This window comes from Cyprinodon tularosa, unplaced genomic scaffold (assembly GCF_016077235.1).
Source record: "Cyprinodon tularosa strain WSP-4 unplaced genomic scaffold, ASM1607723v1 ctg482, whole genome shotgun sequence".
NCBI lineage: Eukaryota > Metazoa > Chordata > Actinopteri > Cyprinodontiformes > Cyprinodontidae > Cyprinodon > Cyprinodon tularosa.
The window spans coordinates 778554-1066911 of record NW_024039210.1 but is presented as its reverse complement, the minus strand read 5'-3'; the positions used below and the strand labels follow the sequence as shown (position 1 = coordinate 1066911).

Genomic DNA, 288358 nt, shown 5'->3' with positions numbered 1-288358 from the left:
AGTTTGTACCATGTACCTGAAAAATGCTAACATCTACTTCCGGCCGTGATGAAGGGGAAACCCCCCAGCTACTGCTAGGGATTCCCAGTGAACGCGCCGATATGTTAGGATCTGTGCGGCTCCAACAGCTAAATTGTATTTTAAGGCAGGTTCGTAATCTTGCTGAACTGACTGCATGGACGATGTTTAGAGGTTGACTTAAAAATATTTTAAAACTACTTTTTACCAGCTTATCACAGCAAATATAGCAAAGCTGCTCTCTGTCGTTGAACACAGGAGCAGCAGAAGCATCAGACACATCTTGCTTTACTGGATCCGCTTCAAGCATCAAGGATACTCTTGATGCGCGTCTGACCTTCATGTGTACAAGCTTCAAAAATGAAGCAGCAGGAGCTTTTTTGCTGCCCAAATCTCATCTGCTGTGAACGTAGCATAAGGTTTTACACTAACGAGTAAAATATGCTGTTCAGCAATCCACACTTGATGTGTGTGTTATGACTTCTTATATGAAATTTACCCAATATCTGGTTCACTTTGACTGACTTCCTTTTTCGTCTCCTCTGCTTTTTTAGACCTTTACTCATTTAGTTCCCATACCATTCCAAAATGGACTGGGTGTGGTGTGGGTTGGGGGCTATCCATTTTGCCTTGCGGCCACAGAGCAGGTGGGAATAACTGCCTGATTAGAATGGCTTCTATTAGTGACAGAACGAAAAACGCACAGATTCTGTAGTCTTTGTGAATGAGTGGTTAGAACAGGCATGCTTAAAGTCGATCCTCGAGGGCTGTTCTCCTGCAGGGTTTTAGAGATTTTTCAAGCTCTTGCACAGCAGATTTCCATTGATTGCTAATTAGCAGGCTTTTGCTGAACTAAAATTGTCAGAATCAGCTGTGCTAAAGCAGGGAAACCTATAAAACCTGCAGAGACCCTCGAGGACCAACGTTGGTCATGCATGGGTTTGAGAGTAGCAGTGGTGATTATCCAGGTCCAGAAAGTAAAAAGCCAGTTCAGGGATCACTTCCAGACATTTGCATTTCCAGCTCCACACCACGGACTAAGGGCGCATTAAGAAGGTGTGGCTTATTGTGGATTATTCCTAACCACCGGGGGGCAGAAGTCAAAGTAGGAAAACAAAGAATGGGCTGATTTTCATTTGGCACAAGAACTTTCTATCAGCAGATATGATTGAGAACAAACTTCCTGAATTCACACTTTCACATTTCTTCTTTATCCCTACTACAGAGACTATATGTAGAGCTCCCCCTATAGGTTTGATGTAAGACAGTTCAGTAGATATCAAGCTCATATATGTACATTTACATTTTGTTTTTTGTTTTTCACTTTATGGGTGTGGCTTTTAGTAAGGAGTGCTCTATAGTCTTATATATGGTAAAAGTAAAACTGCAGTAGCAGCTATTCAAAATGGCCCTTCCCAGCTGAATGGCAGCCCCACTTCCCTGCAACTGCAGCAATATCCCCTCCAACTTCCAGCCACTGGAGTGACCCCCTCTTGCATATCTCTTCACCCAAACTCCCCCCTTTCCCTGAAATACAGGGTCTGACCAGGAGATTACGTTTCTCTTTAGACATTAATTAATGTCCACAAATCATGACAGAAAGAATATATTAGCACAAAGATTGATAATTAAAAAGGAATTGTAGGGAACCAGCCAAGGACCCATCAAAGAAAGCGGGGAAATTTTGAATGCCTACTACTGTAGTTTAGCATATTTTTACTCAATTGAGGGTGGAATACTAATTTGGTAAACAACAGAATTTATATATTTATTTTTTTTTTGTTATAAAACTTATAAAATCAATAGATGCATTCTGTTAGAATAGGTATACTGTTTAGTATAATTTCACTCAAACCCAAAATGAGATGGCTGACTCAGCACATGAAAAAATCTTTATTAAACTAGCCTTGAGAAGAAAAAATAATAAAGTGTGTCCTTCAGTTTTATTTTAAACAAGCTTGCTTTCATTAAGTTAAGTTACTCACAATGGATGGAGTAGCCAGAAATGTTATTCAAGTAAGAGTAGTGATCATTTATCATAATTCTACTCAACTAACAGTAAAAAGTACAAAGCTGTTAAACTCCTAATAGTATTTTTTTTTTTTTTAGTTACTGAAGTTAATGTATCTGAGTAAATGTAACAAGTTATACCTACCTCTGCAAGTAACACACACACAGGGATAAAGTTGTGGAGAAGTTAAAAACAAAATTTTGATTATAGATAGCATTGTATAGGGGGAGCATACTGTAGTATAACTGCAACATTACTTAGAGATGATGTCCCATTGACCTTGTGGGAGAACTAGTCAATGGGAAAATTCTTAGTATAGTACTTCACAAATTCGATCTTTAAGAAATAGTGGAAGGAAGACAGACATCATTGAAAAAAGCCCAGTAGAAAATCCAGTTTGCCACAAGCCATATTTGGAACATATTTGTATAGTAGAATAACGTAGCATAACCCTAGAATACAAATCTAATTAAAACTACATGTCAAGACTTAAATAAGATATTTTAACAGAACCTCATCATTCAGCTGTACTTTCAGCCAAACATGGTTTTAAAAAGTATCACATCCCAAATAAAACACCATGCTACACCATGCTGCACCTTCTGATGTATTTTTTGTCACTAACTTTGCAGAGGATACATCATTTTCTGTCCACCTTATACACTGCATCAATATAGCAATACTTTTTCATGACATTTTGCCTATATTATCTGATTTAGATGATCTCAAAGAATGAATGTGGCCTCAAAAAGACAGATGAAAAGAGCTTCTGTATCGTTTGCGTCTGTAAGAAGCAGATTAGCTCAACTCATTAATGGCCTTGTTTTTTTCTTTTTCTTTAATGAGATTCTACAGCTGTTATATTCTGGATACTCTGTCAAGCTGCAGGCCAAAACTAACCAGAGGTTGAACACTGAAAACCTGTGAATTAAAACAGGAACACTGATACGTTTGCATATTTATCAGCTTTGGTCGGAAATGAATAATTTAGGAAGACATAATGAGATGATCAAAGTGCTACGATTTTTAATGCTCTCTCTGATGATGACGGTGATTTAAAATGAAATAGCCTGGCAGGATTGCAGTTTGGACAGGCATTCTGACAATCAAACCCACTAATTCAGAAGGTCTGGTCTGACTTTGAGCAGAAAGAGCAAATATGTGTTAAATTCCAACAACAAGGGGAGACAGAAGTTAACATGCTTTGATCAATTCCTAACCCTGCAGCTTGCATAATTATAAGTCCTGTCAATCAGAACCAATTCCTAAAAGCACTACCACATAATTCACTTTACAACATCTCCCAGACATACTAACTTTATTGCCTTGGAAGTTATGTTTCAAACTTTTACATTTCTAAATTTCTTTTAGCTGAAGTGGCAGACTAAAGAAAGCAATTAAAGCTATAGATCAATAAGTTAGAGAGCATTCATTTATGTATTTATATATTTATACATACTTTTAAGAACAAGAGTGTTAGCTGAGTCAGAATTATTTTATTTCTTTATTGGTTCAGAATTATGTTACTAATGAAAAAATGAGCTGAATTTCAGGCATTGTAGTAATGCAATTTATAGAAAACCAGAGCATTAAATGAATTATGACTGTGGTCTGCATAAACTTTATTTGGGAATGAACTTCAGAAGTTTATAAAATAATGTAGGACCTAAACAATTAATCGGATTAATCAATTATTGAAATAATCGTCAACTAATTTAATTCAATTCAATTCAGTTTATTTATATAGCGCCAAATTCACAACACATGTCATCTCAAGGCACTTTACAGTTCAACCAGAACTGTAATCGGTTAATTGATAACTGGAGTTTAGAGACTCTAAAACATGCCTTTAGCTGACAAAGCAACCCACTTAGAGCTATAACTATAACAAGATTGTCAAAAACCATAAACATTTTAAATTTAAGTAAAAAAAAAACAGAAAATAAATTAGTCTGTCCATACCCTCTATCCAGAACTCAAGTGGAAAAGTTTAAGTTTGACCTAGTTTAATTTCACTAATTCTTCTTTAAAGAACCTTTGGCTATCCGATTATTAACCGATTAATTGAAGAAATAATCAACAGATTAATTGATTAGTAAAATAATCGTTAGTTTCAGCCCTAAAATAATCATTTTTATTGATATATTTGGTATTTGCTTATTAAAACCAGGCTGAATTATGTCCATGGGTTCTACATCTCTACTAATCTCTACTTTATTGCAACTTCTCAAATGTTCTGGCATAGTTGGTCTGTTTAAAGTGGTTGGGGTCTTAAGGGCTGGTTATCCTCCCACAGCAGTGTGTCGCAGTGAGCTTGTCACAGATATTTTTAAATCATGCTCAATATTGAAGTGTGGTCTGCGCTTTGTTATTCTACGCAACAACGCAAGAGGGACAGTCATGAACTAGCTGGGGTTCTAGATACGGCCGAGGTGGAGAGGAAGTGGGGGCAAGTTTGTCCGACAATGGAAGGACATGAGGGCCAAAGACAGCGGAATCCCGGTAAAGACAAAGGGTCCCAGCGTTCTCGCACACCTCGCTCTTCTAGCTGGTCCATCTTCACGAGTCGTCATACAAACCAAACAAGGTAAGGTACCAAACAGGACACATAATGTAGAGCGGATGTAGATTTGACCAATCAGAAGCCTCCTGTCTTCGGTCACCTACAATTTTGGAGAGGAGCAGCAGTGTATCTGCATTATGGACGGAGGCACATGGGACACACATGCAGACGACTTGGTTTCTAAGTATAAATCAGCCTTTAGAGTAGAACCAGATGCAGTCAGAGATGGAAAGACTGGGATATTATAAACTAAAGGATTATCAATCTTAAAAGAGCTAATCTACAGTGCTCATTATTTCCAAACACTAAGATCATCTATAGTTTTTTGTTGTTAGCACATGGTCAGCAAATGGTGGGTGGTCATAGCCTGAGCTCAGAAGGGTTGAGGATTTTCCTTCATTGGGAACTTAAGATCAGAGGCTTTTTTAATATGTCACAATGTTTCATTCCCCGTCTGTTGGTAACGGAATAAAAAAATGTTTGCAGGAAGAATCCAAGTTTCCTCCAAGTGTGTGATCGACAGAAACTAAGACATTCAGGTAAACTCCAGCATATTTATTCCTCTACCAGGGTTGAGATGGAAGGCATGACACCATAATTCACAACTTTTTGGTCTTTACCAAAACCTCTTTTTACCTTTATTGGGATTATTTATCTATTGAGCACATTACCGAGGGAAAAACTGAAGACCTAAATGGTTGTCCTTCATTATATTGTCCAAGTTGTGAAACCCTCCACTACCATTGGCAGAATAAAAGCCCGGCGTCATGCTTTCACTATGCTGATTGACAAGCAGAACAAAGCTTTGGGTCAGAAAGCATAGTCTCATAATTGAGGAGAGTAAGCTCCATGTTTTTCTTACAGATATAAAAGTCACAGCAGATTTTTACCATTGGTATTGCTGTAGGTGACTAATCTGTAGGTGACTAAATTCCAGAGTGGAAACATAAAAAAAACTACAGTTGTTTAAAAGCTTGATTTTAATCTTTAAAGGCTCAAATTAATATGACATCCATGCTGTTGATCAGCAAATGTCAGAATTCCTATATGTTGATCTGAACAAAATTGAATGCCACTTTTTCATATAGAGACTTTTTTTAATTTGAGTATTGTCTCAATTAGCAATAATGTAAAGTAATGTCTTCTTGCAGTGATAAGATCTTAAAAAATACTCTTGGGATTACTTGGAACATAAATTACAACTAGGTACAGACTCATTATACATTTAGAGTAATCTTCAGCAGGGTCTGATGGGGTAAAATGTCCTGTTTGAGAATGCTTGCCCTTTATAAAGAAAATCAACAGTTTAACATCATGCAAAGCAGGATATGAAAAGGCAGGATGGCCTCTGCTACAGATGCTTAGATTCATCTGAACAGATGAGCACAGAAGGCTCTACAACCTATAAAATTAGCTTAAAGTTCTACTTACACTTACCCAGTATATTTTGCTCCTTTAAAGACCTTTGAGGACTCACAGTAAATAAAACCAGCAGTAACATGAAACCTAATATATTATAATGATATATCCTGTTAAGATTATCGGAGTCTGACCCAGTAATCCATAGGCTTCTTCAAGCCTATACAATATTAACAACTTAGCCTACTCTAAAAATGTATTTGTTGTTATTTTTTAACTCATGACTTTAATCATATGGAAGTTATTGCCAGTAAGTTAAAACTCCAAACAGCCAATAAAGTGATCTAAGAAAGGGAGTGCAGTAATTGTCCAGATCATTGGACATTTAGGATGCAAAACACAGGGGGGAAATCCTGTCAAAACTATGACCTTTTTAATCAATATTGCTAAGGATTTAAACAGCCTTCCTTTCCATCCATAAGTAGAGTTTCTAATCTGCTAATGCTTGCACAAAGTGCTGTGGAATAAGAACTTCCTTCTTCACAGATTTCGTCTTTCTTTGCTTTTCTGTCACACTTGAATGCTTGAGATCATCAAACCAATATTTTATTAGACCTGGATAATCTGAGATAAGAAAATGTGGTTTTCAAATGCAAAATTCTTTCATGAAGAGGGTAAAAGTTATCGAAAGCAGCCTATGCTTAGAACAGGTTACCTTAACCTGGGTGGCAACGACTGTCACCATGTGTTATTGATAACAGACTGGGAGATTTTTTTGATTCACTGAGGAGGAACTGTGACCCTCTTTTCTTTTTCTGGTGCATTTCATTTAGCTGCTTTGGAGGATTTTAACCTCTTTAAACTTTTCTTTTTTTAAGGTTACAGTCACAGGATGCAATAACATTAGAATTCAGGTCCAGTCATTTCTAGGAAAAGAAAATTACAGCTCATTCAGACTCTGCTTTTTTATCCTTGCAAGGGTAAGCATGAGTATTTGACTTCCATGTTCCTGTTAATGTAGCATTAGCAGCACCGTCACCATTGTTTCCACAGTTTGTTACACAATTGGTAAAACTCTACACAAACAGCAACACTTACCGAAAGCTGACAGGTGAGTCCTAGATTGTTGGCATTGCCTCTTATGGAGGATGACACAGTATTGACAGCAGAGAAGCCTAATGTTACCATCCTCCCAGGAATGAATTTGAGGTCAAGGACCAGAAGCAGGTGTTGGATTTTTTTGGTTTGAACAAAAAGCCTGAATAAAAAAAACTAACAAAAATAAAAACATCTTTTTCACACTCCAGGATTGCCCTGCAGGTTCAAACTGAGACCGAACACCAACACAAATGTTTTGAATTGAAAAGGTTAATTTCTTAAGGGATGACAGCTTTAAGTGGAGCTGCCATAGATTATTTTACTACAATCTCTATGATTGACTGTCAGTTTTCTCTTTAGTTTTCCAAAAGGCTATTTTTTAAAGATATATCAGGACACAGTATTTTTCCTCAATTCACTTTAAGATCAAATTATTTTCTCCTAATGTGAGATGGGCCTCTGTGTTGTTTTCAGTCAGTGGTGATCTTCCCATAGAGCAAACCTATGGATGTCATTTCTACTAAATATTTTTATTTTATTTTTAACCTTTTCTGACCTTAATTGAGGCATAAAAGCATCAATGTCCTTTAAACATTTTTTCTGGGAGATTTGTATTGAATATTAGTATTGGTTAGCCTGGCTTTGAAAACTTATTTTTTAAATCTGCATTATAAACTTCCTTTTTATATCTAATCAATGTCTTTTTGTCTGATAACACACTTTGCGTGATGATCTACAACATGTAAATAAGAGAAAAAGGAGAATTCACAAAGAAGTCGAGTAGTTTTTCTCAGCACTGTATGTTTGAAGTGTTGCTTTAAAGCTTTCTAGCCCTCAAAATAAATGAGCATGCAAAAGTATCAGTCACCAAAAGAATCCTGCATACATTTCCTGCAGCTGCTGTTTTTTATTCCAACATTAAACATCATGATAAGAGTTTGAAGAGGAGGAGAAAACGGTTGGGAGAGAGTGTGGCGTATGCTGCAATTTAATAACTATGTGTCCGCTGTACCTGTGTGACTCAAGCTGCTATCTGAGATTGATTTTCTGCTTTTTATTGATTGTGTCCAGCGCTGCAAATTAAATCAAGGCCAGATAAAGGAAAGCAATCACTGTGAAGAAACATGAGGAAAGATATAAAGTAATATTTTGATCTGGGTCTGGTGTGTACAGAGCTAGCTTCAGTTATTTGTCGAGCTTTAGTCATTATTACTTAGCCATTATTTTCTCTGCATTCATTAAAATTTATATTTTAAATTTATTTAAGAAAGCTGATTTAAAAATAAGTGTTTTAACAAGAAATAAAAAATCTGCTCTTGTTTCTGTTTTTTTTAGTTGTTACCCATAAGCATCGATTATTATTTAAGGACCGTAGTAAATCAGCACTCTTTACCAGAAGCTACTTTGCTGGTTTAGGAAGAGACAGTAACAACAGGTGACTTGGATTTATTCAGAGTAGGGAAACGTATTTCTTGCAAAACTTTTCAGTAAAACATTTTACACAAATCTCTTTACACCCTCAAAATGTCAACACATGTTTAGGCAGTCATCCAGCAAAATTAAATGTGTTAACTGAATCTGAGAGGTGGTGTTAATCAGTTATATTTAAGAAAATCTGTGAAGTCTGGATTTCAAAATCAACATTTAACAGAGTTTCAATCGATCTATTAACTCTTATTTGGACAAATAGATGCAACTGGGCTGCTGTGGTTAGAATATAGCTCACCATCATGAATAATTAACTATAATGTTAACTTATGACACAATAATCTACTTTTAGATTTAGTTAACCTGTTGAATTACAACTGTGAAAAGTGTTGTAATCGACTAATCGTCAACTGGAGTCAAGAGACATGCCTCTCTGGAGTCAAGAAACATGCCTTTAGCTGACAGAGCAACCTACCTAGAGAAGTAATTATAGCCAAATTTTAAATAGATATTTAAATATTTTGTATTCAAGATTTTAAAAAACACTTTTTTTCTGTCAATATACTCTATCCAGAATGCTTGAAGTGGAAAAGCTTTAGTCTCACCTGGTTAAATGTCGTAAAAAAATCTTTTTTAAGGAACTTTGACTATCCGATTGTTAATAGATTTATCGAATAATTGATCGATAGATTAATCGGTTTGCAAAATAATCATTAGTTGCAGCCCTAAAACAGCCAATTTAAAAGTGTTCGCTTTAACTTTTTAGTAGGTAACTTGGCACTTTTAAGTTTACTGTAATATTAAAGTTTATTAAAATGATTAGAAAGTATCCACTCCCAATAACCTTCTGGACATCCTACCCAACCCCAGCTGGGGTGCCGACCCCAACACCCTCAAACAGTCTTCACTGGCACTGTGCTACTCAACAGCTGAGTACTGCGCTGCAGTGTGGAAGAGGTCAGCTCATGCTCCCAAGATTGATGTAGAGCTCAACAGAGCCTGTCATACCATCACACGCACCCTGAAAGCTACTGTATATGGTGTATATCAGGTATTTGCCCACCTGGTATACGCCAAGACACCCAAGAAAGAAGAGAACATGACAAGCAACTGAATGACCCCAGACACCCACTACACGGACATCAGGAGGTTCCTCAACGGCTGAGATTACATCACAGCTTTATGACAGTTCAAGGTCTCCGAACAGTTTAATCAGAGACCTTTAGGGTAAAGAGGTGGAAAGACAAGGATTCAAACAACAGTCAGGCATTGCCACCCCCTAGCGAGACAGTTCCCCTGGAGAAGACCTACCAAGGGAGGAATGGGTTTTTCTCAAAAGAGCCAGAGCCAAGGTAGCTAGGCCAGGTGACAACATGGTGAGATCAGGTAAATCTGTGTGTTCGGGCCTGCCTATAACTTTCACTCCATTACATCTCAAAGTCAAATATCGTACTTTCTACTCCACTACATTTCAAGGAAGCTGTTAGTTAGTTGTTACTTTCTGCTCAGCTTAGCTTTGTAATCCGCTGTTGCTGTTTCTCTTTCTGAAATGCAGTTTCAACATGCAAGATAGCAGCCCTTAGGACTGAATTTGGACTCCACTCTTTTAGAGATTGGCATGACATTCTAAAAAAAATGTGAGAAACTCAGGGCTCCCGAGTGGGAACACCTATTAAACATGTGCGAGAGCATCACAAGCCCATTTCTCCTCGCGCATGCTCTGTTTAGAAGTTGCTGTTTGCATCGCTCATGCAAGCTGACTTTGCAAAAGAAGATTTGCAATTTTTTTCTATGTAAGACTCAACACTGGTAAGTGAAAATTGGGATGACCATGTAGGAGGGCCTTAGGTAACATATCACCAGAATCATTGATATTTAGTAGGACCACTTAGTGCAAAAGTGAGTACCTCAATGCTAAATTTTACTTGTAGTTGATATTTGACAATGAGTGTCAATACTTTTACCCAAGTACTACTGTTGAGTACTTCATCCACCACTGTGTTTGAGCCAGTAACAATTTTTCAATATGTTCAGAGCACAGAAGAGACATGCCTGGAGTGCTCTAACTTTTCCTGATCTGATCTGCCTTGCTTAACTAACTTTGAAAGCAGCTCAGGATCCTTAGAAACTTAAAAAAAAACTGACACCATCCTTATGAGAGTTGATGCAAAAAGCTGCCACCCAAAGTGAATGCATAGCTGTCTCTGAATCCATGAAAAACTGTTCCAGCAATCACTCCTGTATTACGTCACTCCTATTTTCTCCCTCAGTTACTGAGCGGCTTTAGACTCCTCTGAATGGTGGAGGTTTTTAGATAAACTATTTTCTGTGAGTGCCCTCAAAATTATTACATTGATCTCGTTATTAACATTTTAGTCTACAAAGATTAATGGAAAATATCAATATTGTGTCATCAACACTTTAAACATAAACCCGCTTTTGTACATTTTGATTGGTAGCTTCATTTTATCAGCTTCTAACTTACAACAATGCTGTTGTGCTGTGCTAATGCTAGCTGGTAAATGTATCAACTGATCAGTTCTCTTAAGTTCTTTCAGAAAGTTTACCTAATCTTTAAGCAAGGTTTGGATATAAAACACAAACACAATGTTCCACAAATGAATAGATTGACAAAAAAAACAATAACATAGGTTTTTAAACTGAAATTCTTGAAATAAGTTTAAAACACACATTTTGAACCCTAAAAATTGAGATTATCTATTTTGAAGCCCTTTAAGTTGTCGGCCCTTCTTGTAATTTAGTCTCCAAGCATCTCTAACATGATCCCTGGCAACCGGTTGTTCAATATGAACCCAGATTTTAAAAGAAATTAAAAAGGAAAAAAAAGGCCTGCAACTTTTTTGAATATACAACCTGTTCAATTCAATAAAACAGTTTTTGTTTTAGTCCTGCTTTATGCTATCTGAAAGATACATTTTGTGAATGTTTTTTATGTATTGAAAATGTTCATGCTATGATACTGCTTTATTAAAGTAAGATGTATCACCAAAGTGTGTAGATTAACCATAACATATCACATCTATTGACTGAGAAGGTAAATTCAAGAAATCACTGCTCTTACACAATGTCAGTGGGAATCTCCAGTTTCTAAAAGTCTGTGGTAAAATGTGCTGGTGTCCAAACACTGCTAAATTAAAGCTTTAATTATATTTTAAGCTTTCATCAAGATCTACAAGAACCCTGAAATAAAATATCCACGTGCTAAACCAGAGGAACATCTTAAAAAACAGAAGAATAGCTCCGGAGTACAGGAGTTTCCCAGCCATCCTCGGATGTATTATATCTATGTTACCTTTAATAGGATTTTTTTTTTTTTTTTTTTATCACCAGAGTAGCTTGTTTTGGTACATCTACAATGAAATCAACGTGCTAGAAGACAAAATCTAATCAAGTTACTTTAGAATTAAGAGTGACACTTGGCACAGTTTGGCTTAAGAAGCTTTTTACATGATTGCAAGAAAAAAAGGAGTAGGGAGGATTGTCAGGATGATAAATGAAAAGAAACACTGTGGTTTCCTGAAAAACACACTTCATTCAATTTTAAAGGGGCCTCAGGCGATAACGGATGAATGGAGGTGCTTGCAGGTGAGACTGCAAGACTAACTGAATATTTCTGTAAAAGAAGCGACTGAAACTGCTTAAAACATTGTTGTATTTTTTTTTCAATGCAGAATTGTCCTGGGTCTGGTGGTTTTGTTGCAAAAATGTTCTAAACAAAAGATTGCTTTAGGCATAGCTAACACTTTAAAGGCAGGCAATTGCTGCAATTAGCCACAAGGTGGGGAAGATGTGCACATTTCAAAGAGGATATAAAAAACTAAAAATAATACAAAAACAATTAAATATATGATGTGGACGGTGATAATATCACTACTAGTCCATCATGCAACTCAATATCATGCAAATAACAGTTCTCTATTAATATGTTAAAAATATTAACTTAATGTACTATATAAAACAACTGAGGTTGATTTGAAGTTATTCTTTTTCCTTTAATTACCTATTGAGGTTTTATATTTAGCAGTGACCAGAATATTAACTCATGTGTGGGGTTCTGTGGACATAGTGATGACTTTAGAATGAATCCCTGGTGGGTTCTGTCCCATTACCTCACGGTTGGCCTGATTCTCAGTATGGCTTCATTAGCAATGTCGTTGTACTTATCACTGCATCCTCTAAAAAAAAAAAATCTGAAATACCAACAAAAATGATTATAATTACCATCTTGATTCATTATGAAAAATTTAGCCAGGACATAGGTTATCGTTCGCGTTGTCCCTTTTGAAGTCGCAACTAGGGTTCCCTTGGATAATTGCCCTACAGGGAAACAGATGGGACCGTCACAGCTCCAGCAGTGCAGCTGTAAATAAAGAGAGACTTTTTCTGAATGCTGAAATGGGAATTAACTGAGCCTGCAGGAAGCTGGAGTGACCATGATTGATCACTTTACTGTAGCTTCTATAGAACCTGTTATTTAATTCATGTTGGCTTCTCATGGTAAATAACAATGAGGTTTTTGAAATATACACTTTTAGCTGGTAACAAAATGTGCAGTGGTGAAGGGCTCATTCATTTATCATATATAGCCAATGGGAAGGTCCTACTATGCTGTTTTAGAGGTGATCTGGAATCAGCACCATGGCTAGTTACACCTAAGGTAGCCCTCGTAGATCAGCACCATGGCCAGCGACAATTCTCAGTTTTAAACATGATGCAACAGCACCGCCCAGTGCTACAGTTTGGGAATAGCATCTGAGTTTCATGATCGTGTATAATATACTTTATGTTTGATTAAAAAGCGAGAAGCGAATCCTTTCTCTCATTATTAGTTCAAAAATGTATCATATCAGTAAAATTTTAAAATGACTGACAGCAAAATTCTTTGCTTTAACAAATTCCAACATATATATTATATATATATATATATATATATATATATATATATATATATATATATATATATATATATATATATATATATATATATATATATATATATATATATATATATATATATATATGCAATGTATTGTGCACATTTGTCCAGGTTGAAAAAATATCCTTTGCTTAAATTCAGATTTATCCGTTTATACTGTTCACGTTTTGTTTCTCAGCAGGAACATTTAAAACTTCCGTCTTTAAAGTGTTTTAAAAGAGTTTATTCTTTTTTGGTTGAAACTGAAGGTGGTGTGTTTCGACCTTCCTAAGAAAGGCTTTTCGATTTTTCCTTGGTCCGAGCTGTAATTGGATTTCAATTAGGATTAACATGCTTAGCCAACAAACAGCATGCAACAAGTACAGCCCTTTTTCAGATTGCAAGGAATCCTTATAGGAATGGAAAATATAAAATCAGTTTATATGGTTTATTGCTTGGAAAAGGGCGCAGAGCGATAGTAAACGTCGTCTTTCGGCCCCGTAGCGGCTCTATTTATCCTCTCCGCGTCGTAGCAGAGAGACAGAGCTGACAATCAGCGGCTTCCTACTGGCTCTGCTGCGCATGCGCGCTTCTGCCGGTTTGCTGCGGCTCTTTGCTTGATGCCTAAAAGCTGCGTTAAGCTGAAAAAAGCAGCAGCCTCTCCTTTCCAGGAATGTCCAAATTAAAACAAATAGCTACAACTGTACTTTCTTCGATTACCAGCTTCCTGCAGGCGATTTAAATATGTTTTGTAACATATTTTACTTACTAAATTCATAAAGTTAAGTATTATGCTATTAATACATTTATATAAAACATCCATTTTAATCTGAGAAATAAAAAACTGATATCAGCAAAATGGACTGAATGGATTACCTTTTAAAATGATACTAACGTTAGAATAAAATCATATTGCCTGTTAACTAGCTTAGAATTTAATTTATTTTTTTGTATTTATCCATGGACGAAAGAAGCTTTAATATAGAGATTTTTTGAGTGGTTTCTGTCAAGGTTAGGTTGAGGTTGTGAGGACCCAAATGCAGGAGCAGGGAGGCAGAGGTGATTTTGTTGAAGATTTAATTGAATGATCACAAACATCTGAGGCAGGAATCCAAAAATCCAACATAAAAATGTAAAACAAACCAGAACCATGGAGACATCAGGGAAAACAAGCATGAGGAACTACGGAATGAGCAGGAACCAGCACTGAGGAACTGCACAGGGAGAGTATTTATGGCTGACTGAACAAAGACAGGTCTAACAAGCTGATTGGTAGAAATAAACTACAAAGACACAGAACACAAATAAACTTAAAAATAAACCCAAGCAGAGGGCAGAACCCTGACAGTGTCATTTAAAAATGATCAAATAAGACATTAAATTAGGTGATGAAAATACAGATATACCAGATGTTTTGGAAATACAAGAAATAAATAAAAGCTTGTTTTATATTCTTTATATTAGATGTATGTTGTCCTCCTTTAGATGTTGTCAGACCCAATTTATTGTGATACCAGTAAATAAAACTCTTGTTCACAGACTCAATCCATTGTTACATATCCTGAGCAAAAATGTCTAGCCGTACAAATCAGGTCAAGATATACTTCAACTTTTACCTGCAGTTGAAATGACTAAAAATAGGATTCAAAACAGAGTCATGTTCTATTTATGAGTAAATAACAAGGAAGAGAGATGTCCATTGATTTAGAAAATTATAGTTCTAAATTGTAGTAACTGTTTCACAAACAGTACATGTTACTCAAACTAACATGGTAATTTTTTATTCCAAATTATACAAATACAAAAAAAAAAAGGTTAAAAAGTCTTGAATAATCGTTGAACTGCCCATCCATATAAAATTGTCTATGCAAAGTCACTTGGGGGCTGGTGCCCATCTCCAGTTGGCACTGGGTAAAAGACATTGTATAACCCTATAGGTCAGCTGTTCCACATGGAGACAAACAAATTACCAAGAGGGAACTCATACATGCATGAAAACAGGCAGGGATTCAAACTTAGGATCTTCTGTTACAATGCAACAAGCTAACAGTAGCTTTTTTTATAAAACTACCTTTCGGCCTCTTTAAAATGTAATAACTTCCATCCAAGTCACATCATTTAATAAAATAAATGTATGTTTTTTGGTCCTAGAGATAAAAAAAAAAGAGGGGGAAATTCAGCACGGATTATTTTTGAAAAACTATTTATATTTAGAGCAATTTGATTCTAAAACGAAAAGACAAAGTTACCCTTACAGTGAAAAAAATAATGCAACTGCTTTTGGCATTTACTTAATCATATTTACTTATTTTAACACCATTGTTTTATGTCCTACCCTGCTAACATGAAACAATTTTGTCAAAGTAACTATATGGTTGAGTAAATGCCAAAAATGGTTGCGTTATTTTTTCCAGTGAATCATGTTAAGCAAAATTAGTTTTATCCAAAAAAAATTATTATATAGCTCTCAATAAGGAGAAAAAAAACAGTATTGCATACCCTACTTTATTGTGGTAAATAATGTTGTTTCCTCACTATTTGCTTTTGCAAAGAGGGTGTAGGTTCTTTTATTCCAAACTCTGTGAAAGAAATATTAATTAAAGGTATAAAACGAGAAAGATCAAAGAAACTATAAAATGTTTCTTTGAAGGGCTTTTATTTTGAAGTTTTCACGGGATCTTCATCTCTGTTAATCAGTCTGGCTTGATCTTCTTTAGGTCGACAGACGCTGCCTTGGAAACGACATAAATCCAGTGCACGCAGCTGGCTCTTTAGCAGGGACCTACATCCCCCCCACACTTCAAAGGCTTCCGCCCCTCTGGTACCCTCCTCTTCCTCCTCCACCTCTTCTCCATCCATTCCTCCGTTCATCTCCAGATCTCTGCGAGCATGGATGATCCGAAATGAAGGCGAGGAGGCGCAGCAAGGGAGCATCGAAATAACCGAGACAGGAGGAGACGGGAGGTGCCGCAGCCAGGTACATGTGAGCAGATTTCCAATCAGCTTTGGAAGCCACGGCCGTGGGGAAGGAGCCGTGTCCATGCGGGGGCACGTCGCCACGGAGGAGGAGAGGGAGGGAGGGAGGATGCATTTGTTTTTGTTATTGTTGCAAGAAGAGGAAACAATGCGTGCGCCCCTTATTACTCAGCCTCAGAGGTGATAGGTTTATATGCACGCGGATTGATCTTAATATTTAAAATTGTGTTAAAGGGGTTTTATCAAAGCACGCGCTCCTTTCACACCATTTTATTCCGCCCTGCGTGGCGGAGGCGCGCTGGTCAGGTGCTTTTCTAACAAAATGTCACCAGTTGGAGGAAAATGTGCTTGCAGAATTTAACAGAAAATAATAAGAAAGAGCTGGAATAAAAATAAAAAAAATTAGAGTTTATAGAAGAGGAGGTGTGTGGACAGGATCCTCTGGAATAGCAGTGGATTTTGGTATCTTCTGTATGGAAGACAGTGTTTGGTCATAAGGTGCTTTTAAATGGACGGTATAATCTTTTATAGAATATTTTGTGGTATTATAGATTTAAAACATGTCCCAAGTTTTATAGAAAAAAAATATTATTGATGTTGCAGCTGCTTCTGCTGCTTGCCAGATGTCTTCATGCCTTAAAGCCTCCTGGGTCTAAGCAACTTCACGTGTTTTTGTGTAATATCAAAGATATATATTGAGAATAACACAAATTTTTTTGCAGTTCACATTGATAAAAGCCATCCAGATGATATTTTGCTGCTATTTACTACAAGAGAAACTGCATAGAATATGTGCACCATTAATGTCTGACAAACTAACTGATTTTTTAAATGGAGATCATATTCAATTAGATAATACTTTATTAATCTTAAAGGGAAATTAAATGTCGCAGTAACTCATAGTTTTTTTGTTTGTTTTTTTTTTGGTGTTGTAGATGTTGATAGCTGTAGGCAGGAAGGATTTAGCTTTGGATCAATTCGGACACTTTCTAGAGCTGTCAATTAGCCTCTGGTATAATGTTGTGTGGATATTTGGCTCTAAAGGTTATTTAAATTATTTGATTTGTGTGTACGGATTCAGCTTTTGAGGATGGCTCAGTTCTATGGTGTTTAAGTTGTTTTAAAAAAACAAACATGTGTCCTAATAATAGTTCATAACCAGTTATTGTGTGTGTTTGGGAGGATTGTCCTGTTTTGAAAGCCAGGGGTGTCCCGATACAACTTCTTCATTTCCAATACAATACCAATGTTACAGCTTAAGATGATGACCAATAATTAGGGATGCACGATATAATCGGCCCCCTATCAGTATCGGCCTTAAAACTGAATATTGGACATCGGCCACCCCACCGATATTTAACCCGATATTTAATCAGCTTTTGAGTTTAAAAGTCTAAAAAAAAACTATAAAAAATACTACTTCTTCTTCTTCCTCAAAAACTTCTTTTTTACAGACTTAAAAACTTCTAAAGACGAGGGAAAAAATATTGATACATTAAAATATCACAATATCTTCATATACTGATATATTGCCATTTAAAAACACCATATCAATCTCTTTTACTAATGAAATATTGCTATACGTCATCGTTATGCTACGAAATCCCCCGAAAATTCATGAAATGTTGCCATATTTTTATATGTTGATATATTGATGTGATATCGATCTATTTTACTAAGAAAATCTCACAAGAATTTGCAAAATATCACGAGAGGTTGTAACAGAACGATGAAATTTCACGAGATTTTGAAAGTAAAATAGATCGATACCGCGTTTTTAAAAATCAATTTGAAATCAGCATATCAAAATATATTTGAGTATATTATTTTTCAAAGTGTCAGAAATGGATAATAAAACTGCTATTTTCAATGACTACTTATTTTTGTCCAGCTTTAACATCGGTATCGATATCGGTTATCGGCTACATGAGTTTTAAAATATCGGCATATCAGATATCGGCCAAAATCCCAACATCGTGCATCCCTACCAATAATCATTATTTATACATACTGTTATTACTAATTTATATTGTGGAATGATAGATAATGTTTTATCCAGGGATAGTTCTCAATCAGAGAACAATAGAGCATCAGGTATGAGTACAACTGACTCATTTCTTATTCACCAAAGAACAGCAGATAGAAGCAAAGTGTTTATGAGTTTTCTGATTTTGAAGGTTTTAGAAGCAGGCCGATATTCTGAAATTTCGTTTTTTTTTTTGTCACCTAAAAAAACGATTTCCAATTGATTGATTGATTGGTTGATTGACTTTATTGATCTCATAGTGGAGAAATGTACTCACTACATCAGCTCAAATAGTAATAGAAGAAGGTGCCAAAGGAGGAAAAAGGAGCATGGGATATATACAGTATATACAGTGCGTCCACAGCTTTTTTTTAATATAGTAGGATCATTATACTGGGTTGTTGCACAGGGTGTTTACATGGGTATTTATGTAGATGGATATTGATATTTATATGAATAGTTATTACACTGGGTGTCAAATATAGAGAAACAGTTATTGCACAGGGCATCAAATAGTAATTGCACATTATACATTGCACAAGTTAGTGCCATTGTAGTGTCGCATTGTAGAGTCTGGTTGCAGCAGGTATGAATATCTGCGGTAGCGCTCCTTTTTATAAACAGGGTGTAAAAGTCTTTCACTAAAGGAGCTGCTCAGCTCCTCTACAGTCTGGTGCAGAGGGTGGAAGGTGTTGTCCATGATGGATGTAAGCCTGGACATCCTCCTCTCAGCCACTACCTCAACTGAGTCCAGAGTACAGCCTTGGACATAAGCGGCCTTTCTTACTAGTTTGTTCAGCCTCTTTCTGTCCCGCCCTGCGCTGCCAGGGGCCCAGCAGTCAACAGCCTAGAGGAGGGCTGATGCCACCTCAGAGTAATTTCATATATTAATATTGGATTTGGACAGCTCTATTACCAGCTATAGGGGTTGAAGGTGAAGTTTGGACACAGTTTTCATTATTCCACTCACTTTTTGGAAAGAGCTTAAGGGTTGCTTTAAAAAACACCCCCTCAGAGCATGATGCAGGTACCACCATGCTTGAACATGCATCCTGTCATTTTAATAAAACGGCTCCACAATTGATCTGTCAGAAAATTTACTACAAAGCATTCGGCTCGTTCATATAAAGAGATGGAAATCAATTCTATAAGTAGAGGCATCTTAAAGAGTTTATAACCGAGTTTAAGTACTGTGGTTCACGGGTTGCTCTTTATCATTTGTAGGTGGGTGAATGGATCTGTCAGTACTGATAATCCTGGGAAATGGAATCATTTCAACCAGGCAGATGAACCTTTTGATTAAAATCAGTAAAAGCCAAACAACCTAAGCGACGTTGCCTAAAATATGTCTCAATGCAAATGTACGACCCAACCTGATAAATATAAAAACATTAACAGATATTTGTATTTGGAAATTGTACGATTTTAATAGAGGTTAAGTTGTATCCTAGAGAGCATACTAGCATACTTCATTACTGCTGTCTCATTAACCAACAAACTGAGTTTAACTCACTGGGTTCTTTCATGTCGGACCACAGCCTGGCTGAACGCAGATTAGATAATCGGGTTCTTTAATGCATGTGAAGCTGCCGTACAAGACAGAGTCGTATTCATGAGAGGCTGTGTTCACAGAAGCTTGCGCTGATTCATTACATAAGCCAATCTTAGAGAAAGAAGGGCCAAGAAACCGCAACTGTGAGCACATACATACATTCACACACAAACACGCACAGAGTCACTTAACCTCAGTGCGTGAAGCTGAGGTGGATAAATCTTTCTTTTTTTGCTCAGGCACAAAGGGGGGTAATCTGGATTCTAAGATATTTTTTAGATACACATGTGTACGTTTTAGGAAAACAAATGTGTGCTTACAGCATTTGGAGATCCACTGATCACATTTTTGGATCGGATATCGACTCTGATATCAACTAATTAAGTGGATCAGATATCAGCTCTAATATTGCTTTATTAGCTGGATCAGATATCAGCTCTGATATTACCTAATTAGCTTGATCTGATATCAGTTCTGATATTGACTAATTACCTGTCAGATTTCGTATTGTATATCTAAAATCCAATTCAGTGCACTTCACATTGAACTGTTGTTTCTTTCTCTTTGCTGCTGATGTGTTAATAAATAACAAAGTACGTTTAGATCTGTGCTAATTTGTTACCTACCTAACAATGTTTATATCAAGGCTAAAGCCCTGACTCACATTGCAAGATATATGGTTCATTCAATCAACATTAAATCATATCGGTATCGGATAACTGCAGGTATGTTCAGCCCAGGTCAGATCAGCAAAAAACGGATCAGTGCATCTCTAACTGCATTTAAAGTAATTATTTGTAACAATGATGTTCTGATGGATGAATTCATCAAACACGCTGAGCCTGTGGATGGATTGAACTTTCCTACATCACCTTAAATAAGATCTGTCTTCACTGGAACCCATAACACTTTTTTTCTGAGATATCCTTTACTGGCATGAAAAACTTTTTTGGGACTGACTAAAATATGGTTTTGTGAGAAATTTCCAACTGTTTTGAAAAAGAAAAATTTTGCCATTTTAGAAAAATGAAATCCATGTGCCATCAGTGCAGAGCTTGTGTAACATCAGGAATAGATTGTCTTTAGCCTCAAAGACCAGAAAGACTAGGCTTTAGCCCTTGAGTCCTTAACAGAGCCAACAGTTAGGGGTCCTGAACTAATTTATGGGGTTGACTCACAATTTAGAACAAACCCTTAATATCCAACAGAGGAAGTCCTTTAAAAAACAGAACAGTAACCTTTTTTTAAAGCCTGTGGTCGGACCTCATAAAGCAGGCCAATAAACAAATTAACAAACTATGATCAACTATCAGTTAGGATTTGAACCAGAAGTTAATTTTAAATGTTAGATGTTATAAAGAAAATCGTAAGAGGCACTGAGTCAGTTCACCTCTATACGAAGATATAAACCTATTCATACCTTAGCGCCACTATTTTTCCTTTTCTATTTTTATCTATTCAGCTATCAATAAGCAGCTTAAACCACTACATACTTGTTTTTGTTCAAAAATAATTAGGATAAATAGTGATAAAAAAGATCCCATTTATCTTGTGTTTTTTTTTTTTTTTTTCAGAAAACTTTGTTAAATAACGTCAGGTAAAGGTAGATAATAAACATTTATTATTACAGTTTGTAAAATTCTAATTTATTAAAACCATATGTTACCCAATAGCAAATTTACTGCTAAAAAACTGCTATACTCGTTTTGTATTTTCAGATTCAGTCAAACTGTAACCCAGGTAATAAAATTAAACTTTAGCTAAAAATATAAAACTAAACAAAACTACAAATGCAATAAAAAAATCCTCAGATGATTCGAATCTGATTACTTTGAGTTGTATACGCTCTGACTGCGGCCTGGCCTATTTTAAATTCAGAAATCAGATTTTGTTTGTTTGTTGTTTTTTTTTAAATTAACAATTCACCCACATGCAGCTGTTAAAAGTCCCCAGCATGTATTGGTATTGGTAACCACTCCAATATCAGCCAAAAAAACTAATCAGATAATATCAGATAATATCAGCCCGTATCTACACTGCAAAAATTAAAATTTAAGTAATTTTCTCTTGATGTGAGCCAATATGTAAAACAATTTGGCAATAAAATAATATTATATACATATAAAATAAGAAAATAAAAAACAGCATTAACTCATTTTCAGTTTATAATACATAATTATCTTATTTTAAGGGTGCAAATACTCCATATTCCAAATATTCCATGGGCAGATAATCTTATTTACCTGCTCAAGGTCAAATACACTTATTCGTAGAAAATTTTCCTCATTTTTAGATTGGTTTTTGTAGAGTGAAATATAGGCAAGCTGATAAAAACCCTAGGTGTTAAAGTTTATGTAACCTTTTGGTTGATAATAAAAGGATTAGTTGGTCTCATAACTATTGTTGTTGACTTGTTCTGTTTAAGTAAAATCACCTACTGTAACAAAGCATTTTTTTAATAGTCAGCACTAGAACCGGATTAATACAAATCTGAATGATCCATGTTGATATTCAAGTTTTTGGATGCCTTGAAGTGTTTTATAATGTAGTCAACAGAAACATGGAAGCTTTTAGAAGCTATTTTACAGGATATTGTGTTATTAAAGGACACATTTCAGCTGACCACTTACAAAAACCATATCATGATAATAGGTTGAATTATCGTGATAACAATAAAAGTGACGATAAAAAAAAAAAATTCTCCATAGTGTTTCTTAGTTAACTCTGGCTGCCACTGCTCACCACATCCATCAGAGCCCCACAATCACAAATAATCCTCTTGAAGAATAAACACATTTAAATTCTTTAGGGACACCAGTTGCTTGAAGAAGTTGGGTTCATGTCACTAAACATCTTGTACTAACTGTAATTAATCATATTCTTTAATTTTGTCAATGCCCCAACGGGAAAAAAAACATTAAAGAAAAAGAACAAAATAGTATTAAAAAAAATTCTGACACTGAACCCAATTTCAGGAGTTGTTAATCATCATTGATTCTAATTTATCATGTAAATGATAAATAATCTTTATTAGAGACTTATCACAATGACGATAAACGATGCAATAAATGCCCAACCCTATGTTAGTAGATAGGTAGTAGTTAATCAAAATTTCCCCACTTTCCTTGATGGGCCCTTAGCTGGTACTTGGCTAATCCCCTACAATTCCTTTTTAAACATCAATATTTGTACTAGAATATTCTGTCCTGATTTGTTGACATTAAAATCTAAAGAAAAGTGTCATCTCCTGGTCAGACCCTGTGATTTAGTGAAAGGGTGGAGTCAGAGTAAAAAAATATTCGAGAGGAGATCACTCCAGTGGCTGGAGGTTTGAGGGGATTTCGCTGGGAGTTGGAAGGAAGTGGGCTGCCATTCCGCTGCCGTTTTGGGAAGGGCCATTTTGAATGGCTGCTACTGTGTATCCTTAATAGCAGTATATACCTTTGATATAATTGATCACAACTTTTTATCCTTAGTCTATGCTCCAGTTTTCCTGTCAGTTTGTTGTTGATACAAATGATTTTTACTCTTAAGGTACAAATCAAATATAATGTTTTTACCAAGAATACATTGTGTTATAAATGAAACATTAATCTGACAGATAGAAGAATCATAATTCTCACCAAGAAATTATAGGAATTAACACAACAGATTATGGAGCTGCCAAATTGGTCAGTTTGGTCCGTTTCAACTTCTGTCGTTTAAGAATGCTGGATAAGATATAAGCAAAATGCTCTAGTCAACAGACCAAGAGATGATGTTCAACATTATCAATGCTAATCAGGCTAATATTAAAACCTCTTTAGGCATTATAACTGTCAATTACTAAAAATCCAGTTTACATTGATCACTGTCTCAAACACTCATTGACATCAAGTTTGCCTCTAATATGAAAAACTAATGCCACTAATGCTATAAAGCTAGAGTAAATGATTCAGATTAATTTTAATTCATAAGGACAAAGTGAAATCTGTCGACATCATTACCGTAGGTTGAAACTTTACATAAGGCGTTGATTGTAAATCCTCTGCAAAGCGTCTGCATCAGGTATTCAGTCAGGAATTGAAGAATAATAAACTTCTATTTCCACAATTTGAAGCATTTAAAAAAATTTAAAGTTGATTTTACATTTTTGTTTTCATTCAGTTGAAATTAAGGAAAGGGATTTTTTCTGGGGCCCCGATATTATTACATCAATACAAAGACAAGAAGGGAAATGTCTGAAAAATAGAAGAGCCAAATGATGTTAGACAAAATAAAAACATGTTATCATGTCATCAGAATTGTTTTCTGCCATGCATAAAAAAAAAAAAAAAAATAGATAATTGAAAACATGATCTACTTCTTCTCTCTGGTGTCTTAGAGTTTTTCAGGAAATTAGGGAATTTTTTTTTTTTAGGACACCAGGTTGTCTGAAAACCATTTCCTAAATGTAGTTGTCCATCACCTGTCCTCCTGGCATAACTCCCACTGGGATGATGCAAAGTGCAAGAATCACTGATGACATGCGTACATTTGAACGATCCTCACCATGTCATGAAATATTTGTAGTTTTCCTTCTCTCCCCATTTTTCTGCCGCATCCGAGTCGATCTGCTTTACTCAGCGGTTTCCAAGCTGGTTTCTTTTCTGCACATAGATCGATAAGCCAGCGCGTCAGTGGTGGCGGTTGCTTGGGGGCAAAGTTTGGATGTTGATGCTCGGGTGTTGCTGGTGGTTTTATTAGCAAAGCTAATGATCCAGCTTTCATCCTAAGCAGTATTCTTTCTCCCTGCCTGCCTCCCGATTTGCTGTGATAATCTATCAAGGAAAATTCAATTATGGCTGATCAGAGCACATCTAATAGCAGATATTTTCATTGATCCATTGGTTGAGTCTGTAATATATCTTTCCAACAAAGGTCAGAGTTCTGGGTTTTCTTTTATATTTGAAGGGAGCCTTGAGCTCAATCTGAAAAAGTGTAAAATGGTAATTGGGCTGGCAGTTAGGAGGGAGGTAGCAAGAGGAATCAATAGTTCATTTAGCAAAGCGACCTCCCAACATTCCTATGTGGCATTTAGGAGCTATAGGGATTTCCACAATCAATTTAGAAGATGCACAGGCACAGCCCACCTCACAGAGTTTAACAAAAGTGCAGATGTACACACTTTCATTGATTTTAATTCCCTGAACAAACCACTGAAAGCCAGTTCAGACGTTGAGAAGGAAAGATGACTTTCCAGACTTGTGGTTCTGTCACGGCTCAAATTTGACCAAGTTGGGGCAAGTACAAGAAACTTAAAAAACAAATTTAGGTTATGGTTTACTCCAACCAATGCAATACAAATGATAAGATATGAAAATAGTCAGTTGAAGAAGACATGCTGGAACTAGCGTACAAATTCCCGCAAGGTGAGAAAAAACAAAGCAAGCATAAGATACAGGAAATAAAAAGCACCAAATACACAAGTAACATAACGCATAAAAGCATTATAAAATGGATTAAAAGCAAGCTGTGATATACAATCACTCATGAGGAAAGAATCTTAAAGGTGAGAATTATAAGCAAATAAAAAGCCAAAACTTTCCAGAAAAATGTGGCCTTTTTGGCTTAACTAAACTCTTAATATCATTTCTTAGTTGAAAGAGAAACAGTTTTTCGGAAACACTTCTGGCCTATTATGGCACAGATCTTTACATATTTAAGACATTAGGATCCTTAAGTTGATTTATTTGAATTGCTGAGTTCGTTCGACTCTGTATTTGGCATTAAACGCTCGATTAAGAGTTAAACAAAGCACCTCCTTACCACTGTGAAGTCTATGGTGAGTCTGTAATGTAATGGTTACTCTTTTCCCCATTTGGGGTCTTGCTAATGGGAAATTTTTGTTATTTATATAAAAATTTTTGGACAAGGACTAAAGACGGATAAAACAGGTCATCAATTAGTCTTAAGCAGGATAATTATTAAACACATATGGTTGAATCAATGCAGAAATGGTTCCCAACATACAAAACCAGTGTTCATCCATATTAGTCTTAAATGTTATAGAAAACATGAAGGCCTTAGTTCAGGGGTCTGCAACCTGCGAGTCTTTCTGCCTCTTTGGACCCTCTAAAATAGCTTTTGATAGTGGCTAAAAATAAAATAAAGGTCTAACTAATGTAATATAACAAATAACAGTCTTAGAAGGTTTAGTGGTTTTTATACTGAATATTTGAGTTTAAGTTTCACAACTGAATGCTTGGCTTGGAAATTATTTTATCTTTATTTGTGCATCAAATCCTGTAGAAGAAAATCCATTCATCTTTATGAATTGTTTTTCCGTATTTTAAAATCCAAAAAATACAAATAAACTGTTGTATATTTGAGATGACAACAGATTCCTTATAGCAAGTATAATTATCATAAATATTAGGTTATGCTTTATAAAATAAGTCATGTAATATTTTTCGCCTCTAAACAACTTTAGCTTAGCAGGACACGGGACAGAATTTTTGGTTATAAAAGGTTGCAGACCCCTGGCTTAGCCAGAGAGAGGTTGTAGGAGAAGATTAAGTTCAATCTTGGATAAATAGAGTACTTATTGATTCTATAAAAACATTTCAAGGAGTTTCCACAAAAAATAAATGTACTCATATTAAAGGTTTCATTTTTTTTACTTTTCTGTCTATTGTCATCAAATATAACATTAAATTAATCATATTCTGCCCCAGGGTCTCAGGACTAACACGTTGGGTTAAATATCCTTATCCGTTTCATAATATTCCCAAACATCGTACAACTATACACAGAAGGAGTCAGTTTGCTGGAACTCTGTCTGCCTTCATCCTGAGGCTTGTTAATTTTGCTTTACGAGATCCCATAGATTCATTGTAAAGAGGTAGATCCAGGAAACATTCATCTTTAACAGCTACAAAGGAACCTCCCAGTCAATCCTGTAGCAGAGAAACTGGGACACATCAGCAAACAGGTTAATGTGACCCATCTTTCCCTGGATTTATCTCAGCGTTGGACCTTTTTCTTCCCACTGACTCCACTTCAGTAGAGCCAGTTTGTTCCACGCTCAGTGTGTGACACTCTCAGGTCACGTGGTTTTGCCGGATGACTTGCTGCGATCGCGCTGAGGCCTGCACATTTAATTGTGGGAGACTGGGTCGTGGAGGGGCAGGGGCGGAATTTCTCCCAACACAAACCAGGCGGAGAGTGAATGCTCCCCTGTAACACAACACTCACTGCATTCAGCCCAGAGCTGACGTGTTTACCAACCCCATTAGCAGGCACTAAATAGAGAGAGGGCACTAGGCAAGAGAGAGAGGCTGGTACTGAGGTAAAGTCTCTTTAGCTCTGTGTAAAACTAGTTTTGAATCTTTTAATCAATATACTGATGGACTGTATTTTACACTGTAAAAAGAAACTGCCAAAATTATGGTAAAATACCAGCAGCTGTGGTTGCCAGGAAATGACCGTAAATTAAAAAAAAGCAGTTTTGTCCAGTGGAAAAAATACCCTTTCCATTGATTTTTTTTTACATTTATCTGCTATAAAACAGATACATTACTGTTATTTTTTACAGTAGTTTCTTGTTTATGTTACAATGTTGAATAAACATTACACTTAAAGAAAAACATTTAACGCAACTGAAATGTGGTAAAACTTTTTAAAGGCCATGTTAATAAAAAACACAGTAAAATTTTAAAACATTTTATTTCGACCAGTTAAATTTCCCAGTAAATTGCTGGCAAACACAGCTGCCGGTATTTTACAGTTAAAAATACAGTGCAACACATGGGCAAGATCAGTTTTTTGTTGTAAACATGTTGTACATTGGCAACTTGGAGGTGTTCAAATTTAATCAAGGTATCAATTATCATTGAAAATCAAGAAAACAATTGTAAATAACCAATTTTTTACTTTTAGTTTACTTCTTTCAATGATACTCTATTTTTTCATTTGTCTTTTAAAAAACAGAAAATTAAGAAGCATTAAAAGAATGGGTGCATTTGTTCATTTAAAATCTTGTCAGTGGCTGAAATTAAAGGTTTTCTATAATAAAAGTTAATTTTTTTTATTTTTTTTTTGGCATTTTTAGGGTGGACTATATTTTTTTTAAACATTTTGCTTCTGTAAAACATTAAGGTTCATGCTCACTTCACAAACAACAAGTATTTCCTGTAAATTTTAATTTGCAGAACTCGGTAACCTGCAGTTTTATTTAAATAATGCCATAAAAATTGAGGTGTTAGGATACTTTTATCTGTGCAGCAATTTCTTTTAATCAGCCACAAGCTTTGTACAGTTTTCAAGCTATCGTCAGCATTTCTAGGGCTAAAACAATCGGATTGATTATTAAAATAATCCTTAACTAATTTACTAATCAATTAATCATTAACTGGACTATGGAGACTCTTTTGCTATCTGATTAACAATGTTGCGATGACTGTTAAATAACTATATTCATGTAGCATGTAGGTGTTTCACCTCAGGTTTTAATTTTTTTTTTCCTGACCTTGCAAGCTTGCTGGTCCATTGTTGAATTGTTGCAGGACTTTATTGTAATCTTATTGTAAAAATGTCTTTACTTCTACTATCATAGATCAGCTGCTACATGTAACTCCCTCTTCCCATCTGTGTGGCAGTAAACACACATTAGGTGTATTACACCACCTAAAGGGCTGGAGGCAGAAGTTTAGTGTCTTAATCTTGTATATAAATTGAATAAAAATTGAGTGCCACTTTCATTGGAAAATTGTGCTTTGCTAAATTGCAATTAATTGCCCAGCCCCACTAAGCACACTGCAGGAAACAAAAAAATACATATTTTGCCAAAATACAATAGACTAGCATAGACTTGGAGAATAACCCTAAAAAAAAATGTATCAAAAAATGGTGTTTATATAAGAAATATTTGGCCTAGTTAAAGTCTCAACCTAAATCAAATTTTGAATCTGTTTGCAAATAGTTTCAATGCAGATTAAAGTGTCAGTCTCTTGATTAGTGCTGCAACTAACGTTTATTTTGTAAGCCGATTAATCTGTTGATAATTTTTTTGATTAATTGATTAATAATCAGACATCGTTAAAGAAGGGTTTATTTTTACGAAATTAAACCAGGTGAAACTAAAACGTTTCCACTTGGGGAGTTCTGGATAGAGCGCATTTAAGAAGAAAAGTTTTTTTTTCATCCAAATGCTAAAATTACATGTATTTTTTACAATTGATATAATATAATAACTGCTCTATTTGGGTTGCTCTGTAAGATAAAGGTGTGGCTTAGAGTCTCTGTGCTCCAGCTAACAATTAATCGATCATTAAATTAGTTGATGATTATTTTAATAATCGATTAATCACAATTAAACCGAATAATAGTTTCAGCCTTAATCTTGATGTGAAGAAATATCCTAAAAAATTGCAATTGCATAGAAAATATAACTTTTAAAGTGTTTTTGGTTTTACAAAGCCCTTTTTAAAACCAGAAGTCCTAATTCATCCCTTTTCTATTTATGCCCATATTTTCTATTGATTGATCACACAAAATCCATGAAGCATTTCTTTTGTTTTCAGCATTAGAAATTTTAACATGTGTAAGTCACTGTACACTCTGCTCATTATGTGCACCAGATATTGTTTCGGTCTGGTACATGATGTCTTTCAGGAAACCATGACAACTCCACAGTCAGAGGCTGCATCTCAGAAACGGAGATCAAAACGGATAGAATGAGGGAAAAAATAGATTCCTTACCTCCTTTCCTAATTATGTTTTGCATATTTAGTTTTTAGTGAGAAATTAGTGGCCTCACAACCAAAGGCATCAGCAAATTTCAGACATCAAAGAGTTAAGCCAGGAAAAGCCAGGATGGCTTGCATGTTTAAAATTTAAAGAGTCTCCCACAGTTTGCTCCACGCAACATCAAAAACACTCAATTATGTCCTGGTTTTTGTCGCGTCAAACAAATCAAAGCCTCTCTAAAAATGCTTTCCCTACAACTGACATCTTGCCCAGCTAATTTTTTTTTTTCTGCTGTGCTTTGTTCAGCTGAGCTTACTGATGCCTCTTTGTTAAATGACATTTGGCGTACCACCAAGCAAAGAGCTTCCGCCGTCCGCAGTGCAACACCCGGGTTAACTTCACTGAGAATAAAACATAAGCTCAGTTTCTCTGTGTTGGCTCACTTTGTTGTTTGCATGTCTGGTGGAGGGGTTTTTTTGTTTTGTTTTTTCCCAAACCAGTTGTTGGGAAGGTAAGGAAAGGATACAAAAACACAAATCTATTTTAAAAGAAGAATTGTTGTTTTTATTGTGTCTCTTTTTTATTATTTCATTTAAAAGCAGCCTAGAAGGCTTGAAATATTTCAGACGTCTGCACTATAATACATGAACCAGTTAAACCAAGATGGGAATATTAATAACTGGTTACAAATTCAGAAAGAGAGTTTTGTATCCTTCATTATACAAGTTTTTAACTTGGCTTCTGTTGATTTTTGCCTCGTGATTCTTGTTTGGTGGTCGCCTTGGTGTTATCCTTTGTCTATTAGCTGTCTTAAAGCTTATGTAGGTTGGGCAACATGTTATGATGCATAACAACAATAAATCAAACCAAAATATAGTTTACTTTTTTCATGAAAATTGGGAAGGCATCAAAAGGCTTTATGATGGACACTTGATTTTGATTTTGTGATTGAACGATTCTGCCAAAATATTAAAATTGTGTTTATTTTCTACCAATATTGCGATGCTGATTTTATTGCGATATTATATTCCTTCAAACTGAGGGTTTAATTTCGTCATGACCTTGAAAATGTCAGTTGTTGCAGAACTTTACTTTAACATTTGCTATCACTTCTATAATAAAGCTTGGAACTGGGTTTTAGCTATGGCTATTTCTTCCCTTCTCTGTAGTGGCAGAGACACTTTAAGTGCATTAACACAACCGAAACGGATGAAGTTAGAGATTTAATTCCTTACTCTTGTACTGTGACTAAAACTGAGTGTTTCTGGGGAAAACTGAGTTCTTCTTTGACTTGAAAAAAACAACAAAACAAATGTATAGATCTGTATATATATATATATATATATATATATATATATATATATATATATATATATATATATATATATATATATATATATATATATATATATATATATATATATATATATATATTACTTAAATACTATATTTTTTAAGATGGTATGTGTAATGGAGGAGACAATAGCTGATTGGCCTATTAGACCAATTTAGTGTTTAACTTTTTTTAGTCTACTTTAGCAAAAATGTAGAAGTTAAGGTGTTTCCCTTTAAGGTTTAGTCGTATTAATTTAAGATCACAGTTTTCATCTGTCACATCAGGGGCTGTAGTCTTTGTCCTGTTTGTTTTGTGTGTGTGTTTTTTTTGTTATGTGCTGAGATACAAGCGGTAGTTATTTTGGGGGAAAGGACCAAAGAGAGAGATAGTCTAATAATGTATACCATAAAACAACAAAGTGAATAAAATCTAACAAAGTCTTTTCCCCCTTGGGTTCTAGTGATGGAAAGTTTGGCTCTTTTGGCATCTAAAGGCTCTTAACTTGATATTATCTGTTACCTTTATTTAGGTTAAGTTAGTAGATATGGATATTTTGTATGTTAATGAATAATTTTGCATTTAGTGTTTTTATTAGAGGCCTCATACTTGCCTAATTGTTCTATATTTATTCTGTTATTTAACAGGCATTTTTACTTTTTTTTAAGTGTTTTATTCAAACTTTTACTTCAATTTAACTCAAAAGCGAATCACAGTAACCTAATGCACTGAACAGAACCATAACAGAAGCATATTTGACCTGGCTATCCCCACATGTGATTGGCCACACTGCCGTCGCGTTGTCAGCCACAAAACAAAGTTCTGCTGTGAGCAAGGCGGAGCCGGCGCTTTGATTCACTAAAAAGCATTGGTTCCCATACCTGCTGGTCCTGATCAACTGGAACCCAGACTTCTGTTTTACATTAGAATTATTATAAAGCCTCGGAACATCAACAGGGTCAGTGATGTATCGGTAACATCATGGATGCTATAAATCACTTGGATAGAACAAAGTGAAGGCCCATATGACCAACTTTGATAGCGTAAGTAAATGTAACTGCAAATGCCTGAGTTCTTTTTTTTTTTTTTTTTTACTTGGCATAATCATGCCAAGTAAAAAAAAAAAAGTCTGCACAGCATTGAATTAGCTTCTAAAATATAAGGCTGATTGACAATGTGATTTTTTTTTCCCACAGGTAAAAAACAAATTAAAATCCTTGATAGTAATCCAAATAAAAATGTATTCTTTCCTTTTTTTCCCATGTGATTGGGGCACTTGTAACTCTACAGGAATATCAACAATAAAGTTAATATTCATTTCATTTCTACTTTGTATCCAGACTGTTGCTGGACAAAAAACTCATAAGTGGTGGGAGCTCCTTTAATGCTCCTTATAGTTCTCTCCCTTGAAGATTTAATACTTTTCAGATATAATATAGCACTCATTGAATTACAATTAACGTTATTATTGATGCATATACTTTATGTATGCATGATATAACGCTATTATTTAGCACTTCACCTTTCATTTTAAATAGTCCTTTAAATTGATGACTCCTGGAGTGTATCATTCAATTAGCCCAGTATACTGTAGTGAGGCAGAGCTACTTATTTCCAGTAGTTAGAGCTCAAAGCTTATTAGCTGTGGTTATGTAGGTTAGTCCTGCAGAGCTGAGGGTTGGTGTGACAGGTTGAGGCCGAAACTGGTTTGGATCAGAGAAGATGTGTGTGTGTGTGTGTGTGTGTGTGTGTGTGTGTGTGTGTGTGTGTGTGTGTGTGTTTGTGTGTGTGTGTGTGTGTGTGTGTGTGTGTGTGTGTGTGTGTGTGTGTGTGTGTGTGTGTGTGTGTGTGTGTGTGTGTGTGTGTGTGTGTGTGTGTGGTCTTGTTTAACCTACAATGTGAGGGAAGTATTTTGTAAAATATCCTACATGCGAGGACTTACAGGTACATATTGGGACATTCAACTGGTCCCTATATGGTAAAGTTCTGTTCTTTGAGGTCGGGTTAGGTTTAGGACTAAGGTGTGAATTCAGTTTAGGTTAGGATTAGGTACATCTTGGTAATAGTTAGGTGTAGGGTAAGGGTAAGGGTCCGGGTTAGGCCATATAAAATGAATGCAAGTCAATGAAATGTCCCCATATGTCATGAAAACAAAGCTGCTTGTGTGTGTTGTGAATAACTTGTACTAAATGTAACATGGCTGAGCAGAAACAGAAGTAGCAAAGGTCAGTAATATGTATTCATTTTTTTCTGTCTGTCCCTGGGTACACTTGTAAATTTAAAATAAAACCTAAATTTGTTTTCATACCAAAGGTTCAAAACATAATCTTCAGCTTCTGTGGAGAGCGTCAGCAGAGTCTGCTAATTTACCCCCTGCTGAGATGTCTGGATGTGTTAACCAGACTAGAGGGGGTTAAAGGGTGGAAGCTTGGGGTCTTTTATAGCTTCTCAACAGGCCTTTACAAACAGGATCTGATCAGCTTTGGATCAGACGGATAAAGTCTTCACTGTAATTACAACTTCAGGCAATGAATGCTGGGAGGAGGTGGAACAGGTGCTAAAAGTCTAATAGTACTTTGAACTAGGGCTGCAACAACGAATCGATAAAATAGAAAAAAATCGACTTTTAAAAGCGTTGGCAACGAATTTCATCATCGATTAGTTGTGTCGCGTGATTAATGCGTCATCCGCCGCCGCCGTCATCACATCCACTTGACTGAAACGGGGGAAGAAGAAAAAATACGGCAGAGCGAGCCAGCGCCGCAGGTGCAGTGTTGCCAACTCAGCGACTTTTCAGACCCAAAAAAGTGGCGACTTTTTACGGTGTCACTGGCGGCTTTTGGAGACTCTTACGTGAAAGCATGTATCGTTCCTCCAGCGGCAGCTGCTGCCGTGGGGCGCCTCCCCCATCCCAACCCCGTTCTCCCTCTCCCGCAGGAGTCCCTCTCAGCGCTGCAGTCAGAGCCGCAGGATGTTACCCTCAGCGTCCAGACTGCAAATGAAGCGTGCATGCACCGGGATTGACGGCGCAAATTGATCACAATAATTAAAATAGCCTGCACTTTGTAAAGTGAAAAAAGTCGTAACATGCAACTTTTGTAAAAACAAATTAACATGGCACGGAACCACCATGTTTGTTTGGTTTTAAAGTGGGGAAACGTAACGTTAGTTTCTCAGGTAGCTCATCTGATGCTTTCCTTACCTTGTTAGTAGGTTACAGACAGTGATAAGGTTGGCTACTTATTTTACTTTTAATTTCATTTGAATTAGCTTAAGCAGCGTTTATATTTACTTTATAAATAAATTAATTTGCAAATTATGAGAGCAAGGCTTTTAAAGTTTAAATCTTCTGGCAAAGATAAAGTAAAGAAGATCCTGCAATTTATGGAAGTAAAGCAGAATAAAATCCAGCAAGATCAGTAATATGTCAATTAATTATATGCCACATTCCCATGTAAATATCTGTCTTTGGAGGATGTGTTTTTTTAGCACCCCTAGTTCTCTCATTTTTATTCCAAATACAATTTATAATTTGAATCACAGGGCTATTTTTATCTCTATGGTTCAGTATTTTCTCAAGTAGCAACTTTAACTGCTATACTTTCCTGTCTTAAAAGGCAGAACTCTTCTAGTCTAAAAAAACTCTTTTGTTGAAATGGGGGGACCTATTGTTTGAACCCCTTAGAGGCTTTTAAAAACAAAAATGTCTTTTTTTGCACTTTATGAAACAAAGTACCCTATATTTTGTGGATGTACAGCTACATTTCTCATGTAAGTTTGTGTAGTTTTAACACAAACATTTATTTTTCATATTGCACCAGTACAGTTAATGAGCAACCTGTACTTGTCTGCTTGTTTGTTCTGTCTAAACTGTTTATTTTGGAATAAAGAGGTTTATATAAAAAATATTTTTTGTCCGATTCATCGATTAATCGAAAAAATAATCGGCCGATTCATCGATTTTTAAAATAATCGTTAGTTGCAGCCCTACTTTGAACTTCACCTTAAACTGTTTCTTAGATATATTTTTGGTTTCTAGGTTTTCTATTAATGAGGTTATAGATACGAATTATGTTGAATTTTGGGTCGACACAAATTGTATCAAACTTAAATGAAAAATAAAATATAAAAAAAAAAATCATGAATACTTCATGCTACCACTCTGACGGAACCTTTATGTGAATTTGAAGATAAATAAATCTATATATTTTTTATTTAGATTTTTTTCCAACTTTATAATAACTATCTTACTTATATATTTGTTAATATTTTTATATATTTTTAGGTTTATTATTTACTACTTTTATTTTATATTTGTCAACTTTATAATATACTACTTTTAAATTTATAGATTTCTGTTTTCATATTTTTCTCTTTTATTTAGGGCCTAACCTAAAGAATGAAGATTATAACTGCATATCTTGACGGAGGAACAGTCCTAATTAGGGATGCACTGATCCAATATTTTTATCGGTATCGGTCTAGATATAAGGAAAAAAAAATGGATCAGTATTGGTGACAATTGACTCAATATAGGGGCTGATCTATTCATTTTAACTCTATGCTATGCTCTGCCGTCATGCGGCAGCGCAACAACACAACACGGCCATATATTTTATGATGGAGCGAGTGAAAGGATCTGCGGTGTGGAGGTTTTTCAAGCTCTCTCAGCCTACTAGCCCAATGGCTACGTGCAATATTTGCAGGAGAAATGTTCCGAGGGGCGTTGTTAAATCTTCAAACTATAACCACCAACTTAATGAAACAGGAACATGCTGAGATTATCAGACTCGGCAAACAAAAAGGAAGCAGCGGGAAGCAGCTAACTTGTTTGGAAGCAAAGGAAGAAGTGACATTTTTCCATGTAACAGTATACAGGCCAAAAAAATCACAGAGATGATACTTGATAATGATACTTTTTTTTTTACATGTTGACCAAGTCAGAGAACTTTTGGTTTAAGATTTTCTGCACAGTTGTTAAATAAATGAGTCATAACATTTATATTTGGGGTGTTTCCTATTTTCTTTTTTTAGAAAGGGGAAGTCAAATCATATGTATTTTTATATTTCATATATATATATATATATATATATATTTTTTTTTTTTTTTCACACAATAAAACTATTTTTTAGGTAATTATTCAGTGCTGTTTTTGGTATCGGTATCGGCCGACAGTAAACTTCAAATATCAGTAGCGTATCGGAGGTGAAGGTCCTTATTAGATAAACGATCTGGGAAAGCATCAGTTCTGTCATGCAACAGGCAGCTAATATTAAGGTGTAATAAACTCCCACATCATCAATGATAATTATCCTAACATTTTGTAATTATGTCAAAAGTTTTCTATCCATAGAAGATTCTTCCTCAGGCTATTTATAGCAACTCTATAACCATGCTGAAGCCCTGCATGAGGCAGCTAGATATGATTAAATATTAATTATAATTGCCTTTGACAAATATTATTTATTGGAGTGTTTTTTTTATGAGCTTGCAGAGATTATAAAAAATCCAAACTAAAACTTCAAATAATAAAATAGAAAAGACTTGACTATGTCCTTTTAACCATGTATGTTGGCACGTTGAAAAGCTTACTGTCATGGTCTTGGTGCTGATGGTTAGCAGTTTCATTTACTCCTGTTCACCTGTATAATTGGCCCAGCGGCTCATTAACGTTTATCATTTCCACCTGGTTCCTGCAAATATTTATGCTGTTTGCCTGCCTACCGTCGATAACAAATTATTCGAGCTGTTTGGTAAGAGTAACTCTAGCGATCAAATATTAGTTCAGTGATTCTGATTCTGACCTGTTTTCTGCCTTTGGATTTGGAGTATTTGCCCTGCCATCGTCTACGCTGTCAGTTTTTATTTTGGACTCATTTCCTGGATTCTGCTGGTTTGCCCAACTTGGACTGTGTTACTGACCTCGGCTTGGATTGTCCTCCAGTACCTCTTCAGCTCTCTGATCTTCTGGTATGTCATCGTGGATCTGCTTTGACTTCGGCTCTGGCAATCCCCTCATGGACACTGTTGCCTCCTCTGTGTCAGCTAGCACCAGCTCATCATCACCCTGAGCTCTGGAAATGGCTACGACCGCAAGCATTGAACAATCTCCCTCCCAGATTCCTCTCCTTCCTCTGGGATCTGACTGAACTCTAAACCAGATCAGTGATTTTTTGCTCCTAGTCATGATCAGCCCGACATTCTTAGTCACTGACCTGTGTTTTCTATCTCTGCAGAGAACCCGGTTATCCTCCCCGCTGACGACCAGCCGCTCGCTGTATTATTTTAATAAAACCTCTTCGAAAATCGTCCTGATCTGTCTGCCTGAATATTTGGTCCAAGGTTCTGAGGTCCTGACAGTTACAGATTTAGATTTAAAAGTGAAAGGTTAGGTCACAGTTTTGTAGACAGTGTCCGATTTGACACAATCCTGGAGTTAATAGTGTGTTTATCTGGATCAACGGTGATAAATTCACAGTGTTCAGATGCATCAGAATGCTTTGCTTCTTTAGCCATAACATCACTGTCATGCTGTCATTTTTTCCATAATCAAGGCTCCACTTACCATTGGAGGAAATAACTTCAACACTTCATGTATTCCCTTAGATTGCTACATAATTTTGGGTGCTAATCTTCATAAAGTAGATCAGATATGTTCAGTTCCAAGCATTCAGCATGCTGAGAGCAGTCATTTTTCATTTCCAAAGAAAAAATATTTTTTATACTTTTCAGTGGGAACCCAGGGATGTTATTACTGAATAATTTCTACAATATCTGAGTAGCAGTTATGTATATTGTGTATATTCTGTTTCCGTGGTTAATAACTTAGGTATATATGACACATGGAACCTGCTACTCTCCTTGCACTGAAATGTTTTCTATCGTTCACAAAGGCTTTCTCGTCTTGGGTTGTGTGGTGGTTGAATAATTGATGGACATTGTATAGGAAGGTGATGCCAAAGGTAAAAATCTGTGCTACTGAAATAAGGGCAGATATCACAGCAGTGTGTGGAGCTAGAAGCTTTTCTAAGCTAACGTTGTCAATACATATTTAGCACTGAATATCTTCTCATATGATGATACTGTAATTTCCGAGATTGTTCATTTAGTACGTTCAGATTTGCTTTAGTTCATGGATACGGAAAGTGGACTGAATGTTAAGAGTTTGATTTCCCCGGCTTCTAATGGGGAAATCAACTCTGCTGCCAAATTTCACTGGTAGATCTTTAAAGACTTTTATCTTGTCACGGCATTTTGATCCTCAGGGGAATCTCTCTCCGTGCTGCTCTCCGGTAATGTTTTACGCAATAGTTTCACAGTGTTATAAATCATGTAAAGAGCTACATACAGAAGTTTCTACACGTAGTTTTCCTGTCTCTCTCTTTCTTAGTTCTGTTTTGCCCCTCTGGTTCTCTCTGTGTCCTCCTCCTGTCATCTTTCTTTCATACTATTTACAGAGGCGCACAGCCAGTTCCACTTTTGAGCTGAAGAGCAGATTCCTCGGTGTGTTGGCATGACAACACTCCCATGGCTCAACAGCGAACACACACTGCTCTTTTTATTCTACAGTTAGTTTCTTTTGCTTTCATAAGATTTGTGATGTTTAAAACTAAACATTTTAATTTTTAGGATTCTATTGTCCAATATAATACACTTCCAAAACATGTTTCTGTCATTGATTTCATTTAGTTGTTCTAAGAGTCAGCTGGACAAGATTTGGAACCCTGCAATTGCTTATTTCAGTCGGCCTACTTGTTCATATTCGAATTTACACTTCACATGGGTTTAAAAATGCTCAGTTTTACTGAAAATGTCTGTTTTAAACAATAAGAACTTATATTTATTTGTATTTAAAACATTTAAGTTACTCAAATGACAGACTTGAAGATTTCGATTTAAAAAGTTTCTGGTAGTGTGCAAATATGAAAAAAAAACTATGTTTTTGGAAAAGATTCCTGGATTTTGGATTTATGGTCAGGGGGATATTAAATAGTTTAGGGCCCTTCTCTTCTTTTGTTTTAAATCTGAAACCATACTGGACATGAGAAAGGTTTTAAAGCAAGCTAAGTTTATGTAAAGCTCATCATTTAAAGAGGCATTATGGAGTTTTCGCATTATACTGCCACCTGTGGCCAAAACATAGAACTGCAGCTTTTTACTTTCCCCTTTCAAGGAGTTGCATTGGTGTCTGAATTTGAGCTTGATTCTGAGTATCCCAAAAATCTATCTTGAATAACGCTTTGCTTGTTTGCTCGTTTGGTTCCATAACATGGACTGCTTGATGTCCCCTCAGCCAAACAACAGTTTAAGGCCCTTCTCTTGTTTATCTGCTATTTTATAACAGATGATGCACAAAATTGTATAAAATTACATAAGTTATTTTAGAAAAACTATACATTTGACTCTGTAGCCTTCACAGTTTGATTATTTTTTCTTGGAAATTATACTTTTTTTTCTCTTGGATGACTGGAGGGGCTGAGTAGTGAAAAACGTCTTTGCAAAAGCATTTAAAAAGATGTGATCTGTTTGTGACAGATTGAAAAAAAAGATGTAGTTAATGTTCCAGACTATTTACACTTTAGAATGTTTTTCTCAATATTTTTTTTTGTTTGTTTTAAATCTGAAACCATACTGGACATGAGAAAAGTTTTAAAGCAAGCTAAGTTTATATAAAGCTAATCATTTAAAGAGGCATTACGGAGTTTTCGCATTATACTGCCACCGCTGGCCAAAACATAGAACTGCAGATTTCTTCTGCTCATTTTCATAGCTCGCACTCGCACTTGTCGCTACCCGATCCGTACCGGTAGCACGATCCGTACCATCAGCTCATTTGCGCCTGCGCGAACAGAATAACTTCCGGGTCGCCAAAAAATAATGTAATTACGGTACTGAAAAAACTTTATTTATATCCTTAAATAATTAAAGAATACTAAACTACATCGTAAAGACAATATTGAAGACTTTTCTGGAAGAAATGGATGCTTTTTAAATTCAATCCATTGTATTGCTTGACGTCATCATCAGACATGCTAAGAGCAGTCTGGGAATATATTATGAAAAACTGCAGGTCACGAAAGGTAGCAAATGAATCAATTGTGGGATCAGTACTGCTGGAGTGCATAGTTAAGTACAGAGTAAATCAAATATTTGAACAAATTTAAATATATACGCTGTGTGACGTATATTTGCGCATGCTCAGAGCAGTCAAAGTAACTATCACAAGGCGATTGAACTTTTTTATGTATTTCTGTTTTTTTATTTTTAGAAAATGCAATATTGACGAAAATACAAAGATATACAAAAAGAAACCCATGCCTCTAAAAAATACAAAAGAATAAAAAAGTAAGAAAAAGGAAATATTGCCACCTGAAGTTATTCTGTTAGTGCAAAGGAGCTGATGGTATGGATCGTGCTTCCCGTACGGATCGGGTAATGAAAGCACCCAACAATTTTAGTTTTTGTTTTTTTTTCCTTTCATGGAGTTGCCATTGGTGTCTGAGTTGAGCTTGATTCTGAGTATCCCCAAAATCCATCGAGTAACATTTGCTTGTTTGCTCGTTTGGTCCCATTTAACATGGATGGCTTGTCGTCCCCTCCGCCAAACAGCATGGGAGCTTCAAGCTGAAGTAAATTCAGGAAAAAAGGGTAGAGGCTCATAGACGCATCAACACATAACTACTGAGATATCAGTCTGCTCATAAACTTAAATCTTTTAGTCCTGAAGGGTCAAATAAAAAAGCCATTCTAATAATATTCTTCAGTAAAACTTTACAAAATGTTTCCTTAGCATTGACATTAGCCTTAACAACCCACAGAGACTGGGATGTTGTGATACCGCGAGTCTTTTGTAATTATGGTTTTAATTTAAATACAGACGGAATATATATTTGTATTGCATTAAACTATATATTAAGATAATTTTTTCTGGTATGAAATAATACTTCAAGTTTTTAATAACAGATCATAACCAAAACTATTGCATTTTCGCAAATATCTGACCTGTCGACTGCTTTTAAACATATTGTTATCATTGGAAAAAATTAAAATTAAGGATTTAGTTTTGAATGACAGAAATGTGAAAAAGATGTTCAGCCTTATACTTATATTCATTTACAAAAAGTCTGTGAAGAACAGAGTACTCTAAGCTTTTGGTCAGAATGCAGCCACCAAGTTTCGGTTGTTCTTTAAGTTTCTTTTTTAGCATTGCTATAAAAAAAAAACGTATTTCAAAAAGGTATCCTCAAATGCCGAGCCTGTTATGGGACTTGTTTTGTGTTCACCCTGTAATTCTTCCTCTTGCTGAAGCATAGCCAGCCAGGCTTGTGTCTGTTTGCCTTGAAGCTGACCTTAAAGTGTTCATGCAAGCCAACTAAGTGCCCGAGGGTGAAAATACAGTCGTCCCCTGTGCCAGGAGCTTGCATTGAGCCACGCTCATAGGCTTCAAAGAGACCACAGATTCTCAGACTGACACGAAAATAGGGAAAACCCTGTTCTACTTTTGACACTGGAGAGTTGAGTACAAGGTATTCACCCCTCCTGATTTATTGATGCAACCAGGCCAGGATGCAGAGAATATTTGGAGCGAAAACAAGTGCAGTCTACAAAGGGAGTGACCGAGGATACATCCAGCAGGCGAGACAAATAAAAGTTAAAGAGGTGGGGAAGGAGGATGATGAGAGTGTTTATGTATTATTAACCAGCAAGGTTCTTAGATTATTTACAACAGCTGGAGGAGGGGGATCCGTATTGGCTGCTGCACAGACTCTCAGGCTCAGAGGGAAGCTCAACCACATTCTTAAGAAATGGCAGCATCATCTGTGGTGGTTAATATAATGAAATGTCAGAAACCATTAGAGCAAGGAAGAGTGGGAGAGTGGGTTTGGAACAAAGGTCAGATTACTGTACAACTGTAACACAACGCTTTAACTTTACTGTCTGTGTTCTTTGCCAAACTTTGACATTTTACTATTTAAAAAGTTCCCCTTAAAATAGAAATCTAATCTATTAACATTATCACCCTGAATACCTCTTTGTCAAAAAAAATAAAAATCACATTGACTGATGATACACAACCATCCTTTACTGGATAAGTGTCTAAATCGGTTCTTCTGTTTCCAGTACCCTGAGAAGACTATTCCAGAAATGTTTTTCCTCTAGAGCATTTTCCTATAGATTTAGTAAATATGTCTCTCCCTGGACTGTGTTACTTTTTCTGGTTGTAGTAAAATATAAAACTGTAAAACAAAAATATCCCTTTTGTTTTCAGATTTTGAAACACCTAAAGAGAAAAACCCAACTACCTATAAATTGATACAATCTAGTCCAGACAGTATTGAGCAGGGATCACCAAGGTAGTGCCCACGGGCATCTAGGGACCCTCAAGGATCACATGGTGTGCCCTCAGAGTTTTCTGAAAATAGTACAACTCACCAGTCGCCCGACTTTGAAATTTTATTTTATTCTGTTTCACTTCTTTTTTTAACTATAGAGCATTTTATTATATTAGTCATGTACAGAATTTATTCCTTTATGGATATTTGAAAATTACATGAAAAAGTGTCTAAAAGAAATAATAATAATAATAATAATAATAATAATAATAATAATAATGGTGAAAAAAAGAAAAAAGGCATTAGTTTGAAACAGTCAATGCTGGCAGTGCACAATAATGATGTTGTAAAATGCAGTAAATGTGTGTACCTTTAAATTAGAATTGGCAGTGCAAAACAATCATACAAAATGGCCATGCAGTTCAAATCTGTGAATAAGTGATGCAGAGTCCAGTTTAGAGTTAAACAGTTCTAACAATCTGATGGAAATTAGGAAAAATCTGCTGCAGAATCTGCTGGACCTGCAGCAGATCCAGCGAAGCCTCTTCCCAGAGGGGAGCAGGGAGAACAGTCCATGGTGGGGGTATGAGGGGTCACTGATGATATTACGGGCTGGGGACACACAGCGCTGGGATGAAATGTCTTTAATGGAGGGAAGAGGAGCCCCAATGATCCTCTCTGCTGTCCTCACGACTCTCCTCATGGTGTTCATAGTCCAGGAGATATTTTCTGTGATGTGCATCCCCAGGAATTTGGGGCTACTGACCACCTCTACAGCTTAGCTGTTGATGGGCAGTGGAGCGTGGCTGGGCCGGTAAGTTTAAAGAAAGGTTATTAACCAATCAAAATATCAGGTTAACAGGATAGAATTGATCCTCTACCGAGTAAGGCCAGTGCTGATTAACAAATTCACCCATTCATTTACATTTACATCCCCGTAGTAAAGTGCGTGTGAATCGGTGAATAATGAGAACTCTTCGAGTCCTCGGACTGTAGCTGAAGGGCAACAACACGTTGACCATTTTTATCTCAATAATAGTAACCAAATGCAGTCATGGCTGGATTTTAATGGTGAAACATTAAGGAAAGAGTTAGATAAAGTATATGGCTCTTGTAGCTTTCTACTTAAAACTAAATTTGGACTGTTTAAACTAAGCGTCTTTGAAGGGCTCTCTGTCAATGCATCTATGGAAATTTTCATGTTATATAGTATATATTAGGCATATGCACAGGCTGAGAAAAAGGTGGTGCTACCTCCTGTGTGAACAAAACTGTGTAGTCACTATTTGTTATTAGAAAAACAAAAAAGCAAAAGGTTTTTGTCAACCTAGTGGCATCCTAGAATACCATCTCCCACTCTAAAAGAAGGAAACTAAACAACCCTGTTTAAACTATTGGAAAACCAATACTACAGCAAGCACTCTACACTCTTAAACAGGCTTTTCTTATCAATCCTGTAAACTCTGTGGTCATTTATTTTGCTTCTGCATCCTTTTCTCTCACATGTTTTCCTTTCACTTAACTTTCCACTAAATATATAGATCCATAATTTGGTTACATTTTACAAAAACGATCAAAACCATAATTTATAAATGGTAAAGAGACCATTTGTGCATGATTAACAGACAGTTTATTAATGTTTGACAATCATTTATAAACTTCATCTTTACCATTTATAAACAGTTTATAGATCATTTATTAAGGTCTTAAGTCCATTGATGTTAGGATAGGGCTAAACTAACATGGCAGGGCAATATGACCTATTTATGCTTAATGAATGGCTTAAATGTAGTTTATAAATGATTATTACTATATTATTACTATATTAAAAAAGTATCTGTTTAGGATTAGTAAATGGTCATTTATATATGATGGTTATTTTAAGGTGTTACCCATCATTTTTCCAACAACCAGCTTCTTTATCAATGACTTTTTGTAGTTTGACCCTCCTCACTATAACAGTCACTAATTTTTGTCTAAACTGACCCATGATTATTAAGACTACAGCATTAGATACGGGATTTATGTAATATTACTCAGATTTTCTGATAATGAATTTCAGTTTCCATCAGCTGTAAGCCACATTCACCTAAATAAACAACATATGACTTTAAATAAATGGAATATTTATATGTTCCTCTATTTGAACTGATTTAGTCAAATAAAATGTTAGGAATGAATTTCTTTCAGATGAAGCTGTAGATTCTACAGAAAGGAAGTTCATACATGTACCGGGCTTTTTAGGGCTTATAGACGCTTGTATGTCCTGGAAGTGGGATGGCTTTGTTATAGCGGCACCTCTTGTCTACACACACTCTGTCTATTCTCTCTTTTTTTATTGTCAGATCCTTCCGGTCTCTGTGCCCAGTTTCAAGCTCATTAGCACCATTTAGAATATTCTTTACGGCTCATTTAGTTTCTGGCTCTCACTCTGGCATCAAACAGCATGATGAGTGACTGCGCCCCACGGTGGACATGACACCTCCGTTTCCACCAAATAAACCCAGAGTCATTTCCCCTCATTCGTCATGTTTGCTGAAAATGCTGTTGGTACATTGGCATCTTTTAACACTAATAACTGGATAAGATTCAAGGAGGTATATTCAGAAACAGTTCATTTGAAGGTCTTAATGCTGAAAGTTATAAAAAAAAGAACATTAAACAGTGAAGAAAGTGCAGATTTTGCAGACAACAAAGCCTCATTTCTTGATGCCTTCTTTTTTTGTTTGTATCTACAGGCGTAGAGCAGAATGCCGCTGGTGAAGAGGAACATCGAACCTCGGCACTTGTGCCGTGGGGCCCTGCCAGATGGGGTGACCAGTGAACTGGAGTGCGTCACCAACAGCACACTGGCGGCCATCATCAAACAGCTGGGCAGCCTGAGTGAGTATAAAGAACTCACCTAAATACTTACACTTTATAGAGAGCAATTCTTTCACATTTTGTTCTCGTTAATCTTTCCAAACATGTCTTTTGCAAGCCCGCTTTGCATGGAATCAGATTGATAATACTTTTTTTTTTTTTTATCTATACTCTTTACTTGTCAAACAAATAAAAGGAAAAGCTTTCAAACTATTTTCCCAGAAGTTCTAATCCTGGATTTTTTGGAAAGAGTCACTGGTGTAATGCAAGTCAGTAGGTTTTAAATGTGGAGTTAAATCAGTTTAATTACATGCAGGATACAATATTAGAAAGTATAAGAAATGAGATCAGCTCAGTTCTACTATGGAGAATAATCATTTCCTGGTCTCCAGTCTGCACTTCATAACTTCATTGTAATCTAATATTAAAGTCTCTGTATCAAATGTTACTGATCCACTTATATACTTGGTGCAGTTCACATCCATCATCTGCTGCAATTGAAAAACCTTTCATTTGGCTCAGTTACGCAACACTGTGTGACGGTATTGAGATTTGCTGGTCTTCTCTCAAAAACATCATTTAGAAATGTACATTAGAAATGTAAAAACTTCAAGGCAAGAACAAAACTTAATGCTGAGTTGATATGAGCATTTTATCATAGCTTTCTAAATCTGTTTAACGGTTATAGGATTTAATGTTTGCCGGCTCAGTCTGGATGAGTAAAGGCTTTACTCTGTCTGTCTTACTGGAAGCTGAGCAGTTGAGATGCAGAAAAAAGGGAGTAATAGAAGACTGCAGTCTGGTAAAGCTTCCAAAAAAAGGAAATTAAAAACAATCCACTGGACTTTGTTTCCAAGTTTGAAGACGTTTTGTTTCCCATCCAGGAAGCTTTTTCAATTCAAAATGTCAGCAATAGTGTTAAGTTCAAGGTTTTATACAGTAGTCCATCAAAACCTTGATGTTTTTCTGAAAACATGCAAATTAAACGGACGAACGGGTCCACCCCTTTGGAATCAGGGTCGTTTGGCTTCTTTTGTTAGCCTGCAATGCCCCACACCCATCTAAGTCTCTATAAGGGGTGTTGTTAAAGGGAATTGTTGGCCTGGCTGAATAGGTAAGGTCCTCCACTCTCCTGTACAGGGGCTGGGGCTGTGATGATAGTGGGAAGGGATTAACTCAATTGCTGCATTGTAGGTTTTTGGAATCAAAGTCTAGTTGATTGTTTTTAATTTATTTTTTCTTTTGGAATGATTATGACCTGGATGACTGAGAATCTTTACCAGCACCTTGTAAAGCTTGCATTTGTATCCCAAGCTCCCTGTTATGGTTTTACAAACAAGGAGCGTGTCTGTCTTGAAGAGACAGACGACAGATGGGGAGGAGGAAAATGTGCATCTAACAACCCTGTTTTTTTTCTTGGTTGCTTTAAATAATCTGGTACATCAGGATTAAGCATTTTTAGGTACGATCATGCATTTTCTGGTAGTTCAACAACCAATAATTGCGTTTTTTTCCTAGCCCAGTCAATGTGCTAAACAGGAGTCGTAATACATGAATAAGTTAAGTGCTGAATAGGTTTTGACGTAGCAAACATTGACCTTATAAATTTGATCAGGTGTTTCTATTGTCAGTATTTTCCTGTCTTGTTTTTTTATGGTGGTTTTTGCATCAAAAGAATTGCATTACTTTCTCTAGTTAGCATGTAACATCACAAATTCTAGTTGACATGACAGCCTACAGTTACAACTTGGTCTACAAGAGAACACTCCTGAAAAAAATCCCTCCGTCTATCTGAGATGTGTTGATCCTGCTGGTTTGAAGGCTCTGCTTATTACAGCCATGTGTAACTTCAACTCCAAAAGAAATTACACTTAGCATAGCATTGTTAATTTACTATAAACCAGCATATAGAGACACTCCTAAATAATATTTTATTCTTTTTTTTTCACATTTCGAAACACTTTAAAGTTCGCTGAAGATGTTCAGAGCATATGAGTGGAAGCCTAACATGTGCATCAGTTTCCAAATTTCAGCAAAGAACGATAACACATGGTTTTCCCCAAGGCTCTGTAATTGGGCCACTTTTGTTTAATAACTATATTCTGCCATAATCTTGGATTAAAAAGTGGAATAACAGCTATCACCCAATATGATGATGAAACAAAACTTGATCATATTTTTCTCTCCATTGCCCATGCAGTGTGTCGATAATGCTAACTAGCCGAGCAAAAAAGGCAATGAAAAGACATCATGTATGCGTCCAAACAACCTCTACATTTGGGTGAAATCAGACCACACAGCTCAATTTTAAACAACTATATCTGGACTAAATGAAGACTACGGTGGACCGACCAGGTTTAGCCCAAAAAATATCTAAGCCTGGTGTTTTGGATGAATGAGTGCATGGCTCAGCATTACCTCAGGTTGATCCTGAAAAGACAACAAGTCCTTGTCTTCTTGTTCCTACTCTGAAGGGGTAGTGAAGCTTAGGATCACAAATCTTGTGACGAGCTCAGAACAATAGAATCCAGTGTTCGAGGCAGACAAACAGATTTCTCAAAATGTTTATTAGAAACAGAACCGCAGTGTGCAGCGTTGGCGTCTAAGGCAGGAACCTCTGTGGGTAGAAACAGCAGGTTAGTGACCACATCTATCTTGAGGTGGATGATAACGAGCGTATGAGTCTGTAACCTGGTCTTATAACTAAGTCCGAGCCCAGAGGGTGAGGTTGGTTCCAGACGGTTGTTTGCTTGCCAGCAGTACGCAGCCATTGCAGCACAGAGAGTCCCAGATGCTGATGTATTGGTGGTCGGAGGACAGGCAGGATATTAGAACTGAGCAGACGAAGGTAGGCAGGATAATACAAGGGCGGAACCAAAGCCGATGTCGAAGACGTGCTCGGTAGCTCAGAGCCAGGAGGTCAGAGATCCAGTGAGGTGCAGAGGGAGAATCCAGAACAGATTCGGGAAACAGTTCCAGGTTTGGTTCACAGACAGGAAGAAATCCGACAGGAGTCTGAAAACAGGTCAGGCAGGCTCAGCGGTCCAGAGGCAGAATGAGTCAGGACCAGGCAATCACAACTGAAGGAATGCTAGAGAACTCTCTCCAAAGACTCGAAATAATCCAGCACTGATAACTGGTCTGAAAGCTGGTTAAATAGAGACTGAAGCAGGTTGATCAGATTAGCGGTAATGAGAACTGCGCAGAGATAAGCATGTGAATGCAATGAGTAATCAACCAGACATCAGCGCCAAGATCATGACATCTTGCTTCAGATGTAGGTGTAGCTTTGACCAGGGGCATAAATTGCAATGACCAAATGAAGTCTCTGACTATAACACTTTTTTAATCAATTTTAAACCTACGCACAATGAAAAACTTCAAAACCTGGACATTGCTTTAAGAATAGATCACTGTGAAGATGTATATTTCTCTTTGTCATAAAATCAAACCACAGCAACTTATAAAGCTGCTGTCCAAAATCTTAAACCAGTACTGGGACAATTGGTCAATTCACTGTCCTTTAGGTGAAATGTGGTTAAAATCTTGCTAGTCTTTAAGGTTCTGCTTGGTGTAGGGTCTGAGTACATTTCATGTGCTGGTCAGGTGTGACAGACAGATGCCTCTTGTCAGCTGAGACCTCTTTATGATCCCTTTGAAAATCCAGAACTAAGCAAAGTAAGCCATCTCTAAGCTTTTACGAAGATCATATTGTCCATCCTAGAATGCTTTTAAACAAAGTCCACATGCCGGTTATAAAAAGGGCATCATTGATGTGTAAATATTTCATTAGAGTGAGATTTGTCCATCACGGACTCTATGAATAAAACAGTAAATAGACCACCGTTAGGAAGAGCTGTCAATGTTACTAGATCTACAGTTCTAGTGAGTTGGTCAATGTTTGAAGTAAATGCTAAATGCTAGTTTAAAGCACATGTTAATATGTTGAGGATGTGAAGGACAGAATGTCAGAATCAGATGAAAGTCTAACATGTCGGTTTTACTTCTGTACAGGTCGCCATGCTGAAGACATTTTTGGAGAACTGTTCAATGAAGCCAACAGCTTCTACCTGCGGATGAGCAGCCTGCAGGAGAGAGTGGACCTGCTGGCCGTGAAAGTCACTCAGCTCGACTCCACTGTGGAGGAAGGTATGCGTGTCTGTGACTCTGTAAAGGTCATGCTTCCAGGGCATTGCAACGGTTGGTTTCCAAACAGCCCCCGATGTGCGATTGTGATTCATTGTCGAGCAGTCGAGGACAGGCATTGCTTCTGTGTCGGTGTTAATCAGAGTGTTGGTGTATAGTAATTTGCATTTTAGCTTTAGTGTTTTTTGTTTGTAGGTCTATGTGTGCTTGTGCTTTCCCCAATAGCAAACCCCTTTGTGTGGGTTACAGTTATGTAGATTTTACCCCACTGAAAACATTCAAGTATTTGTTGTAAGTCCCTTTTATTCTGATATACCTGAATAAAGTTAAATGTTGCAACTTTCCTTTAGAAGTCACCTTACTGATTAAATCAGGCATGTCCTAAGTCAGTCCTTGAGGGCCGCTGTCCTACAGGTTTTGGATGTTACTGGGCCTCAGCACAGCTGATTCTGATGAGTGCAGTTCAACCTGTTAATCAGAGCTGTGCTGAAAGCAGGGACACCTCTAAAACCAGCGGTCATCGAGAACCAACTTTGGACATGCCTGGATTAAATGCAACAATCCTTTTCCAGTTTAATCTCAGTCTAAATCCAGCTGCATTTGGAAGGTTTCAGAGGACGGAAGATGGTGACACGATCAAAGCGGTTTAAGAAAATAAAAATCCGTAGTGTTGAATATCACACAGTGCACTGATTAAATATAGAGTGCGTCCTAACAGAAAAAAACTTCCAAGACATGGATGCCAAACTAATCTGACAGCCTGGGTAAAGTAGCTATTAAAAGGCTGGAGAATCTTTCAACAAGACAATGACTAGAGGTGTACTTTACAAATTTCCTCTGAAGAGTAGCAAGAATGAAGCAGTCATTAAAAAAAACCCACAGTCCTGTTGAGCCTCTTTCCCACTGATAATACCTTGTTAAACCAGGTTTTCCAAACAATCGGCATTTGGCTCCCTGGTACTGGTACAACTAAAAACTCAAATGTATAGCCATAAACTTTTAACACATCCTCTCTCATAGGCAAGTCTCTCAAGTGCTGCTCCCTGCTGGGAAATAGAATGACAGTCTAGCTGTGCTCACGTAAAAATGTAGACAGTTTGTGGATTGATGGAAGGAGAGCACTTGTTTGTTGAAATCCTACAGGGGATGCAGTTTGTCATTCAGATTTTTCACAAGCTAAGTTTTACAAAACTACATGTTTGCTGAGTGCATGTTAGCAAACTGTCCTGCCTTTTACGATGTTTGTATTCAATGTGTCCTTCCTCATTTGGAGCCTGCTTGTTTGCGTATCCCAAGAGTGCTTGAGTGTGTACGATGTAACTGTCGTTTTTCATCCGTCTTTAAAAAGCCCATACCTTTTTTACTGTTGTGTCTTTAAGAAGACGTGTATTGCCCGAGGTTGGTTATAGGTAAGTCAGACTGTAAATCATTAGGCCCTGCTGAAAGCTGGTTATATTAGCGCAGTTATACATGAAGATTTATCGTTGCACTTATTTGATTAAGTATATTGCTAGAGACAGTTCATTAAATGGCGATTTATGAGCCTTTTGTCGAGCATCAAATACTTGAATCCAAATCAGTTGGCTATTACAGTGAGCTATTTCTGCTTAGCTACAGCTGTTATTTGTTAAATAAACTTTTGAATCAATCTTACTGCATGATCTGGTGAATTGTAAAGGGACTTGAGATGACATGTGAATTGTCGCTATTAGGTAAATTGAATTGAATTATTTGGCACATAACGGGCAGGGGCAGAGCTAAACAGGTGGTAGTGGGTGCACTACATCTCAAATCATCTGGTCAGTCCTGTAGAGTAAAATGTACCATGCAGAGTTGTGAAGACACTACAGAAAGTTAAAGTTAAAATACAGTTAGATAGAAACAGGAATCTAATACATCTTAAGTTACCAGTACAATGTTTCACTGAAATAAAAGAAAGAGGGATAAAGGTAACAGAAATTTACTTTAAGTAAAAGTTAATTTTTTTGTAAGCTGGGGAAAAAAATTACTTCTTTTCCATTTCATGAAGTAAAAGAGAGAGGATCTTATTTATTAATTTGAATTAGGACAATGCACTTTCACAGAGAGCAGAGTGGACACAAACAGATAAATGTAAATGTGTGTAATGTGGAAATCCCTTTATTGTCCCACAATGGGGAAATTCACTCTCATTTGACTCTTGCATTTGACCCATCCCCCTGGGGGGGCAGTGTGGGGTTAAGGGTTTTGCTCAGGAACCCAGGGTGAAGGCTGTGGGGATTGAACCGGGTACATGCAACCTTCTAAGAGCACAAGCGCACTGCTCTAAGCACTAGGACAACACTCCCAAATAAAATGGCAAATAAAATGCCAATAACATAAAATCACAATAAAATCAGGTTAAAAGGCCCAGGGAAACATACTAATTCACCTGTGAACACATGTATGGTTAGTTTTCAACAAAGATTTAAAAACATGAGCTGGCAGTTTGTTCCATGACTGTGCTCTTCTGATGGATGCAACCATTTGGCCAAATTTGATCCTGAGCCGCTGAACATTGCAGTCTCCTTTGGTTATAGCCCTGGTGTTTACTCTTTGTCTTAAACTGTTGATAATTTAATAAAACATTAGTTGCAATAAAAAAGAGGAGAGATTACAATCTTAAAAAACAGCATTTCATTGATTTTGCACCAACAATATGGATAATGTGAAACGGCCTGTGCTTGTGTAGCATTTTAGTTTGTGTGTTTTCATGATGTCATTATTATCACATCTGATATAAACTTCAATAAAAGGCAAATTCTTGTGTTTTATTTTCTAATTTTTTCCCTTTTATGATCCTATTTTCTCTCTGCATCTCTCTCCTGTCTTTTAGCTCTAATTTATTTTCTTCTTTGCTGGTTCTGCCGAGTCATTCTGCAGCACAGCAGCCTCAGACATTCAGTGTCACAGCCCCACAGATGGAGACGAAAAAATAAATCCTCAGCAGTCTTTCCGTCTTATTATTTCATCCCCTCCCATTCCTCATCACCTGTTTAGTCTTTCATCTCTTGCTTCCTGCGTACAATCCATTCCTAAGTCCTCTTGATTGTCATGTTTTAGTCCTGCCAGCATCTCCATGATAAAAGTGACTTATCACATGCATTTCACTTTTACTGTGTTCTGGTGTCCTTTTTCCATTTTTCTTTTTAATATTTTCCACCTCATTTGGGAAATGGCAACACTGATAACTTCTCTTTTCTCAATGAGGAAATGGGGTAATGTGGTAAAAATAGAACTATTAAAGTGAATACAACGACTGAGTATGGCATAAGAAGAGACAATACAAATACAATGGAAAGATGTTTAAGGAAGAACGGCAAATACAGTTAGACGTGTTGCTGTTATGTAACAAGTAAAACTCTTATGTCACATTCACTTCAAGTGTGTTATATTAAACTAAGTCAGGTTAAAAACCCTAGCTGTAAAAAGTCTTAAAATACGTGCTCTCTTATTGCGGCAGCATAATCTCACACTGAAAAACATGCTGCTGTTCTGTACAGTAGTGGTGACCTTAAAGTTTATCAACCCAGGTTCAAATCAAGTCTGAAAATGATGTTTGAGTGCCTTTTTCCAACACTGTGCCTAAATTATTCATTTGGATGTGGAGTGTTAGCCTAGTGGGTTAGAGAAGTGCTCCTGTACTCTGAGAAGGTTGCAAGTACCCGGTTTGAATCCCACTGCCTCCATTCTGGGTTCCTGAGCAAGACCCTTAACCCCTGACTGCTCCCTGGGCGCCGCACAATGGCAGCCCACTTCTCCCCAAGGCGATGGTTAAATGCAGAGATACATTTTTCCAATGTGAGATCAATAAAGTTCAATTATTATTATTATTAAAAGTCTGTGACTGATGAAGTTCGACATTAAAGATCACATTCAAATATGAATTAAATATCTGTGTGTGAACAGTAAGATCACTATTGTGGGAAGGAAAGAAACTCAGAACTGTGGTTGAATCCGGTTAGCTGCAGCCGTATAGATGTAATTGCATGAAAGAAAGGCACAAGGGTGTTGTGTGGCTACTAGGGACTACAACCTTCTCAAAAAGAACTACAAAAATACAAAAGTTGCTCAAATGTAATGAATAGCTGAAGCTCACCATCATAAAACTCACAACATATGAAGATTTGCATTCATGGCAGAGTAAAGGATTGTGGGAAACTGTATACCTCCAAAGTGTTGGATAAGAACGTAGGGTGGTAACTATGCTGAATAAACCATTGATAAGAAGCAAACTGCTTTCTCTTTCTATCATTGCAATCACTGAGACACATTTTTGCTTTTGGTCTAAGTGTGATTATTGACTTGGCAGATTAAGATTGAGCCTAGAATCCAAACCCTTCTTGCTATAGTGTATCAATTATTTCACTTGTTTAAAAAATATACAGTATATAGTAAAAGCATTTTTTTAGAAGCCAAAGACTGATCTATCTTCGGAGGAGCAGATCTCAAATTATTTTTTTCATTGGCTTGTGAAAATATGAATAATAGTAAAAAAAAAAAAAAACAGCAATCCATTCTCTGATTACCACTCTTGAAAAACTTTTGTCAAACACCAGGGTTCCCGCGGGTCCTTAAAAAGTCTTAAAAGGCATTGAATTCTTCAAAATAAAACTAAGGCCTTAATTGGTATTGAAATGTCTTAAATCAGTCTTTCGTAGGTCTTAATTTAAAAAAAATCATAAATAGGATTATATTTATTACGATTTATTTTTGTAATCTAAATAAAATATTAAAATTGACAATTTTTTTTCTTCTTTTAAATAAAAAAAAAATAACGGCTCACCATTATTGGTTCCGTCCCGATAGCGGAACCAATTAAAGCGTTGTTGCGGCCGGGACATTTGGGAGATGCACCATCAACTTTTTGCCTGGAAAATATGAGCAAGTGTAAATGTAATGAAAATTGGCTCCAGCCAAGAGTTTTCTCCATGGCTAAAACCAGGGAACATACATGACGCACAGTGTATTTTGTGCAAGAACTCATTCAAGCTCGGAACGATGGGAATTAAGGCAGTGGAGTCGCAAATGCGAAGCACGAAACACTAAGCGTCAAAATCGAGTTACAGAGAAACAGCCGGTATTTCTCAGTTTTGTTCCACCCTTGTCTCTGCAAGGCTTCCACTTATCACCAAATCAAACATACTAAGAAAACGATACAAAGAAAAATAGCTGCAAAAAAGACTTAGCACTGGTTATGTTGTGGCTTTACAACTGATTTGTTTTGTTCCCTGCTAAAGCAAAGTTTGTGAATTCAGTTAAATAATTGCTAAAATATATCTGTCATTTGTGTGTTTTTAGCTTTCTTCCTGTATTGGAAGCTTTTCAAAATTTGAAACAGTGCAGTGGTTTATGTTAAAATAGACCTTTGGGTTAAGTTGTCGCAAGCGAGTTTTTCTTGTGTTTCTTGTGAATTTGGTCTTAATTTTTTATTTCAAGTGGCATTAAAAAGTCTTAAAAAGTCTTGAATTTAACTTGCCTTATGCTGTAGGAACCCTGAACACTCCTCCAACGACTCTATTTAGGATATTTGTAAGGACTGCAAAAGAGTGTTTAATAAGGATGCAGTACTTCAAGTGATACAGAACAAGAGCATGCATAACCACAGAAAAAAATAAGAAAAGAAAGAAGAGAGAGAATAAGACTTCTCTTTGAAGAGGTGTTTAAATCAAAGTTGCACTGGCTTCTGCTGCAGTGGATTATTCATTTGGCCGCTGGGACAGAGGCTTAGGAGGCATTGATCAAACTCTGGTCTGACTGTAAAATGCCTTCAGTGCAAAATTACACACTCACACACAGTTAGATCAAGCCATATTTGCTTTTAAGAAGCACGTCTGCATTTAGAGTTTAAACCTTTCTGTTCACCCCTGCACACATAGAAGCTTTTCACTTATTAAATCACTGATTGGAACATTAATTATGCTCTTTGTGATTTAACCTGATTACACTCTGGCCTTGTGGGGACTGACCCCACCCATCTGCCATATGGCACATCATGTATAGTTCTGCGTTGAGGTTAACATATATTGGGCATGCAGGCCCAATAACAGCACTGCCAGGTCTGCCTCAGTTTTGCATCATTGTTTTTCTTTGAGGTCCACAGCTTGTCCACTCTTGTGCGAGCCCTGTCCTTATCCAATTCATGCTTTCTCTTCCTTTCATATTCTGATAAAGGTTTTCTTTGCCCTTTTATTTCTTGCTTTACAATGTCGGAAACATCAAAGATCCCAAACTAGTCTATGTTGAAACATGAGTGGGGCATTGAGGGATGTGTGGAGAGGGACGCCAGTCGCCTTACTTTGGGCTTTGGTAAAGCTGTTGGTCCTGCCATAAGATCGAGAATAGAGAAACAGTCACCAATTAGGTGGCATAAAAGTTGTAAATGTGGTTTTTCGGCGAGAGAGTTTAGGAATATAACAGACCTCTGAATTGTCTCATAAACAGGTTAACATCACAGGGGCTTTAGCAAGGTTCTTCCTTGGCATGTCTACAAGCTCTGCATGGCAAAATAATGTCATTTGGAGCTTCCACGCCCCCCCATATAGACTTATTTTCACATCATACATTTAGGAAAATTTGTGACCTCACGGAAAGCTCTGTGCCTAAAAACACGGAAAGCGAACAACAACTCCTACTGGCGATTGTTCGCAAATGTAACAACAAACATCGAAATCTAGATAAGTAATTTTTTTCTTCAAATAAGTGCATTTGTTCTTGATTTAGGAGATAAAAGAGACATTTTGCCAATGAAACAAGACAATTAACATTTGAAATAAGAAAACACAATTGCATTGTCTTATTTCAAGTGCTTTTTATCTGATATTATTTTAAGAGTAAAAATACTCATTCCATTGGCAAACTATCCCATTTTCTTTTTTGTTTCTGCATTTTTTCTTTTATTTTTGTTTCTTTCCTACTTGCTTTGATTCTGTTTTATTTTCCTATATTTTAATCATGTAAAGCTGTGCTATACAAATACATTTGCCTTGCCCTTGCCTTGCCTTGCCTACTCAAATTAAGGGTGAATAAACTTAATTTAAGAAATTTTTTATTATTTCTAGATTGTTTTTCGAGTGCACCACTATCAAGAAAAAAAAACTCTGGGTGAGAAATGACTGTTGCTCTTGGATGGCATGAAAGGGCTTTGAAAAACTCGTAAACAGCTGTGTTTTCTAGTGTCGTGTTGACAGCTTAGAGAAAAAAAAGTATGATGCGACAAATGTCAACAATAGAAAAAAACATCAACAGATATGACTGAAGAGCCGAAGAAAACAGAAATTTGTGGGACAGGCACAAAGAGTAGCTAAAGTTGAGGATGAATGGACAATTATGGGTTTGTTTACAAAACAGGCAATTTCTTTTTCTACTACTAAAGTGTTTGTAGAAAACTAAAAATGTGATAAATCTGATCGAACGCTTGGTACATGTAACCACACATCATGATCGGATCATTTTATTTAGTGTCCCTGTGAACAGAGATTTAGAATTTCCGTCCAACTGAGATTTAGATTGTATTGGGGAATTTGCGGAGGTAAACGTAGGTATAGTTAACCCAATCCTCATTCATATTGTATCCTTTGTTCTTTCAGTCTCCCTGCAGGACATCAATATGAGAAAAGCTTTTAAGAGCAGTACCATTCAAGACCAGCAGGTGGTTTCCAGGACTTCTGTTCCCAACCCTGTGGTGGAGATGTATCACCGCTGTGACAAGCCTCCACCGCTCAACATCCTCAGCCCTTATAGGTGACTCATATTTGGACATGGTTTAATATCAGCGGTTGACTTAAACATGTCTTTCTTTTGTGGTACTTACTTTTTCCTTCTTCCACGCCTGCTCCGCTTTCCTCTAAGGGATGACAAGAAGGATGCGCTGAAGTTCTACACCGATCCGTCCTACTTCTTCAACCTGTGGAAGGAGAAAATGCTGCAGGCCACTGAAGACAAACGCAAAGAGAAGAGGAGACAGAAGGTAGGCATTTGTTTCCATGTGTGTTCCAGTACAGTCCTTTTGCATGTACAGCTGTACTCTAGTTATGAATGTACAGTTGGTGTGGCAGTGTGGAGCTGGAGGAGAATGTGTTATAGAAAAGGGAAAAGAAACAAATCCATCCTCTGCTTTAATTTGCCTATTTGTTATATTTTGCCTACTTGTGTCATTTTCTGCTGTTATTTGAGTTCATGCTTTCTTATCTTAATGTTCTACCCATCCAGCTTTGCTCTGTTGAATACAGCAGCAGCTAAGGGATACTGTTTGTTAGGAAATATTCAGAGTTTATAGGAACAGATTATACTGCTTATACTTATTGAGATAAGACAATAGTAAATATGTCACTATTTGTTGATGGATAATTTATATTCTTTCTTGGGTTGAAACCCCTTCAATAAGCTTTTTTAAATGAGTTGAATGCCAAGGTACAGAAACATATTGGATTCACCTGAAAAAGCAATGTTTTTCTTAATTTACAAGATAAGTTGTATTAAAAAATATATAAAATTTCAGTTATTTTGAATTAACAAGTAGGTGTTACAAAAACAAATTAAAATGTTCTGTTTTGCTAAACTAACAAGATAAAGTTTTATAAAAATATATATATATATATATCTTTTTCTGAATTATCACGATTGCACTTTAGAAAAAAAATAATAAAAGCATTCTGTTTTTCTGAATTAACAAGATAAGTTTTGCTAAATTTTATTAAAATGTACAGTTTGGATTAACTAACAAGATATTTTTATAAAATAAATATATATATATAAACATTATGTTTATTCTGAATTAGCAGGATAACATATAACATAACAGATATTTTTTACAAAAATAAATCAAAACATTGTTTTTCTAAACTAACGAGATAAAGCTTTATTAAAAAAAAATCTGCAGAAAGGCATCTCTTGCTTAAAATCTAAAATGCCTACAGCATCAGAAAATCCAATTTAAAATCACAGCCACATTATCACATCAGAAAAACAGACTTTTTTTTTAAATTAATGCATTACGCTTCTGTACTGAGGTTTACATTTTCTAACAAATAGAGAAAATTTTTATGTAGAGGCTTAAATCTATCTATAAAATATGGATGATATACCGAGTCACACCTTGACCAGGTTATTTCTCTAGCAATAATCCATAGCAATCCAAGATTACCATGATGGTTAACTGCTCTTCCTGTCAGAATTGGTGGAGTTGATCTTAAGTAGTTGTTTATTAAGTTCAGATCCCAGCCTTAAGCCTCCTTGACAAAAATTATATTTTAATTGTTCTGAGGATTATTTTCCTGTTGCAATGCCCAGTTGAATTCTAATTTTTAACAATTTAGCTGCTGATGGGTTAAACTACATTTACTGAGTTAGGTTGGTAAGCATTTCACATTTTGTACAGGAAGGGCCCCTTAAGTGGCAGCTGTGATGTATGGAGGACCAAAATGGACAAAATTAAATTAAATAAATGTATAAATATTGTAATGAAATACATAAATGTAGATGTCCTATAAGAAATATAATAAATGTACTATTAAATTCATGAATATGCAATTCACTAACTGAATGTTCCATATCTCTGTTTAATATAACTGAATATGCCATAAAATGCAAATTAATATGACTAAGACTAAATTTAACATTTTTAGATAAGTTCCTCTGTCTTTATTTAGTAGATGCATAAACATATAGTGTTTTTAGGGGATTCCAATAGGGGGATCTTTGGTCTCTGGCTCTGCTATTTTAGACCAACTGGTAAAACATTTGGAAACATCTGCAGTATATTGAAGGGGGAAAAAAAACATGGAGAAAAATATATTTTTGTGGTTTTAATAAATGTTACATATTAATTATTTAAATTGAAGCATAGTTACTGTATGATAGGGGTGTAAATCACATCCATCATGGCGATTCGATTCAGTATCGATTTCCTGACCCAACAATTCGATTGTTTTCGATACTCAAGAATACACCATGATGCGATTCGATTAATTAGTTCTTTTTTTGTTTTTTTGTTTTTTACACCTTACAGGATAAACAATGTTTCAAATTTGAAATAAATCAATCAAAGCTGTAATATTGTTACGCATTTTTTTGAGAAACAACAGCAAATAACAAAAGTAGAAAAGTTGCATCAAAAAATACTGCACAAAATCAGTGCAATGAGTGCAATGCAATACATCGGCTCCAGACGTCCCCCCCCCCTCCGCAGACACTCCGCTGCTCCTCTCCCAAATTGTAGCTGACCGCAGACAGTGCCACAAACAGGAGGCCGGCTTTTTTTGTTTTTATGACCGGAATTGCGGAAAACAACTTGTAAAGTTTGACCCGCTACTGTGCGCGAGAACGCTGGGATCCTTTTTCCACCTGGATCTCCGCTCTTTTTGGTCCTCATGTCCCTACGTCGTCGGACTAAACTCGCCCCACTTCCTCTCCGCCTCAGCCGTATCTAGACCCACAGTGTGTAGCACAGACCGCACTTCAATATTTAGCATAAATAAAAAATGTCTGTGTCAAGCTTACTGCAACACACTGCTGTAAGAGTATAACCAGGAAGCGAGGTAGGAGGGTAAAATAGGTTTAGCGCCACCGCAGCACGGGAGGGAGAATTGAGTCCAGGAGCAAATGGATAAAAATAGATCGGAGGAAAAAAAAAAACATGAATCTAATATCTTACGGACGTATCAATGCATCGGATCGTCGGCTCTTGGATCGATGCATCGATATAAAACGATTAATATTTACACCCTTACTGTATGACCACATGGATATTGAATGAGATCCATAGAAATTCTTCATCCCTTAGTCTAATCCCTGCTGAGTTGAACCCCTCTGTCCCTGATGGTATTTTCCTCAGATTTCAGGCTGAATGAAATTGTTTTATGTCAGAACAGCTGCTGCTGTATGTGTTTGCTGCTTTATGTCAATGTTTTTGTTGAACTTTAATTCTTATTTCATCTTTTTATGTTCCTTCCTTGTGTGATGTACTCATTGCAATGTAACATTTTTGAACCTCACATGAAGCTTTTACTTTATTAAAAAAACAGCAACAAAAAAAGCAGGTTTAAATGAAGAAACTGCCAAAGACCTTGGTCTCCTTTACTCCCTCAGTGCCTCCTTCCTTTCTCGTAGTCATCTGTAGCTGGCTGGCCTTGGAAGATGCTTTTCCTCTTTCCTCTTCCTCTGCTCAGTCTAATGCACCAGCTTGTCTTTCTCCCATCTTTCCATAGGGCTGTCCGGCCCACCCTGACAGGCCCCACTCCCGACAGGCCCCACCCAGGAGCCCCCTGTCCATCTCTGTAAGGCGACCCAGACCCCTAATCCCCCCACCCCACCCCTCCTGCCCTTCACTTCCTGCCCTCACACTCCATTAAAACACATTATGCAATCACCTCTAATGAAGTAGGCCTACACACAGGTACAGAGCACTCACATATTAACTCAAAAGGAACAGGACTATTTAAAAACAAAGTCATGTTTCATGTATGAAGAAAAAAAACCAACACACACACACATGCCCGTTCCCTTCTGGGTGTGCGCGTGTGCATACTATCACGTTATCTCACCACCCCGCCCTCTCTCTAACCTCCTGTGTTTGGCTTTGGTTTGATTTGTTGTGTTACCACCCATTTTTGGCTCCGTCGTCCGCCGTGTGTTAGTCGTGTCGCACAGTAGTGTTCTGGGTAGTGAGTAGTCCAGTCTGTGTATGTGTGTGTTTGGCTAAGTGTGATGAAATAGATGGTTAAAGGGGTCCAGATCACTTTCCGTCTATGTGATAAAAGCAAACAATCCTTGACTGAGTTTCTCTCTGCTGCTGTTTGTCTGGTTATTTTGTCCTCCACAGGAGCAGCAGAGGCAGGTGGAAGACCAAAGCAGAGAGGTCAAGAAGGTCAGTAACAACGTTCCTTTTAGAACAATGAAATCATCTCACTCAACAGAATTTACCCGGTCATTATCTATTAAGATGGGCAACACTGTACAAATTTTTACCCTTTTCGGACCAATTCTCCAGTCGTGGAAGGATTTTTTTCCATCAGGCCGAGTTTCAGCCTCATTGTGCAGCTTGTAGTATACAGGAGGTAACAAGGGGTGATTATTGTCTCATGACCACCTCCAGATAAGGAATTGTAAGGTCGGGAGAAAATGTTCAAGGACAATTCTGTTAAAGCAGCGCTACGAGCTGATTTACCAGAACCTCTGGCACTGCACATGTGCAGACAAGGGAATTCTTCTTTTTCTTCTTCCTTCTTCCAGACTCAGCGCCATCTCTAGGCGCTGAGTCCGATGTGTGGCCTTTGCACGTCCAGTGTGAGCAGGTAGATCGCATCAGAGCGTTGGGCCATATAGTGTAAAAACATGCATGGTAAGCAGTGAACTTTCAAACCCTTTGATTTCTTCGTACAGTTTGAGCTGTAACTGAGTAGAGCAATTGAAAGTCTTACGCTTTATTTCCGGATTTAGACAGACTAAACAGAAAGGCTGGACAAAAATTGAAGTACTGTAAACCCATGCTCAATTCCAACTGGTAACATACAGCTGTTGAAGCAATACCAGGAAGGAAACACAATAGTACTGTAAAGATGCTTGACCAGAAGCCATTTTCCCTCAATCTGGGAAGCGGTTTTGGGGTTATTTCCAAAGATTTTCAGGTACCTTATTCTACAAAGAAAAAGATGAGTCATAAATGATATCTGATGCATAGAAGCAAGCTAAAAATGGACCGTACAATGCTCATAGAAACTGTAAGAACTTCATACTGATAGAGTGTGCATGCCTCCGTTAGGAACTTTTATAAAAGACTAAACAGGTTGGTGGATACACATAGATATCAGCACAAAGCAAAAGTTTTTTTCTAAATATAGGACAGCACCAACATTTTATGGCATTATCTGAAAAACAAACACAATAAATAAGAACAAAAAACATTATAAACTTTGAAGCATGTTGGTGCAGGCAAGAGGACTTTCCTTATTTTGCGTCCACAGGACCTGCGTCTTTAGCCCCTTTTTCAGGGTTTTTTGGGATTTTAAGCCATTACCCAGGATTGTTAACACAAGTCATTTAAGTTTCATTGTCCACACTATCCAGGATGAAAGGTTTTGGTTTTGGAGTAAGACAAATAGATTACCATGGTAGGGTTAAGAGGTGATGTCATGTGCTTAGCAGCTATAAGTAGTGGACCATCTCTTGTATGGCTCACCCATAATATTTAGGACCTATATGTTATTGGTTTTTACTTGAAAAAAGTTAAATATTTAATACTTTTTGTCATTAAGAGGGGATCAAAGGAAGAAGACATTCCAGATCTGTCCTCCCCTACGTGTTTTATTACTTTCACAGGTGGGGAGATAAGGGCTTCTCTGTCAGGTTTTGCTTGATTGACCTTTGGTTTTTCATTACTGCCACCCTCTGGACTCACTGTTCGGTGCAGTTTTCCTCAAAACTTCTCCTTTTGTCAATAAGCTGATACCAATACATTTTCCACAGCCTTTCAAAACAGTAGAAACAAGCAGCACACGAATTACCCAGGGTCCCTTTTACCCTGTGAACAGCATGTACGATGTATGTCGTGTCGTAGTGTTGAATGAATAATTCACAAACGACAGACTGGTGACTACCAGTTTGTGAGACCTACTACGGAAGCTGAGGAGGGACATTCTCCTGCTTCTGACCTTGCTTCCAACACATCAACCTCCATCAGCCTTGTCAAATCAGCTGAATAAACAATGAAACACAGAATATTACTTTGAAAAAAGCCCACGGTTATAAGCTGGTTTGACTTCTGTGAAAACTAACAGCTGATAATTGTGTCATCGCAGTTCATCCATTGTGGGATAAATAAACTAGCTGTCTCTACCAGGGGCACAGACTAGTTGCTGGTTTCAAATATAATACCTAATTAAACTTCACTGTTATATTGAATAACCTTACCTGTCCAGCCTAAAGCCTGAAACTGTCAAGACTCTGAACAAAAGGACTCAGAATTCAGGCAAGACAGACAGAGGAATAACTTAAAGGCGTTTATTTAAAGATGGGCTGTGAATCTGCGGTATGGGCGTCTATAACAGGAAAGTCTATAGAAGAGAAACACAGGTTAGTGACCATGATAGTCTAACGGAGGATGATTATGAATGCATGAGTCTCTAACCTGGTTTGAAAGCTCAGTCAGTACCCAGAGAACAAGGATGAGTCCAGGCGGTCAGCTGAAAAGACACAGCGGAAGCTGTCAGAGAGTCCCAGACGTGAAAGCATTGAAGGCCGTAGAACTGTCAGGAGATCAGGCCCAAACAGAAGAAGGAGGGCAGGATAATCCACAGGGCGAAGTCAAGAGGAAGATCCAGGTTCAGTCAACAGAAGAATCCAACAGAAGTCCGAAGACAGAACAGGCAAACAGATCAGAAAGGGGCAGGCAGGCTCAAAAGTCAGTATACAAAAAAAGGTCAGGATCAGGCAGTCAAAACACATAAAAAACTATAAAACTCTCACACTCTATTCGAGAATAATATAGCACTGATGGTTGGAAACAGGCAGCCTAAATAGGAGCTGGAACAGGTGGTTCAGATGAGCAGTGCTGAGACACAGGGCAGAGTTAGACAGGTGAATGAACTGAGCAATCAAACCAGCCATCACCCCCAAAATATAACAGAATCATCCGTTTCCCTTTTTAATCCCTGCTCAATCATAAAGTGTCTCCACCTGGTAAACACTGCACAGATGTAGACTTTCTTTTTGTCCTAATTATTACTTCTTTATTTTTATTTTTTTGTTTCTTTTCTCTTGCCTTTTACTGGACAAAGAGTGCGGATGATTGACATTGCAATAGAAGGCTGAAATATAAAGTGCTGATTTTGCTCATTTTTTTGCCCTCCCACCGACAAGAGGTTTTCAGTTACAGGTAAGATATGTAAGGCTGACAAGTTGGTCCCCTTTTGGCTACTCTGATCAAAAATGGCACCCCAATATGGCGCCTCCTATTGTGTGCATCACACTCTATGTATTTATAAACTACTCAATTTAAAATATGAGAACGATATCACTCATGATGTGATGTTATAAGACTTTCACAAAATATGTATATTGTATATGTGTTATTGAAGCAATACTAGATTTTTGTTAATAAAAAGCCAAATTTGTGACACAAATGGCATTTAAGGCATCCCTGAATGCTTTACTGTAACAGGCAACTCTGACAAACATACAGTATTTGACTCAAGAAAATATACAGTAAAACAACGCCCAAACTCAGAATGCAAAAAATATAAAATGTTATTAAAATGATTAAAAGTGTCTGTATGAACTGCTGAATTCTTTGGAGTGGCTAATTTCATAAACTTTTTAGCTTGAATTTTCTCTACTTATAATTGACCTTATTGAATTTATGTAGCTCAATTTGGGCTCGATATTAGTGTATTTAGAACCAGCAGGTAAAGACTACTTCCTGATATTAAAACCTTAAATCTGAAACAAGATGCCTTTAACAAGACTACTGTGGTTGATATAATATCAAAATAAAATATTAACCTTATCATTTCTTGAACCTGACAAACTTCTGAAGAGAGAAGTTGGAAGAACATTTATTAAACAGTAATAGATGTATGTCCGTCTCCAACCATAAGAATTAAAACTCACCATTCATTTAAAATAAAACCATAAGGTTATAACTATACAGATTATCCATATTCTTCCCCTCTTGTTTCACCCTTGCAGGTGCGTAAGGCTCGTAACAGGCGTCAGGAATGGAACGTCCTCGCCTACGACAAAGAGTTCAGACCTGATGCCAGGCTCACCCCCTCCCCTTACCACGGCATGTCCTCTGAAGGATCCCTGTCCCCAGACAGCAGGTACATACACACCAGTGTGAGCTCACTCCAAACCAAGTCAGCAGGTCTTTGTTTCTTTGCTGTGTCCAGAAGCAACCACATGTTTAATTGTTCATTTAAATTTAGTTTTTAGGAGATTTTTAGAGAATTAAACCAGGTGAAACTAGGAGTTTTCCACTTGAGGAGCTCTGGTAGAACATATTGACAGAAGAATTATATTAAATGCAACATTTTTCTTTGCTTTTTTTTTTTTTTTTTTTTTTACATGGCATGTAATCTGATTAATCTATTACTAAATTAGTTGAAGATTATTTCATTAATCAAATAATCCGAATAATTAATTTAATTATTTCCGCCCTAGTTACAGCCACACATTTTAATTTATTTTAGTGGGATTTTATGTAATAGACCAACAAAAGTATTGGTCCAAAAGAATTGGTCTATAAAGTGGAATAGAGTGTAATAATAATAATATTAAAGTTACATCCTTTCTATTTTTCATAAAGTCCTAGAAAGGAATATATATTCTGCGCTGTTGTCCAGTAAGTAAAATCCATTGTAACCAACTGCCTTCAGAAGTTAGCTAAAGAAAATGTGGAGGAGATTAATAGATATTATTATTACATTTGTGAGGCATCAAATACTTCCTGCTTCTTCTGTTTGAAGCTCTGTAGTGCCCTCTTCTGGAGACTGTAGGTAAAGATCAAATGTTCAGGGGTTTTTTTTCCTTCAGAATTAAGCACTCTTATAATTCTGTAAGACATGTTGGAGGAAAAACAGATAGCTGTATGAATTTTTTACATAAACAAATATATCAAGTGTATTAAAACCAACTATTATGGAATCCAGGCAGCAGGTTTCCCTCTCATTGATGTCAAATGTTATCTTTCTGTTGATCTCAATATTGTAAGCTTTTAATGTCACTTTTAGAAACATGGGAATCAACCTTGCTTGTTTCCCAAACTTTTATCCAATAGATCAATGGCGTCCGATTCCTACCCAGCAAGTCCTAACCACCCGGTTAGCCAGGCCCCGAGCGCCCCCCATCCCACTGACCACCATGCCAGGGATCACCTAGCCACCCCCCAGACACAGTCGCTTGACCGTGTCCTGAGGCCTGCCAACCAGCCCCCCGGAGCTGCGGGAGCCGGACCTCCAGGTCGACATGTCGCCTCACTAGGCAGGACCCCATCAGCACATGGCGTCCAGGCTGGAGGAGATCCAACAGTCAATGGCCCGAGGCAGCAGTCGATCAAGGACTACCGAGCTGGGCACGGGTAGGCCTGCTTATGTAATAGAGCCACTCACATTGTGAACAAGATGTCATAATATCTTTGATTTAATTTCAATATCTGTCCCTACACTGAGGAAATAAAGCTTTTCATTCTCTCAATATTTGGTTGGTTTCCCTTTCAGTCCATGTAGAGCAAGGAAACAGACAGAGGTGTTTTCCCTGTCGTGTTTGGGTCTGAACACTAACATTCCCCTTAGTTCAGGTATCACCAATGTCGTTCCTTGATGGCCATTTTCCTAAAGGTTTTAGAGGTTTCTCTGCTAGCACAGCTGATTCTGATGAATGGAGCTCAGCAAAAGCCTGTTAATGAACTATCAATGTAAATCAGCTGTGCTTGAGCAGGGAAACCTCTAAACCTCTAAAACCTGCAGGACAGCGCCCCTCGAGGACCGACTTTGGGGATGTCTATCCTAGTTGATTAAATTCCCATTGGAAAACATTAACTATCATTCATATCTGACATTAGAACCTGTCCTGACTAATTACATCTCATTTATTTACTCTAAATACAGGGAAACACAATCATGTCTTATGATGTTTCTGTAAATGACCCAGAAATGAAATCAATAATTCAGATCTGATTCATTATTTCTGAAATTGATCAGTACTAAGCCAGATGTCTCTCTCTCTCATATTAGTGGGCAGCCTTCCACCATCCCAGAGTACTACATTCCCCCGGCCCCTCCCCCACCCCCACCCACCATCCCTTCCGCCCAGACCGCCTTCGACTCCGCCACCGCTCCGACGTCCGCTGGCACCACCACCGTCCCCCCCACCTCTTCTGCCCTCTCCTGCCACTACTCCCCCTCTCCTCCTCCTCCCCCGGCCAACTACGTTCCCTCACCCGCCCACCCACCTTCAGGCGCACCCCCAGCCGCCCCTCCACCCCCACCCCCCGGAGTCCCAGCGGGACACCAGGCTCACCCTTCCCCTGCGCACACTGCCGTTGGCCAAGCAGCCGTGGATTCGGCACCGACCAGGAAGTCCACCATGCTGGGGATGATCCCAATGAGCGACGCCCGCTCCGACCTGCTGGCCGCCATACGTAGAGGTAAGAGCGTCAAGAATCTTCAGATATTTTTACATAGTTATCGTTAGAGGCGAGCAGCCAATAATTTTACTCAAATGATTTGCACTATTTCAACATACTTTTACCCAATTAGAAGTAAGAAGTAGGTTTTAAAGAAGTTACTCAACTTAGAATAATAAATTAATTAGGAAAAACGCTACTCAATTACTGAGTCACTGACATCTGAAATAATGTAAGTTTACAAAACATATACTTATCTGCAAATTTTTAAAAATGAGATAAAAATAAAAAAAAAACATACATTTCAGTAATTAAACAATAATTTCAGGTGGAACAAACTCAAGATATTCTTTTACCTAAATCGCTGACGTCATTATTGGCAATATTTTATGTATTTTGGGTAGAATATGGTAATTACTTCCTGTATCATTAAACATGAAACCATCTGCTTTCTTTTCACTCGACCTCCAAAATAACATTAAAACAAAGTAGCTGCAGTAAAAACAGAAATCTCACTTTGACCTTAATTGTACAGTAGGCGTTTAAGTGATTGTTTGTCAGGGAACAGAAGTACATTTTAATACAGCATGGATATCCTGTGGTATAATAAGATTCGCCCTCATAACAGCATTATGGTTTCCTATAATGGGTTAGCTAACCACACAGAAGCCACACAAAAGAAGTGAAAATCAATATACCAAAGTCAAAATGTATGTTTTTTTTCTGGATTGAAACCATTAATTTCACTATAGCTTAAAAATCTCTCACCATGGAAAAAAATCTACCGAAACAAACGTTTTCCATGTAAATATCTACTTCAGCTCAAAGGTGATAGTGTCACATCCCTACACTTTGTCTTTCACAATGACGTTACCTCATTAGCTGTTTATTTTTAAAGTTGTGGCCAGTGTTGTAACACGATAAGCAAAGTTAACCCTTTATAGGGCACTCAGTGAAATACTTTGAAAAATCAACATTTTAAGCCATAGTGTTATTATTGCCTTTGTAACATTAAAAAAATATGGATATTTTGATGGCAAATATTGATGTCAATGTAATAAGAAACGCCAACTTGCCCGAATATATTAAGAAAAATAACAAAAGTATAAGAAATTTATTTGAAAAACATTTTTTTGGTCCAACATAACCTTAGAGGCATTAATGCTGATACTGGCACTTACATTTTTTTAGTTTATAAACCTCAATATAATTATTACTAGGCTTATTAAATGTTTAACATTACTTTTTAGCTTTTCAATTAGCTTTTTACCTTTTTTCTTGACTTAACTTTTTTTTTCAACGTCATTTATAGAAGGTAATATATCATTCAGGGGTTCATATAATTGGTCAAATGCCAAAATAAGATGTACAGCCATGGATCTTTGCTGAATGGCTGGATGTAGATCTTGTGTTTCTAGACCTCACTGAGGGGCAGGGGGGACTCCATTTTTAAGGGGTATGCAAGTTATCAAAAATGGTAATTTGCCCTATAAAGGGTTAAAGAATATAAATGTCTGCAGTCTGTAGGCAACTTGGTATACTTGTAGTGAAATGTCTATAATATCAAATGGAAACAATTATAAAAACTTTGAGACCTTTCAGGTTATTAAGCTAGTAAAAAGAACTATACATCAAGTTTGACCAAAATGAAATATTGGATCAGACAAAAGTCTTTCCCTTATTAATTAGGACATTAGTCCTATTTGATTGGATTACCAGTGGAAAATGTGGAATAAAAACAAATTTAAATTTAGCTTTTCTGCATCCATGGTTCAAAATATAATTTTTTTACTTTATTTGAGTGAAAAAACATCAGTTGAAATCATATAAAAATTGGAGCTTGAATAAAACTGATCAAATTTGCCTGTAACAAGTAAAGTGAGTATTGGTAAGGCGTGCAATACGATACGCATCAAGATAATCTGGTCAGGATAACATACAAGACGCATTGAATAAGTAATGCCCCTGACCCACTTCCACATGTTTGATCGACCTTAAATTTTGCATGTGAAATTATTTAAATCTCTATAGATGAAATAATAAATTACAGCTCTGAACTAATTGTGGTTTCTGATTTACAGCTGTTCAAACTGAGTCAAGTCTGTGTTTTTGCATTTGAAAGGACGCACACAATGGGAGACTTTTGATCAAATGAAAGTAACTTATAGTGATAATGTTCCATAATATAACCTTATAAAATGTTTTGCAAGGTCATATAACGGGCATCATCACCATAAGTTACTTTACTTTCATCAAAAGTCTCCCGTGGTGCGAGTCCTTTCCAATAGAAAAACCGGATCGCTGCTCGACACTCAACAGGCTCCATTTCAGACTTTACTCAGTTCAAACACATGTAAGTCAGCAACCACAAATAGTTCATAGCTGTAATTTGCTAATTAATCTATAGAGATTTAAATAACCTCACTTGCAAAATTTCAGCTGGGTCAAACATCTGGAAATGTGTCAGGGGCATGACTTATTGAACGCCCCTCGTATTGTCATGATATTGCAATATCGCAATATATTGTAATAATCTATCCAACAAATATCAAAACTAATGTTAAGATTAAAAAAGGAAGCGCTTTATATGTTCATCAGAAGATATCAATGATCTAGTTATCTTGGTAGCCATATTGTTTGGGGTTTGATTCAGTTAATTGTGATTAATCAGTGTGCGGGACCAAACTGAAATAAGGACACAAGGTGTTCAAAAATTGAAAATAAAACTTTTATTTAATAATTTCAAAAATAATTAGCAAAGGTTCAAAGGCCATACAAAATAGCTTAAATAATAAATAACATGGTTTTGGGCCCAACTCAACTGAGGTCAACTGAACAGTAACTCAAACCAAAAACTGACCTACTATAAAAAACAGAGGCTGCTTTAAATAAGGGTAGAATAACCTAAACTTGCAACATGAGGGGGGGCAGAATATAATAGAAGAGCAATAAATCAAAAATATCCATACAAAACTAAAACATATTAAATAAATAAAACAACTCTTTAACGTGGCACAAATAAGTGAATATTAAGGTGACAAAATAATTATGGTCAAAAAATCAAAATATCCCCCTCAGTTCTTTGGGAAAGTGGTTTGTCCCTGGCTTCCACCTCCAGTTGATCTGTACTTGTAGAACCTCAAAAAATAAGAAGTGTGAGTTAAACCATTCAGAAATATTAACACTATTAACACACAATCAGATAGTTTGATTTAATTTATTCATGCATGTTTATATTTACAAAAATAAACGCTCACATAGCGGCTGAGCTACATTGGAGTTAAATCAGGTCTCCTTAAGAAGCTATCCAGTTTATGGACAGGAGCCTGTGTACATAATAAGAGTCATAGAGAGGAAGTTTAGAGGAGGAAAAGAAATCAAGATTAATCAGCAGAAACACTACAGGTAGACTGATTTCACCAGGCCTCATTGCTCCTCCCATCCCTGTCTCCTTACAGGCATCCAGCTGAGGAAGGTGCAGGAGCAGAGGGAGCAAGAGGCCAAGCGGGAGCCTGTTGGCAACGACGTGGCCACCATCCTGTCGCGTCGCATCGCGGTGGAGTACAGCGAATCCGACGACGACTCAGAGTTGGATGAGAACGAGTGGTCTGACTAAAAAATGAAAGAAGAAAAAAATTAGATGGGAGGCTGGACTGGTAGTGCTTACAGAGACCATTAAGGGAGACAAATGTTCCATCGAGTTTGTAATGAAGGGACCAGATTTGAAGGTTTGCATCGTAACTAAGAGGTTAAATAGATGAACCATTTGTTTACACAAATTGCTGGGTGCGGCTTGCGGAAGGCCGAGCAACGGGTTGATATTTTCAGCATGCATGGTTGCCCCTCACAACGCCTCTTCTTGAACTTTAGAGGCTTTTGTGTCAGACCACCTGTGGTGTGAGGCACAACAAACACACCTTCCATCTCTGCAGCCTACCGCTCATTTTTAACCACAAACACGGAGCTGTGAAAAAAAAACAAACCCATAAACATTTCCCCACCCACACATTCAAAGTGGTAATTATCAGCAATATGTAGGCAGTGCCCCTTGTTAGTAAGGGCTTTTGTGTTTACAGAACACATGGTATAGCACAAGAAAGATTAATGATAGTGCAATTTTTACTTATCTGCCAAATGTTCCAGGAGAATTTGTGAAAACAATTCAGGAGAATCAGGGAAAATGATAGTTTATTAGAAAATGACTGTGCCTGTTTAGGAAACATGCACATTATTGTTATAAATGCAAACTTTTGGGAGTTTGGTCCTACTGACCAACGTCCAACTGAAGGATCCGCACCAACGCTCTCTAGGGGAAGTTGTGCACATGTTCCTGTTGGATGTTTAACATAAGAAATAACATCAGCTGCACTGTTGATTTACATTCCATAAAAATGTTTATTTAAAACCACACCTGAATAAGCAATTCGTAGGTAGGTCAAATTTTAAATTTTTTTTTTCCTCAGTGCTTTTTCTAAATGTTTCCTCAAAATTACACTTTCTTTTCTCCCAACTTCCCGTAACATGGCACAGATCTTTATGAACTGCCTTTTAGGGGCTAAACATTGTTGTCCAGTGTCGCTGCTGGACCTCTGTGTCTTCCCCTCAAAAGTGTTACAAAGCTTTTAACAGTCTTCATAATACTTTCAAGTCCTCAGATTCAAAGTATTTCACTTCTTTAAAGCCATTGTTATGCATTGAAATGCCCTTTTTAAATCTTTGAATTACTTCATCATAAATAGCGAGATAATTAAGAATCCTTATTATGCTTTTTTATAAACCCTTAATGCTATTGAACTATTCTAAAATGATACTTATAAGTTAAGAAGGAACTTTAACTTTGTAGACAGTTGCCACAATAATTTCCAGATCATACTTTTTTAGCAGAGTTCTTTATCAACTACATGCAAGTGGCGTATCTACCACTTTTATATCGTTAATTTATATTAATTTATATTGGAAACGATTTGCTACCATCTAGTGGTCATAGTTGAGTCCCATTTTGTTTAATCTAGCTAAAAAAAGCCCAAATTCATATCTAATTTTATGTGCTACATTCACTTGAAAAGAATCACGTCTTAAGTTCTACTTTTTTCAAGTAAAAACACATATTTCTAGTTATCAAGTGCCACACAAATTCAGACAAATGACACTAAGGCACAGTCTGAATACCTCTAATAAGGGTAGACACAAAATCTATAGCAGAAGTGTGTGAGTGGACGCCCTAATGAGTGCTATCTGAATAGTGCAAACAGAGGAAGCAGGACGTTTCTAACCACTGCTAACAGCTATACAGTTGCGCAAGATCCTTTGTGTGACTGACAGTATAGGCAGAGCCAACCTCGTCAAATTAAAAAGGTTTTCGTAATGTGTTCTCTGTGTCACACATACAAATATACCCACCTTCATATGTTCTGAGTTTTATGAAAAGAGCACTGTGCACTACATTTGTGTAACTTCAGATTTTAGTAGTTCCCTTTCCAGAAAGCTGTAGTCCCAATTTGATCAGCATCATATATGTCTGTATCCACCACATCATGGTGTCTGTAAGGCTGAAGGCTGTCAGGAGCTCCTTTCTTGCCCTGGATACAGTTCTTTCTGTTGACCCCATGAAAGGTGAAGGATAGGAGCTACGAACAGGAGGTAGGAGCTAGAATTTAAACTATTTGGATCGATCCTCAGGTTTTAGCCCTGATTAACAGCCACATCACTCATCTACCTATCAGCGATTTCCTATGCTAATATAAAGCTCTAAAAAAAGTTATACGACCTCTTTAAGATTTTGTTTATATATCTATATTTTAAAATGCATACATTTAGTATTTATTTTGGAATTTCATTATTACACTGCAAAAAATTGAAATCTAAATAAGTCATTTTTTCTTGCAATAAGTGCATTTTTTCTTGAATTGAGGAGGTAATTGAGACACTTTGCCAATGGAACAAGCCAATTTACATTTAAAATAAGAAAACACAATTGCATTGTCTTATTTCAAGTGAATATTATCTAATTATCTTATTTTAAGAATAAAAATACTCATTCCATTGGCAAATTATCTTATTTACCTACTCAAATTAATGGTAAATACACTTAATTTAAGACATTTTTTCTTCATTTTTTAGATGGTTTTTGCAGTGTAATAAGAACAATGTTTTAAGTTCTATTAATTAGAATCAACTGTGTTTTTTAAGCTATTATCTGTCATCCAACTAATTGCTTTGTTTAATCTTGTGCTATGACAAAACGAAAAGTTTTATTTTTATTAGAGGTGGACAAAGAAATTAGGAAAACTTTGGAGCCAAGCTCCAAAAAGTCGGTGTAATTCTTAATTAATCCTTTATGATTGTTATATAGTGTGGTTCTCCCATTGAGTTCACTCTACTGTGTAAACTAGCCATCATTACATTGAGGTGGGATTTCAAGCATCACCAGCCTTGTTCAAGTTATTATCCTGCCTACATATCATTGCTTCAACCAGAGAAATTATTTAGTCAGCTTATCCTGCTTTAATTTTTTCCCCTTTGTTATTCATTCTGAACTCAGAGCTGAATAGTCCAGTCTGTGACTGTTTGCTGTGGTCTTCTATTAATGCTTCAAGGCTAAAGCACATCCAGTTCATCGTCTTGACGACATCTCCCCCACTTGGTTAATGCCGATGCTTTCTGTGCGGGGTTTGTGAATTATAAATACATACGTGTAAGAGACTTGCAACGCTAATATATAGTATAATATCTCTTCTCTCTCTTTTAAATATAGCTTTGACTAATCCTCAGTGTGAACTGATTGGACGGTAGTGTTTCTATGATGTGCTTTTTACTTTACCTGAAAAAAAAAACAGAAGTGCTGCAGTGAGTCGTTTGCTTTATTTTAGGGTTATTTTAGGTGAGGCGCCAGATGACAGAGTGGAAGAGAAGCCAGCTCAAAAGGTTTTCTTTCTTCGCAGATGTGACATCATCCCAAGCAGAGACAAATGAGCTTTTGAAACTACAACCTTATATTAGATTTTACATCAGAAGTAATGGTGATAAGCGCAGATGTATTTGAGGTTAATTTATTGTTTTTTTTTTGTAAAACACTACTTTAGTTTGTAAGGCTATTTTAAAGCTAGTTGAACAAGACTATTGTGTCGCTTTGCTTTGGGTTATGCCAGGTTTTATGGATGAGTTATTTTCTTGATGTATATAAACACAATAGTTGGCTTACTCATAATTTGCACTCTATGAAGAATACAATCACATCTGGATTAAGGACTGAATGATTCGGTATGTGGATGAGTTCTTGGTGTTCTCCCTACAAGTCTGAAATAAGATTTTTCAAATGTGCCATCAAAGCAACACGGGGGGGGAGCACACATAAACAGCCAGCGTGGATTTCCCACACAGCTTGGTGAGAGTTAACTTATTTTTTAAAAATACAAAAAGGTTTTATGTCGTAGCAGAGAAGTCAGACGCCTGGAATCTGCGATATCCTCCAAATCGTTTCCTCGATGGTTGTGTTGTTGTGCAGTAGTCATGGATACACACTTCTCTATTTAACCGGTATCTGTGCATTAAAAAATCTCTCTGGATAGAAGAATGTAAAACTTGACTCTTTTCAGTGATAAATTACTGCACTCGTCAATAAAACCAGATACAAAGCAGCTAATGAGACACCAGTAAAAATCTCCAAACACCCATACCTTGTGTATCTATGGCTTCTGGCTTTTCAGAAAATGTTCTTCTGTGTTGAAACTGTGACAAAATGAAACATGTATAGAGTTTTGGTAAGGCAGCCTTTGAGGTTAAATGCATTTGGTTTACTATAATCTAAACAATAACACAAAATGAAGCTGTGTATTGCACACTAAAATCAGCTGTAAGCAAGTATGCATGTGACTATAGTCAATAAATAGTGAGTAAAAAAACATATTGTGTCCTTTTTCCATCTGATTTAATCACGTCTTTATCTTTGAAGGTTGAGATATCAAAGGCACCTCGACCGAAGTATATCTTTTTTTTTTTACTGCTTTATGCTCTAATTATTTATCCTCTGGAGGGAGATCAAACTGCTTTTCCATATTAGTTTATTTGGTGGCTTTGGCATCTGACGGGAAGGCTTCCACTGGATCACCCGTTGCCAGATTGCACCGAGAGGAGACCCCAGGATAGACCCAGAATGGAGGGACTATGGATCCCTTATGGATGGCAATGCCTTTGGAACCATTAAACTGGATCATCGAGGAGAGGCTTTGAGATTCCCTCATGGACCTTTTACACCCCAAGACCCAGAGTTTGACACAAATTATAATAAACGTTTTATTTTTAGTTTTATTTTAACCGTGAAATGTCTTAACTGACCTTACTATGGTGGTCGACAGGTTCAAACTCACAACAAACAGCTAAATGCGCCAAAAATGGTGGAAATGTGCTGAAAACAAAAGGTGGATGCAATCTGAAAAACACAAATGTTACAGAAGAATTAAAGAAATGAATTATATTAGTGCATAGTTGTTACTTTAAGCTCCCAAAATACTCCTTCTCTTTTCCCCTCCACCATCAGGTCATTAGTCATGGACGTTTTTTTCAAAGGAAACAGCCCGAACCCTGAAAAAGTGACAAAAACAGCCACTATTGCTCAGCATTACCAGCAAAACGCAGTGGTGACGTAAATGGAGCAATCATTGCTCCAATGTTCCCGGTGCCTCAGTCAGCTCTGGCTCCTCTCCGCTCTGCGCCTTGGCAGGGTGGAGGTGGAAGCTACGGGTGCTCTTTCCCATTTTTGGTACACATATGGTGACACAGCAGAGAGGGGAAAATGGACACAGAGAGGTCAGCGGCGGAAGCAAAAAGAACACTTGCATTTCACAAAGAACAAAGTGCATGACTCATTCTTTTGTCTTTGTAGGGCGATGAAGAGGTTATGGAGTCTGGAAGACTATTTCCTGGGAATTTAGTTCTGACTTAATCTCAGTTTGGAATCAACACTAAGTGGGTTTGTAAAAAAACAAAAAGATTGAACATTTTCCTAAATGAATCAATGATATTACAGATCAGACTTTGGACTCAGTCATGTGCAGTTATATAACATCTGCTAAATGTAAAATCACAACCTTGACTTCACTTATTTCACTGTATTATTATTAACAAAACAAACCTAGGAGAAGTTTCAATATTATTTATTTAATATATTGATTCCTGATACAGACATGGCTGTACAGATATAATTGAAATTAAGTTATCTCCATGAGGTACAGAATAAGAAGGATTAGCAGTTCATTAACCTGCATTAGTATCAATGTAACAAAGAAGCCAAGATGTTTTGAGTCATGAAGCTTAAGTGTAAATTCCACTGGAAGACTTCAGCTTCAACTGAACCACCTGCGATGTCCCTAGTTCACCTCCAGCCAATCAACTCGTGGGCTGCAGCTTCTCCGAAGTCAATCATCTTTCAAGATCCCCTTCATTTACCTGTAGCTCCTGGCCCACCCTCTCTCTCCTGCATGCAAGCAAACTTTCACAAACCTCAGCTCCATCTTCTCCTACATTCTCAGTCCCACTCATCCTCTGGCTTATTCCACCATCAGTGTCTGGGCCCCGGGGGGAAGTCTAATCCTTTTCTAGTTTACTAATCCAAGTGTATGTTGATTCACAGCATCAAAGTCTTCTGCCGGGGCCTGAGCGCCAAAGAACATTTCATTTATATCAATATTTTCAAGGGGTTCTCCTTGAACCCTAGTCGGCTTCGGCAGATGGCCGCTCACACTGGGCCTGATTGTGCTGGAGGTTTCTTCCTGTTAAAAGGGAGTTTTTCCTCTCCACTGTTGCTGCATGCATGCTTAGTGCAAGGGATTACAGAGAGTCAACGAGTCCTTACAATCAGCTGGTTTTTCTTAGATGGAAATATTTGAATAGGATTGTGTTACCTGTAAATAAATGTAATATTATCTAATTGCCACTTTTCTCAGTGTGAGTCTCTCCTGGTTGAATTTTAAATAAAAGATAGGAGAGTGCAACTGCTGAGTGTAAATGTATATCAAAACAGATTAACTATACAGCTCACTATAATGGCTTTAAAGTACTGTGGAGATTGCTTCGATGACAGGATTTGGCATGTCATTATTAATAATCATATGCAGTCCTACTTAATTCATCCAAAGAGTTCTCCTAAAGTATTTCTGTTTTGCTTTTAATCGCCTCCATTCTGGATTGAGACTGACTGTAACCAAAATTCATTTTTCTGCAGATTACACAGTCATTGCTTTCTGTTTAAAAGCTTCTAAATAGATCACTTTATATCTGAAAGACAGCCCATACACCAAGTTTCTGTGTTGCAGATGTGTCATTTAGTGAACTACGTTACGGTTTACAGCAAATGTAAATATCTGTATAGGCCTAAATCCCAGCATGTCTAGCTGAATGCATTGTTTCTTTGTGTTATTTCTATCTCTGTTGTTTTTGCCGTGTTTTCCATGCTTGTAAATAATCTGTAAGTGTTTTAATGTGTAAATATACATGTAGAAGTTGTGTCCCCATTCTAGGTCATTCACATTAATTTCTTTGACCTAACCCTTACCCTAAGCTTAACCATTAACAACAAATTGCTAACATTAAACAGCATTAAACACTAAATGTTGTTTAGTGTTTAATGCTGCAGCTTAGAAATCTTTACTTTTGTAACTTGATTCTAAGCTTTAACCAATCAGAAAAGTTAATTCAACAATCACTTCTGCAGAACTGCCAGCATGTGAAAGATTAATAAATCCAATGGGGTTAAATACAGAAGATTTTGAAAAGCCAGGAGATTTTTGTATGTTGAAGGGAGATGTCAGCGATGTAAAAACTCCCCTCTGGCAGAGTTTTTAAGACAAACTTCAACTTCCTTTTGCCGGTGTACCATGGCCGCGAATGGCCTAGACCAGGGGTCTGCAACCTTTCATATCCAAAGAGCCGTTTTGCCCAGAGTACGACCAAATAAAAGTTGTTTAGAGCCCAAAATACATAATATTTTTTTAAATCTTGTATAGGAAATTAGTTGTTGCCATCTCAAACAATCAGTTCATATATTCTTAATGTTAAAACGTATAATTTTCAAGCTAATTAATAGAAAAATGTCTCTTAAAACATGTTTCTGGTTCTTTTAATCTCATTCTTTTCCATCTTATAAAAAATGCTAAAGCTATTGATACAGGTACATATTATAGTAAATTATTTAGCTCTTTATATACATTTTAGCCGCTATTAAGAGCCGCTAGAGAGGGTCCAAAGAGCCATATGTGGCTCCGGAGCCGCAGGTTGCAGACCCCTGGCCTAGACCAAGGGCTTCTAACTTTAAAGCTACGTTAAGTAATGAACAAAATCCCTCTGGAGAGGACTGTACTTCCTGGACCGAGTCAGACTACCTTTCCTACGACTGAGAAGGAACTGATCGTAGAGACCATCTTTCCCCACGATTCCAACAGAGTTGAACGCGGTGCTTCCTGTAATCACCTGCTGCAGCAAGGGAGAGCTAAACCAGTTCTGGCTGACCAAAATCTAACCGCTGAAAGAGCAACAGTGGAGACTGAGAGGAGTCCCTCTACTACATGAGCACCATGGCTACCAGCTAACCACCTAAGATAAAGGGAGACGTCCCGGGCTACCGTGACTTAGAAAATTAACCTGCAAAGCTGCCTCTTATTATTGCATTATGCACTGATTCAACTGTTGATGGTTTTAAGAGTTGTAATTGAATGCTAATTCACAAAGCCGACTTAACGACCAACATGGGTCTGAAGACACTGCTACAGTGGACTGGCTAGAATCATGAACTCCCAGTGTCACTCACGTCGGACACATTGTAGAGGCAGCATAGTGAGCTAACCCTTTCTTTGTTTCAGCTGGACCCACCCAGCCCAGAAACCCTGGGACCAGCTAAGCTAACCCATTTTTCTTCAGCCTCATCAGCTCAATACGTTCCGCAGACATTATTCATTTTTTGTCATAATACCAAATTAAATGGCACTGTTTTGACTGCATTTAACATCTCTGCATCAGGGTTTACTCACATTAATCTGCTTCTATTTTAAAGGACACTTTCTAGGAATTAGCCTTAAAACTTGAACATTCCTCAGAGACTCTAAAACTGGAATATTTTTTCTCCTTTTATTTGCTCATTTACTTTTGCTTATTTTTCAGTAGTGTTTAGTGTCTGCGTAGTTACTAAATATAATAATACTGTGTGGTTATTAGCTAATAAAGGTACCATTTTATTTTTAAAGGCACACTATGCAACATTTTTCAGTTAATTAATGTGTTCCATAACGTTTTGGATGATTAAATGAGTCATTTCAGGTTGAACAAAGGTATTCTTGGCCGCCCTGGTGGTCTGTGGGGGAAATACCGCAATTGCAGGAGCCCTCGGCCCACACCCACAGGCTCAGAAGTCTCGCGAGAGTCGGTCTTGCTTTACGGCGAGAACTGCTACACGCCCCCAGTTAAAAGCATGCTCGTTGCTAGCACAGTGGCGATCTTTGTGCAGTTATCATGGCGGAACCAGCGTGAAAACAGCGAAAGCCCATGTCGGAGCAGGCAAGAAAGAGGAAAAGGGCTCCGGACAGAGAGAGGAGTCGTACATGGGTGAACATCGGGCAAGCTTTTTCCGAATGGCGAGAGCTAAAATAAAAAGAAGGCTGCAAGGCTGACTTGGACCTCGCGTTTCTGCTGATGCGATTGTAAGTAACATTGGAATGGTTTCTCTCTCTCTCTGTGCATGTTCATACTGTCTGCTAAGCTCAAAACAACCGCGCCTGGCTTGACGGAGAAACCAGGAGAACAGCTGTGCATATTTACGACAGTGCACTTTTACTTTCGCCCTCTGGGGGGAGCCTCGCTGGAAAATCAACACCGGTTGCATAGTATACCTTTAACCCGTGGTCTTTGTGTTTATTTTACGCAGTGAACGATTTATCACTCAGGCTGGATTCACTCTTCTTTCAGTAGCATCCGAATGAACAGACACATTTATTTGGTCGATGATTAATAACTCTGCTGATAGCCATAGTCTAAATTACTGAATTGGTGAAAGGCTACTGGATTTTACAGCTGGATTCAGGAGTCCAACCTTTTAGGTAAGAGACCCTGGTCATTAGGCAAATTACAGTTCTAATCATTCAACTGATAATAATTAATTAGTTTTACTCTTGATTTGAATGACCTTTTAGTTAACTATAATTTCCAGTTTCTAGTTATTTAATATATTCATAATATTCGGGTAAACTTGCACAATATGTACAAGGAAAAGAGAAAAAACTGTTATCTTTAGTACTATATTATACTAAAACATTTTCTTCTGTCTCAAAATACCTATATTAACTAGAAATTTTAAAACCTGTCGGTGAAAAATATTAGATTTTTATATTACGTGTTACTTGCAGTTTTTGCCACAAATCTAAAAACTGCTTTATAATTACCTTCCGCCCCTACAAACCACAGCGGAAAATCGCCAACAGCCTGGTCAGCTTCACAGAACTTTCACTTGGGATTCCCAGCACTGTCACCCGCCCATATGCAGGAGGGTCTGCCAATCCCAGAATAAGAACCGAATATTCCAGGAGGATCATTATTCTTATGAACTGAATAAACAGATGACGCTCTAAGGTGGACTTTCTTGCTCAAAAATGTATTTAAACAATCTTTTCCAACTCATGAAAGCAAATAAAGACACTCTCAAGATTACATTGATAGAACAGAGCAGGAGCATCTAGTGTCAAACATCTTGACCACCATTTGACTTGGTGTCCAAGTTTTGATGTTCAAGGTTGTTGTTTTTTACACTAAGAATGCATTTGGTGTAAAACCCCCATACGAATATTTAGAGTAATTACTCTCTTGATATTGCTATTTCATAGCAAATTAAGAGAAATTTGGCTTGGTTACAGCCGCATTACATTTATGCTGTTGGAAATGGTTTCTTATTTCATTTTTGTAACAAAAAATAGACCCAAACAAGTTTTTAGTCAAATTTAAGTAAAGTATAACCCATATGGAACAAAATTATAAATAAATACAAAAAATAGAGGAAGCAGACAGGACTCATAGTGAAGGTCAGACACCCTTGGACTTTTTAAGAAACGGAAGAAACCACTAAAGTGAAAAACTAAATAATGGTCAAAATACAGTGCAGATAAAAGCTGTACCTTGATTTGGCTTTAAAACAATGTATGTTCTGAAAAAAAAAAGTTGCATCTATGTGTATTTGTACGTTAACTTAGAAAGCCCTAATTACAAGATTTTTTTAACATCGATGTAGCCAATCTGCTTCCGACTCATCAACCCATGACTTTGCCTGATCACCAGCATATGACATGAGGCCTGATATTACATTAAAATCCTCTAGGGAAAAGCATTTGGACATTAAATTCAAGCCCACATCGATCTTTAACAATTTTAGATAGTAATCATGTCATAGCTTCTATTTAATAAAGTGTTCTTTAAACTTGAAACTAAATGAACACTTTCCACAAATTGCTGTTCTATCTCAAGCGATCACGTGAAGTGATCCTCAGGATGTGCTGAAGGCAGCGTTCCCTGACCAAAAGGTCCACAAAGGTTCCTCTTTCCAAACCACATATCACCTGGTTCTGAACCTCACTACCAATGAAAATGTCTTTGCAGAGAGGAATCGAAATTATCGTATGATCATCTCAGTATGATGCAAATTCAGCTAGGATCATCTTCCTTATCTCACAACCACTGAGGCCCCAATCTTTCTGGCCAACCAATACTATAGGAAATAGAATATGAAATCATTTTATAATTCCCACAATGGGGAAATTCTGGTGTTTACAGCAGCAAAAAGATAATAGAGAAAAAAATGGTCAAACAAATCTGGACTTTAGAAAAATAGAAGAAGAATAACATAATAGAAAATCAGCATGAATGTAACAACTTCTTGAGGTTGCTGGGAAATTATAAAGTCTTAAGGGCTGGTTATACTCCAGCAGGAGTGTGTAAAAGTTAGTTTGTCGCAGATATGACACAGATATTTTTACTTTATGCCCAATTTCAAAGCGTGGTCTGCGCTATGTCATTCCATGCCACAACGCAAGGACAATCACAAACTAGCAGTGGGTCTAGATACGGGCGCGGCAATGAGAAAGTGGAAAAGCTCAAGGGGCAAGGTTGTCTGTCAACGGAGTGCCATGAAGACGAAAAAAGAGTGGGGATCCAGGTGGAGAAAGGGTCCCAGCGTTCTTGCGCATCTCTCTCTTCTAGCTGGTCCAACTTCATGAGTCGTTTTCCACAATGGCGGTCATACAAACCAAACAAGCCGGTAAGGTACCAAACAGGAAATAGGCATAGAGTAGAGCGGATGTAAATTTGACCAAACAGAGGCCTCCTGTCTACAGCACTGTCTGATGTCACCTACCATTTTGGAGAGGTGCACTAGAGTGTCTGCAGAGGGTGCGGGGTATATCTGTATAGTATAAACCAGCCTTTAGAGCTGCTGGCAGGAAGGATTTGTGATAACTCTCCCTGGAGCATTTAGTGTGCAGCAGTCTGTCACTGTAGGAGCTCTCCAGTTTTGCAACAGCTTCATGCATGAGGTGGGAAACAATATCCAACTGAAATGTTAATTTATCATCCTCCAATCACAGAGCTGGCCTTCCTGATCAGCTTATCCAGCTGTTTTCTCTCAGCTACAGATAAGCCACTGCTCCAACAGACAGCTCTATAGAAGATGGCTAATGCCAAAACAGAGTTGTAGAAGGTCTTTAGTAATGCCCACTGCACTCCAAAAGTCCTCAGTCTCGTCAGCAGGAAGAAATGAGACATGAGAGAAATAATCCCAGAGATGTGAGTCGCCAGGATGCTCTGCCACAATACATCTGCGAACAAAGCAGGAGGGGGCACAGTAGATAAGATGCCTCTGACCAGCATTGAGGAACAAGTACAGCTGACGCTCTGTGAGGAGCAAATCACTGGAATTGCAGCTCCAAAATGGCAATGCTGGATAAACGATATGTTTTGATGATCGTTTCCTCGTTCATTCCAAAAATATTCACACGGAGTGAAAAAATGCGTTCTCTGCGTCTCCTTGCTTCATTTCGATGTCTCCTTCTTGCGACAATAACCGCTGCCATGTGTGCGCAATTACGCATACAGACCATTTGCACCTTCTTTTGAAACGTGTTAAATATAGAGTCAGATACCGTTAGCAAAATTGCTTTCAGGTTTAATAAATCACTTTGCGAGTGCTAAATTAATATATTTACATGTTCTCCTCCCACAAGACGCACTTTTGCGTGTAAACGCCCCATATTGCATATTCATTGCAGAAAAAGTACTAAATGGATAAGAGGCGCTATTTAGCACGTTTTAAAGACCAAATCCTTTTAGCACGCTGTTGATAGATCAGTTTGTACATTTTTTAGCGTGCGCAGTGAAATAGCTCACGTTTTTATACACGCAAACCTTTGATAGATCCGGCCCATAGTGTCTAAAACTGCTCACAAGGTAGTAAGGCTGTTTATGCATAGCTGGGACAGTGGTTGACGGGTGCTAAGACATGTCCACATGGTGGCGGGATTGCGCACCACGAGGAGGCATTGCAAGGGTCTTTGTGGTGGAGAGCCTACAGGTATACTAGCAGGAGGAAAATCGCACACTGGGCTCCTCTTTTCAGCCCAAATTTAGGGACAAGTCAGCTGCAAATTTATGTCATGGTTTAGGGCACCACTATTCTATTCTATTGCATTCTATGCTTAATTACCAATGCTTTATTAGTCTTTCACTCTCAAATACATTTTTTAAGCACATGTGAATATTTTAAAGAACTCAGAAGATGCACAATGTACATCATATACTCAAACCAGTACAGACATGCATTGTAGACTTTAATCAGTATCCATTAATCATCTTATTTAATGGCCCTCTGTCCTAGAAACTATTTAAAAAGCTAATTTAAAACTGTCTCTACTGGGCACTGATGTCACCTTGATGTGTTAATAATCTGCTGTTTACATCTATTGCACTTGTGATTCATCTCCTGACTGCGTATGAAGGACACATGCTCACAAGTTTTATCTGAGTGTTCAATGCAATTCTAAATCAGGGTAAGGATGTGTGAGTCAGGATCAGCAGAAGAGGCAGCAGGGGGAATATCACCATGTTTGGGCTCTTCCTTTCCTAAGAAAATCTACTCTGAGGCAATTTCCCTGTGCTTTGCAGCAGAGGTAAGGGGTTTTAGGTGTAAGAAAGAGAGGCTGGAAAGGGAGGTAAATCATGCTTGCTTTGAATAAACTGCTGTAATGACGTAAAAGAAGTGAAGTGTGTGTATGTGAGAAGCATTGCACTACTCACCCGTTGCCACTGGGTGGGGCTCTTCATCTCTATGTGGGAGCTGCTTAAAGGTGAGTCAAGGAGCCTAGGCATCATCACACACAAAACCAAAGTGCCTCATGCTGTCACGATTCTCCAGCTCATACAAGCAGATGGATTTCTGGTTGATTTAAATGGAGAATGACACAGCAGTCTTTCAACAATTCAAAAGTTCCAACATCAGTGTGTGGTGATCTAGTCTCTGCTTATGGAGCTCTCTGGTATATTTAGTAACCTTCTGAAGAAGTCTGGTCCTAATACGGTGGAGCCCCCTTTTTTAAAGTTAGATGATGTGTTTAAAGGTATGGTTTGTGTATAAGTGCAGTGACTAAACTGTTGGAGATTCAATGTAAAGTCAGTGTATTTGTGTGTGTGCGGAGGGGTGCATACACATATTAAAAAGAGCAGACCGTAACATTGCATTTGTGGAGCTTGTGGAAGCATTTCTTTTGACTTCATTGATGCTGAAAATGGTAAACTTTAAACATAGATCTTCGATTGTAGCATCTACCAAAAATATTCTCTAGCACAGCCCAAAAGCCACCGGTTGGTGGGTTCACTAATTGGAAAAAGATTGGATTTTCGAGTTTCTAACCCGCTGCTCAAGTGAAAAATGAACTGCATCTGGTTACCTGATAATCAATCTGTGTGTCTCTAGATCAAATCCTGACACGACACAAAAATATAGGTTTGTAGTCCGGGAATACTTTTGACAAGAAATGGCTTGTAATATAAAACCTCACATTGCAACAAAAGCCCTCTTTGTTGAGTATGTTTCCTTACTTTTCCATATTATCACTCCCTTAAGGCATACTTTGTTCCCCTTCCTCAGGGCATCCCCATAAGTGTCCCACTGTATCTGTCAAAGTGAGTACCCCCCTCAGATTTTTTAATATTAGAACTTTTAGCGGGACAGCACTAAATTCTACTTTGCAGCCAAAAATTAGTTACAATACATCTTGCTGCAGCAAGGGTTTTGGTTATATCAGGTGTGTCTAACCCATCTTTCATTGTTAACTGTAGTGTGTTCTCCAATAAGCCCATACAATAAACTTATAAGAGACCAGTTTTGCAGTACACCGACATGCAAGCTCACACCTGTCTGGGGAGGGGACTTTCGAGTTGTCCAGATGTGAGTTGACTCATCCAAATTAAGTCGACTAATGGACAAGTTGACTTTTTGGTGAAAGCCTTACTTTGCAGTCGTTATCATGTTGGTACATTGCCCTGCCGTCCATTTTCTGAAGAAAGGGAATTATGTTCTCCTTCATCATACATGTTGCCATTCATGACTCCCTCAGTGAATTTCTGCTCCCCAAAGGCAGCAGCATTCATTCAGCCTCAAAATAATGACAGGCCTACTGCCATGCTTGACTGTGAGTAAGATACACATTCCTTTGTACTCCTTACCTCAGTGCAGCCACACAGGCTTTGGAACCAAATGCATTCCTCTTGGTTTTATTAGACCCCAGGACATGTTGCCCATGACACTGCATGAAAAGTGGGATTTTCGTCAATATGCGGCACTGTAGATTGTCGTGGAACTTCAGGTTAGCGGCAGTTTACGGGTAAGAAAATCTCTGATATAAAGAGATCAGGTATAGCCTCTTACATTTTAGCTTGAATTGATTTATTTAATTAAAGTATAGAGACCAAAACAGATCTTTAGCTGACAGAGCAATACATTTAGAGCAGTAATTATTTTTTTTTAATTTGCATTTAAGATAAAAAATAAAATGTTGTCTGTCAATATGCTCAATTCACAATTACTTAAGTGGAAAAGTTTCAAGAAATGATTCTGAGATGATTCACTTTATAACATGGCGCATTATCCTGTTGGAAGTAGCCATCAGAAGATTGGTACACTGTGGTCATAAGGACATAGGTCAGCATGCTAAATTGGTTTTAAGTGGCCCAAAGTGTGGCAATAAATATCCCCCAAATAGATGGTAGAAATAGATCAGTCTCAGTATAGCCTAATTATAGACTCTTACATTTTAGCTTGAATTGATTTATTTAATTAAAGTACGCTAGATTACTGTGTATGCAAATGTTATGTAAAAAAAATACACAAAATAATTTACTTCAAAAATTAGTTTTAATCAGAATCAGTTGGCTGTTATGGTTAATTTTTTTTTTTAGATTTCCACTTTTTTTTTTTTTTTGTTATTGAATATATAAGAAAACAATAACAATCTCAAATAACAAGTCAATAACAAATATTTCAATACAAGAAGAAATATCACAACTCCTGCTTTTGAAAAATAAAATTAAATGCACAGGCTGGAACAAAGTATAAAATAAAATAAAATAAAATAAAATAAAATAAAAATAAATAAAATAATAATAGTAGTTAAAGTAAATTAATCAGTGGGGACTACCAACTGAAATTCTTCAATTAACTCAAACAATGTAATTGCATTTAAATTCTGCATCTTTCTCAGACATCTTTTGAAAAGGGAAAGTTCATTTTTGAGAGCAGAGATTGAGAGGGAGCATTTTGCATAGCGACATTTATGGATATAATACTTTGTTACAATTATTAGAATATTGATTAAAAATTCCAAATTTTTTTTCTTTAATGGATAAACCGAATTGAATGTTTTGCCAGGAAATAAAATCTAAATTTATTGTTTTAGAAGACAGAAAGGTTCGAAGTTGATCCCATAAGTTTAATACTTCTTTACATTCATAAAAAAGATGTTTAGCTAGGTAACTATCTTAGCTAGGTAAGCTAAAGACAACCTAGCCTAGCTAGGTAAGCTAAAAGCAGCCTAGCCTAAAGCTTTATTAAAGTGTATTTTTTGTGATTCACAGGATGCAGTATGCCGTCTTAACAACTCGGAGACTAACTGCAGGCGCTATGAACCGGAGCAGGGGTAAGGTTTAAAGAATATGCTTTCATTCTGCGGTAAAAGGACATGGATACGGATGGATACCGACCATAGCTGTACTTTTTTTTTTTCACAGACTACAGTCGCCTCACAATGAGGCGGTGACCTCCTATTTGCTCGGATTTGCACGATGTTGATAAAGACGACATTGTGTGTAAGTGACTCGTTTTAATGTTTTCTCCTTCCTTGTTACTGTGACTTGCGTTTGATTTTTTTTTTTTATTCATTCCACTCTCATTTAATTGTTTTCCAGCTGCCTGTAAGACGTATTATGAGACGGTATGCAGGAGCTTCAGATACACGCTGCTAGCCAGCACGCTGCGTGCGGAGGCGGCCAGGCTATCTGCTCGGAGTCGGGCCAGAAGAAAGAGGGTAAGACTTTATTTGGTGACTATTTTTCAGGTGCATTAATAGATGTGTTGTGTCCATATGCAGTGCGCTGATTCATTGTTTTTTTTTTCAGCTGCTGAAGGCGAGGCAGAGTGTGCTAGCAGATGAGGAAATGGAACTCTGGAAGTCCGCCACCGTCGACCTCATGTCCGACGAAGAAGATGGCGTCGTCGGCGGTGTCTCTGGATGGATTGTACGGTCGCCGCCATTTCGTAGGCCGGATCTCACTGAACTCTGTGTTAAGCTGCAGTCCCGGTTAGAGGCGATGCCGAAGTACAGAGCCACGCACAGTAGGCGTCTGCACATCGGACCTGACTCGGAGGGAATGCTGCCTGTTACCTCCAACCCCGAGGAAGCAAACGGACCGTTCACGGAGTTGTAATTTTTAGATACGCATGTGTTTGGATATGCGTTGTATATAGTTGTGTGTGTTTCAATAAAGCTCTTTCTTTGCATAAACAGCTTCCTGGCAAATCTTCATTTCCTGTATAAATTCATTCATGTCCTTGATGGTAGCATAATAATTGTGTAGTAGTGTAGGATAACATAAATACACAGCATATGAATGAATAAATATATGAATGAATAAATATACGAATGAATAAATATATAAATGAATGAATAAATATATATATATATATGAATAAATATATATATGTAAATATATATATATGCCAACCAATCACGAGCGACTTTACTTGTTTAAAAAGAAGTGGTTCCGTCCAATACTCAGTAAGAAAATTAAAGCCTGGCGTGGCCACGTGTGGTTTTGCTGCCAATCACGAGCGATTTCATTTGTTTGAGAATAGTGGTTTCAGCCAATACTGAGAAGGTTATTCAAGCCAGACCTGGCCAGCCGCGCGGGTTTGCTGTATTCATATGCTAATTAGGGCCATTAGTACAGCTGATCGCTCTCCACATACGTCACGGTACGTTTCCGACAATTTGTGGCACGACAAACGCGGACAAGCACGGGTTGCAAATTGTCGGAAACTGACGAAAATCAGGCAGATCTGCAGGAGTTTACGGGGGTTTACGGGGACGAAAATCTCACTTTTCATGCAGTGTGATCCCTTCCCTTAGTCCCTTTGTCTCTTGCAAACTTTTTGCAGGCTTTTTGTGCATCATCTTAAGAAGAGTTTGTCTGGTAATTCGACCAATGTGATTCAACATAAACTTCTGAACTACAGATGTGCAGCTTTAGTTTCAAAGTGATAAAACCACCTTTACACCTCCTCCCCTTTCACACCCAGATCTTTTAATACTACTGAATCGTATGACATCAGGGAGGGAAAAAGGCTTACTGGAAACAATGTGTACATCTTCCCTTCGGTATATAATCACTTTTGTTGCAAGAAGTTCACACAGTAATAATTGCATATTGAGGTTTTTTTAAGGGACTGTAAATTGATCCTTTATGCAAGCTTAAGGGTGACAACTAGGCATTATATCCCAATACCATATATGATAAAATACTTAAAGGAATAGTACACCCAAAACATGATTAGCCTTCATTTTCTACTCACCCCCATGCTGAACAACACTCTGGAGTACTTTTTTGATATCTCAAATGCATCTGGAGATCTGGGAGGCTTCTTGCTGTCTGCTGACATTCAAATAATGGAGGTCTATGGTGACCGAGACAGAAAGGTCCATAAAAGTCCACAAAAAACGTGTCAATATTCCTCCATACTGCTCGTCCAATGTATTCCAAGTGTCCTGAGTGGGTAGCATCCAGAATTTACTCGAAACGAAGTCACTTAGAATGTTTTTAGAGCATAAACAGTAGTGTATAGGATTTCCTGAAAGCGCGCACATGCGCGCTCACGATGCTACGGAAGCCGGCAGACCAAACCAGCGCATTCAGCTCGGCAAAGAACTCATGCTCTTCCTCCACACTGAAGTCCTCAGACATTTTTCTTTCGTTGTTTCTTTCTTTGCACAGGTAAACAGCACATTTCTTCTTCTATGCTTGCATTATTGGCAGAGCAGACCCGGATGCGCACTTTCATCTGGTTTGGTCTGCCGGCTTCCGTAGCGTCGTGAGCGCGCATGTGCGTGCTTTCAGGAAATCCTATACACTACTGTTTATGCTCTAAAAACATTCTAAATGACTTCGTTTCGAGTAAATTCTGGATGCTACCCACTCAGGACACTTGGAATACATTGGACGAGCAGTATGGAGGAATATTGACACGTTTTTTGTGGACTTTTATGGACCTTTCTGTCTCGGTCACCATAGACCTCCATTATTTGAATGTCAGCAGACAGCAAGAAGCCTCCCAGATCTCCAGATGCATTTGAGATATCAAAAAAGTACTCCAGAGTGTTGTTCAGCATGGGGGTGAGTAGAAAATGAAGGCTAATCATGTTTTGGGTGTACTATTCCTTTAAAACAATATGAGGTGTGTAATAGTAAGATAATGTATCTCTTCTGTTGTCCCCCTCTTTTACACTCTCTATGTCTTAAACCTGTTACTTGTGGTATAGAAGCAGGGAGTGGTTAAATAATTCAGCAGTGACTCCTTTGTGAAGTAAATCCTTTGTTTTTCTTTCTTCACCCACATGTTCTGTTTACTCTACAGTGACCTACAGCACTGACTAAAAGGCACCCACCCCCCACACGTGTTCCCTCCGACAAACACTGACATCAACAACCTGCACAAAGAAGGACACAACTGTGCTTGTTTTCTTCTGTTGGTTGCAGTTTATTTGGCAAATATCTCCCAACCTAATTTTTTTTTTGCAGATTTTTTTTCTTTTCTCTTCTCATTTATTTACAATATTAAAAAATAAATCTTTCTCTTCGAAGTTTTACATTCGACATTTACAAGTGCAATGTGTAACATGTCCATCTTATAAAGTGCATTTGTACTTTTTGATCAATCGTGTCACAACACAAACTTGAAAGAACTTTTTAAAAAAAAGGATACAGTAGAATTTAGAAGTAAACATATAGAAAAATAAAACACACCCCACATGATTCACGGACGCTATATCAGGTCTCTGACATCACAGTATCATCACCCAATAGTAAAGAGAGATGCTTGGGCATACCAGTTGCCTCTCATCCAAACCTACATTGATGCATAAAACAATGTTTTCTATGAAGGCCATACTTGGTCTAATAGAAAATTAGCTCTGTAATGTTTTTTTTTCCCTTTATTTATTAACAATCTCAGCTTGCCATTACCTGTTCCAAAAAACTAGGGTTTGCTGTAGGCACTCGCCCATGACCCTGCTTGTTAAAATCTGTAATTTAAATGCTTGTGCTCATGAAAAAAGAAGGCTCAAAAGGAGGCATATGGAAAGAAAAATACAGAGGCATGTCTGTGTTCTTGAGGAAAAGCAGGGTGGGAGAGAGGCAAGGAGAGCATGAAACTCTACATAATGAGAAAATAGCCTCTTTCTGTGCTGAGAAAAGGCCAATTTGTTTATTCCTTTCCCTCTTTTCTTTATTTTTTTTGCTGCACCTTCTTTTTTTCCCCCCCGTAGAAACAATTTTTAGACCACAGCTAACAGGCTGGCTTCCTGCATGCGGAAACAAGCAAAATGTTAGGAAGAGAAAGAAAAAACACAAAGAAGAGGAAAAGGATGGAAAGTTTAAGTACATGGGAAGTGAATAAAATAGACGGATTTTCTGAGGAGCAATGAAGTAAAGAGGGGAAAAGGATGAATCTGCAGGAAAGTGATGAGAAAAACGTGGGATAAAGTGGATGCAGGAAAGCTGGGAAAGTGAGAGGAGGAGATGGGGATGTCTTTGAAACGACCTGCTTCCTCAGACACGACTCAGACAAAATGACGTCACTCCAAACAAGACTCTGTGACGTACTTTGGCTCCATCTCCCTGCCTCCCTCTCTTTTAGAGCAGGCCTTTTTATGGACAGAAATGCTCACATTACTGCACTTTTTGTGTGAAACTTAACAGGAAATACAATCAACAGCACTGTGAAAAAGTTTTTTCCTCCTTATAGAATTCTTTTTTACTTTCCCTGTACTCTCACCTAAATGTGACCAATCATCAAACCAATGTTGACTTTTTTTTTTTAAAGCTTTGTCCAATTTGCATTGACTGAGTTTGTTAGTAGATTCTAAATAAAAGAAGAATTGATTATTCTTTTTAATAGAGAAAGTCAACTCAGTCTTGTAGAAGTAAAACACCCTGAGGACAGTCAAATATGAGACCAGTATTTTGGGGCTCTATATGATGAACATTGTTTTTGTGCCTTGAAACTCTCCTATGAGGGCTATTTCTGCTCAGCCTCTGCCTTAATATCAAATAATGTGCACAACATCTGCAAACTATATCAATCCTAAATTGTCACTGAAATGCCACTGTGTGTAAGGTATTGATACAGATGTTGAGCAGTATTTACAATTACCCTAATCTGGGAAGTAAAACAGGAGGTACTTTAGATGTCATTAGAGGTTCTGTTGTCATTCAATTAGACCATTCAATTAGACCATTTTAAGCCTCAAGTCCTTTCAGGGCTTGTAGATAGAATTTACTTTATTTCTCATTTGTTTTTTAATCTCCTTAGATCCAGGTATGTTGAGTTGGTTATTGAAATGTTTACCCTACTTCACATTGTCACACAATTTCTTCTCATTGATGGTGTAAATCACTAACTTTATTGCTATATGATATCGATTTGTTACCATGATTGCTGATATTACTGCCTGTCACAATAAAACTTTTATTCAGTTAAATCCACAATTCATCTGTCCATATAAAATGATTCAACTCTCAAAGAAACAAAACAAATTGGCATTTTGTTTTTAAGCTCTTACAGGCATCAGGCATTTTATTCTTACAGTTATAAAATAGTATTAGGTCACCTTTTCACTATAGTATGGTGCCTAGTGAATTTCAAAATAAATGCGTTCTTAAAGATGAAAATTTGAATCAATGCTTTATTTTTAATAGATGTAACTGGATAGTTTATTGTTTGGCAACTGTATTAATTTGAGTCGATGTATTGTTAAGCTCCTGCTATTTATGTGTGTATGTGTGTGGGGGGAGTGGGGGGTATTCTACTGGCAGTATTCAAACCTAGGTGTAGCAACTGAAGCTAAAAAAATAAAGCAAAAAATTTGATTAATTACAATTAATTATTGCCTTAGGAGGTTTGGAATTTAAATTTGGAATTTGTTTTCACAATTGGTCAATTAGGATCATTTTAAATTGAATTCTAATTTGAATTTTGTTTTTATTCATGTTACATTTGAGTGGTGTAAAAATTTATTCTAAAAATACACAAAAGAAATCTGTAAAGGGACAAATACTTTTTTCACAGCACAGAAGGTTTTAATTCAGTTTGTTCTGTTTAATGATCAATCATTAATTTTTTAATATAACCCTTTTCCTCTTTTTAATGTCTTTTCCAGCCTATCTGTTGAGATCTTGTTGTTGTTCTTTATCACAGATTCACACTCCGATGACTCCAGATTTTACAAAAAGAATCACCGTTGAATGAAAACGTATGTACATAAACCAAAAATAAGACACTAGTCAAAAAAATATGGCACTTTTCAGAATATTTAACCCCCCCAAAACAGAAACAGTAAACACTTATAAATAGGAATAACACATAAGAAGAGGAAGAAAAGTTCACATACACACACACTTACAGCAGCGAGCATATCTTTGAACTCATGCCCTGATGATAAACATTACAAAAATATACATTTCTATACAGCCTTGCATAAGAAAAAAACAACAAATACTCACTTGTACACTTTCTTAAAAGAAAAAAAATATAGTCAGGTGTAGCATCTGACAAAACCATTCAGCGAGTTTTTGTGTTTACAGTGACAGTTGAGTAATGGTTCCTTACAATTGGCTATGATTCTCAGAGAACGTATAGGACAGCAGACACAACCACCAACACACACACATACACACAGTGAGTGGTCGCTTCACTCCCGTCCCCAGGAATGGTTGAGTTAGTGCCATATTCACAGATGAGTGTTTTTAACCGATCCAACAACCACTTGGAGGACGTGCCAGATGGGACCATAAACATTATCTTAAAACAAAAAGTACTGCTTAGCCTGTTAGCGGCTCAGCCACTTCAGCTGAAAAATGTTTGAATTAACTTGTCGAGTTGCACCTCAAACAGCTGGCTTGAGGTTTATTTGTTTTTTTTCATGGTTTCCACCACAGTTGGATCAATTCTTAATTTTGGATAGTGTAATCCAGTGTAGTGTGTCTCAATTGTACAAATTTAGCTTGTTCTTAAAACCATATATAGGAGGGCACATGGTACCAACCTGTACCATACTATATGATTAAACAGACCAAATTTTTAAAATAAGGGCCAAAGGTAAAATATGGAGCCCATTAAGCAGAGAACACAATCTTTTTTCGTTAGCTCTAATAATAAATTGTCTATATTGTTTGTTTACATAAAGAATAAAAAAACAAATCTTTGCCAAGACAAGCTAGACTGTTTTAAAATCAAGACCAGAAAACATAAATATGTGTCTAAGTCATCAAGGTGCGTATTTGCATATGTTCACAGGTATATACATTTGTCAAACTAAGTATATCAGTCACTTCAATTCAGGTGAAAAATTCATGTTTATTGATTCGTAGTTTAACTGATAACATGTGTTCTCTTCACATTGGAAAGTTTTTCTATAATAAAGAAGTCCAAATGCTATTTTTTCTAGCAGGAGTTTGTGCACAAAATATCTCAGTAAAATTATTTCTGCCTGGATAACGAATCCAAACAAATATAATTGTTTTACTTATCCTTCTGAGATGTGTTTTATCCTTGATGTAAGAAAAAAGAAACATTGAGAAATTCTCCCAACTGGTCACGTAAAAAGCGAAAATAAAAATATTGCAGCTACATTTTTCAAAACAATAATTTCCATTTAGTTAAGCTAGGTAGAACCTTGAAATTGTTTACGGATCTCTTTTCAACATCAACATAACTTATCTTTATGTTTTTGGTGTAATTTGTTATCCAGAAAGAGTAAAATGTGAAAAAAAAAATAAAATAAAATAAGCTATGCTAAGTTAGCATTAGCATATAGCTAGAATCATTGTTAGATTCTAGATCTCTCATCCTGGTATTTCAATGCCTAATCTAAATTTAAGATAAGTCCACCAACAAAAACACTAAAATCTGCTTTAAGAGGCTAAAAAGATTCAAACTAATTTTAGGGAATTCTGTTTGTTTTACGCATTTAGATATCTGATTTCGTTTGTTTTTTTAGAAAGAGACAGACCTTGACAGTTAACAAATTTATGATCATCCTTATTGTCCCATCTAGCATTTCCAAAAACAAGTGCTTAGGCAAACCTTACAGTCAAACATGCCTAGAAGGAAAATGTCTGCTTCAAGTTCTAAAGTAAAATAGATCACTTTTAATTCCCCACATTCTTAAGTACCAAACTACATCCATCTCATTCTTCAAGCCTCAGGATAATTAAATGTATTTCACCTAATTATTGATGCTACTGGTTAACCATTAGGCAGTTACGTCAATACAATGTTCTAACAAAAGAGAGCAACAGCTGTGTTTTTTCTCAGTGGTGAGATAACCTCATATGGTAATTGAGTTTTTAGGGGTTTTTAAAATTACTAGAATTAACAACAACTAGCTTAATATAGACAAAAAAAATGTATCTCTATGAATTTACCATAAAGCATTCTGAGAAAAAAAAAAACAATAAAACATTTGTCCTGTCCAGATTTTTTTACCTTGTTCCACTGTGTTTCCAACTAACCCTTTTCTTTGTTTCTGCTTCTTAATTGTGGCTTTTTGTACACAGCAAAATGCGGCTGGACTTTATTGCAAGGGAGATTTTGTTCCAAAAAAGGCCAAAACCAAGGAAAGCCCCCTCCTCCCGCCAAAAGAAAAAAGAAGATAGAAATAAACTGTCTTTAAAAAGCCTCACTTTGACAGAAAATTGTGCAGCTGTTGTTTTGCCAACAGCGGCTGCAAAAACAACTGATTGTATTTTTCCTGTCAAGAAATGTAGAAAATTGTTTTTGTTTTGTTTTTTTACTTTTAATATACAGCATAGAAAATAATGAAACTGCTTCTTCTGTGCGCCATTTCAAAGTGATGATTTTTGCCTTAGTCTGCTGCAACATATTTGGTAGAAAGCAGGTCATTTAAAGTAACTCCCTGTTTTTGATTTAAAAATCTGCTTTTTTTCCCTAAAGTTTAAGATTGAACCTACAGCCCATATAGATTTTCCCAAAGCCAGCATACCTCCCACACATGCATATTAGCAGGATGCCAGTTGCTTAGTCATCTCTGAGGTTGTGCAGATGAACACAAGAGAAAAAACTGTGCAGATTCTTTTACTGCAGACAAAAGGTTGAAAATAATCACCTATTTAGCTCCTTCTCTAGCTACATCATCTAGCTGGTGCAGAGATTTTAATAACATGAGATGGATTTTCTTTTTCAGTGGGAAATATACCTTTAACCCCAGTGGAAGATGGTGTGTATGTGTGAGACTAAAGGCTGCATTAAAGTACATCTTTCCTGGCGTTTCTATTTCACGCCACGTCACCTCGCCTTTCTGGCTTCTCATTAACCTGCCGATCCTTCAGAGGAGCTCCCGGGCAGAGCTGCACAGCTTCTTCAAGGCGGGGAGAGAACAAGTCCAGCTACTGCTGACAGTCTGCAAGCAGGGGAATTGAAATGGAAGCCATACAGCAGCACAGACCAAAGCTATCTGATGTGTTGAAATTCAGAGCTGCTTTGAGTAAACGGTTGAATGGGGCCTCGGTAGACAGAAGATTCCCCTTTAGGCATCAAGCAGTTGTCCTAGACATTTTAAAAAGTTGCCGATTCAAAACCACTACATTATGTAGTCATTTGATACTTTCAATTAGAGAAAGCACCCAAGCAACAGTGGTCATCCAGCCAACTGGAGCATAGAATAAAGAATTGTTTTCTATCCCTAACCTGTAAGGCCCACTGCACACTGTTGATCAGCTAGCTGAAAGAAAGCCCTCTCATTTTTTTATTAACAACAATATTTTGGCCGTTTTGACATATTTACAATTTCCATTAAACCACAAACAGTTATTGTGTGTAAAACTAAAGCCTCGTATATCAGTCCGACTAATTTGACACTCTTTAAAAACTAATGCTGGTAAGCTACATATAGGCTGTATAACATATATGCTACATAAGCAGCATATCTGTTATACAGCCAACTGCAAGCACTGCTCCTTCTAGTTTACCTGCTTAAATCAGCTTATAAATTATGACAAAAATAAGATATAGTTTTGCACATTTAAAGCAATTAAATACTGCTGTTTGAAACACACTTTAAGTGTATTACCCCCATCTAAAAAGCTGGAGGGAGACATTTTGTGACTTTAAAATATAATGCTACCAAAACTGAGTTCCTCTGCAATTTGAAAAGTGCCTTTTGTCAAATCAAAATTATATTGCAAATGCAATTAATTGCCCAACAGTAATGTCTTTTTACTTGGTTTTCTTTGGGTTTATTGTTTAAATACAACAAAAAAAAAAATTTTCTTGATGAAAGTAAGAATCACATAACAGCCTAGATGTTTATGTCTGATAGAGAGAAAAAAATCCACCATTTTTTCCATTGCAATGTCAAGAACTCTGTTCTACGTATGGGCTTTGTGAATTTTCATATATATTTACTGTCAGTTCCACCTAACCAGATGAAATGGGACTTGTCCTTAAAGTCCCGTCTTCCATTCCCCATCAAGAGCCTATAAAAAAACAGCATAGCCTACTTTTTATCCCTCGCCCCCCATACTCTCAAACACACACCCACACCACAGCTGAGAGTATTTCCCAGGGTAGCTGTGCTCTGCAGTGGAGCTGTCCTTGGTGCTGAAATCAGCTCTTTGCTTTTCTAGTCCCAACCCAGCAGCAGCAGCCTGAGAAGCCTATTTTTCTTCAGACGCAGAGCAGGTTTTATGTCACGATGCCAAGGACAACACATGCCAGCTCTAAATTTAGCAATTCCTCCCTAAACTTTCCCCCCATTTATCAGTCAGTTAGATTGTTTTTGGGATGTTTAAGATGGAAGGCTGGGATGTTGGCTTTGGGTGAAAATATGGGCTTTAAGTGATGTAAAATGTTAAAGCTGAGTTCTGAATTTTCCAACTACTTCTCATAAAGGGAACATGGCTGATTTAGAGCAGATTCCTACGAAATGATCAAGAGATCACAATAAATATAGCTCATTAAGAATGTTGAAAGTCATTCATTTTGTATATTTAGCTCATTGTATTTTTATCCACACAGCAGTAGATTTCAAAGACAGGAGTGAAGACACGTACAGTATTTTAAGCATTCCTCCTGATTGCATAACCATCCAGAGCATCCTCTGGAGATTTAGTACAATTTTTTTTCACCCAAAAATCCCCTTCACACATATGCTACTCATTAGAGGCCTCATTTCTCTCATACCCAAAGAAAGAGAGAACTTTAAAAGATACCTTGAATCAGGATTTTGCAGTTGGTTTCCAGCTTTTCCCTTCCTGCTGTTGGTTGTTTTCCAGGCTACAAACAGGACATGGTATTTCTTAGCTCCTTCTTTTTTTTGACCATGCCTCCTCTCAGTCATCTGTCAGTGCCTCTTCAACTGTGGCCAGCTCAGCGTTTGTCATCAGCTTTCAGCCTTGATATGATGAGAAGAGCAAAGCCATCTTTCTATTTTCATCCCTAACTTCTGATCCTTTTACCGTGGTTCTTCATTTTGCATGAGTCTACACCAAAATCTTTCTTGCTACACATCACTGGAAGTCCTGGGTCTAAGGGAGAGGTTGGACGGGACGCAGCCACAGCAAGCCATCCATAGCGACTTCTGTATGTCCGGGTTCCGGAAAGCATAGATGACGGGGTTTATCACGGAGCAGCATGTGGCTGGAAGGACCGTGGCGTAGGTATATATCACGGGGTAGCTGGAGTCAGCCACAATGGAGTACATGGCGAATGGCAGCCAGCACACCCCGAAGGCACACAGGATGACCGACAATGTGGAGACCCCTTTGGTGGTGGAGATAGCCATGAACTGGTGCTGGACCGCTATCTGTTGAGCATGGCGGAACGCGATTTTGCAAATCTGAAGGTAGAGCTGCATCATAAGAGCGAAGACAAGGAGGAAGGTGACGGCGAGCACCACCGCATTGTTTTTGGTGACGGGCCAACAGATGCTGCATGTAGTTGGTTCCCTCAGACAGTTCCATCCCAGCACTGGCAGCAGACCTAGAGTGACACATGTCACCCAGATAAAAACCACCATCATGTAAGTGAATGTGACTGTCCGCTCAGTGTGATAGGTCAAGGCATTGTACAGCGACAGGTAACGATCAACAGTAATGGCGAGGATGTTAAATACTGATGCCGAAAACGCTGAGATGAGTATTCCAACTGACAGCAATGTCACAAACTCTACCGAGTTATCTATCAAATAGGTGAAAACAAAGTTTAAGATGAGGCCCAGACCGGCTAGGAGGTCTGACACAGCTAGTGATCCAATCAGAATGAACATGGGAGCACGGAGCGTCGGCGTGTAGAACAGCACTGCGATGACTAACGCATTCTCGCAGGAGATGAGCGTCCCTGTTACACACAGAGCAATATCCCAAGGGTTGACTTCCTGCACTGCGTTGAAGCTGGTGCCTGGCTGAAGGTCCGGACTCAAAGTTCGCAAGAAGGGTTCTGAAGAGGAATTAGTGGGATCCTCACTTACGTTCCAGGATGTCGAGGAATCGAAAGAGTCGAGGGGGGTGGAAGAGTTGAAGCCATTGCCACCACCACTGCTCATGGCTGCTGCTGCGGCGGCAGCCAAGGAAAAAACCATAGCTGGAGATATGAAAGAAAAAGAAGGAAAAGGGAAAGAAGGGAGGTAGAAGAATATTTTAGTACATTAAAAGGCAAAGTAGGAATTTGGTAAGTTTATAAAATGTATTAAATGTTTGTTTCAATGGTCATGGGTTTAAAAAAGATAAAGGTAAAAATGAAGAAAGGCAAATAGAGATGTTATTAGTTGTATCATTTTATGCAGAGTAGAGGTAAAAATAGATCTTAAGGCAATGGACTGTGTAACATTAAAAGTCAATTTTTTTCTCAAGTGAACTCTGATTTTTGATGCATTTTTGCTATCTGCATATATTCCAAAAGGACAGAGATTTCATGGTGGGTTGAAGTAGACCAAACACTTCTTATGCTCATGAACTACAATGAAATGTAGTAGGAATTAAGGTAAAAGCACATGAGAGTAGAAAGGATCTTTGCACTATGCGTAATTTCCAAAGCATAGAAAGAGAACTGGGGTCCACTTCACAAATTAGGTTTACTGAGAACTTTCTTACACCTGAAATCTAAGTTTTCTGTTTCACAAATAAAGTTTACTCAACCTCTGTCTGTTTTAGCGGTGACATTCACTCTAGAGTTCACCTAGTCAGGAACAAGTGTTTCCCAATAAACTCAGTGTTGTCTGTCTCCTGAGTCCTGAAATCCAATTACATTGTTTTATTCCCTGATTTAGACAGGAGAGTTTTCTTGTAGTTTCGTGCAAACAGTAAAAAGAAAATCATTTACTACGTCCTTTAGACACCATAGGTGTTAAAAACATAGCATGTCCTTTTGTCGAGAATACACTCAAGCGGCAATCATTCGCAGAGACTTAAATATTTAGAAGGAGAGGGTCATCGGACCGCATACTGTACCTTATATATTTAGAACGTTATCTTTAAGGGAGCTACTTTTTCACCTCACAATCCATCACATACATCCAGACCTTATCCGCCCTCACATTTGCATTACACAGACGTCTTTAACAGCTATTTAACAGAACTTGATATCAGTGAGAGCACATTGATGTGAGATAACAGCATTATAGAAAACAGCTGCACAGTCAGCAAACAGCTCCAGTCCCATAGAATGTCTTCAGACTGTGCCTTCTATACCTTCTAGTAGGTTTCTTATGGCTGATAATATTCAGAAATATTCAGAACATCTGCTACTATTTATCTATTTTATACTTTTTATCTACTAAGGATGGGCAATTGGACAAATCTATCGACCATTGACGATAGACTCCGCCTTTCAATGATAATTTTTAAGAGTGATTTTCTTTCGTCTTACGTTTAAATACAGATTTAATTTTAATAAAACAATAAAAATGAAAAATTCTCTCCTACAATGAAGCTGTGTGCTTTCCATAAAAAAAAATCTCCAGTTCAGTCTGACTTTGCAGATCTTTTGCAGATAAACAAATGAATAACAATCCAAAAAGTATAATTTCTCATAACATAGTTAAAATAACTGGAAGAGAGGAAACTATTCCCACTGGACCAAACTTATACGTATTTGACAAGAAAACAAGCATGTCAGTGTATTCTCATTATGAGTTCGTATGAAATCGTACGAAAAGTTATGCACCGTAATTTTGTACGTTTTGGATGTTTTTTTCGTCGTATGCGCATGCGCATCTTACGCACATATTCAAGAACACAGAATTTAAAATACAATTAGCCCTAACCCTGACCCTAAGATATAAAACAGCAAGCAATGTAGTTAGAGACATGAAGAAGTGATTATTGCACTGTTTTTCCCAGTTTTACGTCCGTCTGCGGATCTGCTTTTTTTGTCTGTCCGCCTGCGCATGCGCACTGACGCGGTTTTTTGAGGAAAAACGTCCAAAACGTGTGCATAACTTTTCATACGGTTTCATACGAACTGATAATGAGAATATGTTGAGCATGTTTACTTTATTGGGTTTTAGCAGTGTCCGCAAATGGTTATCAATATTACCAGCGGTGCAGAAGACGCGCTTTGAGGATGTGCATGTCCTAGTCAACTGCAAATATATCACCCCCTGCCATTTGTTGGACTGAGAAATATCGGTTGAAAAATGAAAAAATTCCAAACCTTTTTATCTACCTTATTTACAAACAACCTTTTTTTTTTTTTTACTGTGTTTTCAAGCTTTACTTTGAATGAATTCCACATTTTCCATCACATGGATTTAATGTGGTGAGTAAAGTAACTCAGCTGACGGGATATGATATTTCTGTTTTTTTGTTTGTTTAATATCATACAGATAAATTGTTTTATGACACATGAAGAACAACTAAAATTTTGTTAAGATTGCACATAAATAGGTTAATTAATTCCATAAGCAAAAAGAGAATTACCTTAGGATTAGGATTCATTTGGTCATAACTACTGAGCGCCCTGGTAGGTAGTAGGGGCAATCTAAAGCCATTCTATGGAACTGATAAACACTAATAATGGACATTTAATGGGATGATAACCTCTGAATCGGCTGCAAACAGCCACTTAGTATTCACTGTATAATGGAAGATCTCCACATCCATATTGTTATTTGATCCTAATTTCCATTACTGTGATTAGGAAGAAATATGTTTTAGATGTCAAACATACATATTGAGTCAAGCTGATAAATGTTAAAACAGCCACTTAATATTTCCAGATATATAAACTTAATTCTTACTAATACCATTTCTTTTCCACTTTCTGAAATTCAGTTTTTGCTGACAAATATGTAATTTAGAAAATCTACTGCATTGTTACAGTTCCAGCTTGGAATGCTATTTTCACCAGGAAGAATCCAATTTTAGTGATCTACAAATAGAACAACAGAGAAAGAAACTTATACATTAACTCAGGCAGAAATCTTTTCCTACACCATCTCACTCTCCTTTGCAGTTATAGTGCTGCAAAGGAGGCTATATTCTCCATTTTATTTCCATTTCTGGATTGAAATGTACATTTCCAAGGCACTTCTTCTTGCCTGTTGTTATGGTGACTTGTCAAATAGGGGCTCCACCGTTGATATGTTTTCATTACGCATTTGCTTGACTCTGAGCGAACCTACTCAGCGTTGATCAAACTAACTCACAGCAGCGGTTGTGAAACCAAAAACTCATCATTTCCAACCTCAGACTAGATCCATTCAGAGTTGAGGATTTGAGTCTGACTTTGTTAAACCTGCTGGTAAATATTCTGTTATCCAGGTCATAGGCATTCCAAAAAAAGAAAATTAAAAACACTCCACTGGACTTAGTTTCCAAGTTTGAAAACATTTGGCTTCCCAATCAGGAAGCTTTTTCAATTCAAAATGTCAGGAATAGCGTTGAGTTCAAGGTTTTATACAGTAGCCCATCAAAACCTTGTTTTTGTTTTGAAGACATGCATATTCAAACAGACAAAGCGGTCCACCCCTTTGGAGGGCCAAAAGACCCCCATTCGACAAGGGTGGACACTTTAGTCCATTTCCATTTGCATTTATTAAACCTCGAACTCAACACTATTCCTCACATTTTGACTTGAAAAAACTTCCTGGATGGGAAGCCAAACGTCTTCAAACTTGGAAACAAAGTCCAGTGGATTGTTTTTCATTTTCTTTTTTTGGAATTTCTGAAACCCGCTTTGTGAAATGGGCCTCTGATCGTCGTTCTTAAGCCCAAGATGAACTCCTTCTCTAGCAGCGGCATTTTGTGTTTAACTCTTTAGAATTGTCAATGCCCAACACTCATTTTGTTTGCAATGCTCTAAGCTAAACCTGCTGATTTTCATTTCCAGGTACCTTTGGTTCGGCAATAATGACAATTTTGAAAGCTGACTCAAGCTGTATCACTCTCCATGCATTTAAAGATTTATGAATTTGCAAGATGTGGATAAGAAAGTGGTCATCTTTGCATGTTTATGACATGTATTTTTTATAAGCTTATTTCTGGTGATCTTGTTCTAAGGAAAGTTCTTCCATTTTCATCTTGCACAGATGAAGCCTTCTAAATGGCTTGTGTGGCATCATTTGACATACTTGGCTAAAGGCTTACACAAAGATCTGTAAAACACTGCAATGATACACTATGCTAGCTATGCTGGAATCGTTACCAAATTGTGGCTAACACTGACATTTGTTAAGCCGGGCATACACTGTGAGATATTTCCAATCGTTGCACGCAGCTACAGCTCAAACTGTATGATGAAACCGCAGGGTTTAAAGGAAAATTCCGGTTTTTAACACTTTTAGCCCATTTTCTGTAGTGTCCAGGATGAAATCGAATGATCGACACCAAAATTTTGACAATTGGTCCTGTCTCTGCTATTTGGCTCATGCAGAATCCCCCCCTGGCTGCTTCAGAATGGCTTCCATTGTGCATGTCCGATAATGTCCTTAAAACAACCTTAAACTTTAAATATGCTACTCACCGTGTCGTCAGCACTGTTCAATGACGTTCCAAAAAAAGTTTCGTGAAGAAAAACCGTTCCTGTAGTGTTTTATTTAGCATTTTGTAAATCCCATTGAGTTCTGTTGGAATAGTCAATATCCCTCCGCCACCGGAAACGGAAATGGGGCCTGTTTACGCAGTTGTAGTCTTTTCGCAAGGCCCAAGTGTTTCTGCTTCACTCTGTGTACTCCGACGTCGAGGTGCTAACGTCTCTGTTAAACACTTTAAAAAACTCTGAAAATGGAATACGAAAGGTGGATTCTTGAGGAGGACATATTGGACTTTGAGTTTGACGGTAGAGGATACCGTCGCCAACTAGTGGTCTGGAGTGTGCAACGCTTCAGATTCGAACGGGAAGCGGAAGTTTATAAAATATATTTATTTTGGTGTCGATCATTCGATTTCATCCTGGACACTACAGAAAATGGGCTAAAAGTGTTAAAAACCGGAATTTTCCTTTAATAGTTCATGACTCACTAATGCGATCTTACGACGGCCGACTGAATTTCAAACCTGTTTGATTCTCTCCTGAGCTTACAATTCCTGATCACGAGGTGGTCTTGAGAGGCTAATCGCCCCTCGTGACCCCCTGTATACTACACGACGCACAATGCACAGCGAGGCTGAAACTCGGCCCGATCGAAAAGTTCTCGCACGACTGGAGAATCGGCTCGAAAAGGGCAAAAAAATCGTACAGTTTATGCCCGGCTTTAGCCACAACTTCATAGCTTCATGTTGCTTTCTCCTAAATGGCTACACCTCTTTTTATTATGATCATGAATTTGATTCTTTCAAGCTCAAAATTCACAATACGTTAAATAATCAAATCGTATTTAGGCTAAACTAAAAAAGTTTCAGAACCTTTTTTTCTGTTTCTTAACAAAAAATAACAACAGTTGAAACATATTGCATTATTTTTGTAGCTTCGGTCTTAGATAATGTTAGAGTTAGATATTCATTTAACACTATGTGTATGGCTGGATAACAATATACAGAATAAAGTTTGTTTAAACATTGATTTTATTTTGAAAAACAAAAAAAAGGATTGTCTAATTGCCAAGAAATAAAGCTAGAACTCATATGATTGTCATGAATTTAATACCATGTATCCTGCAATCTCAGCTCATGAGCAGGATGGCTACACTGCTAATAAACAGATAAACAAGACAGTCATTTCTATCCACCCAAACGTTCATTCATGAAAGCAAGCATCTACTTGACCCTTAAGCACCCACGTTGTGCAGCCGCCCACTCACACTCCTGATGGTTTTTTTCGGTGTTGTTTTTTTGATACCACAACAAGAGCAGGTGTGGACAGACTCACACACACTTTCACTCATGGGATGGAGGTATTCCTTCCATTTTAGCTTGAAGGCAACATGACACATGCAACACAATTAAATCCCCCCAGTTTGCGCCATCCAGAGCCTGAGCGCACCGCGTCCTTACCTTTCAGAAGCGGAACAGAGTCCAAGATTCTAGTTTTTCTTACAGTCTGAACCATCTTCCCCTTATTCTATTTTTAGAGCATCTCCAAAAATGGTGCATGACGTCCCGGGGCACGGCGCAGCGCTGCTGTTTAATTCACCAGCGGCGTGGACGCGAGCGCGCAAAGATGCGTGTGCGCGTTTTCCTTTAAATAAATAAAAAAGAAGAGCGCTCTAAATCCGGATTGTGATCCACATCGTATGCTGCAGCTGCGCTAAATTTAGTGCATTGCCAGAGCGAGCGCGAATGTCGAGTTTCATTCATAAAAAAGAGAGGAGGGGGTGCAGTTGATCATCCCTCACGCGCACTTCCCACTTTACACCCCTCCTCCTCGCCATCTCAGTTTCTTTCACACACACACACACACACCTGACAACTCTTCTTTCACGAGCAGAAATACACGCACGGGGAACGTGAACGCGCCGCCAACATCAATGCCTGCAAAGCGGCCAAGGGAAGGTCACCGCCGCCGCACACCCTGCAGCTCTCCATGGTGGCCGGTCCATTCCCTGCGGTAACGGTTGCGGGGTTCATCCGCATGCACCGGTGCAGCATAAAAAGCCCGCTCTGAGTGTCAGAGGGGGGGAGAAAGAAAAAAAAAAGGGCTACCTTGATCCGCTTCACTCAGCTGCAGCAGTGCGGTCCCTGAGCCAGCAAGGGGGGGAGGATGAGAGGGGGAGGTTATGCAGGTGGGGGGGATGTTGGATTAAAAGTGGGAATAAATGGGAAAACATGCCACATATATAGGAAATTAAAATATAAATTACCAGCTCCTCGTCTTTTTCGTCTCCCCTTTGAAGGATGCCTTTGAAGCCCCTTTCTCCTCCTCTAAGAGCCGGTTGTGTCTTCTTCCAGGGTTTCCCTCCCCTGTCTCCTTTTTTTTTTTCTTTTTTTTCTTTTAGGACCCCGCCAGTCAGCGGCGCGCGCTATATCCTCCAGTTGGCATGGTTATTAGCCTTCTCTAGACGAGCTCCGTCCTCGCGCTGCACATCCTCGGCCCCTTATTGGATGCGCGTGTCACTCTCCCGGTCTGACGTCAGAAGTCTCCGCTGCTACAGTCACCGTCTGCATGCTCGGTGTGTGAATCACGGCGTGAGGGAGATTGTACTCACTCACCTTAACCAAACAACTTCATTCAGCTTCTAATATTGCGCGCTGATTGATCTCCACAAGAAAAAAACACTGATTCACTGAGAAGGGGAAATGTTTGGGAATTCTGGAGGGATACATCCCCTCCAACATGTGTAAATATCAGGACATACAGCTACTAACAATATTTCCAAACAAAATTACAGTCGGGATGGTGCTTATGCAACCTCGGAGCTTCATATCCCACTGGATCGACTCACGTGGGCGCATGCACGCGCCTGCACCCACGTTGCTTTTTTGCGGGCTGGATCCATGTGTCACTGTGTGTAAGCCACTAATGGCCAACTACCACCCTCTGTAACTTCATTACAAGGATGCGTTGAATTCTCTGACGCCATATCCCACCCAGGATGAAGTGGACTTTGATTGAGGGCTCCCATCAAAACGTCACACAATCATTATCTTTCCTTTGGCGTTTATTTTCTCTTACGTTACAAAAACGATCAAAAAATGACGAAGAATGGCTTAAATTAAAGGAATAGTACACCCAAAACATGATTAGCCTTCATTTTCTACTCACCCCCATGCTGAACAACACTCTGGAGTACTTTTTTGATATCTCAAATGCATCTGGAGATCTGGGAGGCTTCTTGCTGTCTGCTGACATTCAAATAATGGAGGTCTATGGTGACCGAGGCAGAAAGGTCCATAAAAGTCCACAAAAAACGTGTCAATATTCCTCCATACTGCTCGTCCAATGTATTCCAAGTGTCCTGAGTGGGTAGCGTCCAGAATTTACTCGAAACGAAGTCATTTAGAACGTTTTAGAGCCTAAACAGTAGTGTATAGGATTTCCTGAAAGCGCGCACATGCACGCTCACGAGTCTACGGAAGCCGGCAGACCAAACCAGATGAAAGTGCGCATTCAGCGTCTGCTCTGCCAATAATGCAAGCGTAGAAGAAGAAATGTGCTGTTTACCTGTGCAAAGAAAGAAACAACGAAAGAAAAATGTCTGAGGACTTCAGTGTTGAGGAAGAGCATGAGTTCTTTGCCGAGCTGAATGCGCTGGTTTGGTCTGCCGGCTTCCGTAGCGTCGGGATCGCGCATGTGCGCGCTTTCAGGAAATCCTATACACTACTGTTTATGCTCTAAAAACATTCTAAATGACTTTGTTTCGAGTAAATTCTGGATGCTACCCACTCAGGACACTTGGAATATATTGGACGAGCAGTATGGAGGAATATTGACACGTTTTTTGTGGACTTTTATGGACCTTTCTGCCTCGGTCACCATAGACCTCCATTATTTGAATGTCAGCAGACAGCAAGAAGCCTCCCAGATCTCCAGATGCATTTGAGATATCAAAAAAGTACTCCAGAGTGTTGTTCAGCATGGGGGTGAGTAGAAAATGAAGGCTAATCATGTTTTGGGTGTACTATTCCTTTAAGTGTATTTACCCTCAATTTGAGCAGGTAAAAAAGATGGCTTGCCAATGGAATTAGTATTTTTTAGTCTTAAAATAAGATAATTAGATATTATGCCGCTAATATAAGATAATGCAGTTGTTTATTTATTTATTTATTTATTTTTTGTTATTTTAAAAGTAAATATTCTTTTTCCATTGGCAAAGTGTTTCACTTACCTCCTTAGTTCAAGATAAAATGCACTTGTTTAAAAAAACAACAAGAACCATAGGGGTCCTCAGAGGTACTGCATGGGGGTCTGAAAGTTTTGGTTGATTAGACTTTTTTTAAATATTACCCATGCAGTTTTTTCCACTTATTGAAAAGTCTTTAAATCAACATAACATAAATTCAACAGACTGTAGTAAACAGATAAATGGGGGTAGAATATGTCTTTCAGTCATCAATGCACACATTCAGCAACACACAGGAGCTCTTTCAAGCTGGGCACCGTTTCATTCAAAACACCTGTCCCATCAACCAGAAATCAGAACCAGAAATGCTTTAATAATCCCAGGGCGAAATTACTTTCATTACATGACACCATCTAGTGTGACTATAGGCCCAGTTTGATATAACACAATTTTATACAATATATATATAATAAGGGGCACACAGTCAGTAAAGATTTTGGCAAAGAGCTCCACTGCTACCAGGCACAGAAATACCTGGATGACTGACAGTGAGGAGCACAGTGTGCGTCACCCAAATTGTTGAAAAAAACGCTTGCCTAAGTGAGCTTCGGGAGTCTAAACACATGCTAATGTGCCTCCTATGGAAGCAAAATGATGGAGAGGATGCACTATATGTGCCTTTTTTCTTTCTTTCTGACCCTGCCTGACAAAAAGTTTGTGCATGCCTCTGATCATTCCAAAAGAAGTTTAGAAAATACACACAAAAAAAGCGATATTGACTGCTGAAACATTAACTTCTAAAATGGAGGTCTTCAACAGGGGTCCGGGACCCCAAGGGGATCCACAGAGGTACTGCATGGGGGTCGCGAAAGTTTTGGTTGATTAGACTTTTTGTCTAATCAATTTATTTATCTGTAGTAAACAGATAAATGGAGGCAGATGATGTCTTTCAGTCATCAATGCACACATTCAGCGACACACAGGAGCTCTTTCAAGTTGGGCACCGTTTCATTCACAACACCTGTCCCATCAATGAGGAATCAGAACCAGAAATACTTTAATAATCCCAGTGAGAAATTACTTTCCCCACATGACACCATCTATAATAGAGTGACTATAGGACCAGCTTGATAGAACACAATTTCATACTATATGTAATTAGGCCCTAATTATTAGGGGGTTCTCGCTCCATCTCACCATCAGTTTGGGGGTCCTTGACCTGGAAAACGTTGAAGACCCAAGTTATAAAACATCTGTTACAATTTTAAACTTATTTAAAATATAATATTCATAAATACGGGATTTTAGTTTTCAAGCTTAATGACTATAAAATTCATATTAATTACTGATCCTTCTAATGTACAGTATATCTTCATTCTAAGGGCAATGTCTGGTATTGTTTGATTCAGCTTGTCCGCATAGAGTCTGTTAGTAAAAGCTTAGTTTGCTCATATACTTTTGTCTGGTTCTGTCTTTGACCTAAATAGAATTAGACAGTCCTCTTGGGTGAGCAGAAGGTGTATGCTTAACATCCTCTTCTCTTGTTCAGCTAATATGGTCAAATACCAGGACAATTACAACACACAGCAGAAATGAAAAGATACAGTGTCTCTAGAGGACTGTCATAATGAGCCTGTAGCTATTGTAATAATAGCTGTAATTTGTTCAGGGAAATGAACATTCCCAGAAAGACTGATGTTTTAGCTTTGGTAAACCATACCCTATTAGTCATCTGGCCATAGTAAAACAAGAAAGAAAATTCTGGAAAAAAATGTATGTCTATATGGATGTAAGCAGATTCATTTACTCTTTGCCCTGCATCTGAGAGGTCACTGGTTTTAAACCCAGTTCTTTCATTTGCAGATTTTGTGTACTTGGGCAAGTTACTTTAACCTTAGCAATGGTGGTCAGAGGGCCCACTGGTGCCTGTGAATACCAGTATGGAAGTCATTCTTATATCAGTGTGCCCCAGGGTAGTCATGGCTTCAAAGTCGCTTACCACTGTCAGCTATGCTTATAAATGACTGAATGTAGCATAAAGTGTTTGGAAACCTGTAAATTGTAAAGGTGCTATAAGTATAGTCTATTTACCATTCATAAAAGATTTAAACAGTTTCTATCTTCGTTTTAGATTGCAATACCCTTCTACCTCCCACAGCTCCTTGTCTGATTTAAAAGGGCCTAGTCACGTACTATGACTTCACAATTTTCTACCCAATAGCTCATTCTAGTTACATACAAAGGTCTTCATAGAAAATTATTATGCCCTTTTAGCGTAAGATAATATTGGATGCCAAGAGGGATAAGACATAAGTGTGCTCTGAATGCAATACATTGTTATTCACTAAAGCGGGAGCAAAAGCTGAAGAGGCATCCATGTTTCTGCCAAATTGAAGGATGCTTAAGTACATGAAACTGTGAAAGCAAGGCTCAAAGTTGGAAAACAGTGGTCCAAAGAGTAAAAGTTCTCTGCAGAGATTAGTTACAATTGAATAGGATAGTATTGCCAGCAGGAGACCAACACTGTCCGAATGCCCACCCTATACAGTGCCAATAAAGAGCATTATATAATGATTTCACTATTTTAAATGAGTGTCTGAATGTCTAGTGGATGAAAAAGTAGTGCACACCAAATTTCCACAATGCACCATGAAAGGTAGTGACAATCCATGGTCACTAGACGAGCAGATATATCCCAAAATGCAGCTCGCTGTGTCCATAGACTGTCGCTACCCTACAGAAGTGACTAATAACAAAGATAGCGCAGGCACGGTGGAGGCGGAGTTATGTGACCATCGTGAAGCGAAAAGTAGAGATCATCTGTCCGTACGGTCAGTTAAATTAGCTCTCTATAAAGTTCACTATAGAGTGATTGAGGGATCTAGTGAATAGGGCGGATGTTTGGACACAGCCCAAGACGGTTAGGTTGTGAGGGCGTCCAGTTTTCGGCAGAAGTGCTTGGCAGCCCATATGGGCAGATCTATGGCAGACTCAATACTTTTGGTAATTACTTCACAAAATAGACAACCAATACGAAAAAGCATACTGATTGAGAGGTTTTACACCATATTGTAGTTCTGTTTTTAGCCATGGGAAATGTTTTCTTTTTATCTAGAGTCTATTTCAGTCACATCAAGTTTACTGATATATAATGTTTATAGATGTTAACCTTTTTTGACATGATCAAAGACACTTTTTAGAGTAACTTAAATATCAACTTTTACTGCGATGCTCTGCTAACATCTAAGGCAATGTTAGACTACATAGCTAACTTCCCTCGAATTACTGAAGTTCAGTGCATCTCCGTTGTTTTTTGAAATGTTTCCCATTGTTGCCAGAGGTGTTGCCCTTCGGTTTCAACTATTTGCATTTCCAGCTCCACAACACAGATTTGAGGCTAATCACCTGCTAAGTGTACAGGATGGAGGAAAACTGGGCTTTTTTTTTCTTTTTAGACCTGAATTATCCACCTCTTGCAATTGTGTTAATAAGCTCTTAGTTATAGTGATGTAAAAGTTGAACATATGCGTGGGCTACCTAGAGGGCAATTTAACATGGGCTTTGGCTCCAGAAAGAGTGCCTTAGCATATGTTTTGGCTGCAGAGAGGGCATTTTAGCACGAGTTTTGGCTCCAGAGAGGGCACCTTAGCACATGTTTTGGCTCCAGAGAGGGCACTTTAGCACACGTTTTGGCTGCAGAGAGGGCACTTTAGCACAAGTTTTGGCTCCAGAGAGGGCACCTTAGCACATGTTTTGGCTCCAGAGAGGGCACTTTAGCACATTTTGGCTCCAGAGAGGGCACTTTAGCACATGTTTTGGCTGCAGAGAGGGCACTTTGGCACATGTTTTGGCTCCAGAGAGGGCACATTACCTTGCATTTTAGCTACAGAGAGGGCACTTTGGCACAATTTTTGGCTCCACAGAGGGCACATTACCTTGCATTTTAGCTCCAGAGAGGGTCTTTTAGCACAAGTTTTGGCTCAAGAAAGTGCACTTTAGCTTGCATTTTAGCTAGAGAGAGGCCACTTTAGCATGAGTTTTGGCTCCAGAGAGGGCGCCTTAGCTTGCATTTTAGCTACAGAGAGGGCAATTTAGCACACATTTGGGCTGCAGAGAGGGCACTTTGGCACATGTTTTGGCTTCAGAGAGGGCACTTTAGCACAAGTTTTGGCTCCAGAGAGGGCACATTACCTTGCATTTTAGCTACAGAGAGGGTACTTTGGCACAAATTTTGGCTCCAGAGAGAGTACTTTAGCACAAGTTTTGGCTCCAGAAAGGGCACTTTGGCTTGCATTTTAGCTACAGAGAGGGTGCTTTAGCATGAGTTTTGGCTCCAGAGAGGGCCAACTTTTCCATCCAGAGTGGGCAGTTTACCGAGTGTTTTCACTCCAGAGAGGGCACTATAGCACACTTTTCCCTCCAAAGACGGACTTTAGCACACATTTTGGCTCCAGAGAGGGCACTTTAGGATGTGTCTTGGCTCCAGAGAGAGCACCTTAGCAACCGTTTTCGTTTAAGACAGGGCACTTTAGCACGTGTTTTGGCTCCTGAGACGGCACCCTATTATGTATTAGGGCTGTAAAGATGGCCCTGGTTGCCTCTGTCTAACTTTTGATAAATGTACAAAACTATTATAATTGTAGATGCTTGTTAACACTTTGAATCACTTTTCTTTCAAGTGACAAAATTAAATATATTAGACATAAAATTGTGAAAGAATCTGTTCAGCACACAGAATGTGATGCCAAATTCTGTTTTTTACTTCACGTCATTAACTGGTTCAGGATCTTCTCAAAACAAAACACCACTGCTTTAAATGTAACCCCGATCAAAAAATGACCACATCTTTCAACATTACAAATCCTGACCACCAAAGAGGTTTTCTTCCTGATATTTTTATGGTTCTAGAAGGGAAAATTTGCTTGAGTTAACCTTTAAATGCACAAAATCTCTAAGCTTTCCCAAGAACCTGTCCTAAAGAAGAATATTAGTCTTGTTCTTGTCTCATTATTACTCACCTCTGTCGCTCATCCCATCTTTTTCATCTTTTTTTCTGCTGATAACCCATAATTCAAAATGATAGGGAAGGGTCTGTTGCTTTCTTTTAACACTAACCATGCATGTGCACACACAGCTACTCCTTTCAAATCCTCTTGCCTTGATTGCTTTTAATTTCTTTCCTTTTTTTGCCTTCCTTATGAATCACCCCACATGATTAGAATACAGATGAAATGTCTGTGTGTATTTTCATTGACTGCCTCTCTACATCTGACTTCATTCATCTTCCAGCCAAGCACAATGGGACAACTGTATGCTGTTGCATCATTTAGTTGGTTTGATATGTTTTTGCATTAGACTGCTGGTCAGCCTTACTCTCTATTATCTGTCTTCAACTGTCTCTACACACAAACACGGAGACGTGCATGCTTGCGCTATTTACTGCCTTTTCACAGTGATGACGGTGCAGACCAAACTGTATTACAGCACTGGTGTTTTCTAGTATGAGCATCAGTTCCTCCTCCAGCCTTCAAAGATGAAAGTCACTGTAGGATGGGCACTTTACATTGAGGAAACAGAGTTGCATAACTCCTTTACAGTTAGGGCAGTGGTGCATGGTTGGGCTAATGCCGCATTCAAAGAGTCGTGATATAGCTCCTGCTGATGTGGGCGCTGTGCATGCTTGTGCAAAATAAGAAAAATACAGGAATATCTAAGTATATGGGTTTCACTGTGTTTTAAAAAAAAGGCTTGGTTTGAATCCAAATGCACACGCTGGCTGGGAGAGTCAGCAGTGAAAGTGGATGACTAATACTGCTCCCACCCTTACCTTCACTCCCCCTCACTTCAACACAAAGTCAACCTCCAACAAAGTCAACCCCCTGCACTTGCATCATGAAACACAAAATGAGCTTCCCGCAAGTATCCGGCCATAATGAGCTGTTATTATGTTCCTGACCTGATTTTTACTTCAGAATTTAAAAAGGCAGCATAATTTTCTAAATGTTATATTCAATTTTTTTGGATTTCTTTTCACTACTGTGTGTGATGTCTTTGCCTCAGCTTAAATCCACTTTACAGATGGTGCTGCACTTATTAAAGCTGCAGTCTGTAACATTGAGGAGAGAGCAGACTTCGACTGAAAATTTGAAAAAAACAGGTTTCACGCCACTCCCCCACCCTCTCTGCTTCACTCATGCCCCACCTCCAAGCTCCACCCCTCTCACAGCATCTGCGCGGCTACCGCATGCGACCAGAAAGGGGGGCGGGGGGGGGCGGGATTCAGCGTGTGTGAGCTGTGATTGACACTCCATCAGACGCTCCTCTGGCTGTGATTGGTTGTTTTGACTCGTCCCGAATTATTCTTTCCAGATTGAAATACAGGCAGTAGGCGGTACCAATTGAATCAGTTTCTTTCACAGGTTACATATCACATGTACTGCTGTCTGGGCATAGGGACAGTTTTAGCCAATATGGCAAAAAAGTGATTTTTAAAAACTTACAGACCAGCTTTAATACTGATCCTGCTTTATTTTATATTTAATAATTTTCTGACCATCTAGAATTGACTGTTAAATGTTCTTAGCTGAAGAAATCATAAAAAGGTCAGACACGCATTCAGAGAGTTAAGCCGGGCATACACTGCGATTTTTTTGCCCTTTTCGGGGCAATTTTCCAACCATGCGAGAATTTTCCGATCAGGCTGAAAGTCGGCCTGATCATGAAACAGAAAATGTGCGTCATGTAGTGTACAGAGGGTAACGAGGGTCGATCAGCCTCTCACGAACACCTCCCAATCAGGAATCGTGAGGTCGGGAGACTATCAAACATGTTTGATTTTCTCCCAGCCGTCGTGGGCAAATCGCTCAATGGGCAATCGCAAACAAGGATTCTTCTTTTACTTCTTCCTCTCAGATGTAAACACGATACTTAGAGAGATTTATTTTTGTCATTTTGTACACACGAGTGTAAACAAAAAGAAATTTTGTTTAAAACAGCTCTAGACAATTTCACTTTCTAAAGTGCAGCCTTGAAAACAATAATAAATACATTTGAAAAATAGTAATATAAACATATGACTGTGTATTTACATTTTTTTAATTTTATAAATAAAATAACCCATTTTACACAACATTCAGCAGTGTGGAAGAAACTGTTCTGAGGGCAGCAGGGCGAACAGTCCATGGTGGGGGGATGTGAGGGGTCATTTATAATGTTAAGGACTCGGGACATGCAGCGCTGAGATGAAATGTCTTAATGGAGGGAAGAGGAGCCCTGGTAATCTTCTCTGCTTCTCTTACTACTCTTCTCACCTTCCAGTCTGAGGCACTGCAGCCTCCACACCACACAGTGAGACAGCTGGTCAGAACACTCTCTATGGTGCTTCTGTAGAATGTGGTGAGGGTGGGTGGGGGCAGGTGAGCTCTCCTCATCCTCCGCAAGAAGTACATGCGCTTCTGTGCCCTTTTGATCAGTGAGGTGGTGTTTACATTCCAGGTAAGGGTGTCTGTTGATGACCGTGAAGCGTGGTTAGGCCGGTTCTTCCTGAAGTTCAAGATATATATTGGTAGCTATAAAGTGTGGAGCTCAACTCATGTGATTTTTCAAAATGTTTAACAAACCTGTGATAGCCTAGTTTATTCAAAGATTGCATTGATAAGAACAGATACATGAAGGTTTTCTGATGGGGTCGCCTTTTACAGTTGCCTTTTGTATCTCTGCTTCTGTCTCCTTGAACCCTAGTCAGCCTCGGCAGATGGCCGCTCACACTGAGCCTGGTTCTGCTGGAGGTTTCTTCCTGTTAAATGGTAGTTTTTTCTCTACACTGTCTCTACAAGCATACCTAGTGTGAGGGATTGCCTTCGAGTCAATGAGTCGATGCAATCAACTGCTTTTCCTTATATAGAAAACTTTGAATCAATTTGACTGTATGATCTGGTGAACTGTAAAGTGTCTTGAGATGACATGTGTTGTGAGTTTGCTCTATATAAATAAGCTGAATTTAACTCAATTGAAAAGAAGATGCTGGAGTCAGGGATGCACCAATATCCCTAACAGCCCTAATACCACGTTCTTGTGCTCATACTTGTACACATAAATCTGCTAAAGAACCTTGCAAAAGCAGGATTTTCGCCCCAGCAGGCAGTATTAGATCTTGCCCTTATACTTCAGTCAATATGTTGCAATATTGCACCATGAAATAAGGAGAAGCCACAACAAAAAGCGGTAGTAGCATTGGGGATTGTGGGCAGTAGCTGTGACAGTAGTAGGAAGCAATGAAGGCGGGAGTAGTAGCTAGGCTTAGCAGCACGACATTAAGTAGCCAGACTGTTGAGAAGCTGTGGTATCACTGTAGTGCAGTGGTGGAGCTGGACTTTGTTGAGGAGCCAAAGGGGTAGAAAAGCTTTCTTGATCATTTGCAAGTTTAGTTTCTAGCCAGCATTTTATTAAATCCCTTGAAAGGTAGGACACATAGAGAGTTGCCAATATTCCTGCCTGTTCTGAATCACCAAGGTTTTCTCAATCTACTTAAGGGAAATGTTCTCACTCACAAAATAGACAGCTTCTCAAATAGATAGTTTCTTACTAACTGAGGCATTTAGTCTAAGTGAGTCTAGGCTATTACTAAAAATCTAAAATTGGAAAACAGCTTCTAAGGCGTAATTAAGATAAGACCCGCATTTAGCCTTTTCTTTTAAAAGTAAGTACATAAAGATGAGCAATCATAATTAAAAGCAGAAGCGATATGATAGTAAATAGATTTTTTTGACCAAAAAGTACGTCCGACAAAAAGGGCATAACATTTGTGTCTTATTCACCATTTATTAGCATTACCACAAAAAAGAATCTAATACACAACTAGGTATACAGTTTGTGTGAATGTGTTTCTGAATGCATAATAAAATATATAAGCAGAAGTAAAATAGTGCTGTAGAAGTAGAGGCTGTTTCGAATCTTACCATGTAAACCGTTATTGTTGCAAAATTTATGAAATTTTCTTGTTTTTTTTATTCTAATTATTAACAGTTTAAGGTAAGGTAAGGTAAAGAAGTTACGTAGTGCTGTGACACGTCAATCTACGGTCAGGGAATAACATTTCATGGGGGTCCAGTTCCTCCCCTGTCTCCCCTCTAGCTCTGCCACATTATGGGGTTATTTCTAAGCGTATGAAGGTGACAGAAGATGCATCAAAGATTTTTTTTATTTTTTAAGACTGCTAAAATCTTGCATGTCTTTTTATTTGAGTAATAAACTAAATTTTTGTGTTTTGGGGAGTCAAGCAGTGGTTTAGGTCTTGGAGTAGCCTACAGACCTGAGGCAGTTGGACTTTAAAGTCATTGGGAAACAGCCCTTCCAACTGTTGCATTTCCGAATTCTTCCGAATGGTGTAAGACTTTACACAAGAATAAAGTGAATGTGGATTGGTCTATGAAGAGGCGGGATTGTTGCAACGACACTGTCAAGGAACGCTATGGACAGCGGAAACATGCAAGCTTGGTTTGGTGTAGAAGGCTTACAGCCTTACATGTTTGAGCCCTTGCCTCACAACGCTGCCAATTCTGTTAGCTCTACGCCTGCTGAAGACACAGACGTCCATCCCCTTGAACACTTGGACAGAACTCACTGGGAAAGTAAATGATTCTTATTTAAACTGTTGCGTATATTAGCTGCAACATATGAATCAAGATGCTATGACCGAAAAAATTGGATAGACAGATGAACGTTGATATATGATTGGCCGAATTTAGGCGTACAAGCTGACGTATAACTAACTGGGCTGCATAAGAGAACAAATAACCCCACAGATTTAAAGACATTTTTTCTTTTTTTTACAGAAATTTTCTACATTTTGGAAAAGTATGGTCTGATAAAGAGTACATTTATATACACGTTTAAGCCAGAATGATTAGACATTTAAATATGATTTCCCTACAACTTTAAAGAATGCGCCTTCAAGTAAAAATGGAATTTTCATTGGCTCCTGCCATTAAGATTTGCTGATGGTCTTTAGCTGTCAGTCAAAAAATCTGATCTTTGAACTTATTTAAAATTTCTCTTGACTTGTAGCTGAGCTTCTAACATGAAACATGGCATTACCATCCAAAACTGACATACTTCAGCTTTCTTATCTTAGATAATGTCATGATTGGTTTAAGCCATCTGAACCACCTGCAGAGAACCACTCAGAGACCAAGGGAAACATTTTAACAGGTTTATTAAATGTACATGATTTACAGAAGTTGGATCTGTAACTAAGTGGACTGTTGAACCGGAACTGGAAAGTCTGAAGGGGAGATCACAGTGATCAGTTCAGGGACCGTAGGAAATTTGACAGAGGTTTGAATATTACTGGAGATGGACTCACTTTTGAGGGGGCTCTTGTCAATCCTTGAATCCAGCTTGTGGGGGTTAATCCAGTGAACAGGGAACTTGTTGGAGGGCAGACAGATAGATAAGCCTTGGACCCATAGGAGTAAAGGAGCGGACTGTCACTTGGATTTCCGAAGGGGACTTGAACGGATCATGTGGAGGTATTCCCCTGCTCAGTGTGTTCTCAGTTAATCCTTCCAGGGGGAGAAGGTCCAGGTATCCAGTTACTTAGGAAGGCTTCCTGCCAAAGAGCAAAGACAAAAACTAGATAAGACTCAGAGAAACAAAGTTTAGGTTAGACTCAGCTAATCTTGGCTACAGTACCCAAAACTGGCAAACTCTCTGGCGTCGAGGTAGTGACAGTCCACTGCTCAAATACTCCTCCAGTAATGATCCAACGAGCCGCAGGGAGGCCTAACGAGGACAGGGCACCACCTGGTGGTGAAGAGAGAAAAACACACAAACTGGAGTCCTAACAGATAATGCAACTAATGAAGCTTTCATTGTTGAATCAGACTACATAGATGGGTTGCAGATGTGTAATATTAAGAGGAATTTTGTCCAGGTTGTCCTGTTGTCATTTCAAGTCAAAATTTCCCTCAATTCATATAAAATTCTTATAACATTAATCATAGATCTGTTGAAGCCTTTGTTTCATACTTTGTTAAGTCCTAATATCTGAACAACTTTGAATCTCACCTATACACATAACTTACAGTTCAGGTTAAAACGTTTTTTTTTTTTACACAGATTTTTCTCTCTAACTGAAGGACCAGATAGATGTGCCTCAACATCTAAAACAATTCGAGTACCCCTTCCCCTACATTATCCATGTTTAAAACACTGGCATGCTGAAAGGGTTCAATTTGCATGCTTCAGTATAATGTTCTCCTTTATTTGTTTGTTTCCGTTTGTTGTAACGCTAAGCTATTAAAGTGCCCCATTTCAGGCTGAATCATCACTGTCATTGTCGTCGTTTTCCACATCAGGGAATCAGCATGCATTATTCAGCTCCCTGCTGCAGGATTAAGAGGCGGACGTCGACTTTTCAGACCCAACAAATCCCTGCAGCACTGTCAGGATGTGTGATTTGCTAGTTAGCAGCAGCTCCAGGGAGCTGTACCTCTGCTTTGATTAAAGGTCCCATGAAAGGTCAAGAGGGAAAGAAGAAAGAGTGCGGGAGAGTAAATTGAAGGACAACAGAGAACGTTTGGTTGATGTAAATTCCCCTCTTCACTGTCAAAGTGAAGCTTGAAATGAGTTGGCATACTGCTGTGATAATAATGAGTGAGCATGCCGGTGCTCTTAAAAACATCTCTCTTTGAAAATTAGCATTGGCTTAGATGTTTGTCATTTCTATTCAGCGCAAACAGCTGTGGTAAAGTGCTAGCTGCAGCTCTCAACCAATAAGCTTTGTTTTGTCATGTGCAATAGGGCTCAATGACGTGCTATTATGTCATTTTCAGGCTAAAACACAAACTATGTAAACAGAATCAGGACCAACGTTATATTGTTTTAACAACTAATTTTCTAATTGCTGCATAACTACACTATAAGATTTTTTTTCATATCTATCAGGTTATTTTATTGTATTTATTGTTATACATCATTTAGCAGTTAATTTGTCTCTTTCTTCTGGGGACAGATGTTGCATAGTAGAAGTAGGCTATACAAGCTGAAATTAAGGCCTCAAAATAAAAATAAAAATTAAAAAAGAAGTTAAAAAACAAACCACTGGACTTTTTTCCCCCGAGTTGAGCCAAGCTTTACATAGTTGCCAAACAAAAGCTTTGTTATAGCTGATAAAATATGCAAATTGCAAACAAGTCCACCCTTTAGTAAAACAATGCCTCTGGTCTCTCTGAAAGGAGAGTTGTAAATTACTTCCTTCACACCTGTTGTGAGAGTTTACCAGAAGATTATGTATATATTAAATAACTAGAACTGGAAGTTATAGTTAATTAATAGGTCATTCAAATCAAGGGTAAAACTAATTCATTAGTATCAATTCAAGGATTATAGCTGTAATTTGCTTACTGACCAGGTTTTTTTGTATCTTACATAAAAAGTTATACTCCTGGACACGGATGTTAAAAATTCAGTTGTCTTTCACCAATTTAATAATTTAGACTATGGCTAGCAGCAGATTTATTAATCACCAACCAAATAAATGTGTCTCTAGTCATTCAGATGGTACAAAAAGAAGAGTGAATCCAGCCTGAATGATCGTTCAGTGTAAAATAAACACCAAGACCACAGGTTAAAATACAATGGTACCTTTATTAGCTACAATCACATAGTATTATATCTATTAACTTAGTAGACACTGAACACTACTGAAAATAAGCAAAAATAAAGAAATAAAACGGAAAGAGAGGTTTAAAAGTCTGAGGGATGTTCGAAGCTTAAGGCTTAATGCGTCTGAAAGTGTCCTTTAAAAACAACAGCAGCAGATAAAAAAATAAACCCTGATGCAGAGATGTTAACTGCAGTTAAAATAGTGAAGTTTCATTCAGTTTATGGGGTAGAATAATGAATGACTCAGGAATGCTGACTGGACCGGACCGGGCATTCGAACCGAGCCATGAGCTCCGGCTGGTCCGAGTCAGGAGCCAGCCTCAGTTCTGCTGCACTGTAGTCGACCAAAATTCCGGGACGATTTTGAAATTCCCCCGGATACTGTTTTTAAGTATGAAAAGTAGGACATGTCTGGTCACCCTAGCAGCTGCTCAGTCCATCTCCGTCTCAGGCAGTCACGGGTTTGGCAGCTTCTAACGGCTCCTTTGGCGAACAGCGATAGGGGCCCCGTTGTTCGGCATTTAGATTTTGATTAGCAGAGGTGGATTAGCTGTTTGTCTCTACTGCAGCAGGATTCAGGAACCCTGCATTCAACTTAGTTTGGATCGCAGAAAGAATAAAAACATTGCATTCAGCTCCATCTGAATCCCAGGGAAAAAGGCACTCTGACTTGGTCCAGTGAGAGCAGACTTCTCCGAGGGGATTTGGTTGCACGTTAGCGTAGCCTTCAGCTTGAAGCACATTAGTATCTAGCCTATGCGGCCCTGGGCTACCGGTAAACATTGAACATTGAAACAGGAAGTTACATCTTCAAAACTTCCGCCAGTGGGGGGTGTCTTCAGAGGGGGGTCCACAAACGAGTGTCACCTGCCCTTAAGGTGTAGATGAACATAGACAGAAGAGTGACAGAAGAGTCTTGTCCAGAGGAATTAGTTCTCCTGTGTTGAGACATGCGTCTGTGGAGAGAGGTTGTTTGGTATCTCCAATATAAAGATCAGAGTATTCCTAACTAAGTAAAAAATTTAGAAATATTTCAATATTAACATGTTTTGGTGCTTTTGGTAAAACATCTTATTGGTCAACATGTAGATCTTCTTTAGACAAAAATCAATTTTTAGTGCATGCAACTCTGATTTGAAGTCTACACTCATTGTTAACCTGTTAAAAAAAAAAAAAAAGAAGTCTACACGCATTAAAAATCAGCATAGACATTCTGTGAGAGGCTTCATGTCTACCTGGCTCTAACGTTGGTCTTTGGAAAATGCTCAAGTCCTCTCATTCAGCAGTGACATGTTAAAAAATGTCCTGCATGTACATATGTTTAATCTTAACTCAAAACATCTTACAGACAACAAATCTTTATTATATTTTCCTGTAAGCTGATTCAGTTCTTTTAAGCCAGGAGATTGTTTGAGTTATCAGTTGGACCTAAGATAAATACATGAAGTGATTTCTAGATCACAATGGTACAATAGTCCTTTCATCATGGGAATGTTCCTCAGGTGATATACTAGTAGATAAGTAGTTTCTAACTGTAAAAAAAAAATAAAGCACTGTTCTAAAAATGTTTTTTGTTGTACCTTAGCATAAAACATCAAAATAATGGTGATACATAGCTGTTATATCTGCAATAAACACATTGATGGAGTTTCTGTTGAGTAAAAAAATCCATCTTTTCAGTGGTCCAACCACTTGGACCCCATGCAGTTTTTGTACAGGGCCAATCAAGTGATAGAAGACACTACCCTTACCCTGGATAAAGAACTGTTTCATTAGCTTTGGACATAAGAGACAGCCTTTACGTACTCCTCCTCTGTCTTTAATAAAGTTAATTTCGGGCCTGTGTGAGCTAAATGTCAGCCAGTCCCCTGTGTTGTGGATCAGGGATTATCAATAATGTTTTATCTGTTAGAAAACACTGGTGCTCCATAAGATTGTGTTTTATCTTCACTTCCAGGTTCTGTTTCAGAAAGCAAGGTAAATCTAGTCTTACACAGGGAAGTCCCAGAGATTTTCAGCTGGTTGTCAGAAAGTTCTGAATAAAAAGCAGTAAGTCATCGAGGTGCATATTCACTACCTGTTATGCATAGAATTTGAGTTTGCTGCCAGCAGTGTTAAACATGCAAGGCAGCATTTTGAAAGGGCACGGTTCTGTTTAAGTGTACAACATGAAAGCAATATATAATCCAAAGAGTAACTAAGAAAGGTTAATCTAATAAATGATGATACAGCATTGTATTGATTTACACATGCACACTGCAGGGCTGCTTTTCAACCGCAAATGTCGTCTGATATTGAGTCTTATTTGTTCCACTGTAACACAGGTTTCCTTCCAGTTTGTACCAGAGTCTGGATCTAGCAGCGGTTTCAACGGATACCTGAATTTATTTTCTCTTCCAGAATTCAGACCATATTAACAAATTTTCTTAGGTCAGAAATACGTCAAGCAGCTCAAACCAAGCCCACCAAAACCAATGTGATAGCTTATCAGTCTCATGTGAAGCAAGAAAAAAAAAAACAGGAAAACAGATATAAACAAGCAGATAATCAAGAAGGAGACTAATAAAACATTTTTACTGAAACTTCCAAAAAGGAGGACAGTGAGATACATCAAGGCAATGTCACCTGGCCTGGGCATTCCCAACTGATTCTCACAAAAATTTGTATCTTTATTTCATTTTGTGAAATAAGAAAACTAGAATGCAAAATATGCACAATGATATGACCCCAGAGATATTTTTGCATCCCATCTGTAGTTATCAGATTGTTTCCAACTTCTTCCACATATGATGTTTGTCCCACCAGAGTTCCACGGGAACCTTGAGGGAAGCCAAACCTTCTGACCCACCTGCTAATTGGGTGCAGCAACCCTGTGAAGGCAGCTTTGGCTCGACCAATTAAGGCCTTAGAAATGGGCTCTCTAGCTGAGAGCAGACAGGCAGGCAGAGGGAATGTTAGACTCCTTCTTATGGATGGTGAACACCGGTGGTTGAAAACCAAAAACAACAAAAATGTAGAGAGCCCAGTAGTGCTAGAGGTAGCAGAGTTAATGGCATGTTCTACCCAGGAGATTTGACTGGCCCACTTATTGGGATCGGTCTCACAGAGAATATGGATCTTGGTCTCAATTTCCTGGCTGGCCCTCTGTGTCTGACTAACCAATGCACAAAACAGTAACAAGGTGGCTGCGATTACAGACACTGGACAACAGACTGTTCGTGATAAGGACAGGCATAAAACCACAAAAAAAAGAGATATTCGTGCTTCACACAGCACACAGCAGCAAGGTTTACTGGTGGACAGCGGTGCACACATCATGACTGACGAGAGCGTTTTCATCAAATTGATGAGACTTTCCAGCTCAAGAACCACATCATGCAGCTGGTGTATGGAACACGGATCACCAGCAGTGTCCCGAGGAAAGGAGAGGCATAGATCAAGCTAACCGACTGTGATGGGAAAGTTGTGAGTGTCAAGCTCACAGATTAACTCATGATTCCTGGATACCCACAAAACAACCTCTCAGTGGATGCAGGACTCCTGGAATTTATCTTTGGATCTAAAAATATGGCATGAGATAATGGGCCATTGCAACTATGATGATATTCTAAAACTTGAAACAGTTTTAAATGATATGAAAATCAAAGACACAACTTTCAGGCCCATTTAATGAGAAATTTGTCTAAAGCAGGGGTTTCAAACTGGTTTCAGAAATGGCTGTGTGGCTGCAGGTTTTATTTCCAACCAAGCAATAGCACACCAAACTCCAGTCATCTCATCAAGTGAGTCCAGTCTTAACACTTGATGAGATGACTGGAGTCCGGTGTGCTATTGCTTGGTTGGAAAGAAAGCCTGCAGTCACATTGCCCTTTCCTGAACCAGTTTCTGGTCTAGAGGGTGAATTTTCACAAAGCAAAAACAGACAAAGTGATGTGAGGGCCAAAGAGCCATTAGAGCAAGTACATACAGACCTGGGTGGACCTATTTCGCCAGAGTAATTTAAAAGGTACAAGTATGCCTTCACTTCGACTGATGACTTTTCTGATGCTACCTTTGTGAACTTTACAAAAACAAGGCAGTTGAGGCAACTAAGCAGTTCTTGGCACACACAGCACCTCAGGTCTAACAACGGGACAGAATTTGCATCAAAGGAGTACCAGTCATTGTTGAGAGACAATGCGATCAAGCAGAAGAGGTCTGCTCCCTACTCTCCCCATCAAAATGGGACTGCTGAGAGAATTGTCTTGCAATATTTGAAATGGTCCGCTGCATGCTGATCGAGTCAGGTTTACCCAAAGAGCTATGGTCTTATGGAGCCAGGACAGCTACAGTCATAAGAAACAAGTGTTACTGTAAGAGAACCGGGGAAACAAACAAATTTCTTTTTCATCGGGAAAAGGCCAGATCTGTCGAAAATAAAAAGTTTGGTTTCAAATGTATGGCATATGAACAAAACAAAAAGAAGCTTGAGTGTAAAGTCAAAATGGGATTTTCTGATGGTTTTGGTTGTCATTCACCGGCTTATTTGGTTTATTTTTCAGAGACAAACAAGATTCAGAAAGACAGACTATTCCAGTTTTTTGAAAGGAGTGTGACTAAAAGGGAGACACAGACTGACTGGGACCAACGGGAGGACCACTACATAGAGTGGGTAATTACACCTAGTCAGAATAGTCAAGCACTGACTGAAGTAACAGGGCAGAAATAGACACAGATCCAACTAATGATACACACACTCCAAATATTACAGGTAGAGTAAGTAAAAACACAAAATACTTGGAGGAAAAAATTATGTCAAACTATTGACACAAAAACTCTTTTTTTTTTTAAAGGAGAATGAGCTCGCAGTACTTCAATGACCTCATAGCCACCAAAACCCGATCAAACAGCATTTTTAGAATTTGGAGGAATTGGGTAATTGCATCATGGAAGAGAACCCAGCAAACCTTCAAAAACTGTCTGATGTCCGACACCTTACTATATGTATGCCACAAAATAAGGTGGTTCTGAAAGCAAAATAAAGTCCACACAAGGACTAGTTAGGTGTAAGAAATAAGTGGCATACAGGTGCTTGAAACTGTACTAATGTGCATCCTCTTCCTATCTAGAAGAAACAAAAAATAATGAAATAAGAGGTGATGCAGTCACTTTGAATGTTAGCAATAGGTATACTTTAGGAGAAAAGCAAAGAATCTTTCAACAACCTACAGACACAATTTTTCTTTTTTGCATGACAAGTTGTCAAAGATAAAATTTACAAACGCAAAAAGCTTTGTAACCACCTAAATCCATTAAATGTTTTACAATCGATCGCATCCGTAACATTCATTGACTACCATCTTCAAAAAGAAGCCTACACCTCAGCGTATCTTCTGTCAATCTATATAACCTCAGGTTGTCATGAGATGTAAATGTAGAGATAGCCCAGTAGCACTCTGTATGTGTTAATAGACTACAAAGATACACACTGTCTGGTCCTCTAATCTGCAAGTGCTACTGTTCCAACTGGTTCCTGACGAGACAAGAGGCTGATGTGAGTCTGTTTGTGGCCCCCTGCAGTGATCGATGTGTCTGAAGGAGGGATCCTGCAGAGTGCCAGAGAAACCTGGCAGTGTGTTAGAGGATGAGAAAGTGCAAAATATTAATAAAGGAAAGAAAGAAGACAATGCAGGGGCTTTTGGAGTCAGCTAAACTGGACAGAGCAGAATGAAAACATAGCAGAAGAATGAAAGTATTAAGACGTTAAGGTAAGGATGGAGAAAGATGAGCCAAAGATTGCAGATGATCAGAGAAAGTGGAAACAACTTTGTTAATTACAGTTGGAACTTAAAATATGCTGATTTTATGTGATAAAGCATTCTTAAATGAGGAATAACTAAGTAGTAGATTAAACATTGTGGGTTTTTTTGACCAGTGTGGCAACCATTTGCATTCTTATCCTTAAGCTCCAAATCCAATTAAATTAAGTGCAACCAATTGTCTTCAGAAGTCATCTAAGTCATCTCTGGTGAGTAGAGTCTACGTATATGTAATTTAATCTCAGTTTAAATCAATTGTTTCTGTGAAAGCCTAAGAGATTCTTTTCACTTTAGATAACAACCTTGTGGAGACCAAGCAACACAACAAATATGTCAAGAGAAGTTTTGGAGATGTTTGAAGGGGAATTAGGTTATATAACAATATTGGGTTGGGTTCATCAGGTGATCGGGAAAGTGTTAGACCTGCCCTCCAACACATATGTTGTTTTTTTGTTTTGTTTTTTGTTTCTTGTTTAATGAAAGACTGGTAAGAAGAAAGCTATTTTAAAAGGAAGCTGAGAGAAGTCAAATGTTTTATTAAAGTTTTAATCCAATCAAATTTTATTAAATTAAAAAGGAATTGAATGACAAGGAACTGGTTTCTATATCAAAAGAATCGGATATTTGATGTTTTTAGTAAAATGACCATCTTGTTTGACAGCTTCTTGTAAATATATATTGTCAGAACCTGGTGGCCTTTATTCACTTTTTACAAACTGTGACAAGAAGAGATCAAGGAGGAAAGAAATACGGGAAAATCTTAAAAGTTGGGAATAAAACCATGGGCTGTGTCCAAATGTCTACCCTAACCTCTAAATGCCTCAATTACAATATAGAGCAGGGGCTATATAGTGAACTTTATAGCGACACAGTTTACTGACCGTCCGGACAGATGATCACTACTTTTCGCTCCCCGTTTTTCACATAACCTTGCCACATGGTGCCTGCAACATCTTTTTTGTTCTTTCTCGCCTCTACAACAAATCCCATGGTGCTTTGCCATGAGAGGTCTCGCAAAGCATTCTGGGATATATCTGCTCATCTAATGACCACAGATGATCACTACTTTTAAAGGTGCATTTTAGGAAATTTTGTGTCTGCTACTTTTTCATCAACTAGACGTTCGAACAGTCATCTAAAATAGCGAAACGCCTATATAGTGACTTATATAGAGATAGTTTAGGGGGGATGCTCGTACACAGCCATTGACTTCTTATGCGCCCCTCCGCTACCCCCACATCATGCTAGACTATCTGCACTGGATGACTCTAAAATACCCCATTTAGACTACCCCAAGACCGGTCCAAGCTTAGTAACTGAGGTAACTTATCGTGTGTAAATGGAAAGCAAACTGAACTGAACCAAGCTAGACACAACCGAACCGAGATAACTGCAGACCAGTTCCAGAGGGGGGCTCGGCTCAGTTTTTCCCTGGCTCGGTTCTCTGATAACAAGAGAGCATGAGCAGAACACGTCATCTCTGTCTGACTGCACATCCCGATTTACACTCCATTCCAGTAGTTGGCGGTAATGCCCCTCCGGAAGTTGCTTGCCAACCAACACAAAACAGAAGAAGAAGAACAACTATAAACAACAATCGAAATCTTCTCCACGCAATATTTTAAACAATGGCTTCAAAAGAGCATGATGCCACCTGGGAGGATAACAATAATCAAGCATAACTTTGTGAATGTGACGGGCACCGCCATTTTGATTTGCTTGATTTCCCTCCTTCTTCGTCTTCTTCTTGTGTTTTATGGTGGTTGGCAAAAAACTTTTGGTGCATTACCACAACCAACTGCTTGATTTCCTCCTTCAATACTGGCTGTAATACCGCAGATCGTCACTAGGAGGCGAGGAACCGAGATAGCGTGATGTGTAAAACGGTCGTCAGAACCGAGCTCGGCCTGGTTAACTGATCCGAGCTTGGACCGGTCTCGGCATGGATCAGTTTTTCAAGGGTAGTGTAAATGGGGTATAAGATGGCTCTGGGTAAAAAAATCAAAACAAATTTTCTAAAAATACTTTCGTTGTCAGAATTAGCGGATAATTGTTGAGGGACCAAATGCAGAGCTGAAGAGGCAGAAAAGATTTCTTCAAAAATTTAATGAAGAGGTGAAAGTGCAGAAGCCATAATCCAAAACCGATTGACAAAACTAGGAGACACCAAGGAAGACTAAAAGAAATGAGTGGAAGAATGAGGAATGAAGAGAATCCAGCAACCAGTATGTTCAGAGGAGGAGTATAAATGCCAAAGAGAACAATGAGTGGAGTCAGCTGATTCAACTGATTGGGAGCAGATAAGGCTCTAGAAGGGAGCTAAGGGAAAGAAGAGTGGCACAAGGGGGAACCAGAGAGTTCATAAGAAATACAACAGTTCTCAAATATAACTAGAAAACAACTTGGACAAACTTCATGAAAATAAATCAAAGATCTAGAAAACACAAAATGACAGCAATCAAAGTGTAACTTAAAAACTTAAACAGAACCAAAAAGTCCAGAAAGGGCAGAATGATGACATTCGTTTTACAGCAGACTCAGGATATTAATCATTGTCTCCAGCATATCATTCATTTTGGGCTGGAATCTATAAACTGTTGTTTATGCTCCAAAAATAATACCCCTCTTTTGTGAGCTGTGTCAATAGAACAGAGCCACTTTTTTTTTTACCAAACCCGTATTTGACTACTTTTAAACTATGATTATTATGGCAGCAATTGCATAACATTCATTCAGTGATTTTAAACTGTATCACATTCAGGAAGCGTGAGTTGCTGTGAGAGGCAGGCAAAATCGGGACTGGAAAAGTTTACATTCATGCGATGCAGTGATGAGAACAGACAGGGTGTTGTCACTGTGAGCAGCTGTAGGTTAGGACCCCACTGAGCCGCTCTGCTGTCGTCCTATACGCCGTCCCACACACACATATATCCCCACTTGTCTGTCCCGATCAATATTAACATGGGCGGTTTGGGAGCCACACTGGGGTGTCAGATGAAAATAGCTCATTCTTTTTATTCATACAATGAACAGCTTTGATGCTGATGATAAAAGGCAGCACACAAACTGTCTGTAGATATGTGTGTGTCTGTGGAAGTGTGTTTCTGTAGCATACTTATCAGCTGACAGAACTGTATGCGTCACTTGAGGTCTAAGGGGTGACTTGGACAACTTCTGCAAGCCCTGACACGGAAAATACAAAAAACAACAAAACTGATGACGTGTTATCAAACTTGGTAAAATAGACAGCATCAACTTTTACAACATTAGATTATTAGCAAACCTGTGGCTCAATAATTCATGTATAACCAAAATGGGAATACTAAGTGTGGAAGTAGATCATTGTGGTCTGCAGCTAAATTAATGGAAAACAGCAGCCAGATGTTGCTAATAAATAAATAAGGTTGTTGTAGTGATTTGGTTGAGTTCACACAATGCCAAACAAGAGAAACCTCAGGAGTGACTGCTACCCATCAATTTTCTGAAGATTTATAACGCCAGTTTCCAAATAAAGATAAATTGTTGTTGTTTTTTTACCTCAATGGTATCAAATATTTCGACATCAGTCTAGCCAATTCCAGATATTTACTGTTCCTTTGAAGCTGATTCTACAGGCCGATATTGTTTTCTCTTCCGTAATTTTAATAATTAAAATGAGACAATAATAACAAATATTGCACAAGTGTGAATTTAAACAAAATATTTATTTATAAAATCTCAAGCCTACTGAATCCACTAATGGACAGGTAAATGTACGAAGGTAATGTCCAATACCACTAAATTAGATAAATACAAAAGAAAACGCAATATTGGCCAAAAAATATCAGCCGGCTGATCTATCGATCGATCTCTTTTATGGGCCAGTTGATGAGAAGGCATTTCTAAGCTGTGTTTATGGTCATGCATTTAGGAAAAGTTGGAAGACATAGGGCATGTTGGAGGGGCTGGCAGGAGAAGGAATAAACAGCAAGAGATTTTGAGCAATATCAGATAAGTCAGTTTATTTAAATTGCATATTTCGGCAGCAAGACCATTTAAAGTGCTGTACGTTAGGGAAATTAAAAGTAGATTGCAGAGGCATAGATGCCAAACAAACAGTTAGGGAGAATAAAAGTGACACTTTAAAATAAGTGGATTAACTATTACAAAAAAGATAAAGTGACTGATAAAATGGAATGAAGGTTTGAGTGAAAAACTAAGACAGTTTATGTAGCACAGTTCAAAGCCACACTAAACAAAAACAGTTTTAATTCCAGATTTGTAAGGCATACGAACTAAAATTTTGTTTGGTTCTACTACATCCTACACCAAATGTAGAGATGGAAGCTGATTCTTGCTGATTTAATATTCCAAAGGGTGGCAACTGAGGAATAAAATAAAAAAAAATAACAAAACACAGAAAACCAAGAACATCAGGGAAAACACACATTGGGAGCTAAGAAATGACGAGGAACCAGCAAAGAGAAACAGCTCTGACTTTTTGGCAATTGCAATTGCGTGTTCAAAATGTAATCAAAACATCTTTGTCACTCAGTGCCTAAACTGACAGCAGCTCATTGCTAATTTATATCACATGCAGCCTGATCCCAGACGCTCTGGGTGGCTTTACCATTTTAACAAGAGGAGCTGTGCAAGTGAAGTTAGACACTGCCGTCGGACAACATGCGTAATTTATAAAAGTTTTAAACCTGGTCTGCTAATCCCTGACCTCTGCTGTACGGTATTGAATTATTGATCATTATTTATTCGTCAATTTTTGTTTTTCACATTTTAAAGCTAGCAATGAATCTATTTTTACATAATGGAAACACATGCATTTTGTCAACATTTCCTAAAGTTAGCCTCCAATTATGAAATTTACTGATTTACTGTTTACAAATCTTCTGTACTCAATTGTCTAGTGAAGTAAAAAATCTTGAACCAAAAAATCAGTAACAACTCTCACAATTTTGTCCACCTGCTGTCTTAGATTCAGTAACCTTGTATTTACGTGTTGTGCACAACCTAACCAGATTTAAACATTTAAATATCCCAGTGCATCTTTGCTCTTGTTGGGATCTGGAGGTTTGTCCACTTTCTCCACCAGAGGGCGCACAAGATCTCCTGGGAGCATGAGCTGACTGCTACACCTTTCTTCAATCTGCTCATCGTGAGACTCCTTCTTAAGGAGCAAAGACTGACACTCCAGTGCCAGAGTGTTAGCCAGTAACGGTACAGCTAGACCTGAGCCAACCTGCCTGATAATTTCTCTGTGTTTTTGTGTGAACCTGCCTGACCCAGTTCTCTCTCTCTGCCTACAGAACCTGACCTGTCCGAAAACCTGAAACCTGGGAGTGACTCAGTTCTGGAATCTGCCTGCCTGCATTCGATCAGTCTCTGCCTTAGCCCTCAGCCCTCTGCCTGCCGACAAACCTCTGGACCCTCAGGGTTATCCCCCCTCCTGCTGATCTGTTCCGCCCCTGAGCAGGTACTAACTCAATCGCCTGACAAACTACTGGATCCCTGGAAATCCTCTAACCTCTCTGTTCTCCTTAGTGGTGATCCTCCCGAGACCAGTCGGACCAACCCAGTTCCAGTGCACATTTGTAAAACTCTGTCAATAAACCTTTGAACTTTTCCTCTGTCTCCTGAGTGTTCTCTGCATGTGGGTTAGAAATCTCAAACCCATCATGACAGCTCTAAAGTGGATTGTGTTTGTTTCACACTCCTACCAACTAAAACGCTATAAAAGCACATCTTATGCTATCCTCAGTACCAGAGATATGTGTATAAACCAACTTTTGTGTCTCACATAGATCCCATTGACTGTGCTCAGACTGGAATTGGGATGAAGCTAATTAGCTCCACCCATCCATAAGCGCTGATAAATGAACAATAATGTGACATTATGGGTTGGTATTTTGATTAGGTCAGAGTTTGACAGAGGAAGTCATACCCTGTTTGCAAATAATTCCCTTGAGCAGCAGCATTTATATGCCATCTATTCATAAATGAGAGCTTAAGCTGGTCCCAATCTTTTTTTGTTTCATAGAAGCTGATTTTCGTCCACTTTCAATCCCTTCTGAGGAATCAGGAAGAGTCTGTCTTTACAACTGAGATGGCACTCCATGTTAAACTGAAACAATTACAAAAAGATTTAAAAAACAACAAAATCTTCAGATTTACAAAGCAAAGACATCTTTCTTTGTGAATTTATGCAGCCTCAAACATTTGCATAACATGATGACTTTTCCTTATTAGATGTAACAAAACTGAAAGCATTTAATCACATTTATGGTCTTTGAAGGAAGAGCGGTTCATTATAAATGATAAAAAAATCTGTCCTCAGCAGCTGACTGATCACTTACATTTAAGGTGCAGATTCTATACTATAATATAGTCTCCCTTGCTTTTAGAAAATGTTGCCAAGGTCTCACCCAGCATGGCATCCTGTGACCCCTCTTTGCTTTTCAATTTCCCTTCCTGTGAGGCAGGTGTTAAAAGGTTAGCTGGCAGGAAGATTACAGGTGAGTCATACTAGCTGGGGTCTTAGAGCCCCAGACCGCTGGGCATATTAAAAGAGAAAATTTGGACCCTTGACACCCACTGTGTATGAACTCAGTGGCTCTGAAGTGTTGTTTGAGTTTATATTTGGCGGCAAGACTTCAGTCAGTAAGGATACAAAGAAAAAATCTGTTTAATAATCTTGAAGAAATATGTTGATCATGAAGGTAGGAGTCTCTAAATGATTTGACTTAGACTTCCTTTATTCTCATTGCACAAAAAACACAAGGTGAATCTTGACAACGAAATGTCGATTACTTTGCTACCAGTGTAACAGAGCTAAGACCTTATTCCTGTACAATAAATATCTTTTCTATGAGTAAATAACTAGCTTTATACAGGGTAAGAGTATATATACACATATATATTGCACTGAGTTATTGAAGAAGTAACATCAATAAATAAATATTGCACTGAGTTTTTGAATAATGCACTGAAGAGTTATTGAAAATGATACATTAAATTGAAGACAAAACTATACTAAGGTGTGTGTATTGTCCATGTCCATGGGGGGAGGAGTGTTATGTGGCATTAAGTAGTCTGATGGCCAGGGGGAAGAAACTGTCAGACTGATGATATGATGATGATAAGGCTTGCACCTTCAGAGGTTACTGACTGGTTGTCAAAGGCTTGGTACAACAAAGGCCAACAGAGGTCTAGTCAAGAGACATTTAACCCCAGATTCCACATACTCCGTCAGTGCTCCGCTCCGCTGACGTACGTCGTGAGGAGCGCTTGTCTTTTATGTAAATCAATGAGAGCTGTTCCACATCCACCACCACTCCTCCGCACGTCTCCGTCCACGTGCGTCTTCTCTGTCCTTCACCGACAAAATACGGAGCCGAGCTATTTTTTGCTCCACTGCGGTCCGGCCAGGTTAAGATCCGCAATTGCAATCGCACCAAACAGGAAAAAGAACATCGAGAAACTCCGGTTCGTCAAATTAAAATATAGCAGCAACAGATCGGTGGCTAGAAATTATAGCATAATTCTTATATATTCCAAAAAAAACTAACACCGTTTATTTAAATGATTGGATGCAAATTATTGGTTATTCACCAACGAGGAAGCAGATTTCTCATCTCCATCAAAATATTTATTTTATACCGAGGGACTTAAACTTTAATCAAATCCATTCAAAAGAAACTTCTTATTAGAGGAATGGATGAAGAGATGCTGAGTTTGGGAGTAGAGAACAAGTTCATTTAAAAAAAGCAGTTTTTAATTATCCTAGTTATTCCTGTTACAAAAATCTACAACAAAAGAAATATTTGGGCAGAAACTGAACATACGCTGGATGATGGTGGGATTTTTTTAACATGTCATATTAAATTAAGCGCTCACAGGGTTCATACAGGAATGAGTGACTCTAATTTAATGCTATTTTAATGCTATTAGAAATTATTTTAATGCCATCAACAAGAACCATGTACACAAGTTATTAGTGTACATGAAATATGAAGGAGCTGTAAGCACAGTTCCATGACTCCTGTATGTATGTAAACAAACACACATATATATATATATATATATTTTTTTTTTCTAGCTTTTTCTCCGCCTTGAGCTTCCTTTCTGAACATACGGCTTTATGATCAGTTCCACACAAATTAATCGCGATATAATACGGTATATCTGACGAAATTGTTTTTATAAACATTTTTTATTAAACCTTCAGGCAGACCTCTAAACATAAATCCAGAGCTACATCATGATGGAATGACTGGATTCTAGTTGTATTTTGAGAATCTTTGGCAAGACTTCAGAATTGGTGGAGATGCAGGAAGGTGTGATATGAGTTTTTTTTAATTTTTTGTCAAACTTCATGAAACATTGTGCCATTACGTTTCCCAGCAGATCTTGCTGTTGTTATGGCAGCTATTGCTGTTCTCCTTATCAGTGACGGTAACTGGGATTTGATACTCATGTAGGTGTACGACATGCACACACTCACTCACCTCCATGGTCAATCCACTGAATATGATTGCATAACAGAGATGAACCAACCAAACACAGCACACCTACAGCTGTGTTGCCCACTTAAAAACTTAAATAAGAGATTGAAGTTTAACAGTGCACTAACAGAAATGCATGGTGGAAATTAAAACATACTCGGAGAGGTTCAGAAGTAGGACAAAGATGTCTGCCATATGTGAGAAAATAACCCAACAACTAGGGGGGTTAAAATGACTCACACCACAGTGGAAATCATAAAAATTTTTTCTTCTTCATTTTTTTTCATTTTTTCGTTTTGGTAACTTGACTGATGTAAGAAGTCCTGGCATACTGCAGAGATTTCTGTTCCTCTGCAAGCTGCTGGATTGAGAAGAGGCAGTTGTTCCTTGCTTGAGGCTTTTTCAATACCAGTAACGAAAATAACTTTTCTTATTCAAAGGTTATTAACGAAGCTCATTCAAAATATGTTTCCTTTTTTTCCTTTTTTCTGTCAAAGGTGTTTTTCCACTGTAGGAACTTTAACCATTCCATTGCATCCCCCCAATTAAAAACAAATTACAAGAGCAAGTGGTAGGCTTAACTCTTAACCTATTCCAAATAATTTGAATAGTTAGATTTATTTTTTTTTTTTAGAACTTTTTATTTTTAAAACTTTTCACAACAAAAGAACATTCCCTGAGCCAAGAGTAATTAAATCAAGAACAGAAATACTGATGCCACATATACAATATTTCGACATAAATGCAGCACGATAAACCAGGTCACCTGAGACTTTGAATACCTTACAAGGAAGAACTGCACGTATACATACACACAAACTCATACCCCTCCCCCTCCCCTCCATGGTGCTTACCCACAGGCCAAAAATACAACATACAGTAAACAAACAGCAAAAATTATATATATAATATATACCCAGTATACATACACACACGTATTCAACTATATACCTTAGTAGTACCGATGACGGAGCAGATTGCGATCCATTAGAATCACTAGAGCCCAAAATCACACACCCAAATACAATTTCACCAAATGCCATCTTTGATTGAACTTGTCCACTTTGAGTTGTAAGCAAGCGGTCATTTTTTCCATCATATACACTTGTTTTACCCGATTCTTCCACTCTGCTATAGATGGTGACAAAACTTGTCTCCAGTTTGCCGTTATAGTTTTTTTAGCTACTAATAGTAAAATGTGCAAAATATACTTTTGGTCTTCATTAAAACAGTCTGGTATTATATTCAGTAAATAAAACAAAGCATTTGAAGGTATTTCTCTGTTTATAATTGTCTCTATTTCATCTCTAATCCCCCTCCAGTACTGACTGATAACCGGACAGTCCCACAGAATGTGCGTATGGTCACCAATCTTCCCACACTGTCTCCAACATAGGGCCGCTGAAGGATTTTTGACAAATCTAGAAATTAAAAATGGGGTGCGAAAAAATCTTATTAAAATTTTCCAACTGAATTCTCTCCACATTTGGCTGTTAGTTCCTTTGTGACTGCCCTCGCACAATATGTCCCATTGTTCGTCCTCTATTATAGAATTGGATTCTAATTCCCAGTTTTCTTTTACATTATAGGTATTATGATAATTATTAGATGAGAGAATTTTATACAAATGTGAAACATGTTTTCGAGTTGGAAAGGTCTTTTCTCCAATAGTAATAAGATATTGTTCTATATCATTTGGGTTTCTATTAAGTCTATTACGTTCCTTGTGACTAGTAATGTAGTGCCTAATTTGCAGATATCTATATAAATCATTTGCAGGGAGATCAAACTGTTCCTGAAGTTGTGCGAAGGACTTTAAGTCAGCCCCATAGAATAATTGGTTTAATATTTTAAGACCTTTAGCTGCCCATCTCTTATAGCCTTGGTCCCATGTGGAAGGCGGAAAGTCTATATTACCAACAATAGGCATAGCTCTGGAGACTGACCCTGTATCTCTAAGCATCTTTTTAACCTCTGTCCATATTTTTAAAGTGTGTTTGGTCCATTCATTTCCAATTTTAATTTTATTAACAGTTTTGATATCTAGGAAGGGAAGAGTAGATAATTGTATACCTTTAGTTTCACCCCGTTCTATTTGAAGCCATTTTGCTTCCTCATCCCCTCCAATCCAAGTCACAATGGCTGATAACTGCGCTGCCCAATAATACCATTTTAAATTGGGTAGAGCTAAACCACCCCTGTTTTTGGGTAAGTGAAGTGTTTTAAGTCTAATTCTTGGTCTTTTTTGTTGCCAAATAAATTGAGATATTAATTTGCTGAGTATGTTAAATGTTGAAACTGGGACTCTTACTGGCAAAGATTGGAACAAGAACAGAAGACGAGGAAGCAGGTTCATTCTAACAGTTTCCACTCTGCCATATAGGGACAAAGGTAGGACCTCCCATCTGGACAGGTCAATTTTGATTTTCTTTATCAATTTGTTGTAATTAGCATCGAACAGTTGTGAAGGTTTGGGTGTAAGAATTATCCCTAAATACCTGAAACCCTTTTCTGACCAATGAAAAATATCACTAAGTTGGCCTGGCCGTTGTCCCGACGTCATTAATGCTTCTGATTTACTTTGGTTAATTTTGTATCCAGATATGTCACCATATTCCTTTAAGCAATGCATGAGTCTAGGGACTGAAGTAAGAGGGTGTCTTATAAATAATAAAATATCATCAGCGAAGAGGGCAATTTTATGAATTGCCCCCTCTCCATCCCTGATTCCTTGTATGTGATCGTCTCGACGTATGGCCTCTGCCAAAGGTTCGATACTCAGGGCGAACAAAATAGGGGACAAGGAATCGCCCTGCCGCACCCCTCGCTCCACATTGAAAAACTCTGAACAACACCCATTAACTCTAACCCTGGATTTAGAATTTTTATAAAATAACATAACCCAACTAACGAATGTTTCACCAAAGCCCATCTCAATTAGTGTATGTTTAAGAAATTGCCAATCAACACGGTCAAACGCTTTTTCGGCGTCTAAACTAAGAAGCATGGATGGTTGGGGATCTTTTGTCATCAAGGATTGTAAATTTAGAGCTCTTCTTACGTTATTAGATCCCTGTCGACCCAGGATAAACCCAGTTTGATCTGGATTAATTAGTTTTTTTATATACTTTTGGATTCGAGTGGATATAATTGATGTCAGTATTTTATAGTCCACGCAAAGAAGGCTGATCGGACGGTAACTTGCACATTGCAGTGGATCTTTTCCCTCCTTGTGTAGAACCGTGATGATCGCTTCAGACCAGGACTCCGGAGGGTTCCCTGAATCTAGGACATAATTGTAAAGCTTGCATAGTATGGGTGAGAGATCATCAATGAATACCTTGTAAAATTCTCCTGCGAACCCATCAGTTCCTGGTGTCTTGTTGTGTTTCAATTTACCAATAGTCTCTCTAATTTCATCTTCTCTAATGGGTTCAACTAGCCTTGAAGCTTCATCTGTTGTCAGTTTAGTCATTTTCACTGATTTAAAAAACGTATAAATTTTGTCTTCTTTTGATTCCTGGTTTTGACTCTTGTATAACTGTTCATAAAATTTAGCAAAATTGTCTGATATTGTTTTTGGACTAGTTACAATTGAATTACTATTAAGTTGCTTAATTTTTGGGACGATACGACTCGCCTGAGCCTTTTTCAGTTGAAATGCTAGTAAACGGCTAGCCTTATTTCCAAATTCGTAGTATTTCCTGTCTACAAATCTGAGGGCTCCCTCCGCCCTATAAGTCAACAAATCATCTAACTTATTTCTATTTTCTTTAAGTTTGTCCAAAACTTCTTTTTTCATTTGCTGTTTGTGTTCATCCTCCAATCTTTTGATTTCATTCTCAATCTGAAATTGTTTTTGCATCCTTTGTTTCTTTAATCTGGATCCTATGGAAATTATTTTGCCCCTTATTGTGGCTTTTGCCGCGTCCCACAAGACGGAGGGTGAGACCATTCCATTGTCGTTAAAAACAAAGTATTCATTAATGGCCGTCTGTATTTCTTCTCGAATAAGTGTATCTGTTAATATTGATACATTTAACCGCCAATACCGAAAAAAAGGTTCCAAACCCAGGTCGAGTTTCATTGTTACAGGGCTGTGATCCGAAATTGTAATTGACTCTATTAAGCATTCTTTAACCTGATGGATGTTCTTTTTTGTTATTAAGAAGTGATCTAGTCTGGAGTAGCTGCCATGTACTTGGGACATAAATGTGAAATTTTTCTCCTTTGGATTGAGATGACGCCAGATGTCAATTAGACCGAGTTCAGTCATCATGGTCGCTAGACTTTTTGACATTCTACTTTGGGATTTGAATGTTGGGGGTAATTTATCTAATTTATTACTAAGAACACAATTCATATCCCCACCTATAAGCAGTAAGCCCTCTCCTTTCTCCGCCAAAAGATTCGCCAGTCTTTTGAAAAAAAATGAACAATCCTCGTTCGGAGCATACACATTTAAGATACTTAATTTTATCCCAGCAATGGTTCCCACTACCATTATATATCGTCCCTCCGGATCCTGATAAGTTTTTTCACAGTTAAAATAAACTGACTTATTAATCAAAATGGCTACTCCACGTTTCTTACTGGTTCCATAAGAACTGAAATATACTTGGTCTACCCATTCTCTTTTTAACTTTAGATGTTCTTTTTCCGTGAGATGTGTCTCTTGAAGCAAGGCTATTGCACACTGCATCTTCTTTAGTTGTGTCAGAATTTTCTTCCTCTTAATTGGGCTGTTTATACCTTTTATGTTATATGTTATTAAAGTCAATGATGTCATCATTAAGGTTAAATTTATTAAACTGATTAATAAATTGCTGCTCCGCCTCCAGGTATGTATCCCTCATACAGAAGCATAAAAACAAAGTAACCTTTCTGCAAAATGACATTGGATAAACCTCTTGAGTCAGGGGAAACAAATAAAGAACACTTCGAACAAATAACAGAACTTCCAAAAATGCAGCCAGCCATAGTCCCTGAACTGTAACCATGCCTGACCCCCGATAACATTGGGACAGAGAGTGGTGGGCTCCCTGCGACGTAGAACACAACATGTGTAATCAAGACCAGTGTTACACTAGGATGCAAAAAAGGTCCCTGTGAGTGTAGCTCACTCATGTAAGTAAAACAAAAGGTCTCCTTTTTTTTTTTTTTTTTTCTTCTTTTAGACAACAAATAATGTTCTCAATCAGCAATTTTACCTTCAGTCTTTTCTCCTCATACTCTTACTTGACTTTGCTATACCTTTAAACAGTTTTAATCTTTTATCTTCACCTGTCTTATCTTCCTGCTCACTCCTGTTCCATCATGGCCTTCAGATCTGCTACAGACAGCGTCCCGTCTCTCTTTTTCTTCGAGCTGATGCTCCATCCACCTGCTAGTCTTTCTTCAAGGCGCTCCCTTTCTCCGTGAGACACCTGGACCCCCAACCGCTCCAGGGTGTCCGATGCCTCCATCAGCGATGCAAAAGTGCTGTCTCCAGAGTCCGTTTTAATCTTCAGGCGTGCTGGATACAAACACTTCGCCTGTACCCCCTTCTGTTTCAGCTGTTTGATAACTGCATGCACCTTTGCCCGTCTCTTTTGTAACTCCGGGGAGTAATCCTGATCAAAGAAAATCCTCTTGTCTTGAAACGAAACCTGTCCTTGTCTCCACGCTTGCTGTAAAACAACATCTTTCACCGCGGCGTCCAGAAATCTCACGATTATTGAGCGAGGAGGCGCCGCCGGGTTTAATGGCCTGGACAGGAGCGACCTGTGCGCTCTCTCGATCCTTATATCCAGATCTGGTGGCAACTTCAGCACTTTAGGCAGTAAATCCTTCACAAACTCCACCACATTCCCTTCTTCACTCCCCTCTGGGATCTGGAAAATGCGTAAATTGTTTCTCCTTAACCTGTTTTGTAGGTCGTCACATGTGGCTGCAAGTTGTGTTTCGCGCTGAAGCAGGTATCGCAGCACCCGGTGTTGCCTCACCTCCATCTCCTCAGCCGCACCCACACGGTCCTCCAGCTCGTCAATCCTTCTCCTATGGTCGTTTAGTTGTGTCTTTATTTCGGACACAGCTGTCTCCAAGCGACCAAGTACCTCTTTGGTTTGCTTATGTCCCTCGGCGTTTTCCTGTCGCATCTTTCTCATTTCTTCCAGCATAGACGTCTCGCCCGCTAGCTTATCATGTTTTTGGCTAGCATTAGCATCTGGTGGGTCTGAGCCCGAGCTAGTGCTGCTAGCCGGGCTTAGCGGTCTTTGTTTTACGTCAAATTCCTTAGAATTCGCTTGTTTGTTTCCCGATCTGGTCTTTGAAGGGCCGCTCATTTTGTAGTCAAGTATGGTATAAATTGAATGGTATTTCTTGATAAAGTTGTCGTTATTTTTCTAACTTTTAACGGAGCCCAGTGTTTAAGCTGTTGCTTCCATCATGACGTCACCGGAAGTCCTCTGAATAGTTAGATTTAGATAATGATAAAAACAAAGACAAAAAGTTTGTCCCTTAAAGAAAATAAAGTAAATCCCAGAAGATGTATCTTTATATGAAAATTTTACTTAGACTTTATCAAAAATGGCATCTTTGTTTTTTTTACAATTAATCTAGTTTTCCTCCCGTAAGATGTTGTGTTGCATCTGTGCTGCTTTTGTGCTTCCAGTTCTTGCAGTCTCAAACTGTATTCTGCTGAAGTGTGAAATATGATTATTTCATGGCAGCAAGGCCTCAGACACCACGTCCCTCCATTTATAATGTCTGTGTTTTTGTATTTTTGGACGGGCTGTACTGAAGCAGAATTTCTTGCTAGGGTTAATAAAGTTTTATTACAAAGTATTATTGAATTGCTCCAGGTCTTTGGGGTTTGAACTACCTCCACAGATTATAGCGCATTCAGGGCTTACTGAAAAAATCAATATTGCTTATGTGTCACAGTTTTGGTTCTGTTTAAGTTTTCTTTTTGAGTTTTTAGTTTCACTTTGATGTTTTTCTTTGTTTTCTAGTTTTATTGTTTTAATTCCTATTTGTGGTGTTTTGTGGTTGTATTTGAGTTCTTAGGGGTTTCTTTTTTGCCCTCTTGTGTCAGTTTCCTTCTCCTAGCTCCCTTCTAGACTCCTCTGTTCACACCTGCTCCCAATCTACTCATTAGCCTGGTCTTTGATTCCCTCTCCCATACAGTTTATGCGCCTCCTGCTAAGTCACTGTTGCTGGTTTGTCGTCATTTCTTTCCCCCCTTCTTGTTGTGATTATTCCTGGTTTTCAGTGTTTTGTGGATTTATGTTTTTCGATTTTTGCTCGTTACCCTGTTTGTTAAATCTTCAAGATACCACTTCAGCTTCAATGTCTGCATTTGGGTCCAGTCAAACCTCAACCCCACCTTGACAAAATGACTCTCAATAAAAAGCTAAATTTATGTGAAATTATAAGATTGTTTTAAATGTAAATCTGCAAAGATTAAGACTCATTTTTGGATAGTGAAATTAATACAAATCAATCAACATGACAATTAAAGTCATTGTATCCTGATTCATTTTATTGTTTTGAAAAGAAACATGCAAGATATGATTTATGTAGTGGCAGAATAACTATACATTTTTTTTAGAGCGCTTTGTCATGTTCCGTCTAAATGTATACTTGATTTAGTTTATGTTGTACAAGTTGTACATAGGATGAATGGATTTTGCTGTTGTAATTTCAAAGGATGTTATAATGTTTATATTTTAATAGATCCTTTGTAGCTGTATTAATTCCTTTATTATTGGGCAGCAAATGTGACAGACCATGAGGTAGTAAATGTGAAGACAAAGGAGAATTAGTCAACTTGTTAGAGTAATATTCACAATAATTTACAGAAATTCTGAATTCAGTTAATATGTATGATTGTTAAAATGCTGACCTGATCTAAAGAGGATCAGATTCAATCTGTCAACAACAGTAGCTGTTCCAGCTTACTTTCCAACAAATGTACTTCACCGCTTATAAACTAGCTTCCGTTATGTTTACATGTATTTCTAAACAGCATCAAATGCTACAATATTTATTATGATTAAATATGCAAATATTAAATGTTAAGGTTTATTCTTGCTATATAACTAAATGATGCATCAATGTATGAGCAGAAGAATATTGTGATCAAAGTGAGGTCAATTATTTTGATAAAAATTGCCAAAAGATGACTTCCTATATTCTGCTCAGTTTTATCACAGTTTTTTCACTAATCGTTTAAAATTTGTCAAAGGTGGTAACTGATGCAACACATCACAGCTCTTTTATTTAATAAAAAAAGAACAATCAGACACCAATATTCTATCCTTTCTTTAGTATCAGTTAAGAGTTTAGGGTAAAAATAGGAAAATAAATTACAGTTTAATAACATTGTGCTTAAAATACTGTAAATTAGGGTAAATGACTGACTTTTTATAAACCTATTACCGGTATGTTTTTCAGGTCAGATCATCAGATTATGGCTCTTTTAACTATCCATTGAACTTTCTAGAGAGCTCTACCATTTTCTGCTGAGCAGATGACTTACAATAAAAAGAAAAAATAATTTGGAACACCTCTCAGATATGAGGGGTAAAAGACTCAGCAACAGTTTTTCCAGCACAGTCAGAAAAGAGACAAGTTACCATCTGTTTCTAACAAAATGAATGATAGACAGTTAGGCTGTTCAAGAGTTCAAGGACTTTTCCTGTCATTTAAATCCATAGGATGAACTCTATGAAATCGGGTTTGGAATCTTTATTTTCATCATAGTTTTTACTCTGCAGACACAGAAGGCTGAAGCTCTGTGACTCAGGAGGAGACAAGATGCTCCTCACAATCCTCCCCGCTGAGTGGACAGGGCTTTGAGGATAGGAACCCAGAAGAGCAAAACCATAAAACTGAGAAGGACCAATGAAAGGAGGGCAAAGCACAATCCCATCTGCTGAAATAGCCTCTGGGAGGCTAAGAAAAAGGTAAGAGAGTTAGTAAAAGAGGAACGGATATAAAGGATGTATCTAGGTCAGAGTAAGCCAACAAAGCTCTATTAAATTAACATTAACATTAAGTCATTTCCATAGCGCTTGATTGGTCTTGGTGATTGATGCCTGAAGGGAATGCACAATTACTTCTTTGGGCACACTCGTGAGATTAAAGGTGAGGTATAGATGCTCTGTTTTCTAATGGAAAATGAGTCTCTTTAGATGAACAAAGAGATGAACCAATGTAAGGTTTTTAAGGTAACGTTGATGCCGATCAGTTTTAGGCTGGGCATTGTTGCACCCAGCTACAGCTCAAACTGTACAATGAAACCACAAGGTTCAAAGTTCATAGCTCTCAATGCATATTCTTACAGTTATGCTACGTTCACTCCTAAAGCAGCAGAAGCAGCTAGTTTACATGCAAAGTGCATCAAGGCGCAGCAAAAGGTCCTGTAGAGCGTTTTGAGCAGTAGGAGCGGCGCAGCTGAAGCAGCGTATCATGAGCTTCTGAGCATCTGACACGCAGAACGCTGCGAAAGCAGCAGCTGCTGGAGTTTAAAAAAAATAAAGCTTTTGCTGCTCGCTGTGCCACATCAACCAATTTAGAGAAGCTGATCTGGGAGCTGGCAGGGAGACAGACACAGAGCTGATGTTGTGGAGCGCTATGATCACTCCTCTGAAACAGTTTATTAACACCTAAATTCACTTAAAAAACCTGCTGGCAAAACATGTTAGCTTTTATTATCCTGGTGACTGCAGTTTGGATTATGTACGTGAAAAACGTCTTCCAGACACCGCAAATGGGTGTCTGGATGGATGTATGGGTGTCCGAGCAGCTCCGACAGACGGAGATTAAGCTTCATCAATTTGGAGAAAGAACAAAAGAACTCCCTCCTTTGAACATGCACACTGCGTGAGGTTCTGGTAAATCGGCTTGTAGATTATCGTTGTTCTACTTCAACAACAGGATTTGCCCATGAACACATCACGAGGGCCGACTGAATGTTTGATTTTCTCTCGACCTTACGATTCCTGATCGGAAGGTGGTCTTGAGTGGCCAATCGCCCCTCTTTACCCCCTGTATACTACGCAGGACGCATGATGAGGCTGAAATTCAACCTGATCCAAACAATTCTGCACAATTTCAGAATCATCCCAAAAAGCGCGAAAAATCGTACAGTGTATGCCTAGCCTAACAGATCCCAGATATGTGTTGGTGGTTTTTTGGGGTGGGCTTATTCCTTCTGCCAATATTGTTTCTTCTCCTTTTATTTATGTTAAAAATGACGGAATGAAAACAAATATTACACATTATCTCAATTTGAATGAAAAATAAACATTTATTAACAAATCCAAAGCCTAAAAAATGGATTGTAATGGCAATGCATGAGCTGCATATGAACTCAAAGCATGGCTGCTGAATCCACCAATGAATTGGCAAACACATATCGGCCGATGCCAGTAAAAAACAATACCCCACTAATATTAACCAGCCAATGTATCAGTCTATCTACTTGGTGTCCCGCTGAGTTGTGATACAGTAGCGGCCATTCAAAATGGCCATTCCCAGGCAAACGGCAACCGAATGGCAGCCCACTTCCCTCCAACTCCCAGCGAAATCCCCTCCAACTCGCAGACGCTTGATTGACCCTTTCCTTCTCCCTTCTTTACTGAATTACAGGGTCTGACCAGGAAATGACACTTTTCTTTAGATCTTAATGTCGACATATCATGACAGAAACAATATTTTAGTACAAATATTGATTTTTAAAAAGGAATTGTAAGGGACCAGCCAAGGACCAGCCAGGGGCCCATCAAGGAAAGTAGGTACATTTTGCTGAGATATTTCTGGTCTATATTTAAGTAAGACAGTAAAATGATGGTAGGGTATCCAGATAGCTGCTCAATACAAGCTTGATGTGCAACTCGCTGATCTTTAAATGTTTAAACTCTTCCCAGTTTAAAACATACCCCCTCTCCTGGGTTTCAGTTATCTCTGGCGGACAGAATTTAATGGTGGATTTGCTTTTGTTCATTCTTCACAGCGTGTCCCTTCATTAACAGCTCTGCTTCTGCTCGCCGTGTACAAAGCCTTGTTACTGCGCTCTTTGAGGTTACCACCTGTTTGCTCGCTCAGTTTCGTGTTGTCATGGAAACCAATATGGTGAAGAGCGAGTTCACTCAAACACTCAATGGCCTCTTTGTTTTCTCTCCAATCTGTGATTGTCTATAGATGGTTTACATCCGTCACTACTCTACTATTTTTGCCACCACTTGCTTTTATTGACTGTTAAATTGCACTCACCAGTTTATCCTCACGCGTTCCTCTCCTATATTCTTCCACAGTGGGAAAGTTTGGAGTGGTCCTTCTGGCTCAGCTTTTCAAAGCAAAGATCTTGATTAGACTTAAAGTGACTTCTTAGAGAAAAATATACATTTAAAGGTTTTTTCGTCTAGTGCAACATCTAAAATAATTCAGATGATTTTTTTAGGTTGTATTATCTATGCCAAGCCAATACAAAACAAATATCATCCCTTTATACTTCATAGGACAAACAGCACATTCATATCTAAATGTGGTACAAAGTTCAGTTCAATGCAAAAATCTTTACATAACAGTAAAAGCTAAGCTTAACCATTTAACACTAATGAGGGCAGTTTCCAATGGATGTTCAGCCCACTGCATTGAAACATTAACTTGGAAGCAATCCTTCATATTGTTTGATTCTGTCACAATAGTGATTCCATGTAATAAAGAAAATTGAAATTTATTGATCTCACATTGGAAAAAGTTACTTCTGCATTTAACCCATCCCCATGAGGAGCAGTGGGGTGCTGTTATGGGGCACCAAAGGATCAGTGTGGGGGAGGCAGTCTGACGGATTCAAACCCAGAACCTCAAGATTACAAGCTCTATGTCCCATCCACTAGGCCACCACTGTCCTAACTAAGTGAATCCTCCAAAACAAACACGTTGAGTAGGAACAGCCATCCATACTAACTATTTGATCCAGGAAAGATGAAGGCATAGCTGCTTTCATCCGGCTCTTTAACATAGTTCATTTAAATTGGCGGGCTGCTCAGTGGTGCAGTGGGTAGCACTGCTGCCTTGCATCAATAGAGTTCTGGGTTCGATTCCCGGCCCAAGGTCTTTCTGGCTGGAGTTTGAAGGTTCTCCCTGAGCATGCATGGGTTCTCTCCGGGTACTCCAGCTTCCTCCCACAGTCCAAAAACATGAATGTTAGGTTAATCTCTAGATTCTCCTTAACTGTGTGTGTGAGGGATTGTTTGTCTCTGTGTTGCCCTGCGATGGACTAGCGACCTGTCCAGGGTGTACCCCTCCTTTTGCCCGTAGACAGCTGGAGATAGGCACCAGCACCCCTCGCGACCCCAATTGCGACAAGCGTGACAGATGATGGACGGTTTTAAATTGGCTGGTACTGACTCTGCTTAATCTTTCTCTCTGAAATAAACCTTTTATTGAGGTCTTTTCAATTCAGTTTGGTTAACATGAACTTTTTCAATTAGTTTCCATTCTATTAGGTTGTTCCTGTGTGAAAAAAACAGAGCAAAGGTTGTTTTTGAATGTATTTAAAAGCAAACTTTAAGAAACAAACAAAATACAAACTCCCAATTATATATAGGTTGCCTCATTGAGATCAAAGATTTCATTTAGAAGAGACATCTGTCTTGATAAACGAAAAAAAAAAAAAGATGTTCCTTTAAAGTACGTGGTCTTTTCTTGGTCTTGCAGGAGAGTAGTTTCATTATTCTCTTTGTAAATGGCTCAGTTCAGGTAAGAAACACAGGACAAGAAGTAAGACTCTGCAAGGCATAAATTCTGAAAACAGAGCTATTGCCCCATTTACACAACCACTCTGAAAGCTATCCGTACCGAGTTCAGACCAAGTTTGGATCAGTTAACCATGCTGAGCTTAGCTCTTATGACCTTTTATACCATAACGCTAGCACGGTTCCTCGCCTCCTATCAGCATTCCACGATGCTACAGTTCTCAAGGCTGGAATTACATAAACAAAAATGGTGCTGCCCATAACATTCAGGAACGTATGTGTCTGGATGGCGTCCTCTGCCCAAATTTCTATAACAGCCTCATCTCAGCATCATCCCAGGTCATACCACGCTCCTTTGAAATTAGATTTAGCACAGTACAGTTGTGTCTGGCACAGTCCAGTTCAGATGGGTTCCATTTAAACAGTTACTGTATTCGGACCGTTCTCATCACGGTTTTAAAAGTGTAGTGTAAATGGGGCTTACCGTATTTTCACGACCATAAGGCGCACCGTACTAAAAGGCGCACTCTCAGTTATGTGTCCCATTTCTGTATTTAACACACACATAAGGCGCACCGGACTATAGGGCGCGTTTTTTATATACAGGTACATGTCCTCTACTACCTTTAAATACCTCTACTGCGTATTTAAAAATACAGCGGGGGCAAAACTGAGTATGATTGTGCTTTATTCATGTATTTATTACAAAGTATTAATCAAACCTGGCAGCTGGCCGTGAGACAGACACATCGCAGATGACACAGCGCTGTGATCACTCCTAAATTAACTTAAAATCCTGAAACCTGCCGACAGAATATGTTCGCTTTTATTACCGGTATCCTGGTGCCTGCAGTTTCAATTATTTAGATGAAAAACACCTGCCAGCAGCCGCAGTGAACGAAAGGATTTCTGCTGTCGGTGCACCGCTGGTATGTGGGGGTCTGAGCGCCTCCGACAGAAATAGATAATCTGGATGAACTGACTGCAATTATTAAGTTTTCAGGTGGACTTTCTCACTTAAAAACATATTAAAACTACTTTATTCCCACTGATCACAGCAAATATAGCTGCAAGATTTAGATTATTTAGATGAAAAAACACCTGCCAGCCACCGCGCTGAAGAGGAGGAGACGCGCTCAGAGGATGCTGTTGAATTAAGTTTTCAGGTAGAAAAATAGAGCGGGAGCAAAACTGAGTATGATTGTGCTTTATTCATGTATTTATTACAAAGTATTAATCAAACCCATCAAAGTCATCATCCTCTGTTTCTGAATAAAACAGCTGCGCTAAATCAGACATGCCAATTTCCCCTTCTTCGCTGTCAGAGTCATTATCCGTGCAGCGCAGCTCCTCAGAAATAATGCCGGCTTTTGCAAAAGCTTGAACAACAGAGCCAGCAGACACAGTCCATCTACAATCCATCCGCAAACGGTGGCGTAACGTGCCCGGCGCTGCCTTCCACTTATCGTGAAACTGTGGTCTCCGTCGGCCATCCATCGCTCCCACGCCGCTCGCAGCCTTACTTTGAACGGGCGCTTCACACCGATGTCGAGTGGTGGAAGTTCCTTTGTCAGACCCCCCGGGATAACGGCGAGCACAGCGTTCATTGATTCACCTTTTTTTTCACATCGGCTGTGAGATGGCCACGCAGCGATGGTGATGCGTGGAAAAAAACACCTGGTCTCCTCACATAGGCTACACCTCCCTCAGCCACGTTTTCATCATCTCCTCTTTCATCAGAGCGCTGTGTCTGTCTCGCTGTCAGCTCCCAGATCAGCTTCTCTGATTGGTTGATGCAGCGCGTCCAGCAGCAAAACTTAAAATTTTCCATCTCGAGCTGCAGCAGCGCGTTGGCGGTGCATCAGATGCTTAAACGATCCCGACGTGCTGCACCTGCGGCTCAAAACGCGCTGCAGGACCTTTTGCTGCACCTATACACGCGTCAACCATTGACTTTGCATGTAAACTCGCTGCTTCTGCTGCACCTGCTGGGTCCGGTTCACACCGATGTTGAGCGGTTGAACAGCGAGCACAGCGTTAATTTGTTTCCCCATGTTTTTCACATCAGCTGTGAGATGGGCACGCATGGAGTTACAGATTAATGGTGATGAGTGGAAAAAAAACAGCTGGTCTCCTTACATTCAGCCACTCTTTCATCATCTCCTCAATGAGGTGGTCTCAAAAGTCGCAGTGACAACACACATAGGGCGCACCGCACCAAAGGGCGCACCGCACATTTTGAGGGGAAAAAAAGACGTTTAAGTGCGCCTTATAGTCGTGAAAATACGGTAATAATAAATTGTTATGCCAGTTCATACAGTCAGTACACTGATAATTCCAAAAAAAAGAAAATCAAAGACAATCCTTTGGACTTTTTTTCCAAGTATAAAGACGTTTCTAGGAAGCTTTCTCAATTCAAAATATAAGGAATAGCGTTGGGTTCGAGGTTTTATACAGTAGCCCACTAAAGCCTTGTTTTTGTTTTGAAAACATGCAAATTGTAACGGACGGTTCCACCCCTTTGGAATGGGGGTCGTTTAACTTCTTTTGTTAGCCTGCAATGCCCCCTAAGTGTCTGAAAAGTCGGTCGTTAAAGGGAATTGAGGGCCTGGCTGAATAGTCAATGTCCTCCGCTCTGCTGTACAGGGGCTGCGATGATAGCAGGAAGGGACTAACTCAATTGCTGCCTTGTAGGTTTTTGAAAGCTTAAACCTGAATCCACCCCTTCTGTTTAAGGTAAATTAAAGTAATTGATAACTTTTGCCTCCAGAACAGCATCTGCTTATGATACGGGACGCTCCTTTGCAAACTAACAATGATACAAAATATCTAAAGAAAATAATCCTATTTCAATTTTTTTTATATTTGTATCCCTATTTCATTATATTGTTGTTTAAACCAAGAATCTTAGCAAAAATTTTTAACACTGTGTTTTATTCCTGCTGAATAAAAGTGTGTAGAGGGAGGTCGTACTCATACCATTGTCCAGCTGTAAATGTGCTCTATGTTTCGTTTTGAGAGTTTTTAAGTCGAAAAGCCAGACTCAGAAAATAAAGTTGTTGCAAAGGGAAAATGCATTCAAGGTAGTCAGCCAAGGTAGGTTACACACTGAACAAAAAGACAAACACTTTTGTTTTTGCTCTCATTTTTTTATAAGCTGAAACCAAAGTTTAAAATAACAAAATAACCATGTCTCTCCAATATTGTTCCCTTATATATCTAAATCTGTGATTGTAAAGCACTTCTGCTTTGCATAGATAATCCATCTCAACTAGCAGGTGTTGTATATCTAGATGCTGATTAGATAGCATTGCGTAGGTGTGCCTTAGATTGGCCTGAATAAAAAAATAAAAACCCTGAGATGTACTGTTTTTCTTATTTTGGGGAGGGGAGGGTGTGGATTGCGGTGAGTAGGCTGGCCATGCAAGAACTGCAACATAGGGTTGTGCATTATCATGCTCCAACATGATGGGGCATGATAATGTGGTTCTGGATGAATGGCACAGCAATGGGCCTTAGGATCTCATCATGGATCTTTCAAACATCCATCAATAAAATGCACCTGTCTTCCATGTCCATCACAGACACCTTCCAGTACCTTAACCCCATGTCACCATGGGCCATTTGATCCGCGACGTTGACATGAGTAAACTGTTCACCTGTTCACATAATCTGCCAGACGTCACTGAATGTGAACATTTTCCCTCTTGACGCTGTTACGTTTCTTTGGTTGCACAAACCGATTGCATCATTCTCTCTCCAGGTGGCCTGTCCATGACTTCGAGATAAAGACGGTAGTTGTGGAGGTCCAGGGCTGGTGTGGTTGCACATGATCTGTTATTGTGAGGCAGCTTGGATGTAAATGGAAATGAATGGTGTGTCCTTATATACTACCTTTTCACGTCAGTGGACAACTTTCCACTACATTCACTTATTCAGTCCAACAGCAGTATTTGTAATAACTCAAGCTGCATGGTAGCACAGTTTGTGGCACAGTCGGCTGCAGCAAAAAGGTTCTGGGTTCAATCCCTGGTCTGGGGTCTTTCTGCATGTTTGCATGTTCTCCCTGTGCATTTGTGGGTTTTGTCCTGGTACTCCACCCTCTTTCCACAGCCCAAAAACAGCACTATTAGGTCAATTGGCATCTCTCACTTTTCCTTAGTTGTGTGTCTTTGTGTGTCTCTGTGTTGTCCTGCAACAGACTGCCGACCTTTCCAGCTTTTACCAGTTTGGCTTATGAAAATTATAAGCCAAAACAGGTAGAGCTTCAGTTTAGCAGTTTGTTACGTTAATTATATTTATATATATGAAACATAAGAATTTTTAATTCCAGTTTTATGAGGGCCCTTGGGGCCCCATTTTGGAAAAAAAAAAAAAAACACCACTATAATCAAGAGTACTTTAAAGCTACAATAAAGCTTGAAAACATTACGTGCAGGATTAGATTAAGATCTTCATAAAACAACATAAAAAACCATAAAAGAAGGACATTGTATGACGCTAAAGATTTTATGATAAAAGGCTTGTATCTTGTTGGGTTTTTAAAGTAAAAGTGCTCCAATATGACATTCACACAGATGAAATGTGCTCTAGTTCATTTTATGCCTTAGAATCACAGGGAGGACCTTATAAAGAATATTTATTGAGTTCTATTGGGTTGAAGGCAACATATTGACAAAAATAAAACTTTCAGAAGGCTTTTAGCTTTTGGGGGAATTGATTTCAGGGCATGCATTTTAACCACTAAAGCACCATAGAGCAGAACGCTTTACTCTATCGCTGTGGAAACAACCTGCTTGAGCCGGTCCGTTCAAGAATAGACTCCATCTTCCTTCTCAATCAGAAATCACTCGCTCTTCTTTTTACCTCGATAAAATGAGTCTGTAGTCTGGTTACATAAAAAGAATTAGCACCAGTTTTGTTTCAATCCCATATAATTTCAGATGGTACCAAAATCCTGAAAAGAACAAAAAAAACTCTTAAAATTGTTTAATATTTAGATTTGAACTAAATAATTATTAATGGATATTAAGAGTTTTTTCCTTTATGTGGTCATTTATTTATAAAGAAATTGCTTTTTAAAGAGAGAAACTCACACATGGGTACAAACTGCTCTGTTTATGGGAAAAGAATAAAAGCAGGAAGAGAGGAAATGTTGTGCTTACGTACAAATTTTAAAAGAACTAAATTAGCATGGAGTTGCTAAAATCCACAAAGCTTTTACCCATATGATCTATCTACACTAGAGATCATCTATACACTTACATGTTAACAATGGACTTTTTATCCTTTCAAAATAACTTACAAAACCACTTTGATTATCTTCAGCTGTCATGACAACAAGCTGACCAGATAAGTATTTTCCATCCTTGCTGCCCTCCGATGTCCTTTTAAAAAGCCACCCTGTCCTTCTCATCTTGACCCGCTTTATTCTATTCTCTTTCTTCTTTCCTACTCTGGCTCTCCATCCCTCCTACCAGTTTCTGCCTCATTAGCTCTTAAAAATCATTACGCCCATCTCACAGATCAAAGAGGAAATGGCTGACAACACTTAAATAATTTATGCTTTTAAAGGGTCTCTGTTTTACTTTACTGCAGCTCATCATGTCTTCAGTAACCTCGCCTCTATTCATTCTCTATATGTAAAAAACATAGTTTAAATTCTACTGCATGCCTGTTCTGTTTCTGATTCATTTCCTTTATTATCTCCTTAAATGGAAAGATTCACTAGGTGGCAGCATAGTTACACATGCAATAACAGAGTAAGAGCCTGCACAGATGAAATGACCTGCACTAATTGTATCACGGCAAGGCCGAAAATAGCTAAAGACGGAGCTCAGACTATGGCTGGCTTTGTTCCAGATTAATGAAGAGGTGGAATTACTGCTGCCCCATCCATCTTTTCATTTATCTCCCCTCTTTTCCTAATTAACGGATCAATATGGCCTGGATCAATTCCAGATCAATTGAGATAATGTTCCTTTAACCCATTAAGAGTCCTTTATGACCTTTCAAAGGCAAAGGGGTGCGCCGTCAAGTCTGTTAACCCACAGTTCATCAGAACAGCAGTCCTGAAATAATTAATTACTGCTTGGAGAAGAGGTTTGCATGTGTGTTTGAAATAACAAGGATTAATCAGTTGTTAACCAGTTATTCTCTCTAATCTCTAACATATTCGGCTCTGTTCCAGTCTATTCCCTGGCATCATAGTCTAATATATGTTTTGTAGAGATCAGAATGTATAAAGCAAGATATCAAGGAGAACATTTGAGCATATTTTGGTATTCATGTTAAGGTGAAGTCCAAAAGCTCCGAAATTCTGATACAGCACTCAGTCTTATCCTATAACATTTACAATGTTGGAGCATAAGAAAGATGGATTCCTGACCTTTCTAGGAAAACAAAAACTGGGGGCTTTTATTTAGACTAATCAGACAAGTGATGGGCAGAGAGATCCGGGTTGAAGACAAGCAGCAAAGGTCAAACAAAATCCTGGACAGCTGCATATGGGATTGATGCAGACATATATGGGATACCCTTTCTATTCTTCTCACAACCCCTGAGTTTTCTTATTTAAGTTTGTGTATAGTCGTCCAGAATCATGACTCATCCCTTTTACTCTGTTCTCTGCAGCTCTTATCTAAAGGATCAAAGGGGCTTTTAGAACCCTGATGTCTTTAGAATGTCCCACAGCTTCATAGATCTTCCACCGTGCTTGAATAAACAGTAGGCTACAGGTACTTTACAGCAAATCTTTGGGCTTTTTGGGAGTTTTCTTTTCATTTCCAGGTGCTGAGTTAAACTTGAAACTAACCAAATCCCATTGTCTTACTAACCTTGAACAAAGTTAACAGTTTTACATTTTTATGGTAGGATGCAAGGAGTGTTTTCCTTCAGAAAGCCCACCATACAGCCCATTGAAGTGAAGATAGAGGGATACGGGTTCTTTTGGGGGGCTTTAAGATTGACTCACTGCCTTTCCCTTCTGCTCAACACATTTTTGTTATATTGTCCGGTCATTTTTTATGTTTCTAGGAATTTTCAATCTTTGATCATTAAAGGTATATAGTCATTCTATTTGCCTGGAACACAAAGACCCAAATCCTGTTAATTATGATGAAATAAGGCTACATACTCCAAGCGCCCATAGTGATAATGTTTTCATAGTCCTTCTTGAACCTTAAAAAATCCTAGCAATGACATAAACATACGAGGCACCATCTGCCCTGACCGTGCTATAATACTTCCAGGAAAACGGACAGCTCAGAGGAAAGGCCCTAAAACCCTTCCAGACAGCAGTAGCTCTATTAGTGAGGACATCTCCCTCACGTGTATTCCGTCTTCATAGTGACACCAGAATGCTTACTAGCTCCAGCCTCAGTGTACTGCAACCGTCATGCTAGGTACGTTTATGAGGACACAAATTATGTCCTGAACAGATCAAAGATGTTTCATGTAAAGACGTCAGACTGAAGATTCTAATCTGATTCTGTTGGATTGGAGAGAAGTGTCATTCCGAAAGAGAGAGGTGTTTTTTGTATTTTCTTGATCGCCATCCATGTACACACTCATTTGGATCTTTTGGAGTAAAATCATCTAAACTGCGCATGTGGGGAACATCAGCGTGATGTTTTTTCTCTTTGCTTTCCTTGATTTCCTGGTTCCTTATCCTCCTTGTGGCGGAGGTGTCTCTAATGTGTTCCCTCTATCCTTCATTGCATAAGGTACTGCGGAGCCCATAACTAAAATGACAACCAGAACAAAAGTAACATGCAATGAAAGGTCCATCCATCAATCCCTACTGGGGTTGTGAGGGGTGCTGGTGCGAGAGGCGAGGTACACCCTGGACAGGTCACCAGTCTGTTGCAGGGCAACACAGAGAAAAACAACCATTCACGCACACACCTAAGGAGAACTTATAGATACCATTTAGTCTAATAGCCACATTTATGGACTGCGAGAACCCATGGGGAGAACATGCAAAGACCCAGGGTGGACTTGAACCCAGAACCTTCTTGCTGCAATGCAGCATTGCTACCCTCTGTGTCACTTCACAGCCCGCAGAAGCTTCAGAATAAAAGAAACTAATACATCAACAGACATGACTGAAGAACTGTAGAAAGAGTGTGAGTCAAATACAAAGAGTAGCTAAAGTTGAGGATGAGCAGAGTATGCATTTGTTTGCAAAACAGGCAGTTTCTTCTACTACTATTAAAGCTTTCTTTTCTGCTTAAATTATTAAATCTGATGAATGCTTGACCGGATATTTTTCTTTATTTTATGTTTAAATACACTGGGAAAAAAAACGAAATCTAGATAAGTAATTTTTTCTTAAAATAAGTGCATTTGTTCTTGAATTTAGGAAAAAAAAAAAAAGAGACATTTTGCCAATGGAACAAGACAATTTACATTTGAAATAAGAATAGGACAGTTGGATTGTTTTATTTCAAGTGCATGTTATCTACCGGTAAGAGTCTCATTTTAGGAGTAAAAAAAAACTCATTCCACTGGCAAACTATCTCATTTACCTACTCAAATTAAGGGTAAATACACTTAATTTAAGGAATGTTTTACTTATTTCTAGATCGTTTTTCCAGTGTAGAGATTTTGAATGTCAGATGAACGAGGGTTTAGATTGGATCTGGGAAATTTTACGTATTTAAACGTAGCTACTGTTTTCCTAGCGCAACTTTAGTTTGATCCACCTTGGAATTAAACATCTTGCGAATTTTTACACCTGATGTTGCATTTCCTTTTTCTCCTAACTACACTAGGAGATCCACACCACATTCACTCCCCTTTAGTGCTTCGGCTTCTTAACCAATTGTACGCATGCGCAGTGATGTAATCCTGGTCACATGATGCTGTAATGATAAATATACACAGAAAGGCTGTATTTACTAAACAGATTTAGCGAAAATAAAGCATAAAAGACAAAAATAGTAAATAATTCCCAAGCAAGACATTGTTAATTATCATAAAAACGTTGTATGGAACCAGAATGAGTTACTGGAGCATCTAAAATATGACAAATATCGTGATTATGTACCTTTAACTGTAGGTTAGGATAGTCAAAACAGACATAAATTATTGTTCTTTCTTGTCTTTTGGATTTCATGATTAGTTAATAGAAAGAGGCCTGTGTGTTGTGTCTTAAATATGCTAAGTATAGTATTTCAAAGGTTGTATTTTACTGCATCTTTTAATTATCCAACTATTTTAAACATCTTATTTACAGGTAGAAAACTATAAGAAAATTTCTGTGATTTAGGGAAAAAAAGCACAAAGATTAAGATACTTTGTGAACCAGTAGATGTAAACGTCTAAGGCATCATGAAGCGATAATAAAAAAAACAAGGCATCATACAAAGATCAGTTTTCATCTCGATATCATTTTAGACATTTCATCATTTGAAAATCCACCGAGACATCCAATTAAACACGTCGTGAGACAGTTGGATGAGGAAGAGAGGAAATTTGACAGGCTGTGCAGAACTCCCAGGGAGAGCATTAAGAAGGTGTGTGTGTGTGTGTTTATGGAGGGGGGTGTGACAGATAGAGGGAGAAATCTGTATTGCTTTGTCTTCATTCATTTGTTCAATGCTTTCTTACGTCATTGGAATATTACCCAACCTGGAGTTATCAAGGACTACGCTTCCATTTACTGAAGGGGAAAAACAGCAATGCTGAATTAATTATTGGCAACATTTTAATCTTTCAAGCAGAGACATTTTGTTTTTTTTGCCATAATGTGATGTTACTGCCATAAACTGAGTAGCATTTATTGGGGTTGTTTGTCATGGACCAAATCAACAGTATGGCATAACATTGTAGTTTTATTACAGACTATTCAAAAACTTTCTATTTTAAATATTTTTATTACTTTTGTGTTTTCACAAACAAAAAAAAATAGAAAATTGTGAAACTGTGTTGCCTAAACACAAGCATAGTGTTTCTCACTAATGTTTTAAAGCTAAATTTTTGTCATGGGAGTTGGCTTGGAGCGCATCTGCCTGGCTGTGTGATTTCTGGACAGGGACGCCATTTTCATTTGCCTTTTGTGTCTCTGCTTCTGTCTCCTTGAACCCCAGTCGGCCTCGGCAGATGGCCGATCACACCGAGTCTGGTACTGCTGGAGGTTTCTCCTGTTCAAAGGGAGTTTTTCCTCTCCACTGTCACTACAAGCATGCTTAGTGTGAGGCATTGCCTTTGAGTCAATGAGTCGACGCAGTCAACTGGTTTTCCTTAGTGGCCGGCAAACATTAACAGACATATTTATAGCCTGACATAAACACAATCATATCTAGCCGGGTGATCAAAGAAAGATGCATAGTAATACAAAAGAAGAGTGTTCATTAGTTAAGATCTGGTGAGACCTTCCACTTTATAGAATTCTGACCTCTCATCACCAGTTGTGTGAGCTCTTTAGGTAAAAAGCAAAGCACAGCTAGAAAGCTACATTTTTGCAATAGGGTATTTAGTGGTTTTTTACCTAAGAGAAAACTCAGAGGAACTAATTGTCTTCAAAAGCCACCTACAAAAACCCAGTCTACCTGTGTGTTATTTAGTCTAAGTGTCAGTCTAATAGCCTGTTAACTGGCCGCACCGAAATCAACAAAGACAATTTTGAAACACCTGAAAAGCATAAAGAGTCTATCCTGCTAAATACAACTGTTATGATGACAGACAGTAGCATTATTGTGGCAATATGGAGGCACCGAACCTGTCTTGTGTTGGACATCACAGGTAACGGAGTAAAAACCATTTGCAACACATACAACAATATGTGTGACCGAAAAAACGAACTGTGTACAACACCATAAACACTCCCCATAATGGAACATAGTGGTGGCAGCATCATGTTATGGGGTACTTGTCTTCTGAAGAGACAGAGAAGCTGAGATTCATCTTCTAGGAGGTCAGCGAACCTAAACACACAGCAAGGAAGACAATGGATTTATCCAGATCAAAGGAAATGTATCTGTTAGAATGACCTAGTTAAAGTTCAGAGAAACTAATAGAAAAGAAAAGATTTAAAGCTGATGATTTGAGATACTTTTCAACAGAGACTAAGCTTAAGCTTAGGAGGAAATAGATCTCGATCTGTAAAGCTGATTAAAAGGACTTGCAGCAGTGGTTTAAGACATGCATACCGCATTTTTAACTTTTGTTATGCATTGTTTTTACTTGAGCTCTCACATAAAACCTCATTAAAATACAGTTAAGTTAGAGGTTGCATAATGTAAGAAAATTTTAAAAGGTACAGATATGCAAAGAATGTTTTAAAAACCTTTGTAGGTTTTGCATTTCACAGAGACTACAGACCATGTTTAGGGTGTTTTGTTTTCCATACTAAGAAATAAGATATCATATGTCCCAGATAATGTAACATCTATAATAAGAACTTCATTGCAACAGGTCTTTTTTTTCTTCATGGTCTTGTTCACCTATCTCCCTTTCTGATCTCTCTCCTTTTTTCTCACTGTTGTCAAGGGCAACCAGAGTAAAAACGGACGATCACAATAACATCATCACCACCCTGATGAACCCCCTGATCATCAGGGTGTTTCATCAGGTGAAAATGTGAGCCTTTTAGCTCACAATTATCTACCTTTTTCCTTTTTAGCGTAAAAATATACACAAAGTAACATAAGCTAATTTGGAATGACTTAAAAAGGGAAACACCATCGCAGACAGGAGGCTCAAAAAAGGGACATACAGTGTTAATCAAGTGTTTGTTGGCAGACACACAGCTAATTCCCCATAAATATTTAATCAACAGCAAACAAATTACTCTTGCACTCAGTGGTGCCAGTGTGTGCGCTAAGAAGGTACATGAGTTTGTGTCTGCCTGTGTCCTTGTGGAAGTATGTTTCGCTCTAGACCTCATTAATGCAGACACCTCTCCTGGAGCTTGAGCACTTTATTAGATGTGGACTCTGTGCCCTAAAAGGCAGCTCTGTTCACAAAGCTCCAATTTCACCTCCAATCAGCCAAAAAGTCAAGATTTGAGGGAGCCAAAAATGCAGATTAGTCGAGAACAAAAGCGGGTTTGGGAATCGTGTCTGGACAGCGTCTGAGGAAAGGCAGATGTGTTGCTGCCTGCACGAGGAATGTTGCAACACAAGGTCGTAAGTAGCTGCAGGATCCTCTTGAGCAGTGTGGACCTACTTACTTAGGGCACAGAGGGACTTGGACTTTATGTCTATGTGAGGTACATGTCAGAGTTTGCAGATGTGGTGGAATGGGAGTGATGTTCATGAGTCATGAAGGCGTCAAACAGGCAAATAAAGCAGATGGTTCCACTTTCACTTTTTGTTACATATTGGGATGTTGCAGGCACATAGTTGTATTTAATTGGAATTTTGACGAGATGACAAAGTAGACAAGAGTTAAGTAACATGGTAAATGAATAAATTCTGACTTATTTAGCTTGAATGCCACTAAATATAATCCAGTCTAAATATATACCTTTAGGAGTTAAAAAAATTGTGTCCATTTCTTTTAATTTGACCAATAAACACTCCTTTCTGCTGGACTATCATTTCAAAATCATTGGTATTTTACCTTGAAAAGCAATAATTCCTATAATCATTTTTGGTAGTCAAAGCAATAATGAGCAACAAACAACAACATGAACCTTTGGGGAAAGGGAAATCTAATAAGCCACATGAATCTAAACTGAATCTGTTTACATTTGTACTGTACAGTGAGTCCCGATGCCTTCTGAAATGTCAAGCAGAAATACAGCAGTTAGCTAAACACACTCAGCCCCAAAGATTACATGTGCCTCTACTGGTCTCTGCAGGATTGGAAAATAAATCACTCATGTCAATCTGAAAGCACTTTAAAAGAAATTGAGCTTTCAACATACTCAACTTATTTGGCGCCTGGTGCTCATTTATTAGTACTGAAAGCACCAAAAAAAAAAATGCTAAATAGGCCTAAGGGAAAGATTGTTATTCTATCAATAAGCTACATAACTAAGTCTGTTAATTCAAGAGTCAATTAGTGCATTGATTTAATTAAATGTGGTTATAAATCTTTGAGTTCTACATTAATCTTCTGTTACAATCCAAAACAGCCTTTCACTAAAATACTAAATGCTACCAACCCAATGAAGCTCATTCTGCAAAAACTTAGTTTTTATTATAAATCTCTCTTTGAAGTAGAATAATCCAGTATAGATGTGCAAACTGGAATTTATTAAATGCCCAGTTTCTGCACAAAACTGAAACAGCCCTCTAATTCAATCCAAAGGAATCTGTGAATCCTCTCCTGTGGAACCAGCTATCTGTTTTAGTCCTGACACTCTGTCTATTTTTAACCCTTTAAAGCCCGATCCAAGAATAAAACAAAACAGAAAATTACTTTTTTTTTGTTTGAAGTCCTTATTTGACCTTTTTAACAAAATATGTAAAAAGAAAAAACAGAAATACATTTTTGATATTAATAATTTATTACTATGCGATAAGTCAAGATTATTTATTGTGTAGTCTTCTGCCCTCTGTTATCAGGTATATCTGATCGTGTACAATAGGATTTTGAGCAAAGTTTTTACCATTAAATTATGCAAAAGGTGTCAGACGCAAAACATTTCAGAAACGGTATGTATCAAATATGATACATTTGGCATTACAGGGTTAAGAATAGGCTTCGAAAGTTCCTTTTTCATAAAGCTTATAGTTAGCTTATCCTGAGCTAGTTTTGCTGCTATATGCTTAGACTTCTGGAGGACATAGGGACCCCTTTTTCATCATTTTGCTTCATTCTATCTCCATTTGTCTGGAGAATCTGTTAGTTCAATCTCTAACATTATGCTCTCTCTTTTTCTCATAGTAGCTTCGCCTCGTCTGTTCCTGTTTGGCTGTGACACCATCCTGGATAGATCTGCTGTGCTACTGCCATCAACACCTTTGTTTATAGATGTTCGAGATCTGCCTGTTTTTCAGTGTAGTCCTGTTTCTCTAACTGTGACTGGCTGGATGTGCTCCCTTCATCCTCTGACACGGGAGCTGGCTCCGAGCTTGTCTACCTGGCTGTGTGTTTCCTGGACGGGGCCGCCTTTTGCAGTTGCTTTTTGTATCTCAGCTTCTGTTTTTTTGAACCCCAGTCGGCCTCGGCAGATGGCTGCTCACACTGAGCCTGGTTCTGCTGGAGGTTTATTCCTGTTAGAAGGGAATTTTTCCTCTCCACTGCCGCTACAAGCATGCCTAGTGTGAGGGATTGCATTAAAGTCAATGAGTCAATGCAATCAACTGGTTTTCCTTAGATAGAAAACTTTGAATCAATTTAACTAGATGATCTGGTGAACTGCCTTCATATGACATGTGTTGTGAATGGGACCTATATAACTAAACTTAATTGATTTGAGTGAGGGACCAATTCCCCATCTATCTATCATCTATACACTAACTGTAGGATCTTGTTCTTTTCCAGGGTCTCCTTTCAGTTGGACAGGCAGGGGAACTAAGGCTCCATATATTCATCCTGATCAACGGATTTCTTTCACCTGGGAAGAGTAGTGGCTCTACTTCAAACTACCCCCAGATGATGGAACTCCTTGCCCTGTCTCAAAGACTAAATCTGGCCACCTCACAGATAGGGCTCATTTGGTCAGCTTTGGTCATGATCCATATCTCATCACTGAGCAATGAAATGGTTATGGACGCTAAGTAAAGTCCATACTTTCTCAAAAAACACTTAGAGATGGGATTTTTATTCATTTTAAATTGAGACTGGAATTACTTTTGATATCTTAAAGGAATAATACACCCAAAACATGATTAGCCTTCATGTTCTACTCACCCCCATGCTGAACAACACTCTGGAGTACTTTTTTGATATCTCAAATGCATCTGGAGATCTGGGAGGCTTCTTGCTGTCTGCTGAAATTCAAATAAAGGAGCTCTATGGTGCCCGAGGCAGAAAGGTCCATAAAAGTCCACAAAAAACGTGTCAATATTCCTCCATACTGCTCGTCCAATGTATTCCAAGTGTCCTGAGTGGGTAGCATCCAGAATTTATTCGAAACGAAGTCATTTAGAATGTTTTTAGAGCATAAACAGTAGGGTATAGGATTTCCTAAAAGCGCGCGCCTGCGAGTTCACGACGCTACGGAAACCGCGGCAGACCAAACCAGATGAAAGTGCGCATTCAGCGTCTGCTCTTCCAATAATGCAAGCGTAGAAGAAGAAATGTGCTGTTTACCTGTGCAAAGAAAGAAACAACGAAAGAAAAATGTCTGAGGACTTCAGTGTTGAGGAAGAGCATGAGTTCTTTGCCGAGCTGAATGCGCACTTTCGTCTGGTTTGGTCTGCCGCGGTTTCCGTAGACTCATGAACGCGCTTTTAGGAAATTTATTTACTTTTTTATTCTTGAGGAGTGTCTGTAATCATTGGTTTATTCATCAAGTCATTTATTTGCGTCTCACTTCTTACTTTGACCTTTAATCTAATCCATTTCATTCTTGCTAGCAGACTCCCCCACCCTACTCCACACACAAGCACACAACCACAGGCCAGTGTTATTTATTGGAACAGCACTGAGCTACATCAGAGCTATTTTTTTTAGATATTTACCTTTCCCCAATAATTTTTGGAACTCTAAATATACTATTAGAGCTCAACCATCTTCCATTAATATTAACTCAGGCATAGGACTAGGGTTATGTAGTAAGTACCAAAGGAAAAAAACACACAGAAGCTGGAAAATTCTGATTTAGACAACATGGAGGTGCTGGTTTCATGACCTTTTACAAAGTTGTATTCACATATTTAATGAAACATAGATTAATATAGGGCTGCTCAGTGGTGCAGTGGGTAGCACTGCTGCCTTGCAGCAAGAAGGTTGTGGGTTTGTTTCCTGGACCGGGGTTATGCATGTTCTCCCTGAGCATGCATTGGTTCTCTCTGGGTACTCTGACTTCCTCCCACAGTTCAAAAACACGACGTTGAGGTTAATTGGCTTCTCTACTTTCTCCTTAGCTGTGTGTGTGAATGTTTGTCACTGTGTTGCCCTGCGATGGACTGGTGAGCTGTACAGGATGTACCCACCTCTTGCCTGTAGACAGCTGGAGATAGGCACCAGCACCCCTCACAAATCCACCTGGGGTTAAGCATGTCAGAAAATGAATGTGCCCCAACTATTTGACAACATTCATATTTTTTCATTGATTTTGCCCAATGGTGTACAATGTGAACCTTAACCCCATTCCCAAATCATTTGCAGGTATTCTTTAAGGATTGATTGTATTTAGCTCCATTTAAGTTTCCGCTTTAAAGCATAATATGATGCGGTTATCTCAACATTTCACTCTGGAGTAAACATGAGGTGTATCATTACTGAAAAGATGATAAATAGACAAAGTGTACCGCACAATGGCGTTAACCACACAATAGGCCTGTAAGCAACATTATCTGGGTGGGCCCCATATGAAGTACAACATCCCATCCCCTACCCTCCCTCCATCACTAACACATTGTACAAACGGTTATGGTTTTAATCTACGCTCTGGATTACCCATAATTCCAAGTCGTATTGTAAAAAATAAAATACTCAAATAAATTGTTCTTTTAAGATCTTTATTGTGGTTTGAAACATGAGTGTAATATTTTACCAGCTATACACAGTTATTATCATAGTAATAAAAGTAACACTGTCTGCTTTGCTATTGATGTCCTGTTTAAACGGCTGACCATCATGTTGAAATCTCACATGTGTTGGGGTATAAATAAGGTCCCAGTACCAGGTGGGTTAAAGATGAATTTTTTACACCATTAAATTTGCACAGAGAAGTCCTAGTTCACAGATGTCAATGACGGTGGCCCTAAGAGGTCGGGGGCCCCTAAGCAACTACAGTCTCTGCTTACCGATAGTTATAATTCTGAGATTATAAAATCACATCTTCCTGGACACACTTAACTATCAGTTGCTGCTTTGTTTGGGGTCTGTCCCAAAAAAAAAAAAAACCTGGGAAAAAAAACAAATGCTTTTTTTTTTTTTGTTCGTTTGTTTGTTTTCTGTAACGCATAAAGAGCAGAATCTTCCTCAGCATAGGGTTTATTTATACGCATCTGTGCAGGCTGTTTGTATCCTCGCGCCCTCTCCATCGTGCACGCGCGTGTCGTGCCCGCTTGCGTGCGCGCGTTATTTGCTCTCCGTTTAACCTCGGCACAGCGTTCTGAGGCGGCTCAAACACGGCCGCTTTCACATTTCTCTCCCTTCCTCTCTCTCTCTCTTCTCTCTCTCTTTTTTCTTTCTGTCTTTTTATCTGCCGCCTCCCCTCCTCTCCCCCCTCTTCCTACCTGATTCACAGCCGCTCCGGCGCTATGCGTGTGACCGCGTCTCTCTCTGCAAGGCGAGCACCACCGGAGAGCGCCTGCTGACCGCCGGCTGCCAGCACTAGCCTTACCCGGCAGACGAGGCTCCCAGGCGGGCACCGGGAGAAGGAGAGACACCGCAGCAGAGTGTCGTCCGGAGGTAGAAGCTGCTCCTGTTTTTATTATCATTATTATTATATTGAGGGTCCGTGTTTGTGCGGAGGAGGTGGCCGCACACACCGTGAACGCATCGGCTCTGATGACAGCTGAAGCGAATAAAAGCAAGGAGTTAATAAATAAGTGCTGGATGTGAGCAAACGCATGATGATGAAGCGCTCCGCAGCCTGTTGTGCGTTATTATTGTTTATTATTGTTTATAAATGTGTCAGAAGACGCGTCGGAATCAAAGATATGCTCATTCTCCAGCGTTTTGTATTTTTTTGGGTCATTTTATTTTAAACATAAACTGTCTCAGTGGTCAGGTCGGGTGCCACCGGGAGAGGCGGTGTGGTGAGATGCAGACAGGTCCTTTTGAAGAACGTGGCCGCATCGTAATCAAGGAAAGCCCGCACGCGCACCACGCGCGCCACGCGCACAGCCTCGCAACAAGCCGACAATTCATCATCATTATTTGGAATCTTATAAAAAAAAAAAAAAAAAAAAGGGTTTCAGTGTTCTGATCTCGCGCGTTTACGCTTCTGAAGCACGCAGCTCCTCATCTGATCATCCGCTTTATGAATTTATTGCTTAAAAATAAGATTATGAACCTCTTTATCGTCACCGGCTGCGGGACTTCTATCAGAAGAAATGAAGCTACTGTTTACCTTAAACAGCCTGCAGTAGGGGCTGCTTTTTTTAAAAATGCACATAAAGTTGGCAGAATTAAGAGGAACTGAGAAAAAGAAGTGAATGTGCTTAATAGACTGCCAAAGTAGAGAAGGGGAGGTTTAACTGCATGGGAAGGTTGTTGTTTATGTGTTCCCAACTTTGAGAACCTGGAGCACTCTCTGCTTTTAGGAGAAAAAAAAAAAAGAAATCTGCTTATCAATAATTCATCCCTCCATCTTTTCCAGAGTGGGACCTGGATAGAAATATCTATTTTAAAGAGAGCTTTTGTCCCCAGCTTTAACATCTCTCTCCTCTCCCTCCTCTTTCATCCAGAATATCTCACAGCCGTTGAATTCATCCATTCTTACCTGTTCTCCTTCTGCAAACCGGTCATGGCTTCCAAACTAAACCCCAACGTCCTGTATGTGTCTGGCCCTGGAGAGTCCCTGGGATCCCCCCAAGCTGATTCTGAAAGAACTCACATTGTGAGTATTTGTTGGTGTTTGTCTATGCTTTTTAAAACAAATTTTTTTATCCGTAGAATTTGCTTTATACCTATTTAAGGCTTTAAAGTTGCTTTAAAGAATTTCCAGAGAAAACTGCAGCAACCCTTCATTCTTAAAGCAAAAATTGATGATTTTATCTCGATTATTATAGTCAGCAGGCTTAAATGGCTAAAACAGGTGTTTATTTTTCCTGGTATCCAAACTATTAAATATCAATCGTTTGTGTTTAGAAATGCATCAACAAACAGCCCATTGCCCCTATTGACAAAAAACATCAGCAAGCCTAGGAATACATGCACTGATCCATAAATCAGTGTCATATTGAAATTCCTTCAGTTTACTAAAAGAATTAGCATTTTAGACCTAAACAAACTGAAAACTGTGAGTCTATAAGAGACTATAATGATGTCACTGTTTTCTCAGTGGGTTTTTAGCTTAGAGTAGCCCCCCTTACCCTACCTGTTGCAGCTTCCATACTTCTCCTTCACTTATAAGGAAGACAGATTCTACTGGTGGTGCACGGATTACCACTTTCTGACGATCACTGATTCCTGATCTTTAAAAAGCCCGACATGCTGTTTCCGATTTTGACCGATACAAATTTCTTTCAACATATTCTCATTATTAGTTCGCATGAAATCCTACGCAAAGTTATACACAGTATTTCGTACGTTTTTGACGTTTTTCCTCGAAAATACAGATCAGTGCGCAGACAGACAGACGAAAAAAGCAGATCCGCGGACGGACGTAAAAATGGGAAAAATAGTGCAATAATTACTTCATGATGTCTTTAACTACGTTGCTTGCTGTTTTATATCTTAGGGTTAGGGTTAGGGTCAGGGTTAGGGTTAATTGTATGTTAAATTCTATGTTATTAAATGGTGCGTAAGGATATCTTGTCTCGCAAGACGTGAAAATACGATGAAATACAACGAAAAACACGTAAAAAACGTACTTTTCGTAGGATTTTATATGAACTGATAATGAGAATACACTGTTTCTTTTCATAACTGACACTCTTTTGTTATAAGATCACAAGATACAAGATCTTTCAATTTTATCTTACTAAAAAAAAACATTAAACACTGCCTGTGAAACAACAACATTTCTGAAGTAACTGCTTTAAAGCATTGACAGTGGGCGGTTTCCACATCTTTAGAGGGGTAGATATGATTGGTGAAGAAGATCAGCCGTTAAATCGGCTGTTGAATGTAAATTATGGGGGCCATTAAAAATCATGGAAAACAACTTGCTAATTGTAAACAGCTACTCCAAATAACTTAGAAGGCCCCGATGAGCTACTGCTATTACTTTGTTACGCTTTAGTTATTTTATATAATCCTGCATAATAAGCATGTTTAATTGTAAATTGATTCTTAATTTACCTGATATTTTGTCAGCATGTCTGATTTGCTGGGTAAAAAAGTAAAATGGCATGGTGAATGCTGCAATAACTTGAATAATTCAGGTTATTGCAAAAAAAGAAAATTGGACTTTGTTTCCAAGTGTGAAGATGTTTCGCTTCACATCCAGGAAGCTTTTTCAATTCAAAATGATGGGAAGCGAAACGTCTTCAAACTTGGAACTGGACTGAGAATCTTCTACTCCATTAGGTTATTGTCAAAGCTGTCATTTTTAGACCAGTGGTCTTCCATATTTGAGAAACTAAATAAATCAGTCTCAACATGTGAATGTGTTAGGCCCCCATATGAGCAGCAAACATATTTAAAGAATAAAAGGTACAATAAAAAGTGTTTGATGTGGTGATCTCACATAATCCCACTTAACAAACAAAGCTAAATTTAAAAGCATCATCCGTTTGTGCGTTTTCTTTTACAGCAAGTTCAAAGGTTGAAGTCTCACAGTGTTGTTAATCTGTTGCTCAACTCCAGTGAAATATGACTCATCTTTTTTTTTTTATACATGTCTAAATATAAGCTGCTGTTGCCTCTCAGCGCTCAGGAAGTGATGGAATGCAAATAACTGCCAGGAAACATTTTTAGATCAGGGCAATAAGGCAAGAAAAGATCATTAAACACAGACAATAGTTTAAAAAAAATCATAAACTAACAACACGTTTTACAGGATATTGTGATGTCACACGTTTTTTTTTTTTAATAAAGGAGGTACCAATAGGGAGAAAAAAGTGTGATAAACTTTACATTAGTAAGTTTCATTTTAACTTTCTTTAATTACAAAAACCAGCACTTAACAGAATTCGCTATGTTTTTGTTAACAGATTTTAAACACATAGGAATATTAGTGGATATTTAGCTCAAAAGAAAACTTACAAAAAATGTGGAAATATTTGCAAAGTAGTTAAGATCTAGAAACCATTTTCTATGAAAAAAAAATTTTTTTTTTTTTAGTTCAATTACCACTTTTACACCAATAATATATATTTTGTCTCTTTAAGCCTGTCATATGCACTAAAATAAGCAAACTATTACTTCAAAAGAGGCAGCTGATCTGTTTTGTTGCGTGCAGTTAGTTAGCTGGTGTTTCCATTGCTTAAAAGAAAGACCAAAGGTTTCTGCTAAGAAGCATTTTCACTTAGGAAAAAAAAAAGACGGTCATGAAAAGTGAAAGATAACGACCGATCCCTTAAAAACTCCAGTTGTAAGCCACAAACAGCATGTGTAGCAGATAATTGCAGGTTGGCAGAAACCAAAACTAATTAATCATTTAATGTCAGCCTGTTATACTTAGGATGCTCTATAAAGACTACTTTGCATTTTGATTTAAGAGTTATATTTTAGCAGGAGTAGAAATAACTGGAGCCTTTTCTTCAAAGAAAAAAAAAAGCAGAAATAAATGTTCTGTCTCCTACAAACAAGTACCAATTTCCAGAGGACATGTCTGTGTCCTACGGCTAAATGAAAGGGCGCAAACTCCGCTGTGCTGCACAGACTGTGGTCAACCACAGTTTCTCATAAGTTTGCCCTTAGTGATAATCATCCCTTTGATTACATAGCACTAGGCTGCTAAAATGGGCTCCACACTACAGTGTAGGATCTATTTCTAGGAGCCCAGCAGTCATTGAGCATTTAACTGAATGAAGCTCTTTCCCATGACACAAACAAGGCAGATGTTGGTGGATTTTAGGGATTTTTTTTAGCAGTGCAAAAATGAGTTTTATGCTTTTTTTAGGGCTGAAACAATGAATCGGATTAATTGATTTTTGAAATAATCCTCGACTAATTTAGTAATTGATTAATGGTTAACTGTAGTGTAAAGACTGTAAAACATGCCTTTAGCTGACAGACACTTAAGGCAATAGTTATATCAAAAAATATGTAAACATTTTGCATTTAAGATAAAAATAAAAAATTGTTTTTTTTTTCTGTCAATATACTCTATACAAAAACTTTTAGTTTCACCTGGTTAAAATTAGCTAAAAGTATTTAAAGGAACCTTTGCTTAGCCGATTATTAATCGTTTAATCGAAAAAATTATCCACAGATTAATCGATTTACAAAATAATCATCAGTTGTAGCCCTACTTTTGTTTATTATAAATTATTTTCTATTTACTGGCCCCAATACTGCTAGGTAAATTGTTTGGCAGCTTATTTCCAGATCTGATAACAATATGTACTCAACAATAAAGGCACTATTTCTACCTTTCCGCATAGAGAAAGATTACATAACGCCCAAACAGGTGTATCTGATATTTTGAGACTGGTTCTTGTTGGAAGCACCGATGATCTTGTACTAAGTAACCCTCTTTGATTCGTCCTTTTATATAGATCCAAATTAGTTCTTCCCATTAACTAAAGTCAAAGGCTAATGAACATTACTTGCTTCTCTGAAAGTTTTATATATTATAAATATTTCATATTTAGTAGGACTTCTTTCATTTGATAAAAAAAAAACAACTAAATATTTTAAGATCATATTTATATTCAAATGAGTGGTGGATGCTGTAAACAAAGTCTCTATTTGTTCGTCATCATCCAGAATTTATGGGTGTAAAACAGTCCAGTTTGTCTTTCTCACCAACAATAAAGAGGTGCAAGAGCCTTTATTCAATAAGTAGCTCAAAAAATATATTGCACAGATACCAGCAATTGTCACAAACCTAGATTATATTAAGAACATGGCTTAAAAAGCTAAAGTTATATGTAAGTTATTTTACGACATTCAGAAAGAAATACTCATTGAGGGTAGGTTTTTTTAAAGATTAAAAAAACAGACTAGCGTGTAACTCTCACCTTTACATGTTGTAAAGCTACTACTTTAATAATGCTTGTTATAGACAGGGCCAGTCGTGTAAATATATGTTCATTTTTGGAACATTATATTCCATCAAAACCTTTCTGACTTTTGAAATAATCTAGGTTTAATTGGTTCAAAGGAGGAGATTGACTCTATGCTTGCAGTGCCGGGTTAGAGTAGCGGTTGCAAAGACATTGCTAACTTGATTCTTTTCTTTTTTTCACATTTAAAGTCGTAGGGAAATCATATTTAAATGTCAAATCATTCTGGCTTAAACATGTATATAAATGTACTCTTTATCAGATGATATTGGCCCAAAATTTAGAAACTTGCTGTTTAGTTATAGGCCAGTTAGTTATGCGTCAGCCTGTGAGCCTAAATTCGGACAATCATATATCAACGGTCATCTGTCAATCATATTTTTTTCGTTCATAGCATCTTGATTCATATGTCGCAGCTAATATACGCAACCGTTGAAATAAGAAAAAAGAACAATTTCCTTTCCCATTGAGTTCCGTCCCAGTTTTAACAGGGATGGACGTCTGTGTCTTCAGCAGGCGTAGAGCTAACAGAACTGGCAGCGTTGCGAGGCAAGGGCTCAAACATGTACGGCTGTAAGCCTTCTACACCAAACCAAGCAGTGTATTCTCATTATCAGTTCGTATGAAATCGTACGAAAACTTATGCACAGTATTTCGTTGGTTTTTGACGTTTTTTTCGTCGTATGAAATCGTATTTTTACGTCTTGCCTCGAGACAAGATATCAGTGCGCATGCGCATCTTACGCACTTTTCAATACTTTACATTTTAACATACAATTAACCCTAACCCTAACATACAAAACAGCAAGCAACCCAGTGAGAGACATCATGAAGTAATTATTGCACTGTCGAAAGCTCGTCCGTCTCAGTTTTACGTCCGTCCGCTGTTCTGCTTTTTTCGTCTGGCTGGCTGTGCATGCGCACTGATATGGTATTTCGAGGAAAAACGTCAAAAACCCACAAAATACTGTGCATAACTTTTCGTACGATTTCATACGAACTGATAATGAGAATATGTTGAACCAAGCCTCTGCCGCCCTGGCGTCCTCTTGCACAACAACTTCGTCCCGCTTTCCTTCTCTAAATAAAAACTGTATGACAGAGGAGACCCATCCACGACCTCCGACACAAAACTCCTCCTCTTGCATGTTTCCTCTGTCCATAGCGTTCCTTGACAGTGTCGTTTCTTAGTCACCAATTTAGTGCTACTTGGTCCCAATAGAATTTCACATTGGGAACCTACAAGCACTAAGTTGCTAACAGGTTAGCAAGATGCTTCCGACAAACCAGCCACAATCAAACTTGCTTGCAAAACTTACGCCACAACAATCCCGCTCCCTTGATAAACGACCAATCACATTCACTTTATTCACTCGTGTAAAGTCGGAGACCACTCAGGAGAATTCGGAAATGCAGCAGTTGGAACAACTGCTTCCCTACAAATTTAACTACACCACAACAAAATATTTGTTCTATGGAAAGGGTTTGATTTGAAAATGGTTTCCAAGGTGATGGTGTCTGTTGCTGTGTACAAAAAAAGAAAACGTCCTCTACAAAATAGCCCTAAGAGATGTCCAGTTTGACTTGTTGCTGCTGCCTTTTTAAGCAGGGAGGGTTTTTTTCATTGCATGTGAGTTTTTAAGAGCGTACTCTCCTCTATTGGTGTGGTAGGGAAAATACACTGTTTTTCATTTTTTTGTAGTGGCCTGTGATTCGTAACTAAAATGTCAACTGAAACAGAAACTTAATGGACAGTTCTTGTCCAAACAGTGCCTGAGAGCAAAGTGTTGCTAACATGCCTCTGTGCAACAGTTGCATTTTTAGGGTGGGGCCTTATATTCTGGCCATAAGCTCTAAACGTGAAAAGTTTGTTTCCCGTCAGCTCTGTCTGCAGCACAGCGAGTTCACACATTACACCCCTCACAAACAACTTTAGAATAAAGTGATAAAATCCATCTTTGTGATAACTGGTGAAAAGAAATTCACAGAAACACATTGAGGTTAAAGTAATTCACCGCTCTTTGCGTTTCAGATAGGAGAAGCTGCAGAAGAGTCTTCAGACAGCGACGGAGAACAAGACGAGACTTCACACAAGTTGATCCGCAAAGTATCAACGTCCGGACAGATAAGGGCCAAGGTAGGAGAACGCAAAGGGACCATGTGTGGTTTTACAAGTTGTCCAGATGTTTAGACCTGTTCGAATGTGCTTGGAGCATTTCAGAGCATATATAATACCATAACCATAATCTTTAAAGTTAGGAAGAGAAACCCTATGAAATTATGACATAAAATGCTCTCAGAACATTCTCAGCTAAGTCAACGGAAATCATCAAAAATTGAGATCTGAATTCGTAGCTTTCGTGGGAGCTCATATTAAGCACTCAGTTTTTTAGCAGCATGTGAAAAATTCAAACCTTTCTGACTTTCAGATGTGTTAAGATGGCCATTTGATGGACTTTTTCATGTGTTGTTGGTGGAACAAAAACATTTGTTATCTCCCTCTTTCTGCCTGTCAGACATCTACATTGTCTTTTTCTTCACTTGGTTTCCACCTTATCTTGTACAATCGATTAAATGAGACTTTTGACGTTATCTGCAGCATTTCGGGGGTCTGTTGAGGTCGGCAGAGCGCCTCGTTGTGTCACTTTCCATTTTCACCATCACTGTGATGGTTTGTGTTAGAATCTGTCACACAGGATGTGATCACTGCATGGCAATATCCTTTCTTTTTTGGCCTTCTTGTTGGTGGCCTCTGGACTCTGGTATTGATTGCTTGATATTAGGTTCTTGCTGGCATATGAAGAAACACCAGCCCTCGACACGAAAATACTTGAGGCTCATGTTACACTGGTAGAGTGGAAACATAGCTGATCAATATGAATGTTTGAAGTCTGAACATGTTGAGGAGTACGAGGAGCAGCATTTAGTTCCTATGCTCCACTTATCTGGAACAAACTTCCAGAAAACTGTAACAGTGAGGAAAGCCTGAGTTCCTTTAAATCAAGACTAAAAACACATTTGTTTAGGATTGCCTTCCACTGTTCTAGTTAAAAAGTTCAACTGAAACATCAGTAGTTCAACTTTTTTATTTTCTTTAGTCCAGCTGTTTTTAATGTTCTTTTTTGTTTCTGCTTTTTTATTTTGTTTGATTTCTTTATTTTTTAATTTATAATCTGTTTTATTTTCCTATATTTTCATCATATAAAGCACTTTGCATTGTCTTTGTACTGAATTGAGCTATACAAATAAATTTCCCTTGCCTTACCTTGCCTTATGACTGACTGGCATAAAATAATTTATGCCGACCATTTCATCATATAGGTGTTAGTTATGTTTTTACATGCTTTTTTCCAGTGGAGTTCAGTTCTGAATGATTTTAAAACTGTTCCTTATTTTTGCATTTTTATTTTTAATGTTCATATGCATAATTTCATGATGTGAATGTTACTACTGTATATTTGGTTTTGTTTGTTTGGGGAGTAACACAATGGCTTTAGGTAGTCATGAAGGGGTTTAGTGAGACCGGAAATTAAAGAAAGCTTAGAGAATAAATAGAAAGTAATATAAATAAAAGGAAAACTGTAATTAATTTAGGCTTAGGACTAAAACAACTTTACACTTTCCTAAATTTGGATTTGATAATTGCATAAAAAAAGATTTTTAATAAATCTGAAAATATAAAAGTGTAAATGATTCGTAAAAAAGGTGTTAATGAATAACATCCTCCGTTTTGGAAGATGAGCTTCAGTTCTTCATTCTGGGCTGCGTGTATGAAGCAATGGCAAAAAACAAAGCTAAGTGTTTTAGCTAAAATCGTTATCCATCACCTGCGCTGACCACAGACTGTAAAACACAGGCCAATCAATGGGAGGCAAGGAATTCCCGCAAACTGCTGCCATGGAGATGGCATCCCATAATGCTCGATTTGTTCACGGGAGATAATGGCAGTTGATTCAAGTCTGGTATTGATCACATAATTTAATCATATGAACACTACAGTGGGTTGGTAATGCTGGTTGGAGAAGCAGGAGTTTCTCTTCACCAAAGTCCCTGTAAAAAACTTAGAAATACTCTCAAATAGTAATAAAGCAGTAGTTCATGTACAGGGTTGTCTTTTTCAGAGACAATATAGAGAAGGATAGTGTTCATTTAAATGTGACTGTGAAGCAGAAGTTGAAGACTTAGAATTAAATCATATTTCCAGTATCAAACTGAAACTGATCCCTATTTTAAAGTGTTTGTTATAAAAGACCATAAGCCACCACTTTTTTCCCACGCTCTGAACCATGCGGCTTTTCTGTGGAAAGTCAAAGTTGGGAATAAAGGAATAAGGAGCTAATTTTCATTTAGCACAAGAACATGCTAGCAGGACGTACGGTAGAGAACAAATGTCCCGAATTCACACATTTTGACATTTATTTGTAACATTAAAGCTGCCGAAACAATGAAGAGACTGGGCTCAACTCCTGCAGAGGTGAAATAAAGAGCTGAGGAAGCCCCATCTTTCAGTAGAAGCTCTTACTGCTGCGAGCTAACAAGCTAAAGAGAGCTAGCATTCTTCAATTCAATTCAGTTTATTTATATAGCGACAATTCATAACACGTCATTTCAAGGCACTTAATAATTCAATCACACAGTGAAATTGATTCAAAGTTTTCTATCTAAGGAAAAGCCGTTGATTGAATCAACTCTTCTTCATCCCTACTCCAGGGGCGATATGTAGAGCTCCCCCTACAGGTTTGGTGGGAGACAGTTAGATATTAGCGGCTTACATTAGCATTGAGGCTTATAGATAGACGTTTCCAGTTTTTTCAAAAAAATTTAGAGGGTGTGACTCATAGTGAGGTGTGCTCTATAGTCTGGATAATATGGTATTTATTTGTTTAAATCCTCAATTATTTACTCCCTTAAAAGCTGAGATTTTGGCGTAAAGATGTAAAAAAAAAAAACAAGTTAAAAACAATACACAAGACGTTTCACTTCCCATCCAGGAAGTTTTTTCAATCCAATTTTTCAAATAAATTGAAAAAGCTTCCTGGATTGTTTTTAACTTATTTTTGAAATAACTATGACCAAGATGACTGGGAATCTTAGCCAACATACGGCATAAAGATATGTTAAAAAAAATAATTTTAAATATGGCTGAAAAGCTATCACGACAAAAGCCTTTCATATCAGTAGATTTCAATAAGTACAGATCCGTTTCTTGCTTTAACTTTAAAAAATAAGACAGGGGAGGAAAAAAGGCCAAATAGAAATTAGAGACTTAACCCTATGTGATCATTCCATTTAAAAAGAGTTCACAAATCTTGGCCACGAGAGGTTTAATTCTTTCTTTTGCTTAAATACACCAGAATACCCTACAGTTCTGGTTTGAAGCTCAATGAAATCATAGATAATTTTATTGTTTGTATTTCCTATTGATCAGACGTTTATTGCGATATATATTTTATGGTTTGATTGCCCAGCCCTACTTTCAAGTAAAAATCTTCACTGTAGCAGAATAATGTCCAAAGGAATGTTTAGTATTTATTTTGATCACTTTAATTAAGTTGTGAAAACAATAAACCAATTTACAAGTTATAGAAAATCCAGCTTCTTTACTGCTGTCATCACTTTGAAAGCCTTTCTGAGCAGTTTCAAGCTTCTCTTTTAATTTTAATTAAACTTATACTTCACAGCAGTACTACATTTACTTAAAATCATGTGTGATTTTGTTTGTTTTCTTCTTCTGACAGATACCTTTAAACAATTAGCTCCTTTTGACTAAAGTCACATGCAGTGACCTCTGTGCAAATGTTGGCTTTACCAAAACAATGCAATCCTGGTAGGACAGGTTGACTTTAATGAAGAACAGATGTGTAAGCACAAAGACTAAAAGGTGTAAGTGGATCAACAGATTCTTGAACCAACAAACAGTTCAGGGGCCGAACTTTTATAACCACATTCACATTTAAAAGGAAATCCAGCTTTATCCAGTATTTGTGGATATTTATTCAATTGAAGAATAGTTTCAAACAAAACACTGACATCTTTGTCATTTACATCATTATAAGATCTCTCAATTATAATTACCAATGCTGAAAAAAAAGTTTATATTGCTGTCGTTTGGGTTCTAACTATGTTGCATTTGAAAAACGCAGATTTTTCATGCTTCAGCTGAATAACAGCCATCATCCAGTCTATTTTTTTTTTCGCTCATTCTAACAGGGGTTCAAATATTTTTTCACACCCCTGAACAGAATTCGGTCTTAAACAGGGCAAAGGTGACATAGCTGTTCAGATGCTAGAAGCTCAGCTCCCGAGTCACATCTGTCTCTCTGGACCCTATACAATGGCTCTTAATAGTGGCTAAAAATGATATAAAAAGCAAACTAATGTACTGAAATAATGCTAATCCATCTTTGAAGCTTTAGTGGTTTTTTATAAAGAATATTCAAATTGAATTTTCAGCACAGAAAGTCATTAAAAGAACAAGAAGTGTGATTTTAGAGCAAGTTTTCTTTTAATTAGCTTGGAAATTATGTTTTATTATTTTTTTATAAGATAAAAATACAAATAAAATGTTGGTTTTTAAGATTGCAGATAATTCACAGAAATATTAGTCTGTGTTTATTAAAATTGATGTAATATTTTGTGGTTCTAATGCTGTTTACTCAGCAGGACTCAGGGAAAAGACGTCTATTTGGCCATTAAAGGTTGCAGACCCCTGTAATAGACGGACCTGACTCTGTATACCTGCTGCTCAGTGCGTGTATCATTAGTCAGGTGACGTAGATTAAGCTTGTCAACGACTTCAGGATTACGCTCCAGTGACAATAGCTTGAGCCGATTAGTACTTTTGTTTCCTTTTATAAGAGTATGTCGAGAGTATGTATGCACTTTCTGAGCTATAAATAAACTTGAAGGTTCCATTTTTTGCTGAGCAGAATTCCTGCCTCCTTCATAGATTTAATTATGCGTGACTCATTTTGTCCCCTGCCTCTCACCATCCTCGTTACAGACAAAGTCTGTTAGCGTGCTTGTTAAAGAGCTGCTACTCTTTATTAGCTGTGACATGGCATAACGGCACCATTAGATTAATTTAGCTTCGCGCTCATAGGTTCCTAAATAATGGCGCAGATGGTGTGTCATCTCCGTCTCATTCTGTTGGTGTAATTAAATATGTATGACTTTGATTTGGCGTCGAAGCAAATTCCCCACTTTTCTTTTTGTAATTTCTTGATAACACCTCACCAAACATGTTTACTGAAGTTCTTCATGATGTTAGAAAGCTGAGATTCCACCGACTGCACTGTAATCACATTGATTAGGTCTTCAGAGGTTTGTTGATTGGCTTCTATGTGAAACTCATCCCTCAGACTCTACTGACTGGAAAGGATTTGAAGATAGAAGGAGATTGATTTTCCCATAATTCCCTCTCAGTTAGCGCAACCTGATTTTCTTAATTTACCAAGAAATTCAGATGAATATATGTAAGATTTTTTTTTAAATGGCATAAACCTGGTTATACTCTCATATCTACCAAACCAAACTAGTCTGTTGAAGTTTAACAAAGGAACTTAGAGAAATACGTCAACATTTGTCTGCATTAAAGATGTTAATATTGCATGAACACATTGTTCTCCATTTCAGAGCGTTTCATCCAGCCTCGCCCTAACACTTCCTGTCTCGATCTTGCCTTTCCTCTTTTGATCTCTTACCCCCTTTTATGCACAACACGTTGCGTTAAAACAAACGCAGCATTTTAATTTCTTTTAAAGAAAAAGTTTTTATCTAGCTTTGCTTTATACTAATAGTTTGATTTAATATGTGTTTTCAGTCTCTGATGCTCTAGAGATTGTATGACCGCACTGTTAAACATGTGGGTGGCAGCGTCATGCTGTGGGGATACTTAAGTAGGGAAAAAAGGAAGTGAGAGTTGAGATTCGATGTATTGGACTAAATATAGAAACATTTAGTAGGAGGCAGCAGAGGACTTATTAATGTGTTTTATTAGTAATAATCTGTAATATTTTCCGTTCACCTTATTACTCATAATTTAATCTGTTACTCCAGTTACTGTTACTGTTGTCCCTTATCAAGAGACTTGATAAACATCCTACAGTAGTTTTTGTGTAAGTTATAGAGACCTATCCCTTTTCATATTTTCCTCAATGTCAGCATGCTTAAATTTGACTCCTTAGAATTTACTAAATTCTGTTAAGCAGATTTTTTACTTTTAGCGTTATTTAGCAGCAGCTAATGCAACTTTTTATTCCAGAGCAGCTGTACGCTCTGCTAACAGAAAACTGAAAGTAATAGCTTCTATTTTAGCTTACTGAAGGCTTTATCTAATCACCTTCCGGACTGAAGAGTGATAACAGAGAGGGTGATGAAAATTTAAACTTAGTAGTTCACGTATGATTCTAAATAAAGGTTATTTGCATTCACATTTCCATAAATTCAAAAAATATATACCACCGTTAGATACGCAATACTCAGAATCAAATACCTTTGTAAGCATAGAAGTTGCATTTTTAGCTCATAAATTGCTAGTTTTTTGTTTTCTTTTTTCCGTTTTTTGTTTCATTTTAAGTAGCTTTACATGCTCATCCGAAGGTTCATTCTTTGCACTGTTCAAAAATCATGTGCATCAATTCACAAATCACTACAGCCACTTCGGTTTGTTTAATCTGCAGTTTTATCTGAGCTGGAAATCTTTGCTTCTGTTCATGAACACAAATAGTGACAGAGCTATGTGGATTACCTTGATAAGCTGTTTGTTAAACATTCTTTTACTACAGTTAGATAAGAAAGTTGTAGACTATTGTTGTGAGGGTTAATTATGAAAAGATGCTACCTTACTTTCTGTTTGGAATTGCTAATGTTAAAGGTTTTAGCATTAGCTTTTAGTTATTTGCCAGTTAGGAGCAACTTCTTGTGAGTTGAATGGTCTTTACGATGTTATGCAACCTATTAGAGTGGTTAGCATTGTGAAAACAGTGGCCCTGTTGTATTTTTCTTTTAGAATATTTAGTTTGCTCTGAGATATTTAAAATGCTGCCACTATTTAAATCCATTATGTCACTTGGAGGACTGAGAATCTTCAGATATTGTTAGACTTGTTAGACAAAAGGCCTAAACAGGGGTTGACGTTGCCCTTCGGGCAAGTGGCTTTCACATTTCATCACAATTTTTACTTACCCAGTATAATGTTTGATAAATATAGTTCCTAATATACATTTTTGTATATATATCAATGAAAAAAGTTTTTTTTTTTTAAGTTTTTTTTGTAATTCAGTAAGTTTACCGGTTCCTGGTGTGTATATGCATGTGACAGATAATGAACTCAAGCCTAAATTACCGTGTTAACATGCTTTTCAATTCTTCCTGAACATTCTTTTCAAACTAAAGTTTGCTTTAAACTGTTTTGTGCTTGGAAAAATATAAATTGTAATGTTAAAAATCTAAAAACAAAACTTACACTACTACTACTCACCAATTTAACATGTTTAGCTCTATAACATTTAAATGCACCACTCCAATATCTAAGAAAAAAAAATTTAATAAACATTTTTTAATGTATGACCACTGTAGAGAAGACTGCCATATGATAGAAATATTTACACTGTGCGCATACAATTATTATTATTATTTTCCTAATCCCTGACTGATCATTTTTAATCTAACATGTATTATAGTATAGATTAAATTCATCATCCAGCTCCTGCTCTACAGAATTCTCTCCCCAAGGAGAGAAAAATCACGCCATCTAGCGGAAAATCACGCAGCTTTTTCAAATCACGCGAGAATATGTACAAAACAACAAAAATGGCGCCGGCTTGTGGGTCATTTTCAGCGAATGTCAGTGATTTTAAAGTAATTTTGAGTGATAAATACATTTTTTTTTGCGATCATTGCACTTGCCCGGCGGGCAAATGCAATAAAATTTGTACTCTCCCGACAATAAAGACGACTTGCCCCGGGCGATCGGGCGACGGTTAACATTGAGCCCTGGGCCTAAAGCTCAAATGAATGGAGTTGGGTAACTTTGATGTAAGCCAATCAGCCATCCTGTTATCTAGTGAAATATCTCTGCACCACTGACTGACAGAATGAACCATAGATATGTTTTGACATGTCTTGAATTGCGTCTTGCAAGTTCCGTCATCTCATTTCAGGTTTTTAAGACATCCCTAATATTAAATGTTTGTAATAGAAACCCTGTAAATTATGGCGTCTTCACTGGATGGAAAGGAATTCCTGTGAGGTTAGCAGTCAAGGCTGATCACGCCTCGACTTGACAGAGCAGGTCATTTTTCTGTTCTAAATATGAAGGTCTAAGATCTTCAAGACATTCATTGCCAACAATGCCTTTAATTAGATGCAGTTTTTCTAACCTTCTAACTCTTACTAGCTTTTACTTTTTTTTTAACCTCACCAGAAATAATTTAACCAGTCTGGTTCAGCAGCGAAAGGTTTTAATCTTAATATATAAACAGAAGTTTAGAAGTGTAAAAAAAATTTAATAATAATTCTTGCTATAGAGCTTTAGCTTTAAAATTAACCCTAAATTAACACTTAGAATCACCAAGTTTTATTAAACAGAACAATAAAAAAGGGAAGAAGAATGAGTTTTAGCGTCTGCAGAAGTGAGACAGGGGAAAAAATAAACGATTGTGCAATGTTTAATTTTAGTTGTGAAACTCTTTTTGTGTGTGTTTTCTCATGAGCTGCTTAGGCTAAAAGCGTCGTGGGTCTGGTTGCCCAGCAGATGACAGAGATATTTGGTGAAGTCAGGAAGATAAAAACTGCTCAGTTTCTCTTTTTATTCCTTTGACTCTGTTGCAGTATTTGGTTGTTTTATGCCCATCTTTTTCAGGCATGAAATGGAGCCATTTCATCTGGAATATTCCTCAGTTAATGCACAGCAGAAACCTTTGGTGTCGTCTACGACTGCCACAGATTTTAGTGTATTTATATAAAATGTGTAATTGAAATCCATGAAGTGTAAATAAGAAACTGTAGAGTTTTGTGCTTCTTAGCTAAAAAAGGAAGTAGAAAAGAACAAACTGGCAAGATGTGGGTGTATTATGAAGGCATGAATTGGTGAAGCGGCAAATTGACCTAAAGCCAAACTAGAACAACAGAGAAAGAAAGCAGTAAAAAAAAGTGAGATATTTTTTTAATAAAATTACACACACAATGCAGAAACAACTGCATTTTCTTCTTTTTTTTCACGCTGTCCCTGTTAGAAGTAATTTTTATGAACAAATGTCAGTTGCGTCACAGTTTGCATGTTGTTTTGGTAGCTGTGCGCTTTCAGGCAGTTCCTTTGTGGGTGACCTCTCTGGCTTTTTCGCTGCTTTTTCGTCTCCTCGTCTCTTTTTTGTCCCTTTCTACCTCCAGGCCCAATTACATAAGGTTTTACACTCCTCTTTTTTTCTCATCTCTTCTTCTCTCCCTCTTCCTCTTGTTTGACCAGCTCCAGTTGGATTGAGGGTGTGTTATTTCTGATTTCTGCTCATGTGGAACCACACTGGTTGTTTTTAGGGGGGTTTGATCCTTTACACTGTTAGGGACATGCTCAGTCATTTCATTATGTTGTTTAGACGCCTCCATCTTTCTGTTTCCTCCTCTGAACCCATCAGTGCAACTCTTGACTCTTGATTAGTAAGTATAAGAATAAACTGTATTCTGGTTTTCTCTATATTCTCAGAAATTACATCCTTTTTTCTAGCCGTTAGCACACAGCAAACTTTTGTCAGCTTCTTTACTCCACCCCCCATTTTTTTTCTAAAATAGTATTTCACCTTGAGATTGTGTAACCAATCATATTTCTGCTGTTTTTAGTTGTCACCAACACGTAACACCCCACACCCCTTTCCTATTCCTGTGGATTCCTCTTTTCATGTCTGCATCTCACTCCCATTGCTGATATCTGTGTGGGTGTTGACTGCAATGGAGACGAGGATGAGCTATGGGTGGATGTGTTTGGGGAGCATTGCTGACAAACGGCTTAAGGAGAGATGCTCAAGTGTGTGGGATGGCTACTGTTTTTTATGTGTGTGTGTGCGCACTTCATGTATGCCCTCAGCTTGATGTGATGCAGCTGCAGCAGCATGTGGGTCAGTACCAGCGAGCGGGAGACATGGAAAAAGACTAGGGGAGAGGGAGTAAGATGGACAAAGAGGAGAAAATTAGTAAGCGGAAGATGTGGAGCGGTGACGGCAAATGGGATGGCACACAGAGACAGATTTGGAGTCTGTTATATAAGAAATATGTGCAACTAACACCAGTTTCTAATGCCTATATTTACCGTTCTAACAGGTTGGCAGGAACGTTGAAGAGGCGTTTGGACTACATCCGATGGGACAAAAATTGCACTAAACACATTGCATCCTTAAGGCTCAGCAAATATGGTCATCGCTGTCTCTGCCTGTGCTGTTCAGGAAGTAGTTACGTCTCCTATCAGATGGGCTTGTTGGCGACCTGTTATTGAATTTCACTTGGATCCTTATTTGCAGTTAGATGATCTAAAGAATGTCCTACAACCTGCCCTGGCTTCTGCCTCACACCTTAAAGTAAACTCCCGATGTATTATACAGTTGGTGATCCTTACTAGGATCTCAATTAGTTCCCACTGTGGGGACACTAGCCTCCCAGAGGGTTGCTCTATCGACCAATTTAAACAGCTCAATAGTGATGCTCCCACTTGACAAACCAAAAGCTACGCTAAGAGATAATGGGTTTCACGAAGGCTGTCACCAGCTTCCTTTATTAAAAGGCTTTCTTCTTTGGGGTTAGCATGCACTCCTACAAAAGAGTGATGCATCTTTTTATTAAGAGCAATACACAACATTGTTTCTTTAAATAAGACAATATAATAATACTCCCAACAACGTCAACAAGCGCATTAACAAGTCTTGGGTCCGTTATTCCACTAAACACTTAATTTTAACAGGGTAACTAGACATAAGGCATTATCCAGTATAGGATACCAATCATGCAGACTGCCTTTGGCTGTTGTTTTTTGGGATGGCTGGCCTTTTTCCTCCGTCTTCTCTGCTCCACTCGGCTAAATGGGGTAATCAGCTTCACCTGCTTCTGCCCGGTTATCAAGAAGTTTCTTCACAAGGAACTCTGACAATTAATATGGAGCTTTGCTTACTCGCCATGTTTTTCCATGTAGATGTGTCCACTTAGTTGCAAAATTTCCTAGTTGCCGGTGTGGAAATTCTGTCCGCACATGCGCATGGAGGGCAGTGGAAGCCAAAAACTACAGTCAAGCATAGACCAAAGGGTAGATGGCCTGTAGAATACAGTGCTAGATGTCAGACAATATTTTCACGGACCTGCCGGGGGTTGGGGGTGGGGTGTGGTGGGTAAATACGATCAAGTAAAATGATACGACTGGCATAAAATCAAATACAAACAGCATAAAAATAAAACAAGCCGGTCCCATCTAGGCGTAATCGGAGACAATGACAGACGAAATGTGCTCCTGATGTCCAGTCTGCTCCGTAGCTTTGTTTTGGTCGCTGTAACCACAGAAAATCCCGCTTCACAAAGATAGGATGTTATAGATAGGATGAGTCTTGACCTGAATTAACCTGTGTCAAGAGGCACAGATGCACCGACTGATGTAATTGGGAGAGAATACCGCCCAGTACCAAATGACCGACACCGGTCCGCGGCCCGGTGGTCTGGGACCGCTGCTTTACACCACATTCCGTCATTCACCCATTTACACACACACTGATGGTGGCAAACTACAAGTGTAGCTACAGCTGCCCTGGGGCTTACTGACAAAACACCGGCGCCATCAGTCTCTCTGACCACCATCAGTAGGTCTTGCCAAAGGACACAACGACACTGAAAGCCTGAGCTGGGGCTTGAACCGACAACCCTCCAGTTGCAGGGCAGACTCCTTCATCGGACAGAACTTTCAGCTGACAAGCTTAAGCTTGCTACCAGCCTGTTCAGCCTGTCAACAGGCTATTCAGCTTGTCATCAGCCTGTCTTTACTAGCTCATTTCAGCCTTTAAATACCAGACCCATATGCCTTTTATTATCTTACTCTTAGCAGTTCTGTAGTTTTAAAAATTCAACATTTTAAAATGAGAGAATTTAAGTTATATGGCATTTTTTTATATGATGGATTATCTAGAAATAAAAAGCATAAAATCGTCTCAAACTTCTCAGTCCACCACCTATTGCTATAAGTTGTCAGTCAGCTGTGTAGATGGAGTGAATTCCTATAAGCTCTCTGCTTGTTAGAAAATAAACAACAACAAATATCCTTTATTTTCATTTTGTACATGCATAATTTGTAAAACAGTAAAAACCTCTATAAAGTTTTTAAGATTCAAATCAATATACATAAAATAAATAAAGAAAACACATTTTAAAGTCAGAAACTGTGAATTTCACCTCAGGCAGGTCGGTCCTAGAATTCCTCTGAGATGTGCCGACACATGCTAGCAGGCAGGTGGTTATATTTGACTGTTAAACCTTTGATTGATTGCATCTGTTAGTGCACTTCATTTTTTTCTGTTGTGATCCCAAGGGAATGTTTCAAATATGCCGTGAATGAAATGTGAGTTTGTTTTTTTATCTGTTTGTATGGTCATGTAAAATAAATGGACACAGGCAGTAAATCTGTGGATTACCAGGACTGGTTCTATCCACTGAGTGTTTTTCAAAGAATAAAACGCTTTTAAAAACAGGTGTTTGTCATTTACAGGCATCCAAATCAGTTTCTGCTGGTTTGACCTTTGGTTTCCTGTAGATGTAGAACAATCATGTTCTTCATGTCTTTATCTTGAAAGGAAACAGGAAGTCCTAAAATGTTTTTGATTTGAGGTTAAATGAAATACAAACACAAAATGTCTGAAACATACTTTAAACACGTTTTGTTGGAAATGTTTATATAGAAACTTCCATTTGAACATCAAAATCAGTTTTTAATGTCAATTATTAGGAGATATAGGCATTTCTCTATGTGTTTTAAAACATTAATGATTAATAGTTTAGCTGGTGGGTTAGCGGGCACTTTAGAAGCTGTCTTCTTAAAATAACCTGCCTTTTATGCTTTTTTTAAAACAAGTAAGAGAGAAAAGTCTGGTTTTGTTTTATTCAATTCAATTCAGTTTAATAGCACCAATTCACAACACATGTCATCCCAAGGCACTTTACAGAGACAAATCATACAGTCAGATTGATTCATGGTTTTCTATATAAAGAAAACAAGTTGATTGCATCAACTCTTTGACTGCAAGTCAATCCCGCACACCAAGCATGCTTGTAGCGACAGTGGATTGGAAAACTCAATTTTAACAGAAAGAAACCTCCACAGAACCAGGCTCAGTGTGAGCGGCCTTCTGCCAAGGCTAACTGGGGTTCAAGAAAATAAACTTCCAGGTAGACGAGCTCCAAGCCATCTCCCATGTAAGAGCATGAAAGAGACACAGATACAGTTAGTCAAAGTCAGAAAAACAGGACTACATTGAAAAACAGGCCAAGCTCCAACATCTATCCACAAAGTTGTTGATGGCAGCAGCACAGCTGACATTTCTCTCCAGGATGGTGTCATATAGGAACTGCTTGGCTTTGACTCTAATGTGCATAACATTAGAGATTGAACTAACACATTCTGTACAGTGGGAGAATAGAGATAGAATGGAGTAGAATGATGAAAAGGGGTCCTTATGTCTTCCAGCAGTCTAAGCCTATAGTAGCATAACTAAAGAGATAGCTGATCTTGATTAGTGTCAACCTTTAAGTCTAACATGGTGATGGCAGTGTCATCCTGTGGGAATAATTGGCTGTGGCTGAGACTGGTAGAAATGGACCAAACAAAGGTAAATAGGTTTGCATATTTCTAAGAATACAAAAGCAGGTGGAAGGAATCCAACCATTTATCTTGTGGGATTCAAAAAAAAAAATAGCTGAGCCAAGATTGTCTGATACTTTCTGGTGCTGAAGTCGAGTAATCACAATTCGAAAGTCGGGGGTTTCGTGTGAAGGGAATGTGATTAGATTGGAAATAAATCCTCTAACGTTGCTCTTACTTAGTTGTTGGGGAGACTTGATGGAAGATTTTCTCTAACAGCCGTGTGTTAAATCTCCCGCACATTTCCTTCCTCTGCCCTTTTCCATTGTCACCTCATTTTTATGCGCCGTTCTTCTCCCGTCTCTCCGTTCCCCGTGCATCTGCAAAGTCTACACCGCCATCAATCTTCAGTCTGCAACGCGCCATTAAGGAACGTGTGTGTTTGTGTGCGTTCTTGGGAGACGGAAAGACAAAGATGATGAGTAATCTGAAGTGACTGTGTCTAACAAACTAACACTCACTTAGGAAATGTGCTAATAGCGAGGAGTCGACAGTATCTCATCAACTGTGTTTGTGTAGTTAGAAATAATTTGAGCCCTTATTAATCTGTGGCTGGGTATTTGCGTGCAATCACAAGTGGGAAATTAGGTTTCAGTGTTTGTGTGAGTAGTTGGTAATTTATATATATATATATATATATATATATATATATATATATATATATATATATATATATATATATATATATATATATATATATATATATATATATATATGCATACATAGATGTATTTTCAGTGAAGGTCACCTCCCGCCTCAGTCTCTGCTGTCAGCTCACTAAAGAAACACTGTTGGAGTTTAGTGTTGGTGTTTTTTCTTCGAGGCACCTTAACTGATGGGTTCGGCATGCCTGTGAGTGCAGATATTTGCTTTGTCATGCTTGCTTATATTAAAAAGCTTTCTTTAATTGATCTGAAGGTCACAATTTTGCACTTCTGCATAGCATTTGAATCTGAAACTGGACATTAATTTGAATTTGTGAAGATTTTGTGAACAAAATCATACTTATACTTCTGCGTTTTCTCAATGATTTTAAATCAGGATTAGAAATGATCAGAGATGTATAAAACACCTCACCAGTGGAGATCAATTATTAGCCATGCTTTGCAGGAACTGAAAATAATTCTGAGGTTATATTGAGCATCACCAACCGTGCGCTGTATACATTTTTTTTTTTCCGTTTATTTCAACATATCCTCAGTCGGTTTCACAAACTGTTGGTCAAGAAATGTTTCAACACCGCTAAAGTTCGGTAGAGCTCAACCTTGAGGCACACAGAGGTAAATGTGAGTGATGTGTGTCTCTTAATGAAATACAATGTCACTTTTTTTTGAAAATGAGAGTATTGTTTACAACCAATAGAACAGGTTTTCAGAATAAATGTTAGGCTGTTATTAAGTTGTGCCCTGCAAAAATCCAATAGGGAAGGGAGTTTGCATCAGATTGTGCAGAAAGTCAAGATGAGTATAAGCCATCAAGAGTGATTGCTAAAGAGGTCAGCTGTGCTGTTTCTAAATTTGGAGGCTGAATGAAAGGAAAACAAACATCAAAGAAACCAGATTTTGGGTTTTCATTCGTTCTCATCAAGTTTACCTTGAAAAACACTTAGGATGAAATGAATGTAAGCGTTTCTAACTTTAACTGCTAATATAAACTCAAAATTCTTTATACCCCAGGCAGATTTAGTTCCAAAATATCCTTTAATTTTGCCCACAGTCATAAAAAAGCTTTTTATGTGGACCAGTCCTGCCTTGATTCTGATTAAGAATCTGTAAACGGAGGTGAAGGTCAGGCTTTTAAACCTCCAAGACTTGGAGCTTTTTGTGGAAAATAAATTGTCAAAATACCAGCGGAAATATGTAAAAAGCTCAGCGAAATAGAAAAAGTTTGAAGCGTCTCATTTCTTATCAGAAACATCCACTCGGTAATTTATTTTTAATTTGAAAACATGTTTTTGCAGTTTCATTTAAAACAGCAAAAGCATCAACATACATAAACCCCCAAAAGATACTGAAGTTCTTATTTGTCCTTTTTTGTAAATTGAGCATTATCTGTCTTTTGGTAAAAAAAAAAAAAAAAAGGCAATGATCCTACAGTATCAAATAGTTTCTGTTGTTTTGGGATTTTTGTATTTAGGTTTTACCTTGCCTGACTTTTTCAATAGATCACATTTCTTCTGACTAATTTATGGCCGTTTTTTCATTTTTAACTGCTTTTAATAATTTTAACTGATTCCATTTCTCTTTATTATCTTATTAAAATGTCACAACTCTATTCAACACACAGCATATCTCTCTCTGGCCTTCTGCCGTGTGCAATAGTCAGCTATTTGAATTAGAAGTAGTGCCGGTGTCACATTGTGTGAGCGGACACTTGATTTAAAACAGTTTTACTGGGATTTGAAAACAACAAAAATGGTCACAAATGTAGCTTTTTGAACTGACTGTAGCATCTCGTTATTCAATTGTTTTGCTAAAATTACTGCACACATCTGACTCATAAACTCTTTGCTTTTTACCTCTTAACAAAAGAGTTGTGAAGTTTAAAAAAGAGTAACTTTTATGTAATAAGATCAGCCTTCCTGTTAGCTGCTAAGTGTTTTTCTCAAGAACGCTGAAGGAACAGCAAATGTATCTGAACAGAGGGAATACGACTTTCTTTGAAGTTGCTCCCTTCATCTCCCTGCTTCCTCTAGATTAAATTTCAAAACTGGAACTGATATTTAAAATGGGTATCTTTAATTCTTTTTTTGTTCAATAAAATCTGCAACATTGCGGAAGTTTGTTGATGCCACCTTGTAGGACTTACTGATCAAAAAAGGATCTGACTGTTTAGTTTTGACTCGCCAAAAAGAGCCCCAGAAACACAACTAAGCTGCTTTAATTGTCAGGCTGAAATTACTGTGAACGTATATGTACATATATATGCTAAATATGGATCAGAAATATGCATTTGCCTTCTGACACCATACATGTACAGTAGACAGTATGCATGTACAGTAGAAAGTATGCATGCACAGTAGAGAGTATATATGTACAGCAGAAAGCATGCATGTATATTAGGTAGTATGCATGTACAGTAGAAAGTATGCATCAACAGTAGACAGTATACATGTACAGTAGAAAGTATGCATGTACAGTAGACAGTATACATGTACATTAGAAAGTATGCATGCACAGTAGAGAGTATATATGTACAGCAGAAAGCATGCATGTATATTAGGTAGTATGCATGTACAGTAGAAAGTATGCATCAACAGTAGACACCATACATGTACAGTAGACAGTATGCATGTACAGTAGAAAGTATGCATGCACAGTAGAGAGTATATATGTACAGCAGAAAGCATGCATGTATATTAGGTAGTATGCATGTACAGTAGAAAGTATGCATCAACAGTAGACAGTATATATGTACAGTAGAAAGTATGCATCAACAGTAGACAGTATACATGTACAGTAGAAGGTATGCATGTACAGTAAAGAATATAAATGTACAGTAGAAAGTATTCATGCATATTAGGTAGTATGCATGCACAGTAGAAAGTATGCATCTACAGTAGACAGTATACATATACAGTAGAAAGTATGCATCAACAGTAGACAGTATACATGTACAGTAGAAAGTATACATGTACAGTAGAAAGTATGCATGTACAGTAAAGAGTATAAATGTACAGTAGAAAGTATTCATGCATATTAGGTAGTATGCATGCACAGTAGAAAGTATGCATCTACAGTAGACAGTATACATGTACAGTAGAAAGTATTCATGCATATTAGGTAGTGTGCATGTACAGTAGAAAGTATGCAGGTACAGTAAATGCTCAAACACGTGGCAAAGAGAGAAATGAAGTAATATAGCTTCAGACTGGAGTTAATAAAAAACACAGTTATTTGTAGCTAAGAAAAGTGTGTCGTTATTTTAAGCTGCTTCACCACTTCCCGCAGCGCGACGCTGTCCACGTCAAAGCAGCACGTTTCTATTAACGAAACACAGACGACACATTTCCTCTGATGCTCGGCTGTTAATGCATGTCCCCAAATGTTGAACTTTGAAAGTAGACAAAAAGCAGAAGACACATTTACCCACTGCTGGGTGTTTCTTTTCCCGTAGATTTGTCTTTTTTCATTTACTTTTCTTTAGAATTTTTCGGACTTCTTTGCACATCTTTTTTTTTATTTTTTATTGACATAACCCTGCTTTTACTTCATCTTTCTATTTCTCTCTATCTGTGACCAAAAATAGACTGACTGAGTTGGGTTTTTTATTCGGCCTCACTTGAAACTGCAACAGGAAGCGTGATGCAGTCACCACAGCGCAGTGTCTGCAACACAAACATGCTGCTTTAGCAGTCCTGCTGTCCTAAACAGTCAGATCAGTGTTTTCGGGTTAAGTTTGTCGTTTTGGACTGAAGCCTGCTTTGCAAAACCTGGTTTTCTGCTGTGTGAGAGCCTGATCTTGCATGAAACAGCATCAATGTCCAGTTGCTTTCACACCCCCTGACTGAGCACACACCACATGGAGGGTTACAATCTGATTCAGCAGCATAAAAAAAGAAAACCACTCCTGGAAGTGACAGTTGAGGTAAAAGACAAAGCGCTCTGTGTGTGTGTGTGTGTGTGTGTGTGTGTGTGTGTGTGTGTGTGTGTGTGTGTGTGTGTGTGTGGGGAAGGGGGGGTGCTTGCGTGTGTCATAACACAGAGAGGAAGACTTTGATATATTCACCAGAAACTTCCACTGGTGCACTTCACAGTTACAATTATTCATTCAGGAGACTTCCTTATTGATGTGTTAAACTTTCTGGTACTATCAGTTCTTTTTTTATTTACCTCTTTGTATATATATTTTTTAACATATTTTGTGGACATGTCTGTAAAGTTGTGCTCTTTCACGTTTTTGCAACACCTTTTGAAGCCAAACAGTTTATGGACTTTGATTTCAATAACTGAGAGGTCATCTATAATTTTTTTTTTTGTCTTGGTTTTGATCTGCAGCCCTGAACAGTTTGAAAATGAGACATTTACCATGTAACAACATTTAAAATACTTAATGCTCAGGCTAAAATGATGGGTTGCTCTTTATTTGGTAGGTAGAAAAAGATAGGGCAATATTTAGAGCTAACCATTCATCTAAACCAGTGGGTTGGGAAGCTATATTGCAGATCTTTGTTGTTTTTTTATTGGCTTGCAGTAAATCCCTTTATTTATTTATTTATTTATTTATTTATTTATTTATTTATTTATTTATTTATTTATTTATTTATTTATTCAGCCAAACAAATTCTTTTGTTCCAGTGATAAAGCTCTTGTCTTTGAGGTAATAACCGGATTAATTGAAAGATGTTTAAACTGCCTGGAATCTTCTGTTTAATTTAGAACCAACATTAAACTTCATCCTTCTTTAAAAGACAAGTTGGAGGAGAAAATATGTGACCACATTGCTTTTCCTCTTTCTCTGTTTCTATTATTTCCTATCACCAAGACGATGTAAGATACAGCAGCAGCCACTCAAAATGCCAGTCAAACGCCAGCCGAGTGGCAACCCACTTACCTGCAACTCCCAGTTAAATCACCTCCATCTTCCAGCCCCTGACTCTCTCCTGGGTGTGCATATTTCTTTATTCTGACTCCACTCTTTCACTGAATTACAGGTTCTGACCAGGAGATGGTGCTTCTCTTTAGATCTTAATGTCCATAAATCACAGAAAGAACATTTTAGTACTAGATTTATGTTTAGAAAATAATTGTAGGGGACCAGCCAAGGATCCATCAAGGAAAGTGGGGAAATTTTGAATGGCTTCTACTGTAATACAGTATAGAGCAACATTAAAATAGCCTTTAATCTAATTTTAAAACCACAGAAAGTCGCCTATAACTTTGCCTGAAGGATTTTGCCAAAAATCAAAATTGCGATTATTTTAAGCTAATATTGCGATTGTGATTTTATTGCGATTTTCCTTTGCAGTGAGCACGAGTATGTTGATGTTCTACTACAGGTTTCTTTTTTCTTTATGACCTTGATAGAATCCAGTGTTGCAGGACTTTGCTGGAACATTTGCATGAAAAAGTTCTTACTTGTACTATAATGCATAGATGTAGGTGCGAGATGCAACTCTCTGTTCCCTTCTATGCAACAGTATACTCACTTTAATCGCATCACCGCCACCTACAGGGCTGAAGGGAGAAATGTATTGTCTTACTCTTTTAAAATGTATTGTGACAAAAAAATTGGGTGCCTCTGCGATTTTAAAATTGCATTTTTCATTTTTCTAAGGAGCAATTATATTGCAAATGCAATTAATTCCTCAGCCCTAACTATAGCCACTAAATGTTTTAAAATCATTAGTTGGTGTTTGCAAATTCAGCATGTAGGACTGAAAACTCTACTCCTCGTTATCATTATGTGAGATCATTCTCTTCCTCTCAGAGAAACTTCTTTATGTGTGGGTGCTGGTTTGCTCAAACCCTCAGTCGGTCGTGGCCGATGGCCTTCAACACTGACAGTGGCACCGCTGGAGGTTTCTTCCTGTTTAAGGGGAGTTTTCCTTTCCACTGCAGCTTCATGCATGCTTGGTACGAAGCCTTGCTAGAAAATAAACGACAGAATCCAAGAGATCGTCCACTATCTCCACATGCCCGTCCAGGAGGAGTGGATGCTGTAAGTCATGACTTCATGTAATCTGCTTGGTTTTTCTATTACGGAAAAAATTTGGACCAACATGTCTGTGTGATTCAATCAAATGAATTATGCAGATAGCTTTTAGATGATGCGTTTGAGTTAAGGCTTTAAAGATAAACTTTGTTTAATTAGAGATGTTCTCAACAACAGGCTGTGATTTTGGTGATATGTGGACCAGTTAGGAAGCTAAAAGAACCGGTTACCTCTTTTTAACACCATCCCTGGTTACTGGTAGACAAGTCTTACAATGTTTAACCCCTCTACCAGGTTTTATTAAATTTAACTTGAGTTTGGACAAAGTAAAGCATCTAGAAGCACCGTTCTACCGTCACATGTACCGTTAACTAAAGAGGTAAAAAAGCTGAAACTGGAACACGTCCTGTTGCAGTTGGTTAATTTTCTGTGCCTACCATAAAAATGTTTGTTGAAATGTCCGGATGTAAGTGTGACTCTAACTGGAAATGGTTTGAGCAAGTCTGAGACAGAGAGAGAGAGAGAGAGAGAGAGAGAGAGAGAGAGAGAGAGGGAGAGGGTGAAAATAGTAGTTCACTTAGTGTCAGGGTGCCTCCACTCAAAGGATGTGGCTTCCCTTCTAAAAACAGCTCGTCCTATTTTTACACGCATGTGTGTCATGTGTTAGAGAGAGATTTTTATCATTAAAAAGTCTGGCGCTAAGTACAAAAGATACAAGAGATTTGTTTGATGAATGATTTATTAATTAGAATAGATAAATGTGGCAAGTTACTGAGCTTCCCTTGCATCTTTCATCCAGCCCGTCACCTTGGTGAAGAATCCATTAGCTGTGCAGAAGCGCAACGGCTTTTGTTAGAACTGAATGTGGGTTTAGTTTGAAAATGCATTAGGAAAAAAAAAGAATGTAGCCTTCAGGATACCTCCTCTGATGGTAGGAATGGAAAAGGAGCAGGCGACGTGTGCTAGTTCTGTTTACACAGTACAGAATTAGGCCTACCAGAGGCTGTTATTCTTCAAGTCCATGAAGATGAATGGTTCACAGCAACAACAGTGGTACTTTCAATCACCACCACTTTAATGTTAATGTTGTCCTATTAAGGTCTTTACTCTTGATATGTTTATTCCTAGAGAGGTAGAACCTAGAAAACAGTGTAACAGTTCAGATACTTTTATTTTAAGCGCAGCATTCTCAGATTTCTGCAATCAAATGCAGACATTTCACTAAGGCCAAAATAGAGACGCTAATGGTGTCTCAGCATTTAAACCTTTTTGTCAAAAGATATTGTTCAAGACAAAAAAAAACATGCTATTTTAAAGATCATAAGATAAGTTGCTTTTTAAAACTGATATACATGCAGCTTTCTGTTGTTACAATTGGTTCATTCATGTTTTAGCACCTAGCAAGCGGTGAATAATGATGTTTTGTCAACAAAACATATGTATTCAAATAGAACAAAAACCGTATATATTCAGTATGGCACAAAGTTATAGTAACTTTAGCATCTTTAGCAGCTAATGTTTAGCAGGACATGGAGCAGTTAGTAATTTTAGCATCTTTAGCAGCTAAAATTTAGCAGGACGTGGAGCTGTTAGTAACTTTAGCATCTTTAGAAGCTAATGTTTAGCAGGACGTGGAGCTGTTAGTAACTTTAGCATCTTTAGCAGCTAATGTTTAGCAGGACGTGGAGCTGTTAGTAACTTTAGCATCTTTAGCAGCTAATGTTTAGCAGGATGTGGAGCTGTTAGTAACTTTAGCATCTTTAGCAGCTAATGTTTAGCAGGATGTGGAGCTGTTAGTAACTTTAGCATCTTTAGCAGCTAATGTTTAGCAGGATGTGGAGCTGTTAGTAACTTTAGCATCTTTAGCAGCTAATGTTTAGCTGGATGTGGAGCTGTTAGTAACTTTAGCATCTTTAGCAGCTAATGTTTAGCAGGATGTGGAGCTGTTAGTAACTTTAACATCTTTAGCAGCTAATGTTTCGCAGGACGTGGAGCTGTTAGTAACTTTAGCATCACTTAAAGTTGTAGGGAAGTCATATTTGACTGTTAAACCATTCTGGCTTAAACATGTATATAAATGTACTCTTTTTCAGAGTAAATTGTCCCAATTTTAGAAAATATCTATTAAAAAAAAACCTGTCTTATAATTTTGTTTGCTTTTTTCCGTTATCTTATGGCCAGTTAGTTATACGTCAGCTTGTACACCTAAATTGGGCCAATCATATATCAACGGTCATCTGTCAATCAAATCTTTTCAGTCATAGCATCTTGCTTCATATGTCGCAGCTAATATACGCAACGGTTTAAATAAGAATCCTTTACTTTTAAAGATGCTTCCAACAAACCGGCCACAACCAAACTTACTTGCGATTCTTCCGCCATAACAAAAGTCGGGCACCACTCGGGAGAATTCGGAAATGCAATGGTTGGAACAGCCCTAAAAATACTGTGGCCGTTTCTCAATTCAAGTACGTACGAGTACGTACTCGCGTTCTTGTCAAGTCCGTTCTTGGCAAGAACGCAGGAAGATCGGACTTGACGAGAACGCGAGCACGCAAGCACGTATGTGTATTGGAACAGAAGCGTACTCGTGACGTCATCACATGCAACGTTCTTTAGCATTTCTTTAACAGTCAAAACTATTTATTCCAGCAAGTATTAAGTTAATAAAGCAGCACAAGGCAGTCAGATAAACACAAAACAAATGGACGTTTGGCCGAATTAAAGCAAAAAAACCGCCATCAGAAGGAGCGGTAGTTCACACATAACTAGACCGAGAGAAGTGCACTACAGACGGGGTAACATTAGCCCTGGCTGCGGTTACCCTCGGAGGTCTGCTGGTCACTCTGGTCCGCTCAACGTCGTTTTTTTTTTTTATTTCGCACTAACTCTGTAAACAGGCCACACAGGGAGGCTTAAATGTATAATGTTATCGCCTCAAACGATTTCAAAACGTACTTTTGAAGAACAACAGCAGCAGAAAAGGGAATGTTTAACTTACCACTGTGAGTGGTGTCTCGAATCAAGCTGCGGCCACGGGGCATTCTGGGGAAGCAGTCAGTCTGAAGAACGCACAAGTCTGCTCTGATGCATGCTCGATAAAGAGGGCGGGGCGAGAACAACATCCAGGGATTTGGTGCGTTCTCGATCTGGCGTTCTCGATAATTGGAACGGTACTCGGGCTGAGGCTGATGACGTGTCACGAGTACACGAGCAAACGAGAACGCTCAAGAACGCATATTGAGAAACGGCCCGTGCCTAAAATTCTGCTAGTTAAAGAGCTTCATGCTGTTGCAGGTGTCTTTAATGCCTTTTTAGGTCATTATTAATGACCTCTCATTTTCATAGCTTCTTTCATTTCTTTGTCCAAAAACACCCTGGCTGGACAAATAAATGAAAGAAGCTATGAAAATGAGAGACCAAATGAAAAAAAACTGCAATTATAACTGGGAATAAGGAAGACTGGTGCCTCTATAGGAAAACAAGAAACGCTGTGACCAAGCTAAATAAAAAGAAAAAAAAGAATTATTATTAAGATAGAGTAAAGAAGGCGGGGAATGATTGCAAAAAAATGGGGAAGATAGTTAATGATTTGACAGGTAGGAAAAATAGAGCGCATCCATTATTTCTTGAGACAAACGATGGCTTCATAACTGGACCTAGAGAAATTGCTAATTATTTAAATAATTATTTCATGAGTAAAATAGCAAAACTAAGAGAAAATATGCCTAACCTAAGTAATGAAATATCTCACTTATTAATAAGAAATGAAATAATGAAAGGGAAAAGGTCCAAGTTTAAATTAGAAATGGTTAACTTGCAGAGGGTAAAGGATTGCCTGAAAAAGTGCAAAGATAAACCACCGGGTGTTGATGAACTGGATGTCAGACTTCTCAAATTGGTTGCTGATGAAATCGCTCCTGTAATTACTCACATTATTAATTTAAGTTTTATGTCTTCAGTGTGTCCACAAGCCTGGAAAACAGCAAAAATAATCCCATTACAGAAAAATACGAAACTGCCCTTTTCCAGCTCAAATAGTCGTCCGATAAGTCTACTACCTGTGTTAGGAAAAATAACAGAGACCATAGTATATGAACAAATTAATAATTATCTGTCGATTAATAACATAATTTGTCACTCTCAACATGCTTATAGAAAGGCTCATTCTACAGCAACAGCACTAATTAGTATGTCTGATGACTGGCTTAGGAGTATTGAAATGGAAGATATGGTGGGAGTTGTGTTTCTAGATTTTTCAGCTGCTTTTGATTTAATTGACCACGATCTGCTATTAGAAAAACTTTCCTGCTATGGTTTTGAACAATCTGCACTTACTTGGTTTTACAGTTATTTAACTAACCGGTCACAAACGGTATATTTTAATGGTGCATTTTCTGAAAAACAAACTGTAACATGTGGTGTACCTCAAGGGAGCTGCCTGGGTCCTTTATTATTTTCAATATTTACAAATGACTTACCATACATACTCAAAAGAACTAAAATAATTATGTATGCAGATGATTCCACTATATATACATCAGCAAGAACAAATAATGAATTAGAAATTATTATGAATAACGAACTAGTGGGAGTGGATAAATGGGTGAAAGCTAATAAACTGGTATTGAATACAGCAAAAACTAACAGCATGATTGTGAGGTCAAATTACAACGTAAACAGTAATCATATATTGAATATTAATATCAATAACGTCTCGATAAGGAATGTACATGAGTCCAAGCTTCTGGGAGTGACAGTGGATAACACGTTATTATGGAGAAAACATATTAATAACATGATTGCAAAGATGGGTAGAGGAATCACAGTCATAAGAAGACATGCAACCTTTATGTCCCCACATATTCTTAAAATGATAATCCAATCATTGATTTGATCTCAAATGGATTACTGCCCAGTCGTTTGGTCAAATGCCCCTGGAGAGATGCTAAATAAACTACAACGTGTACAAAATAGAGCTGCCCGAATAATATTAAAGTGTGATTTAAGGACAAATATCATAACAATGCATAAAAAGTTAAACTGGTTGTTGGTTAAAGACAGACTTTCATACTCATTGACTGTTATGATTAGAAATGTATCTGTATTAAAAACACCTTATATGTTATTTACAAACCTTACTTTTAGTTCAGAAAATCACGAATACATGACTAGGCATGCGACTGAAGGAAACTTTAGTTTGCCTAAAGTAAAGTCAAATGCCTTAAAAAGAACTGTTATGTATAGAGGTATGAAAGCATGGAATTTACTGCCGAATTACATTAAACTGATAACTGATTTAAGGAAATGTAAAAAATCATTGAAAGAACATTTATTAAATATAGAGGTAAAACATGATTAGGACTGTCTTCTTCACTTGCTGTGCTTTGTAGTTTGTTTTGATTAGTTTGGATTGTTTCTGTTTATGTATATGGGTATATATGTATATGTATATATGTATGTGTATATGTGTGTATGTATATATGTATATGTATAGATTATGGGAGATGTTGTTTTAATGTCCACATAATTTTATTTCATTTGTAATTTTTTTTTTTTATTATTTCATGTTTTGTTGTTGGACCCCAGGAAGAATAGCTGTAGCTTGCTACAGCTAATGGGGATCCTAAATAAACTAAACTAAACTAAACCTCTGATGATGCACTAACCTTCATATCATAGATTTGCTTTTAGCTTTAACCTGTATCACATGTTACACCTCTGTTGTCTCCTGCAGTCATTGATTTTACTACTTCACCACAGTACATTTACAAAAAGTGCAAGCTAAGGAGCTAAGGCAGTTCATTTACAGAACATGTTTCAATCTGATTTGCTTTAACTAAGGCCTGTTACCGTTAATTTCCCGTCTTGTTTTGCTTTTCCTGGGACAGTAACTCTTACTTGCCCTCTCTTTCTTTATTTCCTGCTGTTCTCTGTCCCCTGCAACATAATTATTTGGAAACATATCCCACATCATCATCTCGATTAAAGAGAATGGGACCCTGTTGTGTTGATCCAGCTCCATCTGCTGAGGTTGGCAGATTTTTATCTCATACACTCTGCCTAGTCCGGCTCTTCATTGTAGAATTTCCTCGATGCAGTTCTTGCATTTGCTCTAATTGCTGATGCAATCTCCTAAGTGTCCCCTCAACCTCAGTCAGCAGTGCTTCTCCTTGTCATTTTTTCTTTTTTTTTCTTTTTCACTGGGTCCAGTTAGCCAATATAAGATGGAAAAGTTGCATTTAGGCTTCTTCTCTTTGTAAGTTGAGCCAAGGGCATTGGCGCAAAAAATATGAGGAAAAAACATGATGTATAATCATATTAGGAACGAGCGGTTACCCGGCCTGAACCCACACAAACGCCAAGCTCTCTCCATTTCCATCACTATCCCGCTCACTTACTCTGCCTTTGTGTCTCACAGCCACTGCAGCTCCCTCTTCTTAGTCATCAAGACTGAGTCTGAGCCAGACAGTGAATCCTATTAGAATTAGATTTACGAGCAAGTCCCGCGATAAAAAAAAAAAAAAAGCTAACTCCAAATCTGTCCAATTTTCTATAAGCAATTGGAGTTTGGTAATAAAGACAAATATACTGCCTTGAAGAATTTTTGATATCAATGAAATGTTTTTACATTTCTTTCATGTTGCAGATGCAAACTCTCATGCATTTTATCAGGACTTTTTGTTATGTTAATGCAATCCAAAGTTATTGTAAAATAAAGCAAAGATTTTCATAGGAAATTTTAAAATGTGGAAACAATTTCTACAGTACAGCTGCAAGTCTTTTAGGTTATGTGATATCCTGCTTAAATATTTAGCAGATTTCCTCCCTAAAATTTCCAGCTCTGATCAGCTTCCCCTGTTCCTGTTTTCCCACATTATGATGCTGCTTCCACATTTCACTGTAAGGATGGTCTGCTCATCTTGCTGTTTTGTTTTTTAAATCTATCGGGTGCAGACATTAAATGTATATCTGAGGATTTTTGAGACTTTTCGAAAAGAACTGACCTTTCCACTTAATAAAAAAATGCACATAAACAACCCTGTACCCGCCCCAGAGAGGAAACGTCTAATAAACGTGTGCAAGAGCGTTTAAAAGTTGCTGTTTGCATCGCTCATACAAGTTTTCCAATTTCAGAATCACCACTGGTAAGTGAAAATGGGGGAGCACGTAGGACGGCCTTACGTAAACATATCACCAGAATGACTGACAATCGAGAGAACCACTTATTTTGATGATCCACCTGGAAAAAGAACGTATACCTTTAAATTTAGCATACAGGCAGATGCATTTTAACACTTGAGTGCAAGCCAGAGCACAGGCCTCCCAATAGGTACACTCAAACACACCCAGATTAAATGCAATCGTTTCCTAATGTGCAACAACACACTCTTGGTACCCACCCATATAATTCTGTGTGTTGCACAAAGACCTTCAGAGAGAAAAACTGCTGTTTTTCAAGAGAAAAGCCACATCCTTTGAAACACAAAACAGGGTTGAGGGAGCTCACTGTTGTTTAAACAAAAGACTTATTGAATAACACTCCAAACAGAAGGAGGATGAGTAGAAACAGAGGCAGAGTCAAGTCATAAGAAAAGACGAGGATGATAGAAGAATATACTGACAAATGTGTCTGAAGCGATAAGTAGAGTCGTTTTTGTTTTGTTCTTTGTCGACGTTTTTAAGAGCGTTGCTCTGTCCAGGTTTTTTTTTTCTAAGGTGATTTGTGACAAGAAAAAAAAAGATATTGCCTAGCAATGTGAAACACATAACCCTTATATGTGCATTTAAGTGGTCTTAATACATGTACTTGGTATTGTAGCTTTAGATTGTCGCCCCTCGAATGATTTCACCCTATAAGTGTGTATAGAAATTGGTACACAGACATAAAAGTCAAAATGATTAACCCAATTGTCCACTGTCTATGCAGTAAATAGCTTTAGAGCAAACAGTGTAAAGAGAGTAAATCAGCTGCGGTGTGTATTGTTGGTAGATTAAGCAGAACATAATAAAATAGTCAGGTTGCAGCTTGAATTTAAGACTCACTGGATGATAGATTAAATGTCTTCAGCCAGCTGTGAGACAACCAGGTATGGAAGTTCAGCAGGGGCTGGATGCAATAGCAGTCTGTTTGTTTTTTTGTTTTTTTTTAAGTTGGATGAATTTTGGAGGCACTTGAAGTTGATTTAATTTCGACGATACTCGTAGTAAATTAATTTAGACAACACTTCCTGTTTAGGTAAGAAATGCAGTAGTCAGGCTTTTTCAGGCCAGTTTTACTTCAAGCTCCGACTTGTGCATTTCTATTTTTCTTTTAAAAGTCCATTGCTATTCTTCAAAAGAAAAAAAATATTCAAGTTAGCAGTTAAATGTAACATTTACTCTATACTTTCATCAGTCAAATCCATACTTATACATTCCAATCACAAAGCCTGGTTTAGATTTAATTCCATCCAACCAAGCTGGATTTAGATTATAACATACAGTACAATTCTGTTAAATTTAATACTAAAACTGTTGTGTCTGAAGAGGTACCAGCCAACTTGATTCAAATCACTGATTTTTGCAATAATCAAGACTGTGGTAAAGAACAAAAAGAAACTGCTGTTTGTTGATGTGTTTACAAATTGAAATATGTCTTTTTTTGTATTTGAAGCCCTGATGAGCAGGCACAGCTGTTGCTTTGAATGATAGCATGTATGGGCTCCCTAACCCTGCTGACACATTAAAGCTTAGTGACAGCTTAATCTGTAAGTGTTACATCAACAAAAAAGAGAAAATCTAAATCAGCAGGTAGATCTCTGCTATAGTTACAAATGTGGTGTTTAGTAACCCTTCAAACTTTACCATCTATGTTCTGGATTATAAGCATTTTCCCCACGCTTTAAACAATACAGCTATAAGAAGGTGCGACTTTTCAGTGGATTTTTCCTAACCACCAGAGGGGGAGTCAAAGTTGGAAAAGAAAGAATAAGGTGCTAATTTTCATTTAGCACAACAACAAGCTAGCAGCAGGCAAGACGGAGAACAAATGTCCCGAATTCACAAATTTTGACATTTATTTGCTGAATTAAAGCTGCCGAACCAATGAAGAGACTGGGCTCAACTCCTGCAGAGCTGAAATAAAGAGCTGATGAAGCCCCATCTTTCAGTAGAAGCTGTTAAGACGGGCTTACACTGTACGATTTTTTTGCCCTTTTTGGGCTGATCTCGAGTCGTGTGTGAGTCGGGCGTGAGAGGCTACTGGCCGCCGATTAGCCTCTCATGTCCATCGTACGGTCTGAAATTCATGTCTGAAATTCAGTTTGTGAGGTTGCATCAGAACGTGTGAGAACATGCATCGTGAGCTGTAAACTTTTTAACCCTGTGGTTTCGTCATAGAGTTTGAGCTGTATCTGCGTTTAGCAATTGAAAATATCGTAAAGTGTTTAGAGCTTCTCACTACCCGATCCGTTCCGGAAGCAAGATCCGTTCCGCGTGCGCTATTAGCTCATTTGCGCATCCAGATATACATCCGGGTCATCTTCAATTTAAAAATATCTAAATTACATTTTCCATCCCCAAACGTAAACATACTAAAATATAATGTATTAAAGGTTAATAATGTATTTGCTGAGAAAATAAATGCCTTAAAATCCTTTCTGTTTTATCACTAGTCTCTGCCCGATCCTACTTCCGGTGGCTAACATTTGCGGCTTTGGATTTAAACATAAATTTAGTCTTTTTGAATTTTGTTTTCATTTCGTTTTAACCTTATGTTGTATAGTGCGTAATCTAAAAAAAGAAACAACTAAAATGTAGCTAAACATGGTTTCATCATATTTTACCAGACTGCTCTGAGCACGAAGAAAATGTAAAAAGCATCAAAATTGTCTCACAAAAGTCATAAAGATGTGTATTAGCATTATTTAGTGAGTTAAGGACCTGGATGTATATCTGTTCGCAAATGAGCAGATCGTGCTTCTGCGACGGATTGGGTAGTGACAGATCTGCGAGCAAACAAGCTAATGGACGCTAGCATTCTTCTTTGTCCCTACTCCAGGGGCTAAGCCTACAGGTTTGGTGTGGGACATTGCATTAGATATCAGCAGCTTATAGCCAGGTGCAGCTTATATGTTGCCAGTTTTTTAAAGAAACTTAGTGGGCGTGGCTTATAGTGAGGTGTGCTCTAAAGCCCTGAAAATACAGTGCTTTTTCTCTCCAAAGAGACTCTTGCCCACTTTAAAAGACCTGCTTAATTTTGCTTTATGGTAGTAAACAACATGTCCAATAGTGAATGTCATCACAATACAGTCGTGCACAATACATGGTGAGATTATGTGTGAAGGGTTATGGATTATCACTCTGCATATCGGTAATAGTTTTGGATGGACATCAACACCTGATGTTTATTTCTGCCACACCTGTGGCAGAAATATTGTAAACAGAAACCTCTTGCCTACAATAGCTGATAATTGTTGTTGGCGCTATTAGGAACTCACTATAGTCGGCATAATATGAGGTCATGAAGTTTAATCATGCTTGCCTTATTTTGGAATAATCCATTATTTTCTTTTTGTTAAACTATTTAACTCTGAAATTACTCAGCGAATAATATCTCCAATTTCTTAGAATATGTTTTGGCTCAGAAAAACAGTGTTTCATCTGTTTTGGCTTTTGCTGATTTTTTTCCTATTCTTGAGTTAGCTCATTTAAAGTTAATGTGAGTGAGTCTCAGAACAAAACTAAATTAAACAAAGAGGGAAAAAAGCTTTCTTGTAGCCAGTGACAGTCCTTTGATGCCAAACCTTGCTTTAAATTGTAGCAGAGCTTGATTTCTGGAGCAAGTCATTGTTTGTAGAATGAATGCATGGTCTCCCACCTTTACGCACCCAAAGCCAGAACAGAAGATGTGATACAATCTTGTTCTTCATTTCAGTAAAAGAACTAATTAAGAAATTGAATCCTTAGACAAAATAGTTGGAAACAGTTTTTATGGTACTAGTGGCCTGTTTTTTCAACAGAAGCCTCACAGGAAAGGGAGAGACATAGGGCAAAGGATTCAAACCCGGTTCATCCGGATCAAGGACTACTCCGTACACGGATCATGCACACTAACCACTGCGCCACCAAAGCATGCCCTGAAAGAGTTTTAATAAGGTTGGATAGTTTAGTGAAGAGGTTCAGGACATCAACTACATTTATACATTTATGTAACAACATAAAGACCCTATGACACTGTTTTTTTAATTTTATTTTTGTCTGTTGGGTTGGTTTTTTCTTTGCCTTTTTAGGATAATGGTGGACTAACTACAGTGGTTTTAAAATCTCTGTTGTGAAAGTAGCCTGTATCGACTGAAGGTTTACAGTTTCTTACTTTTAACTGATTGCTGCATCATTCCGGCAGGGAATCCATTCACTCATAGTTAATAGTTATTGCTGATGTTATTTGTTTTTCATTGCTCTAGCCCTTCATGGGTCTGATTTTTCAACACTGTATCCACCTGTACCTATAGAGTTCAGAACCAAGACCCAACCTGTTACCCGCAACTATCCCTATTTAAAACCCAAACAAGCATAAGAGCGACCCGACGAAGTGTTTACCGACTCGTGATGACAATGTGTACACACAGCCGTTTATAATAACAGAGGCAGAAAAGTACCTTGCCTCAGGCTCAGATTACAGATTACCAGCTATAAATTGGCTGAAGTAAGGTTTGCCTCGTTGCTTAAAAAATTACTGTTATCTGGATATTTTTGAATCAATTAATTTTGAAGATATAGAGTTAATAAAAAAAATATATAAATAAATTTAATTCTTTCTGCATTTCTTTGATACCCGCATTTCATTCATATTTACCCTAAATAGTTTTTTTTTTCTACCAGTAGATGTACGTTTTATACGGGACCCGGCGCAAGACTCTGTATTGTACTTTCTACTTTTTTTTCCTTTGTACTTCAGCTTCGCGAAAGGCTTTTTTTAAGCTTTTAAATATTTTAAGTATTAAGCTTTCCGTGACCAAGATCATTGTAATAAAAATAAGACAAAAGGTATTTTAAAAAATATTACAAGCTCAGACAAAGCAAGGGAATCATTTAATCAAGAAAATTGCGGGGCGTGCAGGTGGAGCAGTGGTTAGCGCGGACGACCCGTGTACGGAGGCCTTAGTCCTCTACGCGGCCGACTCAGGCCCGAATTCGACCTGTGGTCCTTTCCCGCATGTCTCTCACCCCCTTTCCTGTCCACCTACTGTCCAAAAAATTTGCTACTTGTCGTATAAAAAAAAATGAATAGAAAACATAAAAAATATTCAAGAAAATTGTTTTTTCCTACATCATGTTGTCCTGTGGGCCCATTAGAACCTCTTTGCCTTTCAATTAAATGTCTGTCTTAAAGGTGGGGATTATTTGTGGCAATCTGTAATGACAAGTGACACTGATTTGGATGATTTGTCTATTTTTACATGGGTTAAAGGTATTACTATGGCATCTCTGAGGCAGTAAATGTTCTTGAATAGTGGCCGTGGTATGAATACAATAGTTGCAATGCTTCTTTACACTTTTAACTTCAAGATGTCAATTTTTTAAATACAATTTCAATCCAAACTGATACTATTTTAAACTTTTTATTTAAAATGCAACATTTCTGATGCCTTTTTACCCTAAAGAAACTTGTAAGTCTTAATATTGCTACCTAAAATATTAACAATGCTTCTGTTTGGCTTTCTTGATTTTTTTTTTCAAGAAAAAAGAAATCGCTATAACATGTACAATAAGTGAAAAAGTCATGCAGCACATAAAAGCACTTTACAGTACATTGTTCCACAGATTTACAGTTTTTTTTTTTTTTTCTGCATGTATGTTTGTGCGGCGGCTCTGCAGAGGATTGAGTGTGTGCACATGATAAGATCATGACAAATTCCCCACAACGTGTGCCTGCCTGCAGCTGGGTGCTGCTGTCGCTGAAGCGCAGGATTCCCTTCAGTCTGACGAACAGACATGGGAACCAGAGACACAGACGGATCGCTGACTCGTTTGCATGTGTGAAAAAAAAAAAAACACGCAGACACACACCCATGTATGTTTGTCATTCTCTCTGCACCACTAACCACTCAGAAATTCTATTTTGGTCTGAACATTTCTATGTTTGAGAGAAACCGGGTCTATTCTAGAATCAGAGTTACTGTTTATGGCACATCCCCAGCTGGACCTGCTTTGTTTATCCTTCATCTTCCTTTTTCTTTCCTCCTCTAATCCGGTCTTCTCTTGTAATATTTTTTTCGGTTCTACTTTCAGCCTTTTTTAGTTCCTTCTTATTTAGAATGTCAATTCTTGCTGTCTTCACACTTCCTCATTAAACTTTACTGAATTCATCCATCTTAATATTATCTTTAATCTTTGGTTATTGTGGAAATATTCTCTGTATCTGGCTGTTCATGCTGTGCAGCAATCTGGTGTTCCTCTGAGAAAACACACAAACTGGGATGCACTGTGAAGGTGTGTCTTTGTGGCATGAACGCCTACGCTGGAACACTCACTCCTGCACCCACCTGTTACACCGATGGCAGGAGGGAAGACGCCGTGTTGTTACCACACCGTGGCAAACTCCAACACGTCTTTTCATCTCCTCTGGTGCTTTTCTCCTTTATCCTTATCATTCTTTTCAGGTTCAACCACATCCCTTGTTCTCATTCTTCTTTTTATTTCTTCTTCTTTATCTTCATTTAATTCAACTAGATGTCTGAAGTTTTAACATGATTACTTTTAAAACCCCTTGAATGTCGTGCAGTTTTATTTAGATTAATAAGTTTATTAAATATGATGAATGCTAAATGAATTGTGTGCGATAATACAATGTTTTTGATTATAAAGTAGAACTAAAGGGGACATATTTTTAACCTTTTTTCTTTACCAAACAGATAGCTTTGATGACAGAGCTGCTTTTTGTGAAACAGATATTTTACTTCTTATGACTTGCTTTTTGCCTCTAATGTTAAATTTCTGGAGCTTTCTTGCGAAACAGCTGTCCTTTCATCAGACTTCCTCTGAGCTGTTTATCTCTGTAGCTCCTCCTGAGCAACTGTGTAGCCAACTTGGCTATTTCTTTGTTGAGAGCTTATCTTGTCACTGCTCAGAAGAGAGGACCCAGTATTTAAGGCAAGACAAAAAGTGGAATTACTTAAAAGCGTTTATTTCAAAACTAAAAGCTACTAGGGAATCTAAGGCGGGAACCTCTGCAGAAAGGGAACACAGGTTAGTGACTGCGTAAACCTGACGGAGGATGATTATGAACGCATGAGTCACTAACGGGGTTTTGTAGTTCAGTCCGTGCCCAGAGAATGAGGATGATCCCAGACGCAGCAGTTGCCGCACAGAGAGTTCTAGGCACTGAAGCCTTGAAGACTACAGGACTGACAGGAGATCAGATCCAAGCAGACAAAGGAAGGCAGGATAATCCAGAGGGAAAAGTCAAAGCAGGTGTAGAGGATGTGCTCGGGATTCAGAACCAGAAGAACAGAGGTCCAAAGGACATCCAGGTTGGTGACAGGAAACAGTTCCAGGTTAGGTTAACAGGCAGAAATCAGCAGGAGTCCGAAGACAGGTCAGGCAAACAGATCAGAACAGGAACAGGCAGGCTCAGAGGTCCATAGGCAGAACGGGTCAGGATCAGGCAATCAGAAACACAATCAGGTATGCTAGATAAACTCTGACTAAAGGCTCATAAATAATCTGGCTCTAAGGTCTGGTTAGAGGGCTGGTTAAACAGGGGCTCGAGCAGGTGGATCAGATGAGAAACTGGGCGGAGCTAGGAAGGAGAATGAAGAGTAATCAGGCCAGTCATCAGCGCCAAGATTTCTACCTCAGGCCGTTTATTTACTAATGATGCAGTACGTTACATTGTGTTTTAGTCAAGGTACCTATAGGGGGTTTTCATGTGACGTCGCGCTCACGTGACTACTCAGCGCGTCCGCCATATTGGGTGGCAGCCTTAGGCAGTATTGACAGTGAAAAATGGTGAAATCGTGTGTAATTGTTGGTTGCACGGCCCGTGGAGGTGGAGATCAACGCTCTTTCTATCGCATACCAGCCGTAATCGTGAATCAATGTGAAAAAACAAAACAGCTATCTGAACAACGCCGTCACCTATGGCTGACACGGATATCCAGGTCCGATTTGGACGGTGTTAAGCTGGAACACGCCAGAGTCTGCAGTGCTCACTTTGTCACAGGTAATTAACTGTCAAGCATTTAAAACATGTAAGAATATATTAATAATAGGGCTTGGGCGTCATGACGTATTACTTTCCGTGGCCGCAATGTTGACCGTCTCCGCCGCCGCTACTCAGACTACTGCCTATGACCACCGCGTACTGGACTCCCTCTCTCTGCCGTGTTTTAATTTGATTAATTTCACCTTAACTTGATTTCAACCAGCGGGAAAAGGCTCAAATATGTGAGAAACCCGGAGGGTTTAGGGAGGTTTGGCAGTTAACGTTACTAACCAAACCTTTGAAACACATAGCAGCTAGTTAAAAGTACATTACATGCCTGAGTGGTTGTTAGCACTAACGGTTAGCACTGTTTGCTGGCTTTATGAGCTGCAGCTCCTGAACCCATCCATTCGTAAACTGCACATGAGACTCCAAGGACTTGTAGCTTTGGAACTGTTCGCGCACCGCCAGCCGTTAGCCACCTAGCATAGCGAGCCCTGCGTCGGATCGTTTAAATTTTTACCATCTTATTAAAACTCACCCGTCCACGTATGATGGCGATTTCCTTCATGTACATCACTTCGACATCTCGTACCCAACCAGATGTGAACTGGTTGTGAGCCTCTAGACCCTTGTACGCTCTCATTTCCTCCAGAGTGTGCAGAGGGTTTTCACTGAACACCGGGTAATGAACTATGTTACCGTGCTCTACATTTGGCCAATCATCTGGATTAGTGCTAAACAAGGCACAGTGGAGGGCATAGGGGTCCATATGGTCGATCACGGAACATTTCCTCAGATATGTTCCATGATCTGGTGGCTCTAGCGTGCTGGCGTACTTATCTATTCGCGACATGATATATTTAATATACGATAATATGCCACCCAAGATGGCGGACCGGGAGCTGGCCAGTGACGTCACTGAAAACCCCCTATTGCAGGTACCTTGTGAAAAAGTTCGAAGTTCAGGCAGAAACTTCTAATTTAGGATGGGGAAAAAAAAAACTGAGGCTGGACGATATGACTTTAAAATCCAATCTCTGATTTATTCCTAATTATTTAAGTTTTCTAATAATGATGTCAAACGCCATGTATTGCTTTTAATAGTACACTCTGTTGCCTTTTATCTAAAGTACCTGATCAGGTTTTGCAGACCAACAGTTTTTTTAAGAAGTTGCACAAAAAAGTTTTCTAAACTGTATTTTCCAGGCACTTCATCTCATACTGTTTGTCATAACTTCCTTTTTATATTCAGGGGGAAAAAAGTGGAGGATTAATATGAGCAGGATGAGGGATGTAGCTTTTAAACCTAGAAAGGAAAGGGTTTTATATTTTTCTTCCTTTTGGAAGTAATTTGATGCATCATTGTTCAGGGTAGCTGAATAAGTATCACTTGCTTCACGACACGGTTACACAACAGTTTCCCTGTTACGTGATACAGCGGCAAAGATCTGTAACCACCCCTGTTAATGCAGCGCTGCTATCCCACCTCAGCTCCAGGAGTAATCCGCCTACATGTAAATGCGAACCACAATCCTCTTGTTACACATCCGCCATCTGAGCAGAGCGCTCGCAGTTACGCAGGATCAGCATTTCCAAACAGTCGTTCCTTAAAGTGTAACAGGAGAAACAAGCAGGAGGAAACTTTTTTTTTTTTCATTGGATGTAAGCATCCACGGAGAGATTTCTTTAGGGATTTCTTTAAAAACTTGTTGAAGCTGAGAACTACAGTGCTTGTACTAAAGCTGTTAACAATTAAAACAAAGAAAATTGTACTCACAATCTTAAGGGACGGAGTCCATTTTTAGAACCTGTTCAGGGATACAGCGTCTATATTTAGAGGGTCATTTTGTTAAACAAATACAGGCAGAGCGCGTTGGAAAGCTGTCAAAACAGGCTGGCTATGCGTGTGGGTGTTTGTGGACACGACATGTGCACATGGAGTAAGGTTATTTTAACTCTGAGTTTTACATAAACAGTTAAAACCCAAAGGGAGAGTGATGGAGGGAGAGGAGGAAGAGTGGGAGTGAGTGAAGTAGTGAAAAAGAAAAAGTGTAGATGGGGAGGTGTGGGAGGAGTTCAGTTTCATTAGCATGATGGATAGCAGGGAAGCTCTTAAAACCACACACTTACACACCCCTTAAACTAAAACACACACGTTTTGAAATTATAAACTCACTTGCTTTTGCAACTCACCCCAGTGCCTTTTTTTTGTTTCACATTTCACCACATTTCAGTATTTCAACAATTTTCAGCTGTCTTAACCAACTTGGTTAAATGTTACCATGATTTTTCTCTCTGATTTGGCATTTATGATAAAACAGAGTACGGTGTAGGAATAAAAGTCTGAGATAGAGGGTTTTCACCAAAGGAATGACACCTGTTTTGCAACTGGTTTTATTTTATTTTTATTTATTTTCTTGAAAAAATATCTCAAATTAAAGTCGTAGGGAAGTCATATTTAAATGTCAGATCATTCTGGCTTAAACATGTATATAAATGTACTCTTTATCAGACGATAGTGTCCCAAAATTTAGAAAATTTATATAAAAAAGAAAATGCTGTCTTAAAATCTGTGGGAGTTTTTCGTTATTTTATGCAGGCCAGTTAGTTGTACGTCAGCTTGTACACATAAATTTGGCCAATCATATATCAATGGTCATCTGTCAATCATATTTTTTCGGTTATAGCATCTTGATTCATATGTCGCAGCTAATATACTCAAAGATTGAAATAAGAATCATTTACTTTACCTGTGAGTTCCGTCCCAGTGTTCACGGCGATGGACGTCTGTGCCTTCGGCAGGTGTAGAGCTAACAGAACTAGTGTTGCACTGATACCGATACCAGTATCGGACAGGGCCCCGATACTGCCCTAAAATGGTGGTATCGGTATCGGTGAGTACCAACAAATAGGGCATCGATACCATTTTCAGAGCCATAAGTTTATTCAACTATTGTCACCCAATCCTGGTAGGCAATAAAAAGTTCTACTGGACTCACTTTGTATTAGATTGTTTCCTGCTTCACAAAGGTAGGCAGCAGCTTGACAAAGCCATGAAGGCAATTATTTTACATTATTATGGTATCGGTATTGGCCGATACTGCACAGCCAGGTATCGGGTATCGGGGCCAAAAAATGGCTTTGGCGCAACACTAAACAGAACTGGCAGCGTTGCGAGGCAAGGGCTCAAACATGTAATCATCCTCTAAATAAAAAATGTAGGATGGAGGAGACTCATCCACGACCTCCGACACAAAACTCTCCTCCTCTTGCATGTTTCCTCTGTCCACAGCGTTCCTTGACAGTGTTGTTGCTAAGTCAACATTTTAGTGCTACTTGGTCCCAATGGAATTTCCCATTGGGAACCTACTAGCACTAAGTTGCTAACTGGTTAGCAAGATGCTTCCGACAAACCGGCCACAACCAAACTTGCTTGCGAACCTTCCGCCACAACAATCCCGCCCCCTTCATAAATGACCAATCACATTCACTTTATTCACTCGTGTTAAGTTCGATTTTAAAGCAGAAGACAAAAAAATGTATCTAACATAACATTTAAAAATAATAAACAGAAAATATTGATATGCTACATTTTCTTTTCAATACGTTGCTTCTTGAATTAGAGTATTTATCCACCTATATGTTATGATTTATCTCTAAAATTACCGTTTTGTTTGATTTTCTTTAGAATCTAAGCTCCTTTAAACTTGTAAAAGTTGAACAAAGTGAATCCAAACCATATTTTTCAAACCCACACTGCAAAGACTGCTGATTGTGCCTTTAATCGTTTAGGTCAGGGCGTTCAGACCACCAGACTGTGGAGGATGAATTTCAGTGGACAAAGAGTGACCACAGTGATAAAGCAGATTACAGTCTAGACACTTAGAGGTCTGCTCCATCCATCACATTACAAGGCGTGCCAAGGGTCCCATCATCGTACTTTGTCTTCCTTTCTTAATAGCTTTTCATCATTTCAGCCCCCAGAGCACACATAATGGAGACACATTTGTGGCCCATTTGAGTCTGTAAAAACATAAAGTTTGCAATGTCGGCTTCTCTAGCGTTTGGGCCAAGCTTGGATTGTTTCAGGATATAAAATAAAGACGTTAGTGTCTTTTGTTGTTGTTTTCACATTAGTTCTGATGACATACAGTTGAATAACATCAGAAATCATTGTGTAAATAGAAAATCTGAGAGACTGTTATTTGTTTTGTTTTGGTTGGTTTTCTGCTACATTAAAACCATGGTCATTAAGGATGATATTTTTGACCAGTCTCTTAAATGAAAGGAGAGAAAATTTGCTTAATTCTCATGTGTAATAATACTACTAGATTTACAGTTGGACATTCATACAATAAATTATTTTATCCTTATTTTCTTTTTTGAAGAATCAGTGATATTATTATTATGTTTTGCTATTATGCTGCTTTTACAGCTACATTTGGTTACTAAAAGCAAAACCTGAATGTATTTTTTATCTAATTATAACATATGAGGCATCACAGGACACAATATGGTAATTATTTTTTCCAAATGAGATGTTTTAAGGGGGTAATATATTTAAGAAATATGTATTTTTTATAGTGTTGTGTGTTACTGGTTGTATTTTGGCTACATATTACAAATGAGAGCATTTAAATTGAAGTTTTATATTTTGGTTTGAATCTGCTGTCGAACTGAGAAAGTAAGACACTTTGTAAGGTTTTACTGAAAAATATCTATAACAAAGTCTTTTTACTGTTTTTATTAGACTCTTTACGACTAAAACGTCGTCTGATGAGCAGGCTGACACCTCAGTAGTCCAGTGCCAATGCACCTATAAGCCTGTAGCCCATTTTACTGATTTTATTTTGGGTTAGAAGTTCCCACGCTGTTTCTGCAGTTGTGTCGTGACGGTCGTCCATGTTAAATGGGTGAAAAATGTTTAAAAATCTTGTTAAGTAAGAGCACACGCTACAAGAACGAGTAAAAGAGTGCTGCAGTTCTCTGTTTTGGCCACAGGTGACAGTATCATTAGAAAACTACCTCTCTGATTTATAGAAAAAAACTAAGGCCATTTGTGCACGAGAACATTTGTTGAGATAAAAACATGTTTTTTGGACCTGCATTTAATGTTAGAGATTATATTTCTTTTTTTTTTCACCCAATAAATGGTTTATAAATAGTGTTATAATTCTACATCTGTAAATAATAGTTGTATTTAATCTATGGTGGAATTTGATGTGATAAAAGACGAATTATTGAAGAAGTCAGTTTATAAGACTCCACTAAAGATGGCGGTTTCTCTATGGGGCTGACAGAAAGAAAAGGAGTGACCCAATCTAGAAAAACAATGGAGTAGTAATCATGACTAGTTTTAGCCTAAAGAGTGGAAAGATGAGTTGCATTCCTCTGAAAAAAGTGTGTTAAGGTGGAAAACATAACAAATAAAGGGGTTGGAGAAGAACTGGAAATGAAATCAAATTAGAAAAATGAGGAGCAGAGCTTAGGAATCGATCTCAACAGTGAAGGGAGGGCAAGGAAAGAAAAGGAATAGTAGAGGAAAATGAGATGGAAGGAAATATTGATCCAAGACAAAGCATTAGAGTTAATGGTGGAGAAAGAATAATAAGAAAAAAAAACTCTCTAAAGCGTAAGGATAAAAAATGAGAAAGAAAGTGGGAAAAAAAACAGCAGAGGAAAAGTGCTTTTTTAACATCTAATATAAAGAGGCTCTGATTGGACTTTAAACATTGTTCAATTTATGCTGCAATGAAATTAGTAATAATATGATAGATGGCCACTTGATGTCAGTAAAATTATGGAATCAATTTGTGTCTGTTTGTTTGGAATTATTTTATTCAATCTATTAAAACCATGAAACATTTTGATGGACAATGAATTCTCCCAACACACCCTGTCAACCATCAATAAACCTTATTTTTTAAGAACATTTTACACTGGATCTGAACCACTAAACAAAACCACTCAAACAACAGGCTGGGCTTTAACGCTCTGTTTACTAAAATACTGAACACATAAAAAAAATAAAAAAAAAACACATAAACAAAGCCATGCATATATTGGATTATAAACTTTCAGCAAATATGAACTATTTGTCTCAGACTGGAAAAAAGGCTAAACCAACAGTTTTATAAACACAGTTAAAAATAAGCACAGAAAGACTCAAAATTTCTTTGCAAATATTTGAAATATTTACCGTAATTCAGGCTTTTTAAAGGGCAGCATCTTTTTGGAGATAAAAATAACTTTACTCTATGCCCCAGTTTGCATTGGCTTTCTAAGTATTTTGCTCATCACATCTGTGGACTAGAAGGAAGACGGAGGCGCTGCTTCTTTCTTCCTGCACCTAGAAAAACTACTGTACTTTGGTAGATTACATTTTAGTTGCAGGAGCATGTTTGTTGTAACGTCGCATAGAAAATATAACTCTTTGTCACCCACAGAGAACAAACAAACATGAAGACAGAAATTATCAAGCTTATTGTTATTATTTAATTAACTAATTTGTTGCATCATGCCAATTTCTAGATGTATATTTTTTATTTTTTTGTTTTTACTTTTCAATGTATGTAATTTGAACTATAAAGACCTGGGTTGTAACCAGTTCTGAATCAATTAATCAGATTAATTGTGATTCATCGATCATTGATATAACCATTAACTCATTTATTAATCGATTAATCGTAAAATATGAATTTAGGTGGCATATTAACCAACCTTTGAGCAGCAGTTATACCAAAATTGTAAAAAAAAAAAAAAAAAAATATATATATATATATATATACATTTCGCATTTTAAGATAAAACAAAAACTTTTTCGTCAGTTAATAAACTCTATCCAGATCTCATCAAAAGGAATCGCTTTACTTTGACCTAGTTTATTTTGGAAAAAGTTTTCTTTAAGGAACCTTTTAACATCCAATTATTAATCAACTATTTTATAAAATAATCGATAAATTAATAGAGTTTTTAAATAACGGTGAGGTGGAGCCCTAATTCTAACTAGTATAGGGTGACAATCACTGCGCTCAGACGGTTAGGATTTTGACATGCAGCATTCCTTTTCACGGGGCGCTTTGAGATATTGCCACCTTTCATTATATAACTTTTGCATCTTCATCATGATTCATGCTGGAACTGATTTGTTTCTGCTTTGGTGTCACTTTATTACTAGGTGGATGTTGTATCTTGACAGCAAATGTACTGATGAGGGATTTTCTATCTAATATGAGCTCAATCAAACCATATTTTGTTCCATCCACACTGACAGGCACCCTGTGTAAAAAAAGGAAAGCAGAACAAACATGAGTGAGTAGAAGCTGTAATTCAGATATAATGAGATGTTACTCATTAGACGAAAACATGTAAAGTCTCAAATCCCCACTCCGCCTTTCTCAAGCTTCACGTTTGTTATCAGGTTTCACTACTGTTGGGGAATTTGCTGGAGTGAAACATGAGCAAACCTGAAAAATCCTATTGTTCTGTGTTTTTTTCCAACTGAACAGGTAGATAATGCTGAGGGCTACATTTTGTTGACCTAGAAAGTTTACTCTGCAATAAAATGTAGCTTTACAACAGCAGCTGCACCAGGAAGGTTATATCACATCCTGTTTTCTTGATTTTCTGTTGAGATTTAAGGTGTTCCGATTTTATTTTTACTTCTAATGTGTTCATGTTTGATTTTATTTTACTTGGGGGCATTTGTATATTTGTACTCAAGTGATAAAAATATTGTATGTGTGTATTAAGTACTTACAGTATTTTCTATTTAGTATTTTTTATTCACATACAGTAGTTGCACAGCTTGAACCCAATTTGAAATAAAGGGTGTTTTATATAAATTTATAACTTCTTTGATCTCCATTCACAAAATTATGTGCAATAAATAGGTTATATGCTTAATAGGTAGGGGTGAGTATTGGCATGGGTGTTGCGTTACGATACGTGTCACAATACTTGGGTCACAGTACGATATTTGCAATATCACTATATATTGCGATATTTTTCCCTGCCTTCAAAATTTAATTTATACATAAAAAAGTGGGTGCTCTATATGTTCATCAGAAGATATTGATCTTTTTTTTTTTTTTTTTTTTTTTTTGGTATCCATGCTATTTGGGGTTTAAGTCAATCCACGTCTTCCACTTTGACTGCCTCAACTACAGATATAGCGCTGTGCCGGACAGCATATCTGGCAGCCAAAAATATATCGCCAAAACCATTTTTTTCCACATTTCTATTTATAAAAAAATAAAGATTTTTACCATTTCTTAGTGTCAGTTTTAAGAAGAGTGAGGCTAACTACAGAGAAAGAAATGTCACAAAAATGAAAATGAAATAGTATTAACAGCTTTATTAAATAAAATGAAAGAAGAACAAGTTAAATCTGAAATAAATTCTCAGTTAAAGTTAAGAGAGCCAAGAAAAAAGGTTTTTACTCCTTTAATCAGGGAGAATCTCCACCAGCTACAGGAACTGGGAAGGACGTCGCAGTGACAAAACAAATCCCCTGATTCATGTTATCTGACATGATATGGAATGACTTCACCCCCGTATTTAGTCACAGACCCAGTCCATAGGCTCCCATGTCTTTATCACTAACTCTTAGGCCTGAAGCCTTGCTCTTTCCAGACGGTCACTTATTACTGCCAGTGTTTGTGTAGCAGAGGCCCAGCTGTCGTAACTCTAGGTTTGGACGGCGCTGGTGAAGAGGACCGGACCAGTGTGCCTTTGGATGGAGCTATTTTAAGCATCGTTCTGTCAGAGTTGAGCGAAGCAGAGCAGAAAGGACTTTTTAAAAGACTCACATTTAGGTCGGCTAAAACATACTTTAATGGGAAATCTCTGCTGTTGGCTTCCTGATGTGAACCTGAAGCTGGTTTAAAGAAAAAAGTCATGCATGCTAGCAGCATTAATCACACCGATATCTGAGGTTTTTTTTTAGGGCTTTTTTATAAACATTCAGCTAATAATCATCTATTTACTAATTATTTTTAAGCCAGGATTAACTTTGCTTGTTTATCCGCCCCGATGCACCGGTGTCTGAATCACAACTGTTGTGGTACATCTGCAGGCAGATTGGTTGGATCAACACCAATGAGTCAATTTAAAAGGAGAAGTATTTGAGCAGTCCTCTCAACATATGAAAACTTCTGCCAGGTCAAAAATAGAAATTAACATTCTTAATGCAAAGCGTTCATTATAATGCAAATAAGGTTCGTCATTAGCTATCCTGTGTTGCTGGACTGAAACTTGTGGGATTCTAAAGCTGGAAGTTCTAGTATGTTGCATTTGAATATCAGCCCCGATGAGCTGATAAGAGATTCTGATCAGTAACTTTATAGTGATGGTTATGCATTGAATTAAATATATATAAATCCATATGATGTAATTACTACTGCTGCTAAATTATATAGAATATTGAACTGTGCTGTAAGTGATTCCCGCTATAATGGTCAATTATAGAATTTCTTTTGACAGAGATGTAATTTGGGTTTAAAGATTGGCCGGACAATGTTTTGTGTTGGTTTTAGTGTTTTATTCTAGCATCAGTTTTGGTTGATACATTAATGAGTTTGCTGATTCATTGTTAAGGAGTGGCAGCCTAGTGTTTAGGATATAGAGCTTGGAATCCTGAGGTTCTGAGTTCAAGCCCCGCTCCCACAGGCTGCCACTCTGGCTCTCTGAACAAAGACCCTTAACCCCCAATTGCTCCCTGTGCGCCCCATGATGACAGCCCACTGCTCACCAAGGGGATGGGTTAAATGCAGAGGTAATTTTCTCCAGTGTGACATCAATAAACTTCAAATTTTTTAATTATTTTTGTTACATTCAGCAACCGTGCCTTGAGATCTTGTGAAGTTGGATTTGTATATAAAGGATTCTCTTTTGCTTGAATTAAGGTATTTAGCATTTTTTTTGTTATGTAAATAGAGGTAGAGAAAGTAAAATGGGGCTGTAGAGTCATCCCCCAAAGAAATCAACAGCACAATCGTTTAGATTGATATGAAAATATGAATTATTGGCTTTGGCTTTAAATGGCCTGCATTGGTCGATCTGTTTTAGGGTTTAAAAGCTGGCCCAGCATAGAAACAGTACTTTAGTCAAAAGCAAAGAGACCAATTTTGAGTGAATGTTAGCTAAAAAACCTCAGAGCTACTGTATAATGTAAAGCGACCCCCGCCCCACAAAAACTACCGTATTATCAACTCCCCCCTAAAGAAAGCAGCCATTTGCTGTTCTAAAACGTCCATATATGACATCAGCTATTTCGCATATTTGATCATGTGATTCATGCTGTAGGGGAGAACATCAAACACAAAAAAGAGGAAAAAAAGATAAAATCTCTTTGTACAGTATTTTTCATAACAATAATTAAAACAATGCATTGTATTTTCAATACACTTTACATTTACAGAAAATGTTAATGTGCTGCACCACATTAAAATAATCAGGGTAATAATAACAGGGACCTTCAGTATTTTGTCTGAACCAGCTATTACTTAAAGATGGGAGGAAACATTTAATCAAAAGTGCTCTCCTGTCGTTAATTACTTGGATCTTGAAATATTCAGATACTAATGATTAAAAATATATATATTTTTTTTTTAAAGAAACGCGTGTAGGTACCAGATCTGCTCGGGTGGTCAGATTTGTTCGAGGCCCCGCCCCTTCTTGCGACGTCATCGTATGGCAACTCCACTCGGACAAACCGTTGCACCCGTTTCTTAAAGATCAGCTCTCTTTTGGAGTCTCAACATATTATTACCTATATTTGCTATTATTTCACGTTTCTATTGGCGATCTAAAGTAGCCGAAAGTAGAAAAAAATAATTATCAGTCTTGAAGGAAAGTACTGCGTTCTAAGGTAAAGCTCTGCCATTTACAGGGTTGCAAAAAAGTCTCCGCTTATTTTATTCTTTTCTTAAGATCTGAGGGCATTGGAGGACAAATGGAACATCCTAAAAAATAACTTTCGTTGAGATTTTAGATAAACAATTATTCTACTTGTAGAAAACGAACGCTTGTAGTCACGAATTTAAAGTAGTGTAGCTTAATATGGTAATAACTTACTGAGCTAAAAGAGGCTAACCTGTTAGCTACCAAATTCAGCTAGCTACTGCGCTACCCAGCTCCCCCCCCTGTTTTTTTTGCCCATGCCACATCATTCCGGGAGACTAGCGAGCAGACATGGCGGATATACACACTGAGGCGGTTAGCGATGGCGTCCATAATACTTATGAATCTATGCAAAGTGAAAGTATTTCAGGTCCTTAAACTGCATTAGACAGGGACAATTTCTAAGCTTTATTTAGGCCACTGAAAGAGCCCACTACCCTCTTGAGACTAATGCATTGTTATACATCCCGTGTCATTCGAGAATATTCATTAATCAAAACTAAAACCCAGTCTTTTTAACTGATCACGCATTGTGACGTTTTGCTAAGGCAGTTGCAATGGCGTGTTCTCTGATTGGGATGAGTGATCTGATAAATAAAGTTTTACCGCCTATTGATAATAAATGTCCAATCCTTGCTCCGAAAAAGGGTACTCCATTGTCAGCACAGTGGTATCTCTGCAAATGCATGAATAATTTGGCAAATGCAGAAGGACTTAAGAGGGTTTCCTTTCTGCTCTGGCTGCTGTCAGAGAGGAGACTGCACACGGCTACTCTAAGACTGTCGGTTTAGTCTCCGGAGTCTCCGACAACACAGAAAAAATGACCAGATTTGTTACTAGACACTTCACTTGATAAAAAGAGGGTTTGAAAACTCACTTCATGAGAAAAAGTCACTACTTTAGCCACAGTCTCTGACTTTGAAAGTTGATTTGACCTCATGACCTGTTTACTGGCAGACACTATCACACTTTTGAATTTTCGATAGCGTGCATTTCGAGAAAAACTTGTCTTAAAGCATGAGTGATTCAGCACTGATAGCCAGTACCTGCGGGTATCGCCAATGGACAAAAATTCCAATCAAAAAAGAAAGTAATTCAGCGTAAATTCCCACAGTAGTTATTACACACCACTGACTTCACACCTTGATGCACTGGGTGGGCGAAAAACCCCAAGCTGTCTCTAGCCGCTCATTAAAACAAGTTTTAAGTGAGTCAAAGAATGAAGGTTTGTGGTTGTGACACTTTTGAATCTGGATTCTGTCTGAAGGCCAAAATGCGGAGCAGATGATATAAGAAATAATTTTTAGAATAAGAGAGCCTGAAATCTATTATGTAACTTGAATTTTCAATAAGATTGATATACATCCATGAGGAAGAAATATGTATTATTTCATTACGGCTTTAAAAAGCAACAGGTCTAAGAAATAAAAAGGGGAGATTTGCCTGGGCAGAGCTGACAAATCAAGAAAATCCTTCATCACTTTCAACACATTGTGACATGACACATAGACATACTCTTTTCTCTTGGTCTTTTATTTATTTATTCACTAAGTTAAAAGATCAAAGACAGATAAAGATAAAAAAAAAAATAATTTTTAAAATTTTTAAATTTTTTAAATTTTTAAAATAATGATATTCACATACAGGGCAGGAGTTTTTGCTGTTTGTGAGCACTGTAGGACTGCACCCATCTGGAGGAAAACTTAGATGAAACTTTACTACACTCCTGAAATTTTAAAGGGAAATTCTTGTTCCTTTTCTGCTTTTAGATAATAATTAGGTTCCTCATATATATTATTTTAGAGTAGACGTGATTCTTGTATTTTTCCTCGTTTAAGAACAAGCGAAGGATCATCAGCATACTATATCCTGAGTGTGAGGAGTCGAGATTAAAATGCCCAGTCTGATCATGGGAGGATAATCACAGCATTCAAACACACTCAGAAGCATCCCCATAATTCATCTGTTTTCTGCTCCCATCCCCTAAACTCCTCCTCCCCCACCTCACCTGCCATCACATCACATCCACGTCTTCTCCTCCTCCTCCTCGTCCTGCCTCGCCGTATATCTGGAAGGGGCTAAAACTAATAGCTGCCTTTCTTCTGTTTCATATGCAAACTCCTTATTTTAAGGGTACCTCGCCAGCAGCTCGGAAAATCAACGGCAACGTGATTCACATGGCGAATCATCAGGGAGGATGTGCTAATCGCATCAGCACATTAAGAGACTTTCCACCTCTTTTTCACAAACGATCTCTTTCTGGCTCAGAGACTTATCTGTTTGTCTGTGGGTTTTCTCGGGGAGATGTGTGTTTGTGTTTATGTGTGTTGGAGGATTATGCAGCATCAGAGCCAGATTTGTTCCGTATGCTTGCAGGCAAGCCCACTGTCCCCCCACCCCCCTGCAGCAACAGATTATCTGTCCTTCAGCGTGCAAACCACACAGGCAGAAGCCAAACACTGTCCGGATTTTCAACAAAACAACACAAACAAAAGACGCGGCTCGGTTTGAAGAAATGTGTAAGACCGATTGGCCATCTGTCCATGCAAAACACAACCGGGTGTCATCAGTTTATCTCTGATGGCTTTTTGAGCGTATCATGTGTATGTGTTTGTGTGTGTTAGTGTCTATTAATAAACGCAGAGAGGTACATGAGACAGGATGTGGTCGCCATGGTGCAAAGTCCTCCCACGCCTTGTTCTCGCTCTGTGTGTGTGTGTGTGTGTGGTCAGACGTTTTGTTTATGCATGACAGAGGATACAACCTGTTCCGTTTTTTTTCTGTAGCAACATGCTCTTTTTATTTTATATATAGATTGATTCTTCTTTTTATGATGTAGGGAAAGTTCTCAGAAAGAGAGAGAAACTCTCGGAGGAAGCCGGTTTAGTTCCTGCATGAGTAATGCACAATAGATGCCGTAACGAGCAATAATTTCTTTCAGCCTGTGTCCGACCTCAAGTTTCAGAGCTGAAGGTTGATTTGTAAGTCAGGCTGTTACTATGGTAACGCCACATGCCTCGTTACCAACTTCAGATATCAGAAAGCAGAAAGGGGGGGGGGGATTCCTGCAATTAACAGTAGCCTTTATCTGTAAAATGGGTGACTAAAGCTAACAGATGTCAGTTAGTACCACATGAGTGGAGGGTTCACAGTAGCCGGACTGTAGCAGCGTCTGTTTTTGAGTCACTTTATTACGTGAGGGTGGTTCTGTTGCCTCTGTGGTGCTGCAGGTTGCCTAAAATAAAAGCAACAGAGTGTTGGAGAAAGATTGGCTCATGCGCATGGGAATCCCACTGTTTGTCTCTATGAATAAACCAGTTCCACATAACTCTGAAGGCTGTGGAGGGTTATATCTGCCAAATCTGAAACCAATTTCATGTTTCATTTTCTTCTTCTTCTTTTTTTGGATCAAATATATTTTCATAGATATTTCGGTTATTTGTGTTTCTCTTTATTTTCTGCCATGCTGTGACTTCTTGTGCATCCCACCTACCTCGCTCTGGCATAATCTCTTTCCCAGTCTGCCATCTGCTGGGAGCTACAGGAACTGCATTGTTTTCACATCCCAGCTGGTGCGGTTGGACCGAGCCTCATTTGGCATTCCAACAATGTGCATCCAGGGACAGCATGTCCACATGATTGGAAAAACACGGCCTTGTTGGAAAGGTTAAGTGCTTCTGTGGCTGTGACAGCCTTTGTGTGTGTGTGAGTGTGTGTGTGTTTTTTTTTATTAGCTTTTGAAAAAAAGAAAACCATACACCTGAAAATGTGTTTCTGTTCATTTACATGTAGCTCATGAATAAACAGCTGCTGTGATTGGTAAGGCGTCAGTTTAAGAATCATCAAGCAGACCTTTTAATTGTAAAAATATGAAGTTACACATGTTCTCTGAAGAGGCAGACAAAGTAGCCGGTAATAATTAAACAGTGATGTGTTAATATTGTGAAAATATTCACTTTTTTCCATTTTGTCACATTATGACTGGTGTTGGGCAAATTCATTCCAAAATTTTATATAGTTTCGATTGCAAGTTACCTTTGTTTCTTCAATATATATCCATTTGTGTAAAGCGGAGGTCTTCAACATGGGGTCCACGACCCCTAGGGGGGTCCACAGAGTCACGAAAGTTTTGGTTGATTAGACTTTTTTTTTTTTTTATGTATTCTCTCCTGCATATTTTTCCTGCTAATTGAAATGTCTTTAAATACACATTAACATGAATTCAACAATAAACAAAGTTATAATAAAATAAACTAATAAAATGCTGTACTGTACAGTGTTTTTACAATCTGCATGTGGAGAATAAATATAATATATTGATATGTGTAAAAAAAAATAGCAGCACTGACAGAGATGTGCATAATGACAGCAGCATGTTATTTAACTGATAAAGGTTGGAACTGCAAAATCAGCATGAATGTAACAACCTATTGAGGTTGTTGGGAACAGTGATGGTTATAGAGTCTTCCAGCTGCTGGGAGGAAGGATGTGTGATAACGCTCCCTGGTGTATTTAAGGTGCAGCAGTCTGTCACTGAAGGAGCTCTCCAGTTCTGGAACATCTTCATGCATGAGGTGGGAAATATTATCCAACTGAAATGTTAATTTAGTTAGGATCCTTGTGTTTCCCACCTACTGCACTGAGTCCAGAAGGCATCCTACCACAGACCTGGCCTTCCTGATCAGCTTATCCAATATTAACAATAATTAGTGCCACATGGAAAACATTTGACTGATTATTGTAGCCATCTTCTTCTTCTGATGTTTAAAAACCATCTTCTCCTGATATAAAACAAGTGTTAAAAAAGAGGCTTTATTTAGGACTCATCTTTATTTAGGCTGTTGTCTGTAATTGTAACACTTTACCCGCTTTAGAAACTGTAATATTACGTATTATATTACTTTTTTATCCCCACCCTGACTGACATGTTAATGAGACTTAATGAGATAATCATAGGAGCTCAAGTTCAGTCATATTTCATAGAGTGCATGGGTAAATTAAGTTTAATTATGTAACGTCTTGGCCGCCTCCAGCAGTACCGGGCGGTGCTGTTGGCCGGGGGGGGGGGCAGATGCTGTACGGCGCCCATAGAAACAAAGAGCTCTGCGTGAATGGAGGCTCCTCTGATACTGTTCCCAGGCAACCTTCGGCATCTAGAGGGGAAGCTCAGGCCTCTGCAGGTGAAAATGAGGAGAGCACTTTAGATGCTTCCTTGCTAAATGCTGAAACATCCCCAGCAAACTCCTCCCGGCACCCCCCAGCTTCCATACCTTCTCCAGCATCGTCTGTGGCTGCTAAACCTGCCGATGGCACCACTGTTCTATCAACCACGTCAGCCTCTTCAACCCAGGGGGCTACCATCCTCACAGCATCGTCATCATCGTTCTCTTCCTCCCCTGAGCCAGGAGAGGCGAGTGCTTCAGGAGCTGGAGGCAGTAGTAGCAGCTCAACAACAACTGCTGCTTACCTTATCAAGACTGCACTTTACAAAATTAAATTGTCGAGAGAGCTATTTTAAACTCAATTTATTTTCTTTTACACTTGCGTATACAAAATGACAAATTAAATCTAAGTCTAATTATGCCGAAGGTTCTTACTACCTTTCTACTATAGTATGCATATATTTTTAGCTATACCAAACCACTGTGGCTCCTAAATATCAACTATGATAAGTGTCTTTGTCCCTCTGAAGAAGCCTCCCATAGTATGATGTTACCAACACCATTCATCACTCTGTGGGTTTTGCAGGTGGTGTTCAGAGTGCTGTACTCTCTCAGTTGTCCACCACACGTAATGCTTTGTAGAGCTGCAAAATATACTGGAAATGTATGATGATTGCAGTATCTGTTTAGATGCTAATGTTATATTTTGCCAGTTGGACAGAGACTCTCAACAGCAGATGTTCAAATCGGATGCAAATGATACGACCCAAACTGCTAAAGTTCACAGAGGGAAAACAGACAGGCATAATTCATCTTGTCCTATCTACCGTTACTAACACCAAGCAGTCCTTGAGCTTTTTTCTCTTATCAGAGCACCTCCTTTCATGTAGTTGCTTTGTGCTCTACAAGCCTCGTGTTAACCTCTCAAAACCCACCCGATCGCTGAGGACCATTTACAAGGGTAAAAGTTTTACCAGTATTGACATGTTAGACAAAGTTCAACCATTATTTTATGGACACAGCGAGCACCAAAGCACAATTAACACCACAACAACCTACCTTTGAAGACGTTTTATAAATCCACTCTTTAATTTTTTATACTTCATTCGTCTAATAAGGATACACAGATAAAACTAATCCAGCATATTCGTATAAAAAAAAATACCATGATGAGAAAATCGCCACATAAAGTCAGAGAAGCTGGTCATAGCTAATGCTCAGAATCTTGTTAATAAGATTGACTTCCTGAAGGATTAGCCAGCAATGTTTGGTATTTTATTTCACATCGTCTTCCTATCTACAACACCAAAGTGTCCGCATCTTTGTATGACTTGATTTGAGTCAGGCACAGTTGTTGAAGTCTCACAAGCACTTCTTGCCTGTCAGCCAATGACGCACCGAGTAGACCGATATTAGACCTGGGCTGTTTGGCTTTGTAGCAAATGAAATAAGGTTTTGAACAAGGCTAGACATGGCTGGGTTGCAGAAAGCAGACAGATGTTGCCGGCTAGTGTAAGAGTGAAATACTCTGCTGCGACTGGATCAGTGCGCACAGTTCGAAGCTGATTACTAACAATGCGGCGATATTTTTGAAATTTGGACGCTGATTTTGTTTTATTTCAATGCCTAAGGCTGAAAAATAAACAAAAATACAGCTCAGAAAAGGTACTGGAACTTATTTTAGCGTGAAAGCAGAAATTTCATTTTTTTTTCTTTTATAGATTTTTATGTTTTATATTTTACGTTTGTAGATGGTACATTTTGTCATATACACTGATTCTGAAAAACATGGAAAAATACTTGCTTCACAAATGTTTTGTGGCCATTAAAATGCTTCATGCTTATTAATAAGGTCAAATGGTTGAGTAAAAGCATCTGGGACATTTGGAGAGATTTGGAGACGCTGGTGAAACCAAAGGTTCAAAGCCCCACAGCTCTGGAACTGTTGTAGCTAGAGGTCTTAAAATTTTCTGCATTTGTGGTTGACATGATGTAGAACAAATGTAATGCAATGAGACATGCCTGTTCTCAAGCATGTTTTTATTACTGTTATTACTGCTGTTAAAAAAACAAACAAAAAACTATTATTTTCAAGAAGAAAAATTGTATGAACATGTATGAACTGATGCAGCTTAGGCTGTGTTTTAGTCACATTCGTATTTTCATTTATATTTTCAGAAACTAAAAGGTGTTAGCTTTAAAATTATGTATCCAACATGTTCCAGTCAGTTCCTCAGTCATTTGCTTTTCATTTGGGTATGCAAAATAGGCAAGGATACTTCAAATTAAGTAAATGTGTTAAGAGTTAAACTGCTAACAAGACTTTTAGTGACTTCTTTTCATTAATGGCTGTTTTCTATCAGTTTTTCAATAGAAGATGGCTTTATAGAATGAAAAAGTTAAAGGATTCCTCCACCTGAGCTGTGGATATCTGCAGCTCCTCCAGCGTTCCTGTTGTCCTTAACTGCTTCTCTGATTAATACTCTCCTAGTCCAGCCTAGTCCACTCTTTTTGGTCATATCTTGGTAGGTTTGCCTTTGAGCCTCTCTCCATTTTCAGAGGATAAATTAAATAAAGCCTTTTGAGAGGTTGGGAGAACATTATAGAATAAACATCAAGGGACAGAGCAGACAGGTCAAGAATAGAGCTGAAGTGATGTTAAACGGATGTAATCAGATATCAGTTTAAAGATGAGCTTCTGTGTCACACATGATATGACTTTATTTCTTTGTAAATGTAAGCACTTTTTTTTGTTCTACCTTATAATCATGCAATAGTTTGTGTTGGTTTGTTAGATCAAAACGTAATAAAATCAGGGCTCGATGTTAACCATCACCCGATCTCCCGGGGCAAGTAGTTTTTATTGTTGGGAGAGTAGAAAAAAATTATCACTCAAAATTACTTTAAGATCACAGACATTCGATCAAAACGACCCAGAAGCGTTGCTGGCGCCATTTTTGTTGTTTTGTACACATTCTCGCGTGATTTGAAAAAACGGGTGATTTTCCACCAGATTGCGTGAATTTTGTCCACCTAGCGGTAATTTTGATGTAGTTACCAAAACGACAAACGGCTGCATTTATTTTGTGAGGGAAAACTTATCCTGAGTCAGTTGAAATTATGTTAGACAATGGAAACCCTGTATAAAATAACTATATAGAATGATTCTCTAGAAAAGTCCCATTATATTAATAGTATTATCTTGTATAAACATACCGTGACTCTAAAATAAAAGTTATTCATTTATGACGTTGACTTCTGTCTTGGGATCTATCTTAAGTTTTTAACCTGTTTTTTTCAGATTTTTAAAATTACAATTTATATTTTTCAATATAAATTAAAACTATAAAAGCAAAGTTTAGTTTGAAAAGAATGTGCAGGAAGGATTGAAAGGCATGTTAACACGGTAACGTAGGCTTGAGTTCATTATCTGACACATGCATATACACACCAGGAACCTGTCAACTTAAAAAATACTGAATTACAAAAAAATATTTTAAAAACAAACATGTTTCATTGATATATATACAAAAATGAATATTGGGAACTGTATTTATCAAACACTAAACTTGGCAAGTAAAAATTGTTTCTGTGCCAATGAAATGTGAAAGTCACTTGCCCAAAGGGCAGGTGGTAAAAGTCCTTAATGTCAACCCCTGAAAATACATGGAAGTTTGTAAATGCAGAATGACTTTATCAGAAAAATTTTAAGTGATTTAAGTACTTTAACATGGCACTTTATATCCGTAAATTTCCCCTCCTGGATATGGAACAAGCCCTTTAGTGTGAGATAGTAATGCAATATTTGGCTATGGAAGAGCTGCGTAAAGCTTTTGTCTGGTGGGCGCCACTGGTTCGCTAACTGGTTCAAACAGAAACAGTTCATAAGGTTTTAACTTCCCTAGTTAGTAAACTCGTTGAACTACCCTACTGGAAACTCTATTTTACTCATGGCACTGCATTGTTTCACTCTAGACCACACAGTGAATTAAAAAGGTTCTCAGCAAAGACTGTAACATTGATCAAAAGACTTTTAACATTGTTATCCAGCTTCAGACTTCACTCTTCCAGTAAGCATCCTGTGTTTCCATGCACATATCAGGTAGAGAATACGCTGAGTCAAAGTCATTTATTCTAGCACTTAACGTGTCTCGTCCTTTGTCTAAATGGTAGGTGTCACTGCCAGGAAAAATGCACGGCTACATTGCTGGAAAAGCAATAAAAATATTTGACCTGTTTATATTTTCAGTAAAGGCTTGTGTAATTTTGATTTAACTTGATTTTTAATCTCTCATCAGCTCTGGCTACAGTAAGTTTGGATTGAGAGCATTTGGAAAGAGCAGTCTTACCTCAGATTTAATGGGATTAAGGTCCAGACTATTAGCCTGACGTAGTCCGACTCAATTCTAGTCAGAATATGAGTCTGATACTGCTCCATAGAGCTGTGATTATGGGGCGTGTTTCGAACGAACCAGGAAAAAAAATGCCTCTGCACTCAATTGGATAGACCTACAACCAATAAGAGCAACGGAATGCGTGACGTATGTTAAGCAAGGCATAGTTGTTGTCAACAAAAATCAAAGCGTGCAGTTGCACGCCTATAATAAGAAGATGAGACTTGATCGCGTTTCTCTGTTCCTCTTTTAAAATTAATTTGCTGTTGATATCTTCTAGAACAGACCTAATAGCAGAATCTACTCACCTAAACTCTCCAGCGGCAGCCATTGTTGTTGTCACCCAAGCGCGCATTGGTCACGTGGTTGATTACGTTACTGTTGGTCATCTGTCCATCATCGTATAAAGCCCGCCCTGACAATTTGATTGGATCGCCTGACAGTGGGCGATAATACTTGCGCTACTATGGAGCAGAGCCAGACCGAACTTCCCCGACCTCAAACTTTGTGGGCGGGACTAAGTTCGGAATGGCACCTAGGCTACCAGACTATGGGCCATCTGACCCAAAGGAAGGAAGGAAGGAAGGAAGGAAGGAAGGAAGGAAGGAAGGAAGGAAGGAAGGAAGGAAGGAAGGACAGTTAACTAATACTGGATACAAAATATCACGAGAGTTTGTAACAGAAGGATGAAATTTCACGAGATTTTGAAAGTAAAATAGATCGTTACCGCGTTTTTAAAAATCTATTTGATATCAGCATATGAAAATAAATTTGAGTATATTATTTTTCAAAGTGTCAGAAATGGATAACAAATCTGCTATTTTCAATGACTACTTATTTTTGTCCAGCTTTAACATCGGTATCGATATCGGTTATCGGCTACATGAGTTTTAAAATATCGGCATATCCGATATTGGCCAAAATCCCAATATCGTGCATCACTACTCTTTGTAGCATAGCTCTCCATCTGAGTTAGCATCTCTTAGCAGCAGCTTCACAAACATAAACCTCTTATGCCGAGCTCTTGTGATTTCTTTTCATCAGTATCAAAGCCCTCAGGCTCGAAGTAATAAGGTTTAACGTTCCTTATTATTGTTTTGTCTGGACAGAGCTAGCGCTATAGGACCTAGCAATACCTGTAATGTTTGTAGTATAAACAACATGGCAACGACTTTGTTACAATATTTTATTTACCTTACAGTATTTTAACTGTATTGTACTTACTTTACACCCAGATATATTTTCCTCAAATAAAGTCTATTTTTACAACACTTTTTTTAACAGCACATTTTACACACACTTTTTTTAAGGCCGATCCCAATTATTTTGAAATCTAACTGATCCCCAATATTTGCTGCCAGGATTTAGGGGGCTGATTCTTTAAGCTGATATGTCTTTCCTTTCCTCTATTTACCTGATTAAAAACGAGACAATGGTAAAAAATTTCACACAGGTGTTAAATTAACCAAGAATAAAAACGTATTTACAAATCAAACAAAACATTAGTGTGTGAATGTGTGCGCAAACATCTGAATATAATCCCCTGACTTGAAAAGGCACTATATAAACAGAGACACTATTAAAACACAGGCTAAATACCATTAGCAATGGATAGCAGGAATGCATGCACCTCAAGGCATGGCTGCTGATAAATCAGCCAATGCATGCATGCATTGGCTGATGCTGGAACATCACTAATATCAGGCGGCCGAAGTATCAGTTTGTCTCTAGTCTCATTAGAGCCGTCTTCATGATTACAGTAGGGGTTAGTGTTGGCATGGGTGATGCGATACGATACGTATCAAGATAGTTGGGTCACGATACAATGTTATCACGATATCGAAATATCACTATACATCGTAATATTCTTCCCTGTTGACAAAATGAAATTTATTGATAAAAATGCGAGTGCTGTATGTTCATCAGAAGATATTGATCAATTACTTTTTTTGGTATCCATGTTTTTTGGGGTTTGAGTCAGTCAACGTCTATATATATATATATATATATATATATATATATATATATATATATATATATATATATATATATATATATATATATATATATATATATACACACACAATATATTATTTAGGGCAGCCAAATATCATATATCGCCAAAAACAGATTTTTTTCTGGCTTGCTTCTGAATACCTTCTCTTAAAGATCAAATTTGCATGACTTAAAATTGTCCTGTCACTAGCTTCTCCCTTCTGAGCCATGGATTTTTGCAGCTCCTCCAGAGGAAACAAAAGCCTCTCGCCTCTTTTGATGAAGAATCTTTGTTTCTCCTCTCTTCTAGGGTAAAAAATCCTCCATCACAGCTGGGTAATTTCCACAGCTCCATTAATAAACATGACTTTGTGAGCTGCCACTGCAAGTTTCCAAAAGTCAAATATCTCTCGCCTAAAAGTTGTTAAACTGGGTTGTTTGAACCTTTGAAGCAGGATCAGTCAGTTTCACATATCAAAGACAACAGCTACATATTTCTGCCTCCATTTTTCGTTCTAACCTTTTTATTAGGGCCAAGGACACATCTGAGATTGACTGCACAGGAATAATGTGCTATTCTCAGTCTTTTCACATGAGTAGGAATAGTATGATTCATTAGCTGCTAACCGAGGCCTTTGACCCGATTCTGAGATGATTTAATCACAACTGGTTCAGAGAGAGAGACAGAGAGAGAAAACGTCTCAAGTTTTTGGAAAGCAAACAATAAAAAAGACTGAAAGGTGCTAGTAAGGAAAACCTGACGCATGGTTGCACAGACAAAGACAGGCAACGAGAAGGGGAGCTGGTGTCGGCGGATGAGTGTGCGGGAAGCAGCATGTTTCTGCTCATTAGAGACCGAATTATCCACCGACTAGAGTAAAAACATCCACATACAAACACATAGAGGAGCAAGCACTGGCTGCAATTTGCCTTGGCTGATGAGACGCTGATTTGACGCTGTAAGCAGTTGGATGACAGCGCAGAGGCAACACAGCAGCAGTGGATACACACACACACACACACAGAGGCTGCCAGGAGTTAGTGATCGCAGCGACATTTCCAGCTCCTTTAAACAAAGCAGCCCGCCATCACAATCCCCATCATTTTGTCATCTGTGTTTGTGTGCACATGCACCTGCGCACATTTGTATATTTTATACGATACACATTTTAGGATTTAAATCAGCTCAGGGTGCCATTAAAGTGTTTGTTGTTGCTTGTTGCCTCAGCACTGCCTGCACAGGTAAATTCCCTGATCCTGCAGAAGCAGGACGTCACTTTTAGGGTCATGGGGGGGAGTCGGTGCTTTGTCCAAACAAGGGTAGGTGTGTGAGCCTCAGAGTGTGTGTCTGTCTGCTCTGTGAAGACAGGTTCCTCCAGTTTTATTTATAGCCCGAAGGAAGTGGTTGAGTTTTACTATCAACTTTCAGCCACAGACACTTGCATGATAAGGTGCGTGACTCATGAGGCAGAGTCTGTTTGCATGCTCCGCCTTGTCCTATGCATGAGCAAAGGGGAGAGCTACATTAAGGCAGCACACCTGAGGGGGCGTGGCCACCTCACAAAGGAAGTTTGAGTACAAGGAAGTAGGGAATGTATTGTCCGAAGAGCTGCCGGTGTGAAAGGAGTTGCAACATAGGCTGGGGTGTATATGTGTGTGTGTGAGCAGGGGGTGTGTGGAAATACATTTGGAAAAGGACAGCTGGGAATATCAAAGATAGAGAAGGGCAAATACCGTCCAATTAGACACACAGGCTGTGTGGTAAAGTTTCTAGACTAAGTGAGGTCATCAGTATGCGCAGATGCTAGGGTTTTGTAGGTCGGGTGGGTGCTGTGCAGCCCTCCTGCTGCGTAGAGGGCCCGGAGAAGACGCCAATCTGAGGCGTGACTATGCCAGTTTGGACTCCAGGTTCTCAGAGGAGCCCCGAGAAAATCTGCTGGTGGAGGAGGTTAGTCTCCCAGGGAACAATCTGGTTCATGTGACGTATTCATTTATGTTAGCATGTGATATTGAGTACATCCTGAATGAGATACAGAGCTTTCTGTGTGCTGTGGTTTTATCTTGGGCTAAAGTCCACAGTGGACAAAGTGTCTCACGGTCTTCAGAGATCTACTCTTCACTTTCTTGCAGATGCTACCAGTAAATCTTTGGAAAGTCGACTGAAGCACTTCTTTGTGTTGTTTAGATCTGGGATTTTAGTTATTCAGCTATCGGAAATTTGTGGCAGAGCTGTGCTCTCCAGATTTTTAAAAGCTTTGACCTGCTATTTTTTCTTTAGGTGCTTTGAGAAGATTTATTAAAGCTGTTCAAAGTATCTTTTTTAAGCCCTCCTGCTGTGAGTGGCTTTTATTATCAGAGACAGATGTCATGCCATTGGTGTTACCAGTCGTAAAAAAACTATTTTAATATTATATAACGGAGACAGATGATTACTGTTTGACTTTTCAATGTTATTTGAGCAATCAGATTTCTACAGTCTGCTCAAATCAATCAGCATGTAGTACGATCTGTAAACAGAGTTAGATTTATCAGCAGCTTTCCAAGTTTTTGAAAGGAAACATTATTTATGTCCATAATAATAAAACAGAGCAGCCTGAATTTGTTTAGCCTTCCTGTTATCTTTTAAAGTCTTGCTCTCTCTCCTAGTCGCACACTCAGGGAATGGCTTCCTTTTAAAACATTTTCTTTGCCTTTTTGCTTTGGTCAAACCTAAGCAAGGTGAAATCAAATCAACACCTGATTGTTTTGTTTTTGTTTCGTATTCTCTAAGGCAGAAAACCTTTGCACTATTACCCTAACCCCCAGATTCCACATACTCCGTCTGCGCTCCGCTCCGCTCCGCCCCGCTGACGTACGTCGTGCGGAGCGCTTGTCTTTCATGGAAATCAATGAGAGCTGTTCCACATCCACCGCTACTCCTCCGCACGTCTCCGTCCACGTACGTCTTCTCCGTCCGTCTCCGACAAATTACGGAGCCAAGCTATTCTTTGCTCCGCTCCGGTCCGGCCAGGTCAAGATCCGCAATTGCAATCACACCAAACAGGAAAAAGAACATCAACAAACATCGTCAAATTAAAATATAGCAGCAACGGATCGGTGACTAGAAATTATAGCACAATTCTTATAAATATCTATAAAAAAAAAAAAAACTAACACCGTTTATTTAAATGATTGGATCCAAACTATTGGTTATTCACCAACGAGGAAGCAGATTTCTCATCTCCATCAAAATATTTATTTTATACCGAGGGACTTAAACTTTAATCAAATCCATTCAAAAATGGATAAATGAGTGACTCTAATTTAATGCTATTTTAATGCTATTAGAAATTATTTTAATGCCATCAACAAGAACCATGAACACAAGTTATTAGTGTACATGAAATATGAAGGAGCTGTAAGCAGAGTTCCATGACTCCTGTATGTATGTAAACACACACACATATATACGTATATATATTCTCTAGCTTTTTCTCCGCCTCGAGCTTCCTTTCCGAACATACGGCTTTATGATTAGTTCCACGCAAATTAATAGCGATATAATATATCTGACGAAATTGTTTTTAGAAGCATTTTTTATTAAAGAATCATAAATGCAACGATAAACATATTTAATTAATTTTAGTGCCAATTAAGGCCTTGATTAAAAAAAGAATTATGAATTGTAATTATTTTTAATGATCCGCGGAAACCCTGGTTCATCTCGCGCATGCCCTCTACGATCTCCAAGGAACTCAGAGCGGAGGGGACGGAGCAACAGCGGCGGCTGTAGGCTTTGCTTTGTGCAGGCGGTCTGGAGCGCAGCGGGGTGGAGCGGAGCGCAGACGGAGTATGTGGGATTTCGGGGTAAGACAAACTTTAATGTCATTTCGAACTCACAGAGTGTATACAACACAACATTTTTGCGTACAGCTTACAACATTGTAATGATAGTGCGGTTGGAGTAAGATAAACATTACCAATATAAAGTGTGCCAGTGATCAGAATATAAACAGTAGAAAAAGATGCCAGTTTAAATAATGGCGAAAAAGGGCATTAATATGAAAAGTGCAGTCCAAAAATAAATGTGGCACAAAATTAAGTAGAACATTTAGTTGTTTCCTACTTAAAAGGACTATAGGAGTTCAGCAACATTGGTAGTGCAACATAATGTGAGTCCAGTTTAGAGTTTTACGGTTCAACCGTCTGATGGCGGTGGGGAAAAAGCTTTTGCAGAACCTATTGGTCCTGGAGCGAATGCTGCGAAGCCTCTTCCCAGAGGGCAGCAGGGAGAACAGTCCATGGTGGGGGTGTGAGGGATCATTGATGATGTTACGGGGTCAGGGAACAAGCAGCGCTGGGATGAAATGTTCTTAATGGAGGGAAGAGGAACTTCTCTACTCTTCTCACCATCTTCCAGTCTGAGGCGCTGCAGCCTCCACACCACACAGTGAGACAGCTGGTCAGAACGCTCTCTGTGGTGCTTCTGTTTATTAGGCTAAAGTTTTCATTGTGACTCTTCGGATCAAATGGTGGTGAAGTTAATCAAAGCTCCACGTGTTTCTAGTGTTTCGGTTCCTGTACCGCCCATTCTCTCCTGCTTGTTTCAGGCTTTCCACTCTTCCTTTCATTAGGACGGCTTTTAATTTAGCTTTTATAGCTAATTATAATGTATTGTTAATCCTTTTTAAACGTCTATATATGAGCCGGTTCTGCAGACTGCTCACTGACACACCCTGGTTGTTTGTGCAGCATTCTAAGGCATGGTAGAAGCAGTAAAATCCTAGTATCTGGCAACAAACCCTTTATTAACACTTGATTGTTATACAATTGCTGGGACATTCTACTCAATGGTTTGAGCTACAACAAATATGTAGAAAAGGTGTATTAGAGTTAAAGCTGTTACTCTCATTTTCATGCAAACAAAACAACAATTTTAAGAACTTTCTTTTAAACCATTTTCAAAGTAAAAGACGCAATAATTTAACAGGGTCCAAGCTCAGAATGTTCTTCCCTCCTTTTAATCTTGGTAATAGTGATTTACATTCGCTGATTTCCAAACATACACGTTCCAGTCTTGTTTATATATTAAAACAATATCTAAAGTAATGCCGGGAAGAGTTTAGTTTTAAAACTAACCACAAAAAAACAAACAGTTGAACTATTTTTTTTAACATTGGAATGTCCAGTTCTGGGACTCCTGACAAACGTCACCTAAGAAAACTATTTTGAAAGGTTTCCTCTTAAAGAATGCACTGTGGATGCTTGTGAACATAATTGAAACAGCAAAGAACCTAATAACTCTTGTTTTTTAGACACCTGCGCAGAAGAAGCGACATTTCTTTTTTCTAAAATTTATCATAAATAGCATTTATGTTAAAAAAATGTGTTTAAATTGTAGAATGTAATGTAATTATACAATTTTCAGATGAAGGACCTTAAAAATAAATCAGAAAACTTCACAGAACACTCCTGTATTGGTTTTACTGAATAGTTTTAAATGCTGTTAGCAGAATAATCATAATATTCCTGCATTCAGATGTTTCGCCCCCAATAACCAGGCGTTAGACTAAATTTGGATGTTCCATCAGTCCTGATTTAGTCCAGAAATAGTTCTTATAACTTGAGCTGTGATTGGTCGGTCTTATTTTGTCGCAATTTAATTCACTTGGAGGCATAGACGTCGTAAACCAAGTTTTCAACGTCTTTTCAATGATCTGAAAAATACAGCTTACACCTTTCAACCAAATGTAGACGTCGTTTGGATGTAAATCATGTCTTCTTTTAATTTTATTTACCAATTTTTGCTCAGTTGGTGAAGCACGACCTAGATCAGCTGTGACCTAAGCTGTTTGAGGCATGTTCTTCTATTCTTTGCCTTCACTGTCAGTGGTCAACTTTTATTGTCCTTATTATGACATTGAGAAGTTCCTCATTTTGTCCACAAACATGATTCTTTTGTTGATCATAGCTCTTATGAAGTAGAAGCTGAAGGTCTGTCCTTGATGCAGGGTATATGCTAACAGACGCGCGTGTTTGTATGCGTGTACCCGGCCAGATTCAAACAGATATGACTCTGACAGATTTATGTTGGGGTGTCCTCCAGAGCTCCGGTTGGCTGTGTGAGCGGCGTGCAGATGTGCAGGGTGGTGTGTCAGTGCGTCCCTGCTCCACTCCAGGTCTGCAGGGGCTGACTGTTTTGATGTGATTAGTCCCGCTCTAATAAATACACTCGTCTGTCTGACAGCATCTCTCTGAGCGGAGCGCCAAGGAGCCGAGCCTCTGGGTTTGGCTGCTGTGCGACCACAAGTTAACAGATGATGATACACCGCAGACGTTTATGATTTACTGTGTACATTACATGTGTACTATCTGTTTGCCCTCTGCACTTCTCTAGTTCAGTAATTATCTGATTTCCTTTATGGGACATCGTTGAGGACTTGTTTCAAGGACCTCGGTTTCATTAGAAGAAACGACTCTGGCAAAATGCCTGAACGCGTTACCATAGAGAAATTCCTTGATGGCCCGTTTTAAACAGGCTGTACAGATGTATAGCAATAATCATTGTATTCATAAGTCTGAGTAAACACAAACGTTTATCAGCAGTTTCCATAGAGAATATTGAACCAGTTCAGCTGCTGCCACGCCCAACATTTCAACACTTGGTTTAGCCACTTTCCAATGCTGTGGACTTCGACTTAACTGCTGCAAAAGGTAGAGGCAGTACGGCTGCAAAATTCACTGTGAATAGTGTGGCTAATATGAATGTGAAATATTCATACCATGTTTGAAGAGCAAAACTTGTCAGCCGAGTATTATGACCTTGTGTTTTTCATGCTTATGTAATATTTAGCTATTTGGACAGAGTCTGTCGGCAGCAGATGCCAGCGGCAAACACAAACGACATTTCTCTAAACGCTCAAAGTCGCAAAGAGATGGAAGAACAGAGCAGAGAGAGGAAAGAAGTCACAAATAGCTGATGTAGCCATCACAATATTTTTTTTATGTCATGCAGTCCTACTAGGTAGATTTAGCAGATTTAGATTTAAATCGATCCGTTAAAAACAGGTTTCTTTATTGTTGATTAGGGTGATGGTTATGAGGCTCCCCATTTTCAAAGATACAGAGACTTACTTCAATAGACTATGTTAACTCTGCTGCAAGATTTCTTTTGTTTGTTTTTACTTTAATGTATCGACATGCATCAAATTCAAACAACTTATGTTTGATAGAATAATTTTGACTCCGCTACAAAAAAAAAAATGTATAAAGGAAGCAATTAACTTGATCTAACTGCTTTTATTTAAAGCATGGGTCTTCAACGTTTTTCAGGTCCAGGACCCCCAAACTGATGGCGAGATGGAGCAGGGACCCCCTAATTATATATATTGAATGAAATTGTGTTATATCAAACTGGTCCTATAGTCACTCGATTACAGATGGAGTCATGTAATGAAAGTAATTTCTCCCTGGGATTATTAAAGTATTTCTGATTCTTGGTTGATGGGACAGGTGTTGTGAATGAAACGGTGCCCAGCTTAAAAGAGCTCCTGTGTGTCGCTGAATGTCTGCATTGATGACTGAAAGGCATCTTCTGCCTCCATTTACCTGTTTAATACAGTGTGTTTAATTCCTGTTTATGTGTATTTAAAGACTTTTCAATTAGTGGAAAAATTGCAGGGGGGAATATTAAAAAAAGAGTGTTATCAACCAAAACTTTGGCGAACCCCATGCAGTACCTCCGTGGACCCCCTAGGGGTCACGGACCCCCTGTTGAAGACCTACGATTTAAAGGTATAGAGGACGATCTTTTATTTCCGGGTGGATCATCTCAATAAGTGGTCCTCCTTATTGTCAATCATTCTGGTGATATGTTTACATAAGGCCGTCCTACATGCTCGTCCCCTGTTAGCTATCTTTTTCTGCTCATGTGTGCTTTCAGGCATATATCTGTGGTGAGTGACAGTTTCAGACAGTCACTGAAGCTCACCTTTCTCACCTCGGTTCTTTGAAAAAGGCCAAGGGTCGTAAGAGAAAAAGTGTCTACGAGAAGAAAAGAAAGGCCTCAGAAGAGGCAGATATATCCCAGAATGCTTTGTGCTGAGAGCTCTCCTCGCAAAGCATTTGCTGTCACAGCTGCCCGCAGTCGCCATAGGCTGTTATACCCCACACAGACGACTAATAACAAAGATGGCGCAGGCACCCAGCGGTGGAGGAGGAGTTACGTGACCAATGGAGCAAAAAGCCGTGATCATCTGTCTGAACGGTCAGTTAACTGACTCTATTTAGGGGTTAGGGTGTACGTTCAGACAGCTTGTACGAGCTATGAGAACAGCAACTTTGAACTAGAGCGTGCATGAGGAGAAATGGGCTCTTGCATGCTCTCGCACCTGTTTAAAAGGCGTTTCCTCTTGGTAGCACTTACAGGGAATGTGCATGTGCATTTTTTTTTAAGTGGAGAGGGCGGGTCTTTTAAAAATAATTGCGAAAATCCTCCACAATACTTTCAAAACAGAAAAGAAACAGAAATATTGGTTTTGTTTTTCCAGCTGGAGGGTAAGACTGCAACCACAGCCTGATGCATCCACCTCCATGTTTCACTAATAGGACGGTGGGACCAGGGTGATGTGTATCATTTGTTTTCCACCACACAACATATTTGTTTTGTTTTCTTTATTTTACGACTTTATTTATCTCCAGCAGCTCCTCAGCTGCTTTAGTCCAAACTGAGCTGGATAGCCTCTCTGATACCAGATTATGATATACTTTAAAGAATTACTTTCCTTAAAGTTTTGCCTCACATTTCCAAAGTTTTTGTTTGTTTATTTGTTTCGGAGCAAACTGCTTTAAGAAGTAAAAATGCAAATTAGCTTGAATCTTTTGTTTGTGTTGGAGCAGCTGCCGCTGTGTTGGATAACCCTGGTTGCTAGAGGGCAATTGTTGAACCCTGATGTTATCTCTGATGTGCTAGCTAGCTTACAGACCTTTACTCTTTGTGCATTTTTTTTTTTATTGCCTGGAAGGTGACTGACAGCCCTCAATTTTCTCTTATGTAATTTTGCTGGAGGTCACTGTTTTGTAACTCGTCTTTTTTCTCCCTCTATTCCGACACACTCCTGTTCCCTTTTCCATTTCTCTTGCTAATGATCCATACCATGAGCCAATCTGTCACTCCTGCACCATCGGTCCCTTCCTCTCATTCCCTGCTGTTGTCTCCAACATGATGCCGATAGATTTTTCCCTCCCCTCAAGGGAAGAAGGCACATTTGCTGTGAAAAAACAAAACCCTGGGCAGAATAGTCGGATGGAGTACTGCACGGTGGAGCAAGTGCTGAAAATGAAACACACTGCAATAAGCTGAGCTAAGTGAGATTGTGTTAGTGATTCATTGCATTCATTACTGCGTTTTTTCCCCCACATATTTTCAAACCAAAAAAACTTAGTTACATCTATTTATAGCTCCCTCATGTGTAACAGTGCAGCCTCGTTTCTGATAATTGACTTTTTGTTCCTCGTGGGTTTCCATCCAGATGTCTTCCCTAATATTAGCCATACCTGTACTGTGCTTTAGTTCTATTAGCTTCTTTCTCATATTAAAACCATCAAAAATTCTCATTGTTAATCTGAATTCCTGTAAAGTTTTTCTCCTTTATTGTTTAGGGATGTTTTAGAGTTAAAAGTAATCGAAACCCAGACAGTATTATCAGTTCATCGAAACTTTCACAAAGAAAAATATGACTTCTAAACAGGCATGCAATGATCAAAGGTTTTCTGCCTTTTTTCCTCGTTTTTAGATGCAGCTGCAAAGACTTTAAATGCAACCTACTACAATTACAGCAAATGTTTTCATTTATAGCAACTACAAAGCTATTATTTTTCAACTTTAAATCTCTTGCTCACAGTTAGCGTAGTGAATAAAGATCATTACCTGGTGAATTTTGCATGTTTTCCGTAACAGAAGAAGAAAGCTCAAAAGAATAAAGAAAAGAACATTTTGAAATACATTGAGGCTTCCTGTTATCTGCAGGAGCGCATCAGTTTGCTTCTACTCTTATTTTTATTTGACAAACTCCTGCCCAAAGTTTAGCGCTCTGTTCAGGAAATAAACAGACAAAATTAGAGGGAAAAAAAGAGTTCCTCTAAAACTGCTTACTATTCATTTTACGATCTTCTTCTTGTTCCTTCCACACTGAAGAGTGGTGTGAATGCTGAAACCTGGGATTACTTCTCTATTTTGCTTTTACCCATCATTTCCAATCATCTCTCAGTGGATCTATCATTTAGAGACATGCCAGTTGATCCAGGAGTCTTTTATTTATCTGCAGCCGTTGCTGTTGAATATGTTTGCCCTCCAGGAAACCGGGAATCTCTTTGCAAACAGGTTGGACAGGAAAAAGCAGGCATACAGGCTAGATGAGAGAAAGTGAAAGAAATCAAATTTGTAGATGACAAAAAAACAAATGAAAAGACACTAAAATAAATTTGCTGTTTCTGTACATATATATATATTTATTTATTTTTTTCAACCATATTGGAAGAGTGGCCCTGATAAGACCAGCTGTGATGTCATCTACGAAGCGATATCAGTCACACCGGTTGACGCACGGTATTTATCTCCGTACTCTCTGCAGCCTGTCATACAGGCTGATATGATCGGAGCTGCTCTGGCCGTCCTGCAGGAATGTTGCTACATTAGATGATAAATGCACAGGTTCAGAGGCGGTAACACGAAACCTGCTGAGAGTTTGAAGATGATATCTGTCTCTTTGCCTGTTTGAGCGTCGGGCAGCGCAGATCCTCATGTTGATGCTGGATGTCAAATCTGAAATTTATCACCCATGACTTGCAGTCTTCTCAGAGCGTGTGCTCATAAACAGAAGGAAAGGAGAAGTAAATGATAACAGGCTGCCGCTGACACAATAGAATTAGTGGTGGCTTTTAGATCCCTTGTTTGAATCGTATATTTTGGTTATGCAAATAATTTTCTGGTTGCTATGGATGGCCGAGCATCGTAGTCTCACAGTCCCCTCCTGAGCGGTGCTCCTTAGTTTCCTATGTAGTCTGAAAAAATTATGCTCCTAAATTAAATATGTTGTTATCAGGGTGTTAGATTATTTTTGCTACTTTCTCTCCTCCTCTGCTGTGAGCTTGTTTGAAGAAAGTCGTCCTAGTAACAGAATCCACTCTGTTTATGTGTGAAGTCTAAGTAGAATAGCTTTTACATGAGATATTTTGTTTTCTCTTTTTCTCTCTTCGCCTTTTCTTACCTTCTCCACCTTTTTTGGCCCTTTCTCATGACAGAAAAGTGTGAAGGAGGGAATCCTGTTAAAACAGACCAGCTCCTTCCAAAGATGGAAGAGGAGATACTTCAAACTCAGAGGGAGGACTCTCTACTACGCCAAAGACTGCAAGGTACAGAAACATGTGAACGTTCCCCTGCATTGCTTTTAAATTCACTATATTATTAATAATTATGAAAATAATCATTAGAAATGTGACTTTATGCATTGAAAAAGCGAAATCAAAGGTGATTGCAGAGTTCTGTTTCCCCATCAGTCCCTGATCTTTGATGAAGTGGACCTATCAGACGCCAGCGTGGCTGAAACGAGCACCAAGAACATCAACAACAGCTTCACAGTAAGCAAATCCCTTTATTTTGAATAATAAAACATTTCTATTTAGTTTTTTCACTTAACAGCCTATTCCTACACTTAAACAATTTTCTAAATCTTACAGATCTGGATGGGAAATAGGGAGTAATATGTTTAATTTTTGTCTTTATCCGAGTGACGTTTTTTCTAGCTGTTATTTGATTGTTTTAAATTGAACAAAGCATTTTTAAGTTATAGTTTCTACAAATCAGTATGAATGATAACATTAATTTATTTAAAAGAATGTTTTTTCGCAAATTTTAACATCTTAAATCTTATTGTTAATTTATTTATTAACATTCCGGTTAAAAAAGAGCCACACAAGTTGCTTTTTAATGTGTTTTAGAAAGCATACGCTCTCTAAATTCACTGTCCAAATGATCAGTAGTTTGTGGCATTTTCTCTGTTTTGATATGACTCATTGATAGTTTGACATTTCATTGCTCTTCATAATTATGTGCGAAACAAATTGGTAGTTGGTGTTATTCTGCTCATAAACAAGGTGGAAAATTATAAAAATGATTAATGGGTCTCAACCATGTAGCTGTTGGTCTAAGCTGGGCTGGTCAGATCAAAAGGACATAGGGAGATGGAGCAGCTAATGCCTTCCTGCTTTTTCTGCTATTTTATTATTTTGAAAAGTGGGAAGGATAAATCTTTGATAAAGAAAAGTCCTAATTTTTTTATATTCCCTGATTTAATGTGGATTTGGTTGAGATAGGGATTTTATTTGATTTCTGATTTTCATCTTTTATGAGTTTGAAAGAATAAAAGCATTAATAAATTACTTTTTCCAGCTGTCCAGATGTGATTTTAGTTAAGTTATAGAGTGGAAACAATTGATATTATTAATCGTTACTAATTTAATAATCAATTAATCGTTAATTGGAGTATAGAGACACTAAAACATGACTATCGCTGAAAGAGCAGCCCACTTAGAGCAGTATTATATAAAAATTGTAAATAAAAATATATAGAGATTATGCATTTAAGATTTAAAAAAAAATAATAATTTCATCTGTCAATATGCTCTATGCAGAACTCCTCAATTGGAAAAGTTTTAGTTTCACCTGCTCAAAATGTATAAAAAGTCTTCTTTAACCATCTTGCTATTTGATTACCGGTATTAATGGATTATTCGAAAAAATAAGGAGGAGTACCTGTAAAACAGTTCTTATTGTTCAAAATAAGAAAAGACAACATGATTTTTAGACATTTTGAAATCTTTGAAAGACTTGTTGATGATTACCGCTGTTATTAAATGTAGACAGGATGTTTCCCTAAAGAGTAAAGATCCTTATGTTGACTCAAAGATTTCCAAAAATACTGCAGACACGTTCGATATCAGACAGAGACTGGAAGTAAAGTTGGGCGTTTGGACGACTCTAATGACCATCGACGATAGACTTGGTTGCTTTTTTAAGAGCATTTTTATTTGTTTTTGTTTTCCCCCCTGCAGGTTAAAATGCAGCCCAAGACAACAACAAAAAAAACCTAAAACAAACAAACACTGTTTTAATGGTACACAAAAACTCCTTCCAGCTTCAGCGGTTTTCCCCAGTTTCACTGTGCAGCGGCAAAACAGAGACTGGGTGTTTCTTTGTTGTTGTTTTTTAAAGTCGTAGGGAAATCATATTTAAATGTCAAATCATTCTGGCTTAAACATATATATAAATGTACTCTTTATCAGAACATTTTTGAAAATTTCAATTAAAAAAAAAATCCTGTCACAGAGTCCTCTCTGTGGGTTTTTTTTTTTCGTTATCTTATGCAGGCCAGTTAGTTATAGGTCAGCCAATTAAATTCGGTCAATCATATATCAACGGTCATCTGTCAATAACATTTTTTCGGTCATAGCATCTTGATTCAGATGTCGCAGCTAATATACGCAACAGTTGAAATAAGAATCATTTCCTTTCCCATTGAGTTCCGTCCCAGCGTTCACGGGGATGGACGTCTGTGTCTTCAGCAGGCGTAGAGCTAACAGAACTGGCAGCGTTGCGAGGCAAGGGCTCAAACATGTACGGCTGTAAGCCTTCTACACCAAACCAAGCTTCTGGCGTCCTCTTCCACAACAACTTCGTCCCCGCTTTCCGCCTCTAAATAAAAAATGTATGACAGAGGAGACTCATCCACGACCTCCGACACAAAACTCTCCTCCTCTTGCATGTTTCCTCTGTCCATAGCGTTCCTTGACAGCGTCGTTTCTAAGTCACCAATTTAGTGCTACTTGGTCCCAATGGAATTTCCCATTGGGAACCTACTAGCACTAAGTTGCTAACTGGTTAGCAAGATGCTTCAGAGAAAACGACCACAACCAAACCTGCTTGCAAACCATCCGCCACAACAATCCGCTTTCTTGATAATCGACCAATCACATTCACTTTATTCACTAGTGTAAAGTCGGAGACCACTCAGGAGAATTTGAAAATGCAACGTTTGGTACAGCTGTTTCCCTACGACTTGAAGCAGCTGAACCAGAACCAGAGATAAACAAATGAATAACAATTAAAAAAAACTATAATATCTCATAAAAAAGTCAGAAAAAACAGGAAAAGATAAAACTGTAAGAAAGAATACCACTGAAAGAAAGTCTTTCTGTGGTATTGGGTTTTAGCAGTGTGCGCAATATTTCCAGCGGTGTAGTAGAGGCGCTCCAAAGGGGCGCTTGTCTTTGTCCACACCTGCACGAACATGAAGCTAAGGCGGAAATTCAACTGAAGAAACTCTGATTACTTCCATTCAATCTGAGGCTGATCCGCCTCCAATGCAGCCAATCCGCTTCAAGCCACATTTCCTCGATGCCCAATCATCTTCCAGCAATCTCCTTAAAAGCCAATCCAAATCATCTCTTGGCCTGCTCTTCAACAAGCGCAAGATCCGTTGGTATGTCGGACTTTGATTCAGACAACCCACCCCCATCCCCTTCTCCACCATTGTAGTAAGCTCATCCGACTCCTCCTCGATGCTCCTTCAACCTCACCTCCAGTGTGTACTCCCTCCAGACTTTCATGGAGTTCCGTGTCACATTAAACGGTCTGGCAAGTAGACCGCCATGTTGAGCCTGGTTCTGCCAGAGATTTCTTCCCAAAGGGGAGTTTTTTCTCTCCACAGTCGCTTCATGCTTGCTCTTCATGGACAGTTCATGGACAGTTTATGCAACTTTGTTCATTCAGTGACATCTAACTCAAGCATCACCCTGTATACCAGCCTCTATGGATCAACCAAACTTCATATATCTAAACTCCACCACCAGTTTCAGGCCCGGGGGGGAATATCCTTACTCTCATACATCAGTTTATCTGCATTAAAGTATAAATCAGCGTTTATGTATCCTGCAGAGGGCTGAGCGCCAAAGTTCAAACTATTGTATCAATAAACTCTTCTAATTGCATTTTCTCTCTCTGTGAGTTTTTCAGATTGAAATATCATCCATCACAGTTTGTTGTACTGATGAATAATGGTTAGAATTGTTTTTCACCTCACCTTAGCTGGAATCTCAAACCAGTAAAACGAAGCATATCTTCTGTTATATCTGTGCCTTCCTGTTATCCCCTCATCTCTCATGCTCTCTTTAAACTCAAGCATTATGTTAACTTGTGACATAAAGAATGATTTCCCTTTTTAAAAGCCTCCAAATTCCTCTAAGCAATCCTTAAACACTTCACCGATAATGAAACTAAACTGAACAATACTAAACAGCTCAGCTCAGGTTTCTATCTGTAAATGAAAACATAGATGTTTCCAAACGGCTGACTCTTAATCTGAATTACATAATCTCCGAATAGTCATAATCCAGGAAGAGTGACTCATTTGAAAAGTGTTTACTGTAGTAATAAATTGAGTGCATGGTAAGAGTCATAGTTGCCCTAATCTTAAAATCTGAATTGCTTTAGTCTAATAAAGAAGTGCCGACTATCTGGATGAATGGTAACGTTGCTGTTGTTTATATACTGTTGGAACAAGTTAAGGCATTTTTCATTCATTTCAACCTGAAGTCAAAGGTGATTCTTTCTCAGCCACACTGAGTTTTGCATTGGTACATAACACCAAAGCGTGTAGAGTTTAATACATCACAAGCTCATCTGTTGTAGCATCATCCAGATCAGTTAATCATCCGTTGGCTTGACGTGGTTACAAATATTTCAGATGCGGTCTGAAAATTGACTGATTTTCATCTGTTCTTCACAGGTGATCACCCCGTTCCGTAAATTAATGCTTTGTGCCGAAAACAGGAAGGAAATGGAGGACTGGATCACAGCGCTTAAGTCGGTTCAAAAATGGGAAACCTATGAAGTGAGTGTCTCTAACCTCTCAATGGGTTTCCAGTTTTATTTGTTTCCATAACTAAAATCTTTAATCTTTTGGTCCAGATTTGATTAGATTTTTTTCAACGCCTCTCTTGCTGATTAGTGTTCCTTGATTCATTTCTGTTTATTTATTTTTCAGAATAAATTTTAATTCCTAGCAGGGTCAGTTGGACCCATAAAGTAATTGTCCTCTATCTTCTGCATGGCGCAGGCCAGTCAGTTCAACATGGAGCATTTCTCTGGGATGCACAACTGGTACGCCTGCTCGCACGCAAGACCGACCTTCTGCAACGTCTGCAGGGAGGCCCTGCCAGGCGTCACCTCCCACGGCCTGTCCTGTGAAGGTGCACACTCGCTCACACTTTTAGGAGGCTGCACTTTGATTCTGCATCCATGCATACATTAGAAGAAAGCTGAAGCTGTCTTGGTCTGTGTTAGCAGTGAGGGCATTGCTCATGTACCTACAGACTTAATGTTTTTCTATACATCATACTATGTTATCATTATATTATGTTAAAGATTTTTTTTTTATCATTATTTGGAGCCTTAACTGAGTGGTTTATAACTCCTCTGCTTCCAGGCAAACACAATTTTATTGCAGGTTTGACAAAAGAATAGTTGCGTTCCTGCGTCATTCATATCAGCAGGAAAATCTGAACCCGTCCATAAAACATTTTGAAGTCGGGTCCCGATAAAAACCTATTTTTTAACCCTGTTAAAATTCCTGAACAAATTCCAGAATCCTGCACAGATCTAACGAAGCAAACACGCTGTGATTCCTGCCAGAAAAGGTAATAATCCGTAGCTGCAGAGAGGAAGAAAAACTCTAACAAGTTTGTCAAGTTCCATTTCTTCAGCAATGATTAAACACCGATGCCCACGGTTATTCATTTCTAAAGTGCTCTACTTTTAAAAGCTCTCCTAGCTTCTGGCTTGAATAGAATAGATGTACTTATTTTAGCCTCTGAAATCAGTTCACATTGATTAATTAAGCCTAAACTAGCTTTAAAAATGGACGCCAAGTGATTTCTATCTGCATTGTTTTTCTTATTAATTTGAAAACTATTCATACGTATTTAATGGTCATCCTTTCATTACGTAATTTGATAGAAGTACATACATATATGTTGGTATTTAGTATTAGTTGGCCTTTTCTGCGAAGAACTAAAAGATTAATTAAAGAAAATAAGCAAACAGACTGCTCAGCAATAAAGTTGTAGGGAGGTTTACAGTAGAATTAGGTTATAAAATAAAACCCCAGGTTGTGGAAATCTCACAGAAGACTGTCCAATCCATCAGAAAAGCAGCCAAGGGACCCGTGGTCTGCAAGATCTACTAAGATCCACTGCTCTGTGCACTAAATGAGTTTAGCCTTTTTTGGGAGATTTACAACAATAACAAACATTCCTGAAAAGAAACCATAAGAGGTCACACTGCAAAAACGATGTAGAACAGGGGTCTTTCTCAGGCTAAGGACCCCAAACTGATGGCGAGATGGGAGCCGGGACCCCCTAATTATACGTATTGTATGAGATTGTGTCATATCAAGTTGGTGGTCACTCTATTAAAAATGGTGTAAGTAACGAAAGTAGTTTCACCCTGGGATTATTAAAATATTTCTGATTCTGATTCCTGGTTGATGGGTGTTGTGAATGAAACAGTGCCCAGCTTGAAAGAGCTCCTGTGTGTCACTGAATGTGTGCAATGATGACTGAAAGACATCTACTGCCTCCATTTATCTGTTTACTGCAGTGTGTTGAATTCATGTTAATGTGTATTTAAAGACATTTCAATTAGTAGAAAAATTGCAGGGGGAATATAAAAAAAAAAAAGTCTAATCAACCAAACTTTTCGCGACCCCCATGCAGTACCCCTATGGATCCCCTAGGGGTCACGGACCCCCTGTTGAAGACCTCTGATCTAGAAACAAGTAAAAAAAAAAATCTTAAATTAAGTGTTTTAACCCCTAATTTGAGTAGTAAATAAGATGATTTGCAAGTGGAATTAGTTTTTTTACTCTTAAAATAAGATAATTAGATAATATTTACTTGAAATAAGACAATGCATTTGTTTTTTTTCTTATTTTAAATGTAAATTGCCTTTTTTCATTGGCAAAGTGTCTCACTTTCCTCCTCAATTCAAGAGAAAATGACTTATTTAGATTAAAATTTTTTGCAGTGCACGTTTCAGCTTGGTACAAACCATAAAACCAACATTTTAACTAAGCTGCTGTAGTCAAAAAAGCAGCAAAATGGAACATATAAAGGTTATGTAGAAGTGTTTTTGTGTGGCAGGAAACGAATACTTTGCATCGCTACTGTTAAACATGGTGATGGCAGCATCATGCTGGAGTCTCTCCAGCTGGAACACTGTTGGATGCTTCAAATTGATGGAGAAATGGATGGAGCCAGATACTGGGCAACCTGTTGGACACTGTAAAGAATTTTACCACCCAGCCGGACAGCAATGCTAAACATACTGCCAGAGATAATAGAGCACACTAGTTTAGATTAAAGTTTGCTTTTAAGTCTTGGATGTTGAGGTTCACAGACTTCTCTATTCAGTTTAAAACCTATACGTCACTTTACAGTAATGCATAAAATCCCTACAAAATGATTCAGTAATAACGATATTTTTGCGAGTAGGAAAAACTTTGGAAACTGAAACTTTTTTCTACTTTTCATGTTTTTTTTTTGCAGTTTGCAAGTTCAAGGCTCATAAGCGCTGTGCAGTTCGCTCCACCAACAACTGCAAATGGACCACACTGGCCTCTATAGGAAATGAGATTATTGAGGATGAGGATGGGGTGAGACATTTAATCCTAGAAATATCTAACTTGTTCTTGTTGGAATTCTACTTTCCTCGATTCTTTTCTTTCAATTTCTATCAGCAACAGAAAACTAGAGCTATGCCACGATGTGGTATAAACGGCTAGTTCCATATTCCTTTAGCAAAGGGAACTTATAAATAACAATCCATTCATATTTTTGGATGTTTTCAGGTGTCTATGCCACACCAGTGGCTGGAAGGCAACCTGCCTGTCAGTGCCAAATGCGTGGTGTGTGACAAGAACTGTGGCAGCGTGCGGCGGCTGCAGGACTGGCGCTGCCTCTGGTGCAAGGCCATCGTGAGTGGGATTGATTTCAGCCTCCTTCCTGTCAAAACCTGTCATTTCAAATCAGTCTTGAAAGTTATTTAGGGCAATGCTAAAAAGCTAAAGTTATTCTTAGTTTAAGTTAAGTTCAGATCATGCACACCATCATAGAGACAGTTTAGCTTCATAAGACGTCAGAATCTGTGTTTTTTTTCTGTTTCAACCAAGATTAGAACCCGTTAGAGTTTCTTCCATCACATTTTCTACAAGAAAAATTTTTTCATCTTATAGCTTCCAATATAAATAATCTGTTGGTAAAAAACTCCATAACTCATCAATGCAATATAAAAAGGAATAAAAAAGAAACTGTTTCTGAACAATATTTGTTTTGTTATTTATGCCACAGGATATTATGACACCATTTACATAATGAGAAATCTCCTTTTCCTTAAAGTAATAACAAATATATTAGTTGAGGTAAGAACTACAGAAGGAAAGTGGCAAACAAACATTTATATAATTGCTTAGATCTGCTCCATCCTTTATATCTAGACATTATTTTTATTCAATTCAGTAAAATTTGGGTTAAAAAGGCTTGTAGGTTTGCTCACACTGAACTGCTGCATTGTTATATCTATAACAGAAAGTCACTGCTGGATAATAAGCTTCTGAGCACATCAGATTTGGGGCTGATCAGATTTCAGGGTCGTTTTATCAACAGTTGCTTCTAAGATCATTGGATCTTCCCACCGCGCCGGCGGCAGTCATGCAGTTATCTTGCCGAAAGGTTTTAACAGAATCTGCCACTGGGAGACAGAGTGCCAGGCTTTTACTTTCCTCCACTTCCATTAGGCGAAAGCTTGGGATGGAGCACATTGACCCTCAACACAAAGTCCGGCTCTCAATGCATAAAAACACTGAGAGCCACAAGCACAAATGATTCAGAGTGGCATTTGTAAAGGTTACAGAACTGGCATTTGGTGGGTTTCAGTGGGATGTAACGACCTTTCTCCCACCACTGAAATCTGCAATTACTGTGTCCACAAAAAAACTCCCTCCACATGTGTGTGTGTGTGTGTTTTCAGGTGCATAGCAGCTGTAAAGAACAAATGGGGAAGGTGTGTCCCCTGGGTCAATGTCGAGTCTCAATCATTCCACCCACTGCACTTAACAGCATCGACTCAGATGGTGAGACGGCACCCACGCCCACTCGCCCACCCACACACCCTACTTTTCCACACTCTATTGAACTGACAGTGGGGGGGGGGAGCAGAGGAATGTAACCGTTCCTGTCTAAATGCTGGGAATGCAGAGCAGGTTGAGGTCAAGAACCAAGAACAAAGCTTTTTTTGTGCCGCTAAAAAAACTTCCTGGTTAATAATCTCTAGAGTTTAAAGAATTATTTGATGCAATATAGCTGTAGATTCTTCATTTTTAACATAACTTTGTTTTTTTATACTCATATGCAGCTTTCTAGACAGAAATTGATCTAGAATTAGAACATTAAGGTACAAACTACAGAGAAGAGAAACTCTGTTTGATTAAAACTTCTATAAGATCTATGAACATTTTTTCTTTCATGAGTAAAATCTATTTTTATTTTACTTTTACAGATTTTCTAAAAACCGCTTTTCGGTCAAAGAGTTTTTTCTCTTTGCGACACAAGAAATCTATAAGTACAGTAAAATCCTGCATCGTCATCATGATTTATTTCGAGGTGGAAATGTCAATTGAAAATATTCAGTACATAAAAATGAACGTATAACAGGTTATTTTTCAATTCAATTCAGTTTATTTATATAGCGCCGATTCACAACACAAGTCATCTCAAGGAACTTTATAGTCCCTAAAAAAGTGTAAAGAGAAAATTGTATTTATTCCCACACCTTTCATTTCTAAAAAGGCTGTTTACAAACATATCTGCCTTCCATCAAGGTTGATAAAATAAAAAAAACTGTATAATAAATGAAAAACTATTGTGATTTTCTTTTAATCTCAAAGTAAACCTTTTTTTTTTAGTTATTTTCATTTTTCCTTAATATTATACAAGCACCAGTAAATGTATATGTAGAGTATGTGAGAACATTAAACTACCCTTAAAAAGGGGCCCTGTCACATATTATGAGTTTCTTTTTGTTTTTTTGAGTTTTTACAACTAGTGGCTCGTTTTTTTCTTCAGTATTACTCAATATTGTTGAGTATTAGGCTATGTTTCCATGGCAACCTGAGGTGACACAAGTAGGATTTATTTTTTTGCCAATTTTCGACCTGTATCTGATCTTTTCATTACACTCTGAACAACACAGATCAGATTTTTTTCAAATCTTTGCTAAATCTAAACCTGTACCTCGTTAACTCTCGACAAATATCACTGTTCTGCTTCTTCCTACGCGGAGGCTGAAAAAAAAACGAACAATCAAGGTGTATAATTATGCGGAGAGCAGTCTTTCTTTTTGATGTTCTTGCAAACATTGCGTTATTATCGCGTTGGAAAAGAAATGATTGAGAGATTGCAAGAAACGCTCCAGCACTATCATCCGTGTTTATTTCCCTAAACACAGAGCAATATCGCTACTTGTGCATGCAGGACACTTAAGTTGCATGAATGCAGTTAACACAGCAGATCACATGCAAGTCGCGAATATTTGGAAATGTAGACGATCACAGAAAACATTCTGAAATAAAAGGGAATGAGCATTAAGGCCTGCACTGTGAACCTAGCCTAAGATGTTTAAATCATTCACTGATTTACTATAACTAGGCAGGAGCCTTATTGTCAAGCTTGATGTTTAAGCAACAGGCATCTTTCCTGTATTTAGTTTATTTTCCCGTTATTTTGTAAATTCTGGTTCTCAGCTCTGCCTCCAGCTCTGCCTCCATCCAATAGCTTTTCCAGCGTTTTGTGTTTCCTCTTAATTCAGCTCTGTTTTTTTAAACTTCCACACTAAAGATTGTTTTTGTAAGTTCTACTTAATAGCACTCAGTATGATGTGTTCAGGTTTTTACTTTTACAAGCTGATTTATTTTTTTTTTAGTGTATCAACAGTGCAGATATCTTCTCACTCTTTTAAGTATAGTTTTTTGGTTGTTTTTAGATATTTTTTTTTCTTTAACTCCTAATTCTTGATGATCAGGTTTCTGGAAGGCCACCTCTGGATCCTGCGCCAGCCCCCTGCTCGTCCTGGTGAACTCCAAGAGCGGGGACAACCAGGGCGTCAAGTTCCTCCGCAAGTTCAAGCAGCTCCTGAACCCGGCTCAGGTCTTTGACCTAATGAATGGAGGACCGGAGCTGGGGTGTGTTTTTGTTCTCATAGCCCTCACGTTTAAACCCTCCATGTCAATCTTCTCATGCCATCTCTCTCTTTGCTCGCAGGCTGCGGCTCTTCCAGAAGTTTGTAACATTTCGTATTCTGGTGTGCGGGGGTGACGGCAGCGTGGGCTGGGTGCTCTCCGAGCTGGACAAGCTCAATCTCCATAAACAGGTGAGAACAGGGATGAGAAACAAGGAGGAGAGGAGGAGGAGAGGGCAAAGGGCAGGTTGATAGAATATTCTTATGCATAATAAGTCTGCAAAAAGTGCTGACGGGGCAGAGAAATCACCCACATACCCGATGGAGTGGAATACAAAGAAGATTCACTTTTATACGTCGGTAAATTCATTTCACACCTTTCAGCTCGATTCGATAAAACTACAAAGTGCTGCTCAGAAATATGCTTCCTTTCTAAATTTTAGGTGATAGATGAATCATCGGATGACAAAAAACTTCAATCGATTTCAGAGAAAGAGGTTTAGCTGTCAAGTTCGGGTAGTTTGTATATTTTTATAATTCACAGATCAAGAGAAATACACACAGGTTCTACTCTACACATTGAGTAGAACCTGACATTTGAGGGGAATAAAATAATTATGTAAATTTTTGGCATAAAAAATACTTTTTTAGATCTTTTTAAAACAAAACTTTTAAATGAACCTGACATGATGCATAATTGTTAATATCATATAGCTTATTTAATTAAAATACATAACGGTCAGGCTTATGTATTTTGAAGTAATAAGGTAAACTTGATCAAAATTGATACTAATAATTTTATTTATTTCAAATGCATAAAGTGTATTTGTTGGAATTGCATAATAATCCGGTTAGCTTTATATAAACGTTATATATTTAAAACAAATACACTAATAAGTGTTCATTTTGATCAATATATACCTTATGTATTCAGCGTAAATAAACTTGAAATTCAATAATGAATTTCCAGCTTGTACGTTTATTTAATAGCTTTTTTAAATTGTCTAAAAACAACTAAATGGGAATTCGTTAATAAAAAAACTTTCTTTGATCTTTACATTTGGGTGAATTATTTTTGTGACTTTAGGCATCAATGCTGTCCTGGTATAATTCTGGCTGAATATTGGACCTTGCTTCCTATTAGAATTAGTGGGGATGATTTAGATTGGATGTCTTTTATCCACTTTACACTTTTCTTAAGAGATTTGGTAAAAAAAAATCTTCAGAACACTAGCATTAGCCTGTTTTATCCAACCCAAACTCCCTTTTCAAGTGTATTTGACGGTGTATGGGTAAACTGTCCCGTTATTTGTTTATGGGAAGTTCAAGAATATGAAAAGCAATCCACTGGACTTGGTTTTCCTAGTTTGAAGACGTTTCGTTTTCCATCCAGGAAGCTTTTTCAATTCAAAATGTCTGGAATAGCGTTGAGTTTGAGGTTTTATACAGCAGCCCAACAAAACCTTGTTTTTATGTTTAAAACATCAGGGTTTCCACCGGTCATTAAAAATCATTAAAAGTCATTAAATTGTTATTTTTTAAAATAAGGCCTTAATTGGCCTTACAATTCATTAAATGTGTTTATTGTGGCATTTAAAATGCTTTCTTAAAAAAAAATTTTTTATAAAAACTATTTCGTCAGACGTATTATATCACGATATATTTGCGTGGAACTGCTTCCAGTTGATCGCAAAGACGTATGTTCGGAAAAGAAGCTTGAGTTGGAGAAAAAGCTAGAGAATGGGGAAGAATGCCAATTTCAACGAAAGTGGTTGGAAAACGAGGAATTCGGGGCATGGCTGCAGCCTGTTGATGGCTACCTGTTGGTGGCATTAAAATAATTTCTAGGAGCATTAAAAAGCATTAAAAAGCATTAAATTAGAGTTATTCATTCCTGTATAAACCCTGAACATGCAAATTGGAACAAAGGGGTCCACCCCTTTAGAATGGGGGTCATTGAAAAGGCATTTGATCGCGTTGAGTGGCCATATTTGTTCTACACCATGAGAAAATTTGGCCTGGGGGAAAATTTTGTTAATTGGATCAGAATACTTTACAGCGAGCCTTGCTCAGCTGTTATTACCAATGGTTTAAGATCGCCAAATTTCCGGGTGCAAAGGGGAACACGCCAGGGCTGCCCTCTATCGCCCCTGCTTTTTGCTCTGGTTATGGAGCCTCTGGCGGAGGCGGTGCGGACCCATGAGGGGATATGTGGTCTGACCATTGGGGAGAGGCAGCACAAGATTACTTTATACGCTGACGACGTGCTCATATTTCTATCTCAGCCTGAGGATTCTATCCCACATCTCATAGAGACCATTAACAAGTTTGGGGATTTCTCGGGCTATAGAATCAATTTTAACAAATCAGAGGTCATGCCACTAGGCACATTAAAACATCAACCATCTATACCTGCTCCATTTCCTTTCACTTGGTCCCCAGAGGGATTTTCATACCTGGGAATAAGAATTACCCCCTCATTTGACAAAATGTATAGGGCCAATTTCACCCCCTTATTTGAACGTATTCGGCTGGACCTTGAAAGATGGAGAGTGCTGCCTCTCTCCTGGTTGGGCCGCGTGTCTCTTCTAAAAATGAATGTCTTACCCAGACTTTTATATCCCATACAAATGATTCCAGTTCTTTTTCTCCGTAAAACAATTAAGGCTCTAAGCGGATGGCTAAGTTCTTTTATATGGGCGGGAAGGAAACCACGCTTAAAAATTTCTACACTGTGCCTCCCGGCCGAGTGTGGGGGCCTTGCTCTCCCAGACATACGAAGGTATCAGATCAGCGCTCACATGCGTGCTGCTGCTGATTGGACAGGGGAGCCTACTTCTCTGTGGCTCGATATAGAAAGCTCTATGTCCAGGTTCCCTTTAAAAAATTTACTTTTTTTGGGAAAAAACTATGCCATAAAGACGTACTGCAGTAACCCCATTACTATTAACACTGTGAGGGCATGGCAAATGGTCCAAAAACTTGAGGACAGGTTCCAAGTTATATCACCTCTTACACCTATTTGTGATAACCCGATGTTTCTGCCAGGCGTTATGGACTCTGGCTTCAAAACATGGTCAATAAAAGGAATTCGTACGCTTTCTGACTTGATGGAAGGTAACACAATATTATCTTTCTCGCAACTATTGGATAAATATGATATTGGGAGGCAGGATTTCTTTCGCTATTTACAAATGAGAGATTTCATTCAGAAAAAAACCACACTCGATGTGGACCAAACAATCTCAGTGTGTGAAAAACAGCTTTTTTCCTCCAGGGTAAAAACTCCAATTAAAACCTTTTACAACTTGCTGAAAGAGCACCCCTTACCAAATACATTTCTCCTAAAAGAAGTTTGGGAAAGGGAATTGCAGTGTACAATAAATCAGGAGGGATGGGATGAGGCCTGGAAGAATGCAAAGTCTCTAAGTATTTGCAATCGGGTTAAGGCCATACAATTTAAAATTTTACACCGTGCGCACATTTCTCCTTCTCAGCGAAGTAAATTCAAAACAAGCCTCTCACCATTGTGTTTGAAATGTAGAGTGGATATTGGTAGCCTCACACATTGTTACTGGTCCTGCAGAGAAATTCAACGTTTTTGGCATACAATAAAATGTGAATTAGATAAGATTTTCTCTATGGGCACACAATTCAACCCATTGTATTTACTACTTGGTTTAACCGACACCGGTATTATTGGTAAACATCAGCATCAACTCTACAGAATGCTTACTTTTTGTGCAAGAAAATGTGTGGTACTGAATTGGATTTCTGACAAGGCACCAAGTAAATCACAATGGCTAAATATAGTACTGGACTATATATCTTTGGACTATTTGACGAGCAAACTGCACGATAAAGAAAATAACTTTTATAAGGTTTGGGAACCTTTTATTTCTTATGCAGGATTTGAGACCTCGGCTCTTCTCCGGAGAGGATTTATAATTTGAGGATGTCCGAATTGTAAACATCTGAAATGTTCTGGTTCGGACCATTTGTTTTTCATTGCTGTCCCTTTTTTTTTTTTTTTTTTTTTTTTTTTTTCTCCCATCTTTTCTCTTTGATCGGTATGTATATGTGCGTGTGTGTACGCATATGCTCGTATATAGGTATTTAACTTTAAGAGCTGGATTGTTCTTTTGTTCTTGTATTGTATTTGTTTGTTAAAACGTTAAAAACCAATAAATATAATTATAAAAAAAAAAAAAAAAAGAATGGGGGTCATTTGGCTTCTTTTGTTAGACTGCAATCCCCCATAGCTGTCTAAGTGTCTTAAAGGTCGGTGGTTTGAATTAAAAAAGCGTCCTGGATGGGAACCAAAACGTCTTCAAAATTGGAAACAAATTTTTTTTTTCTGACCTGGATGACTGAGAACATTCACCAGCAATATGAAAAGTAGTTTTCCTTCTTAAATTGTGTGCAGTTTATTCAATAAATCAGTACTAAAGTACCAAAACTGCTCACAAAATGATGCAGCCACCAATGTAGTTAACAGCAGGTTTAAAAGCCTCACTTTTGACTCCCACAAATGCACTTCCATTCCACTATGTTGGTCATGTATCTTCCAGGACATGATTGTTCTTAAACGTTCTTACCCATTTTCAGGCAGTTTGGTCGAGGTAGTTGAGGCCTAAAAGCTGCCAATCCATTTAAATTAAGCACAGATTCTGAGAGGTCAAAGAGATGTTTGTTGCTTTATGTTTACTATCAGTGGAAAGAAAGGAGGCTGCAGCAGCCCTGACTGTGTAAGCCAATTGTTGTGCTATTAATTAAGCCATATTAATGCTGTTCCACAGCTGCACTGATATGGTTTTAATTTAGGATTAGCCTTCTGTTAATTGATAATTAGCAGCATGTGAAATGAGATTTGAACCACCTTAAATAAACATAACTGATCAGCGTCTAAGCTTAATTTCACGGCGTCTCCTCAGTGTCAGCTGGGAGTTCTTCCCCTGGGAACGGGAAACGACCTGGCTCGCGTTCTGGGCTGGGGAGGCCTGTGTGACGACGACGCTCAGCTGCTGCAGATCCTGGAGAAGCTGGAGAGAGCCACCACCAAAATGCTGGACCGGTAAGAACCGGGATGTTTAACGTCACGTCATTCCTGCCGAGGTCAACGACAGGTTACGTCCACAGTGACCCGGCTTGTGTCATTTTTTATGACTCATTCTTTCCAATAAAATGTAAAAGATAAGAGAATCTCTTTGCAGATTAGTTTAAGGTTACCTGTGAGGGAAGGGTCATGGTTATCTGATGCCACAAGCTGTTGGAGAGATGACCTTCTAAAAAAATTGATAAGAAAATGTTTGTTTTTTTATTGCTATAATAATCAGTAGACTGGAACGATCCAAACTATTGAACTCCACCCAAGTTCAAAGCTTCAGAGCAGAGCAGCTGGTTCCAGTTAAAGCCTTACACTGTTTGAAAGAATCTTTTTAGTTTTTTGTTACACAAAAAAAATTTGTAGAACATCCAACCTTGTATTTCATTGTCATTTTAAAAAAAATTTTATTTATAACTGCCTGTTTGAAGTTCTCAGACTGTCGAGTAGTCCTTGACTTTAGTGGCTCATTTTTTTATCTTCATTTTAAAATCAGTCAAATTTTATTTGTATGGCACTTTAGAACAACACCAGGAATACCAAAGTGCTTCACAGAAAGATAAAAACATTTAAAAAAAACAAAAAAATCCTGAGCATAAATCATTGAATTCTAAGTATTAAAAGCCATTTTGAAAAAAGAAGTCTTTAATCCGGACTTAAAAAGGGGGCAGATCTGTGAGAGCCTGCTGAATGAGGTGCAGGCTGTTCCACAGTTTAGGTGCGGTAACCACAAAGGAACCATCGCTCCACTGTTTATACGAGATCTGGGAACATCCAGAACCATCTGATCGGTAGACCGGAAGCTCTGCTGGGGCGATGCATGCTCAACATCTCAGTTAAACATAACAGAGCGAGACCATGAAGGACAATTATGAAAATTTTAAATTTAAAAGATAATAAAACAGGGTTATCAAAAAAAGCCAGATGAGGAGGTATATTTATTAGTGTTGCACAGATGCCATTTTTTGGCCCTGATATCTTGCTTTGCCGATACCGATACCATCTGTTTGGAATTGATATGTGTGTGTATATATGAAGAACTGCAAACTACTTGGATGTAAAATAATTGCCATCATGGCTTTTTCAAGCTGCTTCCTACCTTTGTGAAGCAGGAAAAATACTAATACAAAGAGAATCCAGTAGAACTTTTTAATACCTACCAGGAGTGGGTGACAATAGTTGAATAAACTTTTGACTCTATGGTATCAGTGCCCTATTTGTTGGTACTCGCAAACACCTATAGCACCATTTTAGTGCTGGATCGGGGCCCCACCTGATACTAGTATCTGTATCGGTGCAACACTAATATTTATTAGTAACTAAAAGGTGTAAACTTGGGCATATTAATGGGGAAATTATTTAAAAGTTAAAGGTATTGAGAGTGATCTTTTATTTCTGGGTGGATCATCTTAATAAGTGGTCCTCCTAATTGTCAATCATTCTAGTGATATATTTATGTTAGACCGTCCTTCGTGCTCGTCCCGTTAGATATATTTTTTTTGCAGGCGCACTTTCAGAAGTAAATGTGTGGTGAGCTATGGTTTCAGACAGTCATTGAAGCTCACCTTTCTCACCGCGGTTCTACGAAGTATATGAGAAGAAAAGGAAGGCCCCCGAAGAGGCAGATATATCCCAGAACACTTTGTGCGGAGAGTTCTCCTCCCCAAACATTACGGGATTTGCTGTCACCGAGGCCAGCTGTCGCCATAGCCTGGCGCTACCCGACAGCGGCGACTAATAACAAAGATGGCGCAGGCACAGCACTGGACCAATAGGGAAGTGATCATCTGTCCGAACAGTAAGTTAACTGAGTTCAATATAAAGTTTGCAATCTATATAGTGATTGAGGGATTTAGGGGTTAGGGCGGACGTTCGGGGATAGTAAGCCTGTTTGAGCTATGAGAACAGCAACTTTTAAACAGGGCGTGCATGAGAAGAAACGGGCTCGTGCACGCACTCGCATGCGCATTTTTATATTTTTTTTAAGTGGAGAGTGAGGGTCTTTTAAAAAATTCGAGAAAATCCTCCAAAATACCTTTAATAAGGCTTCTGTGACAGGGAGTAAATTTAAGGTATTACTTGCTCATTTGTCGTCTTATAATCGTGAATCGTGGAAGTGAACATACCTTAGAAATACCTGAGGGATCATGCTGACTTCCAAACAAAGGGACATTGTTCAGCCATGCAAGTATCCAGCATGCTGACTTAAGGGAATCATCTCAGATTCTACTGTTGGATGAAGTCGGATCAACTTTATCACATTGCAGTGAGGTTTACATTTAAAACAGATGTTATTTAATGGAGAAAAAAGGTACTTTTAGAATGTCCTTTCCTGAAAGAAACATTTCTTCCTATTTCGTTGAAGTGCAGTGGAAATATGCTGAACTGTTATAGGAAAATTTTAAAATAAATAGCAATGCAAAAAGATGACGCGTTAAAGATAATGACACCAGGTTGGGTTCAGAAAAGAGCGGCACTATTTCAGACCTTCTTTCTTTGCCTTCAGAGTTCAATTTTTCAAAGTTTTTTAACTTGGATTTATATGAAAAACGTTCCTAATAAAAGCAACAAAATTAAATTTTGCAATTCAAAATTGGGCTTTTTTTGTCCGTTGTTCTAAATCTTTGTCTTTTTTAATAATGCAAAAAAAAAAAAAATATTGTGAAAACATAACGTAGGATTTTAAGAATCTATATTTTTAACTGGTGGCAGGAATGAAAGAACTATACCAAAGGTAAAATACTTTTAGTGACCAATAAAACTGTTGTTTTAGATTCTTTGCAACAGATATTTTGTTTTAGAAATAAAGGACATGACTAAGTCAGTGATGACAGCAGGTTTCTAGTGAGCTTGAAGAAAATATTGTTTGCTCCTAGTTTCAACTGCCGTCAAGTTTTTCTTGATCTCCTGTCGGCGGCATCAGACACTGCTTGTCTTTCAATCCCCCGCCGCTGATAAAATGTTTCCCGTTAGGCTTATCAACGCTGTTTATGTTTTCAGATGGAGCGTGATGACATACGAGGTGCCCCCGACCGGTAAACAAACGCCGACAGGGAAGGAGGATGACAGCCACGACTCTCCTCTGCAGGTAAATTAGCCTGCAGCACTTTGAGGAGGCTGTCTGCTTTCCACAGATAGCATCTATGAAAACAGAGCTCAGAAGAAGCAAATAGAAGCCAAGGCAATCGGACTGAAAACAGAAAAAATAGATTAAAAAAAAGCACTCTTTGCTGCAAATATGAAGATGAGGTAATTTAGAAACATGTTTATATTTACATGATTCCTCTTTTAAAGTCGTAGGGAAATCATATTTAAATGTCAAATCATTCTGGCTTAAACATGTATATAAATGTACTCTTTATCAGATGATATTGTCCCATAAGTTCTGTTTTTAAAAAAATCCTGTCTTAAAATATTTGGGGTTTTTTCCCGTTACTTTAAGCAGCCCAGTTAGTTATATGTCAGCTTGTATACCTTAATTCGGCCAATCATATATCAACGGTCATCTGTCAATCAAACTTTTTGGTCATAGCATTTTGATTCATATGTCGCAGCTAATATACGCAACAGTTGAAATAAGAATAATTTCCTTTCCCATTGAGTTCTGTCCCAGTGTTCACAGGGATGGACGTCTGTGTCTTCAGCAGGTGTAGAGCTAACAGAACTGGCAGCGTTGCGAGGCAAGGACTCAAACATGTACGGCTGGAAGCCTTCTACACCAAACCAAGCTTCTGCTTCCTCCTCTAAATACAAAATGTATGAGGAGGAGACTCATCCACGACCTCCGACACAAAACTCTCCTCCTCTTGCATGTTTCCTCTGTCCATAGCGTTCCTTGACAGTGTCGTTTCTAAGTCACCAATTTAGTGCTACTTGGTCCCAATAGAATTTCCCATTTGGAACCTACTAGCGCTAAGTTGCTAACTGGTTAGCAAGATGCTTCCAACAAACCGACCACAATCAAACCTGCTTGTGAACCTTCCACCACAATGATCCCGCCCCTTAAAAATCAACCAATCACATTCACTTTATTCACTAATATAAAGTCGTGCACCTCTCTGGGCTGGGTAAAAAAATCGATTTAATCAATTTTGAATCGATTCCTTTACATTTTTGCAAAATCGATGTCTAGGGAATGAGATCGATTTGTTTTATAGTGATGCGCGTGACGTTCACATTCAAATGAGCAGGAGAGATGAATTCAAGATGACTTCAAGCCAGACACCTGCAAATATAGCCAATAGGTCGACTGAAGACATGAGGGCTGACCAGCAAACACCCTGTAGTTGCTATAGACAACGCTGCAAATATGGTTTGTGCAGGGAAGATAATGCAGCTCATGCATGTCTGCTGTGTCCCCGCTGTGTCACGTCTGCTCGCTCGAGTGAGGCTTAACTTTTTCACTTTTCACAAACAAGTTTGCACTAATGAGACAGTTTTGTTCACATCTCAAGTTTAAACTGTCTGTTTTACTAGTTTGCACTTTGTGTTTAATGTGACAGGGAAAATTAAAATACATGAGTATATTGAAACACAGTTGAACCACTTACATTATTGTAAAAAGAGATCGAATTGAAATTAATCGATTTAGAACTGTATTAATCAATATCGAATCGATTCAGGGCTTGGGGAAAATACCCAGCCCTTTTCTCTACAACTTTAAAACCAATTCTTTTTTTCACCAGCTGAGATGATAAGTTACAAACTGTAATTTAATATAAAGCATGCTTTGTTAAAGCAAACCATCAGGTGTAAAAATGGGGGTTGGTCAAATCTAGACATGTGCTGTACAATTTAAACCATTAAAGCTCTTTTCCTTTTTTGGGAAGAGGTAAGATAAATTCACCCTTTATTGCAGCAGAATAATTTTCAATAGAAGAATTCAGCGTAATTTAAGCCAAATTAATTTAAAAAAATTCCAGTGGAGAGCACATTTATTAGTATCATTTAAAAATCACTTTGAAATAATTAGAATTTCTCATGAATGATTCCTTCTTCAGTTCCTCTCTGGTGTATAAATAGGCCTGACACAGAGCCATCAGTCTGTATGCGGAATGAAGACCAGTATTTATTGACCTAGCAACCACACAGAATCTGAGGAGAACAAATGATGAACATATATAGCTCTTAAGGCTGATTTATACTCAGAAACCAGGTCGTCTGCAGAGAGGAGAGAAAGGAGGCATCTGATTGGTCAGATCTACATTCACTCTACACTATGTGTATTTCCTGTTTGTATGACGTATGTATGATGATGTATGATGTGTAGAACCACTCATGAAGTTGGACCAGCTAGAAGAGCGAGGTGTGCAAGAACGCAGGGACCTTTTTTCCACCTGGATCCCCGCTCTTTTTCGCCCTCATGTCCCTCCGTTGTCGCACAAACTTGCCCCTTGCATTTATCCACTTCCTCACCGCCTCGGCCATATCTAGACCTACAGCTAGTTCCTGATTGTCCCTCTTGCGTTGTGGCGTTGAATAACATAGCGCAGACCACGCTTAAATATTGGGCATAAATCAAAAATACCTGTGTCAAGCTCACTGTGACACACTGCTGCAGGAGCATAACCAGGCATTTAATATCTCTTAATAACAGTTAGAAACAGAGTAAAACAGGAATGACCCAGTTGTGAGTGAGGAAAAGAAGGAAAAGCCTTTTCTTTCCTACTGTTATAGATGTAAACATCTACATTATGAACTAGGACTAACTGGAATGGTAACATTTGAACAGATCTGACTGGAAAGGAGGTTTTAAAAAAACCAAACCTGCGGGTGGGTTTGGTTTGAACCAGGTAATAAATATGTAAATGAATAAATATGAATCTGTAATCCTCTGGTCCTGTTTTCTCTGAAGGCCATAGGATTAACATCCTGAACTCTTCCAAATGTCAGAATATTTTAGACCTAAAATGTGATCGACTCAGACACAGTGAAAAAAAGGTTATTATTTGGTCTTTGAACAAATAATGATCCAAACGTACATTTAGATCAGCGCCGAAGCACAAAATCAGATTATTTTCCTTTTCCATCAGAGCCTTCAGACAGCTTGATAATCTGAACAATCCCATCTTTCACATATAGTGAAAAGAAGTGTAGATAAAAGATATAGTTTTAGATGTATGATTCTATAAATGTTCTTCTCAGTTATCCACATTTTTAGATAGTTAATTTATGTTTTTAATACATTTTAATATCTGTTTTATTGATATGCTTTACATTCTTTATTTTCTTTTCTGCAAAACCGTAATTACTTATTTATATTTTCATAACAATCTTCTGTACAAAAAGGTTCATAACTTCATGAAGAAATAAAAGAAAAATGCTTCTTATTATGGAGGAGAATGAATAAGAACATAATGTCACTACAGAATTAAAGTCACAGGCAAAATGCTTTGCAAAATCTATAGTTTCCAGTTTTCCTTCTTGCAGCATGTTAGTGCTAAACAGCAAGGTGTTTCCTCCCTGGTTTACTGGAGGCTTCCTCTGTCCATGTTTCAGGTCCACATCACTCAGTATGCAGACTCCGTGGCCTGCCACCTGGCCAAGATCCTGGACTCAGACAAGCACAGCGACGTCATCTCCTCTGCCAAGTACGTGCCACGAATGCCTGCATTCAAAACTAAACAAGAACCCGATTGAACCCTAGAAACAAAGAGGAAACAGGTGAAAGAGGATAAAGATGCTTTAAATCCAGGGGCGGAGAAAGAAAAGGAACGATAACTAGAAAAAGAGTCCTCACAGGCGCTCAGCAGGAATCGATTTTCTGCTCTGGTCCTGTTTTAAGTGCAAACATGCACTTAAGAGTCCGAGTGTGTGCACAAGTGGAAGGGAGGGAGAGGGATGAGCCATTATTTAGGGCTCATCCGAGTGCATTAGTTCACAGCAGTCAGTAAGAAAGAACTTCACCCGCCATTACGGAGCACTTTTCTTCACCCTTCTGTTTGTTGCATTTAACCTGATGAGTTTAAGACATTAGATACCTTACTTAGGAAAGTACTCCAGTTTTCCGAGGGCGTTTAGTCAGTCGCAAAGTGATTTTAGCTGTGTTCAGAGTCTCATAAAAGCCTGTCAGGTGTTGATATTCACTTTACTGTAATAAATGAGGGGAGGTAAGGGAAAGCTGCTGTCAGTCTCTAATGGATGCCTTTGAACATTAACAAAGACCTTCTGCTGGCTAAAAGGGTTCACACTGATGAGGATGACGGACAAATTGGAGGAGAGAGCCTTAACTGCATTTAGTTTGAAGACCTTGATACATTTTAAAAGGCATTTGCTACATATTTCCTCCAGAAATTTAATATAAATAGCCACAAATCCAAAATCAGTTTAGGGAAAAGATGAAGCACTGGAGGCACAGCTCGTTTCAGATGATCTAATGTTTACGGAGAGCATTGTGAGTTTGGAGAAAGCTCCCTGCTGAGTCACACCGCAGCAGCAGTAATGTACCAGATGTGAGTAAACAGTGACTGTGAGGAGGCGACGGAGCTGCCTGGTAGGTAGGCAGCAGCCAGTCGCCACCACCAGCATCATGACTCATCAAATCTTCAGCATGTCAATCATCCGCTCAGCGCTGAGCCCTAACCTTGATCTGATCTCTCCGCCTCCCTCACCTGTGTCGGCAGGTTTCTGTGTGGGACGGTGAACGATTTTGTGGCAGAGGTGGGGAAGGCGTACGAGAGAGCCACAGAGAACAAGGAGGAGGCAGATGCTATGGCCAAGAAGGTAAAATGTTTAATTATGTGTGTATGTTATGTAAGCGCTTGTATAACAGCAGGTGGTGGGCAGATGTAGGCGTGTGTGTTTGAAATGGAGGAGGAACAAAACACAGCAGCAGATCACGTCTTATTTATCGCTGCTTTCCAGTAGTTTTGTCACCCATCATGCTTTCCCTGAATTATTTACATATGCAATCTGCAGAAGAGCATATGTTTTATTGTTATATGTAAACTGTAAAATAGATCAAAACTGAGAAAAGCGGTTTTCACTGATTGCAAAATATAATAAAAGATGGTGAGGATTTTAAGTCATGAAGGTCATAGTCATTCCATTAAAAAAAAAAAAAAACATTAAAAGCAATCCACTGGACTTTTTTTCCAAGTTTGTAGATTTTTCGCTTCCCATTCAAGAAGCTTTGTTAATTATTTTTTTTGGCATATAAGCAGAGTTGCATCTTTCAACTATGATCTTGTTCTGTATGCTAGCACATTTAGCTACTTCTTCTGCAAAAAGAAGCTAAATTATTCAATGTATTGTGTTTTTAGTTGCTATTTTTTATTTAGAAAAAAATAAAGAGAAAAATTAGGAAATAAGGAATAAGGAAATACATATCTTATTTTTAAAAAAAAGCACATTCAGCACCTGAAATACTATTACAACATTTGTTTCTCTGAACCCGACGCTTTATCATAAAAGCAACAAGTGCATTTTCTTTCCTAAAAGGAATAGTCTGATTAAAGTCCTTCCTGTGTTTTCTGTCCGTGAAACAACTTTTTAATTTTTCTTTAATTCCTCTTTTGCTGATTAGTTTCTCTTTTGGACTTAATTGAAGATGATATCAAAAAAATGAGATAAGGATGAAATGATATTGAAAAATCAGAATATTAGCATCCTGATAGAAACACTGCAGTTAATCCATAGGTTGATATTTAATGGCTCAGCTGTTCTCATCATTATTGTTCTTGACTATTGTTCTCTGGTTTATTAAAATCACCTCATTAAGACTTTTTTATAATGCAACACTACAAAATGAGTCAAAGTATGTATTATTTATGCTAATATCGTATCGGGTCACACATCTGTATTGGTCAGTAACTCAGGGCTGCAATATTCAATATGGTATCTGAAATAAAAATGCTATAACCTGGCATCCCTGTATATTTTATTTGTTTTCCCCTAATAATTAATAGTTATATGTTTGCATTTGTTTTTAACAAAATTATATTTATTTGCTGAGGGGACGAGAAAAGATAGTTTTACATTCTCATGGCTGATCAGACAAAGCATTGATGAACCAATTTAATGCGCCCAGATGAGAAGAAAACAAAACATGTTTGTTAATAAAAATCTAGCTTATCGAAAACAGCATAACTTGACAAAAGGATGATTGTTATTAATGATTGGATTAGGATTAAATGATGTAGATCAGGGCGTGCTTTGGTGGCGCAGTGGTTAACGCACACAGCCCATGTACGGAGGCCTTAATCGCTGACCCGGGTTGGAATCTGACCCCTGGTCCTTTGCTGCATGTCTCTCCCCCTCGCTCATACCCCCTCTCCTGTCAGCTTACTGTTGGAAAAACGAGCTACTAGTGCAGCAAAAACTCGAAAAAAATTTATTAATTTATGTAGATTAAGATTATAATCAGGTAGGCAGTGTTGCAGTTTCTTTTTCACACATCTAACTTATTGATCAGTTGTGGTTTTTTTCTATCTTGTGTTGCTCTGGTGATTTTGTTTGCAGAAAAGTGGCATTTTTTTCTATTAACAGTGTCTGAAAATTGGTTTGATTTCAGGCTTGTGCTTCACCCTATATTTTCAGCCAGAATATGCATTTAAAAGTTGAATACATCGTCACTGATGTAAATGCTCTAAACAACCAAATCTACTTTATTCTCTCTTTGTGTAATTCTATAGTAATCTTGGACGCGAGTGTTAGTAGAAATCTGCCTGATCTTTTCCTCTCTGTTTATGTCCTCTCCCAGTGCGCACTGCTGAACGAGAAACTGGATTCGCTGGTAAAGGCCTTAAGCGAGGAAGCAGAAGCTCAGGTAGAACAAGCACCAGAAACACATGTTGTAATGAAATAAAGTAGGACTGTTTTCATTTACACAGAAGGTTTACTGCCCTAACCCTTCAATATGATCACATCACTTGGATTTTATTTTGATTTTTGCCAATTTAAACTAAGAAACCTCTGCAGTTTATTGGGATTTTATGCCACAGGCTAAAACCAATTAGAGAAAAAAACTCAGCAACTCTTTTCCCCTTTTTATAACAGAAAGTCTGCAGGATGCATGTGTGATTAGCCCTTCAATACTAAGAAATTCCCCTTGCCTTTTCTTCTTTAAAAGCTTAAATTCATATCATCCTAGAATATCATCCCAGAATAGCTTTGTTAAACTTTTGCCTTTGACACACATGAAGTAACTTTGATCTGAACCACTCAGGTGGAGCATGGAGCATTTGTATTAAAGCTGAATTGAAAGAAATATATACTTTATTTATATAATGAGGCAATTTCTAAGGGGAACTGGTAACACTGGATTTTATTCACGTGCATCCAAGGAAATACATTTGAATTCAGTCCTAATTAAATAAAAATCCAAGTCTGTGGTCATAATGTGACAATAAGTACTGCAAACTAAATAAACAATTCTATTCAGTTTATTTATATAGCGTCAATTCACAACATGTCATCTCAAGGCACTTAACAGTTCACCAGATCATACAGTCAAATTGATTTTCTGTCCAAGGTAAACCAGTTGATTGCATTGAATCGTTGACTCTAAGGCAATCCCGCACACTTAGCATGCTTGTAGCGACAGTGGAGAGGAAAAATTCCCTTTTAACAGGAAGAAACCTCCAGCAGAACCAGGCTCAGTGTGAGCGGCCATCTGCTGAGGCCGACTGGGGTTCAAGGAGACAGAAGCAGAGATACAAAAAACAGCTGTAAAAGGCGGCCCCATCCAGAAAACACACAGCCAGGCAGACGAGCTCTGAGCCAGCTACCATGTCAGAGGATTAAGACAGCACATCCAGCCAGTCACAGTCAGAGAAACAGGACTACACTGAAAAACAGGCCGATCTCCAACATCTATAAACAAGGTTGTTGATGGAAGCAGCACAGCTGATGTTTCTTTCCAGGATGGCGTCACAGCCAAACAGGAACAGACGAGGCAAAGCTACTCTGAGGAAAAGCAGAGAGAGCATAACGTTAGAGATTGAACTAATAGATACTGCAGAGTGGGAGAATAGAGACAGAATGAAGCAGAATGATGAAATAGGGATCCCTATGTCCTCAAGAAGTCTAAGCCTATAGCAGCAAAACTATAGAGATAGTTCAGGATAACTTGAGCCACTCTTAGTATGTGTTTCCTTATGGAACCTAAACATCAAAACACATGATGCTACTTTATCCTAAATAGATTAAGCCCTCACATATCAGCAGGATTTCCAACTCCTGCTCTGCGAATTCAGAAATGCAGGAGAGTTCAGACCCTGATCCTGCAGCTGATCTAACACTAAATGGTTTCAAAGACACACAGTTTCAAATAAGGAGGTATTCTGTGGTTCTACATGTGCTTATAAAATCAAACACTGACTTCTCTGCTTTTATCCAGGTGGTGCCTGCAGGTTCAGCACCCAGCCAGGAGAGCGGCAGCTCCAGCCCTGGCGAAAGCGGAGGAGAGTCAGGCTCAGAAGGCAAAACGTACCGATCCAAAGAGCAGCTGATGCTCCGAGCTAACAGCCTGAAGAAAGCCCTGAGGCAGATCATCGAACAGGCGGAGAAAGGTAACAGCAGCCAGAGCGCTGCTTTAATTTATACAGTTTGAGGTGCTCACTGACCCAACGTCATGGTTTCAGTGGTGGATGAGCAGAACAAACACAGGCAGGTCCAGAGGATGCCATCTTCGTCATCCATCAAGAGGGAGAACAGTGAGGAGCTGAAGGATGCTGAACAACGTAAGTCATATTTTAATCTCAGTGAGGTGAATGCATTAGTCCTGAGATAATCTGCCTGATAAAACATGATGATTCTGTCCAGGGGGGCTGAGTCCCACCTCACCCATCGTCCTGGAGAAGCCAGAGAGCCTTAATACGGTCACCTTCAGCGAGGATACTGTGTAAGTGGGTTTGCTTTGATTTTTAGACCACAACCAGAAGCTTCACCTTTAATGGGACTTTAAATGAGTGAACCAGAACCAAAATTAAGCATAACTGGGCTGGGTATCAATCAAACATTTAGATTCCGGTACCAATACCGATATCGTCCCTTCGATATCGGTGCCTGAACGATATTTTTTTCAATACCAGTTTTATAATATCAATTCTAATAAAAAGAAAATTACATTAAATATTAAAGTAAAGAATCTTGACTTTTATTTTAAACTCAGATAATTCAATTCCAAGCACTCTTCTTACATAAAGATTATTTTCAGTGCAAAAGAAATGTTGCAAACAAGTGACAAGTGAGTGGTTATGCTTACTTTTAGATATTGAAGACCTTTTAACTTAGCAGTTTAAATTAAAAAAGATGAACGTATCTGCTCTCTCAGCAGTCCCGCTCTGAGGGTGTGGATGATGCTTGCACGCAGAGATACCTGGTTGCTGAGTTTATGCACCTATTAAGTTGAAGTAACGCTAACAAACGTAAACTTGCCTGTTGAAGACGAGTCCGGTGGTAGAGATTTTAAATCACTCCGCTCCGGTTTTTGTACCACACACAGGCTGCTAAGTGGAGGATGGCTGTGCTAGCTGCGGTCCGCTCTTCTTGCAGTCAAACACTGCAACTTTCCACTCTTAAAGTATCCCGTGCACCATTAGGCGCTTCATATAGTTGCCAGCCTTAGCAAAAATGTCTGCATGTATTGCGCACTATTCGCATCAATCTGCAATATATATAAATATTTCTAAAACAATAATAATAATACTGAAGCTTGCAACATGATGTGAATACATGTTTGCTTTAATTGAATTATTAAACAGCTGCATCTTTCTCTAGTCAATGCACAGAGAAGTGTGTGATGAATAACTACTTTGGCATCGGACTGGACGCAAAAATTTCCCTCGAGTTCAACAACAAGAGAGACGAACATCCCAAGAAATGCAGGTAAGGACAGCAGCTAAGTAGGATTCTGGTGTGTAGTCAGCGTCTAATTAGAGGAAACCAGAACCAGAACATTGTCTTCTGATGTCTAAATCTGCAGTAGTCGCACCAAAAACTTCATGTGGTACGGAGTCCTGGGGACCAAAGAGCTGGTCCAGAAGACTTACAAGAACCTGGAGCAGAGAGTCCAGTTGGAGGTCAGACAGACAAGCCTGTGAAAGTTTAATAGAGACAGTTTCCTCAAGTTTCCTCTGACACACTAAGGTCCTCTTCTCTGTTTCCACAGTGCGACGGCGTTCCCATCTCCCTGCCGAGTCTGCAGGGCCTGGCTGTTCTCAACATTCCCAGCTATGCAGGAGGAATCAACTTCTGGGGAGGAACTAAAGAGGACAATGTGAGCACCGCTGAAAAACCATAACTTCTCATGTTAAGTGGAAGCAGACATGCTGAGAGAGGACATGCAGACACGGCACCTTTTTATGCTCTTCCTGTTGATATTAGGGGCAAAGGATTTACTATAAAATGGATTTTCTTCTTTACAACTAAAGGATCATACTTTACATATTATAACTGTTAGCTTATTTTAGTGCAGCTCAGAGTTACAGCTGCAAACATCTGTTTCTCCATGTAGAAATGAAAAGAAACAGAGAATTTAATTTCAGTTTCTCTCAGGTTTTGAAAAGCGTGGAGAAGGAAAAGAAATATGGAAAATTGTTTTATCCCCAGAGAAGGACCACAAATGTTCAGTCCTTGCCTCCTCCCTTGCTTCCTTGTATCGTTCCTTCTTTCTTTTTTTTTTGCGTGCCCCACGTCTTTCCCTTCTTTCTTGATTCTCTTAATTTCCTCCATTTTTCCTTCCTTCCTTCCTTCCTTCCTGTTTTTTGAATGATTAAATCAAACTATTTAGGAATCCTATTAATATGAAGAATAAAGAGCCTTGTTTTGATGTATAACGATACCAGCTTTTCATAATAGTCAGTATAGATAATTATTGAGGAGTTCATTTGTTTTTCCTATTTGAAATGAGGATCCAGGAGAAAAAAAGGCTGAAATTTAAACAGTAACCCTAATTAACCTAACCTGACTCCACCAGATGGATTTGCTCCGCATATCCATATGGAAACCTTCTGTTGAAGTAATTTTGGGAAGGGGCAAAAATACTAGTTAGCTGATTGGCCAATGTTGGTGATAGACGGGCCAAATAAACCAATCAGATCAACGAAGCATATGATGTACTAACAGAGCGACGACGAAAACATAACCACAATCCAGGCTACTCTTGCCGAAACCAGTCGGGAGAAGAGAAAAAACATCTTTTCCTCTGAGAAAAGCCTCCAGAGCAGTGTTTTGCTCTTCTTTCAGTGTAATTCCGATAAAACTTGCTCGATAGCCACGCTAACGCTAGTTTCATTGGCTGAAGCCGCCATGTTCTTTAGACTGAACTGTCGCGCTTCTCGTTGCGTCACACCTCAACCCTCCTCAAAGCCAACGCTGATTGGATGTTCGTTTGGTGAACGGCTCCAAATTTTCTTCAACGGAGAGTCTCCAGACTGATTAGCAAGTGAAACCTTGAAAGCTTGCGAGATCAGGATGGTCTCACGAGGATATAATTAACCATGATCTTTCAAAAAAAGAGCTCAAGAGGCTAAACGTCCTCCAGAAAACTGTGCAGCTTTAAGAGTATGGTGGAATAAGAACCTTCTATTAGATGTATTTTCTATTGATGTCGATTAGGTGTCAATTGTGACACACATTGTTATTGTTTATAAGCACTAGCCAGTGAATGACATCAGTCATCCGAGTCATGATGACTGCAACAGGCCTGTTAACTTTTAGATTAAAAGCAATATAATTAGTAGGAGGCCAGGGAAGCCATCTTTGGAAAAAGAGAAACTGCCACAGTGGGAGAGGTCCTCTCTCAGCATCAATCAACCTGCTGTGAAACTCAGCCTACAAGCCGCCTCATCAGGACTTAGCAAAGGGAAACTATTAACAACAGCAATAGGCCTGCCAGCTTGAGAAACTCTGGTGATAAGCAGCAACCGTTGGTTCTTTTAGTGATCGATTCATCTTTTAAATATTTTTTTTTTCCCAAATTAATCAATTAAGCTAAAAAGATCAGTGAGCTAACATTTGGAAATAAACAAATGGCTGACCTATAGAAAAAGATAACCTTTATTGCGAAATTTAATTCACTTTTAAATGGCCAAACATGTTAAAATGTACAACACTAAAACATGCATAATATTACATATTTAAAAAAATTTAGTTTTTTTTTTAATCATACATGGAAAATGTTTAATTTGTTTGTAGTTCTACGTAATTATAATTGCTTTAGAATCTATGTTCCAGTACTCTTGGTAACTATTCAATTCCTTTATTTTTAATAATTAATCAAAATGAAAAGCTCGCCAGGTTGTATTCGATTCATGCAGATCATTAGGATTAATTATTATTAAATCAGTGAGGTCTTCCTCTGATTTCATTTTTAAAAACCTCATAGATACTGAAAGTTGTTCATTAACTAAGCTGAATTGTTTGTCGCAGAACTTTGGAGCTCCGTCGTTTGATGATAAGAAGCTGGAGGTGGTGGCCGTGTTTGGCAGCATGCAGATGGCGGTGTCCAGAGTCATCAACCTGCAGCATCATCGCATCGCTCAGGTAACAGACGCTCAGGAGAAACATATGAGAAACCTTCCCGACATTTCTCTTTTTTTTTTTTTTTTTGTTAATTAGCTTTAAACAGGAAAAACTTTTGCATTTTATCAGCAAAAAGTTAAACTTTAAAGATCAATAAGTAAAAGAACAGAAGTGAATCATTAAAATTTACAATATAGTGTCCGTCTCAACTGGTTAGACAAACAATTAACTAATGAAGCTTTCAGTGAAAGTCGTTCATCTGTGAAAAAAACAATCACTATTATAGCAGGTGTTTAATGAAACGGATGAACGTCCCTCTAATAGCTTTCTGCTGTTTGTGGCTCTCAGTGCCGACAGGTGAAGATCACCATCCTGGGGGAGGAGGGGGTCCCCGTGCAGGTGGACGGCGAAGCCTGGATCCAGCCTCCCGGCATCGTGGAGATCGTGCACAAGAACCGTGCTCAGATGCTCACGAGAGACAGGGTGAGATCAAACACCCATATACGCTGAAGAATGTGCACCTTTTCAGTTCCAGTAAAGACAGGTTGGCAGACCGTGGCGTGAAATGTCATGAGTGCTGCAGCTGAGTGTCCTCTGGAGGCTTCTGGCTGCAGCCCTCTGCTCACGTTGTTGACTCTTTCTATTTTAAGACTTCTTAAATCAAATCCATCCCCTCTGTGTTTGCTCACTCCTTCATGGTGCTCAAAGCTTTGAGAGCTCTCTTGAGCTGAGCGTGTTTGGGCAGTTTGTTTCCATGGTTTCCTTCGCCCAGTGAACACTGTCTGCTCCTTTTAAACATGGCCTTCTTTCAATAAACTAATGACGCTTAACTCTGGATAATAACAGGTTTTTAATTTAATATTAAAACGCAAACATTTGAATCAGTAAGGAGATAAAAAACAAAACACCAATGTTGTTTTCTGCTTCCTGATTTGTTTATTAGGTTCACATTTATGACTTTTCGAATATTTTTCCTTCTGTTTAGCATTTTGTAAAGCTTTCATGAAGTGTCTGACGTTTGTTTCCATCCCATCAGGCGTTTGAAAGCACGCTGAAGTCATGGGAGGATAAGAGAAAGATTGACAGCTACCGCGCCGCCAGGCCCCGCCTCAACTCCCAGCAGTCCATGGAGTACCTCACTGAGGAGGAGTGCGCTCAGGTGCAGCAGCTGGGCATTGTGGCTGATACCCTCATAAATAAGTACGTCACTGCTCCTTATACCAGCTATAAATACATAAATGCTACATATGTAGTTAAATTGTCTTTCTTATTTTTTTTTACGTTTAAGTAAGAGAAGCTTTGGATCTTTACTAATGCTTAGCCCCTTGAACCCTACGGACCCACCGGTGGGTCCAGCTGCTACGTGACCTTGTAATTTTAACAAACCCCCAGTATTGATGTAAAAAACATATTTGGCACAGTTTGGTGACATTTATGGTTTAATGTGCCAAAATGGCCTCTCCGCCTAAGAAATTTCTCACTAATACCATTTTAAAATAATTATGTTTCATCTGATTGAGTCCAAATTTGGTATATTTTTACACAACATTTAGATTTGAAAGTCTGTACTACTTTTTTGTGCTATAAATAATATTTTGGTAGTGTTTTGCAATGTTTATTTCAAAGAAAATTTTGGCGAGGTTAAAAAAATGCAAAATATTTTGTATTTTGTCCCTAATATTTCAGGCAGGGTCAAAGCTACAATGGTGCTGACACCAGAAAACCATTCTATGACATCTTACCTTTACAGACGTACCAAAAGTTTCTTCTTAAATCTAATAGCTTTGAGGCTATAAGTTATTTACTTTTGTGTGTTTTTGTCAGGCAGAAATTTATTTATACCCCCTTAGGGTGTAAGAGGTTAGTTTTGCTTTGAGATTAAGTCACATAAAAAAACACTGGATAGTCATTAATTTCTAGCATCTTTTATGTGTCTAAAATCAATCCCCCATCACCATTCCTTCCCAACCATGCCTCACAGTAAGCACACTTCAATAAACCATTCCAAAAAATTTATAAACAAACAACTGCACTTTGTTTTCCAAGTTTGAACACATTTTGCTTCCCACCCAGAAAGCTTTCTCTATTCAAAATGTCTGCAGTAGCGTTAAGTTCCAGGCTTATAAAATGACCCAAACAAAAAACTTGTTGTGGCTTAGAAAACATGCAAATTGAACCAAAAACAGGTAATGGGGAATCGTTGAGGACGATGTTGGCCTGCAAATCCCGGTACTGGCCCATGCCTCTGCAAAGGGAAGTCATTAGGGTCGTTCTTGGCCTGGCGAAACAGTCTAGGTGTTTTGATTCCCTGCATGGCGGTGAGGATTTAGATTCTAGTGGGAAGGAATCAACTCTAACGCTGCGTTATAGGTTTTTCTCTCTTGACGTAAATGGTTTCCTTCACACCTCTTTCAAACCACCTGTCTTCTTTGTCCAATAAACCATCAAGTTGTAATTATGAGGATAAATTAGCTGCAATTTCCATTAAAAGTTTTTCGCTTCGATTAGGTGGTTTTCTTAATTCTTAATTTTTTTGCAAAACTGCTTTGGAAACACTTGTTTCGCATCACACAAGTCAAGCGATCTGCAGCTGGACCGTACTGCCTTGTAAAAAGATGCACAGATGGTAGTTGGAGGATGATGATGGCTGAAATCTGGATAAATCTCAATTTTAGTTGTGTTTTTGTTATTTCATGGAAATACTGCAGTTGCAGAACTTACACATTTGTAATGGAAACACTGTGTGTTGTGTTTGGTTTTATTTAAATGATTGTTTTTGCCAAAGGGGCAAGCACTTAGACTTGGGTAACATTAGACCAAAAAAAAAACACTGTTGCAGAAATCTAGTGGTTAATTTATATCCGCCTAAATTGTTGGACCCAAGCCAGAGAAAACACAGACATTATTTAATGTTTTTCTACTGAAAATTGTCTTTAAGATAACTTTTTTTTTTGATCCAGCTAAAACAGTGTCTGAGCGGACTCACACCTCTTTCCTGAATTTACTTTGAGTCAGTAGTTCCCATTTTGTTCTGGTGTCCAAACTATCAAACAACCGAAGCGTTATATTCAAGATGTGTTTTGTGGATACTAAGAAGCGACCGGCATCCAGCTCAACTCAGGCACCAATAGCAACTCCAAAAAAAACAACAACACTTTTTACATACAAGAGCAAGCTACGAGGAGCATAAGAGTGCTGCAGTTCCGTGTTTTGGCCACAAGTGGCAGTATTATTAGAAAACTCTATAATGCCTCTTTAAAGTCGTAGGGAAATCATATTTAAATATCAAATAATTCTGGCTTAAACATTTGTATAAATGTAGTCTTTTTTTTATGCAGGCTAGTCAGTTATACGTCAGCTTGTACACCTAAATTCAGCAAATAAGAAATAAGAATCATTTATTTTACCATTGAGTTAGTAAATAATGATTGTTATTATTTCAACCGTTGCGTATATTAGCTGCGATCAATATGCTAGGACTGAAAATATTTGATTGACAGATGACCGTTAATATATGATTGGCCGAATTTAGTTGTACCAGCTGACGTATAACTAACTGGCCTGCATAAGATAACGAGAAAAAAACCACCCACAGATTTTAAGACAGGATTTTTTTTTTAAATAGAAATTTTCTAACTTTTGCGACAATATCTTCTGATAAAGAGTACATTTATATAAATGTTTAAGCCAGAATTATTTGATATTTAAATATGATTTCCCTACGACTTTAAACTCTCTGACCTTGGGGGAAACTTGCTGGATTTCTAACTACTGGAAACTTTGGCAGTTCTTAAAGATTTTAAAGGTTACTGTGCAATAAAGCAACACTTTAACACACTGTTTATAAAACAGCTGAAATAAAATAGGCAAGCAAACATTCATGATGCTTAAACTAAAAAAAATTGAATACAAAATCCTTTCAGGCTGAATTTTGCTCCTTATTTTCCTCTTTTAAGACATTAGTCATCGTCTTCATTCAGTTCAGTTTTTTCCTTTTTTCGTTCCTTAAGAAGCCAAACATTCATTATCAGCAAATTACACTTTTTTCTACCTTGATTTAGAAACAGTTTCTGCTTCATGTTGATTAATGAGGATTAAATGAGTGCAAATTAGAGGACTTCATTCACTACCTCCCTGATTATGACCCTGCAACTTATTTACAAGTATTTCTTTTTTCCCTCTTTTTAGAATCCGCGAGGCAGCGAAGACCCATAAGCTGGTGGAGCAGGAGTTGGCTCACGCCGTGAACGCCACAGCCCTGGTGCTCACCGAGGCCAAAGTGTCCAGCAACGAGGTGAGACGCCCATCTTAGCAGGACAAACAGAGAGGCTGATGGCCGCTATGATGGACGAAAGAGAAAAAAAGGGACAGATTTTCAGCCATATGTTTGGGTCTCAGTTCAACCTGCAGGCTGTTCATGTTCAGGCCTTTTGACCTAAAGTCCATCTGTCTGGTCGAGCAAATATATGAACATTTGGAAACAATGATCTGTTTTCCTTTTTTTTCACATGTTATTTTTGGTTTCAGTGCCTGAGTCGCAGCACGGCGGTGGAAATCGTCAACAGCAGTAAAGTCCTCCAGGCAGAGACCAGTATGCTGCTCGATGGGAAACTATTGGTATGAGTCTGAAGCTTCATCCATGTTTGCTCTTTCACTGCCTTTTCTCGCTTTGCTGAAAGCTATTGAGCCTTTTGGCCTCTCAGATTTCAATGTCTGTCGTTTCGTTTCTTTCTTCAGTCTGTAGCTTTAATTCAGTGTGGACATGTATACCATCAGACAACTGTCCTTTGTGCAGAAAACAAATGATTAAAGTAGCTTTTCTTACAAGGTGTAAAACCTGAAAATGTTTCTGGAGGGTTTTTTTTTTTCCAAGGAATACTTTCCTTTCACTCGTTTTATTTTTATTTAATTAGTTTAAATATGCATTTTAAATGTGTTACTTCATTTCCTTTCAGGCTTAAGGATCTATATCGAGCAGCACAGTCAGATATTATCACTTGTTGCACTATTTGAATCCAGGGGCGTCTCGATAAAACTGTTTCGTTTCCGATACGCTACAGATATCGCAGCTATGAGAGTTAACCGATACCGATATTGACCCAATACGATATTAGCACAGATTATACAGGATCTAATTACTTATTTTGTACTGTATCTCTTGATCAAGTGATATTACTAAACCAGAGAAATAGTCAACAGCAATAGGTATGATAACACATGACACATATTAGCAATTGGTTACAGAAACTTTAAACAGAAGCAGAATGTTTTTATCAACAGTCAGTATTGTAGATTTAAGAAACAGGCCAATTTTAGATTTTTAGATCAGATCGATATCTGATATAGAATACTGGATCAGGACAGTCCTAATATGAACTTTTAGAATAAACAAAAAGGTTTTTCTTTCAGAAGACTCAGAAACTAAAAGTTATTTTCTGCTAGCAAAATTAAAATAATTACATTACTGTTCTTTTAAGCCATATCCGCATCATTACTGCCATCCCCTGGATCGGAGTTGCAGTGCAGTTTTCTTTACTCCTTTTTTCCATATGTCATTCGGCTGAATTAAATAGATTTTCTGCAGCCTTTCAGAAATAAGAAGTGTTGCACCGATACAGATACCAGTATCGGGCAGGGCCCCGATCCAGCACTAAAATGGTGGTATCGATACCTGCGAGTACCAACAAATAGAGCACCGATACCATTTTGAGAGCCAAAAGTTTATCCAACTATTGTCACCCATTCCATGTAGGAAATAAAAAGTTCTACTGGATTAACTTTGTATTAGTCTTTTTCCTGATTCACAAAGGTAGGCAGCAGATTGACAAAGCCATGATGGCAATTATTTTACATCCAAGTAGCATGCAGTTCTTCATATACACACACACATCAATTTCAAACAGATGGTATCAGTATCTGCTAATACTGCACAGCCAGATATCGAGCCAAAAATGGCACTGGCTGCAACACTAGAAATAAGAATACTAACAGCTATAACTTTACCCTGCATTATTTTTAGTTGTTCCATCAAAGAGCTGGTAGAAGAGTTACCAAAGTTAGAAAAGTGGGCTAAATTCAATTTCTGTATACAAACCAAACTTTATAGATTTATACTGCAAAATGTGTTAACTAACTTTTGGTAATTTTTAAAGCAATATTAACTAAACCTATGATGTTTCCCAGATTTATTATATAATCGCAGTGTATGCATGCTAACATCTCACCATAACTTAATTTTCTCACTATTTTAGTTTAAAGTAGCTCTACATCTTAGACTTCACTCCATGTTTTTAGAGTTATTCTTCTATTGCTATTCTTTAGCTTTTATTCTTAACCTATAAGGTTTAGACTGTCGGTTGTCTGATTCTTCTGTAGTTTTGTGTTTTAGTTTTATTTTCTTTTGTTTAAAATGTGGTGACTGTGTTTATTTGACATATCCTTTAAATCTCTTCTCAATTTATTGAAGTTAGGCCCTTAAATTAATTATATATAAAATCTTTGGTATTTTAATATGTCTTATTAAGTCTAGCAGTGTAGACAGACGGCAGTGAATATAAACAGACGGTTTTTTTTTAGATCTGGTAAATGATGAAGGACATGTTCTCTTTCAGACTGATTTTCCTGAGGAGGAAGAACTCCGTTTGACTCTGAATAACCTTAGTGCCGAGCTCCTTAAGCTGGATGACATCCACTGGATCTGTCCACTCATGCAATGCTCCGAGGAGGTATGTCTTATCGTTCCAAACAAGCAGAAGTGTTTAAAATCTCTTGGGGTGTATTAACTTATCCTGCTGCTTAACTTAGGATGCTGTGAGGAGCAGCAGTAAAAGCAGCAGCAGTATGAAGCTGAAGATTATACCCAAAACAAAGAAAGAGAAGGAGAAGCTTCACAAACAGAAGTCCAACAGTTCACTCTCAGGTAAAAGCTCACCTCATCACTGTGATCCTTTGCAGCCTGGAAAGATCTGGGATATTATCACCATATTTTCCAGGACAGGATAAGTATTTCAGAAAAAAAATAAAAGACATATTCGTATGATGTATGACACTAAAGATGTTTCCCAAATTTATCATTTCACCATTTTTAGTTTCTAATTTCATGCTTTGATTATGATAAAAGAACACATATGAGTTAGAAATTGGCTAATGAAAGTTAGTCATTTAAAAAAATAAAAAATAAATAACAGGGGGCCCAGAATGAAGCCCTGATGAACGCCACAAGTAAGTGATGTTGCTCAGGGCTCCATTTATACTTTATATTGGCTTCCCTTAACATCTAATTTTAGGAGGGAAGGATAATCCCTTTCTAGGCTTTGTCACTGAGGTCTAAAATCTACAACAAACACATAAAAGTTAAAATGAAAGCTTTTATTGAATTTTCTAATTTACATGAAATTTTGATGAACCAAGACCGTACGAAAATCAGGTAATAGACTTATGCCATCATGTTTTGCTCAACAGTTTTATAGCCTTCGGTGAAATTCCAGGGTTTCCTAATGTGCTGATTACATCCTATTCACAGAAATATTTTACCAATTCCTTTTGGACGAAATTTTGGAAGCCCGTTTCCACCACAAAGTTATCATTATGAGATATTCAACTTTCAAACTTTTTATCTTTTAATTATGACTTTGAAAGTCAAAGTTATTACTTTGTAAGTCATAATTATGACTTAGGAACTAAAAATGTTTAAGAAAGTAAACAGTGATGTAATTTAGCAAGTTAGAATAAAACACAAAGGTTTGATACAGATCTAATTGAGCTGAAGACTTGTCTTTAATAGGGAATTTAAAATCTCACTGGCTTGTTATTTTGATTATTGAGCACCTGGTTGATCTACTTGTATGGAAGCCCGATATCGCCACATTGAAACAAAAAAAGGCCAAATAGAAAGTCATAATTATGAGATACAAAGTCATAATTTCCACTTTCAAAGTCATAATTATGAGTGACAAAGGGATAATTGCGACTTTCAAAGTAATAATTATAAGATACAAAGTTTGAAAATTGATTGATGATTATTACTTTCTATTTGGCATTTTTTTTTTTTTTCATGTGGCGGCAACAGGCTTCCATACAAATAGATCAACAAGGCGCTCAATAATCAAAGGTCAAAATAACAAACCCGTGATATTTTAAAGCTGAAGTCTGTAAGTTTTTAAAAATCCCTTTTTTGTCATATTGGCTAAAACTGTCCCTATGCCCAGACAGCAGTACATGTGATATGTAACCTGTGAAAAAAACTGCTTCAATTGGTCCCGCCTACTGCCTGTATTTCAATCTGGAAAGAATAATTCGGGACGAGTCAAAACAACCAATCACAGCCAGAGGAGCGTCTGATGGAGTGTCAATCACAGCTCACACACGCTGAATCCCGCCCCCGCCCTTTCTGGTCCCATGCGGTAGCCGCGCAGAAGCTGTGAGAGGGGTGGAGCTTGGAGGTGGGGCATGAGTGAAGCAGAGAGGGTGGGGGAGTGGCGTGAAACCTGTTTTTCTTCAAATTTTCAGTCGAAGTCTGCTCTCTTCTCAATGTTACAGACTGCAGCTTTAAATGCCCTATTAGAGACTAGCAGTAAGCCCAGTTAGATCTTTATTCAAACCTTTGTGTTTTATTCTAACTTGCTAAATAACATCACTGTTTACTTTGTTTTATTTGTTCTTAGTTTTTTTACAATTTCTGTAGGCGATTTATGTTTCTCTGTTATATCTAATAAAATCTTTGTATAAGGCGCTATAAACACAGTTTGACAACAATTTAATATCATAGGATTAAAAAAAATGATAATTAATTAATACATTTTTGTGTCCTGCAGGATCGTGGGATATTAAAGGCGGGGCAACTGAGGCTGAGTCCTAAGGAAGGCGAATCCCTGCGTGAGCCGCTTTATCACTCTCTAAATGAGGGGTATGGCCCCCTCCCTCCCTCCTCTCTAATCATTAAAGCCCTGTGGCTTTCATAGAGGTGTCACAAACTGAAGAGATTCATTTCTTCCCTATTTTTAAGCATTTAGCTCCGTTTTAATTCTTTGTAATCTGTTATTTTGCTGCAGACCAGCAGGTTATTTTTATCCAATTTCTTATTCTTTTTTTTTTTTAAAGGGCCTGTTTTTGGTGTGGCATTGCTTTAATGCTGCTGTTCTGCTTTTATTTCTGAGTGCAGCCAGTAGCAAGTCAAAGGTGACAACCATGCAGACTGGGAAAACAAAGGAAATGTGTTTACGTGGTGCTCACCTTGCATGGCAGGTGTAAACATTAGTTTTTGTTATAAGTTGTTACAATCTATTTTTTCTCTCTTTAGTTTAATTAATGATGTTGAACTTCTGAATAGCCTTTGGACTGCATATTTATTTGTTTAGTGCTACTACCATGTGAACTCCAACGGCAACGAATCAACAAAATGAACAAACTGAGATGTCTCAGCGTTATTGTCTACTGAACTGGAAAATATCATAAATGTTGCAAAAAATATACCGAGGAATGTACTTGTGTGGACTTTTGATAATGACAATGCTGTTCGGTTTGATTTCACAGCGCTTCTATTGTGGTTTTAAAGTGGTTCTTCAGTGGTCCTAGAATTTTGCAGTAACGCTGCAAAAATAACCTTTACCGCGAGTCATTTCATGGAGAACTCAGCCATGTGACGGCAGGATTAAAGAGTTTTATTATGTGGCTTTATGTGGGAGTGAAATCTCACCCTGCTGTGTGTGTTTTACACCGTTTTAAAGAACAGTTCCTGATGAAATGACTCAGACCGATTATTTCTGCGATTGTCTGGTGAGGGCGTTTACAGAAGGAGGAAGAATCAAGGACACTTTGAAAAAATAAAAAAAAACATAGCAGCTTCTCAGTTTGTTGCTCTTACTTTGTCATACTACATGATTGTATATGAAACATAGGGATAAGTACTAATATGTATTTGATTTTTGCCTTGTCTGTGGTTAAAAGCTATTATTATGATTATTATTACAAATATATATCTATTTTTTGTACATTTTATTTTCCCACATGGTGATTTGTAAAGAGGTCCTGGCTTTGCTGCTTCCCCCTTTGAGAAGCTCCCAGGCAATCATAGATATAGATGCTGTTCCGTGTCCCTGCATGCATGCCAAGCCTTTCTTCGCCTCACAGTGGAAATTGCCTCAAAGTAGTGAATTTGTGAACGGCATTCCGGTATCACAGTGCTTACAGAAAATTTTGCAGGAGGTTTTAATTTTAAACATTGTTTTAGCTTGTATGAACCAGAGCATGGTTGTTGTTGGCCATAGCCTTCATGATTATCTTCCAAGAATAATATAAGATTTCTTTTTTAATGAAAGAGTTGATTTTGTTTAGTTTTCCATCCCTTATTAAACTAAAATGATATGTTTATACTACTCCTGTAACGATAACCATGAGTATAACGGGTTATTTAATCAAACTATTTGCTCGGGCTGCTAGCCTGAATTTAGCAGGTTAGAGGTGCGTTCACATCGAATGTATTCTGGGTCTTAAAGCATCCGACTTGCATGCAAAGTCTGTGGAAAACGGCGTTATTACAGCACTGAAACATTTTTAATGAGCTAAGGAGAACCGTTTATAAATACCTAAAGCTAAAGTGTTTTCTAGCTTGTAACGACAGAACAGAGCAGATAAACAAACAGTGCGTAGAACACGGAGCATTTGACCCAGCATCCAAGTTTTTGACACCCAAAACCTGTTCGGCATGAACGCATTAGAGATACGGCACATAACCTGCCTGTTGTAGTTTAAAATCCCAAAAAAACATTATAAGATTGATTAGCACTAGCCCATAGTTCAGCACCATTACTGCCCATGTTTTTTTTTTTTCCAGCAGGGAATACTTATTGAAACTGAAAGAAAAGTGGGCAACAAGTGGTGGTGGGGCAAAACTTAATTTAAGTCTAAAGCTACTGAAAAGCCTCTGCTGACTTAGATTATGTTATTTTAATATTGTTTTATGTTGATTTCCTCGCAGAGTGCTAGCAGACCCTAATGTTTAATAGGATTCAATGTGTGTGGTTTTTACATTATAACCTATAAAAACCCTAGCAAACCTTGCTAACAGCCTCCGACCAATGCTAGAAAAACAAGCAGCCAAATGCACTTCTTCAAAAAGCTAACGTATATATTTTTTTGTTTTTATGAATAATATGAAAGCAGGCAAAATTGCAGAACTTGGTTGCAGTTAAATGCAAGAAAAATCCACAGATACAGGGCTGTAAATGTTGTGAAGTAAACAGGCAGACAGAACAGTATGCAAGTTAGCCTTCGTGTGTTGAGATACATAGCGGCTCAATGCAGTTAGCTTGCTCATATTTACAAGCTAGCCTAAATATTAGCTTTAAACTATTTGCAAAACTAGCCAATTCGTTGTTTTTAGTTTATTTTACTGATTTCTGGATTCAAAAAGCTAGTTTTAACTGCTATGTTTTGTGCTTTTAGCAAACAAATCTCAGTCATTAGCCATGCTACTAGCATTTTATATTATTGGAAAATATAGTTTCAGCACCATGATTGCCCATGTTTTTTTGTTTGTTTTTTTCCAGCAGGGAATACTTATTGAAACTGAAATAAAAGTGGGCAACAAGTGGGGGTGGGGCAAAACTTAATTTAGGTCTAAAGCTACTGAAAAGCATCTGCTGACTTAGATTATGTCATTTTAATATTATTTTATGTTGATTTCCTCTCAGAGTGCTAGCAGACCGTAATATTGAATAGGTTTCAATAGGTGTGTGGTTTTTACATTATAACCTATAAAAACCCTGGCAAACCTTGCTAACAGTGTCCGACCAATGCTAGAAAAACAAGCAGCTAAATGCACTCTTACAAATAGCTAATATATATATTTTGTTGTTATGAAAAATATGAAAACAGGCAAAATTGCAGAATTTGGTTGCAGTAAAATGCTATAAAAATCCACAGATACAGGGCTGAAAATGTTGCAGACAGAATGGTATGCAAGTTAGCCGTCGTGTGCTGAGATACATAGCGGCTCAATGCAGTTAGCTTGCTCAAATTTACAAGCTAGCCTAAATATTAGCTTAAAACTAGTTGCAAAATTAGCCGATTCGTGGTTTTTAGTTTATTTTACTGATTTCTAGATTCAAAAAGCTAGCTTGAACTGCTATGTTTTGTGTTTTAAGCAAACAAATCTCATTTATTATCTATGCTACTAGCATTTTATAGTTTTTGGACAAAAAAAAAAAAAAAAATGTGACTTGAAATCTTTTATTTCTTCTGATTCTTCAGACTTAACCCCTGATGGGATGTAGTCACTGTGAGGCGCTGTAGATGTTCAGCTGTGGTAGGATTGTGCTACTGTATCCATAGTGTGCCAGCTACACGCTCAAAACCTTAGAGGCTTTAGTGGTTGTTGTGCCAAGTCTGTGTTTTGGGTTTAGGAAGCGCGTGCAGGTGTGAGTGCGTTTTACGAATGCGGTGTGTGCAAGCTTTTGATGCGCTTCAGACGCGAAGGTTGTTGCGTGTCGTACATTTCAAAGTTTACTGTATCTTGCCTTGCACTTTACAATGAAGCAAACTTAATAGGAAAAAAAAAAAACATTTGCATATGTGCGTGTGTGCGTTGAGATTTTGAGTGTTTACATGCATTTTTTTTTTCAAATTAATTTGATGAAAATATATTTTATTTATGATATTGTATAAAATGTGCTGGTAAAATGTAATATCTAACCTTAATCATAAATCATATATAAATACAGATGTAAAAACGGGTTTATTACATTGGTGGTTTTAAACTTAAATGTGATGATGTCCTATCGCACCTATGGCAGTGTAAAAGATGTTGAAAACTGTAATTATTTTGAAAATCTTAAGTCATCATATTGAAACTGTCCAGTGTTATTTATTGATTACAAATGACTCGTTTACACAACCGAGGTGTTGAGCCGGTGTCAGACCAATCTTTGAGTGCTTTTTTCTGTCACTTTCAGTTCCAATTATATGCTGTACTGAAAAAGATGACAAAAACGTTGAGATACGAAAGCCATTTTGTAAAAACTAGTTGCCTGTTTATTTTTTAATAATCATTTAATCGACTGCCTTTCGGATTTGTTTATGAAAGATGATTTGTCTTTTTTTCTATATTTTGTGTAATTTGTTTTCAAAATGCTGAAATGTGATTTTTTTTTGGACAAACTCTTCCAAGCGCTGAGCTGGAGCTGCGATGACTGCAGAGGAAATTGCTGATTTGAAGCGTCTGACCGCGTTAGTGCAACAGCATCGGACAGCCGTTATGGAACAGTGACTGTACGCAGCGCGGGAAGCCGGACTAGATGTTGCACGACTTTGTACATTGCAAGGTGTTTTCGTGTGTTATCATGTGCAGTGTATGACAAAGACAAAGTCAGTGCAACCCTCTGGAGATTAAATGAATTATTGAAGTGTGAAAGTTGTGTCTTTTTCTTAAGTTGTTGCTTTTTCTTCATTCTTTCTGCTGCATTTATTTTTTATTAGGATCTATTGAGTCAGGTAACCACTCTGTCCCTCCACATAACAAGAATATTCCTCTTTTAGTTCCAGTATTTAGTCATTTATTGCATTTCTTCCAAAATTGGATTGGATGAGCATTAGTTTAAATGATGCATTGTTCTGGACTTTATTTGGGCCACTCTAAAATATAAGTACATTTTAATCCAAAGTACCATTATTGCCATTCTGGCTGCAGGTTTAGGGTTATTTTAGTGCTGGAAGGCCAACCTCTTACCTGCTCAGATAATTTTTTAGCCTTTTTGCCATTTTTCAGATGACGGTTATAAACCACACAGAATTTAATTGTAGGCTCTAAATTATTGATCTTATAAGACAAGGATCTTCTTGTTCATTTAGTCGCCAATACGACTGTAAGACTTTAACACATTTGTTGTCTTTTCCAAGTCATAAAGTGAGACCAGATTTTTCCTACGCTCTTTCTAAATATCCTCCCACCTGAGCTGTGCATCTCAGCAGCTCCTCCAAAGCCCATGGCCCTCTTGGTTTCTCCTCTGATTCATCCACATTGCATTTACTTCAATAAAAAACAAACATAATCAGATCACATTTTTCTGAGACTTTTATCAGAAAATATTTTTTGAATAATTTAAGTTTAAAACTACTACAGAAATACCCCAGCTGTGTGTTTTTGGCCTTGTTTGCCAGGTTTTA

At 38.1% G+C, this 288358-nt stretch overlaps 3 protein-coding genes across 8 annotated transcripts; 2 read left to right on the top strand and 1 right to left on the bottom strand.

Moving 5' to 3' along the window:
• The first annotated feature begins 16121 nt into the window (after positions 1 to 16121).
• zgc:109889 (uncharacterized protein LOC553542 homolog) lies at positions 16122 to 71450 on the top strand. Of its 2 annotated transcripts, XM_038302129.1 has the most exons (11): positions 16122 to 16390; positions 45081 to 45225; positions 49219 to 49353; positions 56958 to 57111; positions 57220 to 57337; positions 60576 to 60644; positions 61190 to 61234; positions 65053 to 65186; positions 66143 to 66442; positions 67098 to 67510; positions 70948 to 71450. In XM_038302129.1, the coding sequence occupies exons 2-11, from the start codon at positions 45093 to 45095 to the stop codon at positions 71103 to 71105; spliced, it is 1659 nt and encodes a 552-aa protein (XP_038158057.1). In that variant the 5' UTR covers positions 16122 to 16390; positions 45081 to 45092; the 3' UTR covers positions 71106 to 71450. The 2 variants fall into 2 exon arrangements, with proteins under 2 accessions (XP_038158057.1, XP_038158058.1); XM_038302130.1 differs by lacking the exon at positions 60576 to 60644.
• A 26176-nt stretch (positions 71451 to 97626) lies between these two features.
• Positions 97627 to 106619, bottom strand: gpr185b (G protein-coupled receptor 185 b). Of its 4 annotated transcripts, none has more exons than XM_038302100.1 (2): positions 106591 to 106619; positions 97627 to 99935 (listed from the first exon to the last, which is right to left on the bottom strand). In XM_038302100.1, exon 2 carries the CDS (start codon positions 99931 to 99933, stop codon positions 98857 to 98859), a length of 1077 nt encoding a protein of 358 aa, XP_038158028.1. In that variant the 5' UTR covers positions 99934 to 99935; positions 106591 to 106619; the 3' UTR covers positions 97627 to 98856. The 4 variants fall into 4 exon arrangements, with proteins under 4 accessions (XP_038158028.1, XP_038158030.1, XP_038158029.1 ...); XM_038302102.1 differs by lacking the exon at positions 106591 to 106619 and adding an exon at positions 106433 to 106469; XM_038302101.1 differs by lacking the exon at positions 106591 to 106619 and adding an exon at positions 106193 to 106411.
• Positions 106620 to 165415: 58796 nt separating this feature from the next.
• On the top strand, positions 165416 to 287606 carry si:dkey-172j4.3 (diacylglycerol kinase delta). 2 transcript variants are annotated; one of them, XM_038302107.1, is made up of 31 exons: positions 165416 to 165696; positions 166698 to 166849; positions 173161 to 173265; positions 242586 to 242696; positions 242841 to 242921; positions 247127 to 247231; positions 247457 to 247589; positions 249945 to 250051; positions 250247 to 250372; positions 251425 to 251527; positions 253474 to 253633; positions 253713 to 253821; positions 258564 to 258703; positions 261734 to 261821; positions 265232 to 265323; positions 266356 to 266455; positions 268434 to 268499; positions 270072 to 270243; positions 270316 to 270414; positions 270497 to 270575; positions 271454 to 271561; positions 271659 to 271755; positions 271845 to 271952; positions 274106 to 274219; positions 274547 to 274681; positions 275235 to 275398; positions 278387 to 278492; positions 278726 to 278815; positions 280810 to 280923; positions 281003 to 281117; positions 283012 to 287606. In XM_038302107.1, the coding sequence occupies exons 2-31, from the start codon at positions 166757 to 166759 to the stop codon at positions 283053 to 283055; spliced, it is 3264 nt and encodes a 1087-aa protein (XP_038158035.1). In that variant the 5' UTR covers positions 165416 to 165696; positions 166698 to 166756; the 3' UTR covers positions 283056 to 287606. The 2 variants fall into 2 exon arrangements, with proteins under 2 accessions (XP_038158035.1, XP_038158036.1); XM_038302108.1 differs by lacking the exons at positions 165416 to 165696; positions 166698 to 166849; positions 173161 to 173265 and adding an exon at positions 232894 to 233253.
• Positions 287607 to 288358: the final 752 nt, after the last annotated feature.

Bases quoted from the DNA above. Each gene is read 5' to 3' on its own strand.
- zgc:109889 (XM_038302129.1), top strand. From the start codon at position 45,093: ATGCCGCTGGTGAAGAGGAACATCGAACCTCGGCACTTGTGCCGTGGG. The intron at 57,338-60,575 runs GTAGGCATTTGT...ATCTTTCCATAG, and splicing joins AAGAGAAGAGGAGACAGAAG to GGCTGTCCGGCCCACCCTGA. The intron at 61,235-65,052 runs GTCAGTAACAAC...TCACCCTTGCAG, and splicing joins AAAGCAGAGAGGTCAAGAAG to GTGCGTAAGGCTCGTAACAG.
- si:dkey-172j4.3 (XM_038302107.1), top strand. From the start codon at position 166,757: ATGGCTTCCAAACTAAACCCCAACGTCCTGTATGTGTCTGGCCCTGGA. The intron at 250,373-251,424 runs GTGAGTGGGATT...GTGTGTTTTCAG, and splicing joins GCCTCTGGTGCAAGGCCATC to GTGCATAGCAGCTGTAAAGA. The intron at 280,924-281,002 runs GTATGTCTTATC...TGCTTAACTTAG, and splicing joins TCATGCAATGCTCCGAGGAG to GATGCTGTGAGGAGCAGCAG.
- gpr185b (XM_038302099.1), bottom strand. From the start codon at position 105,839: ATGGTTCAGACTGTAAGAAAAACTAGAATCTTGGACTCTGTTCCGCTT. The intron at 99,936-105,784 runs GTAAGGACGCGG...TCATATCTCCAG, and splicing joins CTCTGTTCCGCTTCTGAAAG to CTATGGTTTTTTCCTTGGCT.